The following is a 248,599-nucleotide window of genomic DNA, read 5'->3' on the forward strand; positions in this document are numbered from 1 at the left end:
TGACTTAGCCCTAAACCTTTCCATTCTGCCAAATGAAGTATTTTGTATAACCCGGAGGTCTGCATATGTCTCCAGAGGGAAGTTCATTGTATTGATGAGATACCTTCCTTTCTTTTGAAATTTGTGAAGCAGAAAAATGAAACAAATAATTTAGCAAACTTAGGTATTTATACGTTTGCATTTATTTGACTTGACAAGATCCAGCCATGGGAAAATCTTTAGAAATTCAAGATGCTATTAATACGTAATGACAAAGAAACTAATTATTTGTTAAATGTCCAACACATTGCTTCCAACACCTGGTAAATAATTTCTAATTTATCATTCTAAAATGAGTTTCAGCTAGGTAGAAAAGAATGCAACTTTCTTTATTTGAAAGGGGTACAACCTGACCAAAGTTAAGCACGTTTAAGCATATTAAGCATATTAATTCCAGCTACTTTCTGTATGGCTTCAACATGTTTTTCAGTCCCCACAATCTCAGGTTGTTTTTAGAGTGCTTGACTTTGTTGAATCGTGCTCTTCCAAATTAACAAACCCACATCCAGCACTCAAAGTCCTTGCCCAACAATATCAATGGAATTTTAAAGTACTTAACTTTTGGTGCATCATGCCATAATTATTATAAGGAGAGAGGTGGGTTGCGGGGTTTTTTAAAAAGTTTTTTCATATATTATGCTAATCAATATGATAAAAAATATAATCCTGTGGACCAAGGATTTTGAAAACATTTTACATGTGCCACACACATAATTATTTTCATTGATATTTGGTGCCACACTCCTTTTGAAGAAGTCATTATCTCGCCCTCTTAGAGGCAGGACTGTAATCTGAAGGGGGGGAAATAGCTTTGTCTGGTAACAGAAGGGTTAAGCCATTTCCCCCCTCACTTTGCCCGTTTCAAATTACAATGAGAAGCCTCTTCTCTCCCAGCAGGGTTGTGCTTACATTAGCTTTTAGATCTCTCTTGAAGGGAGCTGCTATGTTTTTGCCTGCTAGAGGTGGAAATAACAGTTAAGGAACTCAAAGGGGCTGGGTGGATTTTCAGCAGGGTCTCTCTCTCTTCCCCCCTTCCCTGAATGAATTCAGGGAAAGGCCTTTTAAATGTTTGGTACATGTTTCAGATTTGCTGGACATTAAGGAGAGAACTTAGGATGTTAATGGTCTCAGCTGATTATTAGGGGGGGGGGATTAGATGTTACACCACCAAGCTGCAGCTCAGACCAGGAAAGAATGAAAGGTGGGAGAAGAGTCTTAAGCAGTTAATTGAGTTGAAAACATTGCAGGAGAAGACTGCTCTGAGAATGCCTGTGTGACTGAAGATGGTCTGTCGCTTAATAGAACCACATCCCCCAAAACTGGTTCTTTACGGTTCTTTACAGGAATGCCTGCATCAACTAACCAAGTTCTGGTCCTCTGCTCCATCAATGCAGAAAAAACAGTAACAACAGTGGAAAATTGGAAGTCCGAATTTCAGCTTTCTTAGAAAGAACTGCGCCCTGACACATCCTGTAATATTTAAATAAGCGGAGAAATAAAACCAGCAAGATGTTGTGCTCAGAAATGACAACGTTGACATGAAGAATAGGTAATTTACAGTTCACCTCTTTTTTTTGCCCCCTACCCCCCAGCCACCAGGAAAGCAGACCTCATAAGAAAAAGTAGAAGGCGGAAGAAAGGGATTACTTTTTTGTTTTTATTTATTTTGCATATTGATATATATATATAAAATATGGACCAAACTCTGCTCAAAGCTCTGGTGAGCTTACTCTGGAATTGTTGGATTCTAATGGGTTCTGTGAAGGCAGGCATAGGAGACAATCACGTCCACTCCAGTTTCATTTACAGGAGATTGCGGAACCATGAAAGAAGAGAGATCCAGAGAGAAATTCTCTCCATCCTGGGCTTGCCTCACAGACCCAGGCCATTTTCACCTGGAAAGCAAGCTTCCTCAGCACCCCTCTTCATGCTCGACCTCTACAATGCCATGACAAATGAAGAAGATACTGAAGAACTGGAGTATTCGCTCAGGGGATCACTTGGCGGAGAGAGCAAAGGGCTGAGGAAGGGGTACCCAGCATCTCCAAATGGATACTCTCGGAGAATACACATATCTCGCACAACTCCGCTGACTACACGGAGCCCTCCCTTGGCTAGCCTGCATGATACCAACTTTCTGAATGATGCAGATATGGTCATGAGCTTTGTCAATTTAGGTATGTTGCTTTCTTTCTTTCTTTCTGATACGTTCCTCTGTGTTTGACAAGCTAGGAGCCAGGACCTAGAAGCTGGCTTCTGTCATAGCCAAATTGGTCCCTGGAAGGTGTATTAATAATGCAAGCTGATGTTGAGCTAATGCTAAAACAGGCTGCATTGTAGGTGGTCATGGGGTGTGTAGGTTTCTCTCACTGTTTATGTTAAAGTCAGTTTTTATAATTCTCCTCTCTCGACTTCTTTCCTTGATGTAATGAAGTTGTGTAGCCTTAGGCTAGTAGCAAGGGTTTTTATTTGGTGTTTTTTTGGTAAAATCTTTTTAAAAATAAGCACGTGAGTTGGTGGATTATGCACTACAAAACAAAACTTAAAGGAATAGGAAGTTGAAGCGTGTTATTTGAAAGTTACAGAATTGTGTGGGAGAAGAAGCAAAAGGACAGTTTGGAAGATAAGTTTTAGTTGTTTCAGAGATTATAGATAGTGATTCAGCCTTACCTTGTGCAACGTTTCTTGGACATAACTACTGTGGTTATTATTATTCTCTAGTAATTGTGCATAAGATTGCAGCCTTAAAAAGATTTCACATCTCTTGAGATTTTTGTTGCTTTTCCTATCTAAGAGGAAGATCTGAGGTGAATATTGTATTGTGAGATGCACTGCCTTTCCTTTGTTGTTATTTTATAGCCACAGTTCTCATATTTGTCTAAGTCTGGGAGCCCCCCCATGCATATTTGAAAAATATTAATTCTATAATATTTAGAATTAGAAACATAACGAATGGAGCATGTTTTAGAGTGTTCAGTTTTTGAGCGTACGATTCAGGGAAGAATATAATTACAATAAACTGCATAATGAAATAATGATCCACATGCCCACCTTGTAATAGAAAAGGTCAGTTCAAGAATGTTGTTACTAAGCAATTGTTTACCAGTTTGCCAGTTTTCAGTTCAAAGGGGGAAATATCTTGCATATGTTGTTCTCTGGTAAGGAGTGTGTGTTCAGCTCTTCAAAATAACAACAACATTATTTCCCCTAGTATACAGCTATTCTTTCCAGCATACGACCTGAAATATCTTGCAATGGCTGTGTCTTGTAAATAGCACCTTCTGAATTTTTATTCGCTATAGTGAAGTTACTCCAGTCCTCAGCTGCTAATACCTTATGTCCTAGAAAGCACCAAATGACAAAGTTCAGCTGCTATAAGAATAACAATATTTTGCCAGTTCTTTGCTAGCAGAAAGCTGATTTCAAATCTCTTTGAAAAAATGTACTATTGTGTGCTTTTTAAGGCAATTGCAGTCCGCATTTTTGTTTGTTTTTGTAAGTATAACTATTCCTCAGGAGTTTCATTTCTCGCATTCCTTTCAAATGTTGTCCTACTGTTACCTTTGCTTTGCCCTTATCTGTAGCTTGATTTAACTCCTGTGCCCAAAGTAAAGTTGAAATGGCTATATAGACTCACACATATTTGCTAAGGGAAGCCAAGGATTCCAAAAAGTACCAAGCAAGTGTTTAAATTTATGCATTTTAACAGAGATCCTTGATGGAGGCAGATTGACGTATCACTTCGTTTCCGTTTGCTCTGACTTGTGTCAGGACTGAGCTCCACTGGTTCAAACAGGACCATTCAGTAAATGAATGTGCTATTAAGGAAATACAGTACCTACATCCCCTATGCCCGAATCCTTCATAGATCTTCAGGGGTTAGAGATTATGCAGAACACAGACAAAACTGTTACAAGATTTGCTTTACGGACTATTGTTTTTCTTATGAGTTAGATTCCCACCGACCCCCTCCCTAGATCGTTATTGCTTATATCCTACTACTTTGGAAGCACTTTAAGAAGCAGCTGCATATCAGAGTCTTTTTATGGAATCTGGAATGGAAGGATTTTTTTTCTTGTGGTTACTATGTGCAGACATTATTGAATTTCAAGCTTTATTAGGTTTCTATGAGCTGGTCCATAGTATGTTACAGTTCTTCCCCCCTCTGTAGTTGTGCGTTATGTAGCTTCTAAAGCATTTCCCACTTTGCGACATTCATTTCAAAATATCAGTGCATAACGTGAGCTAACTAAGCATTTTAATTTTAAACATAGCCTTCTGTCATTGCGATACAATTAAATTATGCTGCAATTCTATACCCACCTACCTGGGAGTAAGCAGCATGAAATGCCGTGGGACTTTTCTTCTAAGAAGACATGTATAGAATTGCAGGGTTAATCCTTCATGTAGAACTATCTTCTATTATTTATTCGAAAACCATCAGGCAATCTGGGTTAAGGTGTAAAAGGGAAAAGATGGGAGCGACAAATGGGCAGTCCTTATTTTAACTCCGCAAGATTTGTTTTACAAAATAATTGAAGCTCTTTGTGACTGGAAGTATCACTGAAGTTCTTTGTGATTCGAGCTATCAGTCAGTTGCAATCAAATTGCTCTGTTTTGGAAGGAGCTGACCGTGTTTAAGTGGAGGGCTATTATCAAATTACAGTACATTAATCCCCCATGAGGTGATAAAAGAATTTGCATAAATCATTGCATTGCCAACTGTAACTGTTAAAAAACCCATATGCTAAAAATAACAAACGTGAAGTGCTAAGTCTTAGAAATGCTGTTTTCTGTGAGCTTGAGGTAATAAAATTAGTCTTGAGGGACACGTGTACTATGAGGCATTCCCGCCCCCCCCCCCCCCGAGGAACAAAAGGTGGTCATAATAATTATTCTGACAGAATAATTTTTGATAATGTTTGCATGCTTTGCTAATGAAATTTAGAAGTGCCTGAGGGGTTATTGAAATGCTAATTTTGAAATCAAGCTAGAGGGGGAAACGAAGTAATCTGCAATTAAGATGATGTCTGCCTTTTCATCATCTCTGAATCCTGATTTCTTCTTCTTAAGAAGTGCAAATGTATACTTTTTAAAAATTTGTGTTTTCTTTTCTGCTAGTAGTATTCTCATTTATGTTTTTAATAATGTAATCTCTCATTCTGCTCTTCCCTTTCAGCTGACGTTTGTAACACTGAAATTGTCACCAAAAACCCTTTAAATTTATTGAGAAATAATTAACTTCAGTATTCTAAATAAAAAAATTCCTTCCAGTAGCACCTTAAAGACCAACTAAGTTAGTTCTTGGTATGAGCTTTCGTGTGCATGCACACTTCTTCAGATACACCAGTATTCTAGTACTCAGAGACAACCAGGACACCTTACTTAACAAAGATAGGTAAATCCATGCCTTTGTTACTATTGCCGTTATCTGATTATGGTAGACAAAAGCTAACAATAGTTTTACCTCATAGTGCCCAGCTTCTCCTCTAAAAGGATCTCCTATAGATTGAAATAAAAACTTGCCAACATTTGGAGATTTGTTTCCATTTTTAGCTTACATTTATTCATTAAAATTCATGTCAGATACGGAATCTGGTTGTTTTCATACCCCACCACTTTTTCTGTTGTGTTTAAAAGCTGAACTGTATAACTGGCATGGGATTTTGATAACACGCCCCCCTCCCCCGCTGTCAGGCAGGAAGGAGAGATACAGCATTCTGGAAGGAGTTTTCAAAATCTGTAGTAATGTGTGATTCAATCCTGGTTGGAAATGTTGTTGTTGATGATGATGATAATAATAATAATAATAATAATAATTTTACTTAAGCACAGTTCTGTTCAGTGATTCACTGGTGAAATAAAAAGGTTGTCTAATGCCTCACTCCCAGGTGATCATTGGAGCTTTGTCTAAGACTAAGTGGATTGCCGACATAAAACTATCTACTCAGATAGACCTCAAAGGATCACTGGGGTTGGGGAACTAGGCTACCTTTTTATTTTACAAATGAGTTGTTGAATAGTGGAAGGCTCTTTACATTCCGTATATTACTTTCAATGAGACTCCCATGAGAGTGAAATAAATACAGGCAGTGGATGATTGATGTTTGGCATATTGTTCCCACGGATAATTCCAAATTCAGTAGACACTATGATTGTACTTGAAGGGACACAGGTAGCGCTGTGGGTAAAACCTCAGCGCCTAGGGCTTGCCGATCGCATGGTCGGCGGTTCGAATCCCCGCGGTGGGGTGAGCTCCCATCTTTCGGTCCCAGCTCCTGCCCACCTAACAGTTCGAAAGCACCCCTAAAGTGCAAGTAGATAAATAGGTACCACTCTCTAGCGGGAAGGTAAACACTGTTTCTGTGTGCTGCGCTGGTGCTGGCTCACCAGAGCAACTTTGTCACGCTGGCCACGTGACCCGGAAGTGTCTCCGGACAGCGCTGGCCCCCGGCCTCTTAAGTGAGATGGGCGCACAACCCTAGAGTCAGACACGACTGGCCTGTACGGGCAGGGGTACCTTTGCCTTTACCTTTATGATTGTACTTATCCTCAATTTTCTTTTTATTTACCAATACTGTCAAGCTGTAGGTTTGAGGATTGAAAAGCAAGGAAGTAATTTATTAGGGTAGTATTCCACTAAGTTTTATTCAGAGCACACCTACTGAAATTAATATCCATTAATTTTAATGGATCTACTCTGATTAGAAATTTGTTGAATACCACCCTTAGTTAGATTCCACTGTAGATTTTCTGTATCTAATTCTTGAATGACCCCCCCCCCCATTACAAGCAGCAGGAATAAGCTGAAGAATGGGAGTTTTTAATTCATCTTTTTCATCTTATCAACTACTATTATTTATTTACCTCTCCATAGTTCAAAGAAATTTATGAAAGGTTTACACACATGTATACAGTGGTACCTCAGGTTAAGTACTTAATTCGTTCTGGAGGTCCGTACTAACTGGGAATGCCTTATAGTACACGTGTCCCTGAAGCATCACTTTAGCTAATGGGGCCTCCTGCTGCCACCGTGCCGCCGGAGCACAATTTCTGTTCTCATCCTGAAGCAAAGTTCTTAACCTGAAGCACTCTTTCTGGGTTAGCAAAGTCTGTAACCTGAAGTGTATGTAACCTGAGGTACCACTGTATATCACTAAAGAAAGACCAGGATCCTGAAAAGCATTGCAGAAACGCTAGGATTTACACATCTTGTACAAACTGAGGGCCAATTCACAGGGTTTTGAGGCTGAGTTGCCCCACTTCAGATTAGCAGGGCTCTCTTATCTTAATGAGGAAAAAATGAGAGTTTCGGGCTATACATGGAAACAGCCAGTTTTATATAGCACTGTAACTGCCAGTAAAATTGGCAGTTACTGCTAGGTGTGGGATTTTTTTTCCGTTTTGCAAGAAGCAAGCATTTCCACAAGCAAGCAAACAAACAAACCGGTGTTTTCTCCAATAGTCATAACATTCTGATTTATGCTCATGGTAGCATAACACCTGTTGCCTCTCAGTTTTTCACAAAAACATGTTTGCCACAAACTTGGCCAACTCAGGTTGTGAGGGTGGGAAGTATTGTCATAGTAACCTTGGAAAACCTGTAAAAATTGTATTATCTTTATTTGAAATGAAACCAAGTTAAATAGCATGTTTCTCTTACCTATCAGTGCTCTCCCACATTTCCAATTTTGCCCTTCACTCCCATTTGCTGGTTAAGTACTATATTCACATAAAGAGGTCCGTCAGAAAGGTCATGAATGATTTTGAAAATTGGGTACAGAAAATAGGCAATTCACATTAATGAATGAGTTCTGAAATAGATATATATGTGTGTGAGTTATGTGTACAGTTAGGACATTTACTCTAACTGTTCTGAAGTAATTGATCCAGCAGTGTTTTGAAAACACATATTTTATTTTGTTTTTCCTCGTGGATTTGAAAGAGACTCAGCATCTTGGTTTGCCAGAAAAATATGAAAGAAATCACCAATAACCCAAGAGAAACTGATGTAGCAGATGGCTGGGAGTGTATGGTGAAGGGACATACATATGTGTAAAAATATGTACTGTTATTAATAGTTTTGCCATTAGGAAGGAGGCTGATACAGTTCCGCTTGTTTTTTCGGTATCAGTTGCTTTTTCAGACTAAACACAGACTTTGGGCGGGAAGCTGTGGGTTAGGTACAATACATGTCTTACTAGGGAAAAACACACTCATGCACATAGAAAACCTCATAGCAACCGTGAATAGCAATTAAAGTCATCCATAATAACACCTCTTGGTTGTTGATGCAACCTTTTGTTTCCTGGAAAACCATGTGGTGCGTAATATTCCTAACCAGCATGCCGGTTCCTACACAAAGACCTCTGTGACAGCTATCCCTGGCTATGATGAATAATAAGGCAGGCTATTAGGTATTTGCCGTGTGAGGAAAGTGCTTGCATGAAGAATGACTCTCTAGCGGTCAGGTGGTGATTCTTTCCCTGCTTCCCAGGCTGCTCTTGCAAACCCTTCCAAAGAAACCTTTGGTTGGTTGGTTGGTTGGTTGGCTGGCTGGTTGATAGGCTGTGCTTAACTACATGGCTCCATTAGCACTATACTGTACATTTAATGCAGTCATGTCTTCCCCCAAAGACCCCTGGGAAGTGTGGCTTGTTAAGGGTTCTGGGAGTTGTCACAGATCTACAGTTCCTTGGGAAGAGAGATTTACTCTGTTAAACCACAAACTACAGTTCCCAGGATTCTGCAAATATAAAACATTAACACAACAGAGCTGAAGTAGTGTTTAACAACAAGATCAAAGCCCTATAGAAGATCTTCCTATAGAAGATCTAGGATTTAAAACTGTGTTGATTGGTGCTCTTCGTGGAATGCCATCCAGAATCCATGGTAGATGTGGGATTTGAACTTGAATTCCAGGTGCATCTAAAATACTAGCTACTGCAACATAAGATCAAGTAGGATGCAGTTTGTGGACCAGTCCATACATGCTACTGGTTTTCACCCTAACTATCCTGTTGCATGCAAAATATTCAGAGCCTTCTCAGAAAGCATTGTGGTTGAGATGGTGTGAGATTCTTTGAAGGTGAAATCTGTGGTGTGTGTTGTGCAGTGTGCGAGTCACACTCACGAGTGACTACGTGAGGGTGGATTTATGAATATGGAAATCACACATCTATAGTAGCTCTATTTCCACCATGGAAACACTGATTGGGATACAATTTGGATAAGCCCTGAAATTGCGTTATTTTTCTGTAATCCTTCTGTGGTTACTCATTCTTACAAATGTGCTCCCAAGTGACAGAATCAAGATACCACCACAGGAAATTAGCTTTCAGTAATTGAATTTCATGGTGTGTGTTTTTTACTTGCATTATGCAGCAGGCGAGACAACATAGGTTGTGGTAATGTTTCTGTGTAACTAGTGATCGTGTGAACTTGCCTTTAGCGTGCAGCAATGCTTGCAAAGTTTGACCTAAAAGCAGGCATGCAAGGAAGCAATGATATCCATTTTAACCTGTATTCATCACGGCCAACACTTTTTCCTGTAGTGCTACAGTTTTATTACCACCAAATATTATTTTCTCTGTCCAACATTTAATGCAAGTTACATAACTTATGTAACTTTCACCTTACATTCATTTCACTGAAAAGGAAATGCCAGAACAATGTAAAAAAACAGTTCTTATTTACATGTTGCTTGCAGACTAAAAACAACATAGTAGCTGATTTTTGCAGACTTAAAAACAATGTAACTTAATTATATTCACTTAAGTGATTTCCTTTCCTGCCCGCAGAGAAGCACATGAACTACAGCAATTTCTACTGCACTTCATTTCCCATTTTTGTTGGAATTCTCTGACTTCCTTACCTAAAAGTAGTAGTAGTAGCAATAATGTAATTTTGTATGCTGGCCATCTGACTGGGTTTCCTCAGCCACTCTGGGTAGCTCCCAACAGAATACTAAAGCACAATAAAACATTAAAAACTTCCCATACAGAGCTGCCTTCAGAAAACTGGTGGGCAGTGGGATAACATGAGGGTGGTACATTGGAAAAAATATTCTAGGAAAAATGAAAAGTGAAATAAACAATAAAATATGACAGTATGTTAAAAAGAGAGCAGCCGGGGCGGGGGGGGGGGGGAAGATATCACAGCTTTAGTACCGGAGGGAGGGATCCGAACTGCTGAGGCCTCATTAAAGTACAGCAACCACCTCAGTTCCAGAAGCAAATCCTTTCATCCCAGCAAAGTAAAACACATGCACCAAAAGACCCCATCCCACCTCAGTATGTGTGCATGCAGGGAGTACACAGAGCAGCTACTAATGCTTCTGGCCATAAATAACATAGTAGCTAGCTTTCTAAAAACCACAGGTTAAAGGATGAGGGCTGCCATGACGCACACAGAGAGGCTGAGATCAGAAGAGAAGCAAAAAAGGAGGTCAGTCAAAACAATGAATCCCCTTGTTCAGAGTCATATTTATGAGAGCTTCATTGCACCTAAAGTTCATATTTTATTGGCTAGGCCATGGGGTTTCCCCATTTGCTCATCTCTTAAAATAACACCCCTGGCTAAAGATTCCTATAAAACACATGAGTGCTATAGCAGGCAAAACCTGTCAGTCCTGACAACCGGTTAGTTTGTTTTGGTGGAGTGGTGTTGGAGGGACTTTCAATTTTTACCCTGAAGATTGAGATGTTTTCTGTGCAAAGTTGACCGTAGGGCGTTTCACGTTCAGTCCTTGTTTTGAGACACACATTTCTTAAACATTATTGTTTGTTTGCAGGCTATTAGTCTACGTTTAATCTCTCTGTTTGGTAACCCACCTTGTAGTTTGAAGAAAGTGTGGTATGTAATAAACAACCCATGGGAAAACAAAAAACAAAAACTATGCTTCCATCATGAAAAAGATGCTACCAAAAAACCCCTGGCAAATATTCATGCTGGTTCTATGGTGTTTAGAATGCTTCTGTTCTCTTGGCTGAGGCTAAAGGTAGGTCATAGCTCAGTGGTGGAGAATCTTCTTTTTCTGCAGAAGGTCCCTGATTCAGTTGCCAACATCTCCAGGTAGCACTGCCAGTTAGTGTAGGCCACGGCTTTTTTTCCAGGCGGAACTCACTGGAACTCAGTTCCAGCACCTCTCAGGTGGATGCCATTGTGATTCTAAGACAAAGAGGTGAACTCCAGCACCTTTCCCCCCCAAGAAAAATAGCAGTGGTGTAGACAATACTGAGCTAGATGCAACAAAGGATACAGCAGCTCCCTATTTTCCTATATTATGCTGTTTCTTTTTCCCACTTCCTTCTTTGTTCCCAGTCCTGTTTGCTCACTGTCACTCACAACACACAGTTGTTCTGTTTCCATGCATCTGTGCAGTCCTCACATTGGACATACCAAATATTTACATACCGGTAGGTCATCCTGGCCAATAGAATTAAAACAGTAGACGGGACAAAAGTGGCCAAGGAACTGTACTGTGATGGCAAAGGGAAAAAGGGCAATGAGAAGAGTTGCAGTGAAACAATATGGGAAACTGGGAGCTGCCTTTCAACATAATAAGACAAAACATGTAAGTTTAGTCTCGGCCTTGCCAAGAAATTCCACCCAAATAATTTGTACAACGCTCCGTTTCTGCCCAAACCCGACTTCTTATTTATAAACAAAATATATCCTTCTGTCCAGCTGGACAATGTTAGGAGTTAAGTGCCCTTCTTATTGGAGGAGCCAACACATTTTGAAGACCCTGTTCCCCAGACAGAAAGACTAGATTCAGTGTCTATAAAATCCCCAAGAGTAACCTATTTCTGCTTATGAGCAACTGAACTGGAATGTATCCTTCAATAGTTAAAATTTCTTGCTTGTGTTTCAATTATATATTCTTCCAAAGCATCTTTAAAAGGGGATTTTAATGGATTGTTTTAATTCATTGTCTTGATTCACAGAATTCTGCATGCCATATTTCAGAGTACGGTGGCAGAATCTATGGCCTTCCGTATGTTGTTGGGTTTCAACTCCTGACAGCCCCAGCCAGCATGACCAATGGTCAAGAATGATGCAAGTTGTTGTAGTCCAACTACATATGGACGGCTTCAGGTTCCCTGTTCCTGGTTATGAGAATCAGGTTTGAGCCATGGGCTGTTGTACGTCCTCCTCCCCTCCTTCCTGAATAGGTTTGAACTCTTGCCTTTTCAGCACTAACACTAGTTTCTCATGACACCTGACTCTGCAGTCGACACTTACAATTCAATCCAAATCAAAGATTGCACTCCCCAATTCCAACCATGGATTCTGCCTGTGGTTTGGAGGGAATCGCTTAGCAGAATTTGCCAAGTTGGATGTCGTGGCAAACCATGGTTAGTGCTAAATTGGAAATGGGAACACGTCAGTCCATTGTCTGGGGGAATCTACTGACTTCAGCCTATATATGTGTTTTAATTACTTAAAGTAATATAAGATTCTGCTCAACAGCGCTACGAAATTTTGATCCCGGGGTTTCTAAGTATTGCGCAAGTGTCATGTTTGTGGTGGACAAAGTTAGTGCTACTACAAGTGAATACAGAGTATGCAAAAGGTATAATGCAGTACAGTGGTACCTCTGGTTAAGTACTTAATTCGTTCTGGAGGTCCGTTCTTAACCTGATACTGTTCTTAACCTGAAGCACCACTTTAGCAAATGGGGCCTCCTGCAGCTGCCGCACCGCTGGAGCACTATTTCTGTTCTCATCCTGAAGCAAAGTTCTTAACCCAAGGCACTATTTCTGGGTTAGCAGAGTCTGTAACCTGAAGCGTATGTAACCTGAAGTGTATGTAACCCAAGGTACCACTGTATAGCTATCTGTTACACACTACACCTTTAAAGTACATTCCCGCCCCCTCCCAAGAATTAAGGGAACTGTAGTTTACCTCTCACATAGCTACAATTCCCAGCATCCTTAGCAAACTACGGTTTGTACTTTTAATGTGCTTTAAAGATCTGGTGTGTTTGCAGCCTTATAGTACAATCATATGCCTGGTTACTTGGAAGTACCATTGTGTTAAATGTGGCTTGCTCTCTAGGATATGTGTTTAGGATTGCAGCCTTTATGTATTTAATCAGGAAGGCAAAATATAGCATACTAAATTTATGAAAGCTGAATTGCCTAAAATGAAATTGCTTTTTATTTTAAAGTTACTTTGTTTTTTTTTTAAAAAAAAAACAAAACAAACAAAAGCAAAAACCAATACTGTGGATTCATTTCAGCCCTGGCCTTTGCGTGATTCCTTGCTTGGGCCAATTTTTATCTGCTGACCATCTGACCCCTGTTGTTAATTTTACTTAATTGCATCCTGTTTTAATGTTTTGCAATGAGGATGAAAGTTCTTAAAGCCTTATGGAGAGGATATGAAGGCTAATAATAGCGAATGTTGTAATAAAGCCCAGTCTCATGAGGTTATTTCTTTAGTCTGATAGGTGGCATAGTAGTTTCAAGATCTTAAAGTAAGGTGAAACTCTGAATCAAGTTCTTTTTTAAGAGGGAGATTGTCTTCCTATTGTCAAAAAAGGCTTTCCTGTTTTTGGGAGTTGGAACGCTCTCCAAAAGCATTATTTGGGATGTAGCCCCTTTGAATAATCAGTAACAGCACTTGAGTGCAGATAGGGTTGATCTGAGGCTTGTAGATATCACAGGAAGCATCCATCTGGAACATAGCAAGCTGTTTACATAGGGTCAAACTATCTGATCACCTAGTCCAGTGTTGTCCATTCTGACTGGCCGCGGTAATTTAGGGTTTCAGGCTGAGGTCTTTTCACATCATGACAGATGGGTGGGGTACAAATAATAAAATTACTATTATTGTAGTTATTATTACACAGCCCAGCTTGTTCAGAGTTTTGGGCTGGGTTGCCATCAGTATGATGGATGGCAATCCTGACTCGGCCCCAGACACACTGACCAGATGTTTGGAAGCTGTGGCTGGATGGTTACGTGGGAGCCAGTTGAAGCTAAATCCTTCGAAGACAGAGGTCCTGTGGCTGGGACGGGACGATATGGGATTGGGGGGGCAACTCCCATCTCTTGCGGGGGCGCCATTAGTGCCAGCATCATCCATTAAAAGTTTGGGTGTAATCTTCGACACCTCCCTTTCCATGGAGGCGCAGATTGCAGCTATAACAAAGGCGGCATTTTTCCATCTCCGCCAAGCTAAGCAGTTGGTTCCTTACCTCTCTCGCCCTGACCTAGCCACTGTGATCCACGTGACGGTCACCTCCACTGGATTATTGTAACTCGCTCTACGTGGGGCTGCCCTTGAGACTGACCCAGAAACTCCAGTGGGTGCAGAATGCTGCAGCGAGACTCCTTACGAGGTCTTCGCTGCGAGATCACATTCACCCGGTGCTACACCACCTGCACTGGCTCCCGGTGGAGTACAGGATCAGGTTTAAGGTGCTGGTTTTAACCTTTAAAGCCCTATACGGCCTAGGACCCTCGTACCTATGGGACTGCCTCTCCTGGTATGCCCCACAGAGAAACTTATGGTTTTTGAAATAAAAACATCTTGAAGGTCCCAGGCCACAGAGAAGTTAGGCTGGCCTCAACTAGAGCCAGGGCTTTTTTGGCTGTGGCTCCGATCTGGTGGAACACTCTGTCACAAGAGACCAGGGCCCTGCGGGACTTGACATCTTTCCGCAGGGCCTGCAAGACAGAGCTGTTCCACCAGGCCTTTGGCCAGGGCACAGCCTGACTCCCTCCCTCGGCAATCTTCGTGGAGCTCTGGCCCAATGGTTGCCAGTGGCTTGAATTAATTAATTATATAATGAATGATTTTAGAGTGTTGTTTATGCTGTACTTTTGTACTGTTTTATTGTTGTTAGCCGCCCTGAGCCCAGCTTCGGCTGGGGAGGGCGGGATAGAAATAAAATTTATTATTATTATTATTATTATTATTATTATTATTATTATTATTATGTGCTCTTTGATCCTTTTAAATTTTAAAATACAGTCGTACCTTCATTTTCAAACAGCTTATTTCTTGAACGTTTTGGCTCCCGAACGCCACAAACCCAGAAGTGACTGTTCTGGTTCTGGGAAGCCAAATGTCCAACTGGGCTTCTGCAGCTTCTGATTGGCTGCAGGAGCTTCCTGCAGCCAATCAGAAGCCGTGCTTTGGTTTCCAAATATTTTGGAAGTCGAATGGACTTCCGGAACTGATTCAGTCTGACTTCCGCGGTACAACTGTAGCTGGAGATGCCAGGATCCAGACCTGGGCTCCAGTACATGCAACATGTGTGTTCTGCCACAAAACAGTGGCACAACTCTCTGATTCTAAGTAAGTCCAGGATGTATTGTCTGACTGAAGATACGGACTTATGTGTGTGCCTCTTTGTGTGCATCTAATATTTCTCCAGGAAGTCCTCTGTGACCTTTCCAGCCTCTGTGTATATTCCAAATGCTGAAAGCTCTTTGGCTTCAAGTCGTTTGCGCTTTGACCAAATGAATAAAAATGGTAATGTTGTGCACCTCTAAGACCTGGATGCTGGTAAATACGTTTACTTGAAAGCAAGCCCTGCTCATTTCAATTGAAATTATTTCTATATATCCATTTCACGTACCTGAAACAATGTGCATTCTGCTCTAGGAAGATCTAAAAATGTCAGTCCCATGTGTTTTTGGTTTACAGTCTGTTTACATAATACACGAGTGATGCTTCTCTCAAGGGGGCAAGTGTCTCTTACATGTTATATAAACACAGTATAAAGTGAAACCACGTGGTGGAAATTTTCAAACCTTCCCAATGTAGCCGTAGTCATGGAAGCAGCAGCAAGCACATGGCTTCAGGTGTGGGGAAAAAGAGGAGTTTTAAGGAAGCTCAAGATCAGTCCTAAAGATCTCCATGTCCTTATGTAAAACCAAAGCATCCAAAGCATTTTTTAAAAAGGGATTAGTATGTATGTTACTTTGTACTTGGTATGGGGTGAGGGGGAACTCTTAAGAGTGATATGAAAGGGTGACACATTTTCATTCAAAATGTGTGCACATTCTTCACTTTTAAAAAGCTGTTTTAGATACAGGCAAGACTCCTAAGCAACATCACACAACTATAGTCATCTGAGGATTGGTGTTTACTAATTCAAATGTATGCATTAATTAGCTGTAGATTGCAAGAATGTGTGTGTGTGTGGGGGGGGTTTCCCCTAATTCTGATGATCAAGGTACTATTTTCTAGATTGTTTATTGTTTTGTAACAATGGTGGGATGATCAAACGACTGCTGCCATTCTTAAAATATGATGGGACTTCCCTTAGAACCAAAGTATTGTACAGAAAGGGGTACCTACTTTTTTGATACTTTATTGTCAGGGATGAGGCACCTGAGGCTGGAAATCCAATTCCCAGCAGCACCAGCTGACATAGCATATGGTTAGGGATAATGGGAGTTGTCTGGGCCGGACACCTTTAGACACCCTAAGCACTCCAGGCATCAGCGTCTGCAGAGGATTGAGGGGGCCTGACAGGACATTGTGAGGAGCCAGGGGGTGGAGCTGAACACCTTCTGAAAATTGAGAGGACCCACCCCTCTTAAAAATACATTGGGAGGGGGGGCAAAACTGCCCCAGTTCCTAGGAGTTGGCATCTATACTAAGCACTTAAAATATTTTGGGACACACACACACACACACACACAAATTAAAAAGCCGTAAAACAAAATTTTGTTTTTCAAAATGAAACAAAATCTACAGCAAGATAGAAAATAATGTTTATTTTTGTATATTTGCATAAATATTTATTTTTGTTCAGCTGCACCAAATGGCACATGGTAAATCTGGCACATAGCTGCCAACGTTTCCCTTTTTTAAAGGGAAATTCCCTTATTCCGAATAGGATTCCTCGCAAGAAAAGGGAAAAGTTGACAGCTATGATCTGGCAGTGGAAAATTTTGGTGGTGACCAGAGTTTCAAAATTTCTCTTCCAGCCTTGTGCAGAACTCCCTGGGACCTTGCACCAGATGCTCAGCCACTGAGCTATAGTCTTTTCACAAATGGTCCACGCAAATTTTCAAATTGACACATACCTGATTCAGAAATTGTATGACTGTTTTTTCTAGCTGAATGGAAGTCAAATGCTCTGGTGAGGTAGTGCCTAAGTAAGAGCAGACCCTGGCTATGAAAAAATTCAAGGAAAATGAGTTATGAGTATTATTGGAATCAGTGCTTTGCAAAGAACCTGACACATTCAATAACAGTGAAGATTTCTGAGCCTTCATTGTATCTGGGTGGGGGGTGTCAAACAGATTTTTATTTTTTTTATGTATTTCACTAATCTCCAGGCTGATTTGAACTGACATGCTCACTTGTAGGTTTTTGAAAACTCTGCTATTAATGGGTCTTTCTTTTTTGCTACTGAACAAAAGTAAAGACAAGTAGAAAACAGTAGACTGTAACCAAAGCAACATAACGTGAACTTGATTTTCCTCTTATTTTTCAACCTTAGCAGGCTGAATAATTTATTTGACTTATAGGCAATTATAGACTCACCTTACCCTTTTACTAATCAGGAACAGTATAGCAGAAGCTGGCTCCCTAACAGGACATGAAGTAAATGTGGAAAATTTGACTTCCCAACTTGAAACAGGAGCTTTAGTGTACTCCGATCCATACCTGAATGATATTAATTTCTCTTAAGTTTTCCTTACTGAAAAGGTAGTGTTAGCGTCATTCTTTAGAGGGCTTTCTGTTTTGAGGGAGGGAAATTGGTATTACAGCCTGGGTGTACCACACTTTGTGTATTTATGACCTAGGGAACTAGTATGTGATCTAAAGGCTTTTATTTAATTTATTTCAAATGTAAAATTGACTCGGATCCCACAGCAATTCAGGTCTAAGGACTGGCAAGATCTGTCTGCAAGACTTTAGGTCTGAACAATCTAGAAGCTAATATTTTTAGATCTATTTAAATTCGTGAAGTAAGTGTTCTTGCAAAGTTGGCAAATGAGCTGAGCTCTCTTGGAAGCATGTTGCTAAGATCTGGCAAATCGGCACCTGAAATGCTTATAATAATTGCCAGTGGTGTTTACTATTTTATTATGGAGAAACAGAAGAGTACAAAGCTAACACGACCCCTCAGATTTCAGCACAGGAGCAAGTGGGGTTAGTCTGAAAACTGGCTATCTTCTGAGAATTGAAGTTTTGACGGATCTGGGTTTTTGTGGCAGAGTGTGATCCAGAATTACAGCCTCAAATGCATTCCCGTCCCAGAGCACAGAAATGCATTGCGAAAGACCCCCAATTTAAGATTAACATAAGGAAAGCTGAATTCTGCTGGCTGGAAAGAATTATAAGAAGAAACTACACATGATGTTAATGATGTGATTAGCAATCAGGAAGGAAATGAGGTGCATCAGGTGAAGGCGATTGTCCTTGCGAGCACAGCACCCAGGGAAGCAAGGTTTAAGTCCTGCAGTATTGATTTAAAAATATCACTCTGGCCTGCTGAGAAGGATTGAACCTTTTCCCTCTCATGCTTCATTCCTGAGGACACTCCACTCCACAACAGGTATTTAAGTAGTTTAAGAACCTTCAATGTGATTGCTAATCCTGTTACATGTAACAGGGTGAATCATTTTTACTTCCTGGTCTAGAGGATGCATACCCTCCAACATTTCTCTGATGAAAATAGGGACGTCCTAAGGAAAAGCGGGACGTTCAGGGATCAAATCAGAAACTGGGATGGCTTCTGTAAATCCAGGACTGTCCCTGGAAAATAGGGACACTTAGAGGGTCTTGGAGGATGGTGAGGGGGCAGGGAGGTTACTAAGACACCTCCTTTTTTTGCAGATCACCATACAGTGGTACCTCAGGTTAAGTACTTAATTCGTTCTGGAGGTCCGTACTTAACCTGAAACTATTCTTAACCTGAAGACCACTTTAGCTAATGGGGCCTCCTGCTGCTGCCGAGCCGCTGGAGTACGATTTCTGTTCTCATCCTGAAGCAAAGTTCTTAACCCGAGGTAATATTTCTCAGTTAGCGGAGTCCGTAACCTGAAGCGTATGTAACCCAAGGTACCCCTGTACACAGGAACATATGCAGAGTGGGCAGGTGTTAGGGTAGTCCATGATTATTCATTTAGGAGGTCAAAAAAATCTTTGTGCCTGTATCATACAGAGCAAAGTAGACATGAAAAATGAAAATGAAACCAAAGCCAGCCACGGAAGTGATGGGGTCTGCTCTGTAAAATTTTATGAATGTGAAATATTCTGAAATAAAGCACACTGCTGTATTGCTATGGATCAGCTACATTCTAGAACAGATGGACCCAGTGGATTCCGGGACTGCAACTCCTGCTGTTGCTTATCTCTGGCCATAGTGGCTGGAGCTGATAGAAGTTGTAGGTTCAACACCATCAGGAGGGCTCCATGTTGGGATCAGTTGAGAGTTTTTGTAGATTAATACTCTAGGACAAAGATCCCCAAACTGCGGTCCATGGACCACCAAGTGGTTTGCAAGAGTCTGTGGCATGTCTGTAAAAATGATAACGGCATTTAAGTGGTCCATGGGAAGAAACGTTTAGGAACCACTAGCTAATGCTGTAAAATTCTGCAATATGGACGTTTTTTGATCTTGAGACACACAACGTCATAATATAGCAGCTAAATATATTAATTAGTCTACAAAGGAATGGACAGAGTTCAGCAGGCTCTAAGAAATATCTATAAATATCTAGCTTTGTAGTCTCTGTGTTACAGTACTAATATTTCCCTTGATTTCTGGTTTCCAGACATCTTATCAAGCCAATTCATTCATTCATTTTAAACGTTCTGATGCTGGTAAGGATCAGACTAGCGTAAGGAAAGACAAGGTGTCATTTCCCCCACTTAAAATCAACAACTGTAATGCCTTCCAGAATTTAATAATTAGGGAGGCAGCTGCATCGTCGCGCTTGTTTTGACTTGCAAAACAGCTACATATGACTTGGAAAGTAAAAGGAAATTATAAATGGAATGAATAACACATGTTTACAAATTAACTTTTCATCGAAACATTGCTTTATGGGGTGATATCGTTTCCTTAATTGAAATACGTTGTTGTTTTCACATGGGTGATTTTAAATGGGGGCTTTAAAAATTGCGAAAAGTAAAGGAAAGACACCGAGAACACTCTTTAATAAAGGCAGGTTTAGGGTTAAAGGGTTTACTGAAGTACAGGCCTAAATCATATGCTTGTTGGAGTCTGTACTGGTGGATTTATAGATATGCACATTATGTGCAAAATTAGGGCTCTCTACATCTGACAGCCCCCCAAGTTATTAGTATAGAGTGGTACCTCAGGTTAAGAACTTAATTCGTTCTGGAGGTCTGTTCTTAACCTGAAACTGTTCTTAACCTGAGGTACCACTTTACCTAATGGGGCCTCCCGCTGCTGTCACGTGATTTCTGTTCTCATCCTGAAGCAAAGTTCTTAACCTGAAGTGTCTGTAACCCGAGGTACCACTGTACATTGCTCATTGAGAGGATACCTTTGGCTACAATGATTTACCATGGTTGAATTCTAGTATTTTAGTTTGTTGCACTGTTTCCACTCTTCATTTCTCCTATTCCCTGATTAAAATCGCTGGAGGCTGCTCCATTAGGATGGGGTTGCCAGTGCAGTGCCTGCAAAGGCCTTGATTGAAACCCCAGGACAGGGGTGCCAGATTCTGAGCTTTTTCTTTCTCTTTTTTAAAGTACATCTCTTGCCCTTCTAGAAATAAAATTATGAAGCATAATGCACAGGTACCCTTCTAAACAATTTCTGTTAAATGAGCCAGCCTGGCTGCTCCTGCCTTTCAGTGTTTTTAGCCAATGAGTGAAATCAGAGCTGTGATTGATAAGTGTGTTGTTTGGACACCGGGCAATAGGAATCCCTTGGATTTATAACTGTATAAGTGGAGTAATTTCACTGGAGCCTGTGGCATCAGGGACCCCAGACTTCAAGCTTTCATTTAAAGAGAAAAAAAAGTCCCTAGTTCTTCTAGAAAGAAAGTTAGGAAACATAATGTTCAGGCAACCTTCTAAGCTTGGGGCAATGAACCCAACACAAGCAAAGGGATGAGTATAATGTTTTTTCTGGCTCTGCAGCACAGAACCCTTGATAGAGATGGAAAGAAGATCCACCCTCTTCTGGATTCACCCACTTACAACTCCAGTTGGCTATGATGCTGATTCCTCCACTCATTTTTGGAGGGAAGGATTTGTCTGAGCAGTTGTCACGGGACAAAGATGGAGAGGAGATGATGGATGGGGTGCCACCTCTTTGGGTTTAGGCAGGATGTCATGGTGTGGGAAGTGTCAAGGCCATTCCACCTCCCCTCCTTTGGCTGCCCATGGCAGGGCTTTCTGAAAAGCGGGTAGCTAAAGATGTCCTGTGAATGTTTGCCTTCTCTTTGCTTTGCTGCCCACGGCCTCATGGAAGAAGCAGGTAGCGGCTCTCGGCATGGGGGAGTTTCAGGGGGAAGTGTGTGCGTTTGTGTAACAGTGGAGGAAGAAGTGCAGAATCCACCCATTTCCTGCTCTATTTGTTTTGCTGCCTGTCAGCCACATGGAACAGTGGGTAGGCAGCTACTCTTTTAAAGAAGTGTATGTATGTTAGGGTGGGAACTGAAATTGTGATAATCATCTGCTGCTCATTTTGCTGCCTGCCAGCCATGTGACATGCAGCTGCTTGAAAGTGTGTGTGTAGGAACAAATGTTGTAGTGCTTGTTTGCTGTTATGGAGCAGACAATTATGGTTTCTAGTTAGGGATCCAATAGGGTTTTTGTTTTGTTTTGTTTTGCTGCTTTTCACAAGAAGACCCACAGTTTATTGCTGAAGCGGAACAAATGTCAATCCACAGACAACCCAAATGATGCTTGCTCCAGTTCAGCGGTGAACCACAGGTTTTACCAGACAACCCACCCCCACCCCAATCTTGTACCCCTGGCTAGAAGTCACAGGACAAATGGGCCATCAGTTGACTATGAGGGTGAGTGGAAAATATGGTAACTTTCCTGTTCCTGTTGCATGCTGTACAGCTGGGATGATTCCAGAACTGTTCAGTGCAGTGGCAGGGAACACAATGCAAAGGCATCATAATCACCATCACATTTCCCCTGACTGTTCCCAGTTTTGTTTTGTGGGGGGAGCCCAGTGCTGAGGCACCACACCTCCTTTTTCTTTGTTGTTGTTGTTGTTTTGTGGGGTGTAGGGAGCAAGCCCCGCGCAGAGGCACCATCATCATTATCACCTTTCCCCAAATTATTCCCAGGTTGTTTGAAGAATGAGGAGCACAGTGCAAAGGCAGAAACATTATCATTTCCTCATATGCACCTAATTTTGATATAGCCACATTTATTTGGGTCAGTGTTTCCCAAACTGGGGTCTCCCATTGTTTTTGGACTACAATTCCCATCATCTTTGGCCACTGGTCCTGCTAGCTAGGGATGATGGGAGTTGTAGTCCAAAAACAGCCAGAGACTCGAGTTTTGGAAACACTGATTTTGGTCAATGAATAGGACCCCTCAAAAAGGTTGCACACGAGGCCCATAGACCATAAATACATCACCATAAATACTCTGCAGATGAGTCTCTGCCAAGGACCAAATTGTTAGGTCTTTTTCTTTTAAAGGCAGGGCAGAGTGTGGAGTTCAGAGTGCTTGCAATAGAAGCACCTAGTGCTTTGACCTTGTTTTTAGTAGCTAAGGAAACCTGCATGGAAGTAGCAGAGAGTGAGAGTTCTAGGGGTCATTTTGTTTAGTTGCACCTTATCTATAACATGTCTGAATATTTTAAAATTCTATGAACCAATTTAGCCTTGGGCTCTAAAAGAAATCGAAAATATAACGTAATCTTAAAAAAGATAATAAAATACACTTTTCCAGATAGATGAGAATTCATCTCTTCCTAGCAAGAAAATTCATTTCTTCCTAGCTCTGGTAATTTTGGAAACTGAGCAGCTAAAGCTTTTGATACCCCTTTCAAAAGATTAGGTAAGATTAGCTCTTGCAATACTGAATATATATATTACACATTTATATTTTAAAAAGCCCAATGAAAGATTAACATCTAATTTTAAGGAAAAGAGTAAGGGGGAAAATAGGCAAACTAGGAAAGTAATAGGTGTGCAAAACTAGGGGGAAATACTACTTAAAGCTACTTCCAGATGAATCCATACTTTGTGGGCAGTATATTGAGAGAGGGTGATTATGAAGATACGTTATGAAGGTCCATCAAATACCCACATAGTCCTCAGGATCTGCAGTTCCCCATAGCACACACACACACATGATAAGTTGTGCAGCATGTAAAGTCTTTTTGAGCCAGTTATTAACTGTGATGTTTGTTTCTACGGTAATTTCTATTCAGAGCAAAGGGATGCGAACAAAAACAGACACTGATTCCTACATATGTGCATTTTAGAAGTTGTGGTCTGACCAGAACGAGATGGAGATCGTGTTTTTACCATTTGTCCTAGCTCTGACAATTTGGTATGATTCGTTCAGCATTGACCTAGCTCTTGGCGCTGCATCTCTGGAACTAGTGTGACTTTGCTTTCAGAGTAATCCACGTTCAACTGATCCAGGTTGCAGCCAAATTGTCTTGCTGGCAGGCGGAGGGGCATGTAAACAGAACCTCTCTTGTGGCAGATCAGGAAACTGACCCCTATGGACTCTGGCTGACCCACACTAGAACCACCTGCAGCTGGAGGCAACACTGTTATGGGATTGTGGCACACACACAGCCCCAAGTTTATGGCTTGGATTATGTGGGTTATTCCTAGGGGGCTAATATGTGAATACTTCCACCTTGGACAAGGGATTAGATTTGGTGGCCTCTTGCTCCTTTCATAGCTTTGTAATTCAATGAGTTCAAATATTGGCAGCATGGTGCATAATATATTCAAGCAATCACAGCTCATATATTTTTGATTTAAAGTGCCTGAAGAAAAAAATAATACATGTAGTCCTTCATTCTGATCTAATTCCCTTTTCTACTTTGTGGAAGTTCTTTCTTTCTCATGCGTCACTTAGGATTCCTGAAGAAGAATCAAAGACGTGTGGGTGAGAGCAGGTTGAAGGTGGGAGATAGAGAAAGGGACAGAGAGCTGTTTGATGTTTCTGTCTGTTCCCAGTAACACAATAACTAATTCCTGGGGCCTCTGCCCTTTGAGTGTGTAGGAACCAGAGTCCTTCATTTATCTGAGACTTATCTGTCACCTACCACATTTGATATCTCCAGCCTCTGCTTTTAATTATCATTCATCAGAAAGAGCACTCAGTAATTTCAAGAGGAAACTCTTGAGACCTTTGACCTGAGCTTGTCAGATAACCAAAAGTATTCACTGAAGATAAACTATCATTTCATTGGGTTCAAGATGTAAACATGTGCACTTTGTTCTGTGTCAGCTTACAGTAACCTCCGTCACCCAGAGGTGGTTGGTACAGACTGGTTTACTTTTCTGCTTCTGCAGAGAATATAGTGAGTCAGGTTCAGCCATCCCCTATCACATAATATTTAATAGATTTAAGAGTCATATAAAGCTGTCCTAACAGAAAGCAGGAGACATTTGTAAAGTGTTGGAGCTATTATGCATGTGAATTAATTTCAGGTCTTGCTCACGATTGCATTTTCAGATTTTTTTAAAAAACATATATAACAACATAATAATACATGACACATTAAAAGCTTCCCTATACAGAGCTGCCTTCAGGTGTCTTCTAAAGCTTATACTGTAAGGGTTTTAAAATTCCTGGTTTTATGTCCTACTTTAATTTTCCCCAGTAACTTGTTTTTTTCATGTTTGTTTGTTTTATTGGCATTTTAAATGAATATTTGAGAGTCTGGTAAACCTGCTTAGAGGCCTTTTGTTCTAGTAAGTGGCATTTGAATTTTGTTGAGTGAAATAAAATAAATAGGCAGCAGCCTCTTGTTCCCATCTGCCTCCTTCCCCACTCTGTCATCACAAGGCATCATTTGAACAGGAAATATTGACATGAGTGGGAGGCAGGTAGCTCTGCACGCTGCTCCCAGCACCCACATCCCCTGCCTGGCCAGTCCCACACATTCCTGTGTTAAACAGGGAAGATCTGAAGGCGGCTTCTACCAACTTTCAGTTGAATGCAAGTAGAAAATCTGTGTGATTGGGAAACGGGCTTTCTCAGGTTTCCTCATTATGCATGCTTGTGTTCAAGCAAATGCATGCAAGGAGTCCTCTTCAGCCCATATAGGAAGGTTGGAAACATAGGGCAGGACTCTCACACAAAAACTTTGCAGGTGAGGCTGGTACACAAAGCTCTGTGCCTCCTACTCATGTTAATAGTTCCTGTTCAGCTCTAATACCTGAACAGGGTGAAGGAGAAGGGAGCATCTGACTCAGGCTCCGCTGCAGTTGTCTGAACATGGCTATTTCTCCCAGACGTCCCCTGAAAACTTGAAAAGAATCAAGGATTGATTGCCACACCAGGAGGCTTCCCTTTGAACAGCACATACCCTCCAAAATATTGAGAATTCTGCTGTATTTGTTGTGGGAACCAATAGATATATGCCATACCGAAAGACCAACAAAAGGACTTGGCACCAGTTTTACTCATAAAACATGATGTGCTCTGTTTCCTTGAACACATCAAAAAGCATTTCAGTGCTAATGTAACAACGTTTTAATTTCACTAAGACAGTTCTGCAGCTTCTTAAGAGGCATTTAAGTGTGGTTGCGTCTTTGTAAAGAGGACAAGTTTATCTCGGTACATCCCCCCCCCCTCAGTTTCACAGCCTGAAATAGAGTTCTCAAATCAGGTGTTTCCTGCTTCTTTTCTCTCACATTCTCTATCTTATGACAGCAGGATGACCTCTTTATACGTGTCTGTTCAAGTTTCTTGTTAGCAGTAAAACCAAACCCTTTAAAAAATATTTCAACCCAAGTGCCCTATTACGGGTCCTAGTATAGGTTGTTTAGTCCAGAAGCTTAGGATTCCTCGTCATGTTGAAAGAAAGTTAACGTCCTTAATGGATGGCCTAATTTATTTATGGCTTAGCTATTCTGAACAGCATAAAGCCAAAATTATTGCCTGACTTGCATAGTAATAGCAAAATAAACTAAAACATCAAGGAATGGTTTTTAAAATTATTATTAAAGAGTATTAGGAAGATATTTGGAGGTGTTTATGCTTAATGGGGTGTGTGTGTATATGTGATTTTACTGCTAAACATAGTGTTGTGTGCATTAGTTTCTTTTGACTTCCAAGTGTATCTTTAATGAAACTTAACAGCCCAGCCCAAATCCAAGATCCACCAGGGTGAGCAAGTTTGGAATAGGCAGAACTTTGGCTTTCCCAGCTGAGCCAGGGATCAGCTGGGCTATGCCAATGTAAGTCACTCAACCTGCTTTAGCAGAAGCTATGCTGGCTCAGCTGGCGGAACCTACTCTGGTGTAAGTTCCCCCAAAGGCATTCCAGGGACATGGCAGGGATGGGACGGGACAGGAAGTGTCTTACACCTATTCCAAACCTCTTTCATCTCAGTCACATGACCTGGGAACCTGATGGAATATATGTTGGTAAAAAGAGGGTACAATAAAACTCTGTTTTAAAGGTTTGTTTCCCTTTTACCAAGCTTGGATTAGCTCAGGTGGCAGTAGTCACACTTCTGAATAGCATCTGGAATAGGGGGAACTTACACCAGCTTAACTTAAAACCAGCATTAAGTTCCACTGGCTTCATACCCTTTGGATTGCTCTGCTAATCTGGAGTCAGGCATCCTGGTCCAGCCAAGCAAATCCCCATGAGAACAGACTTCTCCTACACACTCAGTCAATGCAAATGCACATCTGGGTGTAAATTAGTCCTTTGCCCTGTTATAGAATTATGACTGAGCTGGCTTCTTCTTTTCTTCATTCTCAGATGCTGCCTTCAGTAATACACACCAAGATAATCAACAAATAATTCCTACATGTATACAGAGCAAAACCAAACTCAATGCCTTAGTTCTTCGGTAACTTTTTATTTTCCCCACATTTCTAGGCCATATATTTTTGTCATGGGACGTGGGTGGCGCTGTGGGCAAAACCTCAGTGCCCAGGGCTTGCAGATCGCGGCGGGGTGATCTCCCGTCGTTCAGTCCCAGCTCCTGCCCACCTAGCAGTTCGAAAGCACATCAAAGTGCAAGTAAATAAATAGGTACCGCTCCGGCGGGAAGGTAAACGGCGTTTCCGAGCGCTGCTCTGGTGCCGGTTCGTCACCAGAGCAGCTTCGTCACACTGGCCATGTGACCCGGAAGTGTCTGCGGACAGCGCTGGCTCCCAGCCTCTTAAGTGAGATGAGCGCACAACCCTAGAGTCTGTCAAGACTGGCCCGTACGGGCAGGGGTACCTTTATTTTTGTCATATTTCTCGATCTCTCTTCAGCTTTCTGCCTGCTGAAATGTTGAATGGGCTTTCCTCCATGGGCTTTCCTCTTTGACCTAATGACACTTGACTTGTATAATTCAGGAGTTGTGGTTTGGCTGTTAGTCTAATTTCCTGTTGCCCTCTTTGTTTATGTTTTAAAGAATGTACAATGAATCCTGAATTAACCATGGGATATGCACGTTTTTTCATTGTTTCATTTTCACAGTTGAAAGGGACAAGGACTTTTCCCACCAACGAAGGCATTACAAAGAATTTCGATTTGACTTGACTCAGATTCCTCACGGAGAAGCAGTGACGGCAGCTGAATTCCGGATTTACAAGGATCGAAGTTACAGTCGATTTGAAAATGAAACCATTAAGATTAGCATTTATCAGATAATCAAGGAGTATCCAAACAGGTGCCTTCTTTTTCAAATTATTTTTCCATTTGCAGCAACAAGAGAGCTGAATCTCTTCTCTATGCGCCTGGGATGTATGCAAGTGAGGCAGTGACCTGTTTCAGATGACATGGAAAGCCAAACTATGGCTTATGAGGACCTCCTGAATGTGTGAGCTCCTGAAAAGAAGTGTAACTCCCCCCACTTCAATCTCAAACCTTTATTGGCATATAGACAATGTGATAAGCAGTACAGGGAGTCCAGTGGCTTTTTTTGCTCCTGCGCTGCACTGATCCAAGCCAACATTTGACTTAGCATACCATCTAAATTCTAAACCCTGCCTCATGGTGAACCTCTCCCCTCATTTTATATATAATTTTGTAATATGCACATTTTTATCCTTTTCTCTAACACAATGCTGGTTTAATCACTATATGCATTTTTATTTAACACACATTATTCGGCTGGAGAACTTCATTGCAAAATTCTGCGAAGTGTGAATTTAGAGCAGTGGCTATATTTCAGTTTCTGTATTGTTTCAGAAAGTGAAAATTAGTTAGGTTTGCCTTTCAATGTGAACTGAATCAAATTCATTCCCTATCCCTACTATTTGTTTACTCCTGAGCAAGTTCTGCTATGCTTAGAGGTGCTTACTCACAGGTAAGTGTGGATAGAATTGCAGCCTAAGTGTCAGAATTTCGGTTGTGTTTATTTATCTGCACACATTCCAGCAGAGGAATACTTCCAATCCTTAAATCCTAAGCACACAAACTAGGGATTACATTCCACTGAACACAGTGGGACTTAATTCTAACTAAACATACATAGGATTGTGCTGCATGAGGCAAGTAAACCAGGGTGGAAATGAAGGGTTGCCCTTTCCTCCTGAATCATGTTTTGCTTTAGAATTTCATAGTGGTATGTGACCGACCTCTGTAAGACATCCGAACCCTAGATCATGACCTGGTATCATTTCAACGTAAACCACTGACAAGGCTCGTTTCATGGCTAGGAGATAGCTGCTGGCAATTTGACTCAAAGGCAAATCAGATAACACATTTGTCACATTTTGATCCTTGCTGGTGCAGACTATCTCAGGAAACTTCTGCTTACAGAATCCTGCTTATATGGGTACAGTGGCTGTGCAACCCATTCACAATATATCTGAGCGTTACTTATCATATTAACTGGAACTGTCAACATCAGCGACTCAACATAAATATTCAGTTCTGCTCTGTAAGTCACACTCTGACTCTTGTCTGCCAAGGGGCCATGCCATTCTTCATGTTCATCTGGAATAGTAAACGTACATATGAATGGAAAAATTAAAAAAAGGTATTACCTGTGAATTTTCCTTTTAAGATCCCTTACCTGGACAGATTTCCATCCCACCTGTCACTGGAATTTCTTGGATCCCGGCAGTGTTTTCATGTTAATGAAGTAGTCTTCATGTTATGATTCTCCTCAGCATTTTCATATTTGTTGTAGTATGTTGGGGTCAGCAACTCGGCATGCTTGTTGGGAGTGGCAAATTTTATTCCAGGAGTGGCAATGGAGGAAGGAGTATGTCTTTCCTCATATGCCCTTTTAAAAATCACAGTTACCCCCAACATGGGATGTGTATATATTACAGGCTTAAAACACAGCTAGGTCATTCTACAGGATACTACAGGATAGATAGGGATCATGGCTAACCTTGTGTGGACACCAGTTCCCAAACTAGGAGCAGGAGTGCACTTGATGAAGAATAAATTGAGCTATACTTTCCCAAGTGTGTGTGTTTGTGTGTGTGTGTGTGTGTGTGCCTGCATGCATGTGAATGCAGGTACCCAAAATGACCCATCCCCACCTCATGGATGGCAATACAACTTTAGAAGGGTGAGTCTGATCACTAGAATTACCTCCAGAAATGACTACGCATGAGAAAGGACTAAGCACTCTTCACCCTGTGCAGCCAGAAATCTAGTAAAAATACATGCATACATAAAACAAAATCAACCAGGAGATTGTGGCATCATGTGGAACTTGAACCCTCTCTGAGGTGGTAACTGAACTGTACCGCTTCTAATAGTAGTTGAAGGAGGGCACACATTATTTAATACTTCACACAGAAACGTTCCCTGCACTTAGAAAACAAGCATGTTTATGGGATGGCTAGGCTAGAAGCTTGAGATGCTAGGTGTTTATGAGGAGCATGTGACACCCCTCCTCCAATCTGCAGCCTGAGGAGGTATAGCCCAAGCACAGGTTTCTCACCTCATTAAAAAAAATAGGCCTAAATCACCACAGAACATTGCATTTTTCTCCCAGGGGTGTGTGCTCAGAACTTAAAGCTTCTGTGCGTAATCGTGGGAATAAATAGAAGCTGGTGCTATGGCATTTCATTTGCCGTTTAGAAGGGGATGCTAGGCTTTCTGTGAAGTATGAAGGGGAAAGTTCAACCCAGCTCTTAACACTTATTCTTTTGTACCTCTGCACAGTGTGTAGTTTCATTTAAGCCCTGGACAAAGTCCATGTGAGCCCAGCAAGTGCCTTTTACATCATACCCACACAGCCTGGCAAGTTTGGAAAAATAGGTTATATAGATCTGGATTCAAAACAGAGCCGTGATTCCTAATACCAGCATGTCTGTTTTCAGCCTCTACCTGGAGTCTTTTTCTCCTAGTGGTTGGAAGCTTGAACAACCCATCTGTTGTACTGCTGCCCAGGGAGGGTGCCAGAAGGAAAATTCACAGGTATCCAATTTTCCAATTTCATCATGTAAATGATTAGTTAAGTTAACCGTTATGGATGAGCAAATGTAGGAATTACATGCACAATTTAAATGGCTAGTTTTGAAAAACACACATTGCCCTGAAATATGAATACGACAAGCCAAGTTTAATTTAACTGCAACAAGGGATATACTATATGGCTCAACTCTTATTTATTTTTACAGAACCAAGAGCTACATTTACTTTCTTAATCTATACACTGTATAAGACTTTTTGTGTGAGTGGAATAGCTTGTTGGGCATATTAAGCCATGAATGAACTTTTAAGATTAGATTTGCCACATCCACGCTCCTCACCATAAGTAATTTTTAATGCAAATATTCCATTAGTAAGAAGTGGGCGAAGTGATGATCTTTAGGTTTGGTGTTTCCAGAAATATCTGTGAGCTATAGAGCTAAAACATCTAAACTACTGACCGAGTTTGGAAAAGATTTTGCTGTTGAGGCCCTAATGTCTACAAGTCCTATCTAGATTAATTGACCTGATTTTCAGTGTGGTTTTCATTGGACCCCACAGTAAACCAAATAAATATATAACTTTTCTCTTAATAATCATTGGGAGGGGGGAACTGCTCAAAATACCACTGGCATGTTCAAAAGCCTGATGCGTGCAGGGCTTTTCTGTTATTTTCTATGGATTGTGTCCAATGACATCCTTTGTGCACCGACAGAAGGCTCCTTGATCCAGCAGAGGTTTACAGCAGTGTAACAGGGAAGGAGGCAAGTTTGATTGATTTGTCCCTCCACCTGCATATGGTTCTGAAGGATCCCTCAATAATCATGGAACTGATGAGGGAGGGGACATGTGTGGAAATGCAGAAGGAGTGAGAAAATTGCCTCCATTTCACTGATAGAAGCCTCTGCTCCATCAAAGATAGATGTTTCATGTACACACTGGAATTCTTCATTGCATATATATTACATGGAACTAGCAGAACGCAGCTAACAGACACAATACAGAAAAGATTACCCTTAAGAGAAATGAAGAGTGTTTATGAATCACCGACAACAACTAAGATTGAAGTTCTCTGGTTTGTGGACCACAGCCTTTATTTCCAAAAGAAATGTCAGTGCTGTCATGCATCCATTTTGAGCACTGCTGTTGCAACGCCAGGACAAACGCTTTACTGGCAGAAGCAAAGACTAAATCCAAGACATAATTTACTTTTAATTTCTAAATGTTATCTCTTTATTTTCTAAACTAGGGATGCAGACCTGTTTCTGTTAGATACAAGACGGGCTCAAGCATTTGACGTTGGCTGGCTTGTGTTTGACATCACCGTGACCAGCAATCACTGGGTGATTAATCCACAGAATAATTTAGGATTGCAGCTCTGTGCAGAAATGATGGATGGTAAGCTACATTTACATACCTCATTCCAAAATAGATATTTTTCTTTCATTTTTTGGTGGTTTTCCTGTCATTTACGCACTTGTGGGATGCTCTACATTTTAGAATGTGTGAAAGACTCTGTAAACATAATTCATGTGACTCCACGTGGGAATCTGACTGACATGTGTAACCACTTACCATACAGATCCTTTGCATCATGTATTACTGTGCCAAAGCAGCACATTTCTGGTGATGACTGACAGTGGTGTTATGAAGCTGGTTTTATATGTAGCATAGATCCCAAGCCAGCCACTGATTTTGTTGGGTGGCCACTCTAAGGTGCCGGAGGGACAAGACCTATCCTTGAACCTCTGACTCTTGCACAGCAGCCAGCTAGCAAGTTTCATTTCCATAATCAAGCCTCCTTCCACAGATCTCTTTGCTCTCTTTCTTGGGGCAGGGGATGGGGAAGACTGCAACTATTAGAAGGCCAAGTTTTATACTGGGGCTTCCAGTTACTGACTCCCTTATGAACTATACTATATTTACCTGGGCAGAGTAGATATCTATGCTGCATAAGGTCCATGAATTATACAAATTGTATGGACTGTATACTCTCTAGCCCTGTGATTATATTACAATCCTCCATGTGAACGTCCAATGGCCACATGACAAGGAAGCCCTACTGGGCTTAACAGCAACTTTCTCTCTCTCGCTTCCTCTTGGTCCAGATCATGAGCAACCTGCAATGTGCAAGGAGGGAGGGCTGATTGGGAATAACAGAAATGCACACAGAGCTCTTAATAGCCGAAGTAAGCTGGACTGATTCTTCTGGTAATGGGGAAATACTGCATTTATTTCACTTACTGATGTAAGGTCTGCAAGCATTGTTTGAAATTTGCCTACAATTTGCCACCCTGGACTCCTTTGGGCGAAAGGGTGGAATAAAAATTAAATGTATAATTAAAGAGGCAATGTGTTAGAAGAAATGACCTGACAACACCATCGGCATTGGGGTTAGAGAGCCAGTGTGGTGTAGTGGTTAAGAGCGGTAGTCTCGTAATCTGGTGAACTGGGTTCACTTCCCTGCTCCTCCACATGCAGCTGCTGGGTGACCTTGGGCTAGTCACACTTCTCTGAAGTCTCTCAGCCCCACTCACCTCACAGAGTGTTTGTTGTGGGGGAGGAAGGGAAAGGAGATTGTTAGCTGCTTTGAGACTCCTTAGGGTAGCAATAAAGCGGGATATCAAATCCAAAGTCGTCTTCTTAGGGAAACAGAGTATCAGAGATTGTTGCAATCTATATATCTGGATGACAAAATTGGATAGAAAATGTGTATATTAGAAATGCAGGGAAAAAATGCTAATCAATTTTTGTGAAGACTTTTTTGTTTTTTAATCATAAGCTGATGTGGAACCTTGGAAAACTGAACTTAAGGCTGGAAAAAATGGGAAATAGAGAGAAAACAAAATGACCGATTTTCCCATCCTGGTGGTTGTTTTGTCGTCTAACACAGCAGTTCATTGGCACATAATATATTGGATAAAAGATATTACAGTAGCCTTGGAGACAGCGAACAAAATTCAGTGGCTCTTTCACCAGTACAACCACAGATTTTTAAATCCTGAACTTGATGGAACTCAGTTGCAGCACTTCTCAGATGGGCACCATTGCCATTATAAGAGAGGCGTTCATAGTGGGCTTCAGCACTTTTTTTTTTAAAATAGAAAAATAGCACTGAGTACAACATTGCAAGTCATGGTGTTTTCACTGATGCAGGGAACACATGCAGAATGTCCTACTTTTGCTGCAATTCAGACATGCACTTGCATCATGTCTGGGCAGTGGCTTTGATTAGTGCAGGATTATGGCAGTGCATGTAAACGGGGACCCTTTGCCTATACGATCTAAGTATTAATCTAGGTTTGCCATATGTCTGGAGTTTTATGGACATAGCCAGGATTTGGCCGTCAGAAACGGTGTCCGGGTGCAAATCACTTAAATGTCAGAAGTGCAGAATTTGGTGAATTTCCTTTAAAAAATTTCTCAAAAACTTCTCCTTGCCAAAAAGAAAGTTCACTTATTGAAATACGGCAACCCTAATTAATCACTTACAAAGAAAGGTAATGGCTCAAAGCCCAAATAAACTCCAATAGGCTAGCTAGGAATAAGGTCAGTATAATATGTTAGTATAGATACTACCAAAGGAGTCAAATGATTGCATTGCCAGAACACAAACTGAAAACTCTATTTTTGGTTTTGGTGCTACCATTGGAAATCCTGACGGTTCAAATTAATAGACAGAAGAAAACCTCAGTAAAGAGAAAAAAAAATGTACTGTTGACTTTGGTCCAACGCACACAGCAATAGGGCCTGTGCTTGCTGCTTAAAAACCTCTGAGCAGGTTAACATGATCAGAAAAGGTAATTAAAACTCACATATAGAAATAGATTGATCCTGTTGTGGCCGGTGACCCCAGGCAACTGACAAGAAGCTGAACCAGACAGGCATTTTTGTGAGCCACCATAGGTACAGTGGTCCAGTGAAAGGGCCTTTGGAAAAACAACAACAACATTCCATCAGTTTTACCTAATCTTTAAATGAAATTTCAAGCAATTGAAGTGTCCATTCATGCAAAAGGGAAACAGAAGCAGGTTCCACTGAAATATATCTGATGTGGTGCTGGAGGGCTTTTGGTGCTAGTTTTTGCAGTCTTTTGAGCACAGAGAAACGTGGGTTGACATGATCTAGTATGCAAATAGGCATGCACTCTGCCCTGAATGTAGGCTTTACCACACACCCAGATCACTGGTTAGCTTGTCTCATACTGTTGACAAAAGCCAGGGACTGCCTCTCCCAGTTGCAACATTGTCTGTGTAACCTAGATTTCAGCCCCATCACTTTTGCTGTGAGCTTTGGTCCTTAAGTCTTGTTGAATTAAAACAAATTCCTTATGGCTTTCCTTTGGGATTGTGGCTCTTAACTGTAAATCCTTTGTTATACTAGGAGCAGGAAAGAAAAATATGTGGTATGAAATAACCATATATTGAGAACATCTATTTATGGGAAAATGTCTGGTTGTTATAGTTCATGTTTCTCCCCCGATAATGCTGAGAAAAGTACAAAAGGCCACATGGCATTGGAATCCATTTTTTAAAAATGATATTTTGTATCATAAGCATCATTTCTGAATGAAATGTAGCTGATTTTCTGCTAAAACCACATTTTATATTGAATTGTAGGTCCAAAGAGCAACAAAACACATATGGAAGCTGTCAACATACAATTTAGTTTGCCCAGGGCTGCAGTAAATTAAGAGAGGATCATGTTGTTGTTGTTTTAATTCTCCCTTCTAATGTTTGCCTATCTCTTTCCAATAATCCACTGGGTACCTTGAAGTTTACATTCTAGGCTTTTGGTGACTGAAAACATTTATGGTCTTAAAGGAGAGAGGATGACTCTTACACTGATACAAGACATGAGAGGCAAGTTGCTGAATTTCAGTGTAAAATGTATGTAGCTTCAGAAACCTTTTTTTTGTGGGGGAAGGAGAAATATGTTACATTCCTTTCTCATATACACAGAACATTCTTTAAGATTTTTGACATACTGTGTATCAGCACCTGTGTTTTGATACATAAAATATAACAAAAGAAACCGAAGTCTGCTTTTGTGGTTTACGTTTTTTTGAGGTTGTAAGGAAACAACATGCTTCTGCTGAAAAGCAATATGCATTATTATTCTTATTATTTATTAAATTTGTATAGAGGTCTTCATCCAAAGATCACAACATAAAAATACAAAATGAGAACACAAAATACATAATAAAACAAAAACAAACCAATTTTCCCTCTCCCACAAGCACATTTTAAAGTCCATAGAATTTTAATCAGCCCATGGCTTGATTACAGAGAAACGTTTATTGCCTGGTGCCTGAAGATGTGTAATGAAGGTGCCAGGTGAACCTCCCTGGGGAGAGCATTACACAAGTGGGGAGCTACCACAGAAAAGGCCCACTCTAGTGTTGCCACTATCCAGACCTTTTGTGGAGAAGGCACATGAAGAAGGGCTTCAGATGATGATCACAGGGTCCAGGTCGGTTCAATAAGTAGGATGAAATTCATTGAAATCTTATGTTTGTTTTTAAGTCTAGAGCTGTAAGGTTTATGAAGATGTGGATCAGTCCAGGGATTCCCAAACTATGTTCCTTCATTCATGGCATGTCTGCAAAAAGGAAATTAAAAACCATACAGGATTTAGCACCGTGTGTTACAGTTCCTGCAACAGGCAGAAAAATCATTGAGTTATCTGCCAAGATCCTTAGCAATTTTCAAGTGGGAAAGAAAAGTTTAGGGACCATTGGCTTAATCCATTCCAGTGTTAGCTAATGGGTTAGTTTTAATGGGTGAGGCTAAAGGTAGATGAGTCAATGGAGATCTGTGATTGGATCACCATCTCTTTGATTTCTTGTTAAAAGCCACTGTGGGACCACTGGGGCAGGTGGTTAGTCTGTCTCCTCTACCCACCATTTTTCTTGATGAAAATCACTTTTCCTTCCTGAAGGTGCTGTTTGATCTGTAGGTGTTCCCTGCAGGGACAAATAACAACTTTAAGAGGAGAATTTTTCACTAGGAAATCGGTGGGGGGACAGATCTTCCTTCCCATTGCTTCCATAGCTGTATTTATTTTTATCAGTCTCGGTCCCTTCTGGGTTTTCTATTTATGCAAGCCTCTTCCTGAGTGCTATTAATTAGTCTCTTGTTTGCAATAGTTTCTTAAATACCAGTGTGTGTGTGTGTGTTTTCCCCTGTGGAGTCTATTCACAGTAGCCCATCAAGTTTGCATTGTGTATTTCCCATTTATTATAAATAGCAAATTTTCTCTGCAGCCCTGCTGAATATACATCTTATTCAGTGTATAACAGAGATTGTAAACATTTTGGAACATGATTCAGATGCTTCTGGGCTCCACTGATGTATAGCACAGAACACAACTCTAATTATTCAGTGTAACAAATGAACGAGGACATTTTTGGCTTGCTTTAATACACATCAGAAAGTGTTAGTGTGATCAATGGGAGACTGGGCTGATACAGAATCACTTTAATACAGAAGATAACTGTCGTTTAGATCTAAAAAGAGGTACATTTGTTTGAAAAACCACTGTCCTTTTTGTTCCTTTAATGAAGTCATTTATTAAGGATCTCTGTTTACTTTCCATGCTATCATCTTTTTGTGATCATTACAAACGAGTCAAACTGGGATAAAAAGCAGCACTCCTACACACCATTCAGAGCTGGAACCGTATTAAATTGGAATGGTGGGTCAAGTATTTCATGAGCACATTTTCTACAATGATTACAACATTTTTCTCTTTTTTAAATAATCTGTCAGGCCGCACTGAAAGAATGTGTAAAACATTCCCCTGAAATATTCATAAATCTTTCAAGAGGTTTGCCTTAAAGTGCTTTTCAGATATCATTTTCAGCATGTACAGATAAACCCCAAAGCAACTCTGTCAAATTAATTCTACTAATTCTGACCTTAGCCATGAGAGGGATTTTTATTTTTTTAAACCATTTGGCTACAGTTCAGTCTTAAGAATGTAGCTCTTTTGACTTTTATTTTTAATGCCAAACAAATGAATTTTAAAGATGGGTTCACATTCACTATAAGCGGCGGGAACGAGAAATGAGCCTTTCGTTTATGCACCCCTGACCCTGATCCCATGTAGGAGATAGTATGAGACGAGGTGTAAAGGCCCATATAACTTCCCCATCATGATCTATCCCCACCCTTTTTGGTAGACAGATTGCATAGCACAGCTTACACATATACGTACATCCCACCGTGGTGCCCATCTGCGCTATACATTTTTTAAAGTACTATACCACTTTAAACAGTCATGGCTTCCCTCAAAGAATCTTGGGAACTGTAGGTTGTTAAGGTTGCTGTGGGTTCTTAGGAGGTCCCTATTCCCTTCACAGAGCTACAATTCCCAGAGTTCCCAAATGAGAAGGGAGTTTGACTGTTAAACCATTCTGCGAACATGAGCTCTGTCAGGGGACCAGCGGTCTCCTAACAACTCTCTGCATGGTTTAGCAGTTAGGAGAATGGAAGTCCCAGTGGCAGCCACATATATTTCTAACTAGTTAATAGCCTGTGATATTTAACAAATGGGGTGGAAAGTATTGGTGGGAGGAGGCTTCCTTCACCTCCTGGTCCTTCACTCTCACATTCCCAGCTTCCCCACTCAGCCCCTTTGTTCTCAGCATCTCTCCCCTCCTCCCCCACGAAAGGTGAGATGGAGCAGCTGGTGATGCAATTTCTTTGTCCTCCAAAGCAGATTTCAGGTGGAGGAAAAGATGGGGCAGTGTGGAACTGGGCAACAGGTTTCTGCCACACAGTAGAGGAGCTGGCTTGCGGAAGGCTGAGGAGAGGGAATCCATCTGTTTCTGAATTGAAATGTGCATTTGAGTCCATAGTTGTGCAATTCTAAAACGTTTTTCTATCAAAAATTTTAACTACAGTGGTACCTTGGTTTAAGAGCAGCTTAGTTTATGAACAACTTGGATTAAGAACGCTGCATACCTGGAAGTAGGTGTTTTAGTTTGTGAACTTTGCCTTGGAAGCAGAACATGTTTCACTTCCTGTTGAGTGTGTTCCATTTGTAAATTGAGTCCCCTTTGCTATGGGAAAGCATGCCATGGTTTAAGAACAGACTTCCGGAACGGATTAAATTTGTAAACCAAGATAACCACTGTATAATTGTTAAATTCTCTCTCATAGTTGAGAACTGTGTTGGAACATTCAGAGGGCTGGACTATATGGCCTTTGGGGTCCCTTCCAACTCTACTAATCTATGATTCCACGTGTGTGAAAGATGCTGAATAACCAAGTTCCAACCCATATGTGGGTTCTGGACAGTGCAGATAAGACCAGCTTGCATTGGAATTCACCAGCAATGCAATGTCCCTAGAGACATGTTTCAAATGTCTTGCCTCCTTCCTTCCCTCCTCCTGCAGCCAGCATTTGGGTTGGGGTATGTGAAACATTTGAAATTGCGTTGCTGCCTCTCCAAGGTTGGGTCCTGGGTCACCGACATATCCCTTTCCTCTTCCCCTGAACTGCTTGCCTTCCTCCTGTTTCTTATTACTCCATAACGAAGATTATATGAAAAGATTATTCTGGCATGATAATTATTTGTGCTAATGCATCAATGAAAATGGTTTCTTTGGGCAACGTCAGACTTACAAAGGCCGAAGCAGCATGTCAGTTTGAGCTCTTTTATAATCCCCGAAGAAAGATTTACAGATTGAGGTGGGGAGTTTTCCTTGCAAATTCCCGAAACGTATTTTCTTTACGCATCAATGGGCAAAATTAAATATAGTGTGTAATGAGACTAAATGAAAAAAATTGGGTTTGGAGTGGAATTAAATTAGTAGTGTCAGCTTGGCCTCCCCCCCCTTTTCTTTTGCTAGCCAAATGTTTTGAAGAGCTGTAGCTACCTTCAAGTTGTAGAAAGTATTGGTGAAAAATGACAAGGAATTTCCTTCCATGCAAATGCACTTGTAATTTGCAATTCAAAAACCCCTTATAGCAGCTTATGGTTTTCTTTAGAATCAGATGGATAAAGAAAGTTCATTTTGCCTGTCAAGCCAACAGCTTAAAAAATAATTAGAGCTGTGTTGAGCCTTTCAGAGGTACAGTAAAACCTTGGTTGTCGAACGTAATCTGTTCCGGAAGACTGTTTGACAACCAAGGCGCGGCTTCCTATTGGTTGCAAGAGCTTCTTGCACTCAAGCAGAAGCCGTGTCGGATGTTCGGGAGTCGAAACGTTAAAAAACAGAGCTGTCCGAGAACCGAGGTTTGACTGTAGTGGGATTTGAGTGGACAACAGTGGGAAGAAAAATTAACCTTCGAACTGGTGAAAGTTTTAAAATTTGGGAAGGCAGAGGAGCTTATCGGTAAAGATGAGGGTGGACAGCATCTTTTCTTAAAACCACAGAGCACTTGCAGTTAGTGGGTAGCCAGGCCACCATGTTCCTTTCCCATTACCCCTTCTCTTGGTTGAAATGCAACAACATCATGAAGTATTTTACAACTGCATGACACAATCCCAGACCTCGCAGTGCAGGGGACAGGCGGGTGTCAGAACACGGCCTGGGGAGGATGTCACTGCCTCTCCCCCTCTCCCCAGATATGTGTTGCTGTCCAGAACACATATAGCATTTACTGCAGCTCATCCCAGTGGTGTAGCATTGGGGGGGGGGGGCACAGCGGTGATTGCCCCGGGCGTAAAATTGTTAGGTCTGCAAAACTTCAGCACCTTGTGCTGCCTCAATACAGCTGTGTGCTTCCGTCACTGGGCTCTGTTGAGAATGACTTCTCCATGTGAACCAGGAAGTGACCTCTCTAGGCTACGGAATGACTCTTCTTTTCTTATATCTGTGCTGTGGTCTCCTGGGTGATGTGGATATGTACTCCATCTGTTTCCCATCCATCCACCGTCACTGTGTGGCCCCGGTTGCTGGCAACTCATGCTATGGCACTGTCTCGGCCACAGCATTCCAGGCATCAGGGTGGGAAGGAGAAAGGGGAGAGCAGATCACTGTCAGAGCAGCAGCTAAAGAAGTAAGGAGGTGGGCAATTTTTCTGAGCAAGTGGATGAGTGAGAATGAGTTATCTGCATTAGCATCTAGACAGGAAAGAAACAAAATTAAGAGCCATAATGCCTGCCTTGCATTTAAGGTAATCATTACAAGTTGCTGTTTTTTATGCTTAGCCAAAGCAATATGAACTTTAGCAACGCGATCACAAGTTTTGGAAAGCTTATGTAATTCTGTAGTGGGTGACTAATTGCAATATTCCTCTCCACAGTGGCCATGGCAACTCAGTGTAAAACTGGGTAATTAGGTCTACTGATTTCAGAGTGTGATGCACACATGATTTAGCCATCAATGCAGAAGCTAGTTAAATAAGGCAATCCTGTACTCATTTACCTGAGAATGAACCCTATTTAACTCAGTGGGAATTTATTTTTGCCTAGACACACATAGACTTGTGCTCTAAAGTTTCTTGGGCATAACCTGTCATCTCCTGCCATTGTGACCAAACACATTAATTTTGGCATCTTTCAAACAGCTAGTAGTTTGGGGTGAGTTTCTTAAAAGAGATAATTTGATCAGGGTTGCTTTTGAAAGAAAGAATTTTCATTACCTGTGGAATTTCGCTACCAAAAACGCACATGGAGTTGTGTGCCAGACACTCATCCACCCCCCTGTACACAAGGCCCTTGTTTTCCACACTTCAAATATGCCTTCCCATGTGTGGGGAGGACTCTTCAGACATGGGAAAGGATGGATTGCGGCAATGACTCATCTGCTTTTTCGGACACTGTCTAGTGGAAATCTACAAACGAAACACATAGGGGTTTTTTTGTCAATTAGAATCCCAAAACGGTAGTACATGTGAATGCAGTATGTGCTTCCCAGATCTATGTTCCATGCATTATTTTTATCTGAGCAAGCTGAATTTGATTAAAATTATTAGCAAGCATTCCATAATCAGATGACTTACGCACACTGACTGATTTATAGACACTGATGGCTACTTTAGACCCACCCAGGTGCCTCAGGCAAGCCCCATTCGGTTGAACATTTTCCCTTTGAATAGCAGGCTCATGATCACCAAACTGTTTTTGAAAGGCTCTCTGGTTCGAAAGAGGTTTGCTATGTGGCATGAGGGTCTGCTGCTCAGAAAACACAAGCCCCAAACTCCCTTGGGTGCATGGAACTAGTTGCATGGTTGTTTGGATCCTGGCCATAATAAATAAGCTGAGCCTTCAGTTATGAAACCACTAATTTTGTAGTAGTTTTGAGACCAATGGGGCAATTCTGAATTAAGTGCTTTGATGACTGTAACATGCTTTTTTCTCCAGAATTATCAACTTGTATAATGCTAAATTTACTTATGTGGAGCTATGTTGAATGGTAGTCATTGAGAGTTTACTGCCGAGCAAACCTTTTGAAATATAAATGATTATTTATTGGTTTTTTTATGTAGAAAAATAGAAGTGCTGAGCCATAATTCTATGGTGAGGGGTGGGGAAAACTGTTTCTCGCAGCTTACCTTGGCTGTTCAAAAGATCAAGTAAACAGCAGATAGAGAGTCACATAAATTGCCTCTGTGTTCAAAGAGTATTTGGGCTTAGACTAATTTTTAAGAGTATCTCTGTATATCTTGAAGACTTAAGTAAACCTTAGCTTGTGGCATCTTAATAGTCATCTCACTGCTGAAATCTAAAAAGAAACCGACAGGAAACTTAATAATATTAAACATTATTTTAAAGGGAGTTCACTTTGGTTTTGAAGGTTCAACCCCCCCCCCACTTTTGCTTCTCACACAAAAAACACTTTTGTAAATTCAGAAAATTTAGGTTGTGAGAAGCAAAAGTGTGTGGGGGGGTGGGGGGTGGGGGGGTGCGTGGGTGGGTGATCCTTCGAAACCAAAGTGAACTCCCTTTAAAATAATGTCTCACACATACCTTTATAGTATTCAGGACATATACATCTAATAGATTTCCTGAAATGTCTGCCAGTAAGGTATTAATCTTTTATAGGTAAAATAAAATTATTGAAAGTCCTTTCAACAAAACAGAGAGCCTCGTCAGAAGGACTCCTAGAAAAAGGAAGGTAAATGTGGAACGCTGTGGTTTGGTCCAGGTTGTAATAATCTGTAAAAGGTTTTCCAGATCCGACTTGCTAAAGACTTTCACATTCAACAATGAATTGCACTATATTATTTCACAATCATTTAAATGAAATTAGAAATTGAACAAATACATATTTTCCTTTCCAGACTCTCCCCCTCCATGAAGCAGCAATTATTTCATATATATTTTTTCATAATATGTGGCCACTCCATTCCGCTCCCGAACTGCTTAACTTTCTCAGTTCTCCTTTTTTCACCTTTGCTGGTTTCTCTGTCACTGGAAACATCTTAAAGCAATTTAAAGTGCTACACCTGAATAAACATGTTGTAAAAGTGTTTATGTATTGAAGTGGGTCAGTTCAAGGTACGGTATTTGGCTGCGACTTCTAATTTCTCTTTTTTACTGCAAAAGGGCTGCCAGGAGGAGGAAGTCTGAGCTGAATTAATACATTTGTTACAGTGGAAGTAGAATGGAAACTGCCTTAACCACAAATCAAACTGCCTCTTTCATTTACGCCAATGATAGAAGTTTTTCTAAGAAATATAGACCCTGGCAGAGAGCCACTGTAAGTTTGCCTTTAAAAGGGAAGCCTATATGCTTATTTGTTTAAGGCTTACTCCTATGACTATTAGTAAGTTCTTTCTCAAGCGAGATTGAGTTTAATGGCATGATACATTTGCAAGGCAGATGCTTCTTTCTCAGAGGATTTTAACCATTTCCCATCTCCTACTTTGCTATAGATCAGAGGGACGTTGCTGCCAACCAGGCTAGCAATTCACAATTTCTTTTACTATTTTAAGGAATTTTGTACGCTTTCCCCTTGTACAGCTGCATAGCTTCACATGACACTGTCTCGGTTTCTGGCGGAACGAAGGGTTCTGCATAATACGTGGAGACACAAAGGTGTTCGGGCTGCCAAAATAAATTCTGTTAAGAGCTGGGGGCTTATTTGTTCAAAATTCATATGGATGCAGCTTTAGTGACTAGCTCCCCCCCCTCTTTTTTCATTTTCAACGCCTTCCTCCAACACTCCTCCACCCCCGGTTGCCCCGGAGGGTCAGAGTCTATAATCTAGTGTAGTGCTCAGTCCTGACTGAACAAATATTATAGAGAAATATGTACATCCCCCTGGGAGTAAAACTAGAGTCAATCATGTACATATTTCAACCTCTATTATATATTATTCCTTGAAAGACTTGAAGCCTCAGCTGTACCTATACTTAAGGCTTTTGGTGAAATTTGAGTAATGCTTTGAAATTATTTATGACTCAGAGTATAAATATGTAGGATGCCTGCCTTTCTCTTTCGTATTGATTTGTGTCGAGTATACAGGATTCCCCATCTGCCATTCTTGTTTGTTTTTTTTAAATTAAGAGGATAGTGGCTTTAAAAAAAACGTTGACTACTTTGCCATCACAATGTGGGATTCTAATAGACACAATATTGTCTTCTAGCGCTATACCGTTTTCAAAATAGATGAGGCTATTCTATGTATGTCTAGCATATCTGCCTTTCACATTACATTTCAGTTGATGGAGCCTGATGAAGTGGACAAGGTGTTTGCAATGATGTGAATAACAACACGTTCCCTTCTCCCTCTTGGCTTATTAAAAGCTTGCTGAGGTGGTACAACCAGGTGGATCCAAGCTGTGGTCAATGTATCCTTGTGGGAGGGAGCGGTGATGCTACCACACCTGAGGAAAAAATAATCAAGCCTGGGACCATTGGTTTGAGACAATGACCACCCAGTCATGAATGGTCCCTTTTGGGGGAAAGGTTGTGGCTCAACAGTTGCAAATACTTTGGGATGAAGCTGATTGCCTTGACCTGTTCCAATTGAGGTTCAGGCCTGGTTATCGATAGGTCTTTGTCATCCTGGGTGACCTTTATCAGGAGAAGGACAGAGGGAATGCAAGCCCATTATTCTTACTTGATCACTCAGTAGCTTTTGATACTATTGATCATGGTATCCTCTTGAACCAGCTCTGTGAGATGGGCATTGGGACTACTGTTTTACAGTGCTTCTGGTCCTCTCTCTGGGGTCAAATTCAGAGAAAAACATTGGGGAATATTTCTGTGGGGTGCTGTGAGGTACTGCCGGGTACTATTTTGTCCTCGATGCCATTTAACATCTCCATGAAGCCATCCAAGGTGGTTTCTGGGAGATTTGAGGTGAAGTGTCATCAGTACACTAATGATACACAACTCTGTTCCTCTGTAACACATATCAGGATAACATCTGTGTAAGCGCTGGACCAGTGCCTGGAGTCAGTGGGGAGCTGGATCAGGGCCAACAAACTGACTGTGGTTGCTGGCAAGATGGAGGCACTGTGTGTAGGCAGCCTACTCTAGATAGCTGTTGCACAGTGCTACTTTGAATACAGTAGAATAATAATAATAATGTTCCAGAGCAATTATTCTAACATGGCTCCTTCACCAATTGGCTTAGCTTATTCTGTGTTTTGGTAAATATGCTTATGTTGATTTATTTTGCAGGTAGGAGTATCAACGTGAAATCTGCTGGCCTTATAGGACGGCATGGTCCTCAGTCAAAACAGCCATTCATGGTTGCTTTCTTCAAAGCAAGCGAAGTCCTTTTTCGATCTGTCCGAGCTGCCAACAACAAAAAGAAAAATCAGAACCGCAACAAATCCAGCACTCCGCAAGATTCCTCAAGAATGCAGAGTGTTGGGGGTAAGACAAAGAATACATAATATCTACAGAACATGTAGAGAACACACAGAACATGTAAATGACACACCCCAGAAATAATGGGAAGCAAAGGTCATGTCCACATGTCATGGTAAGCCATAAACCATGGTTTACCACAATTAGCAGATTGTTCCATCTTTCTTCCTCTTGGTTCATGTTTGGAGGGAAAAACTACAATCCTGAACCTGGGTTTGTAGTTTGTTTTGCTCCACACAAGAGATCGCATGTAGCACGATTGGTAACTGGTTTACTGACCATGATTCGTTGCAGTAACAGTAAGCCAGGGTTGTGGCTTTACCCACCCAGTACGAGCCAGATGGAGACATAGATCTCTCAGGCACAAGTGATTGTGCAGTTAAACCCATTACTTTAAACCAGGGATGCATTGCTTCCCATAGAAGCCAGTGGGGTTTAATCACAGAAGTCAATAGAGTTTAACAGCCTAAGTGTTACTCTTATGTTTTTCTTCTTTCCTTCATACAATGCAATGAGTTCCCCCAACTTCCATGGTGTTGCTCTGTTACCAATATTGCAGCCATGTTTTTTAAATGAACAGAAGTAGCTCTTTCACTGCGTCAAATATTCATTCAAAAGCTGTATTTTAACAGGGTAAATTTCACCCTAAATACAGACTTCCATTGAGAAACAAAAGCCTAACTTGTTCTGTTTATTGATGTGGGACATGCTTAATAGTGCAATTCTATACATGTCTAGTCAGACATGCGGTACTTACTCATAGGTAAATGTGCACATGACTGCAGCCCAGATGTGTAATAACTTAATTAAACATGCAATAATCCTTGGTATATAGACAAACTCAATCCCATCTCAAATATTTGCTGCTCGCCAATGGATACATTTAGGAGTTTTTATATCCGATTTCCTTGTTCTCCCTTCAAAGTATTTTTCTACTAAACCTAATTCCAGTTCCTAAATTATTTGGGTATAAAGTTCATTCAGCCACAATATCCTATGATTTTGATTCCTAGCAGAATAAGCACATGGACCTTGAATCCCTAGTCAGTGAAATTGGATCTTTGGCACCAGATTCTGTATAGTAATGTCACCCTAGCCACTTACCATGCAATGTAATATTGCATCCCACATTTGTCTCTACTAACATGCAGAAATGTAAGGAAGGAATATGGATTTAATTTAGGGAAATTTTTTTTGCATTCTAAATAAGTGTGCGATCAAATTCTCCCCCGCCTTCCCCCTATGATTGGATATTGAATGCTTAGTTTCACATCAAGTGTGCTGAGGCTTTTTTTCACATCTGGGCAGCACTCATCTGTTATGAAAATGCTAAAAACAATTTTAACACTGTGGAGAAAGCTGAAATGATACTTTTACATATATTAGAGGGGTTTGGGTTTTGTTTGTTTTTTTTGAATAAAAATCCACACAGAGCTCATGGGGAGATGGGGACTTCCAAAAAGCTGGTGAGTACATTTTTGTGTTTCTGGTTTAACCCCCCCCCCCAAAAAAAAGCAGCCAGCAAATACACCACATTTTCTCTCTCTCTCCATCCTCTATGCAAGATTAATAGACAGGCCTATTCTGGAAAAACTCTTGAGCAGAAATCAAGGAAGGGAAGCCCCTCAAAGTAGACAGAATTACTCTTATAATGGTAGAAATGCTGTAATGATGAACATTAAGATGCCAAAACAGAATCAGTAAGCAAGTAGGTGTTAACATGGTTGGACAATGAGTGGGCACAAAATATGCATTGACATTCTTAGAAAATCAGTTCATGCGGTAGTCTTTCCTTGATCTGTTTTCTTATTATAAAAAGTAAGCTAGAGACTTAAAACACTCTTTTGACTATGAACATTCTGGAAAAATGAAATCAGTAGAAGTGGAAGGTATGTAACATTTTATACCCATTTCTCTTAACGGTCAAAGTTATTAACTCATTGTAAATATGGGAAAATTACAGCAATATTAGCAGTACAGGTATGGTGCAGGACACACAGAACAGACTGGGATGGCCAGAAGGGTTTGATAATGTTTTCGCTGTATTAAATGCCAATAGACTCAACTATATGAGTAGCCAGGGAAGCTTGTCAACAAAGATACATGATGTTGATGAAGAGCCTATAGTTCTTTCTATTATCTTGTTGTTTTTTGCAGGTTGATGAAAATCCATCATGCTGCTTGCTTTCTGGCAATGGGAGATAATTAGCTACTATTTTTTTAAAATAAAACAGGCATGCAATTACAATTGTATTATCATATCATAGCTGGTTATGGCAGCAGTCAATGAGAGCCAGTGTGGTGTAGTGGTTAAGAGCGGTAGACTCGTAATCTGGTGAACTGGGTTTGCGTCTCCGCTCCTCCACATGCAGCTGCTGGGTGACCTTGAGCCAGTCACACTTCTCTGAAGTCTCTCAGCCTCACTCACCTCACAGAGTGTTTGCTGTGGGGGAGGAAGGGAAAGGAGAATGTTAGCCGCTTTGAGACTCCTTCGGGTAGTGATAAAGTGGGATATCAAATCCAAACTCCTCCTCCTCCTCCTTGCCAGACAGTAAGGTACTGCCCATTAGGTTGGGCCTCTGATTGGCCCATTTGAAGCTGTTATTCTGGCGGGATGTGCTGCCCTGAGATCTTGCCAACTGGGGGAATTCCCAAATGGCTGGCAAACATGTGCAAGCTAATCGCTGGGATGGCAGCAGAGAGTGAGAGACCACAACCACCACCCACCTGAAAAGGGTGAATGCCCATAACTGACATACTTCAGTGGCAGGTTTATTTAGTTGATATTATACTCCCACTTAATGATGCCTTTACAACTGAGCCTCTTGCCTGCTCCGGGTTTTGAGGGAAAATGAGGCTGTAATCTTACATCTACTTACCTGGGAGGAAGCTCCATTGAACTCAGTGAGATGTACTTCTGGGTAGACGTGTATGGGAGTCTGCTGTTAATATAATTCTTTTAAAGCTCCTCTGCTAGTATTACGGTAGTCAGTAATAGCAGTAGTCAGCATGACATGCAATTGCCTGAAACACTTCATATATCAAAAGCAGGTTTCCTGCTATTTACTCATATCATGATGTTTGTAATATCTAAGGAGGAAATAATGAATGCTTTGAACCATAGAAGTATTTATACATTTTATTTCCTTTCTGCAGACTATAACACAAGTGAGCAGAAACAAGCCTGTAAAAAACATGAACTGTACGTGAGCTTCAGAGACCTAGGCTGGCAGGTAGGAGCAATGATCAATCCTATTTTAGACAGCAAAAATAATAATAATGGCAACTGGTGCTTAGGATTCAGGAGGAGGGATGTTAAACATGAATCTTTGCAATGAATCTTGAAATTGGGTCTATAACTCATTCTGTAGTGATTATGCTGGTTTTGGTGAGCTGCTAAAGGAACCTACCTGATCAATTTTCAGGTAATCTAGTTATCCCAGATTAATAAATATTGTTTCATGGAAAATTGATATGCCAACAATTTAGAGACAGGAAAGTAGTGTTGGACCTCACTCTGTCAGCAGTGTCCCTTGTTTATTTCTAATAGTTTCAAAGCAAGGGTCAGTAGCTGCCAGTGGGGGTCTTTGCTAGCTTCCCAACACCACTGTGGTATTGCTAGACCAAGCTGTCTGCTACCTTGCCCCCCCTTCAGGAATTGACAGCAATGTGCAGCTAGCAGAGCAGAAGATCGCCAGTACAATGCTTTGCAGGCAACAGTGGAATATTTGTAAAGTTCACACATATTAATCCACTGACATCGACCCAGGACCTAGAAGAGTCAGGACCGTTACTGTATACCAGGGATGTCCAACAGGTTGATTGCAATCTACCGGTCAGTTGCGGGTCATCCATGGTCGATCACGTGATCCTGATCGATTCCCCCCGCAACAACTTTGGGTCTTCCTCTCCCTTAAAAGCTCAACAACTTTGGTCATTACAATGGATCAAAATAGATCACTGCCATTATTATTATTTTTTGTGGGAGTAGATCGCAGTCTCTTGGAAGTTGGACATCCCTGCTGTATACATTTCTGGGTGGAATTCAATATTCATTTGTGTTTGATTTTTTTTTCTGTTTGATTTTTTGTGTTTGATTTTCTCTCATTTGGCACCTCAACTTCCTTAAAGTATCTCTCTTACCTGCGAAGTACTGAGTTTGTACTTAAAAGTTCTGTTGTTTGTTGCCTAGGATTGGATTATAGCTCCAGAGGGTTACGCTGCCTTTTATTGTGATGGAGAATGCTCCTTTCCTCTCAATGCACACATGAATGCAACAAATCATGCCATTGTGCAGACTCTGGTACGTATGCATCCCTAAATGTAATGAGTGCCATCCTGGAAAAGAGGTGGAAATATGTCTGAATTGAACCAATGGAATGTAAATACATTATCTCATAGATATCAGCTGCTTGCATCAGTCTTTCTCAGGAGACAGTGGAAGTGTGTGCCTTCGGGGGTAAAGTCAAACTGTTGGAACTTGCAGTGCCTGCTGTGGCTGTAGATGCCAATCAAGTTGGGCTTATTACTTGTAACTGCTGCCTCCTGCATTGTTTTTGCTGCATTTGCAGCACTGAAGTGGGCACAAGCCTTGGCAGTCCAGACAGGAAGACCCTCTTCTCAGCCTCACTGATGCTGTCCAAAGGAAAGCAATACATTTGGCACTGGATACCATCGGGGCTTTCTTAAATGTACTTAAGTATAAGAATATTATTTGGGAGACAGCATCCTACACACACACACACACACAGGTTTTCTTGGCTTGCCCTTCTTTCTTTATGTCTTCCCTTGCTTCTGCAGTTTTCAATGCAAAAGCAAGAAAATATCCAGAAACCTCTCTACTGTGCTAACATTTCATTCCAAGCAGATTAATATTTAAAACAAACCACATAATCATATTTCTGTAAGAAACCCTTGAAGCACTGTTATACAGTAACATTCCCATGATATTTTAAAATTTTGACTTGGTCGTTCATTTTCAGGACCAAAAAACATGTGCCTGCATTTCCCACCCCAACTGCAGAGCTGATAACATTTAGTGGGTGGATCTATTTAGAACTAGAAAAAAGGGATCAAAGGGAAAGGATTACCCTCTTCCACAGTACCTTGTTCCAGCACAACCCAGCTTGCTTTTAAGCTTGCAAGAAAAAAGTGTCCTGAGATCTGATCATGAATATCTTGCCTCACCTGTTGTTTGTCCCTCCAGCTGTCATCTTCCAATTTACAGTGGTACCCCGCAAGACGAACGCCTCGCGAGACGAAAAACTCACAAAACGAAAGGTTTTTTCGTTTTCGAGTTGCCTCGCAAGACGAATTTCCCTATGGGCTTGCTTCGCAAAACGAAGCTTGCCCCGGGGACAGCGGGTCTTCTCTTTTGAAGCAAGGGACGGCGGGGAGATCGCTTCTCCCCACCGCCCCTTGCTTCAAAAGAGGTCCGGGGGCAGCGGGAAGCGCTTCCCGCTGCCCCCGGACCTCTTTTGAAGCAAGGGGCTGCGGGGAGATAGCTTCTCCCGGTGCTCCGAAGCTGGGCGGGGGGGGGGGCAGGTACCCCGCAAGACGAACGCCTCGCGAGACGAAAAACTCGCAAAACGAAAGGTTTTTTCGTTTTCGAGTTGCCTCGCAAGACGAATTTCCCTATGGGCTTGCTTCGCAAAACGAAGCTTGCCCCGGGGACAGCGGGTCTTCTCTTTTGAAGCAAGGGACGGCGGGGAGATCGCTTCTCCCCACCGCCCCTTGCTTCAAAAGAGGTCCGGGGGCAGCGGGAAGCGCTTCCCGCTGCCCCTGGACCTCTTTTGAAGCAAGGGGCTGCGGGGAGATAGCTTCTCCCGGTGCTCCGAAGCTGGGCGGGGGGGGGCGGGAACACCTGCCCCAGCTGCCGGGCTTCATAGCGCTGCTGCGAAGCCGGGCGGGGGGGGGGCGGGAACACCTGCCCCAGCCACCCCGCTTCGGAACGCTGCTCCGAAGCGGGGTGGGGGGGTGGGAACACCTGCCCCAGCCGCCGGGCTTCGTAGCGCTGCTGCGAAGCCGGGCGGGGGGGGGGCGGGAACACCTTCTGAAGGTGGGCGGGGGGCGAAGGTCTTTGTCCCCCCTGCCTGCCTTCCCAGGGGCTTTTAAATCGCCCCGGACAGCGGAGAAGTCCTCCGCTGTCCCGGAGCGATTTTAAAATGCTGGGGGTGGGAAGAAAAGCCCTTGTCCCCCCCCCAGCCTTCAGACGAGGTCCGGGGACAGACTGTCCCCGGACCTGGTCTGAAGGCGGTTTCCCTAGGAACGCATTAATTGATTTTCAATGCATTCCTATGGGAAACCGTGCATCGCAAGACGAAAAAACCGCAAGACGAAGAGACTTGCGGAACGAATTAATTTCGTCTTGCTAGGCACCACTGTATATGTACAGTGGTACCTCGGGTTAAGAACTTAATTCGTTCCGGATGTCCGTTTTTAACCTGAAACTGTTCTTAACCTGAAGCACCACTTTAGCTAATGGGGCCTCCTGCTGCCACCGCGCCACGCCGCCGGAGCACGATTTCTGTTCTCATCCTGAAACAAAGTTCTTAACTGACTCTGTAACCTGAAGCGTATGTAACCCGAGGTACCACTGTATATGCAAAAGTCTGGCATGTTCTACTTCAAATTATGTTAGAATTCAGTGTAGGGTGCAGTTTAGGGAACTAATTGCTCATGCATACAACTTGTAATAAAGTCCTTTCCACTGTGATCACATTACTCCAATAAGGGTCAGCCTTTTGTTTTCAGCAATTAGTCCTTGGGATTCCTACATGGCAGACATACTTACTGCATGGGAGTTGGGCTCCAAGACTGTAGCAAACAGACACCTCTATGCTGACGATGCCAATAAGTATCTTTCCTCTATTAGGACACTTGCTGTGAAACAATCAAAAAAGGGCCTTGTTATAATAAGTATTTCCAATTTTAAAAATATTTAAAGACATTTACTGTTCATTTCCCTGGACTTCACCTAAGTATTTCCAATTTTAAAAATATTTAAAGACATTTACTGTTCATTTCCCTGGACTTCACCTAAGTGAAAGTTTCAACCAGGCTGTTCCCAATGAAGTTTGTAACTTTCCAAGAAAAGTTTTATTAACCACACTTTGAAAAAAACAACAACCAGCAGCTTAACTTTCTCAGACACTATAGCTGAATCAGGCTGCACATGGTTAATACACGCCTTTGGGATGTATTTGGCTTATTTGAACTTGGAAATTCCACACACATACACACACACACACACACACACACACAATTATGTGAAATGTGAGGCATTAAAGTAATTTATTTCTAACCTTATGCCGGCACTGACTATTAGATGTGAGCACCTAGTATGACGACTGCAGAATGTGCAAAATCTAGAAATATTCTTTATTTAGGTTAGAAACAGAGGAACAATTTCAAGGCAAAGGGGTTACAATCAGGCATTACAAGCTGGGAAAATTCACATTCCTAAGTGCATTCATTAACTTTGGCAGTATTACTGCTGACCACTATTCTTATTAATCTCTTCCATCTTCAAATGAGAAAGAGGCAAGAAATGATAAAATGAAAATTGTGCTTCCCCTTGCCTCCAAAAGTGAGAAGCCCGTGATACTTCCACAGTCCCTACAAAATTAAACTAGACACACACATTCCCAAAAGTTTCATTTTATTTATTAAACAACCTTAGGAAATGCATGTGCATTTTATTTCTACTAAACACTGTGTGTGTGTGTTTAAAGGATTTATGATTGTTCGAAAAGATCTCTCCCTGGTAAACGATCTTTTCGTGGTAACAGTTATATAAAAGCTGTTTCCCGATTGCCTGTTCTGTGTTCTCTGGCAAAGACTACAGACTTATATCACTGCTGGGCAGATGGCTATAACAGATTTTAACAGTCTTACCAAACAAACGAAACTTATTACTGCTGAAGTTTTTATCCTGGCTTTAATACTCTTTTGTCCTTCCTATTACAACTCCCTTCTCTATGGCCTCCTTGCTTCCCAACTCACCCAACATGTGCAGAATATTATTCCTAACTTGCTTTCAAGTACAAAAGACCCTGTATTTTCCCTCAGTCTCCAATGTTTCCACTACCTTTCCCATTCATTTCAGGAAGCTGTTCAGTATTGCCTTCCATATGGTTATCCAAGCCCATTTCATGGAATGGCCTCCTCCAGTCTCTTCCCTGCTCCTTCCAAAAAGCAATCACATATGCTGTGGTTTCACCCCACCCTTGCCAGCGCTACTGGAGCACCGTAACATACTTACATTGGCTGGAATCCTGAGTTTGCTCCTGCTGGCTGGCAGAACCTTTGAGTTGAGCTCCATTCACTGGTGCCCGCTGTGGCTGAAGGAGAAATCAGTGGAATTTAAGTACAACCATTGCCAACTTGTTGCATTAACTGCAACGGAATCGAAGTTCAACTAACTTAGTCTAGCTCTAACCTAAATCCAATGAAGTTGTTCCACTTGCACAGTGGGACTTCCAATCCCCTTTTCTCCACACCTAGCCCCAAAGCAGATTTGAGGGTGCATGGGGGACACATGGGGAGACGAGAGGGAGGGGTTTTTCTGTAGTGTTAATCCATGACCAACTGGGAAACCTTTATGGGATACAATCCAATGTACCTACTGTATGTCAACGCAAGCAGAAAGTATGGATATAACTCTACAGTCCTGTAGCCAATCGGAAGCCGCCCTTTGGTTTCCAAATGTTTTGGAAGTCAGACGGACTTCCGGAATGGATTCCGTTTGACTTTCAAGGTACGACTGTACAAGCAAAGCCTTAGTTTAACTACAGCTGGATCTAGACACATCAAAAAACCCGTTTCAGTTAAATGCATTGTAAACTTCATACAGGGAAATCCCACTGGTGAAAAACGGGACTCCACAGCGCCATCTGGTGTCACAGTGTTATAACCCATATAAAGGACTTTATTTTTATGAATGTAGCTGAGTCCTACTTGTCTCTCTTCCTTTTCCAGGTCCATTTGATGTTCCCTGATCATGTCCCTAAGCCTTGCTGTGCCCCAACGAAACTGAATGCAATCTCTGTGCTCTATTTTGATGACAGTTCAAATGTTATTTTGAAAAAGTACAGAAACATGGTGGTGCGATCATGTGGTTGCCACTAGAATCGGTTTGTAAAAAAGAAGATTCTCAATATCTTTTTTTCCCTTAATTATAGTAAAGGTGATAGAATGCCTTTTTTAAGGAAACAAGGACCTTTAACAACTTATTCCAGTTTATGTCATTTTTCATTCATGTACAGTATTATGTACATAGTAGCATTAATTTATTTAAAGGTATATAGTTTCTTTTGTATTAATGATATTGCAAACACTTTATTATATTAGTATGTACTAGAATATTGAAGGCAGATTTTCAGCTAATCATGCTGAGATTTATTTCATTTTTTAAAAAAGCCTTTGTATAGTTCTCTATCTTTAACTCAGAAACCCCAGAACTCCTGTGACTGTTTTATATTGTTAAAGGAAATTGAATACATTTGGCTACATTGTGCCAATGAAAACTCTGGCGGGCTATTTATTTAGAAAAGGCACTGAGGAAAGGCTGAAAAAGAGAGAGAGAGAGAGAAAATGCTTAGCTAAAAACAATTCTCCTTTTAGAAGTTCTACTCCATTAGATAAAGAAAAACGCTGAACCGTGTTTAAATAAATAAATGGCAGTTTAAATGCAGGGGCTGAAAGATTGCACATAATTGTCAAAGCTATTTTCTTTAGCAGAAGGAGTGTAACCATAGGAGCTATGTTACCTCTATTTGCTTGTGGGGGTTGCAGATTTTTCTGAAGTCATTAAGCTTTTGGGGGTTGCTTGTTGCCTGGGTCCATAGCTTTTGAAGTTATGGGAGCAGGGCAGGGTGGAATGTAGAAGAACAACCTTCTTACCTCAAGTAAATGCTATTGGTCTATTAAACTATAATGCTACTGCGATGGATTTGTTTGTATTTATCGACCAAAACAAAACACATGAGCCAGTGAGTGAGTTAATGAAATAGAGAATAAGCGAATAATCACACCCCCTGCCCCAAATGCCCTCAAACCAGTCCTCAAAGAGCATTATTTAAGTTAAGAAGAATGCTCATTTACTTATTTCTTGGATTACTTAATCTCACCTTCAAGCATTATTTAATAGGATTTGTGTCTGTGACAGGGAAGTGAGGGTGCACACTGTTGTAGAAATATGTGGTCAGCTGTATGGCATTTCAGAAAAATTACTTTATCTCACTTACAAATAACATTTATTCCTGTTTTTCAAAAATCTGTTGAAATACTAAACAATTACTTCTGTTAGAGTTCTCTTTGACAACCCCCCCTCCCGTTCCAGCTGCTTTTAACTATGTTTTTAATTTACCACAAAGCCTTACTTAGTTAAACTGCAGTTCATGTACTGTAATGCATTTTAATATAGGTATCTTTTATGACTTGCTGTTTTGAAGAGAACTCATGAAGGTTAAAATTAATCTGAGAAGCATTTAAAAAGGAAACGGATTTGCCTGTGATTTAGATAGATTAAAGGTTGTGGTTATTTGGAACTGAATTTATTTTAAATAAAGTTTGAAAAGTGTATTTTGGGTACATTACGTAATATATTTTTGAATAAAGGTGTACCATTTTGAGTGTATGAAATTGAAGATTATATTATTCTTTGAAATGTTCTGTTGAAATACAAGTCTATATTTTAAGATCTAATAAATCTGAAACCTTTGTTTGCTCTGCCATGCCTTTTTTTCTTTCTTGGCTATATTATATGGAAAACGTGCTGAACAGGAATAACCCATTATTATCCAGAGTTGGCTCCTTCTGGCCAGCAAAAGAGCTTCCATTCATGGAAGGAGAGCTCCACTTACGGAATGCATCCTTCTGAGTGTAGATCAGAATTTTTGGATCGACTCCACAGTTACTTAAGTTTTCAAACTGAGTACATCCGCTCAGGAAGAATATAAACAACACATTGACAGAAGTGCAAACGTTACAAAGCATCAAGGTTCTGCAGTTCCAACCCACCACTGCAATTGCATCATCAGTGAAAAGATATTGCAAACAAGGAAAGACAAAAACCAAACCACCCCCGTCTCCTTATGCATTGCTACCATTGCTTCCGTTTAGGGGAAAAAGGAAACTGGCACGAGAATTTTCACATGCTCCAAAGGCTTGTATTTGCTATACGCTACTGGGATTTTAGTTGCACATGCGTCCAAGCATACCTCTTTCTCACAGTAGCTAATAAAACACTTTCCATGTGTCTGTCAATTTGAAAAATACTTGTATAACATTTCCTTGCAAGTCAATGGCCAAGGTCATTACACTTTCATGCAAGATTCTTAAAGAGAGTTTTCTTGGTCCAGTTTTAATTAGTTTAAACTTTCTGGCTCCTGAGAGACCACAGTGGATTCCTGATTATATTCCCAAAGCAGCTAACTAAATATGAAACAAACTACAGGAAACGACGTCTTGCTGCTACAAGAGCTAATTGCAGTTTAATAGGCAAGTACTAATCTACTTGATTCAATTTACTTTGGAGCCCATCATTTTGTAACCCTTTTGGAAGCTACTAGTTTGTCTTAAATAGAACTAAATTTTGAGAAAATTAAATCCCTTGCATTTCTTGAGGCAGTTGATGTAAGACGGCGCTGCAAAGAGTAAATAAAAAAACTCTCATGAGCATGTCATAACTCCATAACTCCTCATGAAAAGTAATACCAAATTAGCAATCTTCTTTCAAACAAAAATAAAGGCAAACTTAGACAAATTGATTAGCTCCTATGCAGTCAATACCATATTCTATGGGCAGATTTTACTCTCTCTGCTTTAAATTGTCTCATTATCCTTGGGGCAGCGACCTATTCCATTTTGTATTCTGTGAAGTATTATTATTACAGATATCACCGTCCATTTATGATACATTTGTATTCTGAATATTTGTATAGTAACAATATGTTTTAAGTGCAACAAGGGGGAGAATGCAAATATTTGATACCATAAGTAGCCAAACAGGCTTAAGGCTAAAGAGAGGCACATAAAGTCATCATATCTCAAGTAGAACTAACAGTATAATGACTTTATAACAAGGAATCTTATTTAGGGTTATTAAACAATGGAGCAATCCAAACCCTTGATCTGCCATTGTAAGTGGTGTTTGGATACAGTGGCTGTTTGGCTCTGCCAGTGGGAGACATCCACTGCTGTAGAAGACCCTGCTATGCTTACTGAAAATGTAGGTGGAAGCTCATACCAGCAGTCACCAGGAGATCCCCGAACTGGGGTGTTTCAGAGGGCAGGGAGTGGATGGAACTGGTGTATCCAATGATTTGCTGGATTTTAATGTGGTGATCTATGTGATGTATTCGGTGGTCTGTTCTTGCCTGAGCTTGAGTCTGGACTAAGGATTCCGAGCCCCTGTGTTCTGATTTGATACATAATATCCAATCACAGAACATTTCAGGGTTTGGGCCACTGCCATTGGCCAATTAAACTCTGAATTATGATTCGCAACTTGGGAGTTTAGGCAGCCAATCACGTTGAAAGTGGGAGTGGTCCAGGCCTTCAAAAATGTATATAAGCAGTTGCTTTGCCCCATTGTCCAATTCTGTTAGTTCAGTAAAGGTTCTTGCTGTTATCACTATGTCTTGCTTCGTGGGAACCTCCCCTACACTTCAGTCTACCTTTCATTTATAGGCCCAGTCCAGATGTCTCTGCTATGTCAGGCTGGAGCCAGTGCGAGTGGTGGCTCCAGCTGCTCCACTCAGACCCAGTCCTCCCACTTGAGAGTTGGGGTTGCTGTCTGAGTTAAGCGGGCCACCACCCTTACTCTTCATTTTCCCCAAGCTCCTGTATCCACAAGAGCACCTAGCCTTGTTCTCCAACGTCCACTATGATGTCGGGAGGGCAGCTCTGCAGCTCTATGCCACAAGACAGAGAAGTGAGAAGTGGTATTGCTGCTAATAGCAAGTCTCGCCTTTGAAAAATGGTCAGATAATTTTTCCTCCCACTGGAGAAATCTGATGAATTCCCTACCCCAGTTTCTCTGCCCAGAAATAGTGTGGGGAATTCAGAGAGGAGCACAGCTGGCCTTTGTGTGCCATCCATTTTTGTTGCGGTGTTGTGTTATTAAATAACAGGATGTTTATCTCCAAAGCTCACTTGCTGTCCACTGTGCATGTGATCTGCTTTATTATTTAAGGCTAACAGCTCTCCTAGGGATAGCTTTTGCACAGACCCTGTTCAGGAAATAGAATACAGATACTGCCTGCCAAGTTGGTCACTTTTTTCCCTTTCTCAGGTGTGGCTTAGAAGAATCTGTTTTCTTACTTTTTCTCTCTCCCTTTAGACCTATTAGGGAAGTTGGCTTGGGTTTGCCATCCCTAGTAGGAGCTGGCTGACTTGGACATGCTCTGTACTCATTTGTTATGATTACTATGTATGTACCAAAGCATTAAACACTTGCAATGTAACATGGCTAACTTCAAGCTCTTTGGGAGAAAGGAGGGATAAAAATTCAATAATCAATACAAGTAAAGCAGTAAAACAGCTGAATAAAATAACTGAAGCAAAGGCTTAGTATTGATAGTCTGACTTGGAGGTGCCACCTCGCGCCAAAGATTGAGGGGCCTGACATGGCACATGCGCCACATTTCGTGGTTGGGAGGCTGCATGTGGCAAGTACCCCACGCTGAGTGGTGCCGCGCACCGAGTGCCGAGCCGCTTCAATGGATGACAGCTCCTCTCTTGCACTTGGCCTCCTCTGCCCCCTCAACACTGAGGAAGCCCAAAACAGTTTGGCCCCCATGAGGCTGCACCCTTGGTCTGACTCCTACCTTATGGTTCATCAATGGTTCATCAATAATGATGAACACACCCCTGTGTATAAGACTATTTTAAGTATTTTGGGGGAGGGGGAATGGCCCAGAGGTGTTGAGCTTTTTTGGGGGAGGGTCCACCAAAGCAGTTGAGCTTTTTGTGGGGAGGATTGCCCACACTTATTGAGCTGACAATCGCTCGCGCTGCAGAAGCCAACAAGCGTCTGACCGCTCGCAAACAGCAGCCAGCAAACGGACAACCAATTGCCACAGCCACCAATCACACACCAAATCACCACTGACAAGCTGCAGGTCACAGCTGCAACCAGTCTCCCCATCCCCCCCAGTGCACTATTTGTGTATAAGACTACCCCAATTTTTAAACATTATTTTAGAGTATAAAAACCTCGTCTTACACATGGAAAAGTTCAGTATTTCTTCAGGCATCTACAGGCACTGTTTGTTGCAATCCTAAGGACGCCTGCCAGGGAATAAACTCCAGTGAGCTCAGTGGGTGACTTGTAATCACAACTTGTAATCACACTTAAGTTGTTATGCTTCTTCCTTCATTGAAATCCATACACATTGGCTTGGCTTGCACAATATGTCAAGCCAAACTATGTCTTACAATGGCTGACCCCAAGAGAAGAACTCACACCTGCTTTTCTCTCTTCCCCCAATCAAACCTTGATTACAGATCCTGCTTATCATCCTTGGGCAAGAAACCTAGACTTGGACAATGAGATGCTGGGCCAAACCTTGGCTTGGCTGCCACAATGCACTGAGTTAAAATGGCCACAGAAGAGCAAGGGAGCTTCCAACTCCTCTTGGGAACCAGCACACTTGTGTCTTCGTGCTAAGCCACGGTTTGGCTTAGCTTTATGTATGAATGGGGCCAGTCACATCATATGTAAGTTTCACAGACTGGAGGCGTGTCAAAATGGTTAGAGGCCTTTAGGAAATCTTTCGCCTTTAGGAAATACAACTTGTGTACACATAGTCCCCCAAAAATATTGATTACAAAAAATAACTGGAAATGGAATGTTTGTTTCTTACCCTGCTCTCTCAAAATGGAGGAGTCAAGAAGCTGAAATGTTGTACACACCTAGCCCAACACACCCTGACTGCTAGACAAGTCTGAAAATGAGGCATCCTTACCTCTCTCCCTTGAAACTGGGAGAGTTTCCACACTAGCTATAAAGCTGAAATTTACACTAAGCAGCTGATTAGTAGAACAGTCTGAAACTGAAACACTTTTACATTGAGGACATGGTCTTTGCTTTATAATGGAGGACACTATTCTAGCACAGGGCAAGTGAAAGCTTGTGTGGGACAGAACATTGCCCCTTCTGTTGCCTGTTCATATACTCAAATCAACCAAAGTGAGAGTTTTAATTAGATCCAGAAAATGACTGTCTATGGTATCAGAATGCGCCGTAGGCTTACTAATGCAGCAAATAACAGTGTCTGTGTACTCAATGAGGTAATGTGTGTATACTCATGGATATACACACATCACTTTGCAGCAGGGGTGGGCTGGCTTAGGTGGTCTGTCGTCCCCCTCCCCCCAATCCCCATGGTCCACCAATATGTTTTAAATCATGGGTTGGGAAACTTTTTCAGCTTGAGGGTCATATTCCCTCTTTTGGGGGGCTGCATACCTGGGTGGGCCCGAGTAAAAAAAAAAGTGTGTATGTGTGTGCATTTTTCCTTTCTACAGTAGACAACATTCCCCCCCTCCATCCTCTTATCTGGACAAGCAATAGGCACCAACATAGTAAAAAAGAACACATTATAATGGTGCTGTGGTCTAAACCACTGAGCCTAGGGCTTGCCAAACAGAAGGTTGATGGTTTGAATCCCTACGACGGGGTGAGCTCCCGTTGCTCAGTCCCTGCTCCTGCCATCCTAGCAGTTTGAAAGCACATCACAGTGCAAGTAGATAAATAGGTACCACTCCAGGAGGAAGGTAAACAGCGTTTCAGTGCGCTGCTCTGGTTTTGCCAGAAGTGGCTTAGTCATGCTGGCCACATGACCCGGAAAAACTGTCTGCAGACAAACGTCGGCTCCCTCGGCCAGTAAAGCGAGATGAGCACCACAACCCCAGAGTCGTTTGCGACTGGACTTAACTGTCAGGGGTCCTTTACCTTTTTATAGTTGGGCAAAAGCACTTGTGGGCAGGGTGGAGGATAGCCAATGAAGGGGTGTGATGTGGGTATGAAAAATGGATTATTAATAGGTAAAAATTTAATGTTACAATAGCTTAAGATTAAAGACTAGGATAAACAAAGAGGGTAACGATTTGCTGAACCAACAAACTGAAATGGAATACAAAAAAGGGAGGCGTGAGGTGGTCCGGGAAATAAGCTAATGAGAAATAAGTAATGGAAAGAATGAGTTGTTTTTAACTATTTTTATTTTGTATTTTCTTACTTTTTATTTTTATTTTGTAATATTTTGAAAATCTTAATAAATATCTTATAAAAAGGGGGGGTGTGGTGTGGGAAACAGCTGTGACACAGGGAGAGCCCAGAGACTTGGAGGGCAGCATATGGCTTTTAGCTCTGACGTTCCCCATCCCTTTTTAAAATGTACACACCAAGAGTGCATGCTCAGGATCCTAAAACATTATGCCTTAATTATTTTATGGTTATCTGGCCATGGACATAGAAAGTGCTTTGCCAACTGAGGTCTACCTGAACTGGCATTCTCTGAGTGCTTGGTGGACATTGCTGCCTGCCCCTCCAACCACAACCACTTCCTGAAACAGTGGTATGCAGGCTGGTGAAGACAGTCTCAGGATAAACTTTGATGTGCTCCTTTGGACACACTTCGGACACCATTGCAGAATGGTTGGCTGAGGCACCAGGCTACTGAACAGAATGAGAGACCTGTTCCCAGGGTTGGGTCCTTGCTTCTTTACATTAGCCCTTTTTGGATATTGTACGAATGCATGGAGGTGGTGGGAGTTGAATCGGGTGCATCCAATTTCACCACCTATGATGGGGTGAACCCTTCTTTGTAACAGCTAGAAACAGAACTGAACTAATTATCTGGTATCAGTCCCATGTTTGAAAATCCAAATAGGAGACCTACATTGACCGCATAGGGAATCTCTGGATTTTGGGGAGGAGACAGTGTGGGACAGCAGTATTTGAAGGAGAATGAGAGGGAATTAAAAGAAGCACAAGGAGTTCACAATCCACATTAAGTCAAGGACAGGCTTTTGGTTATGGTGCTACTGTCTTACTGGTTGGCTTTGTCCCTATATGTCTTTGAAATATACTTGGCAGGTAAGAAAGAGGTTTAGTTCCTGCTTGTTGTTATGACGAGTTGATAAATCAGTTGACTAGCTGATTGAATCATTGCTAGCAGATGAGAGTTGACATTTGTATCCATTATTAAAAAATAAATAAATCTAGACTTAGGCACATAATTAAAGTGTTAGGAAAGCTTTCATTTTCTCCTGCCTTTTCCTGTTTCTTTTCCTTTATTTCCCACCCCCTCTCTGATTCATTATTGTTTGAAATTTGCTGAATATTATAGTACATTTGCAATGTGCAACATATGGACACTGATAAACTCATAACAAGAGTGATATAAATGACTGTGGAAAGCTCTGCAGAGCTTAGGTATGGAGACATGAACATCTGTGTCCAGCTGTGCAGCAGCTATTCCCGACTTCCATGGATAAACCCAGGTTGGGCAGAGATGGTAATTATTTTTGTTGTTGATGGAAGATCAAAGGTTACTCTCAGGAAGTAAGGAGAAGGGGCTTGGTATCTAATGAAAAGATTTATATAGTACATAATTTAGCTTACGGTTTGCACATTAACCTAGTGCTAATGCATGTAGATGACAGCAGAAATGTAAACACCTTGGTGCCAATTAATTATAATTGGTGAAAAGCAAGTTCATCTGTTAGTCTCGACCCTCTTAAGAATTTGCAGCAGCTGCTGCTGCAGTTTCATATCACACATTTGGAAAGGCTGGAAACTCAGATGATTTCTGCCTGGCTTCATCCGCAAACTAAAATCACTTCCTCCCTTTTAAATATGAAACGTTTGCTTTTCAAAAGCCGCAATCAGGAGCAGAAGGGACAACAACACAGGGAAACACCGACCAACTATTTCTCTGAAGGAGTCGAATTTAGAGAACTGGTAATATGTAGAAATCATATATAAATTACTTTTCATAATTGAGTGTACTATGACCTCATGGTCAGTAGATGAGAGGTAATGTTTACTTCTCCACAGTTTCCTGATACCAGGCCAGGATTCCATGAAATGACTTTCTCATATTTCCAGATCCTTAGCTGGTCTCATATATACAAATGGTGTTTCCCCCCCAGTCTTAAAGGTTCTTCAGTGTAATATTTTTATTTACTTTTGAGGGGGGGAAAAGATTGTGTGAGCAAGGCAGAACTAAGTGCTGCATGAAAGAGGAATTGTTACAACATCCCTGAAAACATCCCCATTAATAACCATCCACACACGCAGCCCCGTAACAAATACGATGATAAAAAGAAAGAATGTAGTTGCTTGGAATGGAGAACTTAGGCATAAACTGTTTTTCTTTAATAGAGTTGCCAATGTTTTGCAGTTGTTGCTGTTATCAACAAAAACAAGGAGGAAAAAGTATGTGTCCCAGGCTGGCCTTCCTGTTCATGGAAGGACTAATAGTATTAAAGGATCATAGAATTTTAGAGCTGGAAGGGACCACGAGGGTCACCTACCCATGACCCTGAGATTAAGAACCTCGTGCCTTCAATGACTGAGCTATCCTACCTTCCACTGATTGAAGGTACCACCATATAGTGAAGTCTCCCTGCTACAGGAATGGGGTGAGGATGATTCTTTTTGCTGACTCCCCCTGTAACCTCCAGCCTCACATCTCAGGTGTCCTCCCAACCCTCCAGATACTTTTATTTTTTCTTGGGGGAGGGCACAGTTGACCACAGGTGAAGAGGGATTTGGCATAAAGCATATCTCCTGCCTTTGGGAGAATTCTGGGCATAGAGTTCCACTGGGCACAGAGATTCAGTCTGAAATGTAGGCATCTTTGCTTCCCATCTGAACAATGAATTCTGAAGGATAGTAAGCAAACACTTGTTTCAACACTACTCTTTGCACCAAGCACACAAAGGGAAAAGAGTGGGAAGGGAAAAGCAGGTCCGGCCCCAGGTGAGGGCTGTTCAAATGGCCAGGGAGCGGACCCAAGGGAAGCCTTCCTGCTCCGTCCCCTGGCCCAGCCTGTGTCCGAGCCTGCATCCCCATTTGCCAATCTGGGATGCAGGCTAGGATCTGGCTTTTGATAGGTGGTGCGGGCGCTACGTCCACACCCCCTATCTCGATGGGACTCCGATGATGCGGTTCCCTTGTTGGGGCCATGGAGGAGCTTCTGCCGTCTTGCATCACTGCCGCACCAGAAAGGGTGACCCGACTTGTCACCTTTGCCCTAGACATGACCCATCCCCCTCTCCCAGTTATGTGTTAGGGCTAGAGAAGCCACATATATCTGTCAGTCAGAATGCTCCATAATGTAAAGAAAAGAACCCCAGACACAGAAGTACAAGCATCCTATTTTATTTGTTGTTTGCTGGCTTTTAAAAATGACCCTAGCCTGTTTCTTGCTTCTGAATGTTTTTATTAGAGTGGACTATGGAGAGAGAGAGAGAGAGAGAGAGAGAGAGAGAGAGAGAGAGAGAACTTGGGAAGGTCTCCCTCTATTTCCCCATCTCATCTAGTCTTACAGTACAAATTCCTTGGCTGGCCACTGGACCAAGTCCTCATCCATCTAACCATGTTCTGAGACACCTAGGTCAGTATTCTGGTGGTGACACTGTCCACTCTTTTACCTGATCCCCCTTTTATCAGAAATGCCAGAGACTGAACCTGGGTTCTTCTGCATGCAAAGGATGTACCCTATGGTCCCAACTCTTGGAAAATGTTGAAGGTGCTCTTGAGATAAAGTCGTATTAGGGCAGGGGTGAGCAACCTTTCTTGCCCCGAGGGCCATAAGGCAGCAGTGGGTGGTTCCTGGGAGCCACAGACAATGGATGTGGGTGTGGCCTTGGCTAATGCTGGTTGGAGAAACTAAACACCCACCCAGTCAACAGGCACACATTTAAGCTGCATAGTGATCACTGGGGGGGAATTAAAGCCTGCACCCCAGCAATCCTGATATTCAAATGGATAATATTTTTGTGCCACTATTAGCAATGCAATGACAGTCATTCAGGCGGCACCTGGATCACTGCTGGGAAATGGAAGCTTTAATCTCTTCCTTCCTAAATGGCGGTTTCAAAGCAACATAGGAGCAGTCAGTGATCTTTTCTCTGCTACCCAGCTAATGTCTTATCAGCTTGGAAGTTAGGGAAAATAAGAACTCCTCAGGTCTTGGTGGGCCACCCAGAGAGAAGCCAAGGGCTGCCCAGGACTTGCCCACACATATGAGGGGAAATCAGCGAAAGAGAAGCTGGATTGAAGACAGGAAGTTATCAGTACAGAAGATGCTCTGTTGGTGGCATTCACTGGGGGAGAGATGGAAAGGAATGGAAGTAGTCGAATGTGGCAGTTTCTTGGGGAAGAGAGTTGGGCCAGAGCAAAAGCAAAATACTGTTGTCTTCTCAGTGCCTACTGAGAATCTATACAGGAAAATATAGTCAATATGACAAGAAACTTGCATTCCCTGCCTCATAATCACATTGACTGGCATTTTATTCTGTGGGTGGATGAACTGCTCAGATCATGGACCTCCCAATACAGTACAGTGATTTCATGCAGGAGCCCACATCTGTACATAGAGCTCCTACATCTTAAAGACCTAAGTCTCCTGTGCAACACAATGTACTCATGAATAAGGACCCTCCATTGAAGCAAAAAGACCACTGATGCAAGAGTTCGGTGCAGCATCAAAACAGAATAAGGACTGACCTTTCAATGTGGACATGTGGGAACTGTGCCCAAGCAGCCAAAAATGTTAAAATGACCATTCAGCTGAATATGTTTCAATTCTCAAACTCCTTTCACTGAATGGATTTCAAGTAATGCAGACACACCACCAAGTGTAGAATCAAATTCATCTAGGAACAAAGTTTATTTTTCTATTCCCCTAAGCTATGTGAAAACTTCAAGTCTTGACATATTTTTCCCTATACAGCTGTCAGGGGTCTGTTAATGAAGTCTATCATTATTCAGGAATGTTTATGGTCATTGGCCTTTAAGCTGGGTTCATCAAAGGGCAGTACATGGTTGGTGGTTTAAACACACACACACACACACCATTTTACAACTGAGACATTCCTGTATTTTATTGATTTACTTTACCCTTTGACTAGTTATATTGACTATTCCCTAATTTCAATGGCTATAGACAAGGGCTGCCACTAACCAAAGGTAATACATGCCTAAATTAACTTTGAACTTTAATTCCATTGATTTTTTTTACTACCACCTAGATTCACTTAATTTACTCTGGATTACACCCACATAAATAACATTCTAAACAGAAGATTATACCTCTCATGTGAGCAGAACTCAGGGTCATCCAGTTAAGTTGACCAGCTGTAGGTTCAGGAAAGCGACAAGGAAGGACCCCCCCCAGTGCCTAATTAACTGATTAGTGCAAAATGTGTCTGATTGATTGCATTCATTAGCTTTAGAAGGCTTTTGCTAAAAAACCCCAATACAACTTCTACCTCTTGTAGAAGTAGCCACCCAATTTGTGGTATTGTATCTAAATAGGTTTATCAAGCAGTAAAAGAATATACAACCCAAGCCCTTTCACCACAATAAAGTAATATCACGTACTGGGAAAAATGTGTCTGTGGCCCTAGCATGATTGAGGACCCATTGATAGCAAGACCAGGGGCCCTTATGCTTTTTTACTTTACATATCTCTATTTCTTTCTGAAATGATAAATGGGCAAATCACACAAACCCAGGCCTAGTTACATGGATGATACATTGGCCTTGCAAAAAAGACTAAAACCATGGAACCTATGACAAAATTGTAAAAATTACCGTTGTCTCTGTTTTTAGAGAAAACAGCTTTTTCTTCTCCCCCCCCTTTTTTACCCTCACGACTGTGGAGAAACCTTTGACAAACACAGCCCCCATTTATTTATAATGCATGCCCAGAGTATCTTGGATTGCAAAGAAAACAAATGGTGCGGTTTTATATGAGGCACAGCTCGATGTTTTATGAGTGTGATAAGAAAGAGGCAATTGTAATTCTTTGGGCATGAAACGAGGGAAGGGAAACGTAAGCTAAAAACTGAGGGCCAGGGAGCTCGCAGAAGGCAAAGGAGGCATGCTTAAATAATCATTCGGAAAACTTTTGTGGTACACAGGGAAGAATGGATAAGCTGAGGAACCAGAACATGATTACTAATGACAAAGCTGACACCGTGTTGAATGAAGAGCTTTCTTCTGCCTCACAGAAGGATGCTGATGGGATATTAAATGTTTACACCAGGTAAAGCGTGTTCTCACTAAAAGAGAGCACGTGTTGCGGATGGGGCCGAACAAAACTCCACTTGGTTGCCAGGCAGTATTAGATTCAAGGGGCCTGGAGCAGATTGGAGGATGGTGTTACTGGGGTAAATTTGATGTTGCCAATTTAGGGGTGGGATCAGTGGTTATTTAAGCAAGGTCCACAGCTTTCTCTTTCTCTTTCGCTGTGGACATCGGATCACATGGAGCACTTGGACTGTCTGGAGGACAGTGATGCAAACTTCTCATTGTCTGGTTACATTTCTTTATTTCCCCCTTCTTTTAATCCTCTTTAGTCCCTTAAATAATTTAATTCCCCTTTTTCCTGTTCAATTTCCCACCCCACCCCTTACCCTGCCCTGTGGGAAGATTCTCCCTGTATCTGTGGCTTGCCTTTCTTTCGCAAAAAGGTTTCCCCCATTTCTCCTGTTGTAAATTGTGGGGCTAGTCAGGGCTGTTCCCAGCTTAGCTGGAATCACTTTCGTTTATAGCACCCCGAAGGTTGGCTTTATTTGAGTGTGTGCAGCGCTGTTGGCCAAATTTTAATCTAGCCTTGGGCGGGAGCACTATTTTGAGTTCCTTTAATATTGCTATGAGACTAAGATTCTCAAGAGCAGAGGCATGGAGCCCTATTCGGCCTGGGCATAACTTCCGAGCCTAAGTATGCTACAGGTAGCAGTTAATTGTTAAGTCTCTGACCTCTCTATAAGAATGTACCTGCTTGCAGGCTCAGTTGCTGCTAATGTATATCAGAGGGCGGCAGAGGCTCTCTGTGCCTCCAATGACTATGAGCACTCTGTATATGCTCTTGAACTATGCTGTTTCTGAACAAGTTTATTTTCTTTAAGTTTGTTTTGCCCTGATAGTGGCGACTGCCATTTTAGAGGCGAGCCATTGTGGTTTAGTGGCTAAAGTGTAGGACTAGGACCTGGGAGACAGGGTTCATATCCCCCTCTTAGCCATTGTTATAACAAAACAAAACAAACTGCTCCTTTTGGGCTATTCTGTTGCTGGGTAGTTCGGTCCATAAAAGAACTTTGGGTTTCTTGAAGGGGTGCTTCCCTCTAAAAGGGCAAGCAGGGGTACCTGGACAAGCTGTGGGCTGCTTCAACTCTGCTATTTCACTGGAAACATTTATGCCTGGCCTGGCAGGTGATCCTAGGGCTTTGCCCTAGAATTCGATGGCCTGGAAGCGTTTCCGGCCTGAATAGTGTCCCCATGTGGTCCAGGAAGCATTGGTTTCACCAGTTCCTTACATTGTTTAGTTTTTGCGGACTATGACTGGGCTTTTGCAAATGCCTCAAGAGCTTGCCTCTCCTGCAGGGGATGACTTGTGGACGCCCCAGGTGTCTTCTTCCAGAAGAAAGCATCTTCGAAGGCTGCAATCCAGGAGGAGGGCAAAGAGGAGCAGGGATCATGATTCAGACATCACCTTGGACCTCTACAGGGGTCAGGGTGAGGCTGTCCCGGGTCTTTAGGGATCATCCTGGATAACTCAGCTGGTCAGCGCATAGTGCCGGTAATGCCTAGGTTGCAGGATTGGTCCCTATATGGGACAGCTGCATGCTCCCCCATTGCTCTACCTGGACACTTAGGTCCAGTGTCGAGGGCCTTTTGGTGGTTCCCTCACTGCGAGGGATGTAACAGGCGCCACGTTTGCAATATGCAAGCGGGAGAAAGCACCTTTGTGTGCCCGCACTGCAGTTTGCTCTGTGCGTTACAGGGCACAGCGCTGCACGGGCTGCATTTGCATTGCATTGCGTGAGAGATTTGCATTTGCATTGCACAGAGGTTGTGCGCATTGCACAGAGGGTGTGAGTGCATTGCACAGAGGGTGTGTGTGCATTGCACAGAGTGTGTGTGCATTGCACGGAGGGTGTAGTGGCATTTGCACAGAGTGTGTGTGGTTTGGTTTTTTTTTTTGCATTGCACAGAGAGTGCATTGCACGGAGTGTGTAGTTGCATTGAACAGAGGGTGTGTGCAGTGCACGGAGTGTGTAGTTGCATTGCATGGAGGGTAGTTGCATTGCACAGAGTGGGTAGTTGCATTGCATGGAGGGTAGTTGCATTGCATGGAGTGCGTTTTTGCATTGCACGGAGTGCGTTTTTGCATTGCACGGAGTGTGTAGTTGCATTGAACGGAGTGTGTAGTTGCATTGCATGAAGTGTGTAGTTGCATTGCATGGAGTGTGTAGTTGCATTGCACAGAGTGGGTAGTTGCATTGCATGGAGGGTAGTTGCATTGCATGGAGTGCGTTTTTGCATTGCACGGAGTGTTTTTTTGCACTGAGTGTGTAGTTGCATTGAACGGAGTGTGTAGCTGCATCGCACGGAGTATAGTTGCATTGCATGGATTGTGTGAGCACCGCACGGAGTGTGTTTTTGCATTGCACAGTGTGTGTCTGAAAAGGAAGCTGGCACGGCGGCAGTTTTGTCGGGACTTTTTTAGCGGTTCTGGCCAGCGTCGGCCCTGTAAATTTACGTATTATGATGGCAGCACAAGATGCCCCCTGCCCAAGCAGGGCTGGAAGCTGGCAAGCAATACCTCAATACTTTTTGCCCATATTCCCATTTTATTTAGGGATCCAGTTGGATATCGTTGCTAAAACATACCACTTGCCTATGGAGAAGCTGTCTGCCTTGAAGGAAGTTATTTTGTAATACTTCCTCTGTAGCAAGTGATGCTTCATCAGATCCGATCTTGCTGGGTCACTTAATTAATCTTGCATGCAGAGTGGTTGCCCCAGGCCGCCCCTTCCCTTCCCACTAGGCCAGGCTGCCTGCGGCCTGAGGTCCCCTTACCTTTCTCATGCAATGGGATCTCATGCAATGGTTGCAATTCCTATATGTATGCAATAGTAGTTGGCCATGGCAGGATACTTGCACAGGGATTTTTCAGGTTCATGCTGATGCTGCTGGATCTTTGCCCTTTGGTTTTTTATTTCAGGGGCTGCTGGTGTGCAAAGCCATGGCCTCAAGCCCGGTATGGTGAGGCAATCATGTGACCTAACTTTTGAGTTTTCCCCATTGTAGTAGCAGTTCACATGTGGCCCGAGGAGTTCAGTGACCATCGGATCTGCTTTTGGTCTGATAACCAGGTAGTGGTGAGCGTCTTGGCTAAACAGTTCTCACGCTCCAGCAGAGTCTCCGCCCCTCCGCTCATGCTTTTGAGCTGCACCGCTTAAGGTTTACTATTGTGCTTTCTGCTCTCCTGATTACGGGATCCTCTAATGATGTCTCTGACACTCTATCCCATTTTCAGATGGAGCGCTTCAGATCCTGGGCTCCAGACTCAGCTATTGCCAGACTTTTCCAGACCACCTGTGGCATTTTGACAACAATTAGTAATTACAGAGAGCAGCAGCTTCCATTTCCCCTTCTGCTTTTAGCTCTTATGGGAAGGCCTGGATGGATTTCTTAGCCTTAAGCTGGCAGTCCTCGGCCATTCAGATGAACTGGCCCCCATCCTCTGAGCAGATCCTGCAGTATTTGGTCCACCTGCCGCAGATTGGGCGTCCTGTTATAACTATAAGAATTCAGTCCGCTGCAATGTCTGTTATACTGAAGCTTTATTTTTCAGAGACCCTTGCATAAAGTTTGTAATGTGCAGGGCCTTGGAAGGTTGGAATAGGCTCCAACCTCATAGGACAGTGGGCAGGAAGTCGGTCAATTTTACCTAGGCAGGATCTGCAACAAGTTAAAACTTGTCTGCTGGTAAAAGATCAAGGCGAGACTCCTTTCAGTATTCCATTGCATTTTGGGCACTGAGGGTTGGGGAAATGGTTGTTGGAGCCAGCACAGGGCTGAGAGTCTGGAGGCTTATTGCTTCAGGACTTTTCCTTATCTGCTTTGGAGCTTGTCATTAGAGTTGGGAACTCTAAAACAGAGTTAGTGGGCAGGAGTGCCACAATCAGGCTTCCCATTACAGATGAGGAGGGCCCTTGCACGGTTATGGATACCAGAAAAAATTGGCTTTTCATTCCCCTGGGGGCTGGCCCACTCCTAGTGCATGAAAATGGGTTCCCGTTAGCCAGGCATTAATGTGCTTACGCCGTGCACCAGTTATTACAGCCTGCGGCTTGCTTACCGCTGAACACTCCTCATTCCTTCCGAATAGGGCTGCTGCAAAGGCTGCACACTGGGGGCCTGTCTGTAGACAGGATTGTGAATACGGGTCATTGGAAGTCTGACGCTGACAAGGGTTATATCAGGAAGTGTCACAATGATGTCTGTGCTGATGCTTGTCTGTTATTTCCTTTTCTCATAGGAGCAGTGGTGCACATTTGGGCCACAGCATTGTACACTGGGCTGGCAAGCGCGCTGACAAGTCTGGACTGGGGCGCCATCTCAGTCTTCCTGCCCATGTGGACATATACTGGATGTCCAGATGGGGAATGCTTTGGGAGGAGGTCCTTCCTTTGGTGCGGTCGAGTGTGACCTGTGCAGGTCCTCCCGCAGGGCTGGTGGTACAGCTGGGCAAGAATGATTTGCTGTCTTCCTCCAGCATAAGTTTGCATTCCTGCATGCAAGAGGGCTTGGATTGAGTTGATGGCAGCTCTCCCTGGACTCAAAATAATTTAAGGCATTTGGTTCAAGGTGGTCTGGAGGGGGGGTTGGAGCACCTGTCCCCTCCAATGCGCAAAGATATTCCATTAAAGGAAACCAAGGATTTGCCATGCTTTGTCAACCCCTTTCGAGGGGTAGGGCCACGCAAGAGTCCCTGGGAGCATTTGGGGTGAGCTTGAGTCTGATCCTGGTTCATTGCTCCCCCACGCTGTTTACTTGTACTGACGATATGGTGGGGCCCAGTCGTCAGTGCTGCCCTGCTGAGGTCAGGTGCAGCTAGTCGGGAACCAATGCCTAGACAAACTACCACCGAGCAGGCCAGAAAGCATGTTAATATGGCGGTGGAAAATAAAATAAATAAAGTAAATCAAATAAAATAAAATAACATATAAAATAAAATAACAAATAAAATAAAATAGGTCCTTGCTTTAGGTGGTTCTGTGATATTGCACCCTGCTATTTTCTTCAAGACTGTTCCCCTCTTTGGGGCAGATGGGGGGTGCATCTTTCCCCTATGGGGAACGACACCTGGCGGGATGCGATTGCCTTGGGATTCATTGCTCCCCCACAATGTTGCTGGTACTGACGATATGGTGGGGCCCAGTCGTCAGTGCTGCCCTGCTGAGGTCAGGTGCAGCTAGTCAGGAACCAGTGCCTAGACAAACTACCACCAAAGAGGCCGGGAAGCATGTTAATAAGGAAGTGTAATATAAAATAAAATAAAATAAAATAATAATTAAAATAATAAAGTAAAATAGGCTTTGCTTCAGGTGGTTCCATGATTTTGCACCCTGTGATTACCTTCAAGGCTGCTGCCAGCTTTAGGGTGAATATTTCCCCTATAGGGAACGACACCTGGTTGGCTATGGTTGCTTTGGGATTGAAGGATGGGTTGCATTTGTGAGTGGTTTGGCGGTGAGCTAAGGCTCTGTGGCGGTTAGGCATTGGTTAAATTGGTTGGTGGAGGGGTATGGATTGGCTGTGCCTGCCCCTCCAATGCTGCTGCTGCTGGGAATTCCGTTAAAGGAATTCTGGGGCTTACCATCCCTTCGTCCAAACCCTTGGAGCAGGGTGCGGGCCGTGTAAGTTCCCAAGGAACAAGCAGGGAATAGCTGAGGGTCTGTGTCGCAGTCCCAGCTGTCCCTGGTCTTGTTCCTCCACACGCTGACTCACGGGAGTCAGCGCTGTCCCCAAGGCGGGGGGGGGGGACAGATAGTCATAACCAATGCCTAAGCAACCACTCTCAATTTGTATGAAAATAAAGTTGTGGCCAAAAGTATGCCAAAAACCTTAAACAAAAATTATGTGTGATGTGTGAGTTATTGGGGTAGGGGTTTTGGGGGACCTCAGCACGCAAAGCGTGTTCTCACTAAAAGAGAGCACGTGTTGCGGATGGGGCCGAACAAAACTCCACTTGGTTGCCAGGCAGTATTAGATTCAAGGGGCCTGGAGCAGATTGGAGGATGGTGTTACTGGGGTAAATTTGATGTTGCCAATTTAGGGGTGGGATCAGTGGTTATTTAAGCAAGGTCCACAGCTTTCTCTTTCTCTTTCGCTGTGGACATCGGATCTCCCGCCCGCCCTCCCTTGCTTGGGCTTGCGCCTTGACCTTGCTCTGCCTGTCATGGGGTCGTTCGCCTTGGTGCGGGGGCCCAGTAGGAATTTTTCCAATTGGCTGATTAGTGTGTGCCTTTTGGGTTTTGCCTACTGCTTAGCAAATCGTCACAACTTGTAAGGTTGGCGGTTAGGCATTGGTTAAATTGGTTGGTGGAGGGGTATGGATTGGCTGTGCCTGCCCCTCCAATGCTGCTGCTGCTGGGAATTCCGTTAAAGGAATTCTGGGGCTTACCATCCCTTCGTCCAAACCCTTGGAGCAGGGTGCGGGCCGTGTAAGTTCCCAAGGAACAAGCAGGGAATAGCTGAGGGTCTGTGTCGCAGTCCCAGCTGTCCCTGGTCTTGTTCCTCCACACGCTGACTCACGGGAGTCAGCGCTGTCCCCAAGGCGGGGGGGACAGATAGTCATAACCAATGCCTAAGCAACCACTCTCAATTTGTATGAAAATAAAGTTGTGGCCAAAAGTATGCCAAAAACCTTAAACAAAAATTATGTGTGATGTGTGAGTTATTGGGGTAGGGGTTTTGGGGGACCTCAGCACGCAAACAGATGTTCTGTGCTGCCCAACCTTGCCCTTCCTGCCTCATAAACAACTTTTAACCTAGCCTTGAAGAATCAAACTAAGGTTCCAACTGCACTATCCAGTCAACACTATCATACCACTCAACAGTCATGGCTTCCCCCAATGAATCCTGGGAAGTGTCATTTTGTAAGACTGCTGAGAGTTGTTAAAGGTAAAGGGACCCCTGACCATTAGGTCCAGTTGTGACCAACTCTGGGGTTGCGGCGCTCATCTCGCTTTATTGGCCGAGGGAGCCGGTGTTCAGCTTCCAGGTCATGTGGCCAGCATGACTAAGCCGCTTGTGGCGAACCAGAGCAGCGCATGGAAACGCCGTTTACCTTCCTGCCGGAGTGGTACCTATTTATCTACTTGCACTTTGACGTGCTTTTGAACTGCTAGGTTGGCAGGAGCAGGGACCGAGCAACGGGAGCTCACCCAGTCGTGGGGATTCGAACCGCCGACCTTCTGATCGGCAAGTCCTAGGCTCTGTGGTTTAACCCACAGTGCCACCCGCGTCCCTCTGCTGAGAGTTGTTAGGAGACCCCTATTCCCCTCATAGGGCTACAATTCCCAGAGTTCCTTGGAAGAAGGATCAAATGTTAAACCCTACTGAGAGTTGTATAGTGCAACAGGAAGGCAATATCACTTTTCTTGTGCACTGGGAGCCCACATGTGTGAATACATAGGCTCCTATGCAAACATTTTGAACATGTGAGCAGTGTCAAACCTGTGTTTGTCATTAGTTTGCCTATTGATTTCTGTACCTCCAGATGCAGCTAAAAATAGCTGAAATACTTACCTACAGACTATACCCTCCAACATTTCTCCAATGAAAAAAGTGAAATTATCATTATGGAATGGGAAGTCCCTATTTATTCCCCACACATCTTACTAGGTTGCCCCAGCCACTCTGGGCAGCTTCCAACATACATAAAAACATAATGAAACATGAAACGTTAAAAAACAACACTTCCCTGTACAGGATTGCCTTCAGACAGTTCGGGGGGTCAGATAACTCCATACCCTCCAACATTTCTCCAATGAAAATAGGGACATCCTAAGGAAAAGTGGGACATTCTGCGATAAAATCAGAAACCGGGACGGCTTCTCTAAATCAGGGATGTCCCTGGAAAATAGGGACACTTGGAGGGTCTGCAGACCTCCTCTACAGTTAAAGTCAACAGAGGCGGCCATTTTGAGAGTTGAACTGCCCTTGGATGTTTGGGGGATTGTGGCAGACTCTAAGCTGTGGAATTCTCTCCCCACAGATGTCTGTCTGTCACCTTCATTGTACAGCTTTTGCCACATGCTCAAGCTACACCTCTTTACCCTAGCCTTTGACTCTATAGTATGTATATCTCTGCACATCATTTTTTTGTTTTATTTTTAAATTTTTTAAAAAATAAAGTGATTGCAAAAGAAATAAAATATTTCATCTATATATACACCATATTTTTCCGTGTATAAGACACTCCCATGTATAAGACTATTTTGGGGGACTCAGATTTAAGAAAATGGCCTCGGCACTATCCATATATAAGAAGCCCCCTAATTTTTTATATACTTTATTAGGGGGAAAACCTAATCTTATACACAGAAAAATACAGTAATTTTGTAATACCATACAAACAGCCAGCTATGATTTAAGAAACATTATATGACTTGTTTGATGTCCTTGGTTACTGCTTTTCTCTTGTAAGCAGAATGTCAAATTATATGAGTGAAAGTAATATATAAAGTCAAACATAGTTTTGGGATTTTACATTATAATAATAAACAACCCCCATTTTTAAGTGTTTGTTTGGCACCCGGGGCACGTGTACTTCAATAACTCTTATAATATGTAAGCTTTGCCAACAATGCTATATCCCATATGTTTTTATTCTGTTATAAACTGGTTTGTCAGATTTCCAATTTCTTGTGACTACTAGTCTGCATACTGTGATCGCAACTGTTTCAGTTTCCAAAACTTCCCCGTTTACTATTTCAGATACCCTGTCCTGAACCCCTGGCCTACCTGGTGGCAAGTCAATAGGTCAAGTCTCCAGTCCAGTGTCAATCCACTTGTCCAAAGTCCAAACTGAGGAATGGTCCCACAGAAATCCTGCAGCATGCAAACTGAGTCCATCAACAGGAGCAGTTGAGCAGGCCCAGCACCTCAGCTTCCCTTTTGCATGCTGATTACAGCACCTGGGCTTGATGAGGCATGTGACCCTCACCTGTTCCATGCCTACTCCAGCTAAGGAATCACACCCCTCCTCCCAGAGCTAGCGAGCCCCACCTGGCCAGCTAGGGAGATGGGCTGTGGGCTCTTGCCTGCCTCAGCCTCCTAGAACTCTTGCTTTTTTAATGAAATTTTTATTGGTTTTTCAACATTTATAAAAACACATACAATACAATACACAATACAAACAAACAAACACATAAACACACAAGTATAATTTCAAATCTTTTCTTTTCATAAACCTTACTTCACCGACTTCCCCGTACCTCCCCTTTCTGCATCCCTATTTCCAAATTCATTTCAGCAAATCCTCCCCCTTACATTAATCTAATTTTCCCTTGTTCTTTTCTTTTACTTGATCTTTTACGGCTGTAATCCCCCCCTTTTTTATAACCTCAACATTTTAACACTCATTGATTTTACAATATTTCTTGAGATAAATTTTAAATTTCTTCCAATCTTCTTCCGCCGTCTCTTTCCCTTGGTCTCGGATTCTGCCAGTCATTTCAGCCAGTCCCATGTAGTCTATCACCTTCATCTGCCATTCTTCCAGAGTGGGTAGATCCTGTGTCTTCCAATACTTTGCGATGAGAACAGCCTCCTAGAACTCTTGCTGCTCCCTATGCCTCAGAGTCTGCTCTGTTCATGGAGACAGGGACCCCTCTGGCTCGGGCAGTGGGACCTGCTGCTCTGGTTCCTGTGCAGTGACCACCCATCATCATCCTCTGTCACCCTGTGAGTTCTTCCTACACACCAACCTCTCCTGGAAAGCCAGTCTTGTGTAGTGGTTAAGAGCGGTAGACTCGTAATCTGGTGAACTGAGTTCATGTCCCCGCTCCTCCACATGCAGCTGCTGGGTGACTTGGGCCAGTCACACTTCTCTGAAGTCTCTCAGCCTCACTCACCTCACAGAGTGTTTATTGTGGTCGAGGAAGGGAAAGGAGAATGCTAGCTGCTTTGAGACTCCTTTGGGTAGTGATAAAGCAAGATATCAAATCCAAACTCCTCCTCCTCCTCTTCTTCTTCTTCCCCATCCTCTGCTTGCCCTGGTGTGTCCCAGACTCAGCTACACCCCTCGTCGGTGATCCCCTTCCTCCTCCCCATTGTCCTGACAGTTCACGACATAAGCCAACAATGTATGCTGGGACTGATGATTGTAAATTGTTTTAACCAATTTTAATAATGCGTTTTCACATTGTTGTAACCTGTGCTTGGACCTTATGGTGAACGACAGGTAAGAAATCTAAATGACGACAACAACAACAACAAAGGGACAAGAGAAGAATTGGCTCTATTTCCCCTCCTGGTGAGTTGGCAACCCGACAGCTCCCGCCCCCCCTTTCTAGGTTGAATGTTGAATGTTGAGAATGGCACTTTAGAAAACCAACACTGGGCAGATTACATCTGAAGAAATCCTGATGGGTTTCGCCAATCATTGACAGGCTTTGTCAGGTTTCAGGCTTAAGTTATTATCAGTGGCAGCTCTGAGTGTCCCATTTAAAAGGGTGGCCACAATGGCAATGCTGACAGACTCTAAATAGGGCACTGCTAGAGAGCCAACTCTAATTCCGCGGTATTAATTAGCTGAAATGGAAAAGGAAGGGAAATTAGTTCAAGTTCAGCAATTGCTTGTTACAATTTGTAAAAGAGCTCTCCACCGTGGAGATATGGGAAATAATGCCATGCTAAAAGTTTTGTGGGAAACAAAGGTTCTCAGTGTGCTAATTTTACTTTGGTGACAAAGCTCAGTTTCAGGTTCTTCTTGCTAGCTACCCACCCACTTTCTTTTCCTTCACCACCTCAGATTTAGAGATGGGGGAGTTACAATTACAGCCCTTTGTCTCCCTTGTTAGATCTCTTTATCCCCTAGAAGTGAAGCATTTCCCCGCATTGTGGACAGGAGAATTGACTCTAAAGCAATCCTTTAGGCTGCTCCTTTCATGGTTATGATTTGCTTCCTCTTTGTTGTTTGTTTGAAAAGCCCTAGGCTGAACTTTTCTCCTCAGGGCAAATTACACAGCTGAAGGAGAAACAGACAGACAAAAGGGGTGGCGGGGTGGGGGGACACTGCTCTCAACTGTTATTGCTACTTTTTGCCTTTATCGAAATCTGGTATTGATGACACAGCAAAAGGGGGATGACACATTAGAAATATGTGTGTGTATTTATGCAATTTTAGCAGCTTTTATACACACATTGTACAGTATCCATCATTTATCTCTTTTCTTAAGACTTCCCAATCCATCTCTCTGTGGCGTTATAGGGAAATCTTGATCTGTTGTAGATCTTTCACCCATTATCATTTCAAGTCTTTCTTTTTTGATGTTATCGGCTGCTCATATGTTAACTCCTACTTGTAGGTTAAATTGTATATTATACCCTCCAAGACAATCTCCACAACACCTCCGCTCTTATAAAATATTTATAAACGGCTTCGTTTTTTAAAAATTCTCTAAGTGGCTTACAAATAAAAAGTACAACGTAAAACCAATAAAACAGCAATATAAAAACAGATAAAACAGGAATTTGAGTATTAAAATGGACAAAACAGGGTCCAAAATTATGGGTCATTGAAAATCCGTTTACAGTGGTACCTCGGGCTACATACGCTTCAGGTTACATACGCTTCAGGTTACAGACTCCGCTAACCCAGAAATAGTACCTCGGGTTAAGAACTTTGCTTCAGGATGAGAACAGAAATCATGTTCTGGCGTCGCGGCGGCAGTGGGAGGCCTCATTACCTAAAGTGGTGCTCCAGGTTAAGAACAGTATCAGGTTAAGAATGGACCTCCGGAATGAATTAAGTACTTAACCCGAGGTACCACTGTATAGGCATTTTTACCCAAGTGGTTCAGCTGTTTCCAGACTTGCGAATAAGGAGTTGGGCATCAGCAACCAAAGTCACCTATTCTTCCAGTGACAGGTTTGAATTGTGGAGTACTCCTAGACTACATATCTGGTTGTTGTTTTTTAAGGGGAAATGCAACCCATCCCCAAACAGGCCATTTCCCCAGTTCCCAGACATGAGAACTCTCACTTATCAGGATTTAATTTCTTAATCCCCATCCAGCTCATCACTACCCCCAGGAACTGGTTTAACACCTGTAAGGCCTCAGATGGAACAGAGGGAATAGAGAGAGAGGGTGAGCTGTGCTGATGACTCCATATCTTTGGATCACAGCTCCCAGTGGTTTCATACACGTGGTTCAACATATCTACATGTTGACCAGCATGGGAAACAAGGTGGACATTTGTAGGACCCCACAACTGCCTGGAGTGTTACTCTCTGGTAGCAAGCCTGGACCCTGTATCAAACATATCTTCCAACCCTCTGAGCTGCTTCAGAAAGACACCATGGTCAACTGTGTCAAAATTCATTAAGGGCCCAAGGAAGTCATCTTCAATAGGGGCTGATTCACCGCCTCTTTTAAGATGGTGAGCATCACTCCCTGCCATAATGAGGCATTAACCATTCCCTGGGCCCACCCAGTCAATCCCTCCTTGAAAGATTTCCATTGTCTTTCGCAACTAGTGCAGTTTTTTAAAATTGCATCTACTGTTACTCTTCCTTTGTGTTCTTTGCTATGGGGGACACTCTTCTGCAACCTGGGAGTTCCACGAAAAACAGTTGCATCTTTAATCAGTTCAACTTCAGAGACTCAACTCACTGGAGATAATGGCCTTTTCATCTTAACACAATCTATGTAATGACAGTGTACCAGTCTAAGCATCTACTAATAGTGTCATTAGGTTAGGTATTTGCCTTGGGATTTTACTATTGCAGAGTTCCATTCTGGCATTTCCCCGTAGCTCTGGCTAGAAATCTTCTTAGGCTATGATTGTTTCCTTCTCCACCCTCCCCTCCAACCATCTTCACGTCCTGGGCAAGACTGCATGAGCAAATACATGACTACATTGTAGTAACCCACCAAACTTGATTGTGTAAATATTTACCATTAACAGTATGATGAATTCCCTTCCGACTTCCAGTGTTTTCATTAGAATAGAGGTTCAAATGCCTACAGTTAAGATGACTTGGGTTTGTTTGTGCAGCCTACCTGCACAGGAAATGTCTTACATGTAATTATTTCCTTGGTTTGGTGTATTTTAGTTAGCTGGAAATGTAGATGTTGTGATACAGGGGCACGAGTGTCTGTAGGAGGTCAATAATTAGTCTTGGGAATGTTTATAGCAATGTCATCCATGGAACTCAAGCCTGGCTTCTTAATGACTTAATGTTGCTCCAAGTACATGGTTGTGCAACGCTATTAAAAACATGGCATTGGAACCCGCGTCGTTTCAAGATTCTCCTCACAAATGGGTTCTATTTTCCTTTTTTTCAAAATGCTCTATACCAGTGCACTAATTCTTCATGATCTGTAACACAGAAATGCAAGTAACGTTAACGCCCTGAAATGCAGTGGATACTGGATGGGATTGTGAAGACCCCTTACAAAGAGATAGAGGTCACTACTTTGTACCTAGAACAGGGGTCAGCAACCTTTTTCAGCTGTGGGACAGTCCACCATCCCTCAGACCATATGGTGGGCCGGACTATATTTTGAAAAAATAATAATGAACGGATTCCTATGCCCCACAAATAACCCAGAGATGTTGTTGTTGTTTAGTCATTTAGTCGTGTCCGACTCTTCATGACCCCATGGACCAGAGCACGCCAGGCACTCCTGTCTTCCACTGCCTCCCGCAGTTTGGTCAAACTCATGCTGGTAGCTTTGAGAACACTGTCCAACCATCTCATTCTCTGTCGTCCCCTTCTCCTTGTGCCCATCTTTCCCAACATCAGGGTCTTTTCCAGGGAGTCTTCTCTTCTCATGAGGTGGCCAGAGTATTGGAGTCTCAGCGTCACGATCTGTCCTTCCAGTGAGCACTCAGGGCTGATTTCCTTAAGAATGGATAGGTTTGTTCTTCTTGAAGTCTGTGGGACTCTCAAGAGTCTCCTCCAGCACTATAATTCAAAAGCATCAGTTCTTCGGCGATCAGCCTTCTTTATGGTCCAGCTCTCACTTCTATACATCACTACTGGGAAAACCATAGCTTTTACTATACGGACCTTTGTTGGCAAGGTGATGTCTCTACCCAGAGATACATTTTAAATAAAAGCACACATTCTACTCATGTAGAAACACCAGGCAGGCCCCACAAATAACCCAAAGATGCATTTTAAATAAAAGGACACTGTACTCATGTAAAAACACGCTAATTCCCGGACCATTCGTGGGCCGGATTGAGAAGGCGATTGGGCCTTAGGTTGCCTACCCCTGACCTAGAATATGCTCTTTCTCTGTATTTGCCTGCCTTTCAGTGTGCAGCGAGTGGCTCAGAGACTTTTAATGGTGGTCGGTAGACTATAGAACTTCTTCCTGAGCGAGGCTCACTTGGCCTCTGCAGTAAATAGCTTTTAGAAAGTGCTATAACCATGATATTCAGATGGGAATATAGGCTGTCATTTTATGCCCTTGTTCAGTTCTTTTGCTTTATTGGTGCTTCTACTGCAGTTGTATTCTCTTTTATTATTTGAAAACCCCTTGGAACAAAGACACAAGATAGCCTATGAGATTAAAGACCACAGCTTCATTTAATGCATAACCATCTGCAGGAAGGACTAGCATATTAGCTATACCTAACTGAACCCTACCAAATGCAGGCCCCCTTTAAACTTAAGGACAGAGTTGGGAAGACCTCCCACTGTCTAAGAACACTACTCCTCCATCCCATTTCTGAGAAATTCCTTCTTCTCCACCTTGAAAACTCTTTGGGACCTTGAGCATTTGTGTCATTTTGCCCTGCTGGTGCAATACCGTGGCTGAGTGGGGCTGGTGAAAAGATACACCACCCTTCTATTCATGAAGGGCTTGCAGGGCCGGGTTGACGTCAGATTAGCTTTTTATGTTAAAGGGAAATCAAAGCAGGCAGCATTAAGTGGCTCACAGTGTAGTTTTTTAATAGGGGGGGAAAAGTTAATAGGAACTTGAACAACAGATGAAGGTATGCGGGCAGGACATTGTTGGTGAGAGCATTGAGGGGAACAGCATGGAAGCCAGGACGCCTGAATAAACATTCCCAGAAATGTAATAAAGAAGCCCTGTTATAATGATGTTTATGGGTTTGTTTGGTCCGGAGGACTTTGTGCAGTGCTGCTGACAAGCTCTACGCTGCTGCCAGTCCAGGAAAATGTCTTGGGGGCAGATTGACCAATTAACTAACATTGTTTCTTGTTCTGAGTGAGCACCTGAAAGGAAAGATGGCTCAATAATTCAAGCACTGGCCTAAATCTGCACTAAGCCTACACCGTGCTGGGGCTGGAGCTGATGTGAGTTGTAGTCCAAAGGACCATGAGGGTACAAGGCTGGGTAATGATGGTCTGCAGCCGTCTTCTTCTTCTTTAGCGATCACTCATAGCCAAGTAAGATTGTCTTCCATGAACACAGTTTTAACAGTGAGTCCGTAAGTGACAGTGGAGGCCAATTCTGGATCCACACGTTCTTCCACAGTGGGGACATAGGTTTCCGGGCAGAAGTTGATCACGGTGAGGGTTTGCCAAGCGTGCCTTCCTCTTAGCAAGTTTCTCCCTTTCATCCTGAGTTTGAGCATCTTCAAAGCCCATGACACCTTTTGTAAAGGCTGTTCTCCAATTGGAGCACACGCAGGCCAGTGTTTCCCAGTTGTTGGTGTTTACCTTACATTTTTTTTTAGATTTGCCCTGAGAGAGTCTTTAAACCTCTTTTGTTGACCACCATCATTATGCTTTCCATTTTTTAAGTTTGGAATAGAGTAATTGCTTTGGAAGACGATAAGCAAGCATCCACACAACATGACCAGTCCAACGAAGTTGATGTTGAAAAATCATTGCTTCGACACTGGTGATCTTTGCTTCTTCCAGTACACTGACATTTGTTCGCCTGTCTTCCCAAGTGATGTGATTTGCCTTCAGTTATTAGTTCTACCAATGGATTTCTGGTTAGGACTTTTTGGGACAAGCTAGATACAAAGTTAAAAGCAACCCACAAATTGCCAGTGTGGGTGGAGACGGAAGTATAGATTTGCAAAAGGATGGGATTGAATGGGAAGGGAAAAAAACTTTACAATTTTCTAGTGGGGGTGCCCTGACACAGCCCTTAGCAGGGAGCAAAGGGTGAAAGCTCCCTCCCCTAAGAAGCTAGGGTTCCAGATCTGATCAGTCTCTTGTACATCACCTTGTGTTTCTTGGGGGGAAAGGTGGGATATAAACATAATGAATGAATGAATGAACGAACGAACGAATGAATTTCATATTCATAAATTTCCCCAAACAAATTTGAAATCACACTAGTGCATTTTCTACACATGTCAGGCAACAGGATTGCTATAAATAGTCACCTTGGACTCTGGTGGAGAATTTGTAAGCTTTAAAACGGACTGAAATCCAGTGGATACAAATTCAGAATATACAGTGATTTTATTAATGATTTGCATGGCTGCAGTGCCAGAAGGAAGAGAGGATTGAAAGAAGTAGCAATACAAAAGCAAATCTTACCCAAATGCTTTACTGGCAGGCATGTCCATCAGTCACAATCTTTGGGGAGCAGGTTTCACCAGGAACAGTCTTAATTATTTGAAAATATCTTACAGGCATGACCTTTACTTATGCTTCTGAGTCAGGCTGACTAACACTGGCACTAGCTACTTCCACTTTGGAATGGAATCAGCATGAGCCTCTTTGTTGCCCTCAAGATTTATATTTCTGTGCTGGGCACAAGAAAATCCCCCAGGCTCCATTTGGAAGATAGGCTCTTGCAAGTTACTATACATGTCTGGACACCCTCCTTCAGGGTGTGTGTGTGTGTGTGTACACACCACATCTGGATACCAATGTTATTCATTTTCCAGAAAGGGTTAGGAACAACGGCTGAAGCAGGCATGGAACAGGTTTGCATGGGAATTGTCATATAACACATTGTAAACTTTGGTAGCTAGCTGTTGGGATGTTTCAAGACGATGGAAAGATGGGATGTGTGAGATGAGTGCTTTGCAAGAGGCACAGGAAGGAGGGAGTGAAGCAGCATTCACCCAAAAAATAGGCCATGAAATGCAATTACAATCCTAGACACACTAGACTGAATCCTATCGAAAGCAAAGGATCCTGCCCTAAGGAATGCTTACTTCAGTGCAAATTGCCTATAAAATAAATGCTCAGATTGTGATGGCATTTGTGAAATTATGACGTTTCCATGTAAGTTCATATTTTAGTAGTGGAGGGGCGAGCTATTTTCAGCTTGATTTGGAATTAGGCTGCAATTATGAGCATTGTTGGAGAAGGTATGGGTGGCAGTTTTTATATATATATATATATATATATATATATATATATATATATATATATATATATATAAATAATAATCAATTTGATCCATAATCTTTGGTGCATGCACATTTTCATGTTGCCACTTCAGAATTGTAGTGCAGGGACTCTGTGGACTGGGCATAGTGCTCCCTTAGCATCACTCATTTTTAAATCCCACCTCCCCAAATAAAAGGCCCTTTCCAGCATTACTTGCAAGAAGGTGCAAACAAATTGGACAGTTGGGGTTTTCTAAGTTTCTCACTTTTCCATCCTTATATTTAGTTCTCCACATTTCCACACCAATCGTCATTGTAGATTTTTCCTAATAGGCACATTTTTGTGTGTAGTTTGACTAATATACACATCCCCCCCCAAGCAATTTCCTGTAATATGCAGTTTTGTATATATTTGTTTTTACCAATATATACATTTTCCTGCACATTTCCTCCTTTCTCAATATATGCGCTCTCTTTTTTGTACATAGTGTTTGGTTGGAGAACTTCATTACAAAATTCAGAGTAGTGTGAATTCCAAAGTATAGCTGGGTTTCAATTTGCATAACAGTTTGAGATGTGCGGATTAGGAAATCCCTCATTAAGATGCAAATAAAAATTGAATCTCTTCTCCATCACTACTTGCAAGAAAACATTCCATGTGACTCAAGGGATAGCGGGAGGGCTGCATTGCTGGCCATATCTGTGGCATCATGTGGCTTACCTGTGTTGATTGTGGACGTCTGCAGAGGGGAAGCCTGACCGTGAAGGATTGCAGCTCCCATGGTAGCCTACACACACTTGTGTAGGCTTCCCCACACTCAATGCACACACATTGTATGGCTTTCCCAGCCCCACTCCTGATGCCCATGCATTGAGTGTCAACAAGGATTAAAGGCAAAGGTAAAGGGACCCCTGACCATTAGGTCCAGTCGTGGCCGACTCTGGGGTTGTAGCATTCATCTTGCCTTATTGGCCGAGGGAGCCAGCGTATAGCTTCCGGGTCATGTGGCCAGCATGACTAAGCCGCTTCTGGCAAACCAGAGCAGCGCACGGAAATGCCATTTACCTTCCCGCCACAGTCATACCCATTTATCTACTTGCACTTTGACGTGCTTTCGAACTGCTAGGTTGGCAGGAGCAGGGACTGAGCAACTGGAGCTCACCCCGTCACGGGGATTCGATCCCCCGACCTTCTGATCAGCAAGTCCTAGGCTCTGTGGTTTAACCCACAGCGCCACCCGCCTCCCTCAAGAAGGATTAGGAGCAGCTTAAAGCACCAGGTGCAGCAGCAACTACCCTGCAGGAGAAGTCACAGGTGGCTGGCATGCGCCCTATCAGCCAAGGGGATCTCAGTTCAGGACAAGGTGTGGTCATGCTGTTGCTCCAGTGGTCCAGTTCAGGGGAGTAGATGCCTAGCTAGCTATGCAGCAGGAGTGGCAAGTATGCCCTGTGCACCTTGGGGGGATGCTGTAATTGAGTGCTTTGCTACCACCTGTTCATTTTCCTTGGGCTGGTGCTCAGGACACCCAGGGCAAGTGGTTTTGGGGTTGGCCAGCTCCAAAGTGGTGGGGATGCTGAGGGTGTTCTCCTATGCCTCTGCCTTTTCTGTACCGGGGTCCCTGTGAAGAATTACTTTTTGCAAGGAAGATTCAAAAGGGAAATTTAACTTAATTGCACAAACCACTGAAATAAAATCTTAATAAGATAGTTTGAAAAATGTCACTGCTGGTGCTCACATTACTCTTGCCTTATTTCAGGATTTATTATACTTGGGGAAAAATATTGAAGGCACTCCATTTTTCAAAGCGGTGGCAGCTCAAATGGATGTGTTTTGCAGTGTTTTATTACCCATTACTGAACAGATTCAATTAGGACTTTTGAGGTAGTAGTATTACACTTGCAGATGTTTTTTTTTTTTTAACTACTGATTGGCATGATGGAGGGGCAGAGGGGAAAATGTCTTTACATATTACGATCTTTTCCATGACTAAAAAGAATTTAACTCTGTTAAAAACTCTTCCAGAGCAAATGTTTCTGTTCATATACCTTTCTCAGAGGAAATGTTTCAAAGGTATAAAAAAATTAATCATAAAGCCTTTTTTAAATGAAAAGAAAAGAAACAAGAAATCTTATGAAGGAACAAGAGCATTTTCCCATTGAAACATGGTTGACTGTTGAAATGCCAACAGTCCAAGTGGTGTACAGAAAAATAATGGGAGGGGGAGTCAAAGCAATGTATTTGTTGGTTATTTAATATTTTAAAAACCCTAAGCAGCAACCAAACATAATATTGTTCAACAATATCATTAAAACAAATATACAGCGGAAAACAAGTAAAACAGTGATATAAAAACATATTTTTAAAAACCCCAAGTAAGAACAGGAATTCAGGGAATTCAAATGAAGAATAATCATATCCTCATTACACAAACTTTGTTATTTACACACACATCATATTAATTATAGCCACCCTCCATAGACAGAAAAACATTCGTTATGTATAGAAACGTGGTTACTTTGCACATCAGCCCATCGGCTGCCTGCATTTATCTTTAATTAAAGGCAATGGTGGGCCCACGCAGATGTTGAAAGGGCTCGTTCTGAGCTGCGTGTTGACATCAGATGAATAAGGGAGGCCACCTGATAGCTCCACTCTTTGGCGTTTCAGATGATTTGCATTCCTGTGGCCTGTTGCTCGGCATGATCACTCTCAGCACTTCACAGCCCCCATGAGCTGTTTAATATCATGGATACCTTCCAGTCATGCAGGCCATCTCCTCCGCGAACATCGGGGCGCATGGAAGAAATGCCGGTCGCATTTCCAGGACAAAAGGGTGATGTTTTCACTTAATTTGTGCCGCATCAAAGAGAAGGGGAAATGCTTTATATGAAAGGCCGGATTAAGACAAAATAAATAAATAAGCCTAAGAGCATTAAACCAGACCCATCCCTCTTCCCTTTCCCTGCCCCAGAAAGATAGGGCTTGTTTGAAACCTAAGGTGGATAATACAAGTCAGGCTGAAAGTTGCTCTCTGTGCCATTCCAAACAAACAAGAGAGATTTGCCAATAGCATGTCTGCACATGGAGATTTGCGACTGGGTTTAATAAGGGCCTGGGAGAAGGTGTTATGTTCTTTGGTGTTTTAGCACCCCATGCAAAATTAAAAAATAGATGATAGATAGACATAGATAGATGATAGATAGGACTCACTTTTAAAGGAATTGTATCATTTGTGTCCTGTGGCCAAGATGGTGTCAGCTTTGGCCATCACCAATGGTGAAGAACATACCCAAACATTTCTCTGATGAAAAGCGGAACGTCCTATTCCATCATCACTATCGTCCTATTTTTATTATTTATACCCCGCCCATCTGACTAGGTTGCCCCAGCCACTCTGGGCAGCTTCCAGCAAATTAAAACATCAAACATTAAAAAATCTTCAGATGTCTTCTGATGTTGTATAGTTACTTATTGCCTTGGCTCTAAACCTTCCAACATTTCTCTGATGAAAATGGTGATGTCTTAAGGAAAAGGAGGAGATTCCAGGATCAAATCAGAAACCAGGACAGCTTCTGTAAATCTGGGACTGTCCCTGGAAAATAGGGACATTTGGAGGGTCTGTTAGGTGCCATAGTAGGGATATTCCTGTCTGCCAATGTAGCAGTACCTGTGGCAGTCAGTGATAAGGCAGCCATTCATGCCTTTTAGAAGCAAGCCCCATGCAACACTTAAGATCCATTGATGCAAGGATACTTATTGGCCTACCAGGTGGCATTCTACTTCTTTGTAGAAAAATAATAATAATTCAAGCTCCGTGATGTTAAATGTGAATTTGAGCTTTTTGCAGAGCGCCATTTGTTTCTTAGAGAATGCTGCATGGCTTTGCCATTAAACTCTGTAGCGACTGCTGCTGCATCCAAGTATATCAACTAATAAATAAGTCCCAAGCGCAAAGTCAATGCAAAAGCCACACTGTGGCATTCCCCCACCCCCACCCCCAGCATGTGGAAACCATTTGCATTTATGTACTTTTACTTACATAAAAAGGAAGTTATTAGCATTGTTCTGAAAGTGATTTTTCTTTCATAGGAAACTGGCAGAAAACAAACACATTGCATCTTGTGAATGTACTTCTCGAAATATCTTTTAATGGGTGTGACGCTGAAGACTTCCAAATGGACTGGATGTGGAGAGCAGCGGAACTCTTTCAGAAATGCTCGGGCTACAACTGGCTAAATGCTGGCCTTCGTCCTGGTCTTCATATCATTCTCATTCATATCAACTGGGTCTGAGTCTGAAACAGGGATGATGAGGAACCTGGCACGCTCCAGAGGTTGCTGGACTCCATCTCCCACCAGTCCAAGCCAGCATGTACCTAAGTGGCCTGAGGTGATAGGTGTTCAACAACAACTGGTGGATTTCAGCCCCCACCCTGACTGCAGCCCTGATCTAAATAACCTAGACGTTAATGCTGTGATCCTGTGAACATAACTTGCTTCTGAATAAAGGTGAGCAAGATTGGGTTTCACGTCCTTTCTCTTGCCTTCTCACTCTACAGAGAGGACAAATGGTTCAGCAAAATTTCCGGAGAAAGGAAAAGATTTTACAATCTTCAAAGGCACAAGGTATGAACAACTCATCAAAATTCTGCAGCCATAAGGGTTGTTTCCCAACACAGTGAGGCAGTCTGTTCTCATTAAAGATCAATGTTGATATATTATTTTTTTAAAAGCAAGTATATAGGTGTAAATTTTCCAGTTCCTTTGCTCTACCCTGCTTCATTTGCAGTAGTAACCATGAACAGAACGAAGTGTGTTCTTAAATAGGGTGGAATTCTGAACTCAGGTATTTTATTAAAAAAAATCTTTAGGCCTATATACATAATATGCACTGTGAAATGACAGAAGGGGGGGTGTTAGTTGAGGGAAAGCTTCGATTTGATTTTTGACTACTATTTTGAGTAAGCCGCGAAATGTGACTAATAAAAGGAGACACTATGATATACTGCTAAAACACTTCCAGATGAGATCATAACAGTCAGTAAGAAATACTGGTTTTGAGTTGGGGGGCCAGGGACAGAAGGAATGTTCATATGCCATGCCGTTCATGTGGGAGACTTGAAAAAGAGTTGGAATGGTATGGAGGAAGGAAATTGAGGTGTGGGGGAACTGGGAAATTCTGTTACTTTCCCTACCAATAAAAGTCCTATGAAACCAGCGGGCCTTTCAGGTTGTGGCACAGACTCCCACTTTGTGCCAACATGAGAGTTATTTTCCGCCTTTAAGTCTCCTGCACTTTTTCAACGATTTCAAAGGTATCCCATTACACAGTAAAGAAATTAGCGAAGGCTTGAGAAGGAGCACTCTTTCATAATTTTCGACTCTTATGCTGAGTGGGTACAAGAAATGGTAGAGTGCCCTCAGGGCTATGTTTTGCCTTTCTAATTTCCCCCCTCTGGTATATGTATATTGACAAATTGTGATTTATGTGGCTGAGTGTTTGTGGATATATGTTTACTCGAATTAGCACAACAGGCTGTGGCGACTATACAGAGAGGAGGGGGGGATCTTATCTGGAAATCGAAGTTTAGTTTGTTTGATACAGCTAACCGGGATTAAACTTTTTGTTTAATCCCCTGACACATCTACCCAATGGATTTTTTCCTTTTTTAAAAAGAAAGTGTAGTATGTACCTTCCTGGTTAATCTACAACAGGAGTCGCCAATGTGCCTGCAACAACACCCACAAAAGGTCTCAGTAAGTATTCCCTCAAAAATCCACCATATAGGAAAGATTGTTCGCTCTTCCTACTCTGCTCCTGCTTGGACTGACTCAACCTCTACTACACTGAACAGTTTCCCATAAACATTCCCATATTTTGCTGGATGCCAGGTGGGAATACCTGTTAAGTTTTGGGTGAACATATCAGACGACACAGCGATTCTTCAAACAGCTCTTGTTTATTCAGAGGCCAGAACAGAACTGAACTGAAGGGTTCAGTCTGCCTGCTTATATAGAGCTCCAGTACAACGTAACTGTAACAATTTCCTAAAACTATCCAATCACTGAACGTCACTTTCGCTCCCTTATTTGCATAACTATCTACAGTATCCCTCTGCTGGCTCAGGGTGAGAACGTCAGTACAAAACAATACCCACCCTCCCATTCTGAACATTCAGCTCCATCCATGCCATTGTTGCTCTGTTTTCTGGTTTAACAAGCATGCCGATTTTCTTGCTGATGGGGGAATGTGTAGTCCTCTAGGTGTTGTTAGACTCCAGGTCCTGTTGACCCCTGCCAGCATGGCCAATGGTCAGGAATGATGGGAGCTTCACATCAGGAATGACGTGAAGGTCGCAGGTTCCCCACCCCTTGAAATAAATAGAATTCTCCCACTTAATAAATATAAACATCAATATGACACCATATGCACCATAGTTGGTATTTTAGCAGTGTAGCAGCAAGTCTTCAGTCCTGTTGCCAGCATTATTTCAACATGGTGCAGCCCTCCTGATTAGGGTTTTCAAAGTTTATATCTCTGCAGGAAAGTTCCTTGTATCTCCTTTCACCACAGGTGGGTCTGTCAAACATAAATAATGTCGCCAGGACAAATCCTGTCAAATTTCTTTGTCTTTCAGCCTTGTTTCTTTTTATTAAATTTGTTAAGCAGTTCATCAAGTTGCTTCCCAAGCCTCCTTCTCTGTTATTGGACTGAATTTTAAAAATATGATTCGGTGTTGTCTGCAAGAGTAATGAGAAAAAGGCTTTGGGGACCTAATGTGGATCTGTGGCCCCTCTTTCACTCACATTCTCAGCAGATGGATTAGGCATGTGTTGTTTTAAAAACCGTCCCCAAAGGCAACATCTTTTTGCTTCGGGGCTGGAAATATGAATCCGTACACTTGGAATCTAGATCATCAAGTATTTAGCTTCCAGTTGAGTGTAACAGCTTCGGCTTATGAGACCAGCTGTGGAAGGCCAGAAAGCAATTGTACGTACCTTAATACTGAACTAGATACACAACCTATGCAAGCTATAGTTATATTATTCAAATGAAAAACAGGCAATGCTGGTCATCAGAGAGAGGCTGAACACTTTCTTTCTGCAGTTATTCTAATCATTCTGCCCTACCCCAGACATTTGTGTGGTATTAATGGCAACCTAAGAAGGACTCTGATATAAGTGGGATGCTTAGAGAGGAGCAGGAAGTCCCAGCTCCTATGGGGCTGCATGGGCCTTAGAGTCAGCCTACGTCTCAGTCTGCTGCCCAAGTGGTGTGAAGCTGCCTTCCGCATGGTGAATACAACCACAACCAAGCCAGGGGATGCTACATCCAGGATCAAAAACAGCATGCCTCTGAATACCAATGTAGGGAGCAATAGCGGGAGAACGGTAGTTTGCCCTGCACAGAGCTACAATTCCCATCACCCTTAACAAACTACAGTTGCCAGGATTCTTTGAGGGGAGTCATGTGCTTCAAATGTATGGTGTTTATGCAGCCTATATAGGCCTCTGATCTGATTCAGCAAAACTTTTGTGTGGATTTCACCCCACTGTCACACAACTTATTGAGCACTCATCCTGATTGTCAGCTATTTATTGAGCATTCATCCCAAGTATTGTTTGCAGAATGGTTGCAAGCAGTTGCCCCGCACTTCTCAGTGTGCTTCCCCATCACTTTCCTTGTTGCAAAAGATCAATGGGGGGGAGTGTTTTGGTGTGTGTGGAAGTGTGTGTGTTGCACAAGTGTGGCAAATCCACTTGAATGACTTGACCTTAAATTGCTTGTATGTGATTGAATCCCACCTGAAAATAGTGACCGCCTGGAAGCAACTTATGATGGAAGATCATGAAGAAGAGAGTGAGAATCCTCAAGTCTTTGTTTTCTGTTCTTTGGAATATTTCTCCAGCTTTAGCCCTCCTTGGCAGATATTTGGAAGAGTTATTTGTTTTACCATGGGCACAAATCTTTCAAATTGATTAAATCCTATTACTGTGACTCATTCTGTTACCATGACTCAGCCATGGCTCTCCCTTATTTGCCTTTCTTCTTGCTGCAGAGTGTTTTCAGGCTACCATTCCTTGTGATGTTGACAATATTTTGCAGTGCATTGGTTGGGCTCGATACCTTAAAAACAGATGGTCCGGCAAGGGTAATGGAGAACTTTCCCATCTGAGACTGGAACCTCAAGCCTTGACACATGAATGCAGAAATTGGTTCTGTTGATTACAGTGGGATTAAGATCAACAGCAGTCTCGAAATCCAAACTGTCTTGGAATCTGTGGTAAAAAAAATCCCAAGGATGTTGCAGCTGGCTGCAGAGCTCATGGCTCCATCTCAGGGCCACCACACCAATTTTCAGGGTAAGATGAGGAGAGATGACAATATGCTGAGAACTACCCCCCCATGGGACAATCAGACAGCAGCTTTTTCCACACAACTATGTAGCGCACACCTTGGACTTGCCATGTGCTCAGGGCTGATTTTGGACTGGTGTGGATAAGCTGTCAGTTTAAAAGAAATGTGTTGAACATTGTGGCCATAAGGCTCTACAGCAATAACAATTCATTCCCATGACTGAACTCAAAATGTGGGAAGGGTTGATCTGCATGCCTAACTATGAATCAGACACAGCTATGCCAAGAATCTGGGAATGCTTCGGAATATTCATTAGATGGGTATAAATCCTTCTCACATTATGATTTCAACCATGGGAATAAGTTGTGGGAGCTTGGAAGTTGAGACATAGGAAGCCGGAATATCTCTCTTTTTTTTTCCAAACTGCAGGAGATGTGGGCGGAAGTCCCTGTTGCTGTTAGCAAAAGCGAGAGATAATGAAACATAACATGATAATTGGTGGGAAGATGTGAGTCCTCAGTTACTAGACGCAGCAACTGCATGCAAGTAAAATATTAAGAGTAACACGCAACAGTAGCTTCTAAGTAGAAAAGCGTGGGAAATAATGAGATAGATATGGGAAGCTGCTTAGGAAGAACGGAGCAAAGCAAAGGAGAAAAAAGGCTTGCCAACCAAAGAGAAAACCCAGTAGGCACGCCAGTGCAACAACATAGTCACTATTTTGCCTTCAAGCTTACAGCACGGTCCTAAGCACGTCTACTCAGAAGTCCCACTAAGCTCAATGGGCCTTGGGGTGTGATTCAGACCTCCCCCTTGCCCTCTGCTGTTGGGACTTTATGGATTGATAGGGCTGTTGTGGATTCAGAGGCCTGCCACTCACAGTGGTGGGAGTGTGAGATTGCTGTGCCAACTTCATCATGTCCAAATTAGTCACAATCCCATCCGGCAACAGCACTGAGACTGGTTTGGGATCCAACAGATCTTGGACTTGCTCAGACCCTGCCTCCAACCTCTGGAATGCCCCATTTCTGGACCTTCCATGGCTACCAGTGCTGAGGATCCCACCACCACCACTTCTGCCAACCCATTCAGTGGGTGGAATGAGGAGTGCGCACTGACAGAGCAGTGGCCAGCAGGAGGCCAGCTTAGCCAATCATAGTTCTGTCTAGTCCAAGCCCCAACCCACCCTAATTTGGTGTAAGGGGTTTTGAGTTGCTCTATGAGCTCCTAGCCAGCACATTGAAGTACCTCCTCCATTATGTCTTGTGGAGCACATAAAAGATGTATTGACTCTGAAAACAGGAATGCAAAGCATGAATGGTGAATTGAATAAAATCTTGGCCCTGTTATCTTACATTCTGTTTATGGCAGTGTTCAATAACCAGATGTTTCATGCAAAAAAACCAAAAACAAAACCCAAACTCTGCCTGTAGGGAAAAAAAAAATCAAATTAATCGTCCATAGCGTGAGTCCCTTTAACCCTTGTCAGCTTGTGATTGGTTTATTTCCTGAAGCATGGAAGTTCATATCCCTTGTATATATTTTAAATCCTCTATAATATACCCCTAGATATTTTCATTATTTATATTATGGGCAGCTTTACTCTGCATACGATGCTGCTCTGTCTTGTAAACCTTCATCTTCTGAAACCCTTCTCAGGTGAATTGCACATTGTGCACAAATTAAATTAAGTACAGTTGTATGAAAAAGTGATATACTTAATCTGAACACTGATTTTTTTTAAAAAAACACCATGCACACTCATATTTTACTTATTTGTCATGATTCCATGTGTTAGGAATCAAAGGAATTACTTGCTTTGTTAACTGTATGGGAATATAATTTGCAGTTTGTTTTCAAAAGCTGAATCACTGTTTTCAGATATCATTCCTCTGGCAATGTGTTTTCAATTATCTCCCACCCCTTTCCTCTCAGACTAACCACACAACTTATTTTAACAAGTCATACTAATTTTCTCAGGAAGATGCTTTCTTTAAAAGAACTCTATTCTCCATTCCCAGTAAAGTGGCTGGTTTGAGATACAATGTACCATTTATTTCAAAAGTACAGATCACTGCTGTTACACAAAAAATATTTAAGAGATTCTAAAGATTCAATAAACACGACCATTCTGTAAATATACCGGTACTTTATTTCACATGCATACAATATTCTTCAGCAGTGGATTGACAATGTGTGACTGAAGGCTTCATTATTCTGGGCAAGAATACATTGGTGAAGCTAATCCCTTATCCTGCAGCAACCGCCTCTCCTCTATTGTCTTTTCAGTGGCTGACAAAGACGTTCTCTTTCCACAAGCCTTCTAAGTGTTAAAAAAACAAAACAAAACTCAGTTGGTATCTGTATAGATTTTACATTGTTTTAAATTGTGCATGTGTGTGCAATTGTTTTTAAATTGTTTTTACACATGCAAATACGTTAACTGTTTTTGTATGTACAACAGCGCTATATAAGTTTTGAATGTGTTATGAATCACTTTGGGATACCTCATGGGAAGTGATTTATACATGAAAAAAACAAGCTTCCACCAGCCCTGTGAGAGATAGGAAGGATACCAAGCCAATGTAAGTTCTGGGATACCAAGCCCAGAACTTAGAAGCATACCTCTTCTGACAGTGGAGGTGGAACATTGTAGCTAATAACAATTTATAGTCATATTTTCCATGAATTTGCCCAATCCTCTTTCCAGCTGCTTCTACCCCAATAATACAAGTTTGTTTCCTTCCTGCAACCACCTGTGCACCCTGGAAAGCTTCTCTGGTGGGTCAAGGAATCCTCACAAATGACAGATGGGACACAGGGGGCTGCTGGGTGAGGGAAAATTACCAGATTCAGACTTGGATCAAATCTATGCTTCCAGGTGCCGTAAGAAAGCCGCAGAGATAGCGTAGGATAGTGCGCACCCCGGAAATGATCTCTTTCAGCTTCTGCCTTCCGGAAAGAAGGTACAAGGTTATAAAGACTAGGACTAGCCGCCTGAGAAACAGTTTCTATCCAAATGCGATTTTGGTTTTAAACGCAGTGTAAGGTAGTCTCTATGGCAGTATATTGTAGTTAATTATGGGGTATAAGAGTTTTTTAGGGGGTTAACAAGGCTGGGATAGCTGGGATGACAGGATTGTTGGTTTTTGAATGTCTGATGTAAATTTTTTCAATTTCTTTGTTCTGTATGGGACAATAACAATAAAGATTATCGTATTATATCGTAAGATAAGGAAATCCCTGGAATGCAAGTTTCCCATTCCTTCCCCCAGCAGTTCCCCATGGTCCACACTCCATTCCACACGGTTCCGGCAGTGGGCTGGCATTTTGGGGAGTCATGGATAGGAAACTTTCCTTCCACAAGCTGCCTTAATCTAACTGACCTTAGGAGCCTAACTGATGTGTAGGAACTAGCAGGATGTGATGTGCAATGTCCTCACAACATACGGAGTTTCCTTACATGGACATCATGTGGTGTGGAGATGGGGGAAACTAACAAAACTAAGAAAAACTCCCTAGATAAAGAAAACTAGATGTAAGGGACAAAGCATTTTTTCTTCCTGACAGGCTTGCTTTCTATGAGTAGTTGAAGACTCAAGTAGAGAAGTGTCTCAGATTGTGGAAAGCCACTTTCCTATAACTGTGGGCTCTTAGGTGCTGCTATAAAGACAAAAAAGAGCGGAAGCCTACATATCAACATCTGGATGAGGTCTCTTTGGAGAAGATCTGATGTGAATGCCAGGTGTCCATCAGGCACAAGTTGGAGCCTGAGTTTGGCAACTGGCAGCTGTTAGTCACCCTTAAAAGAATCCTATCTCGGAACTGCACTGTAGCTAACAGGAGAACCACCGATTTACTGTCATGACTTGCAAGATGTGTTCAAGTGCTGTCTTCTAGTTCCCATCAATTCAGATCAGCCAGACATAACATATGTGAGAAATTATTTACATTTTTTTGCTCCAATAAAACAGAGATGATGATGATAGCTGTGCTCTCCCTAGAGGTCCCATGAAGCATTGGTGAGCTCCATTGTTTTCTCTTTTTCCTACAAGGCTGGACTTTGTTACCCTCGCAATGCTTGCCAAAATCCTATGGCTTATTTTTGTTGCTTGAGACTGACCATATGTAGCTTTGATCCCTGCTTAGTAGGTACCTTGGCCACTTGCCAATTTTGGCATCTAACTCCCTTATTTGATTCTTTTCCCACTGTCATCAGCCACCCTGCCCCTTCACACACCCCAGGGCTTTGCTTTGTTTTTTGATATAACAGCGCTTGCAAACAATAAATCTATTTTTACCCTGCTGTTCTTGGCTAGAAGCGAGCAACAGAGAGAGTAAAAATCCCACTGTTTTGATCATCCAGCTTGTAATGATTGCATGACAAAACTTCTACATCCAGCTTAAGTAATATTTCTGTAATAAATAAATAAAAATCATGCTGTCTAGAATAATTCAGGAAATCGTACACTACATTGTTTAACACACACATGCTGTTCTTATTTAATATAATTCATCACATTTTAATGAGTTGGATCCAGGCATAGCTGCATTTAGAGTAAACCCATTGACAGCAATTGGGGCATAAGTTAGTCAAGACTTGTGACTAATTTAAGCATTTATATCTATGCTTGTGTATACACATGCACACAAAAAACATCTTAAAACCATCGACAAGAAAGTGTTCCAAATACTATGATGTATTCCAAAGATATTGTTGTTGTTTAGTCGTTTACTCGTGTCCGACTCTTCATGACCCCATGGACCAGAGCACACCAGGCACTCCTGTCTTCCACTGCCCCCCGCAGTTTGGTCAAACTCATGCTGGTAGCTTCGAGAACACTGTCCAACCACCTCGTCCTCTGTCGTCCCCTTCTCCTTGTGCCCTCCATCTTTCCCAACATCAGGGTCTTTTCCAGGGAGTCTTCTCTTCTCATGAGGTGGCCAAAGTATTGGAGCCTCAGCTTCAGGATCTGTCTTTCCAGTGAGCACTCAGGGCTGATTTCCTTAAGAATGGATAGGTTTTATCTTCTTGCAGTCCATGGGACTCTCAAGAGTCTCCTCCAGCACAATAATTCAAAAGCATCAATTCTTCGTCGATCAGCCTTTTTTATGGTCCAGCCCTCACTTCCATACATCACTACTGGGAAAACCATAGCTTTAACTATACAAACCCATGTCAGCAAGGTGATGTCTCTGCTTTTTAAGATGCTGTCCAGAGATATAACAACATCCAAAAACACTTTCATAGTCCTAGTATCATTTAAAACATCCAAGTTCTCTCAGGTGTTTTGGTACATTTAATTTTGTTTTAAAATGTAATTGTCAACCTGCAGATTTTATAGAATCAAAGTAAGGAACATGTTTACACTAATAAACAGCGAGTTAATATGAAGGTCGGGTGGACTTGCCAAGAAGTAGAAGTCCACCCCCACAATTTCGGGGGCACCGCAGGGGACGCTGCAACTATTCTTTAGAATGGAGAGAGAGAGGTGTGGTGTGCGTGCGTCGAATTTCAGTGTTGCAGAGTGTGCCGCTGAAATTTGAGAGCTCAAGGTTCGCCACTGACATGACCCTTCCTTAGAAATCACATCCTGCTCTTTACCTCGTCCAAGGTATTGAACTCAGTGCCAATCTTTGAAACACCAAAGACCTGCTGCCATCCAACTCTGAAGCAGATAGGCCAAGGGGCAGCGTTCTGCAATACAGTATCAGTCCTGATGCACAGGCACTCTTAGCGTGCTCAAAAAAATCCCTGCTTTTTTGATATCACCTGCTCCCAGATCACAGCTCTCTCACTATGAAAGTGCTCCAAAGTCAAGTCTTAGTGAGCCCTGCTGGAAATTTTATACTCTTAAGTCATGTCTTTTTGGTCCTTATCGCTTCTCTCTTCTCCTAGTTCTTAATGGCGTGAGCAGCGCTTAAAGAGGCTCTGTGACCGCCACCTACTGGAACAGGAACTAAATATTGCTTAAACAGACTCCCCACCACCACATATACTGCGCGCACCCTCTGTCTGCTCCAGTTTAAAATTCAGAACGGTTGCAACCTTCCTTACTAGACGGCAATCTAAGGAATGAGTTCCACCTAACTCTGCATGGCATGATCCAGCTATTCGTCAACCCCTCGCGGCTTCCGCGGTGGAGAGCGCAATCTGGCCCTCTCTGTTGCCTTTTCTGGGATGCGCTTATCCCCCAGCTGCGTTACCTGGCGAAGGATGCTGAGGCTGCCTGAGCATCCGCAGCATCAGCATCACGACGCCGACCCAGCGAACTCCCGGCAGCCCCTCTCGGCCAATGAGCGCCGCCGCTGGCGACGGCGACTCCTCAGATTGGCTGAGGCGGGCGCGCTGCCTCCGCTCTCTCCGGGCCTCGGTTCCGGCGCGGGTCTCTGTGCGGCGACGGCAGCGGCGATGGCTGGCCGCGGCCGCGGGGGGAGGAGACGGCGCTGCGGGCGACCTTGAGGAAGCAGCGGCCATGGGCAACATGCCGTCGGCGCTGAAGCACTGCCTCAGCTACCAGCATCTCCTCAAGGAGCAGCTGTGGATCGGAGAAGCGGCGCCGCAGCCCACGGCGCTGCAGCATCCCGGGCAGGTACCTGAGCGCCACGCAGGGACGGGGTCGGCGGTGATGTAGGGCAGCAGGTGCCCTCACCTCTCCACCCCTGCCTCTTAGGGGGACCCACCCGATCCCTGAGCCTGACCACCACCGGGTTAGTGGGAAAGCCCCCTTGGGTGGTTTAGGACTTTAGGCCCCCGTCAAGTGGGTGGGGGTCCCTACTTACTTTGGACTTGGAGGTGCCTCCTCTATATTACATACATACATATAATTAAATTTCCACAAATGTCACATAAGATTGCATAATACATTTTTCTTTTGTTTTATTGACTTCCCATCCCATTTTCCATGGTGTTTTTTTTAATTCACCCTGTCTTCATGCTTTAATATCATAACCATTATACAATAATCTCTCATTCTTTCTGTTGCTCATTGTTCAAATCCTGCTTGTGAATTCATCATACTATAATATTTGTTTAAATAGTCTGAAAAGGCTTCCATTTCTTCCATAAAACAGACATCATTAAGTTCTCTTGTTTTAGCTGTTAGTTTTGCTTTCAAACACTCACCTGTGCTTTCCCTCTGGGCAGTGCAGTTGTTGATACTGTTCTCCCTTGGATCGCATGGTAGCTTCTTGCTTTGCCACCCAGTAAGGATGAGGAAGCAGAGTTGGAAGTGGCCACTTGCTGCCCATCTGATCACTTGCCAGTCTCTGGGCAGCAGCAGCTTGAATTGGGGACCAGCAGGTCCAGTCTTCACTGGTGTGCCACCAAGACAGAGAGATTGAGATGAGCAAGCAAGCAGAGGCAGCAACCATAACCACTGCATCCCCTTGCCTTCTGGGTCAGGTGTGGGGAACTTGTGGCTGTCCAGATGTTGTGGGCCTCCAGCTCCCATCAGCCACAGCCAGCATGACCAATTAGGGGAGATGTAGTCTGGCAAGATCTGGAGGGCATCAGGTTAGCACATGCACCTGTCAAAATCTCTAATGCAGTTTCCCAAGTGCAAGCTGGATGTGAGGCATTTGAAGGTAAATGGGCATAGTTTGGGGAAAATGGACACACAGGCCAAATTGGGACTTGTGCCAGGCCAGATTTGGCCTATGGGCCAGACGTCACTACTCTTGTTTGATAGCTAGCCCTCTTTTGAGTTGAGCAGGACCATGTATCCCAAAGCAGTCAGGAAGCCACACTTCCTGACTCATCTCTGAGAGACAACTATAATTTATACTTTCCTTTTATCTCTTGCACTGTGCAGGTAGCTAAAGCCCAGGGTAGTCATTATCCACCCTGCCCCCGGTGTGTTGTCACCTCTTATAATGTCAGTAAAGGCACTTTGACAGCTCCCCCCACAAATTAGCTAATGGCACAGGATTGCCATATGGTGTGGATCATTATTTCTGCCTTATTGAATATTCTTCAATATGAACTTTGTGATATAGGAAACATCTGTTGAAAAATCCAAGCCTCTGGTTACAAAGGTCTAACCCTTGGGTGGGCAGAAGTGCATAGCTTTTGGGACTGGAAACATGTGAGTTGTGTAGAAAGGGGTATATCGACTGACATAAAGTTGCAAAAAACTTTACCCCAAAGCCCTCTCCCTTTTCACAAGCAGATATAAGGCAGCAGGTATGCACTGGCTAGGTATAAGGTAAAGGTAAAGGGACCACTGAACATTAGGTCCAGTCGTGACCGACTCTTGCGTTGTGGCGCTAATCTCGCTTTATTGGCCAAGGGAGCCGGCGTACAGCTTCCGGGCCATGTGGCCAGCATGACTATGCTGCTTCTGGCGAACCAGAGCAGCGCATGGAAACGTCGTTTACCTTCCTGCCGGAGCGGTACCTATTTATCTACTTGCACTTTGACATGCTTTCGAACTGCTAGGTTGGCAGGAGCAGGGACAGAACAACGGGAGCTCACCCGGTTGTGGGGATTTGAACCGCCGACCTTCTGATCGGCAAGTCCTAGGCTCTGTGGTTTAACCCACAGCGCCACCTGCGTCCCATGGCTAGGTATAGAGAGGATGTTTTTAAGGTTGAGAGCCAACAAGTTGAAGCTCAATCCAGGTAAGATGGAGACACTGTTAGTTGGTGGTTTCCTAGACTGGATGGATGAGAGATTGCCTGCTCTTGATGGAGTTACACTCCCTCTGAAGGAGTGGGCACGTAGCTTGGGGGTACTTGTGGATTCTTTGCTGTTGTTTGAGGCTCAAGTGGCTTCAGTGGTGCAGACTCCACAAAAAAGAGAATTTAGAGAACATTATGCAAAGTGACTTTTCTGGAGGGACAGAAAGTGAGGAAAAGAATAATCTAGAAATATTATCAGAAAAAAATGTATTTTGGACATTATGGCTCGGCTCTGTAATGGACTGTTTTGACACACATTGAGTCTTTACATTTTTAGGGTACCTTTAAAGCACTTTAGAGGCACAGCATATATAGATATATCGATTGTGTGTGTGTGAACTTGCCCTTAGAAGATCTGCAGAAGGTTTTCTTTGGTACACAAGGAAGTAAAACAGAGATAAGCCAAGCTCTAAACATCAGAGGAAAATCTGCTTCCTCTTATGTACACATTCCTGATGAGTTTCAGTCCTTGGAGGACTTTAATTTTCCAAATTAAGTAGTTTCCAAATTGGCAAATATCCCTTGGAGCATTCTATTATTTCAGAAGTGTTTTGATCTAATGGATTTTAGAAGCCATTATTACTTCTGGTAATCAGTTTATTACCATTAGATGTCCTTAAAAAGTATGGTTTTAATTTTAAGGTTGCTAAGAGTCTTAGATCTTTGGAACCATTTTATTGCTGTGTATTTTCCATCATGTTTTCATTCTCAGGCTGGCTACTTGCTATCTGTTTATGTCCCCACATATTTCTTTTTCTTTTTCTCTTCTTGTGTATACTCTTGTAGTACTTCCATCATTGTTACTGTTGTTGGTCCATCCCATGCTCAGCCTTTCCTGAGCCAGGTGGAATGTGTGTCATCCTCATGCTAGTGACACCACCATCCGAATCCACAAATGACTAATTTCTGTGATTTTTTAAAAAATAGACATTGAATAGCTAGGGGGACAAGATGGAACCTTGCAGAAACCCACTGGAAAAGTTCCATGGGGCTGAGCAGAAGTCCCTTAACACTACTTTCTGGGAGTGGTCTCGTAGGAAGGAGCCGAACCACTGTAACCCAATGTCCCTGTCTGGAAACTCACAGTGCTGCTCTGTATGGACCCCATAGTCAATGCTACTGAAAGTTGTGGGGAGATCTAGGAGAATCAACAGGGTGACACATTCTCCCATTTATTTCCCGATAATAGTAATCAGGGTGACCAAGTGGTGTGTCAGTGCTGAAGCCAGATGGAAATGGGTCTACGTAACTGCTGCATCCAGGACCATCTACTGCTGGCTGTCCACCACTCTCTCAATCACTTTGCCCAGGAAAGGGACATTCATGGTAGGGTAGTAGTTGTCCATTTACCCCAGAGGCCAAGGAAGGGGCAGCACTACCCCTCCTGCAATGAAGCATTAATCGCTTCCTTGACCCACCCCCTTGAACTTACAAGCCGTGATGGGCAAAGATGATAGGACCAGAAGCAGCCGTCTTACACCAAGTCAGACATTTGGACCATCTAGTTCAGTTTTGTCTACTTGGATTGGCAACGGTTCTCCAGGGCTTCTGGCAGCCTTGCCTGTGGATGCCAGGGATTGGACCTGCAACCTTCTTCATGCAAAGCAGATGCTGTACCTTGAGCGATTGTCCTTCCCCATGAGGTGGATCTTCTGTTGATTTCCTTGAATGCCAGATCTCACATCCCAGGAAGTGATTAGCAGGCAGCTGCTTGTGCTTGTTTGTGTCTCGCGTTTGTTTGCTTTATTCACTTACAGTTGGATAAGTTTAAAGAAGGCTGTAATTCCATGATTAAAGGTCACTGGCATTTTTCTGTTATAAACCTCTATTTTCATCAATTTATAACTAAGCATGCGTGTGTATGTGTGGAGGGGGAATATTTTTATGGAAGTATTTGGCAAACAACATGATCACAGTCCCTGGTAGTGCTTTTCTCTCTTGCTCAAATGAGGTAGCAGAAGAGGGGTATGGAACTGAAATTTACTTTCCGATTTACATGGCAGTACTTTTTTTATTTTGGGGGAGGGTGGGAATGGCTGGTTTTACAAGCTGTTTGTTCTTCTTTGGCAACACCTGATAAATGGAAAATGCTTGAGGCTCTTAGGCTTTCATGTAAACTGTTTCCTTGTTGATATTCAACATAATTTAGCCATAGTGCTCACTTCACTTCACAGAGCTAATACCTAATTCAATAACCAGTCATTATCTTTAATCATCAGACATGCATTTTTGCCGGATCAAATTTAGGAAGAAATGTTACATTGACAGCCCATCAGACAACAGCTTTGTGCAGAAACTGCCAAATTAAGACCTTTTCTTAAAAGAAATTTCCTCTAGCTTTTAATTTTCATATTTAAATTCTGGCTTAAGTTTAAATGCGATTTTTAAAATTTAAGTTCTGGTTGACAGGAGTGATTTTTCCTCAGGTTTGTTCTCTACTTTTGCCAATTGCACATTTTGATGTTTATGTATTTAAATTTTGAGTGCCGCTTTGAGCTTTTCAAGGAACAGAGGTTATTTAATATTGTGTAAGAAATTCCTGCTATTCTGATCCTACAGGCACTAGTCTGTTACACCCCGGTTTCCTGAGCAGTGAGAAGTTCAGGGGCAGCACAGCAAGATTAGAGGTTGTCTTCAATCTAGAACTTGAGTAGACCCATTAAATTAATGGAACCAGAAGAAGAAGAAGAGTTTGGATTTGATACCCCGCTTTATCACTACCCTAGGGAGTCTCAAAGCGGCTAACATTCTCCTTTCCCTTCCTCCCCCACAACAAACACTCTGTGAGGTGAGTGGGGCTGAGAGACTTCAGAGAAGTGTGACTAGCCCAAGGTTACCCAGCAGCTGCATGTGGAGAAGCGGAGACGCGAACTCGGTTCACCAGATTACGAGACTACCGTTCTTAACCACTACACCACACTGGCTCCACCATTTTGATTCCACTGCAGATCCACTCCATTTAAGAATATCCAACACACATTTAAAGCACATGGATTCCTCTATTGAATTCTGGGAACTGTATTTGCTTCTTAGAGGGCTCCAGTTCTTAGCACCATTAAACTACAGTTCCCATAATTCTTTAAAGTCATGTGCTTTAAATGTCCATTAGATATACAGCATGTGTTGTTTCTCAGTGGGTCTACTCTGGGTAGGACTTCCATTGGATACAACCATTGGATGAGAGAATATTGGATATATTTTTTATTTATAGGTTGTAGTCTAGCAGCATCTGGAATGCATCACATTGGTGACCCCCTACAATATGCAATAACATGTTCCTGACCTTTGACTCCACTTGTACACGCAGGTTTACGGGTGTGTGCCTGTGCCAGTCAATGTGACAAGATTTGGCTCATAATGGTTGAAAATTATTATGACAATAAAAGCTTTATGCACGTTTCGAACGCATCCTGTTTAAGGTATGATATGTTTAGCACACTTCAGATCCTCTTGCTTCTTTCACAGATGTGTTTATATCACGAATGTGGCATTTGCCTTGTAAGCGCAATTATCTGATAATCATGGAAAACCTCAAAATGCAATGCCCTTTTGTCAGGAGGGCTTCCACTTATAAGAAAAAGCACTTTCTGAAAGGGGTGGGAGATGTTATTTAGCAGATGTGAAAGTTTTGCCTTTATATTTAAATAAAATAGGTTTATGTTCTCTGCAAGTGTGGGCCTAGCTTGGTCCAAGGAAGGTTTAGCCTGCCAGATGCCGTATGTGATCAGAGATGTTGTGCAGCTGTTTCCCATTTCTTTTTACACCGCTCACATAAATGCATAGTAACTGTACTGGATTTTTTTTAAACTGTACTTTAGCAGTCATTGAAGGATGTTACTACATGGGATTTAATTTAACTTGCAAAGCAGTTTGTGGCAAGGGAGGTGACACCCACGATGGTGGATGCGAGAGATATACCCAAAGGCACAGCGTTGTGAGGCTCATTTCCCCTTCAGATTCTAGAGACAAAAATTTAAGACACCTGCCCCCAGCCCCCCAGTGTGAGCCATGTCAAAATATGTGCCTTGGGTAAACAATTATGCATTTCGTTGTGCACATTTCGAGTTCCAGTTGTGGAAGATTTTGCAGTCAAACCTAACAGTGCATGCGTATGCTTTTTTAGTAAATGAAGGGGGTTAAGGATCATAGAGCTGTGAATTGCTAAAGAAGGCTAGGTCATGCTCCCTCACTTTTGGGGAGGTAGGAAGTAAGGCTTCTTTTCTTTTCTTTTCTTTTCTTTTCTTTTCTTTTCTTTTCTTTTCTTTTCTTTCTTTTCTTTCTTTCTTTCGCTCTCGCTCTCGCTCTCTCCCCCCTTCACTTTAAACCATGTAACTGAGCAGACATCTGAGGCTGGGGCTCCAGAATCAGACCACATATTTGAGACCAACTAATGTATTTTGTAACCAGGAGCACCTTCCCTGTGTTGTTACTGCTGTAGGGTTGAACAATGCTCTGATTATTGTAAGTAAAGCATTTAAACTTACTTAAGGTTGTGGTCTATTCACTCGGAGAAGGGTAGAGGTGGGGGAGCACATTTGAGAGCACTTAATACTGGGACATTTTCAGCTCCAACAACCTAAATTTTCAGCACTTTGCAAACTCTGCACATATTTCTGTTTTAAACTCTGCTGGGTTTTTTCCCCGGCTAGATCTCTTTTGAATTTCAGGCAGTCAGCAGTTTATTCTTTTGTAGTTTCCCACACACGTGGGACTTCAGGATTAACTAATATTCCCCAGTTATTTCCCAACGCTTGTCAGTGTCCTCTCCTACAGAAATCAGTTCCTGACTCCTACCCAGGCACCTGTCCTGCAAGTCTTGTCTTCTGTCTGCACAAATCTTCCCCTCCTCATTGATACTTCCATGGTTAATTGGGACTTAATGAAATGAAGGTCATAGTTAAGAAGGCATAGACCTTTTAAATGGCTAGAGCTTCAGATATTGAAGCAAGAACCTTATGTTTCACCATGCTGCAGCAACTTTTACAGTCTGCTTGCTCATGTTGCTCTGGTCTAGGAGAGGGAAGGGAACCTGTGGCCCTCCACATGCTGAACTACAACTCCCTTCATTTGTGACCTGTTTGAATTTAGCATACTGGCTTTGCATACTGAACTAGGCTTGATTATTTGTGGAAACTACTTCACAATAGCTTAATTCTACCCTATGGCTTTTTGAATTCTTTGGATAGCCTTATTAGTCAAATCTGAAATCTTTACTTGTCATAGGCCCATCTTCGTTTTCTTTCTGAATTTCCCAAGTTTTAGTTTCTCTCTCCCCCACCCCTTCCCAATTGGCTTCTGTCTAAGGCAGGGTTTCCCAAACTTCAGTCTCCAGCTGTTTTTGGACTACAACTCCCATCATCCCTAGGTAGCAGGACCAGTGGTCAGGGATGATGGGAATTGTAGTCCAAAAACAGCTGAAGACCCAAGTTTGGGAAACTCTGATATAAGGCAAGCTGTGATCCTCCAGATGTCCCTGGACTACACCTTCCTGCATTGACTGCTGTCTGGGGCCTATGGGACATAATCTGAAGGACTTCAAGTTCTGAACCTCTGGTCTAAGGCCATGGTTGAAAATGGTTTTTTTCTGAAGGGACGTTTAAGAAAAGGAGTGATAGTGGGGTGTTAATGGCCAACCCCCACTTCTCAAAGTAGCCTGCCAACAAGACAAATGGTCATAGGCAAGCATCCCCTCTAGATTGGTAACTCTGGAGCAGATTTGCCACAGGTGCTGCCAGTCACCAAGCCTTAGGTACACAGAAGCTGCCTTGCAGAAGTAGACCATTGGTCCACTGTTGTCTACATTGGCTGGCAACATCTTTCCAAAGTTTCAGATAGGGGTCTCTAACAGGAGATACCAGGGATTGAACCTGGGGCATTCTGCATGCAAAGCAGTTGGTTTTAGATAGGAATAATAATAATAATAATAATAATAATAATAATAATAATAATAAGTAGTAGTTCACAAATATATGTTTTGGCTGTGTAAACTTTATTTTTGGAGGAGGTATGATCTATCACATGTTTCCTGACAAATATCTACTCTTTAATCCTAACACTGTGGGAACACCTTGTGGTTATTATTGGTGGTTTGAAAAGTACTCTGCACATATTCTGAGAATTTTTTCTTTTTTATAACTTGCCCACTCCTGGACTCATCCCTAGTACCTCAGGTTACATACGCTTCAGGTTACATACGCTTCAGGTTACAGACTCCGCTAACCCAGAAATAGTGCTTCAGGTTAAGAACTTTGCTTCAGGATAAGAACAGAAATTGGGCTCCGGTGGTGCGGCGGCGGCAGGAGGCCCCATTAGCTAAAGTGGTGCTTCAGGTTAAGAACAGTTTCAGGTTAAGAACAGACCTCCGGAATGAATTCAGTACTTGAAACAAAACTCTTTGGGGCAGTGCCATAGAGTGGGAGCCCTAGCACAATTTATCTTTTATTTATTTACACACTTTTCTGTTTCAGGAACTGCTCACAAGTGGATTTCCCGAATTTGTTAAAATAGTAGAAGTCGGGCCTAGAGATGGATTGCAGAATGAAAAGGTAAGTGGACAATGTGAGTTGAAGTGCTGAGTTACGCATGAAAGCCAGGAAGTTGAAAGCATGAAATGGATCTTCTGAAATACGTATGACTGAAGTGCTTCAGTGTGTGCATGAACTTTGGTTTCAAACGCACACAAACACATGTGTAGTTAATTGAGTATGGAGGGCTTTTAATATCTTTCTACAGCATTTCTACAGCAGGCGGGGGGAAGCTGTAGCCAGGAGCAATTGGCAGGCAGCAGGGGCCACCACAGACCTGACTTCCCAGCACATTCATTGTTACCATGTACCTGGATGTTGCGAGGGCAGCGTGGGAACAAAGTTGGGGGCAGGGGCACTGCTGGTGTGCTCACATGGCCCTGACCTCCCCACCTCCCTGTCATACTCATATCCCTGTAGGTGTGCCAATTTGCTTTTGCCTGAAAAAAAATAGCACCCGTCTGCAGTATCTGCCATTTTTTATTTTAGAGCGTTAAAAATACCTGTTATTGTTGTTCAAAACGCTTTTGCCACATGCTACATTTTGTACCAATACCGGTCTCCCCCTTACTTTCCCACAGGCTATAGTCCCTACAGATGTCAAAATTGAATTCATCAACCGACTTTCCAAAACAGGCTTGCCAGTCATAGAAGTGACGAGCTTTGTTTCTTCGAAATGGGTACCTCAGGTAGGTAAATTGAACAGAAGGATCCAGCATTTTTATGCTAGGTAGGTTTCCCATAGCAGGGATGTCTTTCTGAACCATCACTCCCCTACACCTTATGCCTTATACCTGCTAGTCACCTCCCACCTGATTTTGCCCTGCCTTGTCCACACTTGGCACTCAGGACAGAGGAACGTTGCAGCTGCTTTATGTCCAGTCAGAAGAAGAAGAAGAAGAAGAGTTTGAATTTGATATCCCACTTTATCACTACCCGAAGGAGTCTCAAAGTGGCTAACATTCTCCTTTCCCTTCTGCCCCCACAACAAACACTCTGTGAGGTGAGTGGGGCTGAGAGACTTCAGAGAAGTGTGACTGGCCCAAGGTCACCCAGCAGCTGCATGTGGAGGAGCGGAGACGCGAACCCGGTTCACCAGATTACGAGTCCACTGCTCTTAACCGCTACACCACACTGGCTCAATTGGTCCATCATTACGTGCAGTGTAAATTAATAACACAGACTTTTCTTTGGTAAAAGAATAAAAGCTTTACTGAGTTAAAATGAACTTGTTTGCATGGTGAACAGAAGATTAAACTAGCTTCAGAGCATACATGGAGTTATTGAGTCACACATTACGCATCAACAGTCTCCACTGAACACAAGCTTCACAGAGCACAGGCTCCACCACTCAGACACACAGACTGAGTCTGCCTGCAAGCAGATACAGTCAAACCTCATTCTGCATCTGCTTCCACTTGTGTCCACTTCGGCGAACATCCACAGCAAACCCAGAAGTACCAGAATGGGTTACTTCCAGGTTTGCTGCTTGCGCATGCACAGTAGCGCTAAATCGCGCTTCGATGTGCGTCATTTTCGGCTTGTGGGCGGGCCTCCAGAATGGATCCCGTCCGCAAAACGAGGTTTAACTGTACTTATACAGAGAATGAGTCATCCTCAAGATGAGTCACAGTGATTCAGCATGCTAAATGATTCTGCAGCTTTTCAGCATTTCACAACATTTCTAGACTCCTTTACTGCTTCCGCTCTCAAATACCTTTGTCACATGACACATCAAGCTCAGTCTTGTTTACGCTGACCAGCAGTGGTCCTTTAGCATTCTACATGGGAGTGTCTCCCAGCTCTATCTGCAGTTGATGGGCATTAAACTCAGGGTCTTCTGCTGGCAAGACACCACTGTTGTCATTCCATATTTCTACGTGGAGCCTCTAGTGCTCAGTTGATGTCAAATCTGACATTTTACTATTGTAGCAACAAGGGAGCAGAGCCTGGTTTAAATCAGCTGGCCCAATGGGTTGGAATAAGAATTAAACGTTCATTCAGTGGAGGTGCAAAAGCAATCAGCCACTGTGGATATCAAATCCATCTGTCTTCAGTAAGCTTATAATAGCAAGTAATTGACCAAAGTGATCCTCAATATACCAAAAGCCTTCATTTATTTCGGACAGTTTCCTGGACTGAATGGGACTTGGCAGCCCTTTCCGTATCAATAATGTTAATTGGGTGAAACAGAAATATTCCTGGTGTTGCACTGTGCTGGGGAGAGCCTAGTATTAGTAGTGTGTGTCATGCCACAGAGAGATTCTGTGTTAGTTTCCTGTCCTCACTCCTCATGAGATTAATCTATAGAGTAAATGTTGATTTTTATCATAAAGTTACCAAGCAATGAATGGCCTTTGAGATAGGTAGGTCTGTGTCTGTTAACTATATTAGGATCCCAGAATGGGTTTGAATTTAGGTAGTTTGTTGGTGAAGATTGTGGCCTGAATTTGGTGTCTTAGTTACTTAATTGGCACAGCTTGACAGCTGCGTCAGTCAATGCAGAGCTAAAATGCAAGCTGCACCTGTACCCCAACTCTTTCCTCACTGTGCCAAATTTGAAGAAAAAGAGACTTTAAAATTTTGTATACAGTATAAAGCTACCAGGGCAATTTGCCTTTCAGATGGAAATGCCTACATCTGTCTTTCTAATAGTGAAGGCTTTGCAGACCACCAGTTTTTCACTACACTGATGGAGCTTGAACTTTTATTACTGCAAAGGTGTCTCTGGTGTGTTGCTCCCATGAGGGATATTCTACCTACCCAAATATTTCTAAAATGGGGAAAATATATGGGAGTTCCATGAGTTCCATTTCCTGGCATACAGTTAGGTCAGTTGCTCTACTCTTAAAACTTTAATACAGAACTTGGTTTGGACCAAACAATGCCACAGTCCAAATGGGGATGACTAGCAGGCCTAAATAGTCCTGCAGAATAGAAGTTATCTACCGCTGCTTTAATGGTAATCTATTTTAAATTAAAAGAACTCATCTCAGTGCCCTCCTGCCTGAGACGAAAGCCACCTTAAAAGAGACAGCTGCTGCTGCTGCAGACTGCGCTCTAGAGCTCAATCTCACTTTTCAGAATGGAGGCCAAGAACGGCAAATATCAGGTGAAAGTTGGACCTGGAGAGTTTAAGTTGATCCAAAACGTTTTGGTTTTTTTGCATTTTAGGGGGTTGAGGGAGGGAGAACAGGATCTGGAATCATTCTTGTTCACCTGGTTATTTAAACCTCTGCCGCTAGAAGATGGATAGAGTGCCCCTTGTAGAAAAAGCCCCACCCCATTAAGCCAAACCAGTGTCTACGGGGCTCTGTTGCAAAATTATAACATGATTGCACAAAGGAGGACGTTCTCAGCGACTGGTTTCCTTTCATGAGGTTCCCATCCAAGTAGTTCAAGATTTATTGCCTAATACCCTGAACTGCAAACAATGGATGAAACCAATCACTGGGAAGCCTAACGGGAGGAAGAGCTGGTGAAGAGCAGATCAGGCCGCTCTGGGCAGTGCAGGAGGGGCCATGCAGTGTTGTCAGACGTTTGCAATGAGGGATCATGGGGCTGGCAAGCCCCTTGACCCCCCAGCTATAAAGCATGATGACTCAGAACAGTTCAGGAGAAAATCTGGTCTTAGCTTGAAATCTTGGTTGTATGCAGTGCTTAAAACAGTTTTCAGCAGGCATAGGCAGACTTGGCCCTCCAGATGTTTTGGGACTACAATTCCTATCACCCCTGACCACTGGTCCTGTTTGCTAGGGATCATGGGAGTTGTAGTCCCAAAACATCTGGAGGGCCAAGTTTGCCAATGCCTGGTTTTCAGGAAGAGTTAATCAACCCCCGCAGCACACATGCAGTGGTCCCAATCAACACCACCACCCCTTCACTATTTGAAAGGGGGCGTGGGCGCAGGATTGCAAAGCCTCCAACATGTACAGGTCAAAAACGTTTTCCAGGCCATGCTCCTGGGTGAGTGACCCATGCAAGACCATGGCCAAAGCACTTTTTCGGGGCAAGATTGTGGTGCCCAAAATGACCACCATGCTCTTGCGTGACAAAACGGGGTGTTTTCCCGGGGCAGTTGAGGGGGTATGGCATTGTATTCATGCATCTCTGTCATAATGTATAGTTGTATAGTTTGGCCAGCACAAAGGAGGGAAATCTGCCAAACCTGGTGAACTGTCTTGCTATCTTATGTTCCCCATATTTTCCTAGAAACTCACACTAAAAACTCTGTCTAGCTCACTACGCTAGAATAAATTACTCCAGCTCATGTTGTACTCCATCTTTCCCCAACCTGGGACCCTCCAGCTGTTTTTTGACTACAGCTCCCACTTTTCCAGATCGTTGGCTACACTGGCAGGGGCTGATGGGTGTTGGAGTCCACAAACATCTGGAGGGCACCAACTCAGGGAAAGCTGAATCAGAACAGAGGACAAGGTTGTTCCTTCAAGGAATATCTACAATCTAAAACAACCATATACCTCCCTTTTCATTCCCCCCCCCTGATTTTTTAATTTTTGGAAATGTGTTTTTCATTTCTTCCTTTTCCTGTGAGCCCTTTTGGGTAGCAAATTTGGCCTGGGCTTTTTTGGATGTTGGGAGAGGGGATTTTATTCCCATTTCAAGCCTGAGTGTTTTGTTTGAATGGCTTAGTTGATATTTAGATTACATTCTGTTTATATGCCATGGCCATGTTAACTTGGAGATGGAGTTCAAAATTCTTAGCGCACTTTATTTTCTCTGGTCCTGAGAATAGATTGACTAGTTAGGTTTCCATCTCCTTTCTGTCTGTCTGCCTTGCATTTTAAAGCCCTTTTACCATTTCCCTGCTAATGTTTTGTTTGGCAGGGACCTTCTGACTAGAAAAAGCCAGAAAAAGTAGGGGCGGGGGGAGTTCTGCAGTAGCAAAGGTGCCATCTAAAACAGGATCCCACACCTATAATCGAAATCGCCAAGAATGATAAAGGGCTGCCATTGAAAGGCTTATTGCTTAAGTATCCTGTTGCACTTTGAAAGTTAATTGCCTAAATGTTAAAAGTACATGTTAAAGTAAGAGTCTGCTTACAAGGAAAATATTGAGGGGACAAATACATTATATAAACCTTATTTGCAATGATTAAGTTTCATGGAGCTTGAATAGCACCTTCCCTTTAGCCTGTTAATTGTATTTTCAGTTACGCTGTAAAAAGTGCAGGATTTTGTCACATTGGTGTACCATTACGTTAACTATTTGGTTTCAAAGGTTTTCCTTAGCCTAGGAAGTGTGGGCAACATTCTTTGTTTAATTAAGGGATTAAAGGTTTGGGAAGAAGAAGGCAGGGTTCATTTCTGTGATTATTTACTTAGCCCACTTCGGTCCTGCTTTCTTAGAATGCAAGTAGATACCCTGCCAGGTAGCAATAATATAATACCAATCCTATAAAGCATTAGAAATATTTAAAACAACAGGAACAGTGCAATCCTATACATGGCTACTCAGAAGCAAGCTCCGTATATACACATCTAAGGCTGTGTATATACGATGCCTTCAAAACACACTTTAAGCACATTCTCCTCCACCCCCCTCAAAGAATTCTGGGCATTGTGGTTTGTTAAGGGTTGCTGGGACTTGTAACTCTGTGAGGGATGAACTACAGTGCCCAGAATTCTCAGAGGGTCGGAATGTGCTTTATAGTGTGTTTGCAGCCCTGCTTTCAAATAAGTGCACATAGGGTTTTAGCCTGGAAATATTAGGTTACAAGGGTTCTATAGGCTTGGGGGGGGGAATTGGGGTTTTCTATAGAAATGGTAAATCCAGATTAAATAGGACATAATATGGGGTGGCATTTTGATGAGGATGATGTCATGAGCCTTTTAAAATGCCACATTTATTCACCTCCCTACAATGACGAAACTGCAAAGGGATCAGCTTCTCTGAGCACACAATATGCTGCTATGCAGAAGTGCCCAAAGTCTCTTAACAGTGAAGTAATAAATAATAATAATAATAATAATAATAATAATAATAATAATAATAATATAGCATGCATAATCTTTTCTCCCCCATGGCTTTGAAATGCAAAAAGAAGAAGAAGAAGAAGAAGAACACTAGATGATGCCATTAAATAAGTGATTTTATTCCTTTAAAAAACTTTTTTTAAAAAATTAAAAAATGCTATTGTTTTTACACTAAACATAGGTACCCAGAGATCCAAACAATCCAGTCCTTTGGATAACGGGAAGAGGCAAAATTGGACATGGAAGTTCAGTCCATTTTGGTGCAAATATCACTTCTATGTGACTTCTTGTGAAATGAACAAAGTTTTACTTTATTGATATTTAATTGTGTTCAGTCCTGTGTTTCTACCTCATTTTTTTTAAAAAAAACCCTGTTTCGCTTACCTTGTCAGTAACCAATGAATAAGTATCTGATACTGTCATATGACTTTAAGAAACTGAAGCTACATTTTGTCTTTTAAGATGGCTGATCACACAGAGGTCATGAGAGGAATAGAATGCTATCCTGGAGTCCGTTATCCAGTCCTTACCCCTAATCTTCAAGGCTTCCATTCTGCTGTACGTATACTGCATGGCTTTATCTTTCAGTGAAGCTCCAGGGTCTTAAACATATTTAGCTATTTTTATCAGAAGTCAAGATTGCATGATCTTTTTCCCCCTCTTTTTTTTTTTTTGAAGAAGAGTTTGGATTTGATAACCCGCCTTTCACTCCCCTTCAGGAGTCTCAAAGTGGCTAACATTCTCCTTTCCCTTCCTCCCCCACAACAAACACTCTGTGAGGTGAGTGGGGCTGAGAGACTTCAGAGAAGTGTGACTAGCCCAAGGTCACCCAGCAGCTGCATGTGGAGGAGCGGAGACGCGAACCCGGTTCCCCAGATTATGAATCTACTGCTCCTAACCACTACACCACACTGGCTCTCAAGATTGCATGATCTAACCCTATCTGTGACATAAATTAGGCTACAAGAGGTCTGGAGGGTGTCAACATTAGAGCCTTCTCTGTGATGGCTCCCTGCTTGTGGAATGCTCTCCCCAGGGTGCCTTCATTTAGGTGCCAGGCAAAAGCTTTTCTCTGTAACAGGCCTTCAATCTGATAGAACATTCTGTGCCCTTTAAAAAGTGTTTGTGGGAGTGGGGGTTATTGGTTTGCTTTTCTTCTTGGTTTATTATGTATTTTGTGTTCTCATTTTGCATTTTGATGTTGTGGACTGCCCTGTAATCTTCAAATGAAGGGCAGTATACAAATTGAAGAAACAAACAAAGAGAAATAAATAAGCACACCCAGAAATCTATGCTAAATTTCACATGAATAACTTCAACTCAGTACATAACAACAACTTTTGCTGGATAACAAGTGGGGTCTGCAACAAAATGTGGCTGTGCTGAGTGCTGCTGTTCAGGATTCCAGCAACTCAGTTGCACACATCCCTTTCCATTTCTTTGCTACCAGCAATGCATGGTCTCTGAACATATTCAGTCCTCATTGGGCTGTTTTTGGAGTCCCTTTCATAAAAACAGATTTGTAGCTCTTCAGGGTTTCTTCAGTCCTATTTGTGGAAGTTGTGCCTTTGGCTATATCTGTGTGATTCTGAAACAAAAGGTGAGGAAGAAATTAGTTTCAGCTTGCATACAAATACTAACCTTTCTAATTTGCTCTTCTTACAACATGTGAGCTGAAACTCAGCTGCTTGTCAAAGTTCGCACTTCCCTGAATTTTGAGGTTCTGCAACTGAAGAATTGTTTAAGAATGCATAAAATAGAGGGGACGTGTGCATATATTAGTAAAAAATAAATAAATGCATAAGTGCATTCTATTAGAGCAGGCATAGGCAAACTTGGCTCTCCAGATGTTTTGGGACTACAACTCCCATCATCCCTAGCTAACAGGACCAGTGGCCAGGGATGATGGGAACTGTAGTCTCAAAACATCTGGAGGGCTGAGTTTGCCTATGCCTGTATTAGAGGGAATGGCTTATAAAATTACATATATTGGGCAAAAATGCATACAAAAATGTGTAAATCAGGAGAAATGCACAATAAAATGCTGACAAATTCTAATGAGGACAACATGGAAACTGATGTGGAAATGTGGAACTTATTTGGAGACTGGTCAAATGAAAAACTGAGAGAAATTGAAATTGACAGAATCGCCCACCCCGGCGTAGGAAGACTTGGATTGGTAATAGAGGGAATGAGGTCAACTACACATTTTCTAAGTTGACATTATGGTTTTTGGTGTCTACTTAAAAATGAAATGCCAAAAAACAATCTGTTACACCTCATCTTTGCTTTCCACCTGCATTTGACAGCATTTCGTGATCTAGGCACATGTAGGAGTGTTTGCAGAAAACAGGACCGTCTTATTTCTAGAAGTCTGCTTTAGTAGGGTTGCCATTACATCCAGACATAGCTGGTATTCTGGATATATGGCAGCCCCTGCCGGTAGTGTAGATTTTGGCAATTTTCATTAGCAAAACTACAAAAGCTCAACAACTTTTGTGTCCAGATTTTCACTTTTTGAAATATGGCAACCCTAGCTTTAGAGGAGAAGAGAGATTTAATTCACATAAACAGTTAAGGCTTTTCTGTGAGCCCCATAGTGACTGTGCAAAGTGCATGGCCTTCTGCCTCAAAACCTTCACTTGTTTCCATGTGGGAAACTCATCATCTAGAGGACTCCCATTTATTTCAATGACACAGGTTTGCTCGAAAGGACATTGAGATAATTTTAGGGTCGGTGCTTCACTTGTGCTTTCGTAACTCATTTTAAACATGTGGAAAAAGAGGCTTTCTGTAAAGCAAAATCAGTGTTGCTTCCCGGAGAGATCATTAGAATAATAGCACCATGAAGCAACAGAGGCAATGAGTTTAGTTTATTACAGCTGCAGTGCAAATGCACGTTTCCAGGAGAGTAAATCCCATGCAACACAGTGGGACTCGCTTCAAAGTAAACAAACAAGCATGGCGTGACACCAGTTGAAGTCATTTTCCATTTAAATCAATGGGAATGATTTCTTCTGGACTAAACTTTGTTAACTAATGCTTCAGATGGTAGGGCTACTGCTAAACATAGCATGCAAAAAGAAAGAAAGATGTAAAGTTATTTACTGGGGAAGGGGGAATAAACAAAACCCAATCACATTTGTTCTGTTTTTTGGTCCTGTTTGATTTTCAGATTGCTGCCGGTGCAACAGAAGTGTCCGTCTTTGGTGCGGCTTCCGAGTCTTTCAGCAAAATGAATATTAACTGCAGCATTAATGAAAGCATGGAAAGATTTGAAGACGTCGTGAAGTCTGCCAGGAAGATGGACATTCCAGTGCGAGGGTAAAATAAAAAATGAAAAAGGCCGTGTTTAACCAAGCTAGCAAATTTGTGAAAGCTGCCTATAAGTTCATGATGTTGAGAAGTTTTTTTTAGAAACAGAAACGGACTGTGGCACGTATGATGGAGGGAACAGAGGAAGGACTCGCTTGCTGTGTTCAATTCAGGAGTGGCCAGCGGGGTGAGGGTGGCGGGTGGCTAGGCCACAGCTGGACTGGCACACAGCTGGTAGAGCCAAATGGGCTTTGCTGGTATGCCTGCACAGTCCTGATCTCTCCGCCTGTAATCACACCATCCAGATCAGAGGCAGATTTAGGTCCAGTTCGCTTGAGCTGAAGGGGCGCTTTTGCCTTTCCACCTCGTTCCCAGGTAAGCCTAGTAAGCACTGGGCTTGGAGAAGGAGACTTGAGGGCTCTGACTGAGTCCTAGAGTCCTCCCCGCTCCTTCCCAAAGCCTAGTTGGCACTTGCCCAGCTTTGGGAAAGAGGCGGGAGGGCTCTCTCTCTCTCTCTCTCTCTCTCTCTCTGTGTGTGTGAAATTTTGGCCTTGGAGTCTTATAACCAAGGTTGGGGCCCATCCAGATAAGCCTCTGTAGTGCCGCTGTGTGTGTGTGGGGGGTGTTCTTCCGTGGTACAGCCCCACCACACTGCCTTTCTGGGGTTTAATTCCATAGCCTCAAAAAGTGTGTGTTTAGGACCGTAGCTCCAGTTATTTCACTTTGCCACCCAACCTCTCTATGCAACAAATTCAAGTTACAAGAAAGGAGATTCTGACTAAATATCAGAAAGAGCTTTCTGGCAGTAAGAGCTGTCCGACAGTGGAACTGACTCCCTCAGAAGGTCTTGGACCTTGGATGCTTTAGCTGAGATTCCTGCATTGCAGGGGGGTTGGACTAGATGACGCTTGGGGTCCCCTCCAACTCTACAATTCTATGAAATGCCCCAACAGTATTTTTTGGAAAATTGTTTCAGATGTGGAAGAGGAAGGGGGGTTAGGTCTATTGGCATCCCCTCTTTATTGTGTTTGTAAGCTGTTGCCAATAGGTGGAATAAGTGAAGGGGAAGGGAATGAGGACAGAGGCTTTCATCCTTTTAATTTGTGTTCCGCAGCAACATGAAAAGGAAAAAGCTTTGCCGCTGCTGTCATAAGAAATGCCCGATGATGTTCCCATTTGCCGCATAATGGCCCATGGGGAGCAATGCAAAAAAAGAAAAAGAAAAAAAAGAGCTACTTTCAGAAATAATTTTAAAGGTTTCAGTTTTGGTTTTCTGTTTTCACTGGCAACCTGATGTGTATGTAGTAAGCGTAAATCAACGGCAGTGGGTGAAATTAATGGAAAATGTACTTGAAAACTTCGCTGAGAACTTAAGCTTCACTCTGTTGTTGTGTTGCTACAGCTGGAGCAGCATTTACTAAATCATCACAGAAAGCGCTCTATGTTGCCCGTTGTCGCACTAAAATATTTAAGTATTTACTGGAAGAATTCAAGGGCTCATTTTAAAAAGAAAGGAAGGAAGCTGGTATGTTCCCTTAGTACTTTTACTGATTAGTTTTCTAATTAAGTAATTATCAAATACCTTTACTAATACCTTAATTCTATTAATTCCACGAATAATTTTTAATGTATACAGACTCCATGATTTTACAGGGTCACATCCAATGAAGTTGATTAGAAGTAGATTCAAGAAGTAGAGCAGACACTCCCGCAAGGCCCTGGTGAGGGAATTGCAACATTGGCGTCCTGTCCTGGTGGTTTTGCCTACCTCATAACAGTCGTCACAACTGGTTGGGCATTGTGGCAATCCTTGTCTTGGATGGAGTTGAGGTTGAAGTCTCTGCCTGCCCCTCCAAGTGCTGGGGTATCCCATTAAAGGGGTGCGGGGGAGGGTTTGCCATGTCCTCATGCCCAGCTGGGGACCAGGGCCAATGACATTCCCCCAGACGGTGGTCCCTGCAGGGGTCACCCTATTTGATGTAAGTCTTAGGAACCCCCCGCCCAGATTGACCTATGTGTCACTTCCGGCAGGCAGGCCGGTAGTGTTTTGATTGCCCCATGCCCAACCCAAACCTCTTTCATCTGTATCCAAGAAAGTTGTGGCCTGTTTCGATCCCCAAACCAGTCTCCATGTTATTTTAATTCTCTGTGGCGCTGGGGACTGGGGAGCACAATACCTGGACCTGTAGTGCATAATTAATGGACAGTATTCACTGCAGCAAGAAATGGTGGTGACCAATAGCTTAGATAGCTTAGAAACAGGAACGAGGAAACTGTGGTCCTCAAGATATTGCTGAGACTACAGTCACATCCAGTTAAAGCACTCTTATATCACTTTAACAGTCATGGCTTTCCCCAAAGAATCTTGGGGAACTGTAGCTCAGTGAAGGGTCTCCAAACAACAAACTACAATTGCCAGGATTCTTTGGGGGATGCCATGACTGTTAAAGTGACATGATAGTGCTATAAATTTCTGGTGTAGATGTCTGGTCTACAACTTCCATTATCCTTGGCCATTGATTCTGCTGGCTGCGGCTGATGGCAACTGGAATCATCTGAAGGAACAGCAGCTGGTTTCTTCCCTTAAAATGAGTTTTAGGAAAATCATAGAAAATAGATTTATCAACAGCTATTGTTTGCCATTGTTATATGGAGCCTCTACATTCAAAGGCATTATGCCTCCATGGTTATACCCATTGCTCAGGAGCAGCAGCAACAACAAGAACAACAGGAGATGGCTGTTGCCTTCATGCCCTGCTTCTGATAGCTCAGTTGGTTAGAGTGTGGTGCTAATAACACCAAGGTTGCAGGTTTAATCCCTGCATGGGACAACTTCATATTCCTGCATTTCAGGGGGTTGGGCTAGATGACCCACAGGATCCCTTCCAATTTGACAATTACATGAATGTTCTATGAATGAACTTCCTAAAAAGACACTAATTGGTTATTGTGAGCTGTGATTCAGAGGGGCTGTTCTCAACATTCTTAACATTTGGGGAACATTCCATCAGATTCTTCTAATAGCATCTATTAGATGACAATAGATGCTATTAGAAGAATCTGATGAGTGTAGCTGCTCCTATTTTACACATTAAATTGCATTTAAGTCTCTCAGTTTGAGATGTTGCTGTTCAAATGTGTAATTCAGAATGTGCACAAAAACCCAGGTATACTTTTGGATTCATTAAATACCAACCAGGGTCATTCCCCGTAGAAGACTGCATGTTATTGGAGTCAGTCGCTTATGAGTATTATTATTATTATTATTATTATTATTATTATTATTATTAGGAAATGTGAATGTAATAAATAGAGAAAAGGTTAAGTAAATATATTGCAGTTAGGCAAGGGCCGGGACAGTGCAGGTGGATAAAATGTTATAGTTTGGTAAATTCAATTGCCTGCTTAGCCAGGAAACTCCCTGGGTGGTCTTGGCAAGTAACTGCATCTCTCTGTCTAATCTGTTTCACTCGCAGCATGATGAAGGGGAAATGGCTTAAGAATTGTAAAGCACAATTTCTGGTTTTTGTAAATACGTTTACTGATTGCTAGGATGCTTTCCATAGCTCCTTGATGGTTCCCACCCCACTCCTTCGGGTTCATGAGATCCACTTCCTGTCTGTTTAGAGTAGAGCACAGAAAGGATGTTTGAGGATAGATGCCATAGAGCTGGTTATTCCCTACTGAAGCCAACCTGCTTTAGAACAAAGGCTGAAAGTTTTTCTAGATAAGATGCCCATAATATGAAAATACTTCAGAGCTCAGGTTATCCCGGCCAGATAAAGGATGATACTTCTGGGGTGCCTATGACGACTTGCTGGTCTCTGATCCAACCGTCCAGTAGAAAGCCTGCAATAAATCATCATCATCATCACCTGAGGACTGCATTCCAGTAGTGGCTGAAGCCAGAGGCAAAAATGGGTGAAGCAACAAATGTAAACTTTACTTTGTGCAGTAGGCTAGTTTCAACCCTCACAGCCTCTCTGAATCCTCCACCCAAGCAAACAACAAACTCTAACAGAGTGCAGCCAGGGAAAAACACTTGAGGAGGGGTGTCAATGGCCAGGGATGATGGGACTTTTAGTCCAACAAAATCTGGACTCCTGCATGTCCCCCTTCCCTGTTTTAGATGACTGGGCCAAGATTCAGTTTTAAGAGTCTTTTATACTTACATTGACTTTGAAACGCTGCTTTGTAATGCAAGTTCCGATGTCTTTTAAAACCAGCTGGTTCTTGATGTTAAAAGCAGATACGTAACTGTAGCTGAAGATTTAAGAAATCTGCTTGATATTTTTAATTGCTATTTATCTATCTTGGAATAAACAAGGAAGCCCCCGTGCTCACTGGAACATGAGATTTTCTTGTTGAGTTATTAAGAGTGCGATCCTCTAGGATTTGGATGATCTTGAGGCTTCCCAGCTCAGCTGGGGGAAGCCCCTTAATCCCAGCATAGCTGGAGATAGCTCTGCCAATGAAACTTAAGCCAGTGAAACCTATACCAGCAGCATATGTCCTCAAAAGCAATGTGGCATGGAAAGGCAAGAAGAGATACATACCTATTCCAAACTCTCTTTAACTTGACCATGTGACCCAGGGCCAAGACCATGTGACTCAGGCCCACAGCTAGCAGCCCTGCTTGTCACTTGGGATCTAGTTTTAATTTCAATTGGTACTTTATTCTATCTCTGCCATTCTTGATTTTCTTTTGTCTACCCCACATTTCTTCTTTCTGACAAAACAAAACAAAACAAAACAAAACCCTAAACTAAAAAGAAAACTGTGTTGCCATTAGTGTAACCCACCTTAGGTCAAGATTCAAATCCACACCATACATTTGGCATTTAAAATACATTTAAGGCACATGGCTTCTCCCAAAGAATCATGGAGAATGAAGCTGTCTTATGGTGCTGGGAATTGTAGCTCTGACAGGGGTACACTACAATTCCCAGGATTCTTTTCAGGGGTGAGCAATGATTTTTAAATGTCCTTTAAATGGATGGTGTGGATGTTACCAAGAAGTGATCCACTTGTGGTTCACACAAATGATTTTACTTCGTTTACTTACAGTAAAATTCAACCCCCCCCCCCATTTCGAGAACTCACTGTGGCATGAAATGGAATGGAATCCAATGAAAATATGTAACATCAAGTCTGCCTAAGGGAAACCAAAGTTATTTGCATCTCTTTAGCAACTATGAAATATTTTTGGGTCAAATAAATGGTTACTCATAATGGCTACAATCCAGCAAACATTCACTGATGCTTGAAGGCCAATGAAATCCAAAGGATTTAAGAGCTTCTTTAAATATTTTGTTGCAGTTAGTAATATCTCACATTTGGTGCAGCTGATTGAAGAGGTAGAGCAAAAAAGCAGTAGGCAGGCTTATTTTTTAAAAAAATTCTTAAGCACTCATTCATTTAGATAGATTTCAGGATGGTGCACAATAATAATAATGTTAACATAACAATAAAAGCAAAATGTAACCCATCATAAGACATTAGAAACATAAAAAGCAGCATCTTATTGTCGGTTGTGATATTAGGATGCTGGACTAGATAGACAATTGGCCCAATACAGCAAGCTTTCCTTGTGTTTTTATGTTCTTATTATTTCAGTATTAATAATGGTAATTATTAATGTTATTCATTTAGTGCAATCTATGTGCTGAGTACTTTGCAAAGAACAGATTTGAAACGGACTCTTGGCAATCCAAAGTCCTTGATTTTGACTTTGATTAGGAGAGTTTGCCTGAGTATTCTAGCCCTTTACAAGTCACATTTCTCTCTTCCCAATTCTCAGCATTTTTAGCAACCATTTGGCTGCTTTTTAAAATATGGCTTCCTCCGTGCATATGTCAACTGCTATATTTAGAATTTGCTTTGGGGATAGATCCCCTGTTCTTCTGACACGAACTTCCAATGCAGTTGAATCACCCTGCAATGAACAGTGTAAATTACATGCAAACATACAATGTAATAATAAACAGGAAGCAGGCAGCATCTGTGTCTATGGCAAGAGTCTCAGAGGGCTCTTTGCATTCAGCTGTGCTAGCAGCGCGCTCTCTCTCTCTCTCTCTCTCTCTCTCTCTCTCTGTGTGTGTGTGTGTGTATGGTTTTGTAACCATCTCAGACAGATTCCTACAAGAGGCAGTCGCTCCTGTGCAGAGCTGAGTTTCTGCTTGGATTGATTGCACTTTTGCCGAATGCTGATGGTGATAAATTGCACAGCTACCCTCAGCTGCATGCATCCTCCGTACAAGTTCCCCTTCCAAGTCCCACATCACAATAAAAGCATCATTTTCTGTCCCAGTTGTTTCCGAATGAAGAAGACTAGCTACAGCTTCATTTCCCTTCCCTTCAGGGCATCTGAGATCATCCCTTAAAATGCTGATTGTGCCAATTAATGCACAAATTTAGCCGACGCGCACTTTGATACTGGAGGAAGGAGGAAAGGGCTCGCTTGTATTATCAAAGGGAGTTTTATCTAGTTTCATCTCATCCTTTTTACGGAAGGCAAAATGGACACAGTTAATACAGATGCTAGCAAGATGTTGTCCAAGATCGTTTGTAAGTTAGCTCTTCATTATGCCCTTCATTTCTACTGTAGTTGAGAAAAGAATACTGTTGGTGCATTATAACACATGTCAGGACTTTCTGTAAGATCCAAAAATAAGTTTTCATTGTGGGGGTGATTTTCCATGTGGGGGAAGGCTGTTCTGATTGTTGCCTTCCATTCTTGTAAACTTGGGATCCTTTCCAACTCTACAATTCTATGATTCTAAAGTGACAAAATATTTTGGCAGACTCAAGATATAACTGTTTATAATGCGTGTCCAGACCTTTAAACCTTTCCCTTAAATAAATTCAGACAAGACTCAAATTTTGGTTTGGTTTTTGGCAGAATTTAGGCCACAACTTTATTGATTACAGCATGTGAGTGGTTGCTTAAGCTCTGGTTTGACTAGCTGCCTGCACCGTTGCAGGTAGCGTTGACCCAGGGCAGCAGCATAGGTCAGCCTAGGGTGAACACCGGGATAGGTGGAAAGCCGGGAACAGGCTATGTCCACCACCCAGATGTCCCCCTGGACTCAGGCACGGGCACAACCCCCTCACATGGTTGACCAAACCATTGAGTCCCTGGATTCCTTTAACGGAATACCCTTCACATGGGGATGGCAAGAGCGTTCCTCCATCCCTATCACCTGAACCAGAGCCTATCCACAACCTTACAAGTTGTGACGATTTGCTACGTGGCAGGTGAAACCCAAATGGCAACAGCCAATCAGCCAAGTGGAGAAAATTCCTGCCATGCCCCTGTCCCAGACAACACACGATGGCATAGCAAGGTCAAGCGCAAAGCCCTAAAAGTAGGGAGAGGTGGGCGGGTGTTCCAATGCACGCACCAAAAGAGGAAGCTTTGGGTCACGTGCATAGGCATATATAGGTCCCTTGATCCACTTAGCCTGCGTCCCATTGGCCTGATTAAACCCAGCATCAAGGGACCTACCAGTTGGGTGTTGTGGCTATCCAATCATCCCCACCTACAACACAGGGTTTGGTTGCCAGGTCTCACCGCAATCGGAGGACCCAATTACTTCCTGGCTTAATTGTTGATCCTAGTTTTTGAAGAATGCTTTTGGTGGGGCACCGATGTGTGCATATTACCAATGCGTCTGTATTCTTTTTTCGTTTAGGTATGTGTCTTGTGCGTTGGGGTGCCCTTACGAAGGAAATATTGAGCCAGCGAAAGTTGCGGAAGTAAGCCACTTAAAAACAAAAACAAACAGCCCAGAAATCTTTACTTCCTTGGGGATCTGTTTTCTTGTGAAGGGAAAGCACTGGTGACTTGAGGGCATGCTTTTTATTTGCACAGGTTTTTCTTATTCTCATTTTTGTATGATTTTATGGGATTATATAGAGAACAGACAGACAAAATAAAAATCCAACATAAAATATCCCCATATCTAAACAGGAGAACTCGGAACATTAGCAGAAATAATGCCCATTGAGCATGGAACAGGAATCTCCGCAGTTCTAATCTGTAAAATAATAATAATAATAATAATAAAAATAATAATAAAAATAATAATAATAATTTTATTTTATTTATACCCCACCCTTCCTGGCCAGAGCCGGGCTCAGAGCGGCTAACACCAGTAAAATTACAGTAAAAACATAATAGGAAAAAAAACCCCAATTTAAAATACAGGTTAAAATGCAATTTAAAATAGCATCAGTTTCTCACATCACAGTGAAAAGCAGACCTCTCACCACCTTTACACCCCAGCGGCACATTCAGTTCTCTGCATCTTCTCCTGCATTGCAGTTCTTAATTGTCTCTTTCCTGCTCCTGCCCATGCATACAGACTGTGTTATAGCTAGTAGCCACCAGCATTTTGTGGTTATTAGAACTATAGGATAACTACCACCTTTGGCTAACCAACTGATTGAGGAAGCAGTCAGGTTACACAGGTTAAATTCTTCACTTGATGGCACTTGATAGCATTACTCATACCTGCAGCATGTGCTATGAAACACTTCTGTACAACCCAGGACTTCAGATCAAAGTTGAAAATTTCTAAGAAACCGTTGGCCTATTTTGGGTGTGTGTACATGTTGTTGGCTCATCACTTGATAATTGTAGCATCAAGTGATGGCTTACATGTGTAAAAACACCATTGGAACTTGGAGTTACCTCATGACAGAGTTTTCATCTCACCTGGCATCCATCTTAGTGTAATACTTCTCAGTACCTCTCACAGCGCTGTCAAATGATGTACCTCAATATTTAAATCAGCCCTTTAATAGTAGAGGTAAGATAGGACAAATGTGGGTAACCAGGAAACAACAACAACAACAACAACAACAACAACACTAAGCAGCTCCTAGCCACATTGCAAAAATCCAGGAACAATGTTTTCTTTTTCTCTGTTATTGCCATTACAGTGCTAGAGTTTGTTTCCACTAACGGTAGTTTCCCCCCTCAAACAATCTTCCATTTTATCCTGCCTCTTAGCCCTGAGTATCTGTTTACATGGAGTTTATCACGGTACTTCTCCCAGAGCAGATACAACTTTCGTTTATTAAGAATAGCAATTTTCTGATTCAGTTGGTTTTCCCGTCAAGCTGCGTGTGACATATGTTTAGATATATTGATGGTGACAGGTTTAGCTGTGCTGTTCCCATATTTCCTATTGCAAAACCATATTGGAGTCTGTTCTCCAAAAGACCTTGATATGATGCTCAGGCCAAGTTCCCGCACCCCCCACCCCCTTGTCAATAAAGCCCCTTTCAGCATTTCAGCAGGAAGGCAACTCTTCATTTTGATTCCACAAATATCCTCTGGTTTTCTATCTAAGGCCTTCTTCTACAGAAGATTTGTCAGAGTTCGTCCTCATTATCATCATTACGAGTTGCTTTTGGGAGCACCTTAATTTTGAAAAGTGGCATACAAGTTGCATAACAATAATAAATAGTGTAATAATAAATAATACTACTAGTAGGCCTTGGAAAGTTATGAACAATCTCTCCCTTCCCGAGATTCAGCAGAAATTGTATACAGTATGCCTGATTTTTCCCGGGTAAGTCATGGAACAGTTATGCCAAACTAAAAGAAATAGCCATGGGATTCACATCCTCTTTGCAGACTTTTAAATCTTGCTTGTGCCATTTATATTCTGGCCTTTAGATTAAGCATATAATCATGCGGGTCACCTGGGACTAGCAGCTTTGCACCCTGTCAACTTTTATCACACTCGTCCCACCAGCAAAACCCATTATTATCATTGGTATTTTACCAATTTAGCACTTGTCATCCATCTGTAGCTGTTTCTTGTATCTTGTCTGCACTTGGGGACCACAGTGCAGTTGGCAATAAAGTGCAATAGGAAAAACTGTAGGACATCTGTTGAATCAAAAGTATGTGGCAAAAGCGTTATACATTGCAAATTCCGAGTGACATTATATGGCTTGTTAAGAAATATATAGGTGTTTTCAGTGTCCAGGAAGAAAGGGCTAGGTTCAGGGAATGCATGATTCCACAGCCTGCTCTTGAATGCTTAATAATTGTGGGGTCTACACCAGCTCTCTATAGTTAATAGCTGGCTCCGCATTGTAAAATTTCTAAAACCTGAATGGTATATTATGTCCTGGAGGACACTGCATATTTTTAGTGGGCTTTTCTCCTGTGCGTGTATGCTGGACCCAGGTGGGATAAGGATGCAGGCCTGAATGCAGTAAATGCAGAGAGAAAACCCCAGTCCTGCTGCTTTGAGCTGAACAACAGGAGTGAAAATTGGATCGCTTCCAGGAACACCACTGGTTAAAAGCTCCTGATAGGTGACTGCACTCTTGCTTTCAAGCACTAGATGATGCTCCTGCCACCTGGGCCTAGGATGCCAGCACAGAGAAATACCTTTCAGGTGTATCCAGTGCACCCTTCATTCTACATTTGCCTCCCTGAGTTTTTTCTGTAAATACATATTACAGTGGTACCTCGGGCTAAGTACTTAATTCGTTCTGGAGGTCCGTACTTAACCTGAAACTGTTCTTAACCTGAAGCACCACTTTAGCTAATGGGGCCTCCCACTGCCACTGCACTGCCGCCGCACAATTTCTGTTCTCATCCTGAAGCAAAGTTCTTAACCCGAGGTACTATTTCTGGGTTAGCAGAGTCTGTAACCTGAAGCGTATGCAACCTGAGGTACCACTGTACTTTTCAGATTCCCAAACACACACAGGCAGAAAGGGGTGGGGTGGGGTGGGGTGGGGAGATAGTGCATGTAATCCATCTGCAACAGAAATTCTCTTTGACTTCCATGGAAGTATTAAGCAGGCAAATAAATGTCAGGTGTTTGTTTCACTGTGAATTTGTTTCATTCATTGAAAACACCTGGCAGTCTTAAGTTAATGTTCAACAAAGGAACTTAATTCTGAAAAGCTTGGAAATCAGAAAAAGAATACAGCCCTGTGCAGAGAGGCATAATCTGAAAAATCCCAGAGCAGAAGATGTTCCAGAACAGCCTTCCCTAACCTGGTGGCCTCCAGACATTGCTGAACTACAACTCCCATCAGCCCTAGGCAGAATGGGTAATAGTCAAGGATGAAGGGAACTGTAGTCCAATAACATCCAGAGGTCACCAGGCTGGGGAAGGCTGTTCTAGAAAGGATAGGAAAGGACCACCTGTTGAAAACAGGCCCCCTCAGGATTAATGCGGGAAAACACAAAAAGGAGATGACTAGGATCCTAGTGTTAGTCTTTTCCGTTCCTCAGAAATTACTCATCGGTAAAAGTCACTTGAAACTGCTTTCTCCTTTCCCTGTTCTTCTTTTGCTTACGTTTGGTTCTCCTACCATTCCCTCCCCAGGTCTCCAAACGGCTATACAGCATGGGTTGCTATGAGATATCCCTTGGAGACACCATAGGTGTGGGGACCCCTGGCAGCATGAAGCGCATGCTGGAATCTGTTATGATGGAGCTCCCCGTGGCAGCAATTGCAGTGCATTGCCATGACACGTACGGCCAGGCTTTAGCCAATATCCTCACAGCGATGCAGGTAAGAAGATCCAGTCTCTGGTCTCGTCCAAATACAGTTTTTTTCGGTGCTAGCCTCATTCGTCCTTGCATCTACGTAGGCTCCAGAAAGGAGAGGAAGAGCAAGCACGGGCATATGCAAAGTTCCTCACTCTGTTTTAGAAGGAGTGAGCAGCTTCTCTGGGACTAAGGATTGGTTTGCACAAGCTCCAGAGCAGAATGGGAGCCTCTTGGGCATGGCTGCTCCCATGATAGGGAGATGTTCATTGGTAGACTGTGTGCTTTGAATGCGCCCAGATTCAATCCCAGGTAAAGGATCAGGTAGCAGTTGATGGGAAAGAGTTCTGCCTTGGATCCTGGATAGTGGCTGCTGTCAGTCAGTGTTAGAGTCAGACTATTGGTCCATCTAGCTCTCCACAGACTGCTAATGACTTTTCAGGATTTCAGACAAGCTTATCTCCTTGCCCTACCTGGAGATAGATGCAGGGTATTGAATCTGGATCTTCTGCATGCATCGCAGATGCTCTGCCACTGTACTAGGCTGGGTGCCCCTGTGCTACGACTCACTGTAAGGCTATTTTAAATGCTCATAAGCCACCGTATTGCTGCCCCACCCATGTGATCAGTTTCCCCCCAAGGTTACCTAGATAGGCAGGGGTATAGCTGTACCGCAGTGACTCTCTCACTGCTGATGTTAACGTATGATCTGGGTTGGGTCCAGGCCAGATGTAAGTCATGAGCTGAGGATCACATTCTATAGCTTAAAGCGAGTCACACATTTCTGCACTGCATCCATCTGCGGGTGGCTGTCATTGATGGGCACGCTTTACATATTTGTCCACAATCTTCTTCGAAAACAAGGAGTTCAGTTGCACATGTACAAAAATATATAACGGGAAAAGATCACAAACATGGACAGAAATGGATAGAACACCACGGGCTGGTGCAAAATCAAAATATAGCAACCTGTGAATTATTATGGATACAATATGGACTATTTGTTTATTCCTTTCTGTGTATTTCTTCACTTTATACCCTACCAAGCATCTTGCACCCAAACATTGCAAATGAATCTGTAGCCGAGTTGGCTGCAGTCTAGTGGCTTGGATGCTCTGCATGGGATTGATTGTACTGTTAGACTCTTAACAGTTCAAGAGTAACCCAGCCATCTAGCAACAAATATAGAAGTTTCTTCAGTACCACTCTGCATCATATCATAATATATTGCTACTTTAAGTGCTATTTCCAAGGCTTTAGGAAAAGTGGAAATTGGAAATGTCCTCAGGAAAATATTTTTTTCTGGTCCCAGCTGGTGACTACTGAATTGTCGTATTGAAAACCTGCTGCATGATGAATTGCCCGAGCTTTACTATATGAAAACGCACTAATATATTAGACATGCTTCCTTTTAGGCAGAGTGCTGTTAAATTATAATTCCAAATGAAACGATGGGGACGTGGGTTTTATTCCGACATTTGCTACTGACTGCAACAGTCAGAGTCTGATGCTAACTAGTTTCAAAGTGCACATTTGTGGTGCCTCTTAACTTAGAAAGACAGGAATTAATCTGCATGTGGATAAAGGAGACTTAAAAACAAAAAAACCCAAAGCCTGTAGAATTCATTAACTGGGATACTCCAAGCATTTTCCCTAACAGAACCGCTTTTCTTTCTGAAGATCTTAGCTCTGTTCTATAATTTTTCATAGCAACATGTTAAAAAAAAAATGCAGGATATTGTAGCCCTCTTAAGATGTTCATGAACACATGAGGGGAGCGGTATATAGTGGAGCAGGGGACATATATCAACACTGCCCCCTCCATTGCCAGTCTTGGCATGTTCAGCACAGAAATCTGAAGGGAACTGGCTGAATATGCTTAGCAGTCTTCCTGCAACTGGGACATTGAACCTGAGACCTTTTGGTCGTGCTGTACCACTGAGCTGCAGCCCTTCCCCCAAAGACTGAAGTGTGGCTGAAGTGTGTTCAGCCATGTGTGCTTAGAAGACCTTCCAGCTCAATGTGGGAAGGTCGAGGTGGAGTGGATTCCCCCAACACACCCAGAAGCATAGGGGGTCAAGGGCTGGAACATATCCCCACCCCCTCACATGTACAGACTGAATGCCCAAAGAGGTCTTATGTGTGTTGTTTTCTGGCAGTGTGATTGCAATGATGAACAACTATGAAAGGCAATGTGCATCGTGCTATCTATGGCCGAGCCAAAATGTGGCAGTGGGGAATCCTAGATGGCCGTTAATTGAGCTGCAATGTCTAAATTGTGAGGGAATTGAACCTTCCAGAATACCTGTCCTAAACAGCCTAGCTTTGGAGACTGAGGTGAATGGGTGGAGAGATAGATAAATGATAGATAGATAGAGATAGATAGATGATAGATAGATGATAGATAGATAGATAGATAGATAGATAGATAGATAGATAGATGAGATTAACTGTGAGGCAATCCAAAAACTGACCTTGAAAACAGGAGTTGAGGAAGCTGTGGACCAGTAGAAAACTGAGTGCATGTCGCTCCTACAAAATAGGAGTCAAGTGGGAAAGTCCCCAGAGGCAAGATAGCTATAAGTAGAAGAATGAGAATGCAGTAATCTAAGAAATGAAACCTGAAAGAGGATAAGCAGGACTGGGAAAGACCAGAAAAACCGGGAGACTTTGCTGCATCCCTTGAATTGGACCAATAGATTATGCTGCCTGGATATTGCCTTTGAGCTTCTATATTGAAATGTAGCTTCATTATAAGATACTGCTTACTTTCAGCTACTGCTGTAGCTAATTCAGTGGCTGGGAATAAAACACTTTTCTCAATTAGCACAGAGAGAGAGAGTTCATTTGTACTAGCAGTGGGTGGGGTGGGGGAGATGAGGCTAAATTACAGGTGGCGCCAGAGGATATTTATAAACTAGAAGTTCCAGGTTCCTTGATCCCTGTTGGCATTGCCTATAGGCAGGCAGGGCCAACAGGGAATGGCAGCAGGAGGAAAGGATGAGCACCAGAATAAGTCAGGGAACCTTGAAATCCCAAGGACAGTGGGAGCCAGTGCTGCTGATTGAATTTACAGGCCCCTGAACACATGTCAGTAAATGAATGAACCCTTTGGTTCTTGAAGCGCATAGATATGGGAACTGACAGCAGATTCCCAGGGACAGGGAGCATCACTGAAAGGCCATTTGTCATGTGTGTATAATATACATAGGTATATACATACATGCATACATACCATATTGCTGGAACTAGGAATACAATGTGGGTACCTAGAAATGCAGGGAGCCTAAAGAAAATGGGAAAAAGTGGAAGGGCAAAAGTCAGTCCTCCACTTTTTCAAAACAGGATTGTAGGAGTTGGGGCACATTACAACTTTGCACTTGGCCTGACAAAATTATACTTTCTCCGGAGTTGAACAATGCACGCTTCTGAAAAGCTAAACAGCTTTTTCCTTCCTTCCTTCCTTCCTTCCTTCCTTCCTTCCTTCCTTCCTTCCTTCCTTCCATCCATCCATCTGTCCTTTCTTTCTTTCTTTCGAGAGGTGAAATGGTAGACAAGAAAGGGTTGTGACTTCTCTGAAAAGTCTTTTTGTTACCCAGCCCTTTAAAAGGGGCTCCCTTAGTGGTATGTGTTTGGCTGTAATGTACCTGCATAAGCTCAAAGCTTTGGGTAGGGCATGTATACAGTCGGGCTTTAAATGTGTGTAAAAATTGTTGACCCCTGCCTGAGTAAATTTAACATCTAACATGTTGACCCCTGCCTGAGTAAATTTAACAACTAGCATGACAATGAGAAATATAAAGACAATTCCTGTAAAGACAATTCCTTAATGAATGAAAGCAGAGCAACATTCTGTCTCCTATTCTTTAGCGAACTGTAGGCTGTAATATTCTTGCACCAGTTCTCTAGATTGTTGCTGTCTTCTTCTCCTCAGCATGTTTGTGCCCGCTATTTTGTTTTCTGTTCTGGCAGTGATAGTACTCAGCCTCCAACACCCCCCCCCCCACAAATAACAATACTTTGATGGTATTTGATGAGGAAAACTTACCATCATTCAGTTGTGCCCTACTCCAAATGATATTGGACGAAGTCACTGAATCTGCATAAGAAACTACCTAAGAGGTTTTATAAGGGTTGTTCTAAAGAAAGAGTAAGTAGTGAAAGAAGGCTGACTGCTTAGCCAAAACATTCAAAGGTTAAGATTACAGTGCTCAAGCCATTTACCCTGAAGAGGCATTGCTAAAATAAAAATATTAAGATTTCTCCAGAGTAAGTAGTTTGAAGCCTGATCTAATTGTTGATGCCACTGAAAGGAATAAATGTCAGGCATCAAATTGGGATATGATGTCTTTCTAAATAGTGTGTTTTTGGTGCAAATGAAAAAAGCATATGAAGGAATGTTTCAAAACAATAAGATTTTAAACAGAAGTATGGCTAAGTCTTTGCTTGGTGGCTGAAACTTGGCTGAACCCAGAAACTGGGATATTAAAATATCAGACTATAGAATTTATAGAAGTGACAAAGTCAGCAAGAAGGAGGAGGCGTGGCTGGCTGTTTGAGTAAAAAGAGTGCTTTGAGTAAAACTGCATGTGTAGACTGGATAACATGTCAAAGGCAATGTGCAATGGCAAACCATTATTTATAGGAAACTGTGCGACCTCCAAGGGAGAAGGAAACAATCTGGACCAACAAGATGTATAACCGATACTAGTTGCTCCTACCATGACCGGTATTGTTACTGCTTCTACCATAACAACTCAACATTACATTTGGATTTAACAACTTGCTGGAGGCTTGTACAGAGCCCAAAACGGCATAGTTTCTGCCCAGATACTCAGGGCGCTTCCAGGCTACCTGTTTATTGGCCATTAATCCTGATCTTCTTGCAGGGGGAATTGACAACATCGGGTATATATTATGATTTGTATGACTGTCACTGTGTAGGCCAATTTAGGAACATTTTTTTTCCAACCCAGATGCAGTGTTCACACATGATTGGCTGGTTTTCTCAGCCAAAGTGCTGGTGATCATCCACACTCAACACATGTAGAATGCCAACATCTTATATTAGTAGAATCAGCAGAGATGATCCACTGCACCAGGGGTAGGTCAAAAGATTTATGAGAGGAGGTATTTTTTTCTTTGACATTCTTCAAGTTGCAGCTCCTAGTTCAGTGCTTAACAGTTGCAGCTGAGAGCAACGTCAAGAAATGCTCTAAGGTAGAATCCACACAAACTGTACCAGGACATCATTCAAAAGACCTGCATTAGGACCTTGGAGCTAATGTAGAAGGGGGCAACTGGTGAGGATTTTGGGAGAAGGATGATAAAGGAGTGGTAGTATTCAGCTGTAGCAACATATCTACATGTAGAGTGATCTGTATCGCTGGCACCTTTTTATACTCTCTGTCTCATTCATAGGTGACATTTGATATATGTTGTGTTGACTTCATAAAATAAAGGTGGATTATTTGATGAAAAAGTGATAACCATTTTTTGGGATTTGGTAGCATCTTCTGCATTCACAAACCAAGTTAGGAGAAACAATTGTATATACTTGTTAAGATACACACACACACACACACACACGGCTTGGTCTTCTGAATTCTATATGGAAAATTGCCAAATATGCAGTGAGCATTCTGTGCTTTGATTTTTCAGAGTGTTGTACTAGAAATCTTAATCTTAAGGATTAGACAAGAGTAATAAACAAATTTTGTTAAGTGGCTGAAATAAATAAAAATTGTAAATATAAAAAAAAGGTTTCCTGCTGTGATCATACCAACGAGGTGGTGGAAGACTCAGTCTCCAGTTCCCAGATTCTATTTCTTTAACATATGTCTTACAGAACCATGGAAAATGAAGATAAGATTTCCAATTTTCCATGTAGTTAACAGGGGGTGAGGAAGTAGACTAGCGTGAGAAACAATGGAGTCCAGATATTTTTGGATCCCCATTACTTATATGGCCAATATATCCTTCAGGAAGCAGAGTGAATTTTGGAGGAAAACGGTAAGTGGAACAGGATTTATTTTATAAATAGACACAGGTTTTTTTTTAGTCCGGCTATTCCCCAAACCTGCATCTTCTGGAAAACCATATCAATAGCACATGGTGCTTAGTCTGATGCTACATATAGAATTGAATCATGGCATTCTTGCCTTTTATGGTTGTCAGGTGTGTTTAGGAGCTTGTATGTGTCCTTTCCGCAGCAGCTAACAGCAACTTTGGGGGTAGTGGTGTTAGATTAAGAGAATGGCACAGGATAATTTGGAAGCCCCCTGTCCCTGGCAGCTTTTAAAGTTAAACTAAAATAAAAGGATTTGGAATCCTAGATCTCCTTGTGCAATGTGTAGTTTGGCCTTGCAATGCAAAACACAAAGAAACTCTCCTAGAATTAGGAATGCTATCAAACGATATGGTGCTTCCTTCAGATAGTCTTAACAAGTTCTCCAAAGACTTTTTGAAATGATGTGTTTACTCACTGTTGCTCTTACTGGCATTACCACTATTTAGTAATATTTGAATATATGAGGCTTTTGCACTGTTCTGAAGTGTCAGGGACTGGAAAGGGGGCCTCTAGCTTCACCCTGCACTCTACAACAACAGCCCATAGCTGTCAACCGTCCCTTATTTGGCGGGAAAGTCCCTTGTCCCAGCGCTGTGTCCCGCTGTTGTCCCTTATTGATGATGTCCCTTAATTTTCCCGGGTTTCAAAGGAAGCAGCTCCTCTCCCTCCCTCCCTGCCGGCCAGGGAGGAGGGAGGCTCCAACTGTGTTGCTTGGCTGCGTTGCTCACCCAATAAGGAGTCTGAGAACGACTGGGGGATGGAGCTTGCATGTCTTGTGCCGATCAAATCGGCCGTGTTGCCTGGGGACTCGCCTTTGCTCAGTGCTTCCCAGCGGAGAGGTGACAGTGGTTTTCCTTGCTGCATCCCCTTTGCTGGGTTGCTGTGCTGTGGGAACCACCGCTTGAGGCTTCGTTTGGCTGCTGGCTAGGCTTTCTGCCTTTGGCTCAGAAGTTGAACATACCTGTGCTCTGAAAATCCCTTATTTTGACTGCTGATCCCTTATTTTTGAGGCTGCTGGTCCCTTATTTTCAAATCTGTAAGTTGACAGCTATGCAATGGCCATGTCAGAGGCTCTCTTGGAAGCAAGAATCATTCTAATAGGCACAGGAAACTGGATTAAGACAAGGGAAGGTGAGGCGGGCCAAGTAAATGAAGTTTCCCATCAAGCAGCTGATCAGCCACAACAGTTGTTTTTAAAGAAAGCTCTTCATATGTTGCCCAGTTCCTGCACATGCACCCAGCTGGATCCAGGCCCTTGTCTTGAGATCCAGTAGTCCATAACATTTACTGGGTTGGTTTCCCTGCCAACCAGCCAACTCATTTTTGAACTCTTCCAAGAAAACAATATGAACTGAGACACATAGGAAGCTGTCTTATATTGGATCACGTCACTGGTCTATCTAGCTCAGTATTCCAAGGTTTCCCAAACCTGGGTCTTCGGCTGCTTTTGGACTACAACTCCAATCATCCTAAACTAGCAGAACCAGAGGTCAGAGATGATAGGAATTGTAATCCAAATACTGCTGGAGACCCAAGTTTGGGAAACCTTGGTCTACACTGACTGGCAGTAGTTCTCCAGGGTTTCAGGAAAGAGTCTCCTAACAACTTGCAACCCCCTTAAGAAACTACAGTTCCCAGAATTCTTTGGGGGAAGCCATGACGGTTCAAAGTGGTGTCATAGAGCTTGAAATGGGTGTGCAAATGTGACCTTAGTTCAGAACCTCAACGACCTTTCCCTAGAGTTGTTCTTATTCTGGAAATAAGCATTCCTCAAGAATATGGCCCGCAGGGAGTTGCAGTGTCGACCAGGGATAAAATCTATGCAGTGTTTAGGGACTTGTGTAAAATTCAGAGCCTTAATTTCATTGAAGAAAAGGGGAAGGATGAGGGATGGATTTGGGCCTACCACTTTATATGGCTCTTTTGCCTCTGGTTTCCTCTGGGCTTTATTAAATTGATTTCTCCTGGAGGTAATTTGTATTTCAGGCTTTCTAATTAAATATGTAACTCCTCCACTGTGAATTTTTTCAGCTCTTTGTAGCCAGTCAGCATCATCTGTCATATATATCACTGCCTTTCTGTTAGCATGAGGAATCGCTTTTGCCTTCTCAGGAGTCTTGTGTTGTTTTTGAAAAGCATTTTACACCTCATAAGTAGTCAGAGGACGGCTTATATATTTGGAAATCATTTGTAGCTCTCAGCACATGTCACTCAGGTTGGTCTTGTACCTAGCTGGTTGCTCAGATCAGATACGAAGAAGAAGCATCCATCATTTGTCCTATCTCAGGACCATCACCATGTCATTTCTGCTTTCTTCGTGAAATTTGGAAATGCTTTGAATACACTTTATTGTTTTTGTTTAGGCCATGTTCTGAGCACCCCATTCTAGGAAAAAAATCCCCTCATTTTAAAGTCTTATTTTTCATACATCTGGCATTTTAACTCCCCCCGCCACCATGCTTTAAGCACAAAAAGAAAGGGGGGAAAAACTCTTCTGGGCTTTTTGCCTCTTAGATTCTCCTCAATGTGCCAAAGTGGTGACCAAAAACACATACAATATCCCATCTGAGGCCCGTTCAGGTTCAAGTTAAACTGCAGCTCGGCTGTATAAAAACTTTTAGTAGGATCCATGTCATACAAGATGAGTTGTTAAGCCTTAATTTTATGTGTGCATTATCATGTTTTCTGCTTACACTTTGGCTCTGATGGCTTCCTCAAATCACCCTTTTCCCTTAACATTGACCGCTTTAATGCATAAGCGAAGTGGGGATTAGGCTGGTAGCTCCACAGGAAAATGGAAAATATAACAAACAGATGCCTCGTCTACTTTAATTCTATCATTCACTGCTGTTTTCCTGGCACCTTTCTTAATATGTGTGTGTGTGTACACTAAGTGTACAATTGTTATCCATGTGCTACACAGACTCTAGGTACCTTTTCTCAAGGCAGAGCTCCAGTATGAGATGGATGAATCTCTCAATTTTGTTTTCTCCCATTTCCCATTTTTCCAGTCTTAATTTCAGTTCTTCATGTTTCCACATCAGTGTGCATTTTTAAAAAGTCCTCATGAAAACTCGCCAGAGTTTTAGTGCCAATATTTCCTGATATACACGTTTTTATATGCCATTTCCCCTAATGTGCACATTTGCGGAAGTGCAAACTGAGAAGCATAACCGGTTCATGTATTGTTTCAGGAACTGTGAACTAGGGAGTTTCACATTAAAATGTGAACCAGATTTCTCTAGCTCTGGTTGAAGGAAACATGGCACTTAGAGTGCCCCTACCACAATATTCCTTCTGGGGACATGGGTGGTGCTGTGGTCTAAACCACTGAGCCTCTTGGGCTTGCCAATCAGAAGGTCGGCGGTTTGAAACCCCACAATGGAGTGAGCTCCTGTTGCTTTGTCCCAGCTCCTGCCAATCTAGCAGTTTGAAAGCACGCCAGTACAAGTAGATAAACAGGTACCACTCCAGCGGGATGGTAAACGGCGTTTCCATATGCTCTGGTTTCCATCATGGTGTCCCGTTGTGCCAGAAGCTGTTTAGTCCTGCTGGCCACATGATCTGGAAAGCTGTCTGTGGACAAACGCTGGCTCCCTTCGTCCTGAAAACAAGATGAGTGCTGCAACCCCATAGTCGCCTTTGACTGGACTTAACCGTCCAGGGGTCCTTTGCCTTTACCTTACCTTATTCCTTCTGGGGAAATGTCATTTTGCTCCCCCTCTCTCTATTGGATAGTGCCCATTATGTTTACTAGTGAGAAGCACCAAAACTCAAGCCCTATCCTCCAGTGCCTTGTTATTATTTAATTATAAGCTTTATAAAGTTTTAAAAAATGTATATATTTAAAGTGCTTTAGGCTGCAATCTTACTGGAGGTAAGTCTCACTAAACTCATGTAGACTTCTGAGCAGATAGGTGCAGGATCATGCTGTTAGGGACTGATCGCTCCTGCAATTTTACTCCAAGGCAGACATGCTCCTATGGCCCAGCCTTGCCTGGGTTGGTTGGAGTTGTGGTCTAAAATATTTGGCAGGCACCCGGTTGGTGAATGTTGATATGGCCCTTAAAGAAGCCAACAAACAGAAGTGGCCTGCATCATCAAGGCTTCTTCTTTCCTTAGCAGTTCCTCAACATGTTATGGCAATTTCCTTTTTTTTAATTTTAAAGATTTGATGATGATGATGAAAGTATTCTGCAGTAGGGCTATCTATTCTATAACTAGGGTACCTTTGTTTTGCTACGTGGGATCTGATGCTGGATTCACAGTAGTGCAAGTATAGCACTAGAAGAAAAGGGAAAAAGCAGATTGTTGTGTGGAAAGGGCCCCCCGACGCTGTTTTAATAGCCACCCTCCCACGCAATCGCAGCAGTAGCCTCTTTATAGATCTCCTTTTATCATCTTACTGTGCCTTTTTTAACTTGACTGCTTAAATTACTATGTTAAGAGCTGGTATCCTCCAGTTCCAAAGGGATCAGGGCTAGACTCTCTCTCTTTCTCCCTCTCCCTCTTTGGGTCAGAAACAGACACTTTTTTTCTGGACTAGAAGAAAATTTCTTCCAAATGCTGTGAACAAGGCCTTTCCCAAAAGTTTCATAGATTTATGGAATCAAACTCCTTGCTTTTTATTTTAATTTTTTAAAAGGAAGCGCTTAGAAAAAAGAATTCTTTACAGTGTGGGTGCTTTATTAGTTGTAGTAATCAGTTGGTATTCGTATGCTTGTACAACAAATTAAATTAGGGCTGCCATATGTTCCGATTTCAAAGGCAGAAATGATATCCAGAGGGAATTTCCGAAATAGGGTGCTTTGCCCTGGAAAAATCAGGCGTCCATTGAAAAATCATGGTTTTTGGGTCTTTTTGTAAAGAAGAAGAAGAAGAAGAAGAAGAAGAAGAAGAAGAAGAAGAAGAAGAAGCTCTACAGTTCCCAAGCTTCTCTCTGTGAATATTGAATAAAAAGCAGGTGGTAATGAGTTTTCCTTGTCTTATCCGTTCGTGGCAACCTGCCATGGGGGTTGGTTCCTCTGCCTCCTGACAACATCAGTGAAGGTCAAACCAACTGGTGCAGCTATAGAAAATATGTTAGGAATTGTCCATCTTGAGGCCCCTGGTAATTAGAGGCTAGTCTGTGGAGATTGACAGGGTAAATCACCAGCGAATGTTTACACAACAAAACATACGCCCAGTACAATATCCTACGCTGATGTTACTGAAACCAGTATCCGGAAATGTACAGTGGAAATAAGACCTGGTACCTTTCGGGTGCCAAGGCAAACATCAATTACAGCACAGTGTGAGAGGAGTCATAAGAAATACTACCGCGTATCAGTAGTTCAACAAAGTCAGCACTTTTGTGTAATTGCAGGGGAAAGGGCTGCAAAACATTACGGATCTCAGCAAGAAACGGCCCTTTATACTTTAAAACCGATCCTTGATAAAACAATGCTGGGGTCATGAGAAGGCTACTTTGCCAATTTTGCTCTCACCGTGGGATCCGCGGACATCTGGCTGAGCTGCGGAAGCTGGAAAACGTCTTTAATATTCTCCTGACAGTAAAAATGGACATGTGGAAAACATTCTAACCTGTTAATCTGTGGTGCTCCTGAAAAAAAAAAGCGGGAAGAAATAAGGAGGGAGGAGGAAGGGACATTTGGCTTTATACTTTGTGATGATGAATAGAATGTCTCCAGGTCCAGCTGTAAATAAGTTAATGGCACTGGAAAGGAGACGGTCGTCTCTGTTTCCCCAAATGGAGCTGAAAATGAGAGTGCACCTGTGTAGCTCTCCTGCTGCAATAAATGCATTTAGTCTGGCCAGATAGTTGGACAACTTTATTTTTATCCTTGTAAAATGAAAGAAAGAAAGAAAAGATTAGGGAAGGTTGTTTGCAATGTTTTAGTTCTTCTGCACTGACACTGTTTGATGGATTGAGGCTACGACTCCTTCCCTTTTGGGCCTTCAAGATCAACCTTTTCAACCTTGGGTTTCCAGGCGTGGTTGAACTACAACTCCCATCTTCCCTAGCTAGCAGGACCAGTGTTCAGGGATGATGGGAGTTGTAGTCCAACAACATCTGGGGACCCAAGCTAAAGAAAGGCTGCTGTAGATTATAAGACTAAAATGTGGTTAAGATGTGGAAGTCACTCTTTCACATTCATAGCTTGTAGAGTAGAACCTTGACTTACCACCGCCCCTACTCATGAACAATTCGACTCACGACCGCAGCAAACCCGGAAGTAAATACCGGGTTTGCCGCGATTCACGCATGCGCAGAAGTGGCTTCTGCCGTCTGCACATGCGCAGAACGGTGCTTCTACCAGTGACCAGGATCAACTCATGAAAGGACCACCAGAACGGATTCCGTACGTGAGTAGAGGTTCCACTGTTTATGATACAAGGCTCATTTTGGTCCCTTAGCCTCAGGTGACATTGATGCTTGGTAAGTTCTGATGAAGTGAAAACCTGAACCAGAGAGACATTAAAAAATCTGCACTGACATGCTGATGTACTCTTCACACTGTCTTAGTATTTATTCTTTGTATAACATTTTATTTTATTTTATTGTTTATCACATAAATAAAGAGTGGTGGGGTTTTTCCTCTGCAATGGGCTTCCAAATAACCTCCACCTAAAAACAATGTAGAAAAAGAACCAGAAATGATGCATTTATGGATTAGCTGGAAACACAGGGTCTAAGCCATGAGATGTATTGCTTTAACATCTGTCTGTTTCACAGCGAAGGTTTACCAAAATATATCTTGGAGTCTTTGGTGCAATTTTTCATTGCTGGATAAATAATCCAGAAGAACTTTTAGTACGATAACGTTGTGAATGTTGAAGGTGGCCTTGTCCAAACACCTGCAACCAGGACTGGATCTTCAGGGCAAGGTTGCACATCTAGACACTCCTAAAAGGGAAAATAAGGTTTTTTTTCAGCTGTTGCCTTGAGGCACTGGAAAGAAGCCCCCATAAAAAGCAGGCCTATTAAGAGAGGGAGAGGGGGAGGAAATGTAACATTTCTTTTAGCTTTTGGGCTAAAACATGGGTAGGCAAACTATGGCCCGGGGGCTGGATCCGGCCCAATCGCCTTCTAAATCCGGCCATCTTCCAAGCCACCTCTAGCGCCCCCCCCCCGACTAGATCCCAATCTCAACAGTTGCACCCTTTTCATTTAATACTTAATTTAGTGGCTGGTAACATATTCCTTTTGGTGGGGTAGAGCAGGTTCTTGCAGGTGGGTAGGGGGGAGAGGAAGATGGCCAATCACACAAAAGCCCCACCCCACAGCAGCCATGTTTTCTGCATGTGACAGCCATCTTATTCACAAAAACAGAGTGATGCCCATCTCTCTACATTCCTCCTCAGTATCAGGGCACTTGAATTCTGGGTCACTGTGGGAAAATTCAAGACTGTGGCCAGAAGTCATTCAACATGGGAACAACTGGGGAGAAGGGAGGATGCGTTGTTAAATATGAAAAATTGGCCCAGGCCCTGCATCACTGATGGGGACTATTGATAGAAGACGATCCCTGAATGTGACATTTTGCCAGCGGCCCTCTTGATCTTGGTGCAGTCCTGCTGAAAATTATAGCATTTGTCTGGAGCTGAGAAATGTAGAACACCACACATTTTACATCTAGATCTATATACCTATATCTAAACACACAGAGAGGTGCATCAAAATGTGGAATTTTGAGACTTGTGAAACTCACATTATAACATTCTGTATTGTAGAAAGCACTGGCTCCTAGATAGGGTTGCCATGTTTCAAACAGTGAAAATCTGGGCGGCAAAAAATAAATAAATGCCATTTTTTTTGAACTATTTTAAAGGGAAATCAGCAAAAATGGCACTGCCGACATGGGCTGCCATTCATCTGGGTTTTCCTGGACATTTGACAGACTGCAGTATTCCAGATATATGTCTGGGAAATTTAGGACATATGGCAGGCCTACTCTTGGACAGGGCATACATTTAAGCTGCCATTTTTATGCCCTTAGAAGTGGCACATTCCCCCCTCTGCTAGTTTAACATCCTATCTTCAAAAAAACCCCAATGCTGAATAATGGGGACATCTTATTGTCCACTTAGCCTGCAGCTTAAACAGAAAAAGTTGTCCAGTTATCAGTAGCAGAAACAGAAAATGGCACATCTTGAGGCAACAGTGACTCCAAGTGGTCAATGAAGGAACAGTTTTCATCTTGTTTTTCTTTTTTAACAAAACATCATAGCAAAGTAAGTTGTTCACATCATGCATATCCACCTTATTTTTTATTGTAAGTTGTTTTAATCAGCTTTTAACATTGTGTTTTAATGTTGTGACCTGTCCTGGGACCTTAGGGTGAAGGGCAGTTAATAAAGAATAATAATTTAGATTTAATTTATAGTACCGTGTCCAAAAACCACAGTCCGTACATGGGAAGTCCAGTATGAACTCCATAAGTATTTCAATTTGGATGTCTTTGCATGCCAAAATGTGGAAGTAATTAAACACCAGGCAGGCCAGAATACAGCCCAGGCTGCACTTGGCTTGCTGACTCCAAGCTATTCAGACCAGTGGGGTGTATGTGTTTAATTGTTAGCTTCAAATGAAACTTCAAATTACACTGTCTGCAGATATTTGAAGGAGCCCACACAATGATTAAGCTGAGTGCCAAAAAATCAATTTTGCTTGATTGCAGTGGGGGAAACATGCCAAATGCAAGAGAAGATGGATGCAGATGACTGGGATGATCTGTTTGAGAAACACTTGGAAAATTATTTTCATCTATGATCAAAAGCTTGAAACCTCTGTTCTGTCCACAGCTGCAATTCAGAGCATATATATATGAACACTGAGGTTCCAGTGATTGCTTTCCACCTAGTGGATGGTTCCTTCCCCGCTTTTGAACACATCGGCTTAAGCTACTGGTTCTCCAGAGCTTATTGATATCATCATCATCATCATCATCATCATCATCATTTGGATTCCTTACCCATCTCTTTCATCCTATGGTCACACAGCAGGTTGTGGTAGTAAAAGAATGTACAAATATGTTTCAAAAATTATGATTTTTAAAAAAATGGTAGGTTCAAATATACAGTCATACATTGGATCCCAAATGCCTTGGTACTCATATGTTTTGGCTCCCGAATGCCACAAACCCGGAAGTGAGTGTTCTGGTTTGCAAACATTCTTTGGAACCTGCACATCCAACGGGGCTTCTGTGGCTTCCGGTTGGCTAAAGGATCTTCCTGCAGCCAATCAGAAGCCGTGCTTTGGTTTCTGAACGTTTTGGAAGTTGAACGGACTACCGGAACGGATTCCGTCCAAGGTACGACTGTATAACAAAGCAGGAATGTGTTAACCTTCCCAGATAACTCAGATTATTGTCTAAAATAAGCCACAATAAAACACAAGTTTAAATGTAGAATAGAAAATGAAGAGAAATTGCCCGAAAATGCAGAAAATGCTCTTTATGTGTGTTGGCCTTCTTTTTCGGTTTTGTTTTTTTTGTTCAGCCCACTCCAGTGAGCATATTGAATTGAGAATTATTGCTTTTGATTGTTTTTCAGATGGGAGTTCATGTTGTGGATTCTGCTGCTGCCGGCTTAGGAGGTTGCCCCTATGCGAAAGGTGCCACGGGCAATGTAGCCACAGAAGATGTGCTATATATGCTGAATGGCTTGGGAATCAATACTGTAAGCTGTTTTTCATGTCCCTCTTAAACTTTTGCAGATTTCTTAAAACTAGGGATTGGAAGTCTTGCTAGCTATGTTGATTTCAGTACATACACAAGCAACTGGGCATATCAGTATCAATCATGCTGATGCATTTTGGGGAAATGTCAGACCATTTAGCTTGCTTTTGATCCTGTCGAAAGGATGACTTTGCAAGCATTTGTTACGAGAAAATAAACTTGCTTGGAATCCTATTGCTGCTAGCAGAAGGCCTCCTGTATGCATTGAGCAGCTGCTGTGGGATCCTATTCTCTGTCGGTAGTTAGATATGCTGCTTTCTAACAATGGTTGTTGGCTAGCATTCACAGAGTAGCTACTATGTGCCTTGCTATTTTTCTGGGGGTACGCAGGGGTATGCATACCCCTAAACATTTTGCGAATCTAAGTTTGGCCTCATTGAGGGGCAGTATTTCAATATGAGAAGGAAAATGAGAGTACTCCTAAACATTTTTTAAAGAAAAAAAGCACTAGGTGAACATATGAACACACACTAGACTCTGGAGCACATGAGTGAAAATGGCAAAAATGTGAGCAAGAGAAGCTGCCTTCTATAGAACCAGACCATTGGTTTTTGAAGTTCTGTACTGTTGACTCCACCTTGCAATAGAAGGCTTCAAGCAGGTGTCTTTTGAGTACTACTATCTTCAGTCATGAATCACATTATAGGGAGGAAGATAGGAAGCCCTTGATTTGGGACAAGTTCTGTGATCCCATAGACTTTTAAGACAATAGTTGTCCCTCCATCTCTCCCAATAATTTATTTTAAGCACTACCTGCAACCATTTAATTACCTGGATGTGTTAGAGATAAAAATTTGATTTCCCCCATATAAATAGTTTACCACTGAGATGCTTCTCTTGTGCTTCTTATGCACATGGAACAGCACTGGATGCTTCTTAGCTGACCCAAGATGTGGATTCATTAAGGTTCTCTTTGGGCATCCTCCTGGCTGCATTAGAACTTGCTTATCCATGCATTGCCCATGCAATGGATGGGAAAACATTTAAATGGTTCAGACATGTGAGCATGGCCACTCACATGGGTCTTTCTCCTGGAACTGATTCCTCTGAAACACTAATGAATCACTTCCCACAAGGCATCTCAAAGCGGTTAGCAATACATATATAAAAGCACTGCGTATCTAAAAGCAGTTAAAACAATTGCACATATTAAAACAAATTCAAGGCAAATGCAAAAAACAATCACAAATTAAACAAACCACAACAAAATGAACGAACGAAATCAGTTTCAAATCCTCCTCTACAGATACCATATGGGGTATCAATCTCCACTTGCTGAGGCTTGCTGAAAAAGGAAAGTCTTCAACAAGCTTCCGAATAACAATATGTAAATAAAGATATGACTTTGCATACAGCCAATATTTTCAGGATGGGGGTACACACCCATGCTTGTCCCTTCAAAATAAACGAACCCCCATTCAAAAAACCCAAAGCATCAGTTCCCCAAACAACTACTAGTACTAGATCTGAGAGTTCTGAGAATTTATCATTTTCATGTCCTGTAGCATTTCTCTCTTGACAGCAGGCAGCACTTACAAATCCTGAATGTTGCCTCATGTTTACCTTTGATCTGTTCTATCTCCTCGCTTCCTCTCACCACTATGTTCCTGTTCTTGCTTTGTTGACTGAAGTCGGTTTGAGAGGGACACAATGAACGAAATGCTTTTTGAATTCCTGCCAGCGTTTTCCAATGGGCTCTGCTCATTGGGGTGATGGCTAATGCCTGTTTTAGAAAGGCACTGAAAATGATTCGTCGAGGTGTCAGTTAGCTGAAGGAAAACTGAAATGTTGAGAACATCTGCAGGCAGAGTGTGCGGTGCTCCAAAGGTCAGCTTGGTCTCACAGATCTATAACATCTGGGGATATTTGTCAGGAGGCAAAAATATGATTTGAGGTGGCTTAAGTTCTTTCCCAACCCTGTCAAGTTTGTGTACCAAAATCAACAGGGTTCAGAAATAGTATTTGGTATTGTTACACTTCAAATTGAAGCACATGTTATCTATTTGAATGATTTATAAACCTCTCCTCATTGTTCACACAACCCCAGAGCAAGAGACATTAAAATACAATAAAACAATATTTCATTTAAACACAGCTTTAATGTAGAAAACAGACAATATTCTAGCAACATAACTACATTATCCAAGCAAGAGGCACTACTTGAGTCAAATGCTTGGGTGGGCAGCTGTGTTTTTACTGTTATCACGACTCCCATCAGTGTTTTGGTGCTGCTTGCACCTGAGAGGAGAGGGCATTCCAAAATCAGGGTGATCCTACGGAGGTGTCAGGCGTCAGAGGATCCAACCCCCCAAGCAGGTAGCCAGGAACGGATAAGACATGGAAAGTTCTTACCAATGCTATTTATTCAATATTCACAGAGAGAGGCTTAGAAATGCAGCCTCTTGGAGTAATGGCGTTGCCCTGAGTGAGTCTCCACCTCCTCCCTCTCTCCCCTCATGTGTCATCACTACAGGTGCTGAGAAGCGCCCTCTGCCTCTGAGCTTTCTGCTCTCCTACTTTCAGTGCCTGCCGGCTTCTGGGAGAGGGGGAGTTTGGAATGCTTTCTAAAGACACTGTGTCCGTCAGTCCCTCTGGTGCTTCTTCTTCCTCCTCTCCCATTATTTCCCAACTTTCCCCCTCATCTGTCTCTGATCTGTGACCTCCCTCAAATGCCTGTTGTAATTCTGAACTGTCTTCTTCTTCTCTGGAAGGGTCAGGCTGAGGAGGTGGTCTCCACCATTCTTCCTCTGCCCAGTCCCTGACAGGAGGGTGCCTTCTCATGAGTTGCTACACAGCATATCTCAGAAAATTGTGACACTATGAGAAGACAATCCCTTCACGATTTCAAAGTTTCCCAGACTTTTAGAGTGTTTACCGCACACTTAAGCACAGTTACTTAGAAATGAGCTCACCAGTTTCAGTAATATTCATCTCCGAGTGTAAGTGTGCATGGAATACCAACTTAAATCCGAATTAAGTAGGCTGCATTTTGGATTCTCTGAACAGCTCACCCATCTTAGTCTTAGGGTAGAGTTTGCTAACACCCCCATATGCATGTGTGTACACACACACACACACACACACGAGAATGATTGGAATGAATTACTAGGCATAAAATCTCTGTCTGTTTGTCTCTTTTTTAGGGTGTGAATCTTTTCAAAGTTATGGAAGCTGGTCACTTCATCTGCACTGCCTTGAACAAGCAAACAAATTCTAAAGTTGCGCAAGCATCTTTCAGTAGCTGAGCTTTAAAGTTAACTATTTGTCTGTCAATATGCGCTACCTTGTTTATAGCTGCATAAGGTAAACCTATAGCATATGACAAATCAAACCATTTGGGGGGGGGTGCAGAATAGTCAATATTGTATGTCCATGGCGGCAGAAAATTTAAGATCACAGTGTAAGTTCCTGGGCCTGGTCATCTGACAAAACCCTCTCCGTATTTTCTCTGGGCCCCTGGAGATTTCCCGGCTACAAGCGCAAGGCCTCTGTGAATTGGCCCTCATCATGCTCCTGAAGTGATGTTAACACTCTGCCCGTGGGGCCACCTCAAGGAAGTGTTTGAGAGGTCAGTAAAGACATGCACGTTGGTTTACAGGAGTGAGGAGGAAAATCCAAATGCCTGTGTATTCATCTGAGCACACCTTGAGGTGAGTTTCTTGCAGAGAGGAACACAAAAACCAATGTCAGACATGCTCATCTTTAAGAAGCCACAGGTTTGTTTCCACAATTGTGTAGGTGGGTGGTTTCTGGTGTCATCCTGCTTTAAGACATGCACCCTGACCAAGAAAGGTAGAAAGCTTTGACTAAAGAGCCTTCGTTTGAGAGACTCATAAGCTTCTTCTAAGACATGATAAATTTGCAGTTCTGAGCACGTAAGGATCGTATTTCATAAGGAATATCCCCCATGCTTTAATGCCAGCTCCAGGTTTTGGGGGGCCCTTGGGTGAGACACGTAGTGGAGGGACACTCCTCTTCCACCAATATTGTCACCAACTGCTCCTTCTCCTCTTCCTCTTCCTTGGTGCCATCGGCTTGCTTGTCAGGCAGAGAGCCAATGAGGATTCAGGAAGTGGCAGCTGCTCCTCCCCTTTATCAGCACAGCTAGTTTTTGCTTGCTTGTTCCCTCTGGGCTGAAGGAAAAGGTGGGTAAATTAGCAGTTTCCAATGGCCAAAAGGGGGAGCAGGTTGAAACATCTCTTTTTGGTGAACCCTCTTCTGGGTTATGGTTGTTCGGCAGGGGCCCAGCCTGTGCTGAACCTTGATAGCAGCTGTGACCATGCCCAGTATGACGATTTTGGTTATGTATGTATGTATGTATGTATGTATGTATGTATGTATGTATTGTGATAGCGACACAGCCTGTCAGGAACAGAATGACCAGCAGTGGAACTGTGTGTGTGCTACATATTTTTAAAGCTGACTGCCAGGCCAGCAGTCATGTACTTTAAAACAATTTGGACACTCTTTGAAAATTGATTTTGACTTTGTTGCCTGCCTTGGATGGGCAAAAGCAAGGGAGTTTGTTGAGTTGAAATTTAGCTTGGCGGGTCGCAAGTTGCACTATCTTCAACTGTTATTTCAATCCACATTGGACGCAAACTGACTTCAGAGTTCTAAAGATAGCAAGTATATTCTTACATCTTAATCAAGCCAATTTTTTTTTAGTGTTGTATAAATATTTGCAGCCGTCAATGAGGTCCATCGTTGTGTGTGGTCTTGCTGTTGTACATTTTATTACTCCAGATTACCTCTTTTCATTTGCCAAGTCAATTACGTTGCGAGCAGGGAGCCAAACCCGGATTTGCTATGAGTAGCATTTTTGCAATGTTTTACTATAGTTGACATCTGTTAAGTATATGAATGACTTTATCTTGTTCCAAGAATTTGTAGGGGATGGCAGCCTGCCATGTTTTGCAAATTTATGGCGCCCTCCTATAGTTGTTACATACACTAAATTCATTGCAATCTGTTTTTCTTTCTTGCTGTCCAATTTCCATCTTTTCGGTAGGAAAGTAAGGTATGCAAGCTTATTGAAATAATGGAAGTTGCACAGTAGCTGTGTTCGTTGGATCACTCCATTGCACAATTCAGGCCAAACTAGATGTTATGTTAGTCACATAATTTGCAGTCGTGCAATGTTAATTTCAGCCACAACTTGGATTGGGAATGTGGTGTGACTTTAACCCTTTGCACCCACTGCGGCGCCCCGTCAGCTGCTATTTGCCACCCGCCTTGAGCAAACGGAAATGTCCCCACAGTACTTTTTTTTGCTGGGGGAAATTTTTTTGCATTTATGCACATTGTGGGTGATATCCAACAAGGTCATATTCATAGAGTAGACCCATTAAAACTACAATGGACTTCAGTCCACTGATTTCAGTGGGTCTACTCTGCGACTAACAATGGCTGCTAATCTGTCATTTTTACCTAGCATAAATCCACTGTTGGGTCAAGAAAGTGCCTCTTAACTATCCTAACCATTCAAGACTTCCCCTTTTGTGGACTTTTGTAAGATGAATATTACAGTGGAGTGCATTTGAGTGCAATCAAAGAAACTGCACAATCATATATAAATCAGTGAAAGCCACTTGAAAAATAATAGAACGTAATACAGTCTAGTTTAAATCTTTTTGAACCCCCAAAACTCAGTACTTTTTACAGCGCAGACTTTTGTTCAGTAGAAGTGTTTTTCTTAGCCCTCTGGGTGTCCTTTTTATTGAGCATTAATCATGATGTGTGCTTTGGGACAGGGACCAGGATAGGTGGTGCAGGGAGTATATCATACCCCTGCCTGGGGTCAAAAACGGGGCCTGGGAGGCAAAGGAGGCGAACCAGAAATTCCCTGGGACATCAGAAAACATTTGCATATGTTGTGTTGAAGACTAGCACTTAACATTTTGTGTTAGCCTACATAAAACGCCACAGCACTCTACTTCCCTGCCCATTTCCTCTTCTGCCAACGTGCCTGTGCCAACTTCTCCCAGGCAATATGGAGAAGTGGCACTGAAGTCCTTGTGAGTGGGCAAGAGGAGAAGGTGGGCTTGCCTCTCCTGCAGGTGATGTGCTCTGCCTACTTGAGGGGACTGCTGTCTGCCGGTGAGGGGCAAAACAAATTTCAGAGCTGACTTCAACCCACCTTCAAACAGAGGAGGGCGAAGTAGCTCATTGCCACCATTATCACCATGAACAGATGATATCTGGCAAAATTATCTTTTCCAAACAACTCTCCTAAGAATCAGTTAATATTTGCATTGATTCAAATTATATTTGTAAAGGTATAATAAAACAAAACCAAATGCCCCTAAGATATTTCATAGTGCTCTGCTTTATTAGTACAGTGGTGCCTCACAAGACGAAATTAATTCGTTCCGCAAGTCTCTTCGTCTTGCGAGTTTTTCGTCTTGCGATGCACGGTTTCCCATAGGAATGCATTGAAAATCAATTAATGCGTTCCTAGGGAAACCGCCTTCAGACCAGGTCTGGGGACAGTCTGTCCCCGGACCTCTTCTGAAGGCTGGGGGGGGGGGCAAGGGCTTTTCTTCCCACCCCCAGCATTTTAAAAAACCCCGGGACAGCGGAGGACTTCTCCGCTGTCCGGGCGATCTTAAAATGCTGGCGGGCGGCATTTTAAAATCGCCCCGGGACAGCGGAGGACTTCTCCGCTGTCCGGAGCAATTTAAAAGCCCCTGGGAAGGCAGGCAGGGGGGACAAAGACTTTCACCCCCCGCCCGCCTTCAGAAGGTGTTCCCGCCCCCCCGCCCCGCTTCGGAGCAGCGTTCCGAAGCAGGGCGGTGGGGGCAGGTGTTCCCGCCCCCCCGCCCCACTTCGGAGCAGCGTTCCGAAGCCGGGTGGTGGGGGCAGGTGTTCCCTCCCCCCTGCCCGGCTTCGGAGCACCGGGAGAAGCGATCTCCCCGCAGCCCCTTGCTTCAAAAGAGGTCCAGGGGCAGCGGGAAGTGCTTCCCGCTGTCCCCGGACCTGGGGCTGCGGGGAGAAGATCGCTTCTCCCCGCCGCCCCTTGCTTCAAAAGAGAAGACCCGCTGTCCCCGGGGCAAGCTTCGTTTTGCGAAGCAAGCCCATAGGGAAATTCGTCTTGCGAGGCAACTCGAAAACGAAAAAACCTTTTGTTTTGCGAGTTTTTCGTCTCGCGAGGCGTTCGTCTTGCGGGGTACCACTGTACTGTGAATAGAAGATTGGATAATTGTTCATCTCTATGTATTTTAATTTGGTTCTTTTTCTGTCAAAAAGTGTTCTTCATTTGGAATTATTGGTTCACCTGAGAAACAGTGTCAGTCAGATATAATGAACAAGGAATTGTAAAGTCTATTTACAACTGAGGACCACTCGAATTATTTCAGCCAACGTACAACAAGCTGCTTCGCATTTGTGCACCCCAGGAGTACAAACAAAAGTTTTGATTTATTATACCATTCTTTGACTACTAAGTCATGTGAAAAGTTGTAGCATATCTCACTGAATGCATCTGTTATTTCCTTGCACCAGTATATAGACTTTTATCTTAGGAATCAAAAAGAACACAAGGTGAAAGCCTGATAATATTACAAAATAGTACAATCATTACTTACCGGTGACCCACCTGCACATAAAAGCGGTAATATCTGCTTGTCTTTCCATTTAGTGTTGACATTATTGGGCTGTAATAAGCCATACTGAGAGGGTACATTTACCTCTGATTGCTTTTTTTCCAAAAAATCACTTCTTCCATCAGCTTTTATGGGTAATGACTCACAACGGATGGAGCTCTTTTATGTAACCGGGGAGATCGATTTTTTCTTCTCTGCTGTTTTGGCCAATTCAAAATATGTTCATCCAACCTGTTTCTGAAAAAGCTCTCAGCAGACCTGATTTCAGCACATGGTGCCTTTAGGCAGCTGCCAGGATCCATTTCTGTGCTGGTGATGCCTATCCTGACCCCTTGTACCGGGAGAGGAGGACTCCATTTTAACTTCCTGCAGCACACTTGATGCAACATAATGACCCAGCCATTTTGGGAACTTAAAATGGCCACCAGCACAAATTCAGAATGCTGCCTGCTACCAATACAAGGCAGGAGGGGATCCACTCTGTCCTGAGCCCCCTCAGTCCTGGAGCTGGGCCTGTTTCTCTTATCATTTGAGTCTCTTAAGCTCTAATATTTGTTTCCACCTCATGTCTTTGTCTCCACTGCACACAAAGCTAAATAACTAGCTAGCATTATTATTTAAATAGGGTTTCCAAGGCTGCAGGCCTATGCCCACTGACCTGTGTCATTTGAGAGGAAGGGCAGGCTATAAATTCAATAAAATAAATGTATGAATAATCCACCATCTTCTGAGGGAGCCTGCTCCACTATCGAATAGCTCTTCTTAGAAAGTTCTCCTTACTGTTTAATTGGAATCTCCTTGTAATTTGAATCCATTGCTTCAGGTCCCAACTTCCAGAGCAGGAGAAAACAAGCTTGTTCCATCTTCCCTGTGACAGCCCTTCAGATATCTGAAGATACCCATCTCAGTCTTCTCTTCTCCAAGCAGCTTCCTCCTCCTCCTCCTTCTCCTCCTCCTCCTCTTCTTCTTCTGTCATTTAGTCGTGTCTGACTCTTCGTGACCCCATGGACCAGAGCACGCCAGGCACTCCTGTCTTCCACTGCCTCCCGCAGTTTGGTCAGACTCATGTTTGTAGCTTCGAGAACACTGTCCAACCATCTCGTCCTCTGTCGTCCCTTTCTCCTTGTGCCCTCAATCTTTCCCAACATCAGGGTCTTTTCTAGGGAGTCTTCTCTTCTCATGAGGTGGCCAAAGTATTGGAGCCTCAGGCCTGATTTCCTTCAGAATGGATAGGTTTGATCTTCTTGCAGTCCATGGGACCCTCAAGAGACTCCTCCAGCACCATAATTCAAAGGCATCAGTTCTTTGGCAATCATTTCCTTCCTTCCTTCCTTCCTTCCTTCCTTCCTTCCTTCCTTCCTTCCTTCCTTCCTTCCTTTCTCCCTCCCCAATTGGTCACCCTCCTCTGCACACAAAATAAAATGTGTGACAAGTTAATGGGAAGATGGGTAAACGCTACCCAAACCAATCAGAACAAATGCCCAGCAAAGACTACACATAGCCTAGCCTTTGCATAAGCAAATCAGGATGCATGCTCAATAAACAGGTTATCTGGAGGAGCCCTTATACCGCAGCACCACAATCCAACATGCGCAATATATGGAGATTGTAGACTTCTGTGCAGCTCTTACCTGCTGGATAGGGAAAAGTCACTCAGATGTCTGCTGTCATATGGTTCATACTGTGTTATTTGTGGACTATGTTATGAAAGAGACAAACAAAGCTGCAGAGGTCCTGGTCCTTCAAACTCTTGCAGAATTTTAGCGCTCAAGGCGATGCTCTTCCTTCTGCAAGAACTTGCCCTTTCATTTCAATGGATGGGGCAACTGTGTGCAAACAAAGAGATTCACACTCAGAGCCGGTCACTTTCAACATAAGTGAATGGGGAAACCACTCGTGTAGGAACTCCCAAGTACGCATCAAGTGTGAACATGGCCCTAGATCAGGTCAAAGGACTACTCTTCTAGAACAACTGACTACTTGCTTCAGAGCAGTGTCTCAGTTTTGCTGCCATTTCCATGAATCAGCTAAACAACTGTGACAAAGTAGATAGCCATGTACAATCTGAAGATCTCAACAGGCGAACTCAGTGTACAATGACTACACATTTTCCAGAAAATTCATGTTGCACCTTTGACTATTTATTTAGCCTATAAGAACTTCAGGGTAGAATATAGAGTTTCCTACGTAACTGGTTCCTAATGTGAATTTACATTGGTTTACAGCAATAGTGCATTCTTACTCAAGCTATGTTCTGTGTATATCTAGAAGAAAAAGAAAAAGCAGTCTCGCCACAGAATCAGTAGAAATCTGGCATGTGTTCTGAATAATGTTGATGCTGTATTTTCCATTTAAATGGCTTCTTGGCTTTATTTTTCCGCTGTGGATACTGACAGTGCAATTAAGTGTGGGGAAAACTGTCAATTGGAATCAACAGCATTGTAGCTTCCTGGCTGGTGCCAGCTTCAATAAATGAATAAAGATTGATTAGCATTTCTGTGTCAAACTTGGTTGCTGATTTAAGCGGAATGGGAAAATCGAGGTTACCTTTATCATTGAGTTGGAAATGATCTCAGAGTCCACCTAGTCCAAGCCTGTCCAGGTACATTCCTGATAGCTGGATATCCAGCCTCTGCTTTAAAAACCGCAACGAAACAGAGTCCACCACCTTCCTAGGAAACATGTTCTGTGTTGCAGTGGGAAACCTGCACTCAAATTATTGGCAGGAGTGCTTTCCCCCCTCCCTCTCAGCAAAACGGAAAAAGCCTCAGACAGATTTTTCTGTGGAATAATGCACACATTCTGTCAGCACATGCACTTTCGGCTGCCTGACAGAACTTCCCCTCCCCCTCCTATTCTTGTGTGTGCCTCCTAAATCTGTTGTGGGTTTTCATACAACCCTCCAGAGTTGATTTGGGGGCGTGCATGGAGTGCTTGTGGGATGAGAAGAGGGAAGAAAGGTTTCATTCCACAAATGTAAATCCTTGGACTAATGGAACAAGTCCATGGGATGCTGCCCTGTGGTTTTAAAATGCGATCTGCTCAGCACATTTTGTCATTTTCTTCTGATGACATCTTCCCTAGCTGTCACACACACACACACACACACACACACACACACACGAGAGATAGATAGAGAGAGCAAGAGAGAGAGCGCTTAATGCCAAAATAGTATTCTAAGTGGGTTTGTAGTTTTAAGTTGTCACCAGCATTAGATATAGTAAGTCTCTTTTGTCCCCCACCCTGTGGGGAAAATTTCACAATGGATAATCTTGCCTCTCTGCTCTTTTGACTCTTGGGTGCTGCCTTTCTGCTTAGTGTCTGCTTTCTCCTTACTTGATTGTGCCAATGGAGCTACACAGCTAGAAGAGATTTGGCATGTCTTTGTCTAGTCTTTGTTTCCACAGCTAGAAAGGATCCACCACTCCCATAGCAGTGCTTGTGAGATGAATTCATACATCATTATAACATCACTTTTGTTTATTTTTAATAGCAATAAAAAACCTACACCAATGAAAACTCAATAACTCTACAAGAAGTGTATTTTGCTGCTTCAACTATTTCCCAAAGTAAACCTGTATCTCAGATTAAGGATCCTTTCCCCTTTTAGTAGAATAGATACAAAGCACAGTCAGGAGGTGTTTGGCCAAACCAATTATCAAGCAGACAGTACACAGCGGGAGAGGTGGTGGCAGGAGGGAATTAGTGGGGAAATCCCATAGCTCAAAGATAGCACATATCCTGTATCCGAAAAGCATCCTGGTGCAGATTTGCTAAAAGAGATTCTGCAAACCAGTGTTAAAGCATAATACTTGAAAGGGTCCTAATGCTTAGAAAGGTTTGCTGGTTGAAAAGGCCTCATTACAATCCCAGCAGCAGACAGAGCAGATTTGTAGTGCTTTCATGAAATAGCATATCAAACGAAGAACTGCAAAGAGTCAGTAAAATTAGCCCAGCCATATGAAGACCACAGTGGTACCACTCCTTCCCATGCCACTAGTATGATGTGAGAAGGTGACTTGGGCCACCCCAAAGGATCCTCATGCCATGGTTTATTTGCATGCCAGCATAAAACCTTAGGAAATTGCATTACCGGGGGAAGTTGCTGCTGCGCCTCTCAGATTTCCTTGTGGTGCAGGAAGGAGCAGGGTTGCAGCAGCCCCTGTGCCAGAAGTGTAACACAAGTCCTGGGATTTAGGTTTTAGCATTTGCATTCCAGCTACAATGTGATATACATGCAGGGCTAATGATCATTTGGGCTGGGCCTCAAATGTAGATATTTGTATGTTTTTGACGTTTGGTAAGTTTTGCAACTTGTTTTTCTGTGCATTGGACTAAAATGTGACCCGTTCTCTCAGCTTAGAGCTGCAAATATGAGCAAATAAGAGATGCAATCTGGCAAAATACTTTTTTGTGTATTAATGGACAATAGACTTTGTCACGGTAAAGAGTTAAAAACCTTCATAGGTATTAATAAACTAGGGCCTGGAACTGGGGTTTGTGAAAGGAATGAAAGGGCACTTTCAATATGCCTTGGCCATCTCAAAAGCAACAGAGGTACACCCTAATGTTGTACCCTGTCCATGAGAATTTCACTGACATTTTCTCTTCCCTGTGATAATTTTCAAATGCAATTTCTTTCCTCGCTGACTGCTCAAGAATGGTTGAAAAAATGGAGAGGAAATTTTCAACACAGCGGTATGGCAAATGCTGGGCTGGAAACATGTCATGGCCAAACGTATCATCCTGTAGTATATCATATGTCTCAATCTTAAATTCAACACAGCAACACAGTACTGAGGCAAATAAAGCAATTACAACTCCAGTGGTGTCCTCTCTTGTAGTAAGTTGCCCAGTGTTTGCTGAAGTGGAACAGCAGTATTACAGGCCATGCGTTTTCTGAAGAGAAATTTCATGGCATATGAGCACCAGGTTGGCTAATGAGAAGAGCCTGAAATAGCATTATCGATGCAGTCGGTGATCCACGGTCGTCGAGGCATCATGAGCTTCTCGGATAAATGGGCTGGCGAAACAGTCTTGGCCTGATACACAGTTGTGCAAGCTCTGAAAACAAACACATGTGTGTTGCATTAACATCATTCTCTATACTCATGAAACACGAGCGACACAATCTACTTGACCGAAATCAATAGCCATTATCACTTGCTGTGTAAATGTTGGGTATGACCCAGTCACAGTTAAGCACTTTGAGCTCCCTTTGATTCCCAGTAGAAAGTTAAACATACAGCCTGTCATTGAAAAAAATCCACTGAACATTAACTGCCTTCTGTTTCAGGGCAGCTGGAGTCTTTTAGGTCATAAATTGTAAGTGTTCCTCCTTAACTGCTGTTTTATTTTATTTTTCAGAGTATGGAGAATGGTTGTTTTTGCTGAGGGCCACTTTTTCTGTCAGTAAACATGCTTATGGTGGGTGGGGCCAAAGCCATAAATGGGTGGAGCTTGAAGGATTGCATAAATATTCTCTATACAACCCAATTTTCTCTCTTGCATGGGTGTAGCCGGGGTGGGGGTATCTGCCCCCCAATCAAGTAAATAAATAGAAATAATCAAAATATTTGAACTAGAAATGCTTGCTGAGGTCACTTGGATGCTGTTGTGCCATATTCTGGCGATGCAATTGGCAACCCAACTGAGCGATAGGCATGGCTTCCACAAACTGACCAATCGCATTGCAGGTAGCTTGGTTCTGCAACAGGATAGGTGGGTGTCCAGCCCCCACCCCCAACACAAATCCTGGCTATACCCATGTTCTCTTGCATTCCACACGGGATGGGGGGCTGCTTTATGGTTCTGAACTTTATTTTACAGTATAAAATAACACTTTCCCCTAAATTTAAGATTACAGTTTAACTCAGCACATACTGCCTTATCTGATACATGCAGTACACAATTCATTTCATTTCTCATTCAGTTCATGTGCATTCCTCATGTGTCTTTTCTGTTTTACTGGCAATCGTGAAACTCTCCGTTTGCCTTAGAACCAAACAGGAAAAGGGTTCCGCAGGATTCAGAAGCCACACACTATGGAAACAGGACGTTCTCACACATTTCCTGTGAAGCCCTGCATTCCCCACACAAACATTGCAATTACCTGGTCTTTAACAAAGTCAACAGGATTATCGCCAGCACCAAGATTATGCAAGAGGTGTATATCATTATCACGATTGTGTCCGCTAAAAATTAAATTATGGAAACAGAATTAAAACATTGATCAAAGAGTATTTTATGCAGTCACTATAGTACAAATTAAAACCAAATATTCACTGTCCTCAGCTTAAAATCTCCTAGGGTCTCGATCACCATATTTTATTTTTTCTTTCGGCTTCTAACAACTATCCCTGAAGGAGGTTTCTATGTTAAGTTTGCTTCCAGGATTCTTAATAATAATATTTAAAAGTTTGGTTTGATTCCTTTCCTTGACCCCTTGATTGGTGCTTTTTGTTGTTGTTCTGTGGGAGCCTATGCCTCTCATAACATTGTGGCTCTCCGGTGACCTTGATGGGAGCTTTTTTATTCTTTTTTTAAAAGCCAAACTTACTGTACAATGAAGACCGTTCTCCAGTTACAGGAAGTATTTTTCCAGGTAGAACCATACGGGATGAGTAAAGGTCAGCTTTTCCACCTGATATCTGAGCTGTAAATAGAAGAGGATATAAAAAGAGAGCAATTGTGTGAAAGCCAGCAGGGCCTGCAACAAAACGCTGGATTGTGAAGTGCTTCTGTCCAGGATTCCACCCTGTCATCTGGGCCCTTTTTCAGGATACTTCATTCCACCGCCTCTCAGATTTCTGTCCCTTTGCCCACTGCCGCAACAGCCAGCCAGTAACCTGTGCCAACTGAGCATCCATTCCCCATTGGGTAATTAAAAAACCACAAACTCTTGTAGAGTCCCCCCCCCAAATGTTTTGTGTACTTCTGCAACTCCTGGGAATCCTCTAAACCTGCTGGTGCCTTGCTTTTTGTGTGCCTGGTGCCAATTCTGCTAGAATTCCCATTTTATCATAAAGTCATTTAAAAACAGGAATCTTATTTTTCCTGTTAGCAAATGAAGCAAACTATAAGTTGCAAATGGTTAACTGGTTGACTCGTTCATTTGTTCCCACATAATGGGACCTCCTGGCAAAGGTACAAGGCAAATTGTAAGGCCTGGGCAGGTTGATTAAGAGAGAGGTGCTCCTTTGGGTTAGTTCAACTTACTGAAGCAGGATTTGCTGTGGAGGATATGATAGAACCACTTGCATGCAGTCTGCTTAGCCAGTGGCGTTGTGTCACAGGTACACTCAACTCCTCGAAGGACAGACCCCCACATTCCGACATAAGCAGCTCGGCACTCATCACTGTCAGAACACATCAGATCATTTGCATCCAAAGATTCGAAACAAGCTGCATCTTCAAGGCATTGTCGGGCGAAGGGTTTTAAACACTTAGATGTAAATGCTTCATACTTGGCCCTGTGGAAAGAGAAATGTGTATGCATTTTATTCTTCCTGGTATTCCCTTTCATCTGGGACACGGGTGGCGCTGTGCTCTAAACCACAGAGCCTAAGGCTTGCCGGTCAGAAGGTCAGCAGTTCAAATCCCCGCGTCAGGGTGAGCTCCCGTTGCTTGGTTCCTGCTCCTGCCAACTTAGCAGTTCGAAAGCATGTCAAAGTGCAAGTAGATAAATAGGTACCGCTTCAGGAAGGTAAATGGCTTTTCCATGTGCTGCTCTGGTTCGCCAGAAGTGGCTTAGTCATGCTGGCCACATGACCCGGAAGCTGTACGCTGGCTCCCTTGGCCAATAAAGCGAGATGAGCACCGCAACCCCAGAGTCGGTCATGACTGGACCTAATGGTCAGGGTCCCTTTACCTTTATTCCCTTTCATGTATAATTCAGGGAGAGCTGAAGGATAGATTAGCAAATAACAAAATGAAAGAAAAATGAAGAATTTCTTGTAAGTGACAAAACAAGAGACATATAGCTTGGACATGTTCATACCCTAAAGCCTCATACCCTCAATGGGGAGCTATGTTTGGATTGAAGCTGGGGAGGTGGGTTTAACATCTTCCCCACCTCCATGTGCTATGATCCTCAAAATCGAAGATAAACAAGAGACATTGCTGGGTGAATGGCACATAATAAGCTGTAACTTGACCCTAACTCTGCTCTCAATGCAAGCCTAGAACTTTTAGACCTTGAATAGTCCTGTCTGCTACTGGTGGCCCAGTCCTGTCATCTCCTATGGCTTTATTTGCCTGCAGTGTTTTCAGTGTTAATCTGTATGCACCTCTATGTTAAATTATGCATATTGATTATTTTTACATCTGTGTAGATGTGCTCATGTGCTTTAGCACTAGAGTTATGTCATTGGAGAGGCAACAGGAACAGCTGGAGAGGTATCAGCAGCAGGGAAGAGTGTATCAGCCTTCTGAAGCCCCTGCTAAGATCCCAAATCCTTTACTCTGCTGAGCATCTCCAGGACCAGGATGAAAATGCTATTAAAAATCACCAAGTCCCATGCCCAGCCTTGTGGGTAACACAGTCTTAAAGTGCATTATCTTCCGGTTAGACCACCTTGCAGTGACTGGATCATAGGGTGCATATTCAAGAACAGTTAAAATGCACATGTCCTGCAAAAGATCTATATGAATTTCCTGAATGACAGAGATGGTTAGGAGGAAGGCTTAAATCACAGAAAAACCCTCTTACATCTTTTGATTGTGGTGTAGGTTGGAAAGCAAACATTATTTGCTGCATTGTGAATGAGCAAATAAATAAGAGATCATCTTGGGTTCCTTGTGCATTTTTATATTAAACACACATGTGGCAGCAGTCAACCAAAAATGTGTATTTCCACTTACCGGCAGATCTCGTTTCTTTGGCATGTGTCAATTACACTGAGGCATGAAGGAGCTGGGACCATATTGACTCCACACACTGTGCCATGAAGGAATCCCTTGGCTTGGCGGCAGTTTTCATCTGACGGCATGCAATCACAAAAGGTCAACAGCAGGGCTACGTTCAAAGGCATGTTTTCATAGAAGGACCGCAGGGCTGCTTGGCATTGATTCCAATTGCACTGTGTTGCATTAGCTTGGCAGGCTTGAAGGTAGCGAGATAGTTGTCTGTTACAGACTCCATCATTGACACAGTCCACTTTGATTTGGAAGCAGGAGCGCAGGTGTTTGTATTCTGAGGAAACAGCAAAATGATCACAAGACGATAGAGATAGGGGTACGAGGAGTGATTTTGAAAGCACAACAGTTCTCAAACTCTCCCTTGAATTTGTGACATGACGGTCACTCTACCATAGGCAACCCATTTCTATTTGCATTTCCTGAAAAAAACACCCCATACATTGAGGTGGCGAACGTCAGGCCCGGGGGCTTAATATGGCCCTCCAGACCTCTCAGTTTAGCCCTTGTAACTTTCCCTAGGCCATGACTATTTCCAGCTCTTGCAATGAGCTTGCAGTGTCTCATTCTGCACGGGGTCAGGAAGCTGGATTACTCATAATTTATGTGGGCCACAAAGTTGAAATCGATACAGAGTATAGAAACGTTTAAAAAGTAGGCTACTGTTTACCATAGTTTGAAAGAGACGATGACTTCCACTGTGATTTTATTTTCAGGTGATCTACAACGAAGGAGATACATATTATACAGATTACATGTTGTAAATTAATTGTAGATTTGAAATGGAAGCAGCAGTTTGCAATGAAACACAATGCTAAGAAAAAAATGACGATCAGGTTATTTGACGGCCTTTAGCAGAGGCATTCCTAGTTTAGAGCAAAGGTGGGGCTCATTTGGTGCTCTAGATGTTGTTTGACTCCAGCTTCCATCAACCCCAATAGCCAAAGACAATGTTGGAGTGTGGAACACAGAGTAACGTCAACCTTACCTTTTAACCAGGCTTGGTGTCAGTAATCAGTATATTCAGACAGCTGATAGGACCCATGGATGGGGAGGGGTCCTCCATAAACTGCAGACACCAGACTGTTACCTGCTGGTTTCTGCTCGTGGCAGCAAAGATGATCTCACTACCATCTTTGTTCATCTTGTTTGCATGGTCAGATGAGGCCTTTTATATTTCATTTTTAAAGGCTAAACACTTCTGAGCATTGCCATTGGGATGGATGGGAACTGTAGCTTGCCATAGCTCCTGATTCAGTGAACAGGGCAGGAGAATAGATGCAAACCATATGAATTTAAAGCGTTGTCTGACATTGACTCACATGCACTGATTGCATAATGCAACAGCTGCAAGTGTTGGGACAAGTGTTGTTCATGTCAATTGCTGACTCCTGCACCTGCTGTTTCCTCTTAGCATTTACACATCAGCTTCAATTTTATCTGAATTGCCTAGAAGAAATTCAAACATAGGAGTAACAACATAACTGAGTAAATGATGTTTGAGTTACAGCGAGCTACAGCAACGTGGAATTAAAAACAGAGGGAAAGCAAATAACTCTCTGTCTTTGGGCTTAGGTACACAGTCAAGATTCAATGGTTATTTGAGGAGGTATCTAGCTGAGGCAACAACCATTATCTATAAAAAGAATGGATTAACGCAAGAACATGAGAAAAGCCCTTCTGCATCGGGCCAAAGACCAGTCTGTTCCTGCAGTCTGTTCTATCCATGCCCAACCAGTTGCCTATGACATACCCTCGAAGTGTCCCAATTTTCCAGGGTCAGTCCCAGAGTTACAGCAGCCATCTTGGTTTCTGATTTGACCCCAGAATGTCCAGGTTTTCCCTTTTCCTTCCCTCCACATCTTGGAGAGCAATTTTAAGTGCTGGAGAGATCAGACTACCCCTTTGTCCTTTTTGGAAACAGGAACCTTTGGTGTGCATTTGTGTGTCTGTAGGTGCAAAAACAGAGTCCTGTTTATACCGAAAATAAAATACCTGCACCAAATGAAGGAAGCTGGCATACAAAGCCCTTCCTATAATTTTGAAGGAAAATGTAACCAATCCACTTGGTTACATCCTCCAACACTGGAGGTGGAACATAGACTTCGCAGCTCGTAGCTCCTGATCTTCCTATCCTCCATGGATGTATCTATTCCTGTCCAAGTGAGTGGCCATCTCTACATCTCTTGTAGGATTCTAGGGTGCTTCCTGCCACATTGTGGCTGACTATGTTTGATCCTGCATGGAAGACCTTGAGAACAATGGAGCAGAAGTTAGTTGTGATGCCACACCTTGACACATATTTGCACAGAAGCAAGTCCCGTCGATTTCAACAGTCCAGTCTTATGCATGAGAACCTGTAAGCAATGCACACAGAGGTCACTGGGACCCCGTATAAGCATGATAGCTTTGGGCTTGAATTTGTGAGCAGTGGTGTCAACACGGAGAACCCCAACCCAACCCGCCACCAGTTTTTCTGCATTTGTTTTTTAATTAAAATGTAAAAAGTGGCGCTTTGTGCCATCACACCTATTCATTTCAAGGTTGCTAGGAACAGTATCTTTGAACTGGTGTTATTGAAGAGATGACTCTTCATCATTTACCTGCATCAAAGCCTGCATAGGTTTCCTCCTGAATGGCAGAGGATTGGTATTCCTGGGTGTATTGTACGCATGTGTTGTTAAATATATGCTTCCATATTTTAGTGCATCTTTTATGCAGTGGTTCTGGGCATATGCAGCTCCCCAGGACTGTTCTCCTTAACTCCTTCCATGCTGTGAGGCATTGCTGTACCACCGCACGGAGGCCACAGTTTGCTACTTTGGTTCTGCACATTCTCTGGAATTTCTTGTACTGCAAGAAACAGGTGTCATCTCCTCGGCATATTTCCTTTGCAACCGCGCAGTCGGTTCCTAACATGCCTGGGTGCACCGTCTCTTGCAATTTTGTCTGTGGCAGGAATCCTAACTGGACATCTGTGCTTGCGTAAAGCTTCGATTTCCCTGTGCAAAAGAGAATTTGTGAGCAAAATCAGTTGGATAGATCATGCTCGCGGCTGCATCTTTCAAATGCAATCAGGCTGATTGTAAAAACTGATAAGCAAAGGAGCAGCTACATGAATTATGCTTTGTAAATACCTCCCCCTTCCCCATGATTATTTGGGATGGTACCAGGGCCATCCCAAGATATTTTGCTGCCTGAAGCGAAGGATATTTACAAAAAAGCCAACTAAACTGGAAACTGAATCTGACTTTTGACACTGTCCTCCGCACTGCCCCTGAAGATAGCAGGCTAGCTATGGGAGTGCAGGACTGTTCATGTGAAACACACGGCTCTGACCTTACTGTACTGTTAAGCATATGCTGCCTGAGGTGAATACCTCATTCTGCCTATTTGAAGGATAGAACCTTCCCTACAGAAGCACCCAAGGGTGGAATTATGCCTCATGGAGTGCTCTTAGATCTCTCTTTTTCTTCCATCAAACATTAATTGAAGACTAGTTTTTTCCTCTCTGCTTTTTATGTTAATCAAGGTGGTAGTTGGAGTCCATACCCTTGTCATTTTGCAGGGTTCATTGCTGGTCTTAAATGGTTGATGAATTGGCTTGGATCCTAAGGGAAGTTCATGGAAGGAAGTCCCCCCTCCCCTCCTCTCCCCTCTTGCAGCTTCCTGTGCCCCCCTGAAAAACCTGGAAAGCTGGGGGGGGGGGTTCTTGGGGAGAAGGGAATAATCCACTGGTTTTGTCTGGATTTGAATGGTACTTTATTTGTCTTGAATTTTGGACTCTGATGACTACTATAATTGCTTAGGAAAGTCACAGTCTCCCAATTAGAGGTCAAAGATCCATATAATATTTGAATCCGATAGTTTGTCAAAGCTAAACCTTTAAGCCACAATGAATGTAAGAGCATAACAAGAGCTCTGCTGCATCAGACCAAAGATCTTTCTAGCCCAGCATCCTTCTTCCCCCAGTGGTAACCCAGATGCCCATGTCCATCATGCAAGCAAGACATGACCTCTCCCTCAATCATTCCCCAGAAAATGGCTGAGAGCCTCTGATCCTCGAAGTACCATACAGCTCCCATTTCTAGCAGCTGCTAATAGCCTTATCAGGGCCATGATTACACTGCATTATTTTGTTCTAGAGAAGAAAATAATCTGTTACCTTTATTCCCAAAACATTGCTTGCCAAGCAACGCTGTAGTGCTGCAGTTATCGTTAGTGCAGGTGCAGTCTTTAAATTCTGGGAACTGGTCAACTAAGAACTTGACTGTTTTATTACAGTTGGTCGAATCTTTTACTGTGTAGTTGTTGCCTGGATTTCAAACGCAAGAATGAGTCTTAAGACTTTCATTAATGTTATTATATTTATTTATTCATATCCCACCTTTTCAACTAACTTTTACTCGGAGTAGACCCATTGAAACGAATGGACCTGATTAGTCATGGGCATTCACTTCAATGGGTCTAGCGGGAGTAAACATCGTGACCCAGTATAAACTACGGTATGAAGTAGTTTGTATGAAAGGAATCCCGTAGCACCTTAAAGGCTTGAAATTTGAGTGGCTCAAAAGCTTTCATGGACTAGGTACCATTTCACTGGATGAAGTCATCTCTAGTCTATAAAACACTAGACCACCACAAAATAAGAACACTCCAACAGCACATGTGCCTGTGAGTACGTACGTGTAGATGCCCCCATTTTCTTTTTTCAAAGTTAAAATCCTATTGATTCAACCCCACACTCCACTTCTGGGCTAGCATATTCCTTGGGTGTAGCTCCTAAGAAAGGGCTCTCTGCAGGTTCAGTCCTGTCTGCTGAACTGGAAAGTGTAACGATGTATATGTGCTTCTTCTGTGGCTGATCAAACACACTCTCCATTAAGTATTTTCTCAACAGTTTCCAATCATCAGTAAATGTGCCTGTGTGTATCTAAAAGGGATTACTCTTTTTTAAAAAAGTTGCTGCACTATTACCTGAAGTGTGGAACATTCTGGTTGCTGATTTTTATTTTACTCTCACGTTTTTCAAAACCATTTTACTATGTGACTACTGATGGCAAACATATGAAGTGGTGGTTTTCTCACTCAGAATACCCATGTCATGGACACCATCCTGATAGATGCTGTTTCATACTGCATCACTTGCTTTGTGGCCTGTTGGCTGCATTTGGAAAGGATGTAAAATGTACTTGCTCATCAAAATAAGAAAGGGACATTTTAGTTTTTGCTTTTTTTAAGAATCAGAGACTTGTTGAAAATATAAGTGCCAACCCACCCCACCCCTATCTTTTCACTTTTTGTGTTAACATCTAGCCTCCAGGAGAAAGATCAGCAGCTACTGAGAATTCAATTATCAAAGTCACAAGACTTTCATGTAATCTGTGCATGTTTAGGACATGTGCTAAATTGGTGTGCATTTCTTTTACAAGTTTCATGAGGCTGATTCAGTCTGTTGATTCAGCTGTTCAATTAAAATGCCAGAATTTCATTTATGTAGGAGTTGGATTTTTTTAAAAAAAATAATAGTTTCCTGTTATTGTTGAGTAGAGTAACTCTTAGCAACATAGATTCACTCAAATAAAAAGTATAAGATTTCCCCTTTGTATATATTATACTGTAGATACTACTACTTTGGGGATTTAGTATAGATTCTATTAACTTTAAACTGGCTGTATATCCGTTCCGCGAGTCTTAATCCGTTCCGCGAGTCTCTTCGTCTTGCGGTTTTTTCGTCTTGCGAAGCACGGCTATTAGCGGCTTAGCGGCTATTAACGGCTTAGCGGCTTTAAGAAAAAGGAAACAAACTCGCAAGAACTCGCAAGACGTTTCGTCTTGTGAAGCAAGCCCATAGGGAAATTCGTCTTGCGAAGCAGCTCAAAAAACGCAAAACCCTTTCGTCTAGCGAGTTTTTTGTCTTGCGAGGCATTCGTCTTGCGGGGCACCACTGTACCTAAGTCTGACACACTATAGGTTATATCTGTCAGTAAGTGTAAGGAAATTGTTCAGAAGAAAATCAAGAGCTATATTCCGGGGTGGGGATGGGGAAAGATGGAGTCTCAAATGTATTACTGAACTTAAGGAGCAACCCATAGGATCAGAGCCACGGATCCTCATCTTAAAAACACTTAGATTTCCCCCCATTTTTTTGACAAAGTAATTATGTATGATCACACTCTGTTACAAAGCTTTTAATTCCAAACCACTGCAAACAAACGGCCCCTCCAGATAGTCTATTTGTTGAACATTCATTATTCCTTGTGCTCATGGTGTTATCAGGGCAATTGTATGCATTACTTGGAAACCATTTGTGCCAGCAAAAGTGTTGCAGGCTCAGTTTGATTTGTAATAGGTGCATGCCTCGTAGTTTCCTGCTGAAATTCTGTATTCCTTTTGCCTCTTTTTATAAATTTCCCAACAATAGGCATCTCCCCACTCACCCACGTGGCTGTGTCTATACATGTGGCACCAGGAAATAAATCAATCAATGTAAACTGCAAAAGGGGGCAATAAGGGCTTGAAAATAATGGGAAAACTGTAAAAATGGCATGAAAAGAGCTGGAAAACCACTAGCAATCCCAGGAGCCTTTGCACCGACCTTTGGGGCCTATGGAAATTTGGAGATTGAGAACAAAGGTTTGGAGGGAGCGATTGTAGTGGAGTTTGTGGATTTTGAAACGAAGCAGAGTGTTTTACAGGTTTTTTAGATGGTGTTCCCCACTATGTGTGATTTCATGTATACGCATGATACCCAGGAACATAACCCCTGCTTAACTGGGGAGACGCCTATATTCACAAAATGTATAGGGAATGCTTTAACAACTTTTTTTTTCATGGAAACACATCCCTGGGGCTATCTGCACACCTTTGTCCATCTCTCTCCACCCCTGAACATTTTTTTGTATGATCAGAATTAGCCCATATATTCAATGGCGTTTTCTCCTTAATAACTGTATTTAAGATTCCAGTTCCTGTTTTCATTGAATATGTAGTCAGTAGAGTTGTAGAGTTTAGCAACCTGCCCAGCAATCCATTGTGTAAGGAGGAGCTCCGGCAGGCACATGCACCTCTCAGTCTATAAGATCTTTCATATTAATTTCAATGAATGTGGAATTAGACATGAGGGTGTGCTTCTATGGAATGCATCCGTCTACGGTGATGATGCCCACCTCCATAGGGGTACAGGAAATGAGTTCTCCTACCATATGTCTGGGAAATGAAGAATTCCCTTCAGTTCAGCGTTCGTTTTAATGGAAGCTGATTAGACAAGGAATGCCGCTTCTCTGAAATCATAGAGAATCTATGGCTTCTCCATAGTTACCTGAAATGCAACAAACTTCTTCCAGCAAAGCCCAGACACTTTCACATCCATTTCCTGCAGCTTCACATCTCTCTCTCAGCTCTTGGCATTTGGAGGTCTGGAAAGCAGTTACATGCATGGAATGTAGTACCAGCACTGCAAAACAGATAATATAACCTTGGTGATTAGCAGTGGATCCTTTGCATTTCTACCCAATGTTTTATTGTAGAGAGCATGGAAGGGTAAAGGAGATACACAAGGTCACCCATGCTGAATTTCAGATACCCATGTTTAGATCCATCAGGGAACAAGGAACTCAGTCTTTTTTCTAAGCAGACTATGCTCTCTTCTCTTTCACCTTTGGCAAGTGTTTCTCCATTCTGTGCTTCACTCCAATCACCACTGCACTTGCTTCAGTCTGAGCTTCACTATTTCAAAGGGAGGTTCTAGAGCAAACTTTTAATCTCATGACTTTAAAAATGTGTGTGTGTGCATAATTAGTTTTTTTAAATTTTTTTAAAAAACATATTTTACAGGGATTTTCAATACAGGAAAAAATGACATATTATAGTAACAGACTATCAAGAATTAAGAAAAAAATTAAATATGTCAATATACGATAAGCCACATATACAGAATATATATATATGCAGGTTTTGGTGTCTTCGGGTGTCTTCCCGTGTAAGAGTCGGGGTGTCTGTGCGACGTTTCGACGAGGTCTCACTCGTCATCTTCAGGCTGGTGCTTTCGGCTTCTTGTTACTGGAACAGAGCGTCGCACAGACACCCCGACTCTTACACGGGAAGACACCCGAAGACACCAAAACCTGCATTCCTGTACCCGTGAAAATCTACGAAAGCCAATATATATATATATATATATATATATATATATATATATATATATATAGTGTGTGTGTGTGTGTGTGTGTATATATATATATGTATATATGTATGTGTAGTTATGTTGTATACATCCAGGCTAACTTGCACAAAGCACAGGTTCTAAAATGAGCTTTGCTAGGGCTCAAACCAGCTTGCAATTCATGTCCCTGGTAAGCCTAGCTATGTGGAAGGTTCTGCTGTTAATATGTCTATTAAGATTTTGGTGCCTGGGGAGATGAAGCAGATATAATCCATTGCACAGACAGCACTCTTAAAAGTTCCACTGCGAACAATGGGACTTTGAGTGCTGAGGTGCAGGTCTACTAGCTATTACATCAGGCAACAGCAGCAGGAAGCCAGCAGTTCCATCTGACTTCTCCACTCTCTCAGCTGTCATTGTGCAATTGCAGTTTCATCAGGAATCAACAAAGACAGCTGTGTGAAATGGATCTCTTCCTCTTCCTCAGACACGTAGAGTTAATAAATAAAAATAATGGGATTGAAAAATGTGGGTTTTATGAGAACATCTTATTCTTGTTCTGCAGCATCCTATAGGCCTGCTACTCTGTTCCTCCTCTCACCTACCTACCTCAAGTCAAAGGGAAAAGTCAACAGTAGTAACAATAGCTTTTCTTGTGGCCTGACATGCACTTAGACATTCCACTCAGCAAACAAGCATGTGTTTGTTTAAACAAAACCTCCCTTTTTCAGATCTACTTGATAAGTTACCTTCCATAGTACCTTTAGGGTGATCTGTCACTGTACTGCTTACAGACTGGAACGGGTCATCACTCAAGCCTAAATACATTGGCTAGGTGTCACTCTTGGCAATCAATGAAATAAAATTAAATATGTAGCACATAGAGATAGCATTTTAGTGTGAAGCTGGCACCTGCTCTTCAACAGCTTGCTCTTCATGCCAGGAGCGCATGAAGAATGTTCCAATCACACATTGCCTCTGGGAACAAGAAAGCCACGTGACTCATGAAGCATCAACCGTCATGAGCATCTAAAGGATTAGCCATGTTCCACAGAGCACTAGTAACCTTGGGCACAAAAGAAGGAGCAACACACTGCTAAAGAGACGGGACAGAATGGGCTGAGTCAGACAAACAGTTTTGCCTCCCAGTACACAATACATTCCCACTGGTAATAGAAATCTGAATGAAGTTTTGCTCTGCAATATGGTCATAGAGACCGGTCAGCCATGTGACAGCCATGTGGTCCTTCAGTCATCTCACTTCGATTACATTTTCTTAGAAACTGCAAATGTCAATTTAATTGGGGATAAAGTCTGGCTAGCTGACTCAATGATACATTGGGCAATAGATATTGGTCATAATATAGATGTGGAAGCATAGGAACGATGTGGAATATGGATATAAAATTTACAGCATGCTATGGTCTAAGAGGGGACACGGGTGGCGCTGTGGGTAAAACCACAGAGCCTAGGGCTTGCCGATCAGAAGGTCGGCGGTTCCCCACGACAGGGTGAGCTCCCGTTGCTCGGTCCCTGCTCCTGCCCACCTAGCAGTTCAAAAGCATGTCAAAGTGCAAGTAGATAAATAGGTATTGCTCCAGCGGGAAGGTAAACGGCGTTTCCATGCGCTGTTCTGGTTCGCCAGAAGTGGCTTAGTCATGCTGGCCACATGACCCGGAAGCTGTACACTGGCTCCCTCAGCCAATAAAGCGAGATGAACGCCGCAACCCCAGAGTCGGTCATGACTGGATCTAATGGTCAGGGGTCTCTTTACTTTACTTTATGGTCTAAGAGAAAATTATATGAAAATGATATATCGATGGTACCTAACACCGAGTTAATTGACAAAAGAGGAAGAAGGTTCTTTTTATCATATGTAGTGGTCTTGTAGTAAGGTTAAAACTTACTGGGAAATGATATATAATGAATTGAATAAGATGTTTAAAATAACATTTGTAAAAAGACCAGAAGCCTTCCTTTTGGGAATTATAGCGACAGAACCACCCAAATGGTATAGAAATTTATTCATGTATGTGACTACAGTGACAAGAATGTTACTTGCCCAAAAATGGAAAGAAGAAAAAGTCCCAGCAAAAGAAGAATGGATACAAAAACTTATGGAATATGCAGAAATGGCGAAACTTACTAGATAACAGACGTTTTATAAAATAATGGAAATGGTTTATTGAATATTTACAAATAAACTGTAAACAGATAGGCACATTGGCAGGACTGTTGTAATAACCTGCAGTTTTATAAGAGTATATATTTATAGTAGATGAATAAATGAGCAAATTAAGTTAATTTGGATATGCAGAAAATATTTTTTAAAATTTAAGGAACCGCAGAAAGAGGGGGAAGGAAGTCAAGTTTTGAAATGTTGAAATTATTGTAAAATTATTGAAATGTATAAAATTGAAAATAATAATAATAATAATAATAATAATAATAATAATAATAATAATAATAATAATAATTAGGCTATCTGAATCTACTGAACAAAATTGCTCATGCTAAGAACAGTGGGCTGTGGTGGGATAGGAAACTGCCCTCCTCACTACAGACCTTTATTTGATCATATTCATTTTTTCAGTTTTATATATTAAATTTCTATTCCCTTCGTCTGAGGACCACAGAGCTCTAAATTAGCACATTGATTATATATTTTTTAAAGAAAATAGTTCCCCTTTACAGTCACAAAGACTAAAAGCAAAGTTTCTAAAAGCAAACAAAGCAGCTGCCATTTCAACAAGTTTATTATGTTTGAATAGGAGAGGAGCAGAGAAGGAGGAAAATAAAGTTTAACTTATAGCAAATGTGTGAGTACAAAGTCTATCCTTTATATTGCATACAAAAGGAAGGAACAGTCCAGTAAGTGGTAGGGACCATATGCACTGTCCAACGCTGTGCCCTCCAACAGGCTGCTGAGACTGCGGTCCTATAGGCACACTTAATTCAGAACAAGCCCCAGTGAACACAGTGCGACTTACTTCAGAGTAAGCGTGTATACGATTGGGTTCCACGAGGAAGAACTCTGCAGAACTTACCCAGCAACAGAACGGAGTTCATCGCGCAAGGCAGTCCTGAGCTATTGATGCGGAGCACAGTAAGCTGCAGGTTATCGCCTGATGCTCTCTGAAATCTCAAAACCTCCGAGTCGTTTCAGCACCACGCCGCGCTGGACAGCTCTCTCCCGGCTGCGTGCGATTGGTCCACCTTGGCGCTGAAAGAGTGAGCCCGTTCTGGTGGGACTCCCCTCCCTGCTCTCGCTTGCTTTAAGTATCCCAGAGAGATAGGAAAGCCAACCCTCCATTTCACACCTGTTGCAGATTTCCGGAGTATAGTAAAAGCTGCCCTGACAGTCGCTTACTATATACCTTGCTGCCTGCGAGTCCAGGTGAATTATAGTCTTCTGAGCAAATGCCTGGTGAGGCAATAGTTCAGTCGTGATACTGTACCAAGTTAATGATGATAAGAATTTCCTTCTGAAGATACCATTATTAGAGGGGTTGGGCTTCCCACTCCTTCAAAGCTAAAGGGAAAATCTAATCTTGCAGGTGGAAACCTGCAGACGGGTGGTTGCTGTTTTCCAAAGTACCTTCTAAGGACCTTTAAAACCTGGGAGTTGCTGCAGGATCTGCTTCTCTGGGGTCCCAGGAAACCCTGGTGACATGAGAAGATGAGTTCATGCTCTAGCTGTGTGGGGCATACCAAAATAGGAGGGCGCAACTCAATAAAGATGGGGTCACAGTGACACAAATATTTCTGAAGCTGAGTAGCAGGAGCCCACCTGTGAGACAGAGGGAGGTATAATGCATTAGATAAGGAGAAGTGGATGGGGGTCAGACCATTGGACTATCTAGTTCAGAAATGTTGATCCTGGCTAGCTGTGGCTCTCCAGGGTTTTAGTGGCTCTCCAAGCCCTACCTGCAGATGTTGGAAATTGATCCTGGGACCTACTGCATGCAAAGCAGATGTTCTGACCCTATGGCCCTACAGCTGTGGCTTTGGAAATGAAGAAAAGATCAAGAGAGAGAATGGCACAAAACTTGGAGCAAAGGATTGCATTCCTTGAGTGCAGCCATCTGGGCACATTGTTCATCTCAATAAGTTGGGAGGCATCAGATGACTTCCTCGTGAAGTCAGATGTCCTATAGAATATGCCTTGCATATGGTCAGTGGCAGGTCTGGAAATGGGAAAGCAAAGTGAGGCTGACACAAAACTTCTCTATGGAAGCTAACCTGTTCAAGCAATGAATTTCAAGCCTGGCTCCTGGGCTTAAGACTTTGGTCAGCCTAGAGATGGGTGGCAGTTGTTTACAGGGCTCCATTTTGAGTCCCTTTGGTGTCAAGTTTTTCCAGAATACACCATTCCCCAGTTTTCCATTCCTCTCTCTGTGTGTCCCATCAGCATTGTTTGGCACTGAGCATGCTTAGCCCTTGTTGAACTCTTTTGGGGTATGTTCCCCACCCTTTTTAGGATTCTCCCTCCTTTTTTTAAAAAAAAATTCTGCCATTTTCCCCAAGCCTGCAGATGGGGTGGACTTTAGTCTTTCAGATTTCAGTGGTGTCCTGTGCAAGGTCAAAATTCGGCACCCACACGACCTCTCACCTCCCTTTTTGCTCAATTCACTACATCATAGTTGGTACACACTGCAGCGCCCCCTAGACTTGATGCCCAGCACGTCAGAACCAATCGTGCTTTCCTAAATCCACCTCTGCTGCAGATATCTTCCTTGATATGGCTGGTGCCCCTTTGAAGAAGAAGAAGAAGTTTGGATTTGATATCCCACTTTATCACTACCTGAAGGAGTCTCAAAGCGGCTAACATTCTCCTTTCCCTTCCTGCCGCACAACAAACACTCTGTGAGGTGAGTGGGGCTGAGAGACTTCAGAGAAGTGTGACTAGCCCAAGGTCACCCAGCAGCTGCATGTGGAGGAGCGGAGACGCGAACCCAGTTCCCCAGATTATGAATCTACTGCTCCTAACCACTACACTACACTGGAATCACATTCAACAAATGATGTCACTATTAGTATCAATTATTATGGCCATATTAATATAGGGTTCAGTTATGCTATTTTATGAACAACTTGGTAGAGGCAAAATTGGTCCTAATGTGATTTCCATCATGATGCTTCCCCCTTGCTTACTGCCAACTTTGACTGAAACACAAGATGTACCCACTCTTTATTGAGAAAGGAAATACGTCAGAAGCTCTGACCAGTTAAGTTATATAAAAAAATTAATGTGTTCCCAAACAATCTTATCTTACAGTTCAAAAGCAAAGGCTGTTAAAATCACGCAAGCTTCCAAACAAGGCTGTGGTTTCTTTTAGAAAATAAGAGGTGTTCATTGACTATCGTTCCTTTCCAGTCCGCAGTACTCTGGTTACTGGTTGAGACAACTGGATGCACAGATTTCCACTTACAAAAGTATTAAACCGCAGAGAAACTGGGATGCTCCCAGCTGTGAACAGGTCCATTGCCATTTGTTGGGAGTGTGCTTATATGGGTCAACGCAACGTGCTCTGATAACTTGGTAGCATGGTCAAAATGGGTGATCTGGGTGGTCAAGGATTTCCGACTTCCTGTGCTTGCCCGTCCTCCAAGCCGGTCCTCGTTGTGGTGGCTAATGCCAAAGCAGCAGCAGCAGCAGGAAAAAGCTGCTTTGAATTCTTCTCGGAATTTTCCTGCAAATCAAACAGCACCAGAAGCATGAGATAGTATACTATGAACTGGAATTCCCCCCCCCCAACCAACAATGCATGTGTGAAAATGAATCCTAACTTCATTGATTTTTTTAAAAATGCCACTGATACAATTTGGGTAAACTAGGGTTACCAGACATCCCTGGTTTCTGGGGACAGTCCCGGGATTTGCAAATCTGTCCTCGGACAAAATCTGTCCGGGGACAGATTTGCAAATCCTGGGACTGTCCCCAGAAACCAGGGATGTCTGGTAACCCTAGTTTACCCTGGAATGTCCCCAGATTTGCAAATCTGTCCCCAGGAAATGTGGCAATGGCAGCCTCAGTAGCCCGGAGTTAGCCTGGTAGTGCAGTTGGCTCTGGCTGGCTTCAGGAGCTGCTCGCTGCCGTGGCGCCCGCCATTTTTCCTCTCTGGAAGTCCCCATGTAATGTGTCTTGTGTGCAACGCATCATATGGGGACTTCTAGAGAGGAAAAATGGTGGGCGTCACGACCATGAGCAGTTCCTGAAGCCAGCCAGAGCCAACTGCCCTACCAGGCTGGCTCTGGGCTGCTGACTGCTGCTGCTGCTGCCACTGCCAAAGGGTAACCGGGGATGTCCGGTGGTACAGATCTCCTTCCCCCTTTGTTTTGACTGATCAGGGGAGGCTCGGGAGCTGGGGGTGGGGGGTGTTGCCCAATTTTTAAAAAACTCTGCGCATTTATGTTTCACAGGGTGGGAAAGAAGGGCTTTGCACCTTTATGCAATATGCATGTGTGCTTGGGCCCAGGGTCTTTTGCCTCACCATCCCCACTACTGGCTCCCTGTTGCTAAAGGTAAAGGTAAAGGTACCCCTGCCCGAGCGGGCCAGTCTTGACAGACTCTGGGGTTTGTGCGCCCATCTCACATCTATTGGCCGGGGGCCAGCGCTGTCCGGGGACACTTCCGGGTCACGTGGCCAGCGTGACAACGCTGCTCTGGCGAGCCAGAGCCGCACACGGAACGCCGTTTACCTTCCCGCTGGTAAGCGGTACCTATTTATCTACTTGCCCCCGGGGGTGCTTTCGAACTGCTAGGTGGGCAGGCGCTGGGACCGAGCAGCGGGAGCGCACCCCGCCGCGGGGATTCGAACCGCCGACCTTTCGATCGGCAAGCCCTAGGCGTTGAGGCTTTAGCCCACAGCGCCACCCGCGTCCCTGTTGCTACTCAGCTTCAAAAAAAAAAAAAAGGGGGGGGGGTGTCCCTGGATTCATTGGAAAAAATCTGGTAACCATAGGGTAAACCCCAAAGAGATAATGACATAGCTTCATTAAAAACCTGTTCATTGCAAAATCATAGTATTATTCCCCCTCTTGGTTAAATGGGTGGATTCATGGCACATGTAGCGAAGAGAATATAGAGTTGGAAGGGACTACAAGGACAGTCTAGTCTAACCCCCTGGCAGTGCAGATACCTTTCGCCCAATGTGGAGCTCAAACCCACAACACTGAGATTAAGAGTCTCATGTTCTACCAGTAAACCCAATAGAGACAGGGAGTTCATCTGTCTTGTCCTGATGTTGACAGCAAGGGTAGTGTGCAAGCATAACCCCCTCAGGCAGCCACCAGCAGATAGTCTGATAGGAAATTACGCATCAGCCTGAAACTCAAAGCAGGGAAGCCAATTGGAGGCACAAAATATTCCCACCCCCCAACAAGAAGATAAGGGAAGCCCAAAGGCTCGTTTATTTACTGTTTTTTTATTATTATTTAAGACATTTCTATACTGCGTTATTGTTCACATTTCTAAGTGGTGAACACAAAGCAATGGGGCAATAAAACTTTTTCCTTTTTTAAATTGTTAGACAGAACACTGTCTTAAAATGATGGATCAAAAAGGGCTGGAGTGTAACAAGGAGGGTGGCTGCCTAATCTCAGTTGGGAAAGAGTTCCATGGGCTCAAACCCATTACATTGAATGAAAGACTTCTAGTAGTTCTGAGCTGTGTAGCTAAACCATGCGGGGAGGGGGGCGGCATTGATAAAAGGCAGCAGAACTGAACGACTTACCACTGAGGAAGTTATAAATAATTGGGTTTGCTGCACTATTTGCATATACAAGCCAGTGGGAGAATGTAAACCAGGCATACACTGTTTCTCTGTCATTGGCATTGTTGAACATCCCAAACACCCTTACAAAAAGAGAAGAAACGAGAAGACATTAGAAATCTGATTAGATCTCAAATTAGCTTTCAGTTTGAAAGATTTGTACACAGAATATGTATCTCAAAATGCAGAGGACCACAAGGACACAGTGTTTTCATTATTATTAAAGGGAAGGGCCTGTGCGTGTTCTCCAAGGGAGTGCAAATCTTATAAGTGACTTCTAAAGTTTACCGCATGCCTTGATTCAGATAACCACACACTGAGAAATATTTCCGGTCACCTCTGGCCTGAATGCTCTGTGTAAAGTGAGAATGGTGGTGCTGATGGGGGAACAAGGATTGTTCTGGTCTTGGACCTGGCAAATGTTGGTCCTTACCACACTAGCCCTGAGACCTGCTTAGAGACAAGAAGTTACGTGGAATCTTGCTACTTTGGTTGCCCTCACAGTACAAGGCTGCACTCCACTGCTGGGTGTGCATACTCTAGTTCTGTTGTTTTCCTTATTCTTTCAGGAACCTGGCTTATCACTGAGACAACATTAATATTTGCTTGTGCTCTAATTTCCTGTTTACAGAGAAAAACTAAGCTCACCCAAGCCCCTTCACTCAAGTCCCTAAGACTGGAGTGCCCTCTAGTGCCTTTAAGTGTATCCTGCAGTTCTTGATTGTTCCCAATGTTTCCTCTTGATGTCAAGCATGGGCTTGCTGTGGTCAGAACCCTTTGGTTCTTCAAGCAGGTTCTACCACCCTGCCTCTTTTCTCCTTCTCCTCTGCTTCTGAGCCTTAAGCAGCAGCTGAAGGAGCAGAGAGGTGTTTCCACACTTCTTGCTCAACTGTGTTGACAACTAGTCAAACCAGCCAACTAGTTCACATCAGCTCCAGTTTTGCCTGCCTTTCTGCAAAATTAAAAACCACATGCTAATACCAGGGTCGGGCCAAAGCTCATTGCTCAAGCTCATTTCTTGTCCACTGAACGTTCAAGATTCAGTCTCCAACATCTTCAGCAAATAAGGATTTCACATGACAGAACTGGAAAGGATTTCTGCCTGAGACCTTGTAGAGATCTGGGTCACTGTTGACCATTTGTTTGTGACTTTATGATTTTAAAGTTTTATGTTCTAATTATTTTATTGTATTCTTTTTGACTTGGCAGTTCATAAACAAACAAACAAACAAATGCTAATTTTGCTATAGGGCTAGCCAGCTGCAAAATGGAGTCATCCTGTTACCTAAAGACTAGAAAATCACACACAGATGCATATTATTACTCATTGTGTATTAAGGTTACCTTTTTAATACATTGAGAATGCTAATTGGGAGATAGCAGAGGGCAAAAACCAAGAGAACGACCATGAGCATACGTGCTGTTTTCCTCCGGGTTTGGATTTGTTTGATTTCGGCTGCCACAGCACTAATCCTGAAATTTGCCGATGGCTTCTGCCTTTGGGTTTGCGCTGTGGATTGCAGAGGCTTCCACTTTCTCTGAATCACAGATGAAGTTCCTGGAATCTAGCAGAGCACAGTAAAGGGAATGTTAATTATTTCCATTTGCCCAAAGGGAAAATCTGTTAGGCTCACTGGCCCAGAGACAATAAATAATAATAATAATAATAATAATAATAATAATAATAATAATAATAATAATAATAATAGACACACATGTTGATTTCAATGCAATCTCTTTTCTATGGCTGAAATGAAATATGCCTTTCCAGAATTGTGTTCATTTTGCTTATGCATCTCCATTCTGAATGTGAACCCCCTTTTGTTAGATATAAGAGAGACCTGAAGAGGGAACTCAGTAAAGATGCTGAATTGATGAAAACTGGGAGGTAACAGATGGCCACCTTGCCAACTTTGGTGCTTTGTGTGACATTTTGTCTGATGATGGTTTGTCTAGGAGTATTAAAAGCAGAATTTTAAAATGATGTTTTAAATTGTATTGTATTGGTTGCATTTTGATTTTGATTTTCTTTTGTATATGGCTTTGTAAAATTGGGTTACAAATTTAGCAAATTTAAACTTAATACCTGCTATACTACTGTAGCGCACCATAAGACACACCTAAGGATCTAGTTTATGGGAGCATATTGCTAACTTAGCCAAAGATTCATAAACATGTTCAGAGAGATTATTGGTCCAAAATATGGAACTTTTTATGAATAAAAAAAATCAAGTTGGCAAATACAAGGGATAACCGATGAACAACTGGTTCTCTTAATGAGCTCTAATATCACTGAAAAATTGTGCCCAATTGTGCACAATTTTCAATGATATTAAAAAGCCACTATGGTACACCTGCTCTACTTGATGTGACGTACCTGAGCAAAGAGTCAAATCACACTAGCTAATAGGTGTTAAGTAGGCTTGCTGTGTTAATTCTCCTTAACATAACACCTTGTTCACTTTGGCAACTGCACTTGAAAATCAGAGATATGTTATTTTCCATGAGTGGGAGTAGAAACAGCTTCTGCTAATGTATTAAATCTACTCTATCAACAGAAATAAGAAACAAGAAAACATAATATGTATCATGCCGAAGTGCAATGTAAATGTTTCTGAAATGTTTACAACATTTTTCTTTCTCTGTTCTAGGTGATTTTTCCATTTCTTTTATCAAGCCTTCATCCAAATGTAAACTAAGAGCCAGGGAAGAAAATGATCCTATCTTAGCAGGAATAATTTCATTTCAGCTCTTTAGAGTGAAAATGTAAGCTAAGAATTTGTGGACTGGATGCAAGCACTTACTTTGCTATATCAGTTCATATGCTTGGATGGTTTTGGAGAACATGGTGTTCCTTTTTTGGTGAAAGATTGCTTGCATGTGAATTATACACAATTATTCTACTCTGTACCATTGATATATTTTTGTGTCCATTACGGAAATACATAAATATGTCAGTCTTTAAGAGGCATCATGAAATGGATCACACAGATGGATCTCACAGCAAAATAAGCTTACCTGCCGGCACCATAGCTTTTGAAATATCTGTAGGTAGGCCAACACCATCAGACACAGTGGGGCCATATATGTAACCAGGAAAAAACAAGTGTGATACATTTTAGGGTAGACTTCAGCTGCAAAGAAAACCAAAAAGGACTTGAATAACATCTCTTTTGATCTTCTCTACATGCGCTCATTTGAAGTTGTTAGTTGCTATGTAATTGTTAATGCATGCAACAAACATATTGTAAAATTAAAGGGCTGAATAGATAGGATCATTTCAAAACAGGAGCCTTTCTTCCAAAACATTCCAAGCACATTATTAACCAAGGCCACTCAGATCCTAGCATGTTTTGCATGTGGTGAAAAGCCTTTAGGGTAGGGTGTTTCACACTTCGTGACCCAATGGACCAGAGCACGCCAGGCACTCCTGTTTTTCACTGCCTCCCGCAGTTCGGTCAAACTCATGCTGGTAACTTCAAGAACACTGTCCAACCATCTCATCCTCTGTTGTCCCCTTCTCCTTGTGCCCTCCATCTTTCCCAACATCAGGGTCTTTTCCAGGGAGTCTTCTCTTCTCATGAGGTGGCCAAAGTATTGGAGCCTCAGCTTCACGATCTGTCCTTCCAGTGAGCACTCAGGGCTAATTTCCTTAAGAAAGGATAGGTTTGATCATATATATATATATATATATATATATATATATATATATATATATATAAAATCCCTTTGACTTTGCAGCTGACTAGATTGCTAAACTAATGTTCAGAAGCATTTGGAAGCACCTAGCCATCCAAAGGCATTGGTTACACCATCGCCTGAAGACCTTGCTAAAAGATGAGGATGTAGAAAACAATGGAGAGCAACCTTGAAATCAAGGTTGTGAAGCTTAGATTTCCAAAATTGTTGGCCCCCTGGGGTAAGGGGCAGAAGGCCAGCTAGGATTGTTAGGAACACAGGAAGCTTTCTTCCACTGGTCCATCTACAGTATTGTTGACGTTGACTGGTAGCAGTTTTCTGGGGTTGCAGACAAGGAGGTCTCTTCCAACTCTACCTAGAGATGTTGAGGACTGAGCCAAGGACCTTCTGCATGCAAAGCAGATGCTCTACCACTGGACTGGACTGGACTGGACTGGACTAACACTCTACCTTCACCACTTGCAGCCTGGTCAGAACCTTGTGGAGTCAGGAAAAGTATTGAACTGTAAGGTGAAGATCTAGGATGGAATCTGGCATATAAGGGGTTGAGCCACAGCAAATCTGATGGGTTGTGGAAAAAGCCAGCCAATACATATAGCAGGTTATGGGGTGGTGCCAGACAGAATTGGGAGGTCACAGGCTTTTGAAGCCCAGTGCCTGTTACCTCCTAATGGTCAGACCACTGAAGTACTGGGTGGTTGGTGCTCCTGCTTTAAGTGCTTTGTACAGAATTCTTCAATGGTGTGAATCTCCCAAGGGTTCTATAAATATGCATGAATTACCCATTTCCAGCATCTGCAATTGTGATGTTATCTGGGTAAAACTGTATCTTTCACATGAACCAGATGGAGTCGTTTTTCTCTTAGTGCACAGAATATATAAGAAGGTTCAGTAACTGTCTAGGTCTGAAAAGAAACATTGCTGTGTCAGGGAGCCAGAACTGTAATTGAAATTTTACTGCAGGGGAAATTACCATTATCTTAAGTATTTGAGCTCTCAACCGGCAGGACTCAAGAAAGCTCATAAAGAGCCACCACCTGCCTACACGGTGACCTTCAGGCAGCATAGTGCAAGTATAATTGCAGCATTTATTTCAACAACCATTGGAGGTTTATGGCTTCTAATTTAACATCTTTAGCTTTTCTTTTCTTTTTTTAAAAAGGGAGAAAAATGTAGAAGCTGCCAGGCTGTGTACAAGTCGATGATGGATCAAAATGGACGAAGAACGAGCCTTTTCCTTTGAAGTGGTCTCAATCAGGGCGGGGATGCATTTGGAGGCAGAACTTCAAAGAAAACCCAGGGCACATACTTCACATAACAGTTGCTTAAGGATCTTTGTGCTTTAAGTAGAACTAAAGATTCCACCAATGTAGCAATTATTACATCTGACTGACAGGATGGGTAGGAGTGTGAGAGAGCTGAAGGTTTTGTCATCAAGGAACCCAAATCCTTAGCTGCTGGGTGCTGTGTTAAAGCATCGGTGAAATTGCTGAATGGCTCTCAGTGCCTTGATTCAGCTGTGTGATTGCCTGTGCATATGTGAGGCTGGTGGTGAACTCATGGCCCAACAGTTACTACATGCTGATCATGTAACTGCAGACCCTGTTTTGTGATACTATGACCAAGCAAATCAGGGCATGCCCCTAAAGAGGAAATCCTTTTTGCTAGGTTGTGTTCTATGTTGAGTTGGGATCCCATTGCCAGTCCCATGTGCTCCCAACAGGAAATTGTGAGGTATTATTGAACCTTTTTGACCGTCATAGCTAGAAAATGGAGCACTGGAAAAGTAGAGACATTTCAGCTTCCTCACAGAACTCATCTCTGGGAGCCTGAAAAGCAAATTAATTCTAATAGTCTCCCAGGGAAGTGAAAGTATGCTTGACACCGCCTTCTGGCAGGGATGGAGAAATTTCTTCCTCTCGGATTGGCCAATCCGGAAATAAGGAGCAAGGGGAGACTTAAAAGCTGAGGTCACTGTGATGTCAGCAGGACTGACTTCCAAGCAAATGGATAAAGGGTTCAATCTTTTCCTTCACATACTGTTTTTTCTATATGTAAGGTGCCTTTTGTGTGTGTGATGCTGAAGAATCCAATCATTCAATCCCCTGACAGTCCAAAGTAAATTAAAACCACAATAGCAAAACAAAGTAAATAGTAAATGCATAGCAAACAGCAGAAGTAATACATTTGTTGTTGTTAAGTCGTTTAGTTGTGTCCGACTCTTCGTGACCCCATGGACCAGAGCATGCCAGGCACTCCTGTCTTCCACACACCAAAAACCCAAAGGCCTGGGGAAATAAAAATGCCAGAGCCAAGAAGAGTTCCTCCTTGGCCCCAAGCACACCTCCTAGGAGAGGGAATTCCAAAGGTGGAGTGCCACCATCGAAAAGGCCCTATCTTCACCTGACTTCTAATGACAGGAGACACAGAGACCATCTGAACGATCAGTCATTTTACTTGTATGCCACCTTCTGATGTGCTTCTGAAACTGCTCTGAATGCATGGGCTTGCAAGGTCTTGTGGAAGATGGCAGTCCTTAAGGTATCCAGTTATCTTTGGTTATTCTGGTGATACCTTTGGTTATTTTGAGCTATCTAAAGGCCTGTGAAATTTCACAGATGAGGTGGTGGTTGGGAGGGAGAGAGTGTTTTCATGTTTCCCATAGGCACCTGACCAGTTCCTGTGAAAACAGCAGACCCATCCCATGTTTCTATGTTCACATGTTCAAGTCGTAAGCTATGTCAACATAGGCACAATATAGGCCCAACACAGACACCAACATAGGTGTCAAAGGGCACCCTTCTGGGCTGTAGAGAGCTTTCCTCTTAACAGTAACCACATTGTACCCAACACTTGTACCCAGCAGTGCTGCTCAGTGGGGTGGAGAACAGCTCACCTAGTTTCGCAATGAAGAGATCATTTCTGGTAACTGAGACACAGAGGAGAAGGGTGGAGCCAGTGAGGAGGTCAGCACTGTGTGAGTGCTGTGGTGGAACCAATCTGTTGCTCCCGCTGCTGCGTCCGCACCACAGAGACCTCCCTCCTACTTTGCCCCCCCCTCAGTTATAGGAAGCAACGCAAGCTATACTGACCCACCCACTCCACCACACTGACTGCTACTGCTTGTACCTAAGAAATCCAGTTAGAGATTAAAGACAGCTAAAAGCCAGTGCCAGAGAAGATCATGCAAAGTCCTGGTTTCAACCAATACCCAATAATTCAGGAGATAAGATGTTCATACAGTGGGTTTGTTAGCTGTACAGTTTTCCTTCCATAATGTCCATGTGGGCAATTCCAGTCCTGTGGTGAAAAACACTCACCTCCCCAGTGTTCATCGCAAACCGTGAATAAGATGGTTTTGTTGGCTAATGCTGGCAAGACATGGCTGCACTCCATGACGAACGCCTGGGGGATCATTATAATGCAGGACACAATCCAGATAATGATAATGCTGTTCCTGGCCCGCTTGGCTGTGCTTTTAAACATCAAAGGGTGACAAATGGCATACCATCGATCCAGGGCGATGCAACTCAGGGTTAGCACGGAAACAGAGACCGACACAGTCTAGGAAGGGGGGGGGGGAGGAACAGAAGGGCAACAAAGCATCAGTAAAAACAAGGAGGAGGGAAAGGTTGCTTTGGCACTTTTAACGATTCTTTCAGAATCACATTAACTTTCCCCTCCATGGGCACAATCCAGCTAACAAAAGTCACCTCTCAGTCCTGTTAAAAGCAAAGGACTGGACTGTTAGGGGTTTTTCCTGACTCCCATACCCAATTTATTTGGGGGGTGGGGTGCATAGGAGGAGGGGGGAGGGGGAAGTCTTTGCACAGGATTGGTTAGGTAAATGCCATCTAGAGTGCCAACCATCTGCAAATGAAAAGCAGCCCCCCTTTTTTTTAAAAAAAGCATATTCTTGTTATGAATCTGGGAGTGCAAGGCACACTAAATTCAGGATTAAGCTAGTGGTAGGTTTTAATTTAAGTCTGGAGTATCAAAGACAGGAAATGGCCAGACACATGTGTATTTAGTATCAATCAAGTGTGTCTTTGAGCCATGCATGATCTTGCTAATCCTTTAATTAATCCAAGTGTTACAGCTAATTAAGTCAGAACTGGCCTACTGCAAGTGAGGTGTTAGCAATGAGTCATTAGCAACTACAGTATAAGGGATTGAAGAAACTTACCGAGTGCAAAGAAATAAGCCCCTTTGACTGGAGAGATAAAAGCCAAGATCTCAGAGAAGGGAGGGAAAGTAATGTGGGCCAGAAATTGAGTGAGGTGGTATAATAATAATAATAATAATAATAATAATAATAATAATAATAATAATAATTTATCCCATCTGGCTGGGTTTCCCCAGCCACTCTGGGTGGCTTCTAACTGAATATTAAAAACAATACAGCATCAGACATTAAAAACTTCCCTAAGCAGGGCCGCCTTCAGTTGTCTTTTAAAAGTAAAATACAGTGTAGTTGTTTATTGCCTTCACATCCGCTGGGAGGGTGTTCCACAGGGCAGGCGCCACTACTGAAAAGGCCCTCTGCCTGGTTCCCTGAACCTCACTTCTTGCAGTGAGGGAAGCACCAGAAGGCCCTCACCGCTGGACCTCAGTGTCCGGGCTGGATGATGGGGGTGGAGACGCTCCTTCAGGTATACAGAACTGAGGCCATTTAGGGCTTTAAAGGTCAGCACCAACACTTTGAATTGTGCCTGAAGATCTTTCAGGACCGGTGTTATATGGTCTCAGCCGGCAGCCACTCCCAGTCACCAGTCTAGCAGCCGCATTCTGTATTAATTGAAGTTTCCAAGTCACCTTCAAAGGTAGCCCCACATAGAGCACATTGCAGTAGTCCAAGTGGGAGATAACTGGAGCATGCACCACTCTGGCAAGACAATCTGCGGGCAGGTAGGGTCTCAGCCTGCATACCAGATGGAGCTGGTAAACAGCTGCCCTGGACACAGAATTAACCTGCGCCTCCATGGACAGCTGTGAGTCCAAAATGACTTCCCAGGCTGCGCACCTGGTCCTTCAGGGGCACAGTTACTCCATTCAGGATCAGGGAGTCCTCCACACCTGCCTGCCTCCTGTCCCCCAAAAACAGTACTTCTGTCTTGTCAGGATTCAACCTCAATCTGTTATCCGCCATCCATCCTCCAACTGCCTCCAGGCACTCACACAGGACTTTCACTGCCTTCACTGGTTCCAATTTAAAAGAGAGGTAGAGCTGGGTATCATCCGCATACTGATGAACACCCAGCCCAAACCCCCTGATGATCTTTCCCAGCAGCTGCATGTAGATGTTAAAAAACATGGAGGAGAGGATGGAACCCTGAGGCACCCCACAAGTGAGAGCCCAGTGGTCTGAACACTCATCCCCCACCACCACTTTCTGGAATGGCAGTGACAAGCAAAAGTGCAGGATGCAGAGAAAAATGGCTAGTGTCTGTTGAATCAAATGCTGTGCTTCTGGAGAAGGTAAAACCGCCTTGGAGTGTAATGCTGGGGACCGCCCCCCCAAGCAGGCTCAAGTTGTGTGTATATGTGTGTAAATAAACCATATCTCATAAAGAAACCACAGTCTTCACCGTGCTTCATTTTCCCAATGAAACACAGGCCCAGGTGGGAAATTTGTGCTTGGAATCTCACACTTCTCTGGGGATTGGGGTGGCATGTTACATTATGTTTAATGAAAGGATGCACTCTCTTCATCTAGTAGGTGCTTTAGAGGAAAGGCTTGGTGTGGTGGGAGAAATTCTATGATGGAGGGATGTGGAAGAAGGCCAATAAAACAATGGGAGAGTTTTGGATATAAATGAGACGAATGCGTTAACACCCTAAGAGGGCCCTGTTTCTCCCATAGCTGCAGCATTGGATTGTAAACAAGCACCAAACATTGCTCTGTCTGTCCTCTCCCAGTTTGCTGTTTTTACACCATTGCTACCTCTGCTCCCAACTCTGCCTTTTTCTGTTGAGGGATCCATTTGCTGTCTTGCACTAAGCCCCTTAATCCCCCATCACCTCGCCAGGAAGCTAGTTTGGCTATTTCCCAGAATTAGAAGGTTTAATTAACTTTTAACACTTGCTGGATCCAGGGATTAGAGGGGTCAGGCACCTGACCTCAACCCATAACACTATACATATTTATATTAAAATGTAGCCCGCCCCCAACCTGGAAAACAATACCTGCAAATAAGGGATCACCTTGCACAGGCTGTCCCCAAGGAACCACGTCTCGGTGATATCCACCACTAACGTTGCTGGAAGACAAGTGATGGTGACAAGGACGTCAGCTAGTGAGAGGTTGACTATGAAGTAATTGGTGACTGTTCTCATGTGGTGGTTTTTCCATACTGCAACACAAACTATTTGCAAAGAAGAATCAATAGGGACATCAGGAAACAACAAATCAGAACAATGCAATTATCTTGGTCCAAGAGGAGTGACCAGAAAAGGCCAGGGCTTGGGAACCAAGTTTCTCAAAGTTGTGCCTTCTAAGCATTACCTAATCTTCCATATCTTCTCCCAGTTTAAGATCCTCTCATTGGGTACACTCAGACGGTTTCTACATCTCCTGTAGTGTTCAGGATCAGTTCAGGGTCGTGGAGTGAAAGGAGGGATCTGCCTGGGATGCCCAAGGCATATGATTGTCTTGGAGAAAGAACAACTGCCTACATTCTTGGAGAAGGCACACAGAAGCGAATATACAGATGGGGGAACTCCCATCATTATCAGTGACTTAGATGAGAGCCTTCTCACGCCCATGAACATCAATACTGTTGCCAAGAGGTTTAAAATGAAAATGAGAAAAAGGTACCTCTGATAATAATAATAATAATAATAATAATAATAATAATAATAATAATAATAATACCTTTATTGTCAATGTACAACCTGTGTACAATGAAATTAACCGAGCCTCCCTCCCCTCCCCAAACACTCAATCTCATTGCACTCTGTGTGCTTGTCGCACAACACACCAACCCCGAAAATCAGTTGCACTATACAGTATTATTTTCCCTTCAGCAGCCCATGGATAGAAACTGTTTTTTTAACTTGTTGGTATGACTGATTATACTTCTATATCTTCTGCCCGAGAGTAGAAGATTAAAAAGGTGCTGGCCGGGGTGTGAATGATCCCTGATAATTTTTCTGGCTCATTCAAGTTTTGCTCATTCAATGTCCTACTATTATGCTGCTCAGCAGGGCTCTATTTAAGCATTCAGTTTGCTCATATCAAGGTGGAGGCCTGCTGTCTAGTCCCACCAGTGTTTGCCTGCATGCTGAGTTGTAAGGGGGAAGGTCTACAGTAAGGAGCCTTCTGTACAGGCTCCCTGTGTGATTTAGAACTGTGAATATTTTTTTTTTTTTTTGGGGGGGGAGCATTTCACACAGGGAACTTGCATGAGTTCAGAGGACTTCCAGATCCAGAGTTCTGTTCTTCAATTCATGGAGGTCAGCTGGCACAGGAACATGAAAGCATGGGTCTACTGTGTGCGCGTACACACACCACTCTCCCCAAGGGATTTAGAATCACTTCAGTAAAATGAATGTTCAAATAATGGCTCATGGGCTTCAGCCCTCTGTTTCAGTAGCGTCCAATGAAATGCCTCTGAGCAGCTCACAAAGCAAGTCATGGCTGCAGTACCACCCTCCCAGGACCAGGTATTCCAAAGTAGACTGTGATCATATCTCATAGGTTTCCTTATCTGAATTGAGTTCCAATTTTTAAATTCAAGAATCCACATGAGATTATAATTTTGGCTGGATTACAGAATGAGAAGGGATTTGCGCCATCTTGGAATTGGCTCAGTGCTTATCTAGTTGATTGGTGATGCCTGCAATCCTGAGCAGACTTACTATGGAGGAAGCCGCAATGAACTTGGTGGGATTTACTCATGAGTAGGGATGGGGAAGGAACTTGGTTTGGTTCTCACACTTAAACCACATTTTCCAATACAACGCATGAATGCACATATAGCTGTCCTGTGAAATTCACAATTATCCAAATATTGAGAGGCAGTTCTCCAACCGATATTGGAAGACAGTATGCATTAAAATGCATATAGCAGTGAACATAACAGACAACAAATAACTGACAATTTTTTCATATAGTTGGGGTTTTTTTTGGCATCAGATTTTCAAATCTGCATCTGACTAGCAAAATCATGACAATAGAAATATTATTCTCCCTCTTAGGATTTATTTTGCTGTTTGGAGGAGGGGGGGAATACTTAATTTGTTTCATCACTTTCTTGCTTGAAGAACATCTGAAGTGTTTGCAGTTCATTCATTTTGCCACAATGTGTCAGCCTGCTCCTTTTCATCCTGGCAATGAAATAATGGCGAGGATTTGCCTCTAGCAAAGTCCTGGTCCTTGCACTAGGGGAATTCCAGCTTCTAAGAACGGATCTCAAGAATGGGTCCTCCCCAAAACCACAGAAGGAGCATTATGTGTGCAAAAAACCACCACTATATTCCTTTCTCCACCATTTTTTTGCTGCACAGATAACACCACTGAGACAGATTCCGTGACAAAATAACAAGCACAGGTGCCCATGTGCTTGATGGAAGAGCATTCTCCACCAGCATCACCACCAGCATCACAAATTCAAGGATGGTGAGGGGTCCAGGCCTGCTCCTTAACCCCAGGCTCAAGAATAGGTTTATACTAAACCTAAAAAGGTAAAAGGTAAAGGATCCCTGACAGTTAAGTCCAGTCCCAGATGACTCTGGGGTTGCGGCTCTCATCTCGCTTTATTGGCCGAGGGAGCCAACGTTTGTCTGCAGACAGTTTTTCCGGGTCATGTGGCCAGCATGACTAAGCCACTTCTGGTGAAACCAGAACAGCGCACGGAAACGCCGTTTACCTTCCTGCCGGAGAGGTACCTATTTATCTACTTGCACTTTGACGTCATGGGGATTTGAACCACTGACCTTCTGATCAGCAAGCCCTAGGCTCAGTGGTTTACACCACAGCGCCACCTGCGTACCCAATACTAAACCTACCGAAGGGCAATAAAATGCCAGCTGTCACAGAACATAAGAAATGTGTGGATGACTAAGATGAATGTCACACAACAGTCCTGCTACCATACTCCCAAGAACTGGCACAGCACATCCAGAAGCACACTTCCAGAAGCAGGCACACCACTTCCGGTGGCAGAGGAAGAGGAGGAGGAGGAGGAAGAGTTGGTGAAGATAAGGTGACAATGTGTGTGTGTGGGGGCAGCCACAGTGAATGTGGCAGGCAGGGGGTGGCTGCGGTGGGGAGGCGGCATGATGTGGTGTGTGAGTGTGCGTGCCCTGGATTTGTGTGAGAAGATGTCAGAGGGTGTGTCTTGGGCAAGAGTTTTGCTGGATTGCTGCATGCATTACAGCACTGTGTGCAATATCTAAACTCAGGGTAAACAAACCCAGATCCCACAGATACGCATAGTTGGTTTTTAAGCAATATTTTTTCAATGCAATGCACCGCTCCACTCTGTCCAGGTCAGAGACCTGCTGCACTCCTTAGCTGCAGTCCTCACCTTGTGCACAGCTGCTGCCTGGCCAGGCCAAAAGAGATGGTGGAGAGGGGCAGTTTCTGCCACAGTGGGTCAGGCAGGTGAGCAAGTGTGGCCTGGGCGAGAGCATAAAGCTCTTCATGGCATTCTTGGATGTGCAGCTTCTTTGGCATGAACCCACATCAGCAGCAACAGCAAAAAAGCAACAGCCCGCCCCCCTGAACCAAAGTAAGATACTTTTCAGTTTTGTCAGGTGCTATTTAAGAATTGCAATGCTGAAGTGTCCACTATAAGTGCCTGCAAGGAAGATGGATGGGGAGAAAACCAGAACATGGTGCCTGCTTCCCTGTGACCGTACTCCCCCCATGGCATCCTAGCTCCTGCACCAGGTCTAGTGGATACCAGCTGCCACTGGGTAGATTTGACGAATTTATGACTTTTCTGACTTGCCTTTCTTCCCTCCTGGAACTCAAGGACACATGCATGGAGTTCCCACTTTCCATGTGTCCCCTGGCGTAGGCCAGGCCCATACCTGCTTAGCTTCAGCACATGGCTTCTGAACATGGCCTGGTGTCAGGGAATTGGAGGCTGCTAGGGAAACGACGGGGGAGACAGACAAGTATAGAGAGCCCAAGCAGTGTTTCTTCCTCGTCAGAGGAGGAAACTGGGAGGGTGGAGCCTAGGGCAGGACCCAGCCACTCACAGGGCCGAGGAAAGAGGAGGCGTGATTTCTGGAGATGGGTCTGCTGGCAACATCACAGGAAGAGGGCAGATGACTCATCTGAATCCTAGAGTATGGACGTTTGTGTTTAACCTCTCATGAACTTCTTTTAAGCTGAGAAATAAATCTTGTACAGAGATGGCGCTGTGCCCGGAGCTTATCAGCACACCGTTTCCTCACACCTGTGATGGATGCAAAAATGCCCAGCTAGCTTGGCAAAAACCATGACCAAGTCAGCCATATTGCGATACCATCATCCATGAGCCAGTTGTGAAATGGGAGCGTAGATCTCTTTATCTAGCTTAATAGAACACTTAAAAATATCGCCTTTATTCATCTACTGAAGAAATGAAGGCCATTATTGAAGGACATTTTACTAAGAGCCTGTTGAGATATAAAGGCATGTGCACTTAAACAGTAACTAAAAGAAAAAACCCACTCACTCTTTCTGTGGATAGATGGGTTTCGAGTGAGGTGAGAGGTGACCCATTATTAAATCTGCTGACTGAGTGCATGATAAATTCCAAGTGCTGATCGGAAGTGAGTAGGGAGCACAGACATAGCAGGCCTCTCTCCAAGGGAGCAGTAACAGCACACTTTGCAAAACACTGGCTGCTTCAAGGCTACATCTAGCAAAAATCATAGCAGCACATTGGCAGGGTCTATGATGGATTTTTTTATATATCAGCTGTAAATCTTCCTGGATGATGCCTTTCTCTTTGCTCCATGTGGCAAGCGGTTCTTGACACCTGCATAAGAGGTCAACCATGGTTGTAAAGCCTGACCCGCCAAGGGAGAGCCCCAGATTTACAGAAGCTGTCCCGATTTCTGATTTGATCCCAGAGTGTCCCACTTTTCCTTGGGATGTCCCTGTTTTCATTGGAGAAATGTTGGAGGGTATGGAGTTATGCAAGCCTCGAGCCAAAGAGATAAGTAACTATACAACCTTAGAATACATCTGAAGGCAGCCCTGTATAGGGAAGCTTTTTAATGTTTTATTATGTTTTTATATATGTTGAAAGCTGTTGCAAGTGGCTGGGGCAACCCAGGCAGATGAGTGGGGTATTATTATTATTATTATTATTATTATTATTATTAAATTGGATATCCTATTTTTGTCGGAGAAATGTTGGAGGGTATATAAAGCACAGGATGCAATTCAAAGTCCAGGCAAGTTAATTCACATATACAAGAATTTGACAGAGAAACTGGTGCAAGGTGCAAATGATGGAACATTCTCATCTTCCTTAACATGCAAAGCGAATGGAGTCACCTTTGGGTACACCAGTTGTTAAATCGCTTGTTATGAGTTTCCAGTCAGCTGACAGAGCTCAGGAAAGTTCATAGTTGAAATTAATTTGCAGATCCAAAAGGCCACTGGAAAATTTATTGTGACCTTCTGCTCGACATGGATCATGAATTTTCATACAGCAACGTCAGAAGGTTTGAAAATGAATGTTAATCTGGTATATTTATTCTTTCTGACCTCAAGCCTCACTTCATCTGGTGCATTACCATTATCATGTCTAGAGCATCTCATGAGTGTGAGGGTGAAGCTCTGCACAGCAGCGAGGAGCTGCTTCTATTGGTCAAGGCTCCCAGAATTTAGAATTTAATTTAGAATCAGGTGCAGGGTTCTAAATTCTCAAGTAGAGAAGACCCTCCACTGTAGACTTTCACCCTCACAGTTGTGGAATGTTCTAAACATGATCCCAGATGGCGTGGGGCTTGGCAGCAAACCCCGCTTTCCCACACATGTAAGAAGGATGAGCAGCTGAGTAGGGAGTTTGTCTCCTAGACAGGAGTTCAAATCCCTGCTCAACATGAAGCTCATTGCGGGCGGGGTGTGTGTGTGCGTGCACCCTAACTTTATCAGCTTGACTTTCCTCTGCCATCAACTTACTGTAAGAACATAAGGAACATTTGCTGGACCACCCCAAGGCCTATCTAGTCTAGCTTCCTGTTCTCACAGTGACCAACCACATGCCCGTGAGAAACCCACAAGCAGGTCCTGAGCACAAGAACACTTCTCCACCATCTTTTCTGAAACTGGTATTCAGAAGCATACTACCTCCAGATGTGAAGGCAGAGCATATCTGTCAGGGAACTGACATCAGAGGAAAGGGAGGTGGTAGGGCTCCCAGAGACTGGGAGAGAGTCAGCAGCTAAAGCAGGGACAAGGAGGGGGAGCGAGGGGTCTCTGGAGGAGGATCTCAGTAATGCTGAGAGAGACGCAGCAGCCCAGGCAGGAAACAGCAGGGGAGAGAAAGGGGTGAGAGACACTTCCAGCGAAAATAGCGGGGAGGTGTCAGAAGCAACTGCAGGGAGACCCATGCTTCGCCAGAAGCTGCCACGTCGTGAGTCCAGGAGACGCGTTTCCGTTAAGGAACTTCTTTGCTGGAAGCGCTTCCGCAGGCAGCCACTGTCAGACTCTACTAGTGACTAGAGCAGACATGTCTGAGGAGCTCTGTCACACACAGAGGTTTGTGGGGCCGCACAAACTCTGAAGGGGCACAATTTTAAGCACAAGCAGCTAATCATCCCCTGACAGCAGTCTGACAGTCTCTGTACGCTGCCTGTGCAGGAGAAAGCATCATGAGCAACCCAGCCGGAACCGGAGAGGCAGGGGTTGGAGCTGGTCCAAGCTTGGAAGAAAGGTATCAAGCTCTGGAGGTCCAACTTGTGCTGCAGACGGCGAGGCTCGAGGAGAGAAGGGCTCAGGATGCTGACAAAAAGGGGAGAACCACTCAGTTCCCCAGAAAGGTACCAGGATTGGTGCAGAAGTTTGGGGGGGACCCCAAGGATTACCATGCCTTTAGGACTGAGATGCAATATGCTCTGAATGTGCAGTTTGATGAGTTCCCTGATGAGGAATCGCGAGTTGCTTTCGTAATTGGGCATCTTGAGAAGGGGGCGCGGGACTGGGTTCGACCCCTGATGGCAACGCACAACGATATCCTAAAGGACACTATGAAATTCTTTCGTGCAATGGATATCATGTTTTCCAGCGATATTGAGGAAGGGGTGGTGCGCAGACAGCTAATGGCTTGCAAGCAGGGAAGCAGATCTGTCCGTGAGTACTGGACTGAATTTACCATGCTGATTCACAGATTGGGGTGGGATTTATCGGCAGCACCCATTCAGATGCTATTTGAAGAAGGTCTTTCTTCAGCTGTGAAAGACGAGCTGGCCAGGAGCCCCAGGGCGGTGTCTATGGATCAGCTGACCAAATCTGCGCTGACCATTGGAGCGCGCCAGGAGGCAAGAGCCTTGGAGAGGCGGGAAGGGAGAGGGGAACGTTGGAAGGAGTTACGCATTCCAGACATTCCTGAGCCAGCTTTCCCGCCGGCAGAGCCGATGGAAATCGGAACAGCCCGCGCGCGCGCAGTTTCAAAGCCCAGTGAGGGGGCGAAGAAGGAGGGAAAGGGAGCCCGGAAATGCTATCTCTGCCAACAGCCAGGCCACTTTGCCAGAGTCTGCCCCCAGAGGAAGGAATGGCAAGGGATGGTGGGAGCTGTTGAGGGGGGAGAGCAGGGAGAAACGGAGCAGGTAAAAGCCAACGCCTGGTTGCCACCGTCAGGGCACTGCAGCCAGGCCAAAGAGCAGTGAAAGTGCCCGTGCCAGAAGCTCCTCGACCTGCTATAGTGATTGAAGTGTCGCTAGAGCTGCAAAATGGACACCCCCTAAAAATAAAGGCGCTGTTGGACTCAGGCAGCTCCTGCAATTTTATGAGCAAGGAGTTTGCTGCTGAACACCAGATACAGACTATCCCTTTAAGCAACCCCCTGCAGGTGACCACGATCGATGGCAGGGAACTGTTGGGAGGAGGAGTCAGCTTGCAGACCGTCCCAATGATAATGAGGGTGGCAAGGCACACAGAACTGATAGCGTTTAATGTGGCCACCTTGGGAGGCGCTCCCATTATTTTGGGAATGAGCTGGCTAGCCCTACATGATCCGCTGGTGGGCTGGCATCAAAGAGTGGTTTCCTTCGGTTCCGCACATTGCTTAGAACACTGCAGGGGGGAAAAGGGGTCAGCAGGGGCCCAAGCCACCCTGGCAGGGACTGAAGTAATGGAGAAGGGGAAGGTGCCACCACAGTATGCTGATCTCAGCGACGTGTTCAGCGAGAAGGAAGCTGACCAACTACCCCCGCATAGGCCCTTTGATTGCCAGATCAATTTACTCCCTGGAGCACAGCTTCCTGTAGGCAAGTTGTATGCCATGTCAGACAGGGAAATGCAGGAGTTGCGAGCGTTCATTGACAAGAACCTGAAGAGAGGCTTCATCAGAGAGTCCAAGGCAGCGGGGGGTAGCCCAGTGTTTTTTGTGGATAAAAAAAACACGGACAAGCCTAGGCTGGTATGTGACTTTCGGCGCCTAAATGCAGTGACAGAGCCGGCGGCTTTTCCTATGCCCAGGATTGATGATATTTTGACCAGGGTGCGAAAAGGAAAGATTTTTACAAAGCTGGACCTAAGGGGGGCGTACAACCTGATACGTATAAGGAAAGGGGATGAATGGAAGACCACCATGTTCACCCCTTTGGGGGCATTTGAATACCTCGTTATGCCTTTTGGATTACAAACAGGCTCCGCGTGTTTTCAAGCCTTCATGAACCACGTACTGGGGCCTTTGCTCTACAAGAATTGCGTGGCCTTCTTAGATGACGTGTTGGTGTATTCGGAGAATGAGGAGCAACATGTGAGAGACGTCAGAGAAGTGTTGAGCAGGCTGCAAGCCAACAGACTGTGGGTGAAACTGGAGAAGTGTCAGTTTCATACCAAGGAGGTGGAATTCCTGGGGTACCGCTTGTCAGACAAGGGGTTGGCCATGGACCCCGGCAAGGTTCAAGCGGTGCTGGAATGGAAAACACCCAAGACCAAGAAGGATGTGCAGAGGTTCCTAGGGTTTGGAAACTTTTATCGTAAGTTCATCCGAAACTTCGCCCACCTGACGGCGCCCATCACGGACTGTCTCAGCAGCAAAAAGAAGTTTGTTTGGACGGGGGAGGCGGAGCGAGCGTTTGAGGAACTGAAAAGGGCCTTCGCCTCTGATGAACAACTTCTACATGTGGATTTACAAAAAAAGCTGAGGGTCGAAACAGACGCTTCGGACAGAGCCATAGGGGCGGTGCTTCTTCTGCAGCCGGGGAAGGAGGGGTCAGAGTGGCGACCGTGTGCTTTCTTTTCGCGAAAGCTGAACAAATCTGAGAGGAACTACACGGTGTACGACCGGGAACTTCTTGCGATTCATGAGGCCTTCCGGAGATGGAGGCACCTACTAATTGGTGCACAACAGAAGGTGCAAGTGTGCACGGACCATAAGAATCTAGAGTATTGGAGAACTGCGCGAGTGCTCAACCAACGGCAGTTGAGATGGGCCCAGGAGTTCTCCAAATTTAACTTTGAGATTTGTTACGTACCAGGCCCGGAGAACGTTAGGGCGGACGCTCTCTCACGCAAACCTGAATATTTGGAGGGAGAGGGTGCACCCGAAGAGACCCATGTCATTCCCGAGGACCGCTGGGTGTGTGGGGCGGCATTGGTGGGGCAAAGGGAACTGGTAGAGGGAACGGTGCAGGATGAATACGCCCAGGACAAACTCAGGGGTCTCAGGAGGGAGGGAGACAAACCCGGGGGTTTTGAGGAGAGAAATGGGGCGTTGTACTACAAGGGAGCGTTATACATACCTGAAGGGGAATTGAGGGAAAAGGTACTCAAGCAACTGCACGATAGCCCCACAGCAGGGCATTTTGGGCAACACAAAACCATGTGGCTGGTTACCAGGGAATTCTGGTGGCCCAAGGTCAGGGAAGATGTGCGGGAATATGTGAGAGGGTGTGACCGATGCCAACGAGCCAAGGGGGAGAGGCGGGCACCGGCAGGTTTATTAGAACCACTACCCACGCCGGAAAGGCCATGGGAGGCAGTGGCAATAGATTTCATGACTGATCTGCCCAGGTCCAAAGGGAAAACAGCCATTATGGTTGTGGTAGACCTGTTAACCAAGATGGCCCACTTTATAGCCTGCTCACATGCGGTCACAGCGGAAGAAACCGCTAAATTGTTTGTGGAAAATGTGTTTAGGCTGCATGGCGCCCCCTTGAGGGTGGTTTCTGACCGAGGGAAACAATTTACTTCCAGGTTCTGGAGGAAGCTCATGAGCTTATTGCATGTAGAGGTGAATTTCTCTACTGCCCGTCATCCAGAAACCAACGGGCAGGCGGAAAGAGCTAATGGTGTCCTCCAGCAATATTTGAGGTGTTATGTGAATGACAGAGAGAATGATTGGGTGGAGAAGCTGGCGTTGGCAGAATTTGCCTACAACAATGCAGAGAACGTGTCCACGGGGATGAGCCCTTTTTTGGCTAATCACGGGTGTCATCCCCGAGCCTTCCCAGGGGGGGAGGGGGAGAACTGGAGCGTTCCAGCCGCAGAACAGTTCGTTGAAGAAATGGAAGCGATCCATCGCCAGCTCCAACTTAATTTAAACAGGGCGAAGGAGGAATATAAGAGGCAGGCAGACAAAACCAGAAGGGAAGGGGAAAGCATTAGGGTGGGGGACCAGGTGTGGCTGTCCACCCAAGGGTTACCATTTAAAGGAGGTTGTAAGAAGTTAAGACCCAAAAGACTGGGCCCATTTGAAGTCACGCAACAGGTCAACCCAGTGGCTTTCAGACTCCGGTTACCGAACCACATGAAGTTGCACCCAGTGTTCCACAGATCGTTGCTGTCACCGTATATAGGGGACCAGCTATGGAGGAAAAAGAACACAGCTACCATGTAGCGGAGATTCTCGATTCCAGGTGGAAGGGAGAGCAAGTAGAGTATTTGGTAATGTGGGAAGGGGAGCCGGAGTCGGAAAACACCTGGGTCAGGGCAGAGGATGTAGATGACGAGGTTTTGATTGAAACTTTTCATCAGAGATTCCCTCGTAAACCCCAGCCAGTGGCGAGGTTCCGGAGGGAATACTTCGCCACCACCGACGAAGAAGAAGAGTTGGAGGGGTTCTCTGATTCCGAGGTGGAGGAGGATTCAGCGAGTCGGAACGAAGACCGATGGAGGGAAATGTTCGAGACGTCTGAAGATGAAGAGGATTCTTTTCGGGGTTTCAGCTCCTCACCGCCCAGAGGAGAGAGTAGGGGCGGGGGAGAAGGGGGCCCTGGAGGGGAGGTGGATGTCAGGGAACTGACATCAGAGGAAAGGGAGGTGGTAGGGCTCCCAGAGACTGGGAGAGAGTCAGCAGCTAAAGCAGGGACAAGGAGGGGGAGCGAGGGGTCTCTGGAGGAGGATCTCAGTAATGCTGAGAGAGACGCAGCAGCCCAGGCAGGAAACAGCAGGGGAGAGAAAGGGGTGAGAGACACTTCCAGCGAAAATAGCGGGGAGGTGTCAGAAGCAACTGCAGGGAGACCCATGCTTCGCCGGAAGCTGCCACGTCGTGAGTCCAGGAGACGCGTTTCCGTTAAGGAACTTCTTTGCTGGAAGCGCTTCCGCAGGCAGCCACTGTCAGACTCTACTAGTGACTAGAGCAGACATGTCTGAGGAGCTCTGTCACACACAGAGGTTTGTGGGGCCGCACAAACTCTGAAGGGGCACAATTTTAAGCACAAGCAGCTAATCATCCCCTGACAATATCCATCAAGGCTAGTCCTGTACATGGGATAAACTGCACAAACCCCTGAGCTCCTTGGAGAAAGGATGGGCTACAAATGAGAGACATCACACATAAGAGAGAGATAGAGAGTGTTCATAGCATTAAAAAATTGTAGAATGTGGATGGTCAACTGGTGGTTCATAGGCTACTTCCAACCTCACTGTCACGTTCTCCTACCCCATTCCTTCTTTCCCCTGCACCACCAGACAGAAAGTGCAAGTTGGTTTGCATAAGAGAGGCTTCCTTTCAAGCGGACAGCACATTTCCCCAACACTGGACTGTCCAAAGGAAGTTTGCCCATTCTATGGATTGCAGACCTATGGATGTTTTTATATGATCCAGAATAGATGTCCAGCATTCTCTTCCCATATTGGCCAGCCAGAAGCATATGTGAAACCAAAAGCAGGACATGAGCACAAGTCCTCTGCTGTTTACCTCTTCTCCTATTCAGAACTGCTATTCAGAAGCATACGGTCTAAAGCAGGGGTGGTTAACCTATGGACCTCTAGATGTTGTAGAACTACAATGCCCATCAGCCCCAGTCAGCACAGCAAAATGGTCAGGGGTGATGGGAGTTGTAGTCCTTCAACATCTGGAGACCCACAGTTTAGCCACCTCTGGTCTCAAGTGATCACCTTAGGGAACTTTCATTTTTAGAAGTCTATGAAGTTTTCTGTATAATCATTGCTGATTTTATTGAAGCCATAAATTGCATTTGCAGAGGATATGAAATCTGAGAGGCTTCAGAGAGAGGGAGGACAAAAGAGATAACCCAAAGATACCCTCTCAAGAGAGGCAGGAAAATAGCATCCACAACAGATCAGAAGCTCTGATACCTTTGCATCACTGCAATCTGGCAGTTGGCTGTCGCTGCTGTGTTCATCCTCATAACTGCTGTCAACATAGACTGACTTATAGGACTTCTCTTGCATTTTTCCCTATCAGTTTCTGCCCAAATTCTCCCTATTCCTTGAATGAAGAATGCAGTGCAACTTAAACCAGTTCTTTCCTATAAGCACATAGATCAGGGCCTTACTTACCATTAGGCAGATTGAGAAGGCTGCCCGAAGTAACTGGTTTTGGGTGTCATGAAAGGGCAGGGAATTTTTGGTTATTGAATTTATTATCATTGTATTTTTGATGCAAGTGTGGGCTGCTTGCAGATATTTGTTTTGCCTGAGGTTCCAGAACTGGCTTTCCTTAGACATTATGTACCTTGACTTGGGAAGTACTATTTACTGAAGAGATGGGGACTCTCAGGCCTGAGGACAACTGGGGTCTCCAGATCTCTCTGCTTGACTCTCAGGATTCACCAAAGGATACATACCTCCCCAGGTCACACCATTCACTGACCTTGCTCCATAACTTCCTCAAAGGCTTTTGCCTAACCAGAATGTGTCCTTGAGTGATCATAATGTCTGGATGGAGAATGGATAAGTGGATAAGTATGCGTATCCCTTTGACTTCTGCATAGCTGAAATGCAACCTCTGCACAAAGGTGAAAGTCACATCTGTTGCTCTGTCCACTTTGGCATCTTGTCCTATCGACCACTAGAATTTGTCCCCTAGAACAGTGTTTCCCAACCTTTTTTGGGCAAAGGCACACTTGTTTCATGAAAAAAATCTCGAGGCACACCACCATGCCAGATGGGGAAAGGTCACTTTTTACTTATGTAAAAAAAAAATAAAAAAATAGTAACAGCATAGAAGGTAATGGTTATCTCTTTGATGTCTGATGGGAGGGCATTCCACAGGGCGGGCGCCACTACCGAGAAGGCCCTCTGCCTGGTTCCCTGTAACCTCACTTTTCACAGTGAGGGAATTGCCAGAAGGCCCTTGGCACTGGATCTCAGTGTCTGGGCTGAACGATGGTGGCGGAGATGCTACTTCAGGTATACTGGACCGAAACCGCTTAGGGCTTTAAAGGTCAGCACCAACACTTTGAATTGTGCTCGGAAAGGTACTGGGAGCCAATGTAGGTCTTTCAAGACTGTCGTTACGTGGTCTCGGCGGCAGGTAGCAGCGCTCACAGCTTACGGACTGCACCGTGTAACAGGTGTCTGGCCCAGCAGCCTAAGGCGGACAAGCCACTGAAACAGGCATTCAGAATCCATTCATTTCATAAAACCTGCAGGGCTCAATCTCTGTGTTTGTGTATGTGCGTGTTTCTGTTTTGCCCAAGGGTCTGGGGGTGAGAGAGAGCTCTTTAGCATGATGCTTTTAAAACAATTAAATTATCAACAAACAAACCTGATGATACGAATAGCAACGTCAGGTGCTACGGGGGGGGGGGGGGAGAAGGCGGCCTACTCGGAAGTAAATACTGCGTCCAGGCGCAATTAGCGCTGATTTAAGGTGCACCAAGACTGCCTAAAAACCTCACCAAAGATATGCAACAAAGCGCTTCGTTGCAGAGGGGAGAGTTTGTGCACCGTGGAGGCTGGAGGGCTTCTATTCTACATGCGGGGGTTGAGGAAAATGTGCTCCGTGGGGGGGCGGGGAAGGCAAGAAAAGGAGCTGAGCTCTAACTATAGGCTCCCACGCTTGAGCAGGCCCGACTCGGTGGGGCGGACCACTCTCTCTCCTGGAGGAGGAGGAGGAAGAGGAGGAGGAAGAGGAGGAGGAGATTCCCATCCACGGCGTGGCCTCCCGCGCTCCTGAACGGGAAATCTCTGCAGCCCAAGACTCTCCGCGAGGCAGCTCCTCCCTTCCTGCCTTGAGCCGCCGCCAGCCGCGCCCCCTCCCCAGTTATCTGCTGCCTGCCAAGCCCCGCCCCTCTTCATTGTCCTCCCCTTCTGTTTATACACAAAGACCCCCCATCTTCTTCCCCCTTCCCCTTCCTCCATCCCTCACTTTTTTTCCTCTCTTTCCTTTTTTTTAAAAAATATTTTCTCTTCCCCTTCTTTTTTCCCACCCTTTCTTTTTTCTCTTTCTCCCCCCCTCCCCGCCCTCCTGCCTTCCTGGGTTAAAGGATTTGAGCAATGGGTCTGGAGGTGGAGCTCGTCGGAGGATTAGCCCGACTCGCCCGCCTCCCTCCCACGGCACACCAGGCAACTTCCGGCGGCACACTAGTGTGCCGCGGAACACCGGTTGGGAAACACTGCCCTAGAAGATGTCCGCAGAGAGCCAGTGTGGTGTAGTGGTTAAGAGCGGTAGTCTCGTAATCTGGGGAACCGGGTTTGCGTCTCTGCTCTTCCACATGCAGCTGCTGGGTGACCTTGGGCCAGTCACACTTCTTTGAAGTCTCTCAGCCCCACTCACCTCACAGAGTGTTTGTTGTGGGGGAGGAAGGGAAAGGAGAATGTTAGCCGTTTTGAGACTCCTTAAAGGGAGTGAAAGGTGGGATATAAAATCCAAACTCCTCCTCCTCCTCCTCCTCCTCCTTCTTCTCAAGGGAACATGCCCCCTGGCTTTAAAAGGTCCCCTACCTTGAGATTTACTGTTTCATCTTGGGCAGCAAAACATCTTCAGCCACCCTTGAAATACCTACCTTCCTTAGGATTTAATAAAGCTATCTCACTTGGACTATTCAATTGCAAGAATGAAAAGATATCTGCCAGAGTGCTGATTTCATGCTGTTTAGGAATGCTGCTTCAAAGAAAACTAAGAGCTTATTTCAAAAGGAAATGAGGTCAGGGGAAATGCAGTGGTAAATGTGCAGGATAAACTAATTCCACACCCACTAGGACAGGGGTCAGCAAACTTTTTCAGCAGGGGGCCGGTCCACTGTCCCTCAGATTTTGTGGGGGGCAGGGCTATATTTTGGGGGGAAAATGAATGAATTCCTATGCCCCACAAATAACCCAGAGATGCATTTTAAATAAAACGACACATTCTACTCATGTAAAAACACTCTGATTCCTGGACTGTCCGTGGGCCAGATTTAGAAGGCAATTGGGCTGGATCCAGCCCCCAGGTTTTAGTTTGCCTATCCATGCACTAGGACTTTGTGATTCTCTTGCCATACTTTTCAGAGACAAACCTTTGTCTTTATATGCCAGAAATAATTCAGCAGAAGCATAGCCCTTCATCATTGCATCTCCATGCTGGGAAAACTGTGTGTGTGGCAAGCTGTCAATGGGAGCTGTTAAAGAGGGGCTGGCCTTATCATTAGGCAGAGTGAGACAGCTACCTGAGGTAGCAGTTGCTGGCCCCTCACAGTTATCTTGAATCTTCAACCATACCCAACTGTTGCCATGTAGATTCTCCTGGGCCCTCTAATCTGTGCTGCTGCCTCAGTTACAGTGGGTTATGCCATCCCATCACCAGTGCTGGGATTAAGGTTCAGCTCTTGGTTTATTAAGGTCCAACCAGCTTCAGTGGGTGGAACGGTGGTGGCTGCCATCTTGTCTTTTGCCCTGGGTCAGTCCTGTGTTAAAGGCACAGAGCAGCCTTCGCCAGCCTAGTGCCTTTCAGGCATTTTGGGCAGCAAACCCCATTGGCTACAGCTAGCATTGGCCAATGGACAGGGGCCAATTATAGTTATAGTCCAAAACATCTGAAGGGTAAGCAGATTATCAGAAATAAAGGCGGTGATACCAGTGCAGTGAATTCCTAGTGTGGAAATGCTCACGTTTCTTTGAAGGGTTATAGCATGCTTTTAATATAGATTTGATTACTTTTTAATTAAACCACACTGTGCTGTGCTGGTGCCATGCAGTTTAATATTGACCTAAGCATCTAATCCACAAAGCACACGCATCCAGTTAAACTGGCTCAAACTACCAAAAGCAAATTATTGATCTACTGAGGATTTTGCTGATGAACGGTCTCACTGCTTTTATGGGATTAAAGCCTATGCAGCACCAATCTGCTCCTCTCTGGCCTTCAAAATCCTGAAGGGAAAATAGAAACGCAACACTGTTTTAAAATGAGAAATGTATTCATTGTTCTAATGGCTAGCAAATTGGTTGTGTTAGCTGCTCTGTTGAATCCAGTGGGGCTTAGTTCCAGGTGAGTGTGTATAGAGCTGCAGCCTAAATCAATAATACAAGAAAATATTGCTCAAAATGATTAGACTCAAGACAAGAGTGAATGTCTGCCTCTCTTTATCTGTAACCAGTGGCGTAGCGTGGGGGGTGCAGGGGGGGCCGGCCGCACCGGGCGCAACATCTGGGGGTTAGGGGGCGCAAATCCACGGGTTAGGGGGCGCAAATCCACGGGTTAGGGGGTGCAAATTACTTGCCTTGCCCCGGGTGCTGACAACCCACGCTACGCCACTGTCTGTAACTATGCTCATTAGGGCTCACCTGTTGCAAATTATTAGGCATCACAATGATAGAGTCTTTGACTGAAAAGGTTTCTGTGTGAGCACTAAGATTGTTCAGATTCCTCTTTCCTGTTACAATCCCTTATGTCCTCTGAAGAGCCATTCCTGACATTTAGGGACCCTCCTGTCTTAGGTATGCTGGATTTTCTCATATTTTCTCCCTGCCAGAGTTTGTGTCTGCTTGGAAGACGTCCAGAAGAGGAGGTGTAGCAGGAAGAGGAAGTGCTAAGAGCAAGTCTTTCATGCCTGCGTGATCTCTGTTGCATACTAATTTCCTAAATAAAACAACTGACTTTACTTTGAGTCTCCGAGTCTCCCTTCTGACCTGTTGGTGAACCTGCTCCCCTGACACTGATTTGTAACTGGATTAGTTTGGGATGTTTGTGTGATGTCCTCTTTCTTAACCTGCTTTACAGAATTCAGTTATGACTTCTGTACAAGGTGGATGAGGGAAGTGGGGAGCTCTGCCTCTCACGATTCACACTGGTTGAACTCAGCCAGATGCCTGGTTCCACATTCCCTCTCCTCATATCTGCATCTCCCTTCTCTTGCACATGTTCAGCTTGTCAATATCCTTCTTAAATTGTGGCACCCAGAACTGGACACTGTACTCCAGGTGTGGTCTAACCAAGGCAGAGTAGAGCAGTACTCAGCGGCGTAGCGTGGGTTATCAGCACCCGGGGCAAGGCAAGTAATTTGCGCCCCCTAACCCGGGACAAGGCAAGTAATTTGCGCCCCCTAACACCTAACCATGGTCATTAATACGCCAAGACGCGTGTCTTTGGGTGTCGCGGCGCAGCCTTCTCGGTCTCCCTCCCCGGCCCGGCTAGTCCCGACGCGGCTTCTTTCTGGCGCGGGGAGGGGGCGGCTCTGGGGCCAGTGCGTCGGCCGGCCTCCGGCGCGGGTGGAGGGGCCCCGTCAGGGCGGGTGGGCGGTCTTGGCGCGCAGGCACTAGAGCGCCGCCGATGGCGCGTTTGGCAGGCTGCGCGCATCCAGACAGCGACCCACGCCTGGGCGGCGTGGCGCTTGGTGCCGGAGCCTCCGCCCGCAGCGCCCCGTCGGGAGACCCGGCCGGAAGGAGCCTCGAGCCGGCTGTCGGACGCGGTTGAAGCAGCCAGGGCGGCATGGCAGGCGGCGGCGGCTCCTCGGCGACTCCATGCGGCCAGCCCAGCGCGCTGGCCGAGCCCCGCAGGCGAACGCTGCCCGTCGGTGAGGAGGGGCTGCCTGGTGTGCCCTCCGTGGCCCTGACGCGCGGGGACTGCGGCGAGCGCTGAGAGCCGCTGCCAGCTACAGCCTGCGCCCGAGGCTCTTCGGCGACTCCGGAGGCAGCGAGCGCGCCCCCCCCAGAAGTTGCGCCCGGTGCGGCTGGCACCCCTGGCACCCCCCATGCTACGCCACTGGCAGTACTAATACTTACCTTGATCTGGTTTGTGGTCCTTATAGACAGTAGCTAAGGGGGATGGAATAGCAGCAGTGGGTGCTTTGCATTTCAATAGCTGGGTCATGCTTGCTTCACAAATGTACTGGAGTATTCAAACACATTCCTGAGCATGCTTTTTGGAATGTTCGCAACAGCTCTAGCTCACCAGAGAGTTCTAAAACTTCTTTCCTCATCACCCCTATTTGACATTGCTCTTCCTATGTATTTCCTGATCCTGCCACAAACAATGTGGATCAGTCATTCCCTCAAATCATCTCATGCATTTTAAGCAACATTTCGTTATCTATCATTTTATCAGCTTTTATCTGCTCCCTTACTTCCCATTTACATGCACCTTTCCTTTGTTTCTATAATGACTGAATTAATGCTTCATCCTTTCTTGTTCCTGTTTGCTTCTTCCCTCAGTTCCTGATTTTTATACTATCTCTACCCTAGCTACTATGCTTTACCCAACTTCACTTTCATCTTCCCATTTCTCACAGATACACTTCCCCTAAGGGCCGTGAGTTGGATTGGTGCAGAATTTTAGTGATTAATTCTTCTGTCCCTTCTGAACAGGCGCTGGATGATATAGAAGGGATGGGTTTAACTTTATCTCCCCTCCCCATCCTCAAAACCCATACACGATATGTGTACAGCAATTGATATGTTCGCAGGGAGGGCCAAAGCTCCATACAATTTTTCATACTGTTGTCACTGACTTCAGCAAACTGCAACTGGCATGCGGCAAATGGCAGCTTTAAGCTCTGAGATTGTCTTAAATAACACCACCAAGACTATGGGATACAAGAGCCATCAGTATTGAGAACCATGAAGAACAGCTGCTCTCTTTCTCAAGCTGAATGTTCATTCAGAATTTCATTCAGAATTCTGTTGAATGAAGTAGAACTCGTCATTCAAAATTCTCTTGGTATGAATGGAACCACTAGAGTAAAGTGTCATATGAAGAAAGATGTGTTCTGATTATATGAATGAGGCTTGAAGAATTCAGCACCCCTCCTCTGTGGACAGCAATAAAAAACACCAGTTGCCTTTGGAAAGCAAGGCAGCAGTTCAGTCTGTAACCCAATAAACGAAATAGCTGAATATGTTGCCTGAGAACTCACTGAACTTGATATGACTTACTTCCATGTAATTTGCTTAAGATCAAAGTGTTCCCCACTTATTACTGACTTGTTATAAGGTCTGGATTTAGGAACATGTTTTCTAATGAAATGAACTTACAGTGTAATCTTATGCACATCTGAATAGAAGTAATATCTGTTGAGTTCAATGATATTTACTCCATTTAACTAAGTATAAGACTGATGCCTCAACAAGTTAAAGGCTACTGAAATCCTTCAGATAAATATGTTTACCATCAGATAATTTTTTTTAATGGAAATTGCATTTCTAACAGTCTCAAATGGGTGTATTATCAAATGCTTCAATCATATCCCAGCAGAAAAGAACAAAGATTACGCATGTTAAAACCCTCAGTATAAATAGAAATAGTTTCCACAGTCAGAAAAAGAAATAATATTTCTAAATCTCAGTGTTGTACGGTTGGTTTTTAAAGTTTTATCAGTACAGCATACAAGTGGTGCAAAAAGATGGTATGAAATAATAGTAATAGTAATAATAATAATAATAATAATAATAATAATAATAATAATAATAATAAATATATTTTTTAAATTTATATCCCACCCATCTTGCTGGGTTTCCCCAGCCACTCTGGGCAGCTTACAACATATATAAAAACACAACATTAAATATATATATATCCCATACGAGCAACAAACAAACCAATAAATCAAAAGAATCCAATAACAACAACAACAACAATAATAACAATATCTATAGGAATCTAGTATACAAAATGTTACTCACCCAGGATGTTTCCAACGAGAGCCACAATAAACACAATAATATATCCAGCAATTAGAACCCATTCATATTCCTTGGGATGCAAATATTCCTTCCAAAGGTATTGCAGAAATTCCTCCTCATCATAGTCTGCAGAGGGGTTTCCAAAAGCCTCCTGGGTGCCATTCAGCTCTATATTAGATGACCAGTTTCGACAAGGTGGGAAGCCTTCCTCCACTTGAGTTAGAGACATAATTTGCTGAGCTCTGGATCTGAATCCAACCATCCAGTAGTTCAGGCTGTGATCAAGCCCATCCATCCATAGTTTATGTGACAGAAGAATGTGCAGAGAAAAGAGAAACAAGGGGGAGGGGAGGGAGGAAACAGCCCAGCGCCAACTGCAACTTCTATGGCCAGTTTCATACCAAGGATTTCCCAGTGGAAAGAGGCATGCAGCAGTGCCAGGAGAGAGGAGGAAACACTCAGAGGCTGCAGCGACACAGAGGCAAGCAACAAAAGCAGCACATGCTTCCAGCTTCTTCATTCAGCCAGGATGTGCAAATCACAGTATTGCAGCGAAGAAGAGAATGCACAGAATACTTCTTTCACACACACACATACATACATACATATGGACACAGTTTGCCTCCTATATTAATCCTCATTTCATGATCCCTGTAAGGACTCCTAACATATTACACATTTATTCTGTATATCTGCATTGCACAGGGTATTTGCGGGCACTTGACAACCATGTGGGAAATTGTTCTTTGATTACACAAATCATCTCATCTCCCCTTATTTCTTATTGCATGCCTTTTCTTTCCTGTTCTCCAGGACCTCTCTAGCATTGTTTTCCCAAGGTGATAGATTTCAACTTGATAGCAACCAGTGGGTGGGACTTTTCTACGGTGGCATCCACTCTATGGAACAACCTACCTCCTGGGCACCAGCACCTGTGGCCTTCTGGGAGACTCACATGGGCAGTATATTGGGGGAGGGGGGAATATGGCTGTCCCTATTTGGGAAACAGTCTTTTTTTAAAAAAAAAAATTGACAAACAGTTTCTGTGCAAGTGAGTGGATGCCATCACATCCTGTATGTTCCAGGGGCCATTTTCAGACTTTTTCACTGCCTGTGGCTGCCACACAAACCCTTCCATTCAGCACCGAGCAACAAATACTTACTGAAAAGAATACAAAATAATGACAGCCCTCACTGAGCACTTCATGAAATTTGCTGGAGTCAAAATCGCAAAATCAGGACTGTGTTTCAATCCACACATTAGTCTGGGAGCTGCAGATCATGCCAGTCCACTGCAGAATCCAGACTTGGCTAATTACCTCCCCTCCCCAATCTGCTCCTTTTTTTTAAAAAAAAGGTAAAGGACCCCTGACAGTTAAGTCCAGTCATGAATGACTCTGGGGTTGCGGCGCTCATCTCACTTTACTGGCCGAGGGAGCCGCTTCTGGTGAAACCAGAGCAGTGCACAGAAACACTGTTTACCTTCCCACCAGAGGTGTACCTATTTATCTACTTGCACTTCGCCTTGTTTTCGAACTGCTAGGTTGGCGGGATATGGGACCGGGCAATGGGAGCTCACCCCATCGTGGAACTCTCAGGAATGGTGGCTGTTTTGGGTGCTAGGGCAGGAAGGGAGAAGCTGTAGCCTTCCAGATGTACTGGGACTCCCACCAGCATGGGCAATGGCCAGGTTTAATGAGAGCTGTAATCTAACAGCATCTGGAAGACCATTAGTTAGGCATCCCAGACTTAGGGAGATAGTAATTCGGCTCCAACCCAGCAAAAAAGCCTAGAAGAGGATTTTATAGTGAGGTACCGTATTTTTTGCTGTATAATATGCACCTTTTCCCTCCTAAAAAGTAAGGGGAAACGTGTGTGTGTGTCTTATGGAGCGAATGCAGGCTGCACAACTATCGCTGAAGCCAGAACAGAAAGAGGGATCACTGCGCAGCGATCCCTCTTGCTGTTCTGGCTTCTGGGATTCATAACATTTTTTTCCTTGTTTTCCTCCTCCAAAAACTGGGTGCGTCTTATAGACTGGTGCGTCTTATAGAGCGAAAAATACTGTATATAAGCCTCTTCTAAACTCTCCTGCTGGCATTGCTGCCTCATTAGGTCAGCACCATTGGCCACAGTGGAAACAGCCAAATGTGGCTGGCCACCTCAGAAGAGGAGCTGCATTCAAGAGAAACCAGCAAACAGAACCCAGAGCAGAGACCTTAACAACAATTAAACCAATTTACAGCACAACTCTACAATCCTATAATCTATTATGGTGACAGCAGTCTTTGGTTTTTTTCAGCAGAATGAAATATACAGTGTAATAGCAGGCTGAAGTAGGACTGATTCACATGTTCAGTTTCTAGATACCTGCAGATGAAATTTCCAGAGTAGACAGGGAATATGCAGAAATCTACAAAACTGAACACATGAATCAATTATATTGACAGAAGTACTGCCACAATAACATGGACAAGAAGAACCTATGGTCTAGGCAAGGCATCTTTAACCTTTGTTGGACCCAGGACCCACTTTTAACCCAGACGTTCATTTGGGGGCTCATTTCTTAACATTTTAACATATATTTGCATGGTGGTAGAGCTCATGATGGTCCCAACCCACTAGTTGGAAGACCAGTGTGACTAATCCCAAATGCACCAGCTGCAGGAGCAAGGTAACCACAAAACGGTTTTATTTGAAAGTGTGTTTCCTTTGGTGCCTCATCCAGATGTAATTTGTTACATGAATGTGGTTAATTTGGGGGTCGAATCAATCTTAACACTTACCCAACTAATTCCTGGCCAATGCGCCCATGTCAGTTGCATCCTCTACTCAGGGTTTGAATTTGCTCATTAGCAATCCAGTGAGACAGGGAGTTAATAATAACAGACTCAGGGGAATGGCAACTGAAATGAATAAATTGGATTAATGGTGTACAATGCTTCCTTTAAAGTACCGTATTTTTTGCTCCATAAGACTCACTTTTTCCCTCCTAAAAAGTAAGGGGAAATGTGTGTGCGTCTTATGGAGCGAATTCAGGCTGTGCGGCTATCCCAGAAGCCAGAACAGCAAGAGGGATTGCTGTTTTCACTGCACAGCGATCCCTCTTGCTGTTCTGGCTTCTGAGATTCAGAATAGATTTTTTCTTGTTTTCCTCCTCCAAAAACTAGGTGCGTCTTGTGGTCTGGTGCGTCTTATAGAGCGAAAAATACGGTACATTATTATTATCATCATATAGATGATAAAGCAATCATAAAACGTGAAGATAATGAAGCAACTCAAAGCACTGAAATACCTTTATGAATAATAGTTTTGCCAACATATTAGTATTTTAGAATAAAGTTCACTGTATGCCACAACAGCAGTAAGAATACTTATTGCAAAGTATTGGAAGACACAAGATCTACCCACTCTGGAAGAATGGCAGATGAAGGTGGTGGACTACATGGAATTGGCGGAAATGACTGGCAGAATCCGAGACCAGGGAGAAGAGTCGGTGGAAGAAGATTGGAAGAAATTAAAGACTATTTACAGAAATATTGCAAAATTAATGAATGTTAGAATGATGTCAGAATGAAGTTAAGTGGTTTAAGCAGCAATGTTATAAAAGTGTATGTAAAAATGGATTGCAAACAGGTGAGAATTCAAAGTTATAATATATTATGTTAAAGGACTAAGATAAAAACAAAGAGGGAAAGAATTGCTGAATTAACTAACTGAATTGGAATACAAAAAAAGGGAGGCGTGAGGAGGTCAGGGAAACAAGGAAATGAATGTAAGGTGTGGAAAGACTGATGTATTTTTTTAAGTGTTTTTTATCTTTTTTGTATTTTGTATTTTTTCTTCTATTTTTATTTTTGTCTTTCTTTTTCTTCTTTTTTTTAAATTCATGTAATTCTTTTCTTTGAAACTTTAATAAATATCATTTAAAAAAATAGAATAAAGTTCACAGCTTCCCAACAAGGAAAGAGCTAACTCTCCTTCATGCCACAGCCCTGATCCCTTAACTATTTAAAAAAACAACTGCAGGTGGAAAAGAGGACATGACAAGATATGCCTGCTGAAATTCTGTCTTCTATACAATTAAAGATGCAAAAGCATTCCTCCCTCTTTGCCTGGCCATTCCCTAAACAACAGACATATCAATTGTGTACTGATCACACACACAATGTTCTGTGCACTTTGCCCTTAAGTCAAAGAGCAGCAAAGCCTTGTACAGAATGCCAAGGAAAGAAGGACTTCTACCTATATGCAAGACAAACGAACAGCTTCACCCTAAACGACAGCAAAATGCCCAAAGGATAATTGTTTGTAACAGTCACGGTAAACATACAGTATCCTTGGAGGATAAAATGAAAGTAAATATCCATTATGTTGAGGATGCGCTTGCTATAACTAATAGAGATGGATGTTTGGGGCAGACTGAACGGATTGTACCAGCCACAAAGAGAAACACGAAAGGCATGGCCTTGTGTGAACTCGAGATTTATTATTCCAGAGCATTACAAGAAAAGAGAAATGTCAAATTCTCACTGAATATATTTGCCTGTTTTCATAAAACTTTGATCATCCTTCACTTGGACCCAACTGGCTAAGATGGGTTTTCTAGAGCTGTACCAATGAAAAAATGCCTTAAATTAGCCTGGTTGACACTACCAGAATATTCTATCATGCCTGATATGAGCTAAGGTGCTGTTTGGTGTGGCTTTGTCTCCTACCTGACAGACCAGGACCAGCACTGGGTGACTGTAGCTCTAGTCTATGGGAGCTATTCTGTGTGGTGTTACCTGTCTTGGGTACACTCCACTTAAATTCCAATGGTGCCAGTAGACCAAGGTGCATTTCAGCAGTTTCCCCAGAGCTCACTCAACCTTCATGCTACTACTCTCCACCCTATTCTGGTCCTGGCAGGAGAGTGCTGCTTTGTTTCTCCCCATCCCCACCCTTCATGCACCACTCCTGGGTTCAGGTGACTGCTTCTCTCACATAAGAATGTAATTTTTGACAACCATCAGCAAAAGCATTGACTATACCAAAGGTGCTCTAGGTAGAGCTGTGACGTTAACATATGAGAGAGTGCTGGAGGTGAAATAGTTAAACAGGTTGCCCAGTCAGGACCCAGGGGGGTGGAGACAGTGGGACTATAAAACCAGCTCTGGGAGGGGCAAAGGGAGGAATATGTTGGGAGTTGGGTGGTTGGTTGGAGTGGGAGTGAATTGGGCTAGAGTCTGTGGGTAAGTTGAGTTAGTGTAACGAAATAGGCTGAGTCAGGAACAGTTAGGGGTGAGGCAGACTAGTAAATATCTGAGAGGTGGTTTAGTGAGTGAGAGCAGGTAGCGGAAGTTATAGGTCTGGATAGGCACCCCATGAACGTAATTGACTGATACTGTTTATGAAACCACATGCTTGTTAAACTGCAATAAATAAACAAAAGTTTATGTTCCAATTTAACCCTGACTGGATTCAGTATTGTACCAGGTAGGGCCTGGGTGGTGGCAGCGAGGAATAAAGTGGTGGCACAGGGATCAATAGACGGTGAAACATCCGGGGACCCTGTGTGATCGCTACAAGAGCTGCTTTTAAAAACTGCTTGTGTGGAATGCTACGGTTCTTCTCTTGGTATTGACAGGCCGCAGGGCGTATATGACTCCAAGTCTGGCACAACTGCACCAGCTTCCTATATGCTCCTGGAGCCAGCCCAAATTGCAGGTGATTTGAAGCCATCCACAATCTGAGCACTTATGGAGTGCATTCTCCCATATATGTCTTCCCATACATTGGGATGAGCCAGGAAGGGGGTGGGGGTGGCACTGTTCCATATCCCATTCTCAAAGGATTGAATGGGTTTGGGGCTGGGGCTTTTCTGTAGTGGTACCCATGCTCTACACATGGAGGCACATTTTGGTGACATCTGTTTTACATCTGTCCATGATTATTTGTGCACTTGACGTTCCTGGGCTGGTTACACACAGCCCTGTTTCCTATACATCACACTGTTTCATTTCCAATCAGAGCGTGCCTCTTAACTCGCAGCTAAAACCCCCTAACTTTTCATACCATAAACGTCCTGGGAGGGTTTTGTGGTCCCACTTTTGTTGGGCTGTGGCATCGCAGAACACAAAGTAAAGCAGAACAAACCCACCACTTATGTCAAGAAAAGGCTGCAGAATTGTTGCTGGCATTCATGGAGTGAAAGCTCCCTTGTCAGCTCTGATTACATGGATCTTACATGGTTAGTTTTGCTGCTGGGTTTTATGTCATTTGGGCTGATTTTTTAGAGCTGGGTTTTATGCTGCTGATAGATACTTGATTGCTTTTATGATTGCAGGCATTGCAAGTTTGACAATGGGAATGTACAGTTATCACATCTGTGATTCTAGCAATCATAAAAACATGGAACAAACAGAACTAAGGGAAGAATCTGTTTCTAGCAGAGGGTGCGGTAAATAAATTTTAAACAGGGAGGGGAGGTAGCTCAGTGGCAGTGCATCTGCTCAAATACAGACGGCCCCTGGTCCTTTCCCCAATATCTCCCGGTAGGACTGGGAGAGAGCCGTGTCTGAAACCTTGGAAATCCACTACCAATCAGTGTATAAAATCACCTTTATAATGGAAAGGAATGCATGTAAACAGACCATTCATAGGGCATCAGTTTGATCCCATCTTCCCTTCCTTTTGTTTGTTGCAACAATAATCCATGTGGCTTGAAAACAAAATGGGCTTTATAGTGAAGGCATTAATCTTTTGTGCTTTCAGACATTTGTAGCCGGTGATGACACAGGGGGGCACTTAACCTCATCTGGCTTGCTTGAGGCATTTATCTTTTTATGTAAAGGAACAGAGCACCACAAGTGAGCTAGCAAAGGAACTATGCTTTTTACAGAATAAAAATGACAGCACTATCAGCGCACAGGGTGCTCCTGAGACAAATTAGTTTGCTGGAACCACAATGCATCACCTTGTGTCAGCATCAGAATATATATACAGTGGTACTTCAGGTTACAGACACTTCAGGTTACAGACCGCTTCAGGTTACAGACTCCGCTAACCCAGAAATAGTACCTCAGGTTAAGAACTTTGCTTCAGGATGAGAACAGAAATTGTGCAGTGGCAGCAGGAGGCCCCATTAGCTAAAATGGTACCTCCAGAGAGGCTGTCTGGAGGTACTGTCTCAGTGCTAGGACCAATAATTTGAAAGCTGTACAGGCTATGGTCTATTAGTGACAACTGAGATTATTTTTATTGTGCTTTATCTTTAGGCTGGTTGGGCCCCTCCTCAATTTGTTGTGGCTTTTTGCCATTGTTCACAGTCACTTGGCTGGAGATTTGACAGCTGTTTCCTTCCTTCTCAAGCGATCTCAAGCCACCAATATCATATATTTGGATCTGAAGACATTGGAATGGCATGTGGTATGTAGACACTCAACATTTGATTATTTCAGGGTTTTCCAAGCTTGGTTCTCCCACTGTTTTTGAATTACAACTCCTATCCTCCTGAGCTAGCAGGACCAGTAGTCAGGAATGATGGGAACTGTAGTTCGAAAACCTCAGGAGACCCAAGTTTGGGAAAGACTGGGCTATTTGTTGATAGATTAAGGGCAACTAAAACCTATCTGGTGTAAGAGCAGGTGTTTAGTATAACTGAAGGAGCGTCTCCACCCCCATCGTTCTGCCCGGACACTGAGGTCCAGCGCCGAGGGCCTTCTGGCGGTTCCCTCATTACGAGAAGCGAAGCTACAGGGAACCAGGCAGAGGGCCTTTTTGGTGGTGGCGCCCGCCCTGTGGAATGCCCTCCCATTGGATGTCAAGGTGATGGACAACTACCTGACATTCAGAAGACATCTTAAGGCGGCCCTATTCAGGGAAGCTTTTAATGTATGATATTTTAGTGTTTTTTGGTTTCTGTGGAAGCCACCCAGAGTGGCTGGGGAAACCCAGCCAGATGGGCGGGGTACAAATAATAAATTATTACTATTACTATTATTATTATTATTAGCTGAACTACAGCTCCCATAATCCCTGGCCATTGGCCATGCTTGCTGGAGCTGATGAGACTTATAGTTTAGCAACTTCTGGAGGGCCAAAGGTTCCCTGCACAAGTCTTTCAGTACAGGGCAATCCTAGCCCATCCTTACAGAAGTGAGTTCTTTTGCAAGAATGACTGGAAAATGACTGAAAGGACGAGTGCAGTTTTAAGTGTATATTTAAAATATATGCATCAGATCAGGTTCCTGCCTCGAGCATTGGCTTAGCAACCGCCTCGCTTGCAATGATTCATCCTGCCTTTTGAACCGCGGAGGTTATCAGTCCCTTGCAGTGTGCTGTGAGTACATTTATATGCCAGACCCTTTATACATTGTCTCTTAGGCTGGTATAAAGTCGTCCAAGTGGGCACCGACTGCAACAAATGAAATAATTGAATTAGCATGGGCTAAGGGCTGCTCATTACACAGTGGTGGTGGGCAAGCACCAACTGGGTTCCTCCCAAAAGCCTGCTGAGCATTGAAAGCCTTTCTAGTCAATGTTTTCAAATCCTTGAAGTCGTCTGGGAAGCATTTGCTCAGTTCTCAAGAGGGCACAAGCTCTGGCCCATCCTGCACCCCCTGCTACTTTCTCTTCCTCACAGCCAAAGAGGGGGAAAAAGCTTTGCCTTGGTGCAGATGATAGTCATTGTCGTAGTAGATGTCCATACACTCCATTGTAGAAAGGAGAGCTCCAACCTCAGGAAAAGGCAGTGCTTTTTAAAAAATGTTTAGGGGTACTCTTATTTTGACTCTAGAAAACCACCATTTTGTAGTTGAAATCGGGGAAAATAAATGCAGTAAATGGACAAAAGTACAAAGATTCACAAAATGTTTAGGGATATGCGTACCCCTGTGTACCCCCAGAAAAAAAGCACCGGGGAAATGTATGGCATAATGTCTTTTCCTACTAGGGATGGTGGGCTGAATTATAAGTCCTACCATTCCTGGCAAAAAATAATGTTTGAAATGTCATTTCCAACTCTAAACCACCTCTGAATCTCACTTGAGAATGAGGGGTTTGTAGTTCCAACATCCCTAGTGGGAGAACATCCCCATTTGTAGCTCCAACATCCCCAGTAGCTACAACATCCCCATTTGTAGCTCCAACATCCCCAGTAGCTACAACATCCCCATTTGTAGCTCCAACATCCCCAGTGGGAAAAGACATCATGAGTGTGTCTTTTCTAACCAGCCGAGAGGCCTAAGCTGGGCCTCTTCTCTTGGTCAGCTACCACATTCCCCTTGGTGAGGTTTCTTCCTCTTCTGGAGTAGGAGGGAAGCAGACAGCTGGACGGGTGTGACCAAACAGAATTGAGGCATAGATTTACTCATTGAGCCCTGTGGCCTCTCCTCAAGCGTGCTCTCTTTCAATCGCCCTGCAATCGCCACTACGGGGTGGATCTACACACGGGGGGGGGGGGGAATGCTATAAATAAATCAGAAATTAGATCATTATAACAAAAGGGGGGGGGAAACCCTATGGAAAATAAGCATGAAAATTTCCTGCTCTTTGGTGCCATCTGGCGTTGCATGTTTATAGAGCATTCAAATCGTTGTTTCTTTACTAATGTAGCTGAGTCCTAGGGGTGGTGGTGGTGAAGTTTGGTTCAGTTTGCAATTTAATGTGAATCTTTTGCAATTTGCACTTTCTGAAACAATATATACAAACTGACCCACAACTATCCTTTAAAATCGGCACTTCTCAAAATTTTGAAATGCAATTCTTAACCAAAACCTGTACAAATATGTGTATACAGATATGTGTAAAATGTGTGTATTAGTGAAAACTGCATACTAAAATGCATTATCGCTTTGCAGAAATGTATATTAGAAGAAATATGTTCTAAAATGCCAACAAACTCTCATGAGAACCGAAAGAAAAAATTCAAACTGATATGGAAATGTGGTAAACTGAACTTAAGGTTGGAAAAATTAGAAAATGAGAGAAGCCAAAATTGATAAATTTGTCCGTCTGCATTTACACAGAGAAAAAGCCAGGGAACTGCAGCCAATCAGAGGATGGATCTACACACAGGGGGAAAAACATTATAAATACCGGTAAGTCAGAAATTAAATAGTTATAACAAAAGAAAGAACGAAAGAAAAACCACTATGTAAAAACCATACAGAATTTTATTTTGCTCTCTGGCACCACCTGGTGTTGCATGTTTATAACAAATTCAAAATGTTGTTTTTTTGACTACTGTAGCTGAGTTCAGAACTTCCTGATAAGAGTTCCTTCAAGGGAGAAAGTAGGGTTCATATTTGGAGGTGTACAGTTAAAACACCTTACCTTAGGTCAAAAAATGCAATGTTGAAATGGTCCCAAATACACAGAACTAAAGACAGAATTAAAGTGGGCAGTTGCTATATTGCTGCTTTGCACATGTTGGATGCTGTCTTAAGAGCTGCTTAGACTCACACTTTTATATGTTGTCAGTTTGCCTGCCATAAACACCTGAACTAAATTTCAGCATTTTGAAAAGAGCCATTTCATGAAATAAGTAATCTCTTTCCTTTTTTAAAAAAAAAGGGGGGAGGGAGGAAATCTCAGAATTGACATGTCTTATCAAGCATGGTAACTCATTGCCAGTTATAATGAGATGTCATCTAGGAACATTAAGATATAAGCAAATAGCTCTGATTAAATGACAAAGAACCAAGACGGTGATGAGCAAGAAGAAAAAGCGGGAAAGTAGTTCCAGGAACTTCCAGAAACTTCTAGGAGCTTCCCACTTATATTTTTTTTTATAATAATTTTTATTACATTTTTTCCAAATTACAGATAAAACAGAAAGAAGAAAGAACATAAAGAGCAGAAAGAAAGAAAAAAACAGAAAATCACAACCATTTCAACAACTTATTTCAGATTTCTATCGGACTTCCCCGCATCTCCCACCTAATGCATTCTTGACAATAAAGTTATCAGCAAATTATACCCTTGTTTCGTATGTTTCTTTGTATTTTCAATTGCGGTTTAAGTTTAAATTCTTATTTTCCATTTACTCTAAAAATATAACATATTGTCATTTTTACCCATTTAAACTTTGATTCTTTCATAAATATTATCCAATTTCATATATAATCAACTTTCGTTGCTGGGGCTAATATTCCAAATCATACGGCATCTTAAGATTCATATAACTTATAATACTTTTGCAAATAGTCTTTGAATTTTTTCCAGTCCTCCTCCATTGCCTCTTCTCCCAAATCTCGTATCCTTGCAGTCATCTCGGCTAATTCCATGTAGTTCATCAATTGCGTCTGCCAGTCCTCCAGTGTGGGCAAATCTTGAATCTTCCAATGCTTGGCGATAAGGACTCTTGCTGCTGTTGTAGCATACATAAAAAAGGTTCTATCCTTTTTTAACACCTTCTGGCCGACAATGCCCAGAAGAAAGGCCTCCGGTTTCTTGGGAAAGGTGTATTTAAACACCTTTTTTAACTCATTATAGATCATTTCCCAGAAAGCCTTCACTCTTGGGCAGGTCCACCAAAGATGAAAAAATGTCCCTTCAGCCTCCTTACATTTCCAACATTTATTATCGGACAAATGGTAGATCTTAGCAAGCTTGACTGGGGTCATGTACCACCTGTATACCATTTTCATAATATTTTCTTTCAAGGCATTACATGCCGTAAACTTCATACCGGTGGTCCATAACCTTTCCCAGTCCTCAGACATAATGTTATAACCAATGTCCTGAGCCCATTTTATCATGGCTGATTTAACTATCTCATCCTGAGTGTTCCATTTAAGCAGCAAGTTATACATTCTCGATAATAACTTGGTCTTTGGTTCTAACAGCTCTGTCTCAAGTTTCGATTTTTCCACCTGGAATCCTATTTTTTTGTCTAACTTAAAAACCTCATTAATTTGGGCGTAATGTAACCAATCTTGCACCTTACCTTTTAATTTTTCAAAGCTCTGCAACCTCCAATTACCTCCAATGTTTTCTATTATTTCCCAATACTTCGGCGAGTAGGCCTCCATATTGGGTTTTTTCCGAGCCTTGGCCTCTATTGGTGATATCCACCTCGGAGTTTTGCTTTCCAATAAGTCCTTGTATTTTTTCCAGACCATAAATATTGCTTTTCTGACAATATGGTTTTTAAACATTCCAAATGTTTTTGCCTTGTCATACCACAAGTACGCATGCCAACCTAACGAATTGTTAAAGCCTTCCAGATCTAGGACATCAGTGTTTTCTAACAGAATCCAATCTTTCATCCAGCAGAAGGCCGCAGCTTCATAATATAACCTTAAATCCGGCAGGGCAAACCCCCCTCTCTCCTTTGCATCAGTTAGTATTTTAAACTTTATTCGGGGCTTTTTGCCCTGCCAGACAAACTTAGAGATGTCCTTCTGCCACTTTCCAAAACAATCCACTCTGTCCACAATCTGCAAGGCTTGGAACAAAAACAACATTTTTGGCAAAACGTTCATTTTTATAGCTGCAATTCGGCCTAACAAGGATAGTTTCAATCTTGACCAAATTTCTAAATCTTTTTTCACTTCTGACCAGCATTTCTCATAATTATCTTTAAATAAATTCAAGTTCTTGGAAGAGAGATTGACCCCCAGGTATTTCACTTTTTTAACAATATTTAGTTCTGTTTCCTTCTGAAACCCCTCTGCTTCATTAACTGTCAGGTTTTTCCCTAACACCTTAGTTTTTTGTTTATTCAACTTAAAACCCGCCACCCGACCAAATTTCTGAATCAATTCCAAAACTCTTTTTGTACTAGATTCTGGCTCCTGTAATGTTAAAACCAAGTCATCTGCAAATGCTTTCAGTTTATATTGTTTCGCTCCGACCTGAATTCCTTGCACCAGCCGATCCTTCCTTATCATATTCAGCAAAACCTCCAGGACCGAAATAAACAATAAAGGGGAAAGGGGGCACCCCTGACGTGTTCCTTTTTCAATATGAAGTTCTTCTGTCACCACATTGTTCACTATCAACTTAGCTTTTTGTTCTGAATAGATTGCTTCTATTCCATTCTCAAACCCCCTTCCCACTCCCATCCCTTCCAAATTTTTCTTCATAAATTTCCAAGAAATATTATCAAAGGCCTTCTCCGCATCAATAAAAATTAAAACTGCTCTGGTGTTAATATTTGTTTGTAAAAGTTCCAGAATATCGATGATATTCCTAGTATTGTCAAACAGATGTCTACCTGGGAGAAAGCCAGCTTGGTCCTTGTGAATTACTTCGTTTAAAACTTTTTTAAATCTGTTAGCCAATATATCTGCAAATATTTTGTAATCCACATTTAGGAGTGAGATGGGACGATAGTTCTTAAGTTGGGTCTTTTCAGTCTCCACTTTGGGTATCAATGTGATGAATGCTTCTTTCCACGTATCTGGTGCCTTCCCTCCCCCCATAATCTGATTACAAACCTCCATTAATGGTTGTATCAAGAAATCTTTTAACGTCCTATAATATTTGGAGGTAAGTCCATCCGGGCCTGGAGATTTGCCTAGCTGCATGTTCTGAATGGCATCCTCAATTTCCTGTTGTGTTATTTTACAATTCAAGATTGACCTCTTCTCTTGTGATAGTTCTGGTAGGCCATTGTCTTTCAGGAATTGTTCTATCTCAATTGCTTCCTCGGGTCCTTGTGTATAAAGTTTTTTAAAATATTTCTGGAAACACTTTCTAATTTCTCCCGGTTTCTGAATATTTTTCCCTTCAACTTCTAGATTGGTAACATAATTTAATTTTTGTCTCTTTTTCAACTGCCAAGCTAGCAGTTTCCCACATTTGTTCGCAGATTCAAAAGATCTTTGTTTCATTTGTTTAATTTTCCATTCCACTTCTTGGTTAATCAATTTCAAGTATTGTGATTGGTGGAATTTGATTTCTCTTAAAGTCTCTTTTGATTTTGGATTCAATCTTAGTTTTTTCTCTCCTTCTCTTATCTTCTCCAGTATCTTATCCTTTTTCCCATTCCAGAATTTTTTCTTAATCGTATTCTGTTGTATCAGAAACCCTCTCATAACAGCTTTGCTTGCGTCCCAGATTATTCTTTTTTCCACCGAGGTATTCAAGTTAATTTCAAAATAGTCCTTTAAAGCTTTTTGGGCCTTCTTTACAATCTCTTGATCTCTTAACAGGTTGTCATTCATTTTCCATCTGAAGGAATCGGCAGTAGTAAATCTCATTTCCATTTTCAGAGCGTTATGGTCGGAGCAAGTCTTTGGGCAGATTTCTACTTTTGTAGTCTTAGGTGCCAGCCCTCTAGTTGTCCAAATTTGGTCGATTCTTGTCCATGACAGGTGGGCCTCAGAAAAGAAAGTTCCTTCTTTACCTAGGGGGTTTCTCGTCCTCCATAAATCAATTAAATCCATATTGTCAGTTAGTTCAAAGAAAGTTTTTGGTAGTCTTCCATCTTTAGTCAAATTCTGGTTCTGTGACTAATCCATAAGGGTAGAGACGACCCCATTCATGTCTCCCATCATAATGATGTTAGAATAGTCCAGATAGTCCAGTAGTGTCTCATGTAGCTTCTTGTAGAATTCTGATTTCCCCTCATTTGGTGCATAAATTCCTAATATCAAAACTTTCTCTCCTTGTGTCTGTATTTCAATAGCCAGGATTCTTCCTTGTTCATCTTTGAACAAAAATTTTGGTGATAGATTCTCCTTAGCATAGATCACCACGCCTCTCTTTTTAACTCTATCTGATGAGATGAATTCTTGGCCTAGTCTTTTGTTTATTAACACCTTCCTGTGGAGCCTGGTCACGTGGGTTTCTTGCAAACAAATTATATCCAAATTTTCTTTCTTTAAAATATGAAAAATCCTTTTGCGTTTTTCCGGGGAATTTGCGCCATTAATGTTCCAACTGTACAGCTGTAGAGACATCCTGTATCAATCTGTTGTTGGTCTTTATGGGGCGTCTTCTTTTTTATCCAAATCCGAGGGTGCTAGCTCTTTTCCAGACTCTGGTGGAGGCCAAAGAGCTGCTGCTCCTTTCTGCAAGTCTTCTCCGTGGTCGTGTAGAAACTTCTGGCTGTCCTCTTTCGTTTTGATTTTAATCTTCTTTCCTTTGTAGTTGAATGATAAACCTTGTGGAAACTCCCACCTGTACGGTATTCCGTTGCCTCTCAAAAGTCCAGCTAGGTCGGTGTAGTTAGATCTGAGATCCAATAGTTGTTTAGGAATATCCTTGTAAATTTGTGCTCTTCTGTCCTGGATCTCAAGTGCTTTGTTAAAATGTAGGTCGAGTAGCTTGTCTCTCTCCTGTTTAGTCCTTAAAATGATCAAACAGTCTCTAGGCCTGTCCTTCCTGGTGACTCTTCCCAGTCTGAATGCGGTTGTTATTTTAAAGTCTGTATCTTCCTTTATACCCCAGAATTTAGAAAATTCTGCTGTCAAAAAGCCGGTCAGATCCTCTTTCTCAATCTCTGGGATAGAGCGTAATCTTAAATTATTTTCCCTGTTTCTCAGTTCCACCAAAGACAGGTAGGCCTGCTGGTCGCTGATATGTTTATGGAGCGGCCTTACCTCTCCTTTCAATTCATCCACTTTCTGAATTGCTTGATCTACTTTTTCATTCGCAGCCTCGGCCAATTTCCGATTTTCAGATGTAGCGTCCTTTAGATTCCTAATATCTTGTTCATGCTTAGCCACCTGTTCAGAAAGTTTGGTAATTGAAGATGTGGCTAAGTCAATTTTTGCCGTTTGGTCATCCACTTTTTTATTCAAAATTGCAAATTGTTGTAACATTTCCTCTAAAAGGGTGTTAGAGCCCCCAGCTGCCATATCCTCAGTTGTTGACTGTTCAGCTTCCTTAGATGGGGTTGTTGTTGATGGTACAACTCCCTGTAAGACAGCAGGGACTGAAGATCTACGAGCCTTAGAAATCAGGGTTGTTTGTACCAATTGGCCTTTCCCTGCTTTCGACGCAGCTCTTGTTTTTGGTTTACCACTCATTCCACACTCATTCCACACCTGTCTTTGGATTCAAGGTCAAGCTGTCAAAAGTTCCATGGGAAAGACAGGCTTCAGAGTAAATAACCAAACCACAGAGAGTCAAAACAAAGTTAGTTCTCAGGAAATTGTAAATCCCAAACTCCACTAGGGGGAGTATTGTTGCAATTCAGGAAAGAAGAAACAAAGTTTCAGTCGCCATTAAAGTTCCTGCAGTTAAGTAAATTAACAATAGTCCTTAGAGAAAACTTTTTCCCTCTAGCAGAGCCCTCTCAATGTTGCCACAGTAGTTTCTCAGGAGGTGCAAGATACAGTTATTTAGTTGTATCCACCAGTGATGCCTCTAAGTATCCATTTCAACTTTGTATGTGTATCCGCAAAACAGCCTTTTGCCCCGCTGCAAGCCCGGGACTGGGGTTTTTAAAGTTTTAAAAATCCAGCAGAGGAGAGGGTCCCCAAGTAGAATAAACACAATAGCAAGGAAAATAAAGATAACTTGCCTTTCCCTTCAGTTTCTAACTTCTCCAGACGTATGATGTTTCCCGTTTTAAAACCTTTTTGTATTGCTTCCAGCTTGTCAGTTCCTTTGCCTTTGATCACTAAGCACCACCGGGAGACGGACTTCCTTTTTCTCGTCTCCCGTTTTCAGCCAAATTCATAAATTTGTAATCCAATTTCAGATAACTCTTACTCACGAGTAGTTGATTTGTAATCCAATATTAAGGAAGAAAGGTCGGCGCTCATCCGTAACAGCCGCGCGGCTTCACTCCCGCAGAAAGAGCGATGAATCCACAGCACCGCTTCCCCTCCGCGCTTCCGGAGCCCCTTACGGGGTTCCTTCTTCGTTTTGGGGGTCGCTCTAGGTGCCCGCCGGATCCCACGGCCACGAGCTCGCTCTGCTCGTGGTTTATTTTAGTGGGTCGTCGCTTTGCCGCAGCGAACGACCCTTTCCTGCGGAGCCCCTCTTCGCAGCGCAAAGAGGATCGCCATTACTCGTTTCGCGCCGCCTCCGGAAGTCCGGAGCTTCCCACTTATAAACCTAGGAAGATGATAAATGTTTTCCTCCAAGCATGAAGAAAACACACCCTGAATTTTAACAGGGAGAAATGTAAAGTATTGCACTTGGGCAAAAAAAATGAGAGGCACAAATACAAGATAGGTGACACCTGGCTTGAGAGCAGTACATGTGAAAAGGATCTAGGAGTCTTGGTTGACCACAAACTTGACATGAGCCAACAGTGTGACGCGGCAGCTAAAAAAGCCAATGCAATTCTGGGCTGCATCAATAGGAGTATAGCATCTAGATCAAGGGAAGTAATAGTGCCACTGTATTCTGCTCTGGTCAGACCACACCTGGAGTGCTGTGTCCAGTTCTGGGCACCACAATTCAAGAAGGACACTGACAAACTGGAACGTGTCCAGAGGAGGGCAATCAAAATGGTCAAAGGCTTGGAAACGATGCCTTATGAGGAACGGCTAAGGGAGCTGGGCATGTTTAGCCTGGAGAAGAGGAGGTTAAGGGGTGATATGATAGCCATGTTCAAATATATAAAAGGATGTCACATAGAGGAGGGAGAAAGGTTGTTTTCTGCTGCTCCAGAGAAGCGGACACGGAGCAATGGATCCAAACTACAAGAAAGAAGATTCTACCTAAACATTCGGAAGAACTTCCTGACAGTAAGAGCTGTTCGACAGTGGAATTTGCTGCCAATGAGTGTGGTGGAGTCTCCTACTTTGGAGGTCTTTAAGCAGAGGCTTGACAACCATATGTCAGGAGTGCTCTGATGGTGTTTCCTGCTTGGCAGGGGGTTGGACTCGATAGCCCTTGTGGTCTCTTCCAACTCTATGATTCTATGATACTGCCCAGGGGAGCAAGAGTCATTGCATGCAAGGATTTGGTGAATGTGTGTTTTATATTACAATCTAAGGTGGGATATAAACCTGAACATACCAAAAAGATTGTCTAGGTGCTGCCGCCTGGTGAGGAGACTTGGCTGAAGGGATAGTGCACCTTGCCAGTGAAAACGGGAGCAGGCGGGGAGACAGAGACAGAATTTGGTAACCTTACTATCCATTGACATTCCAATGAGATCTGGAATAGATGACAGGTTTGCCATGTGATCCTTTATCCTGGGCTTGAGAAAAGTACAAAAGAAAAGACCGCAGAGCATTTTCTCACATACCATCAGTGAATAATCAAAGGCATATGCAAAAAAAGAGACATCTGACACAAATTTGCTTTCCTTTTTTCTCTCCTTTATTGTAGAAAAAGCAGGATATTTTAATGCCATCATCATTGCAGAGGTGTCTGTGGAGGGTGTATATTAAATGAAAATGTCCAGTAAGCCAGATCAGTAGCAACAAGGACAAGACAGGCTGCGGTGACAGTGATGGCTGGCAAATGAGTACTGATTTTAATCTCTGGAATACAGACTTTAGCTGAAGGAGTGTTATTTTAATGTAAATAAGTTTTAAAGGGAATTTTTAATTACCGTACACCTGCTTCTCCACGCGGATGTGGCATATGTTGCTTGCTGTTCACTTTGCTGCCTGGTCTTTGACCGCAATAAAGACTGATTGATTGATTGATCATGGAAGGGTCATAGCTCAGCGGTAGAACAGCTGCTTTGCATGCAGAAGGTCTCGGGATCCATTCCTGACATCTCCAACTACGGCTGGGTATGTCCCTTGCCTGATACCCTGGAAAGCCATTGGCAGTCAGTGTAGACAATACTGAACTGGAGCAGGCCTTCTCTGACTTTCTGCATTTCAAGTTCATTCTGGGACTCCTGTGGCTGTACTGAGTAAAGGGGGGGGGGAGAGGAAGGTTCAGGAGACACAATTACATGGCAAATTAATCATCATGTCACAGTCTGAGTCAAGAATGCCCCAGAGTCCTCCCTTCTCTGCACTTGCTTGGCTGGAGGAGGAAAGACTCAACACCTGCCTTGGGGATGATAAAGCAATTTACAGGAATTCGTATCATTAGTCTAGTGGTGTGAACGACAGATATGCATGTACTATTATCCTCTAGCCATCCCTCCAGGAGCTTGAACCAGTTCAGTCTATTTTTGCGTTAACTTTGCTTCTTATCATTAATCCTCATGCCGTGTCACCCAGTGCTTTTGAAAGTCTGCACAAATTTCAAGAAGGTGGTGCAATGTAGCATGACTAACTGCTGCCCCAAAACAAGAGGTCTAAAGTCCCCTGTGATTCGTAATTCCTTGTATCCTGACTAAAGTTAAGGAGAATCCTACTTCATCCTGCACTTCTCACCCAAGTTCCAAGCACAACTGGGCAAATCTCTCTTTCATCTCATGCAATGCTTTCCCCCCCTTTGTATGACACTGATAATAATTACAATTTCTGGCTTTGCTTACCATTAATACTAATTAATACTACTGCCTGCCTCTTTGACAATGCATTTGCAGATGGTAGGCTCTTTCCTACTCATGGAAAATCACCCCAGTTCCCAGAGCAAAAGAGTTGTGTTGCTACTTCCTCCCTCTCCTGTTCCTTTGTCTCCTCCTTCTATGTGCATTGCTCATAAATTAGGATTCCCAGTAAACATGGATGAGACATTTAAGATACTGCTGCACACACCGGTTTTCTTTTAACAAAAACAGCATCTGCAGAACAATATGCACAAAAGCGCTTGGCCTCGCTGGGACGTGTATTCTGCCAAATCATTTACAATCTGGAGACAGTCCCATTCTGAAGCCTACGGGGAAAATTAGGTGCCTACATTATGCCTTTCTGTTTTTCATGTATTGTCAGAAAACAAAACAAGGCTGGATGTTGTGGGCAGGAGGTCTGCATGTAGACTCTGTCTCTGCCCCTTGGTGGAGATCATATAGTAGAGCTTCAACTCTATGCCCTCTTACCTGTAGTAAGCCCCAATGAACCTACTGCTGCAATCCGTTTTATAGGACTGCACTGTGGTGCTGCAGTACTATAGTCATTTATCTTGTAGCTAGTCCTGTTTACCTCAACAAGGCTAACTTTTGAGTAGAGCATAGCAATGCCATCATATCACAACAGCATGGTTTTATTACTCACAATCGTTTCAAGGTTCCCAAGTTGCCCCAGGTGCCTGTTCAGTGAAGGGGAAAAGCTGCATTCACTAGACTTGCCATATAACCAGCAATTTCTGAAGCAATTGTGAGACACTCATTAAAAATAGACACCTTTGCAGTATCAAGTATACCACTTGGGAGGTACTGAGTGGGCACTGGGACTAACAAGGAGGCTAAAAAATGTTTGCATTTCTTTAACTCCCCGTTTCATCGAACTGGGACTTAAGGCACTTTGCAAGATGCAAATGCAATACAATCACTCTGTCATGATGTGCCAGCACTAAAGTGCCATAATAATGATAATAATTTATTTTAATACAGTCCTTATTAATTTTCAAAGAGTCCTGCACACTAGTTTGGTGAAGGAAGGGTGCTGTTGGTCATAGGAATGATAACAGCAACAACATGCTGCAGCAATCTTCCTATGCAAGCATACTAAGAAGTACTATTGAACTCAGCCAGATCTACTTCCAAGGGAACGTGCATAGGATTGTGCTACATATAGAAAGAGTTGCCATCCATCTCATGCAGTTTCTTCCAACAGGGTTAGCTAGCTTGAAGAAGTTAAAACAAAATAAAATAGTGAGGGGGGTGGGCGTGCTCATGAAATATCCCCTTGGATGATATCTCAGATTGAAAAATGACTCACTCACTCTTTCCATTTACATCTCATCCTACCTCTGCAAGGAATTCTACAGATAACAGAAATGACAAGATCCAGTAAGAAGCTTACAGTTCAATGCATAAAATTTGACACAGCAGTAATGAGAGAGAATATACAGGAAGAGGAACAAGCTGCAGAGTTTGCTTTAGGTTTCTGAAGGCTATTGGGCAAGAAACTCTCCTGGTCCCAATTTAATTCCTACATATGACCAAAGGATACCCTTTTCAGAATATGCAGCAAAGCGCTACAGCCAATTTAAAAGCATCTGATATCAGGAAAGGGCATAACGTTCAGGCAGCAGGTCTCATTCTCTCCTAACAGAATTGCATTGGGGATATGATCTGAGGTCTCTGAGCTCGAACCACTACACTTTACTAGGATTGAGAAGCCACCAACCCACCAAAGCCCAGTGTGACCAACTGATAAGCAGAAAGCTCTTCGTACACATTATACCCCCATCACTGAAGACAACGATAACAAAAACTTCAGTCAGCCTCAAAAGCAACTCTTCTCCTTACCACTCACAGAATTTCAAGGGCAGAACAGCAGCTTCACCATGGGGTACCCTCTTTGCAAAAACTTATCCTCTCTTATCTGATGTTCCTGCTGGCATGTTGTCTATAATGCTGGATGCATTTGCAAATGATGTTTATTATTTCATAAAACACAACTAGACTCTTCTGATACAGTTGACAGCTGACAGCTCTTGTTAGGGATAATCAAGACACGTTTGGACCTTTATAGCAAAGGGTTTGACGGTAAGAAAATGCATAAAACTTGTAGCTGCAAAGTAACACCAAAGTCAATCTTTGCTGAAAACAACATGAATATTCAAGTAATTAGTCAGGATTTGATTCCCCTCCCTTTTCTTGCTGTCATTGTATTGTTTAGCTTAGTTTTTCAGTTGCTGCTTTGTTACTAATGTTTTATAGTCTGTAATTGTTCTATTGATTTTATATTATTTGTGATGTTCTATTATGTTACTGTTAATTATTGGTTGTAAGCTGCTTTGGGATTCATTTGAATGAAAGGCAGCACAGAAATACAATAAACCACATCAAATCATTCCACCTCTTAATGAAATCCACAGCAGCAGATTGACTTGCCTTCTGCTGAACACATTACAAGCTGAGTTAATGGTAAATTATGCTTTATTCTCGATGAGGGCTGGGTGCTTGCACAGAATAGAAGTTAGCTTCTCCATCCAGGCCACATCTGAGTCAGCTCTCCAGGAGGTGGCCTTTGGGGGTCATAGCTATTTTTTTTTAAGGGGCCATTACATACATTAACATACATTACATAGGTAAAGGTAAAGGGACCCCTGACCATTAGGTCCAGTCGTGGCCGACTCTGGGGTTGCGGCGCTCATCTCGCTTTATTGGCGAAGGGAGCCGGTGTACAGCTTCCAGGTCATGTGGCCAGCATGACTAAGCCACTTCTGGCGAACCAGAGCAGCGCACAGAAATGCCGTTTATCTTCCCGCCGGAGTGGCACCTATTTATCTACTTGCACTTTGACGTGCTTTCGAACTGCTAGGTTGGCAGGAGCAGGGACCGAGCAACGGGAGCTCACCCCGTTGCAGGGATTCAAACCGCCGACCTTCTGATCGGCAAGTCCTAGGCTCTGTGGTTTAACCCACAGCACCACCTGCGTCCCAATACATTACATAGGTCACACCAAAAGATTCTGGCTGCTAGTTTGCATGGGAGATCGTTAGCAAAGGGGAGCCAGTCAGCAGTCTCTGGAGTCCTTCAAATGCCCAGCCCCATTTGTTGTAGATGCTGACTGTGTCAGGCTACAGCTACACAAAAGTAAAACACAAATCATTTCCTGTTGTATTTTATTTGCCTCTTTACATATATGCTGAATGACATAGCCAAAGTGAAGTTGGAAGTGCATAATCAGGGCTGCATGGGGTAAATGCATCTATCAACACTTGTGACAACTGTCAGTTGATTTTATTCTCAAAATGTGTACCCTGCTTTGTTTGCTAGTCCAGAGTGTCTCGCCTTAATGTGATGCTGTCATACAGAAGCAAAATAGCATCTGTATAATTTGTTTTGTGGGCCACTCCGCTTTCTATATTGCTGCCAGCTCCCTGAGTATGATAATTCAGTTAGAAAGGCATACTTAAGTCTAGCTTTAAATGGAGAACTCAGACTTAGCAGATGTTCTCACATTGCTGGAAGGACGGAAAGAGGAGAGGGTGTGCCCCAGGCAAGTAGGAGAATATATAGCTATGCCCTTCCTCTGTCAAGGCACCGTGGGAGTGTCTCTCACAGAGTTCTCCCTAGCAAACTTACAGGAAAACTCTGCGAGCTTCAGGTTCTATCATGTACCTATCTAGCAAAACATGAATTGTTGGTTTGGCTGCATTTTATATACCCCATAAGCATGCTGATTCAGAGCATGATCACTCATATGATGTAGCCCATGTTCAGGTGTAGACTGGGGAGAGATTGCCAAGTCTCATCATGGTGGGCAACACATGAACAGCCACTCCCCACTCTGCCATCAGGCAGCCCTCTTGTAATATTTTCCCATAGCTGTCAACTTTCAGATTTGAAAATAAGGGATCAGCAGCCTCACCTGTCCCGGGGACAGTCTACAGGATATCTAACAATCTGGGATAGCAGTGGGAAGCAGCAGGAAACGACGCTGGAATAAGGGGATTTCCCGCAAAAAAAGGTAAGGTTGACAGCTATGTTTTTCCTTACTGATTGTTATTTGTTGTTTATATTGTGCCATCAGTCTATATGGTACTATTAATAATAATAATAATAATAATAATAATAATAATAATAATAATAATAATAAATTTTATTTATATCCCGCCCTCCCCAGCCGAAGCTGGGCTCAGGGCGGCTAACAACAAAGTAACATACAGTGACAGGTCACTGTCTCAAGGAGCTTACAGTCTGAATTCTGACCATGGTGGAGAGAGACAACAGGGGAAAAGAAGAGGAGGAAAGCAAAGGGTAGCTGACAATCAGTATGTGCAGATGGTATACAGTGGTACCTCAAGTTACAAACGCCTCAGGTTACAAACACTTCAGGTTACAAACTCCGCTAACCTGGAAGAGTTGAGAACTTTGTTCCAGGGTGAGAATGGAAATCGTGTGCCGGCAGTGCAGTGGCAGCAAGAGGCCCCATTAGCGAAAGCACGCCTCTAGTTAAGAACAGTTTCAGGTTAAGAACTGACCTCTGGAACAAATTAAGTTTGTAACTAAAGATACCACTGTACCTTGATAAAAGTAGATACTTGAATACCGTTGTTTAGAGTTATATTCAATTCTCTGTGTGCAACATCAAAGCAGAATGGCATGCGATTCATGGTATACCACAATACAATGGAAGATGAGCTGATGTGAATGAGGTGGCCAGCAGGCCAGCTTTGTTTGGGAGGTGTATTGACCAAGGATGCAACTGGGTTTGGTCTGCGTGAAATGCTAATGAATCATTAGTGTGCAATTTGTTCTTCGCTGCATCTCCAATAGTTTAACTTAGAGGTAAAGACTGTGCAGTCTAGGCATTCATCCAACGAAGTCAGCGTGAGACAGAAGGATTCATTATTATCAGACACAGAAAAACAATGTGTTTGCTTTTGTTACATGAACGCATATTGAATAGAGAAAGAGATCAGAACTGTCTCATTAGTGTTTATGATTCAATGGTCAATTGTTGAACTCCACACGTATGCTTAAAATAAAAATAAATTGTGCTTTTAGTAACAGTTGGGTAAATAACATTGAATTTTGCTTTTCTTGGCCAAATACATGGAAGCCGAGGTCTCTGCTTCTGTATAATTTTGTCAAATACTAGAGCAGTAAATGTGCACTGAAACCAGGTGTCCAGAACCCACATGGAGGGGGAAAGGGGTTTGCAAAACATAAATTTACACAATAGGTTGACCTCTGTCTCTGTAGAAATAGTCTGTTGCTGATTCATTCTGTGACACTAAAGAGGTATTTGCTAGGTTTAAATTCAATGAACAGAAGAGGTATGGTGTCGACTTTGCTTACGTCAGGACTCCAAATGCTCATTTATCTCCTGCCTACCAACTAGCAGGGTGTTGTGCTAGCAAATACGGCACGGCATTATATTTTCCACATACTGGGTTTGACAACTTTATTCACTCCAATTTTTTTGTCTCATTGGGATAAGAAAAATAACAAAGCTTGCCGTGGCACTAGCCCCTCAGAGACCAAGTGCAATACATCACCAACACAAAGAGGAACGTTCTCTCTGTATCCATCTATCAAGTAGCCTTCTCAAAGCTATTTACCTCATCTATTCCCTTATTCTTAGGGATGTGGGTGGCGCTGTGGGTTAAACCACAGAGCCTAGGACTTGCCGATCATAAGGTTGGCAGTTTGAATCCCCGCGACGGGGTGAGCTCCTGTTGCTCAGTCCCTGCTTCTGCCCACCTAGCAGTTCGAAAACATGCCAAGTGCAAGTAGATAAATAGGTACCTTTCCGGCGGGAAGGTAAACAGTGTTTCCGTGCGCTGCTCTGGTTCGCCAGAAGCGGCTTAGTCATGCTGGCCACATGACCCGGAAGCTGTACGCCAGCTCCCTCGGCCCATAAAGCGAGATGAGCGCCGCAACCCCAGAGTCGGTCACGACTGGACCTAATGGTCAGGGGTCCCTTTACCTTTACCTTATTCCCTTATTGGAGTGGTCATCACATAAAAAACATACCCACAGCTGTTTTATAAACTCTTAAAAAAAACACCTGTCAAGATATTGGGAGCCTTCTATTAGGCCTTGTTCACAAATGTTAGGAACTGAGACTTCTGGATAAAGAGGCGCACTCACGAGAAAGCAGATTCTCTCTCTGCTAGAGTTTAATCTTTTCTACTTCCCCCTGCCTCAGAGCTCATTCCCTTTCCCACCATGTTTCGGAGGCAGACAGATGTCTGTTTCATCTCTGCTCCAGCGGAGACTCAATTTTTGTACTCAGCTATGCATTTTGTATATCTAGAAGTAGAATTTGCATGCCTTGTTTCTGTTACTCCTGGAATCGAGCGCAAGACTTTATGTGATTAAACGCTAATTTTTATGCTTCATTTACAGTCTGTTGTGTGATTCTTTTATTAAGAAGGGGAAAGGGAAAAATAAATAAAATAAGGCTACAGGAAACTTTTAATGTTTGATGCTTTGTTATGTTTTATTATATTCTGTTGGAAGCTGCCCAGAGAGGCTGGGGCAAACCAGTCAGAGGGGCAAGGTAATAATTAATATTATAATAGCTCAATCAGTAAAGCAGGTTCATGGGGTTCGAGCCCCATGTTGGGCAAAACTTTCCTGCATTGCGGGGGCTTGGACTAGATGATCTACGTGGTCCCTTTCAACTCTATAATTCTATGATTCCATTATTATTACACAGAATATTCCCAAAGATCCCACTTTAATACTGCAAGGGATGGTGTTTTAAACTCTGCTAATTGTCTGCTAAACCGATTACTTTAAACCTTCTGAGAGCCAGTGTGGTGTAGTGGTTAAGAGTGATAGATTCGTAACCTGGAGAACCGGGTTCGAGTCTCCGCTCCTCCTCCTGCAGCTGCTGGGTGACCTTGGGCTAGTCACACTTCTCTGAAGTCTCTCAGCCCCACTCACCTCACAGAGTGTTTGTTGTGGGGGATGAAGGGAAAGGAGATTGTTAGCTGCTTTGAGACTCCTTCAGGTAGTGATAAAGCGGGATATCAAATCCAAACTCTTCTTCTAACACACGTAGTAGAGAAGATAAATTGCAAAATATGTCCTATCCTGCCTATTAAATCAGTCAAACACTCCCAAAAGCCTTGATGTCACTTTGATGAGATGTGTTAATTTAAGACTTTAAATGTGTAAAGAAAGGGATGGCAAAATATTCTGTTGACGCTTGTTTCATTCATATATCTCATTATGCCCTCTCTCCCAAGCACTGAATGGCACAGTTACTCAATGGAATATCTGCAGGAACAGTTGAAGCAGCAAGCTGATGAACATTCTGATACACATATGATATGATGCCAAAATATAATAAAATTTGGAGATGTTAAAGGCAATCCAGCTAGGGAGATAAAAAGTACCCAAAGAGAAACTTGGAGAATATCCCATTGCAGAATAATTGGAAAACTATATTGTGTAATACCCGAGAGCAGATGGAGACAACAGAAGCTGGCAGAAAGGATCGAGAGACCCCTTTGGATATACCAACCGTGGTTTAGCAGACCTATAATCCATTAAGTGCAGAGTCTCAGAGAATAGCCCTTTTTTAAAGCATGCCATCAATAAGTAATCTATAACTAAACACCAAGCCATAAGCAATATTTCACTCTTATTAAATCTTATTTCACTCTTATTAAATCTATTTGTTTATCTAGCTAGAGCCCACTTTTGACGGCAGGATTACATTTCAAAGAGCAAACTGTGGTTGTTGTGCTATTGCTTGCTTGTGTTGGAACGTTTGACTGTTGCTCCAGAGCTAAAGTAATCACATTTGCTGCAGAAGATTTCCAAGAAAGAAAGAAAGAAAGAAAGAAAGAAAGAGGATCAAAGTGCTCTACAAGAAAACAAAAAGGGTTTTGTGATTTGCAAATAAAAAATCTTGAAAGCATGTCTTCATACAACTTCATAATAAAATATATTGAATGATGTAATTATTATCATAATCACACTCAGCTTCAATTTCAACAATAATAATGAAGAGTTTGCAGGTGAGCAAGAGGCATTATGCATTGAGAATGTTATAGGGTATATGAAGGGGGAAAAGTTCTGTCTATTTCATCTCTGTATGTTTTGGACAGCAACAAATTCTTGGAACTGCAACCACGTTTAATGTGGTGCTTTGGAGTCCCTAACCAAGCAGTAGGGCTCACTATTCCATTCTGTTTCATAATCTACAAGCAGCAGGAACACTTAAAAGCACTTATCAGTTTCCTGATTTATTTTTATTTTTTAGCTTGAGAAGAATGAGAGAAACTGAGTGAAGAAACACTTAATACTATTACATTCTGTTTCATAATGTAGAACCAGCAAGAACACTTGAAAAGTACTTATCAATTCCCTGACTTATTGTTATTTTTAAGTGTGAGAAGGATGAGATAGTTTGAGAGAAGCTGAGCAATGAAACACTTTGCCACAAAGAAAGTGCTGTGGCGTTGAATTTAGCAGTTTCCTGAGATGAATTACAAACCAGTAGGAAATGATGAAAATAGTTGTCAACTGTGCCAATGGCCTCAGTAATTTTCAACCATCTCAACTAGGCCCTGTGGGTAGAAAGTTTGAGAACCTTTACCTTGTTTTAATGTTTTGGTTTGGACTCCCAAGCCAAGCAGTAGGAACTGTATACACTGTTCCATGCTGTTCCATAAAGTACAATCAGCAAAGCACTTATCTCATCTTTGATTTTCTTTTTTAATGTGAGGATGAAGTAGAAAAGGGGATAAAACTGATTGTGTGTTGAGACCCCGGTGTGACCACCCTGTTCCCTAAGGTATAAATAACTAGAAAACACACAGAATATTGGTTTTGGATCAAATAAGACCACAACTTTCCTGGTTTTTGTTGTTGTTGTTTAGTCGTGACCCCATGGACCAGAGCACGCCAGGCACTCCTGCCTCCTGCAGTTTGGTCAAACTCAAATTGGTTACAAATGTGAAACTAAAAGGACTGGCAAGCCAGCATTTATCCAGGTCCTGGATACCAGGCCAAGTGCTGCCATTGGGCAGTTAGCCACATGCTCAGAGAAAACCCTCTAAAGTCTGCCACCATTGGCTGATTTGGCGGCAGGGAGTCAATCTGACCTGCAATTAGCCAGTTCACAAGGAGTCCCGGGGCTTGCCTATAAAACCGCCTGCCCTAGAAGGAGTGAACTGACATAGATAAAAGGAATCAGATTGAGTCATTTTCCTATCTGTGTCCTTCCTTTTCAGAATTGTGAACCAACAATTGCTTCCGTACATCATTTTTCTTTAAACCTCAACACATGGAGGGGGCTCCAGCTTTACCATTCCACTCTTCTGTTTTGGCAATCCTCCATCAATATTATTCTGCAAAGGTTCTGTGTCCTCTTTTTAGCCTCCTCATTCTCTGCTCCATTTTCATTCGCCATTTCATGCATCTCAGCTGTGAACAATTTCAGTTGCTCATCCAGTAATTGCTGCACAATGCCAACAGTCAATGGGGTGTGACACATGGAGGAGGCTCATCGGCACGGATAAATGGCATACTTTCTCCAGCTGAGAAGGGAAGGGCAGTTCAAATGGAGATTCAGATTCAAAAACTCTGTCACTTCAGATACAATGCTTTGAAGTCCACACATACAATCAGCCATTCCAGGTAATAGTAACTAGCAATACAATTCTTTGTATGTCTGCTCAGAAGTAAGTCGCATTAAGGTCAATGGGAGTTATTTCCAGATAGGTGTTTGTGGGTGCAATTCTATGCACACTTACTTGGGAGTAAGACCCATTGAACAAAGTGGGAAAGGCTTCAGAGTAAGTGGACTTATTATTGCCCTGAATGTGATATAAAATGCATGTGTGAATCTACCCAGTGTATAGAGGTATCTCCTCTGACAGCATGAATCACTCTGAAGGAAGCTGATTTACTCACTACACTGAACCTCCAATAATTCTCTGTTGCATTCTGTTAACTGAATCGTATAAATATCACTTTAATGAACTTAATGAATTTGCCACTCACAACCTAAAATGGAATAATGCACTCAAGCAATGTAATATGAAAATCGATTTTAATCACTTCTGTAAAACGATATCCCAGTCCAGTTAAGAGACATTGCCTGTGAAATGGGAGAAATGCTTGTCTTATTTAAATACTATCATGCAGTTTTGGCACAAGAAAGAGAGCTCCCCATCTCAGCACAAATGGAAATACAATTTTTAGTTTCCACAGGAATCTATCAAAGAGGAGTTGTCACTTTGTTTTCTGAATAATTTCTTAAGGTCAAATGGCCCTGATCCAGCTACATATAGTAGAAATAAATTCCACTTAAACCAATGGAACAAGTTAGTCATGACTAGCTCAAATTCCATTGCTTACAATGGAACATGCAGCACAAGCTGATGTAGACAGAGTCTCATTTTGTTCAACGGGCGTTGCTCCCAGGTACACAGGACTGAAAACTTAGTTATGACTAACTTCAGCTGGATTGGAGTCATCACATATCTAGAATCAAGTAAATTAAATCCTAATGGCCTGTGGTAGTGTTCTTCACAGTAACAGGTCACGGTAACTTTTAGGACTGATAGCAGGCTTTTAAGCAGCTTTAACTTCAGCTGCCTTAGTTCTCTCGTTTTGCTTTTCATGCCTGTGCATCTGAGTCACAGCTTCATTGCAATTAACAAAATATCTAACATGATGCAACTGTAAACAACTGAGATTTGCTGTCTTAGTTCAACAGGTCAGAAAATGTCTTGGAACATCCTAAGTACTTCTGTGTGAAGGAGGAAGCTTTTCAGAGGAATGTACAGTGATACCTCGGGTTAAGTACTTTATTCGTTCCGGAGGTCCGTACTTAACCTGAAACTGTTCTTAACCTGAAGCACCACTTTAGCTAATGGGGCCTCCTGCTGCTGCCGCGCCGTCGGAGCACAATTTCTGTTCTCATCCTGAAGCAAAGTTCTTAACTCGAGGTACTATTTCTGGGTTAGCGGAGTCTGTAACCTGAAGCGTATGTAACCTGAAGCGTATGTAACCCGAGGTACCACTGTAAATGATGCAAAGAGCAAAGACTGTGAAACTGTAAGATAAGTGTTATAATGCAGGCACCAGCAAATCCATAAATTTACTTTTGAAAATTGCAAGTATTTTGCAGATTTCTGTCCAAACTAGATTTTATTTCTATGATGATTTTGCTTAGCAATTTGGTTTTAGAGTTGCTTTTGTCCCTGTAGAGCTTATACAGTAATGTCTTTTTCTAACACAACCATATATATTTAGATTTATGTCATGTCTCTGCAGACTTTAGGGCAGAATTATAAACACACTCCTAATATTAATTTGCAAATAATACATTATGGTAACCATTTTAACATTTGTACCGGGCAAATGCACCTGAATTACAACATATGACTGCGAATTAACTGTGCACTAACCTTCAGATCTCTGTTTCCTCTCTACTCTTGAAGTATGCAAAAACATTGCTGCAGGCCTACATTAAGAGTTCAGTCAGGGGCACATGCCAAACTCAGTTTAATGAAAATGCTTAGTTACTGAAAGTAGTCGAAGTTCGACAGAAAACACAGTACTTGCAGCCAAGATGGTCACTATTAAAAGGAAGGTAAAGGTAAAGGGACCCCTGACCATTAGGTCCAGTTGTGACCGACTCTGGGGTTGCGGCGCTCATCTCACTTTACTTTACAAGCACACCCCGTGTGTGTGTTTAGCCCCTGCATCATAGGGAGTCCACGGGGTGTGGCTTGCTCTATTTAAGCAGCCCATGGCCAGGGATTCACCCTTCTCTGTTCCCGCTCGCACAGTTCTCCCTCCCTCCCTCCCTCCCTCCCTCCCAAAGGTTAGGCTCTTAATCCTGTTGAGGGGACCTGGTAGGAATTTTTTCCACTTGTCAAATTGGCACCAGCCATTTGGTTTTCTGCCTACCTCATAGCAAATTGTAAAGTTTGGTGGTTAGGCATTGGAGCATTCAGTTGGAGGTGAGGGGAGGTAGTGGCCATCACCTACCCCTCCTATTTCAAGGGTATTCCGTTAAAGGAATCTGAGGGGCATGGTCTCTGTCCGAAGCCCAGGCGGGGGCTAGGGCCATGGCACGACCCCTATCGGTGACCCTGGGGGGAAGATCCTAGTTGATGTGCATCAACAGGGCTCCCCCTACTGGTGGTGAAGCCTTGTGAGACTTCCTGCAGATGGCAGGAGTCAGATATAGTCGGTTTGGTTCCAATGCCTAAGCCAATACCACTCACATTCTGTCACCAATAAAGTTGTGGCCTTTTAGCCCATTAACCTAAAATACTGGTGTCAAGTGTCTTTATTCCAACAAAGGGTGAGGGTTTGGGGCTTTGCCACGCAACTCTTTTCAGTTCACCTGTTCCTGCCTCCCTTCCTCCGAGATCTTTGTAGTCGCATCAAAGGTAATACTCCAGCAGGTTGCATCCCTGTCATGAGAAAAGCTGCACCGGATGAAATTCTTCCTGTGATGTAGTTCTTAAATGTGCAGGAGGCATTTCAGTTGCTAGGTCCAGCAACCCGGGCACAGAGCCTTATGGATCAAGGCAGCAGCACCAACTCTAGGAGGTGGAAGGGGCTCCAGCCCCCTGAATATTTGTGGGTAGGGGGCTGAGCCCCACCCCCCAATACTGAGGGGCCACCATCCCCCGCAGCCCACCGCTGGGCAGCGCTTGAACGCCAGGCAGGCAGAGGGGCGTGTGACATCATGCATATGATGTCATGCGATGCTGGGCCCCCTCAATGTGGGGGGGGGCACGTCAGCACCCCTGGATCAAGGAAACTTGTTGCTACTGTTTTATTGTGACCCAAGCAAGTGATGGCAGTCTTGACAGAAAACCAGAGCAAAGCTGAGGGAATATCATGCTCTATTAGATGGCAGGTTAGATTTTCTTTATTTCTTAAGGGCTTAATCCAAGGACACACAGCTGCACTTTTTGTTGATGGCTAACAGTTGGCTGTTCTGGGGAAAATGTCTTCTCTTAAATACCAGCAAAGTACATTTTTTCCTCTTGTAGGTTAAGTGTTCATTGCTGGATGTTCATTAAGAGTCTCTGTGGAAAGCGCTTGAACATTCTGCTAGTCAGAGTTGGAGGGCATATTATTGTGGGGGTGAATGAAATTTCTGGCCACTTGGGACACAGAGGAGTTGTTAGATGGGAACCAGTGTCGTTAGAGTGTCAGACTAGGGCTTAGGAGGTCAAGGTTGAAATCTCCATTCAGCCACAAAGCTCTCTGAGTGACCTTGGGCTAGTCAATATTTTTTAGCCTAACCTACCACACAGGGTTGTCATGACAATATGTTTCTCTCTGTATTTAGATCTCTCCTTTTTTCTTTTCTTTCCAGGCTGTGAGTCCTGGAAGACCTGCTCTTTGCCTTGAAGGCCTTTTTTATTTTTTAACCTGGTCTGGGAAGACAAGGTCCTGAGTGACACCAGCTACAAAAGTTGAGGCTGCTGAACAAAATCTTGGGCTGGAGTATTGCTTAGGGTTGGTTTTTTGTTGTTGTTGGAAATTGCTTGATTTGCTTGTGTACTTTTTAATGTTTTATTTATTGTTTATGGCTACTTTTGTTGTGTTTTGAATTGTGTGGGGTTTTTTTTCCTTCATGTTGTAAGCCGCCTTGAGTTTTAACTGTATACAAATAAAATGATGTATGTATGTATGTATGTATGTATGTATGTAAATTGTGGGGGGAAAGTCTTGGGTGGTGACTGTTGTTAACCCAATTGTATACTGATGCTTTTGTGGTGGCAGTGAAAGGATAGGGCATTTCATGTCATGTCCGAGGCAGCAGTATTTCATGTTAGATGCACAAGGCTGAGTTGTACAACTCTGTCTCACTTCCTGGAAACCTCATCAACGTAAACAACTTCCTCCTCTAACTTGCAATCAAAACGATGGATCCATGGGAGGGGGACAGATTTGTTTTGGACTACTAGTTTTGGACTATTAGATGGTGTGAGAGGGAATCTCAGGGCCAAGACCTTTGCTGGAAATGAATCAGGAAAACCAATTGCTACTTCTGGTGCCATTACAATAGATCCAGCCCAGCCCAAAACTGGGCAGCTAGATACTTTATTTCCTTGTGTGCATATTTTGTTTAACTTTTGTGGCTGACATTAACATCTCTGAAAATAGTTTTTTTCCTAACAATGCTAGGAACCAAATAGTTACCCAAATATATTGTCTTATTTGATATATGGCTACAGCAGAAAGATCCAGCCAAGTAGCTAGTTAGAAAAGGCCTTGACAATTCTAAGAAGAAGAAAATGTTTCTCTCGCTCATGCGTGCTGTGTGTGTGAATGTGTGTAGTTTTCTCGGAAATCCAGTGCTTTCTGCACTGTACTCTATCCTTATAAAGTGGAACTAAAGTAAGGCACTAAATTGGTTAGATGTCAGCATTTAAGACACATTTTGAAATCTGCCTGTTTTTCAGTCTTACGTTCATGGCAGGAAGGTTACATTTAATACCCTGTTCCTGGACTCATTTCTCTAACATTATATTTAATGGCCTTCACATTCTGCTCTGCTCAGTAGGGGATATTCACTTACACAACTTGAAGATAGAAATGGAAAATAACGACAACAATAAATAAAGTAACCTTTCCACCTGCCACTGAGTTTTCTGTTAATTCACGTCCGTATCCCACACTATCGCATTCGCTCCACCTGCCCTTTTTCTTTCTCTTGCTGGTTTGTAGTCAGTTCTAAAGTACCCATCACAGAACCATTTTCTCACCCAAAGAAAGACTCTTGGTTTGAAATTGCGGTTTATGATTTGGTTTTGGTAACAACTTGTACCACACTTTTCTACATTCTGCCATTGCATGGTCTTTAATGTGCTCCCCCTCTGTCATTATATATTCTGCAACTGATACTTTTTTTTCTTTTTCTTTTTTAGTGAATCACTTGGTTCACACACCTAGGTCAACCTGCACACAACCTGCATTTTCTAGTGAGAGATCACTCAAGTGCTTCTTCTAGATTGCTATCTAGTGACAGCAGACATGTTTCTGGAGCTACATGAGAGAACCAGGAGGTTCTAGACCATTAGGACGCTTGATAATGTAGCAAGGAGATTGGTAGTATGAAGGTGTAAGCCAAAGAGGAGGTGATATGGAGTGCTGTGTCCCCATCCCTCATGTATGACATGTGTAGTGACCTGGAAGTTGGCATGAAGCTGAGGAAGGGTTAGGCAGTGGAGAGAATGGATGGTGGGTGAGGCCCAAGGAGGCCACAGGAGCAAGTATAACATGGCTAAGGGGTTAGGGGAGAATGGCAAGAGGCAGCAAGGAGAAGCAAGAAGAGGAGAAAGTGGGAAGGTACAGAGGAGAACTGCAAATAGTGCTGGGAAACAGAAGTGGAGGAAGGGTGGAAGAAAAGCTGACGAGTTGTCTTCTTTTTCTTAGGCAACTATTGTAGCCAAGTGAGATTGTCTTCCACTGACACGGACTTAACAGTGTGTGTGTGTGTGTGTGTGTGTGTCTGTAAGTGACTGTGGAGGCCAATTCTGGATCCACACATCCTTCCACAGTGGAGACATAAGTTTCTGGATGGGAGTTGATCATGGTATGGGTTTGCCAAACATGCCTTCTTCTTAGTACATTTCTCCCTTTTGTCCTGAGTTCGAGCGTCTTCGAAGTCCATGACATCTTTGGTAAAGGCTGTTCTCCAACTGGAGCGCTCGCAGGCCAGTGTTTCCCAGTTGTTGGTGTTTATCCTACTCTTTAAAGTTTTGCCTTGAGGGAGTTTTTAAAGCTCTTTTGTTGACTACCAGCATTACACTTTCCATTTTTAAGTTCAAAATAGAGTAGTTGCTTTGGAAGACAATAATCAGGCATCTGAACAACATGACCAGTCCAATGAAGTTGGTGTTGAAGAATCATTGCTTTGACACTGGTGAACTTTGCTTCTTCCAGTACACTGGCATTAATTTCCTTGTCTTCTCAAGTGATATGTAGAATTTTTCAGAGACATCGTTGATGGAATCTTTCGAAGAGTTGGAGATAGCTTTGTACAATAGCTTTTGGATTTCCCTGCAAATGTCCTGGTCCTCAAACACTCTGCGCTTCAATTGGGAGAAAGCCGCACTCGAAGAGCTCAGGCGATGCTGGATTTCGGCATCAATGTTGGCCCTTGTGGAAAGATAACTGCCCAGGTAGATGAAATGATCGACACTTTCCAACATTACACCATTGAGTTGGATTTGTGGTGCTGCGGAGAGGTTGTTTTGTGCTTGTGGGTGCAGCACTTTGGTTTTATGGATATTGAGCGATAGGCCAAACTTTTTGTAAGCTTCTGCAAAGATATTTAGGATGGTTTGGAGGTCATCATCTGAGTGTGCATCTGAGTTGTCATCAGCATACTGAAGCTCTGTGACGGAAGTTATGGTACAGTGGTGGTGAGAGGAGATGTCGTTAAAAGTAGATGTGAAGGGGGGAGAGAGAGCGAGAGAGAGAGAGAAAGAGAGAACTGGAGCCTGTACTTTTCTTCCAAGTACAGCTAGGCTGAGGGATATTTTCTTTCCCCCACCCTTCATCTGCAGATGTCAGGGCCATTCACAACATAGTTACATGATTTCCCCACAGGCAATCTAGATCATCTGGTCAAGTGATTTCATATAAGCCCCATAAGAATGGGGGAAAGGTTCAGGTTTCCTTTTCCAGTGCCATACTTCTTATGTAGTCTCTTTGTATCTGTTTGTCTTTCAAACACTGGCTTGATCCTAATCATGGATTTCCTGTATCCTGTCTCATTTGAACCTAAGGCACCAGCCCTTCTCAGATATTCATTATCTATGAGGACTGACTCTACAGTGGGAGGATGGCAAGCTCAGTTGCCCAACCTATGCAAATCCACATGGAGAGGGAACCTCTACAAACATCCCAGTGACTGTGTAAGACAGAGGCTGACGGATGCTCACCCTCCCCACATGGGTTCAGTGTGTCCATGCCTGAAAAAGGCTACTAGGTAATTCAAAGAAAAAAAGGGGGGAGGCAGGTTGTAAACAAATCAGTGTTTGCTGCCTCTTTCTTTTTTTTGTATTATGAGTTATTAGGTCATCAAGCAAAGATGCATTTCCGCCCTCAATGCTTCTTTGTTTCACTAGCTATAATTGGTTTGTCTTTCCACAGGCCCTTCGTCTTCCCCATCAGCCTCTCTTGATGCTGGACATAATAAAAGCTACGCCCTGAAGAGTCATGTAATCCATATAATGGAAAGGATGTTGGGATGCAGTGACTGAGCAAACACTCGGGTACAAAAGTTCAGGGCTAGTTCTAGACAGGCTTTTAAAACATGAAGGAACTGTCAAGCCCTGAGCGGTTCCCGGATAATTAAAATTGGTTGTGGTCTCAGTCTCAACCTTGACCCTCTGTACGCTTCCTTGAGTATATTATTAGTACTTTAATCAAGCCTTTGAGGACCATCCTAGATAATGAAGGAGATGTGTGAAAGAATACACCATTATCTGTAAATTTTCACAGATATAAGCTGTGGAATCAGGGCAACACACATATTTTTCAACTGGCAGAATTAGCAGCTAGGTTGTAATCTATTCCATGCATGCCCAGGTCCCAAGATGGATTTTCTTTCTTTCTTTCTTTCTTTCTTTCTTTCTTTCTTTCTTTCTTTCTGACACACTTACACACACAGCAGCTTTTTGAATGTTTTAATATGACTATGTGTTCATCCTGTTTATTTAGTCCTGTTAAATAAGCTTTAGAATTCAAAAACTTTATATTTAGCTTTTTTCCCCTGTGGATTTATTCTATTAATATTACTTTTGAATACACACCTAATATTATGGCTCAGGGGGTTTACCTGAGAGCCAATTTCTAGGATTTCCCCAGGTGTGCTGAGATGTGAGCAAAAGACATACCAAACGCAATCAAGTTTAGTAAAAACTATTATCCTAAAATAATTACAACAGAAAAATAATGTTGCTTACAGTTAAAACATCTATTTCCCTTGAAGTGATAAACTCACTTTGCACCTATTGACTACTTACTAGGCCATCAACTGATTCAAGAATTTTAGACTGCAATCCAATACTCTCTAACCTGGGAGTAAACCCCATTGAACTCAGTGGGGCAAGTACAGGATTTTGCTGTTAGTGGGTTAATCATGTGCCTTTTTATTACTTAATTCATCCCTTGAATTTAAATAAATTTGTACATCTTCTAAACCTTGTTATGTATGCCTTTTTAAAATATTGATACTATCATCTAATAACCAAGAGTTGCCACTTACCTTATCAGAAGGAAACATTTTAAATATTTTGTTCACCATCTGTTGTAGTCATACAACAAAATAGCCACCTAACAGCTAAACAAGTGCTTAATTCAGTGCTGCACCAATTAAATTTTGCTCTTGTTGATTAAAGAAAGGCTTATTAATCAGGTGGTTAATCTTCAAATTAAACTAATTAGCGATTGCAACATTAGTTTTACTGTGGGTTTTCCGGAACCATACGCAAGATTGATTCCACAATGAAAAAGGTTGTTCCACTTTGACTTCAACATTTTTGCCAGTATAATTAACTGGCAGTCTGTCCCGATTAATGTAGCAAGATACCCCCATGCATACTGGCAGGAAATTTGGTCCCAAATGTTTAAATCTCAGCTTCAGAAATAAGCAAATAAATAAATTAGTGCAGCCAGCTATTGAAACATTCCCAGCATCTGATTTTGACACCTCGTTAAAAGTGATAATTGAACCATATCCATTATGCCCTGCTGATCGCATGTGGCTGATAACTGTTGGGAGACAAACACCTAGCAGATGAATTGCTTGACTGTGGCCACCCATTAATGAAACAAACCCATATAACTAATTCTTGCATTAAAGAGCTGCTATTAGACATCACAATATCTGGAAAGGATGGAGAGAAAGGTTGGATGGAGCACAGAAGGCAGAAAACACACCCACACTTGGTCTCTTTTTTTCAGACTGCATACACATTAGACTTTTAAAGCACCCCCTGGGAACTGTAATTTGTTCAGGGTGATGGGAATTTTAGCCCTGCAAGAGGTAAATTACAGTACCCAGGATATGTGTGTGTGTGTGAGAGAGAGAGAGAGAGAGGGGGGGGTTATTTATACTTTTCAAATTTATACATTTCATTAGTTTTACAATTCATTTATCATTTCAAAATTTGACTTCCTTCTCCCTCTTTCTGTGGTTCCTTAAATTTATTTTTTAAATGTCTTCTGCATATCCAAATTCATTTAACTTGCTCATTTAGTTATCTACTATAAATATTTACTCTTCTAAAACTGCAGGTTATTACAATTATCTTGGGTGTGTGTGTTTTAAAAGTCTATACCAGGCATAGGAAAACTTGGCCCTCCAGATGTTTTGGCACTACAACTCCCATCATCCATAGCTAACAGGACCAGTGGTCAGGGTTGACGGGAATTGTAGTCTCAAAACATCTGGAGGGCCAAGTTTGCCTATGCCTGGTCTACACAGTCTCAGTGTCAAAGAACAGGTGAAGGCAACATTTTTACTATCTGTGATCTTTTGGATGTGGGCAGGGTGTTTTTTTAATGTATCTCACTTTGCACTTGGTTTTAATGTATCTATGTGGGGTTTATTGTCTCATTGGTTGGTTGTAAGTTGCTTTGGGTTGCCTTGGTCAAGATAAAGTCACCGACACATTTAATAAATAATAATGAAAATAATCTTTTAAAACTACAAAACGGTTTTGGTAGCACTCATGCAGTAGACTTGAAGTCTATTTCACAATAATAATAACTGATCTTTGAGACATGGGAAAGAGATAATAAAATAAATAAATAAATAAATAAATAAATAAATAAGGAAAGAGGTAACAAAATTCTGTAATGCTAAAAAACACACCCAGATACTTTGAAAAAGAACCATGATTTGGAATAACTGTCAATTTATCTCTGGCCTTAGCAAAGCCCATGTGAATTTGCAGTCTACCAGAAGGCAAACTCCTGGTTGACTGTGAATTTTGTGAGGAAAATTGTATTACATAAGGTAAGCACATTGTTTTATTTATTTGGTTGGTTATTTAAGTTATTTATTATCTTGCTGTTCAGCTAAAGCTTTCAGGAGCTTTCTGTAATAAAAGAATAAAACACAACAAAATAATATACAGTAGGTCAGGTAAAACTTCAGGAATAATTCATTGTAAACAAATTACATTTAACAGTGCTCTTAAATATTTCACCACCTTTGGGGTCTCTTTCTTTGTTTCTTGGTGACTGAAAAAAAGATTTTGTGGAAAGCAGAAATGAAAAGGCAGCAAGATGTCCAAGATATTTAGTAACTCATATATAATTTTCTGCACTGGCTATTTACTTCTCAAATCTATGCATTTGGTAAAATTCAGCTATCTGGCAACAATGTGTAGCTGTAGGATTACTTTATGGTCAAGTATATGATCCACCTGCCCCCGTTCACCAGGACAATCACAACCCCTTTTTTGGAATGTACAAGTTGCCAACTTTATTTCCCTTTGGGGAATGCATTTTGAAACATTAATTTGCACAGGTGTACAATGGAGTTGTCGAAAGACGGTGTCTGCAGGTGCCAGGAAGAAGAAGAAGAAGAAGAAGAAGAAGAAGAAGAAGAAGAAGAAGAAGAAGAAGACGAAGAAGAAGAAGAAGAAGAAGAAGAAGAATAGTAGTAGTAGTAGTAGTAGTAGCAGTAGTTTGAATTTGATATCCCACTTTATCACTACCCGAAGGAGTCTCAAAGTCGCTAACATTCTCCTTTCCCTTCCTCCCCCACAACAAACACTCTGTGAGGTGAGTGAGGCTGAGAGACTTCAGAGAAGTGGGACTAGCTCAAGGTCACCCAGCAGTTGCATGTGGAGGAGCGGAGACGTGAACCCGGTTCCCCAGATTACGAGACTACCACTCTTAACCACTACACCAAACTGGCTTTCCAACCCATTATCTTTTTTAAGATAATGCCTCCTGTGATGCCCACAAAAAGTCTTAGGAAATATCCACTTCCCAAAATGGGAAGCAGGAGACTGTTTGCTCTTCCTCCTCAGTTCATATGTGCACTGAGCAACACCCACATTGAACTGGATTCCAGAACTAGACACCCTCCCTCCCTCCCATTCTGAACAGAGGAGAGATGAAAAGAGCTTCTCTCTTTGATGTTCTCTCCTTTGCCGTTTTATGCCTAGTCAACTCCCCAACCCCACCCAACCACCACAAGCTCAGATAATGTGTGAATGGAGAATGAGAGAAAGGACCTTTCCCACCCATCTCATGTGAAGCAGGCCCTGGTATATTCCAAAGGGGGAAGGGAACAGAGCTAAAGGAAGCTGTACGAAACAGTTAAAAGATAATTCATGCATCCAGAATGTTTTATTCCTAATAGATTCAGAGATTGCCCTGGAGCATGATTATATATTGGCATTTTATGTTTTTTTGAAGATTGAATCTTTTA

At 43.0% G+C, this 248,599-nt stretch overlaps 4 protein-coding genes across 6 annotated transcripts; 2 read left to right on the plus strand and 2 right to left on the minus strand.

Moving 5' to 3' along the window:
- Positions 1-942: 942 nt before the first annotated feature.
- Positions 943-56,041, plus strand: BMP5 (bone morphogenetic protein 5). Of its 2 annotated transcripts, XM_082218344.1 has the most exons (8): positions 943-1,588; positions 1,849-2,216; positions 27,640-27,832; positions 31,790-31,938; positions 45,127-45,324; positions 48,475-48,551; positions 49,511-49,621; positions 54,298-56,041. In XM_082218344.1, the coding sequence occupies exons 1-8, from the start codon at positions 1,578-1,580 to the stop codon at positions 54,445-54,447; spliced, it is 1,257 nt and encodes a 418-aa protein (XP_082074470.1). In that variant the 5' UTR covers positions 943-1,577; the 3' UTR covers positions 54,448-56,041. The 2 variants fall into 2 exon arrangements, with proteins under 2 accessions (XP_082074470.1, XP_082074469.1); XM_082218343.1 differs by having other exon boundaries at positions 943-2,216.
- A 43,606-nt stretch (positions 56,042-99,647) lies between these two features.
- On the plus strand, positions 99,648-150,869 carry HMGCLL1 (3-hydroxy-3-methylglutaryl-CoA lyase like 1). The gene is made up of 9 exons (XM_082218352.1): positions 99,648-99,883; positions 108,440-108,517; positions 109,078-109,185; positions 114,956-115,051; positions 117,669-117,817; positions 125,503-125,566; positions 129,175-129,363; positions 144,964-145,089; positions 148,292-150,869. Exons 1-9 carry the CDS (start codon positions 99,767-99,769, stop codon positions 148,391-148,393), a joined length of 1,029 nt encoding a protein of 342 aa, XP_082074478.1. The 5' UTR covers positions 99,648-99,766; the 3' UTR covers positions 148,394-150,869.
- A 3,103-nt stretch (positions 150,870-153,972) lies between these two features.
- On the minus strand, positions 153,973-173,900 carry GFRAL (GDNF family receptor alpha like). The gene is made up of 10 exons (XM_082218315.1): positions 172,880-173,900; positions 168,990-169,124; positions 165,834-165,983; positions 164,272-164,670; positions 162,339-162,389; positions 161,615-161,945; positions 159,971-160,224; positions 159,312-159,407; positions 158,865-158,946; positions 153,973-157,816 (listed from the first exon to the last, which is right to left on the minus strand). Exons 1-10 carry the CDS (start codon positions 172,899-172,901, stop codon positions 157,690-157,692), a joined length of 1,647 nt encoding a protein of 548 aa, XP_082074441.1. The 5' UTR covers positions 172,902-173,900; the 3' UTR covers positions 153,973-157,689.
- A 36-nt stretch (positions 173,901-173,936) lies between these two features.
- HCRTR2 (hypocretin receptor 2) lies at positions 173,937-208,225 on the minus strand. 2 transcript variants are annotated; one of them, XM_082218330.1, is made up of 7 exons: positions 207,771-208,225; positions 187,511-187,671; positions 184,627-184,870; positions 180,626-180,741; positions 178,952-179,172; positions 177,569-177,690; positions 173,937-175,525 (listed from the first exon to the last, which is right to left on the minus strand). In XM_082218330.1, the coding sequence occupies exons 1-7, from the start codon at positions 208,063-208,065 to the stop codon at positions 175,272-175,274; spliced, it is 1,413 nt and encodes a 470-aa protein (XP_082074456.1). In that variant the 5' UTR covers positions 208,066-208,225; the 3' UTR covers positions 173,937-175,271. The 2 variants fall into 2 exon arrangements, with proteins under 2 accessions (XP_082074456.1, XP_082074455.1); XM_082218329.1 differs by having other exon boundaries at positions 173,939-175,525; positions 187,493-187,671.
- Between the last annotated feature and the right edge of the window lie 40,374 nt (positions 208,226-248,599).

This window comes from Podarcis vaucheri, assembly GCF_965113315.1.
Source record: "Podarcis vaucheri genome assembly, chromosome: 3".
NCBI classification, from domain to species: Eukaryota; Metazoa; Chordata; class Lepidosauria; order Squamata; family Lacertidae; genus Podarcis; species Podarcis vaucheri.

What these genes read in the sequence shown, in the direction of transcription:
- GFRAL (XM_082218315.1), bottom strand. Translation starts at nt 172,901, where the DNA reads ATGAACTCCGTTCTGTTGCTGG. An exon ending in GCAATGTTTTGGGAATAAAG is followed by an intron (nt 164,671 to 165,833) that starts GTAACAGATTAT and finishes TCTTTTGCACAG; the next exon opens with GGAAATCGAAGCTTTACGCA. An exon ending in ATCGTCTCTTTCAAACTATG is followed by an intron (nt 161,946 to 162,338) that starts GTAAACAGTAGC and finishes CTGTTTCCTCAG; the next exon opens with AATACAAACACCTGCGCTCC.
- BMP5 (XM_082218343.1), top strand. Translation starts at nt 1,733, where the DNA reads ATGGACCAAACTCTGCTCAAAGCTCTGGTGAGCTTACTCTGGAATTGT. An exon ending in TCAGAGACCTAGGCTGGCAG is followed by an intron (nt 48,552 to 49,510) that starts GTAGGAGCAATG and finishes TTTGTTGCCTAG; the next exon opens with GATTGGATTATAGCTCCAGA. An exon ending in ATGCCATTGTGCAGACTCTG is followed by an intron (nt 49,622 to 54,297) that starts GTACGTATGCAT and finishes TTCCTTTTCCAG; the next exon opens with GTCCATTTGATGTTCCCTGA.
- HCRTR2 (XM_082218329.1), bottom strand. Translation starts at nt 208,065, where the DNA reads ATGGATGGGCTTGATCACAGCCTGAACTACTGGATGGTTGGATTCAGA. An exon ending in TTGCGATGAACACTGGGGAG is followed by an intron (nt 180,742 to 184,626) that starts GTGAGTGTTTTT and finishes TTTTCTTTGCAG; the next exon opens with CTGAAGTCTACCCTAAAATG. An exon ending in ATTCTCAATGTATTAAAAAG is followed by an intron (nt 177,691 to 178,951) that starts GTAACCTTAATA and finishes TCTTTTTGTAAG; the next exon opens with GGTGTTTGGGATGTTCAACA.
- HMGCLL1 (XM_082218352.1), top strand. Translation starts at nt 99,767, where the DNA reads ATGGGCAACATGCCGTCGGCGCTGAAGCACTGCCTCAGCTACCAGCAT. An exon ending in ATGGACATTCCAGTGCGAGG is followed by an intron (nt 117,818 to 125,502) that starts GTAAAATAAAAA and finishes TTTTTCGTTTAG; the next exon opens with GTATGTGTCTTGTGCGTTGG. An exon ending in ATGGCTTGGGAATCAATACT is followed by an intron (nt 145,090 to 148,291) that starts GTAAGCTGTTTT and finishes TCTCTTTTTTAG; the next exon opens with GGTGTGAATCTTTTCAAAGT.